The sequence below is a fragment of the Enoplosus armatus genome, chromosome 14 (genome assembly GCF_043641665.1).
Source record: "Enoplosus armatus isolate fEnoArm2 chromosome 14, fEnoArm2.hap1, whole genome shotgun sequence".
NCBI classification, from domain to species: Eukaryota; Metazoa; Chordata; class Actinopteri; order Centrarchiformes; family Enoplosidae; genus Enoplosus; species Enoplosus armatus.
Window position 1 is genome coordinate 15489217 of NC_092193.1, and position 288358 is coordinate 15777574.

Consider the following 288358-nt stretch of genomic DNA (forward strand, 5'->3'; position numbering starts at 1 on the left):
TCCTTTAGCTAAGAAACATTAGCAATACTAAAAAAATAATCAATTACTGGTAAAAGTCATGCATTCAAAGTTTTACTAAAGTAAAAACTGTACATTGAGGCAGAGGTTTTTCTGGAGGTCTTAAATTGAGAACATAAACTGGAGGAGAGCTTGGCTTTTACTTTGTAAGTACTGTATTTCAAACAAGGCTAAGGAAGTACCTTTTCTAAATATGATATAGAAACAATTTCTCATCTACTTTTTGATTGTGAAATATCCCAAACATTTAGGGCTGCTCTAGAGTCTCACTTTTTCACTTCTTTTTATTTTTGAGGAATACTTTTGCGTTCCCTCGCAATATGTTTGGCGTTACTTCGCATTAAGTTTGCATTCCCCCTGATAAGCTATAATACACTACAAGTTTTGGGAAGATAGAGTTCAAATCCTGTTTGGCTTAAAGAAGCTTTCTTGGCTAATGGTAATAACAGTAAAGACTAGTTACAGTACAGCAACTGTTCTATTGTTTATAGGTACAATGTAAACCTTATCTGGAGGCTCGACACAAGAAGCGACAGCAAGCTGCATGCCAGTTATTCCAACTCTTTATGGTGTCCCACCTGCAGCACAGTACACCCTGCAGAAGTTTCCTACCCACGTATTTTACCCAATACTACAGCAACTATAGCCATATCCACATCATCATAGATTTAACCACAAATGCAGCCGTAGTCCGAGCAATAACCAGATCCACAGCTGCAGTGGCTGTTTACTGTCGGAGCTTGGCTTTTTGACAACAACAACAACAAAAAAGTAATAAGCTTTTTATGTCATTTATATCTATCTATCTATATCTTTTGTTAATGAAAAGAATAGAAGTACACGCTTGTTAAGAGAGAAATGTAGGCCACTTGAAGTATCAAAAGTATAGGCGAATTATTCATAATGCAGAATGGCCCATTCCAGAGTGTCAAATTAATAAAATGTATTTATTACTGGATTATTATTACTGATAACATCAGTGGCGACGCAGGCATTTTATTCAATGGAAGGGCACCTTAGAGGGCACTTTATCATGGTTTATCTACCACAGGGGCATCCAAGAAGGCAATTTTTGTGCATTTCTGTTTAACATTTCAAACCACATTAACAGAGTTTAACAACTTTAATTTTGTGGCTGGCTGAGGCGGATCCAATTTAGCTTTTTTATATACTGTTGTACTGCTGTATATACAGTTGCTTAGTCAAGAGTACTTCCTAATATGTTATGAACTGATCATATGTATTTTAAGAAAAATCTTAATCTTCAAAGTAACTACCAACTATAGCTGTCAAATAAATGTGGAAAAAAAGGGATGGCAGCAGGGAATGAGGCATATTTCCTCTTTTTCCAAATCTATGCAAATGCCACAGAATAACACATTCAAATGATATATAAAATCACACATATTCATAATCATTTGTCAATTTTAATTCTTCTTTGTTGTTTTTATTCCATACAAAGGTTTATTGTGCATTTCTTATAAACACCCATATAAACATACAGCAATTTACTCTTTAATGTGGGTTTGCTGACAGTCCTGCTTTGGTTTGGTCTTGTGATCTCGTTTTGTAGTCTTACCCTGCACAGAAGGCTATAGTTTCTTAAGCATGTTGTTTTTACTGTTCAGGAGCTGGGTCGGCATAACGAAAGGGGTCATAAAGGTCACGTTTGAAATCATAAGGGTCAAAGTAAGGTTCGGGGGTTTTCTGGGTGGCTGGTGCTGCTGGGACACTTTCATCGGCTTTTGCTACTTCCTCTGTCACCACTTTCTCTTCAGCTGGTGTGTCTGGTTCGGCTGTTTCCTGGATGGGGCGGGGAGGGTGATCAATGAGGCAGTCAGGGTCCCAGTATGGGTCACAGTCATACTCCATCCCTTTAGCAGTGATAGGAGGGGGAGGTGGGACAGACTTTTTGGGAGCAGGAGGAGGCGGGGGTGGTTGGGGAGGAGCAGCAGCTTTTAACTCCTCCTCTGTTTTGGGCCTGCAGGCGGGGTTGAGTCGTGGGTCACAGAGTACTGGAACAGCCCCTGTTGGCAGGTAGACGATCTGAGGCTTGCACAGTGGATCTTTGGGGTGACACAGATAGACCCTCTGAGCATTCTCCAGAGGGTCTGGTGTAGGAGCAGGGGTGGTGGGAGGTGGAGGAGGCTGAGTGGTAGTAGTTGGCGCGGCAGTAGTAGTCAGTACACCCATGACGTTTTGGTAACTGGAGGCATCTGGGCCATAGGTCACCTCCAAGTGACGCATCTGCTGATACAACATCCTGATCCTGTCAATCTCATAGAGCTGATTGAGAAACACAGAAACAAGTCAGAGAGGGGAAAAAAGTTTTAGTTGAATAATGTAATCCAAGGAGAACCACATGTGCAAGAATCTCCAGTCAACCTCAACTTACTCCTTCAATGTGTCCAATACTGTTGTAGAAGCGGTAGTAGGACTGAAAATCAGGAGTGCCTCGGTACCACTTTGGGTCAATGTTCCTCTTAGGCCGAGAATTAGTCAAGAAATCATGTGCTTGAGCAGAGCCGATGCTGAACGGATTCCCTGTGGAAGAACACAGAAACAGGATTTATAAAGGGGAAAAATAACTCACACTCACTCAAATCACTCAAATATGAATTGAAAAAGTGTTTTTCAGTTTTTTAGTGGCATGTAGAAATATAGTACAATATTTATGACAAATACATTTTAACACATTATAGGATTATTCAACTATTATTTGTATGAATAAAGTTAGTGATAGTAATAAAAGCAGAGTGCCAGTGTCTTTCCAGAAATAGCTGCCTTTTGTCTTACTACTTTTATGTCTTGGAATACATTCACTTATACATTAACTTTAAAGGTAACAATAACCTAAATATACATTTGATTTGTAATACTACTCAAAAACAAAATCCCAATTGCTATAACTTGGTTTACAAATAGCCTTCATATCTTAATAAAAGTACAATCTGCAAGAAGGTGGCAGAAATACCTCCAGGATTCTTTACTTTCACCAGAGATGTTGCTTCTAGCCAACCTGGAGGGAGTCAGGGAATACATTAGACACACAACGTAACACTCCACTCCACAAAACATTACACAGCAAATCAAAGGGACATTCAACTTGAGACTATATGAATGGTGTTATCAATAGCTACACTTTTTCATTCAATCATCAGTCATCTTTTTATTGGTATTTAACTCCTACACAAAGGTCAGATGCAAGAAGAAGAATTTCATGCATTTTATTTAGACAAACCTGGCATTAACAGCAGGCAGCATAGCGCCCTCAACAGGGACACCTGGGAAATCATCCTCGAAATCTGCAAATTGCAACATCATGCAAAAAACAGATAATTTTGCATTCTGTCTGACATCACTGCTGTTATTTACAAAAGCCTATTAAATCGGTATCCAGAATGCACATTGAAAGCACAAAAACAAACAAAAAGGTTCAAAAGAATATGGAGGGACACTCAAAAGTATCACACTCCATGACATTAACCACCAGATGAAGATGCCCTGCTGTCAGAGCAAAAACAACCTAGAAAAGAATCACCTGCCGATAAGATTCCTAAAATAGTGATCATATTTTCGATTACCTGTGAAGTTACTTCTGGACCTTCCATGTTTTTTCTATTATAGTAGCTGACTGATATTTATTAACCAATTCGAATCCTTTGGCTGTGACATTTGCAGATTATCTTTTAAACAGCTGTCAGAAGATTTTGCCCCAAATTCTTCTTCGTGGGTATTTTCTGCTCCAAGTCAAGTGAACTGATACAAATTCAATATTAACATTGCAAAGCAACGGTTGCCGTATTTGAACAGCTCTACTTTTAAACTTGACATGGCTACTAGAGTGAAAAAGAGAGCTGAACCTGCTCACCTGCTGTTGCATCTCCCCGGTCCTGGTCTAATCTGCTGCGCAACATAACTCTTCATAAATACTGCTGTTAATACTGGGACCTCTCCATTGGCCACTGAAGTGCTAGTAGGCCTGACTCCACCCCTCATGCATTTTCTGTTGAGACGTGGAAGAGCTCATTAGCGCACTGAGCAAGAACCAGCAGTAAAAGACCAACTTCAAACAAAATGTGACTCCTTGTAAAGCCACAAGAAACAGGCCTGTAACAGCAGGGCACCTACTGGGTGCACAGGCAGTCCAGTTTCTGAGCTTTTCCTATAGGGGTCACAGTCCTGGATGAAGCCATCACTGGAGGAAGAATTTATGCATTCACAAACACCACCTTTTCCTAAATCTATGGCTGCCCAATATGGATTTTTCTGTTTGTTTTAAGGACCAAATATGCAACATATATTGACATGCAACGTGCTACCATGGCCTAATTCTTGACAAAACATGCCTGGCAGGTAAAAATTACCCTCTGTCCCAAAACAGCTGGATATGTCCTTTTAACTTTGGTCTTGGCCAGTCAAAAAATAGAGGGGGAGTCCCGTCAACTGCTGTTTAAGTCCCCAAGAAATATGCAGGAATTATGGGCTAGCTTGTCTGAACACCAAGTCAATGTAACACAGCCTGGTAAATGTTGTTTAGTCACTTCAAAACACCAGTTTCCACATTGATGCACATATTTCGGAGTGCCTAGATAGCAGAAGTACACTTACATGCACATAATAAGTTATAAAGTTACTCTTTGGATAATATGATGGTTATTTCCCACGAGAACCTCTTTTCCCTTGTCTTATATTTTGTGTCCTTCCTGTCTCAAAAGGAGACAAAATGTTGGGAGGTTAATATTCACCATAAAATACATAATAGTCATAGAGCTAAGACAAAACAAAATTATATTCAAATGTCTTTTTTTCCTATTTGCAATGAGATCAGGACACCAGTGTGGGTTCAAGGCAATGAGTGACTATTACAAGTGATCCAGAATATAATGTGTGAAACCACATGTGATATAAACAACCACACGTCAACAAGTGTGACCAGGCTGCACTGAGGATTAGTGACGGTAGTAAATTATAAAAATGCGTCTGTGGCCATGTAACCCGCTACTCAAGTGTTTTGAGTGTGTGTGTTTGTTTTGGCTGCCCCATTGACTAGAATTTAATTTCATTACATTCTCAGGCCATCTTTTGACTTTCTTGTGTCCTCATTTTCATTTTCCTCGGGGCTGCTCTGTGCCTGCCGGCTCTGTGTTTGTCATTTCAACAGTGAAGCAAATTCTATGCTTCAAACCAGCCGGTAAGGCTGCGATCAAAGAGTGCAAGAAGGAGACAGGGAGTCTATAGGGGTTCTACCAGGTGGCTAATGGTGAACATCATACTGTAATTGCTCTGTGTGTGGAAGGGTAAGGGTACCTGTTACTGTAAAATGATATACATTGTACGCTGAGACAACCAGCCGCCGCACAAAATAAATCAACTTGTTTTACAGAGGGTGTAAGGATCTGACATCATTTTTCATTATTTTTGCAGGCTTTTCAGGGTAACATTTGTATATTACATCCATATATTGGCAATATTTAGTGAATTATACAACAACAAATTGAGTCAGCGTACAGTAGTACTTGTGAAGTGAATCTGGATAAGCCTTGTGGCAGTGTGAAGAAATAAACTCCCTGAATAATGAATAATAAAAATATCATGCTGCAGTGTCTTTAAAAATTACAAAACAGTAGATATTACACCATGTTCAACGAGATTCCTAATTATATCGCCATTGTTTTGTGATGGAAAAATTACCATCACATCAATTACCGGGCTGTTAGTTACGCTATCTTAAAACACTTTTTAAAGAGATGATTACCTGTGACCCAAAATCATTCTCCTTGGTGGCATTAAAGACTTCTTAATAGGAGTGGATCACCTTATCGTTCTCTGTTTTAAGTCAAACCACTAACGAAAGAAACCATGGAATAGCTGCATTACTGCAATGTACAGCAGTTTTTATTGCACAACTTTACCACCACCTTCAGGGTATCAATTATCATAACCTGTGTCCCTCTGATCTTCAAGTGAAATTACACCTTGTCCTGGAGCTCTCTGCAGGACACAAGAGGAGCTCAGCTCGAGAGTCATGTTTTCAGCTCAAGACCCTTCATTCCACAGCTATGGTGCCTCTGTGCTGTCTTTCCTCAGCAGCAGTAAGGTAACTTAGTTCTTAGTTTAGTGTGTAACAGTTACAGATTACTAAAACAGGCTAGAATCGGCATAAAAATGCTGCAAAATAAAGGTCAAAACTATACTACAAAATCTGTTGTGTCACAGTAGGAAAAGTACAGGTGTAAAGAATGAAATGAATGATGGCTGAATTTTATTTAGCTGTCAAAATGCTTTGAAAAAGTTAGTGGTGAAATGTAAATGAGTACATTTACTAAAATACTGAACTTAAGTACAAGTTTGAGGTACTTTTTATGCTGCTTTAAACTCCAATACATGTCAGAGGGAAATATTCTACTTTTTGCTGCTCTACATTTATACCCATATTTACTGGTTACTTTGCAGGTTGAGATTTTAAATACAAAACATGTGATCCATTTAAAAATGGAGTATTTTCATATTGTGATAATGCTACTTTTTTAATCTAAAGTTCTTCATTCTTCTAACTCTGGAAAAACACGTATGCAAAGCATAACAATAAATGTGGAATAATGTGAAAATGTAAATAATTAAATAGCCTACCCATAGTGGTGTGTGACAGCTCTGTTTACACTCAAGAAAATAATCAAATAAAAAAATTAAGGCAAACTACTTCTGAGGTCAAATTACTTTATAGTCGTAGTGGAAATTGTTGCATAGTGTTATCCATAAGCAGGCTGCAAGTCACATTTCATTACATAATTACCTTTGTTGCTTCTGAGCTTGTTACCTTGTTACCCAGGACATCTTACTCAAGCGTCCTTCTGCTGCCACAGACAGGCTTTCCACTAGGCGGCAGTACGATACAACACCGGAAATGTCCGACTCGTTATGTCAGTTCCTTTAAGGATGTCGAAGTTTTGTAGTTCCTGTGTAGTTGACCTGTCAGCATTGTAGTACAAGCTGTCACTGCTGATAATTTGTCTCTTCTTCTGGTAGTTGCAGTTTTCCGCCAGCAACACAGCGAGCACCAGGGCGTCGGACGCACAGGATTGTTTGAATTTACCGTTGTTGCTGGTGTCAGATAACCAGCGAGCTAACGGCTAAAGTTAGCCAACAAGCCAAAAGCTTGACAGCTAGCTTGTTAGCTAGCATTCGACGGTAGCTAGCAGCGTTAGCTGGCTTTTTGCAGTTAGCTAGCTAGCCTGCTGGCAGTACGAGTCTAGGAAGCCGCCCACTCCTGCTAAGCAGCATTCCGGACAAAAGAGTGAACGGTAAGTAAGCAGAAACTTAAAGTAGCTATCTAACGTTAGCTTACATTATCATCCGGAGTAGTTAGCATATTGATTTGAAGGATTTTTGCCAGAGGCGAGTAACGTTAAGCCAGGGTTTGACAGTTGAGCTGCACAACCAGTGTCACCAGTAACAACTCCTCTGTCCGCTGTGTTGATCAGTGGTTTCACCTCTGTCATTACTTTTGACAACTTTTGGCATATATGTGTTTGGTCCTGTGACATATTAAAATAAGCGAGAAAGAGTCATTGGGAACATTGTGTGACATGCAGCTGAAGCCTGTGGTTCTCAAAGTGTGGTCCGGGAACCATCAGGAGGCCAGGAAAGGATTCCAGTGGCCCAATAGCAAAATGGACATTTGATTTCTGTGTTTTTAACTTTACTGCAACACGAACTGTAACAGAATACAACAGTGACTTTTTGAAGGCTCTCCATGTCCACACTGTTACACCCAAAACTACAGTTTACACCATGTACTTTTAGAGCTGAAACAATTAATCGATGAGTCAATTGTATCCTATTTTTTATTAATTGGCAACTATTTTGATCATTGATTAATCATTTGAGTCATCTATCGAGTAAAATGTTAAACACTTTCTGGTTCCAGCTTCTCAAATGTGTCTTCTGTGTTTTATATGATTGTAAATGGAATATCTTTGGGTTTTGAACTGTTTGTTGAACTAAAGAAGCAACTTGAAGTTCATCTTGGGCTCTCGGAAATTGTAATGGGCAATTTTCATAATTTGTTGTTGTGTTTGTTATTGCAGTTTTTTTGTAGTATTAATGATTAACGATTAATGGAGAAAATTACAGATTAATTAGTAATGGAAAAGCGTGTTAGTTGCAGCCCTAAATGCTGGTAGCTACTGTAAATCAATAAAAAAAAATTATTTTGAGAGGCATTCTTACTAAATAAGGTTGTAGGGGCAGTCATTAACCTCTGTTGCAAAGCATCTGGTTAAATAAGACTTGGCACTGTCCTTTTGTTGCTTTCTTATTATAGCAGTTTCAGTTATGATCACATGTGCTGATCATGTAAATCTTCTCTGTCAGTGTGTGAGAGCCATGCTGGGCTTCTTGCTCTCAGTGCTCAGCTGTTGCCAAGAGAAAGAGGCAGGGGGTTGCTTGTGTAAGTGCCCTGTGTTGGATCAGGTATCTGTCACCACCAGGATCGTGTACTGCCACGGCTGTCACTCATTGTACTGAGTCACACTTTCAGAAGTGACACAGCAGCCAAGAGCTGTTTAGACTTCATTGCGAGTTAGATAAGTGACAAGTTTAGACATTTCAAAATGATGAACCCGTGTTTTTTTGGTGGCGTGATGGAATTTGTGGAATGAGGAAGAGCCTTAACCCATAACACAGGAACCCTTGTAATAGGATATCAGCAGGAGTTTCTATTGTCCCACTACATTTGGACAGATGTCACATCACCATTGTGGATGGGATCTTTTAAGGTGTTTCACAGTTTGTTTAGAGAATTTAATGTGATGTTAAAATTCAAAGACTATTTTTAGATCCCAGACCTGTTCTACCAGGATACACAGTTATAGACTCTTCCAGGTTTATGAGGTTTATTAGGTTCTGGTTTTGTTGATAAATTGACAGAAAAGTAATCTGCAACTATTGTTATAATTGATTAATAATTTAAGTAATTTTCACACAAAAAATCAGAACATTTGATGGTTCTAGCTCCAGAGAATTTGCTGCTGTTTATATAATTGTAAATAGAATATCTTTGGTTGGACAAAACAAATTATGTTACTGTTATCTGATGTTTTATAGACCAAACAATTTACAGATCAGCAGATGAATCAATGATCAAAATTATTTTATTTTCAGGCCTACTTTATGATATCAAGTACAGATATCCAGGGTGTTGTGCCTGTTGAAATCCTACCCATGCAATTTTTCACCTTTTTTCAAGATATTTCTCTGAACTTTAAATCATTTGTTTTTGATATACTTGATAATGGAGTTTTGTTTCGGTTTAAAGTAGCACTAAACATGCCAGTGTGTGCGGTCACAAGAAAGTCATCCAGCTGGCTGTTACAAAACAAAGTCAACTGAAGTTTGGTGAAGCAGGACTGGATCTCCTGATGCCAAATGTGACGCAAACTTGATCTCAGTCTGACAGTGAAGGCTGGACATTTTATGTTGAAACAGGTGGTGTTTGCTTGATTTTCAGTTGACCTTAACATGTGTGCCAGTGAAAGCTATTATTTCTTTATCCAATGTGTCCTGGTGGTTCATTGAGCAAAGGCACATACTGTAATCTCCCTCTGTTACTGGGTCGAAGTTGACTCTGCCATAACCCTGCAGTCTAGATTTACAGTTTGTCTGTACTTTTTGCTATATAATGCTTACTATAATTATGTAACATAGAGTTCATGTCCAGAGTGTGGGACGTCTGCACCTGTGTGTCCCTATTTTTATAATCATACTAGAAGATGGCATATGTGAAATATGCTGTGTTTTAATTGTTTTGGCCTTTGACACAGATGGAGGCCGAAAGCTCCAGCGGGCTGCTGCTGTCCAGAAAGAGGAGAAGAGAGGGCTCCAATGGGGAGGCCGAGGAGGGAGAGAGGCATGTGAAAATCCTCAGATGTACTGTGGTGAGTCAGCTGTGTGCTTCGGGCTGTCATTGAGCAGCGTTTGTCCAGCAATTTCTATAGGCTCTGTACATATGGAGGCCACTCTGGCTGTTTATATATGCATGTATGTGATATATTGATAGAAGAATGAACATTTAGATTTTTGTCCCACAGTATACATGACAAACATAAGGTTGGTTTTTTTTTTAATTATGTTTTCTACAGAGGTTTTCTGTTCTGCTCATGTGTCAGACTTAATGTCGGCTGATGAGTAGTGTGCTTAAAAAAATGTTTAACCACAACAGCGACACCGTTGATTTCCACATCAGATTGTTCCAGGAAAGGATATTACAAAATAAGAGCGTTCATTTACTTTATCCAACCAGGGAAGGAAAACTACCTTGATCACTGAAATCTTTCCCCATGTCTTGGTACGGGTCTTTTAGGGATTGAAGCACCCTGCACCTTTCGCAGATGAGCTGGAGCCAGCTGATGGTCCCTATGAAAGAGTCAGCATGGAGGAGGCCAAGAGGGGAACACCACGTGAGCCTGATTCTTTCAGTCTCTCAGTTGATATGTCTTTCTTTGACAGCGTCTCAGTCTGATTGAGACCTTTTATGTTTCCTTTTCTCCTTGTGTTTCTTATAGACATTACCCCCCCCCCCCCCCACAATATCAGTACATTTTCTCTTGGTCTTAAGTACAGTCATACATGCGAACAAACAAGTACAAAGAATGAATCTTTAATCTCTGCATGTCTCGTCTCGTCTCTCTCCGTCCAGCTGACAGACCGGTGCGGGTGTATGCAGATGGCATCTTTGATGTTTTCCACTCAGGTCACGCCAGAGCACTCATGCAGGCTAAATGCCTCTTCCCAAATACACACCTCATAGTCGGAGGTAAGTGCGAGACTGTGAGTGTCTGTCCATATAGGCTTTCACTGCCTCAGACCTGTTATCAGCTGCTTTTTTTGTAAGTGTGACACTAAAAAAAAACAGGAAGACTATCGAGGTGGTTCCAGCACATGTCAGAGTAATATAGACATCTGGCAAAATTTAGATAAGGTAACTGAGGCATATTGTGAGCTATTGCTGGATGTGCTGAGGTCTATGTTATACACCTTATGAATGTTGTTCACCATCACATTGTGCTTCCTCAGACTGTTTGTGATAGATCTTTCTTATAAAAAAGTGTTTCATTACAATACAGTAAAAATAGTAAGCTGAAGTAACAATAACATAGACAAGAGCGTTTTTCAGTGTCCCCTGGTTTCTCTCCCTGCATCAGTTAAATATATTTCCATGTTAACCAGCTTCAAAACCTCATTCTTTTTTTCCTAGTTTGTTAAGAATTAAAATCATGGTTAAGACATTTCAAACAATAATTTCTGCATTTATTTATCAATTTATTCAAAGTGTGCAGTGATGACCTGACCCATAAATACAAGGGCTTCACAGTGATGAATGAGGATGAACGCTACGATGCCATCAGACATTGCCGCTACGTGGATGAAGTGGTGCGAAACGCTCCCTGGACGTTAACGCCAGAGTTTCTCGCAAGACATCGCGTGAGTGGCTCAAACAGAGAAACACCTGAGTTAAAAGACAAAAACCATCATTAGAGATACTCTATAGTTGTATAATAATCTTGAGTTGAGAGACCAACACATTTTTAGTGAAATAATCTAAAAGAATGAGTTGACAAGCCACCATCCCTGATCTTCTGTAACCTTTTCCCTGCTGTTTTTTTTGTGTGTATTTTTTGTTTTTGTACAATTTGTAGATCTGAATCTACTGTGTTGATGTATGTTGTAATGACCTCTTCAGATTGACTTTGTGGCCCATGACGACATCCCATACTCCTCAGCGGGAAGTGATGACGTGTATAAGCACATCAAGGAAGCTGGTGAGTAACCAAAGAGTGGAAGTGTGGGACGCAAGTAATTACAGGATACAGTTCAGTATTTACTACTGCTTCCAGTGCAGTCCATATGGTTCTGTATAGTACTATAATTAAAAATATTTTGTATCTATTTTGTATTGTTGTGTATCTTAAAATAAAATGGAACATGGCTCAGGGAAATATAGAACAGTATATAGTCATCTACTTTAAAGGGTGATGAGTGAGTCTGTCATCCAAGCTGTGTAAAGGAAGGGCTATTTGCTCATGTTCTAACTTTGAGACTACTCCTTTTGCGCATCGCTTCAGCAAGATTTTTTTGTTGTAATACAAACTGAGCTGCACAAAAAGCACCAGGATTTTAAGATTATAGGAATGACTGTTATGTGGCTAATGACAAAGACCACAGCTTTCTTTTTATGCATACCATGAAATAGATTTTGCACACGTTCCTTTTGTGTCCTTAATGCGTTAGATAAGAAAAAAACACTATTATTACTGCGACCTCTTGAATGAAATCTATAAAATGCAATAAGCTGTGCCACTTTTAGCCCCTGGCTAAAGTCATCTGATGGACAGAGTGTAACTATTCACACATATGTATCTGGTGACTACTGACCTTTTTGTCCCTCTGCCCTCCACAGGTATGTTCGCTCCCACCCAGCGGACAGAGGGCATCTCCACCTCTGACATCATCACACGCATAGTCCGTGACTATGATGTGTATGTCAGACGCAACCTACAGAGAGGATACACAGCTAAGGAACTCAACGTCAGCTTCATTAATGTATGAGACCTAGCTTTGGTTTAACTGTGTGAGTGTTGAGTGAAGTTGGTGCGACAGTGATGGAGCTTGTAATGTGGCGGCAGTCGTTGGTGTGTGAGGCAATTCATGTTGAATATGTGGCAGTTACAGACCTCTCGTCTTATAGTCGTAACTTCTGCTGTTCCCACTCTTATCAGGAGAAGAAGTACCACCTGCAGGAGCGCGTTGACAAGGTGAAGAGGAAGGTACGTGACGTGGAGGAGAAGAGCAAAGAGTTCGTCCAGAAGGTGGAGGAGAAGAGCATCGACCTCATCCAGAAATGGGAGGAGAAGTCCAGGGAGTTCATTGGCAACTTCCTGCAGATGTTTGGCCCTGAGGGAGCTCTGGTGAGGATGTTGGTTTTGTTTGGTCTTTAATCAGTTTAATCAGACGGCATGACGAAGAACACGTCATTATTTACACTGTATGGCCTGGTAGACAAGTTGCAGAGGGAAGGAAGGCTTTATAATCTATGATCTAATCTGTCTCAGTCAATTTACGACACTGTTACTCTGTTACACTGTTTAAAATGATAAAATAGCATAACATTTACTGAGGTGCCAGTAACTACTTGTTCAGGGCTTGAAAGAAAGAAGTTAAGGACTTGACTCAGGACTTCATAGCCAAGACTTGAGACTTACCCATGTAAGTCACCACCTTTTGAACTGGTGTGAGCTTAACCACTGACTGAAAACCTATGGTATGTTTATAGAACATGCAAAGTACTGTGCATGCAACTGTAACTACTATCATACCAATGACCCAACAGTTTCAAAGATAGGAAAAATCCTATCTTCGAATTACAGAAGCAATTCCTAAACTCATGGCTGTGTCCTGTCTCAGACCTCGTATCTTATCTGAAGAACTCCTAACTAGAGCTGTAAACTCTATTCTTCAATCGGCACTCGTCCTGTCCTGCCTGTATCTGTGTTCAGGATGTACACGAGACTGTCTGTATCCTTGATTAGATTATAATATCAACGGCCATCTCACTTCACTTGTCACTGGTTAGCAAGCTTGTTATAATAGACAAGAAAAGACGAGTGCTCAACTTTAGCTTTGATGAGTCAGAGGCATTAATCGTGTCTTCCCAATTATTATCAAATTACAAATTAATCCAGTCCTGCAAATTTAAAGCATCATCATACAGTTTGAGAAGCCTGTCATCATAATATTTCTGTGTTCATGTTGTTCCCCATCTTCATTGTCATTGCCATACAGACCTAACAACAGTGGTGCTGCCCTTTTTGGCAGTTATTTTGAATTCCTATCTTCTGATTTAGGAAATGAGTCAGTTAGGAGGTACTGTATTAGCTAAATTCCTATCCTAAGATAAGATTTTTTTCCTAAATGCAGTAAGGAAACATTTAAGGAAATGTTTCTCTAATACCACAAATCCTAAATATCATCCTAAACTAAGATAAGACAGGATTTCAGTACAATTCAGTTAACATTTTCTGTAACGAGGCCCCAGATCACACTAATTCTGTTGAATGAGCTCAGAACAGAGATTATGTAATGACAAAGCCAAAATGATGAAAAGGTCATCACAAACCAAGAAAGAAACCCAGAAACCCAGAACTGTTGCCTTCTGACTCTACTCTTTGAAGCAGGGTTTTTTAACTCATCCCGTGTTAACACTGAACTGATGATGTCTTCATGTTTCCGTCTCACCTCCACAGAAGCACATGCTGAAGGAAGGGAAGGGCCGCATGCTGCAGGCCATCAGCCCCAGGCAGAGCCCCAACAGCAGCCCCACCCGTGAGGAGCGCTCCCCCTCTCCCACCTTCCGTCTCCCTTTCTTCACCAAGACCTCCCCGCCGCCCTCGCCTCCGCCCCACCACAGTGGCGCCCGCGGGTACCTCATCAGCGAGGACGACGACGAAGACGATGAAAACTAGAGCGCGTTGTGAATTCTTCTCTTTTGTTGGGGCCACAGTCAGTGCTACCAGTTAACTGAGCTGTCGAGTAACGTGGTTTTCATCGAGCTCCTGCTTCCATCTTCTTTTTGTTTGTTTATGATTTTACTTTAGCACCTCAGCGTGACGTTAACAGCCAGTTTCTCCACAGCTCTTGTTTTTAACAGCCAATTTTTGTTTTTGTGTAACGGTCAGTAAAAGTTACCACTAGTCACCTGAGTTCTTTGAAGATTAGTCTCATTTATCTCGGTCACTTTTGATGTTGAGTTTATTAGTCACGCACTGTCACTTAGGAATATTTGCAGGTGTTACACTCTTCCATCTATGACGGTATTCATAAGGTAGGCGTTGTAGTGGGGTAGGAGTTTGTGTTTTTTCTTTTTGTCATGGCTTTAGCGGGAGGGCTCGCAGGTTTCTTGGTCACTTGTTGAAACCGCACATCTAGTTTGGTGTGTGAGAGGTGAGCTGAGGCCTCACGGAGATGCTGTTGAATATCTCCAGGGGACGTTATTCAGAGCAGGTCAGAAAACTGGACATTTAAATGGTCTGCTAAAGGGGGGGGCAGATTATATTCTGCTCATACTAACAAGAAACCGACCTGGCCTTTTTTTTTTTTTTTTTTTAATAACAGGGAAACTCCAGATTGCATTCGATCTGAGCAGAATCTGAGAGTCGAGTGTTTAACTAAACAGCAGCTTTTTTTCCCACGTTTGTCTGCCTGCTTTGGGGCTATGCGTGTCTGTGTGTACGTGCATGTGATGTTTGTGCGTGCAAGCTCTTGCGTCAGCATGTTTGAAATGACTTCTGTCAACATTCTCCATCTGCTGACAGATCTGGGTTCAGCTTTGACTTTACGGCATATAGTAATACATTTGCTTTTAAATGTTTTTGTCTGCTGACGAGATTCAGTCTTTGGAAGACTAGTTTCAAACTAGACGCCTTTCTTGTGGCGTCAACTAAAGTCTTGCGAGGACGACCCATTTAAATGTTGACGTAGAAATACTTATTTTTGTAGATTTCCTCTTTCCTTTCTTTATCCTCTGTACAGAGAATGATCTTAATCATCCCTGTTTAGAAGTGCTTTGACAGTCTGAGCAGTGAATCAACCTGAGCAAGGCTGGAGTTATATATATTTTTTTGTAATGCAGATCCTGCATCACCTGGGCCTGTAAGGGGAGTAATAATTTTCACCTGATACACGTGATGGCAATAGAAAGTATTACGTTTTCATAACTGTCTAAATGCCCTACTTCTACTAAGAAACTACATCTTTTAATAAGTTGGAGTCACAAGCACAAAAAAGGATTGTTTTATGAATAAGGCCTCCTCATTGGTAGCACACACACATAGCAAAATATACAAGGCCGTCCCAAAAATGTAGGGCTTTGGGGTTTTCCAAATCTTCCACAGACCTACGGGTGAACGGAGTCTGTGCACATCGTCTTTTTTTCTTGGCAGACTGGACTGCACTGTGTCACATAAAGTGGTGTGACGGGTTCAGATTTATGCATCACTGAAACTCCAGATCAACATTTATGTAGCTACCTCTTCCTCCTGATTCTGTTTCCTAAGATGAGCACAACGTACGAGCATTAGTTTTCCTTTCTGAACAGAGCCATTGTTGCAGCACTGAAGCAATGTGACTGGGTATAAGTATTTGAGATTTTTCCGGCCTCTGTGTGTGTCCTGCATCTCAAGTGATAAAGCATGTCTCGTGTCTCCTATGTAACCGAAAAATGAAACATCACAGGTGATCTGAAGATGTAACGCAATACTGTTAGATGACTCTAATATAAATGTTGACAGACGTCAGATTGGTCTGTTCTAGGCTTGGTTTCCCAAAAGAACTTGGGGTTTAAATCAATCTTTGCTGCAGCGACAAAGACTGCCTCTATTCTTGTGGGTGTAAATCACATTTTAACGTCAGGGGAAATAACTGGAAGGGATTCACAGAAGTTAAAGTCCTACATTTTGGTATTAAAAGTGCAAAACCAGTATAGTTTGCTGAGGAAATCCAGCCTAGATTTTGGTGCTAAGCTACTTTTGGGAAGCCTCGCCTCAGTTCTTGTGGAACCTTTTCCTTTTAAAATCAGTGTGAACTTCTCGGTTAAGAGCGTGTCCACGTTACGAGTTCAAGGTGACAAAGACTCGAGTGGCAAGCCAGTAACAGCCACTACTGCTAGATACAAATGTAAATGTTCTTAACAGCAACTGTTTTAATCATGTATCATTTTACTGTTTGGGGTTATTTTTGTTTAATGTCCTGGATGTAGAGGAAGAGCAAGACAGGAAAAATGTATTAAACATGTTGGCCAAAGCATTTCTTCTCTGTGACCATTTATTTTGTCTCCTGTGGTTTAATACAAATGCTGAGGGGTTTTATGGATTGAGCTTTAGTCACATGATAATGGTTAGTTTGTTCCTTCACAGCCAATTTTAACTTGTGTAGTCTGGAGGTTTGTTTGGTCGGGTTTGGGCACAACTCACTCACAGTTCAGCTTAGTTTCCTTTCAAAATGCGCAAACTGAAAGGTTTTGAGCAAACATTTGTCAAATGAATGCACAGGATGAAAACTGGAATAACCAAAGCCATGCTGCAACCAGTATCGCCCAAAATTCCATTGTACCTACACCACCCCCTCCCTCATTTCAGACAATGCCAAGAGGAAAGAGTGATAAAACAGAATTCAGACAACCTAAAATCATATTAGGCAAATGAAAACACACAGAGAAAGAGAGAGACAGAGGATAGGTGGGGTTGGTTACATAGTCAGATTTTATTGGACAGAACGGTCACCAGGGCTACAAACATGAAGAAGCAGACAGTGACGAGGCAAACACCAGGGGGAGACCTCACCTCACTGCAGACACTCCCAGTGCCAGATTTCCCCAGAGCATCTTTGAATCAAAATAGCGTGACAAAGATGATCTTAGTGCTTAAGAAACAGGATTATTTGGGTCACGTACTAGCTTATTGGGATGATGGTTCAAACCTCAAAACTGTCTGGAATGTTCTCCCATGTTTTAACTTTACTTTGAGACCTTTACTCACTGAATGCTGGGAAAACAAATGGTGGAAAAACAGCAAGGGGAAGAAGAAACAATACACTCTCCAGAAAAAGTACAAAAACAGCTCGGCCACTATCAACTCCTCTTTCCTGACTACCCCTAAGAATTGTTGAAATGAGACCTTTGATCCAAATGACCGTTCCCAAAAACACATATCAAATATCAAATCAGTCCACAATACAGAATCAGACAATGCATCTTAAATTGAAGGGTAGACTCTACTGAGACAGAAGTTCATGAACAGGAACTATACCAGGATTCATTTTAAACCACAACAGCTACAACTCATCTTACCAGTGATTAACTCTAGGACTTGTGGGGGCTTCTAAAGTAACTGGAGAGTAGGCAGTGGAACAATAACACTGAATAAACACGACAGGGCACCCTTCAAAGTCCACTCCTCTCCCCCTGGTCCCCACCTGCATCGCTTGTCTTTTTCTTTCGGACACCGGTTGGTTTACAGGTTTACTCATCACTACGAGATATATACGATACAATGGTTCACATTTTGCATATATCTGTGCATTATATCATATTTACTTTTTTTTACGATGTAAATTCAATCTCCAACACCTACTTGGGAAGGGGTGTGGGTGGTGGTGGTTGTGGGGGGTGGGGGTGTATGAGAGAAGCTATAAGGATTAAGGGAAGGAGAGAGACAAAGTAGGAAGGGGCAGAAGAAAAGAATCTTAAGATAGATGGGAGGAAAGTGGTCAGTTCGCTGCCTGGCGGGGGTTGAACTTTAGCAGCGTGTTTCGTAGATGCCGGAGCGGCCGATGTACCGCACCCATTTGATGACGTCGTGGTCACTGTAGTTGAGCTTGGACTCAAACACCTTCAAGTAGCGCACCTTCAGACCAGAGGGAGCGAAAGGAACCTGCCGAGACGAGAGGAGGAAGGTTAAGACGTGTCAGGGCGTGTGTGTGTGTGTGTGAGTGTGAGTGTGAGTGTGAGTGTGTGTGTGTGAGAGAGGAAGACCGAGACTGTAAACTATCAATGCGTTCTGACCTCAAAGTTCATAGAGATGGGAGGCCTGGCCCATTTCTTCTTATCGTTGGTCGGCAGCAGCTCGATCTCAGCACTGATCTGAGACTCCTTCATCCCAGCCATGCGTTTGATCCTGCACACAAACACACAGGAAGCTTTTTAACTGTCGTACAGGTTTCAGTTAAAATAAACCTAATTTTCAAACAAGAGTAAAAAAGGGTTTACAAAAGAGAAGAGGGCTGTGTGTCTGAGGTTAGACAAACAAAGACACCAAAGAGAAGCTGTTAATCATTAGCTCGACACGGAGAGCATAAAGAAATGAGTTTGGTTGTATCTCCTGAACGTACAGTCAGAGCCACTACTCACTTCCAGACAATGGCGTTCTCACTGGCCTTGTACTTGGCTTTTCCCTTCATACAAATCACCTGCACACCGCTGGTGTTGAGGGGCGTTGGGATACGCACCTGAGGAGTTGATAATGGAGATGAGTAAAACAATCAAACTTCACACACATGATTGCAGATTACATTTGGTCATGTTTAAGCTACAATGTGAGGAAAAGAAAATCACCAATTTTGTAAAGTAGGTCTGTTTGCATTCATCATCATCATCTTGACTTAGCTAAGAGCTCACCTCGATCTTTTGGGCCAGCAGCGAGGGTTTGAAGTTGGACTTGATGACCACCTTAACCTCCAGTTTAGTGCGGCCAACCTCCCTGACCAGAGGAATTACTCGGAACGGCAGGATGATGTCTTTAGTGGTGCGATACCTGCAAGAAGGGGAAGAAGAGCAAAAAATAATTTATGCAACAAAATGAAGTCATTTTATAAAGCATAAACACAGATTTGATTTCAGGTTGATTTGTTTCTCATTCATTTCTCAAAACAAACAATTTCTAGATAGAATGAACACAAAGCAGTGTGTGTTATATGCTTTTAAAATGGTTTGCACGTTAAAACGAATGCCCTGTGACATCCAGCGCTTGGCTGGACAGCTTAATAATAAATAAAACTTTAAAAGACTTAAAAATCCATCTACTGACCTCATGAGCTCATACTCTCCATCAGGGGGGATGAAGCTGATGCTACGCTCCGAGTCAAACTTACTGAGGCGTACACACTGGTGGAAAGTGCAGTCGTCGATGGCTATGGACTGCTTCCCACTACTGGGAGCAAAAACACATCAGAGACAAAAGAATATTAATTCACTTTATTATTAATCAATTACTAAAAATGATATCTAATAACTATGATACCAATTCTCCAAAGATAAAACTACTACTCTCCCTCAACTAATGCCCATAGTTAAAAAAGAAACATTAACGTACGACTACACATAGGGACACGACTGCTAGTATCAACACATAAAATGACACTATTGTGCAATAAAACAAATCACTATCCCCGTTAGGTGTTTGGGTAAAGAGTTAAAAGTCAAGCAGGTAGGTGTGGGGTAATAAAACAAACCAACCATTCCACAAAATAGAGAAACAACCACGGAGCAGTACACTGAAGAGTTAACAAGGTGTGTTTGAATTGCATTGAGTGTGTGGGGAGCAACAGTACATGAGATGTACAGATTCTTAATGTACTTAAAGGCTTACACAAGGCAGAGGTGTGTGTGTGTGTGTGTGTGTGTGTGTGTGTGTGTGTGTGTGTGTGTGTGTGTGTGTGTGTGTGTGCAGAGGGTGAGGACACTTGTCAGTACAGTACCTTCCTCCCCCTAAATCACTGAGGTACAGCACATAGAAAAGAAAGAGAGGGAAAGAAAGGAGAGATGCGTCCAAAAGGAAAGAAAAAAATAAAAAATAAATTGTAAAGCCTGTCTTGTTGTAAACAGCAAGACAACACTCATAACACAGACACGGGGCTAAACAGACATGGTGGTCTTTTAAAGTTTGACTCAACAATGAATTTCCTTGTCACGAAAATAATATGAAAGCACCACTCTCAATGAAGATAAGACTATCTCAAATATTTTTCTTCCTCGCTTATTAAAACATGATTGACTTCAGATATTCAATTTGCCGCCTGCTGCCTCGTTGTGTCACTCACCTCTTCCCTGCTTCATCAGACGCTCCTCCCTTGCCCTGCTTGTCGATGACGATTTTGTCGTTCATGCCAAATTTGCACTCGGGCATTCCACTCAGGTAGCTCTTCATCACTACGCGGCCCGACACGTGGGCGCTCAGGACCTGGCCTGGACAGAGGAGGGGGGAAGAAAAGTGACTTACTGAATCTAAAACTGAGACTACAAATCATATTTGTTGTTTTGAGGAATCTAATTCTGCTGAACTAGATCCAAGTAAAAATAAAAAGGGTAACAATGCTATCAAAAATCAAAACTCAAGATTGGAATTTGTTATCACGATCAAAATGAATACTTGAATGAATAAGTCTTTTCATAAAAGCAGTAAAACTCAACAACGAAGTCTGTTTTCAGCACAAAGGTCTGTATTTGGAATTAATTAACTAAGAGTGTACTTCTGTTAATAATTTGTAGCTGAAACTGTAACTCCCTCAAACTTCATCTGCTGAAAATTAAATTTAATGAAAAATGGTATGATACGATCAAAAGCACAGTGACAGCTACTAAATGGACCTTGTAGTTAAATTGTCTTGTCAACTACTGTTTCCAAGGTCAAGAATAAACTTGCAATCTCACCCTTCAATGCCAACATGGATGGGAAGTCCTCAAATTGCTCAGAAAAAAATGGAAATTTGAATATCTACCAAAAAAACAAACAAACTGAACACTGATTGCGTGATACGATCGAAAGCCCCAGAACAGCTACTAAATGGACCTTGTGGTGAAATTGTTTCGTCAGTCCCTCGCTATTAAAAGGTAAATTGGTGCGAAAGGAGCAGGAGTGATCTAAATATTGACATCTGATTCACTGACTCTCTGCAGGTCTACACCTGACAAATATATTAAGAAATACATTTTAAAAATCAAATATGAACAAGGAGAGACATAAAACACAAAACTCTGTGGTGGTCACTAGTTGTTCTGAATGATACGATTTCAATAAATCATTCATGCCAGCAGCCCCCACCCAGTTAGAGGAGGAAATATAAACGGACCTTGTGGTGACATGAGCAGGTTGACGCTCTCCAGTACGTCCAGGAAAAGCTCATTGCGGCGATATTTGATGCCCTCGCGACGCCAGCCGATCTGCCCCGTCACCTGGCTGGTGATCTGAGACTGCTCCTCTTTTGTCTGGGAGACAGGGAGAGAAACTGTATCACCACTGACAAAAGGAGAAGGCCGACAGACTGACAAAAGAAAGAAGGCGATGAAATGGGATCATTAGCTCTACAGGGAGGGAGGAAAACAAACATGATAAAGAAGATAAAGAAAGACGTGGATAAAACGGGTTTCCTGAGCTAGAGTCTCAGGATGTTGGGTATTACCTGGTGCTGCATTATGAAGCGTTCAAGACCGCAGTTGGGGGGAAAAAAGGAGAGAAAAACAAACATTTTTTATAGTTTCAAAGCAATTTTTAGTTAAACACACAATAAACATAAATTTATTTCAAACATAAACCAAGAAGGTGCCAATTAAGTTCTGGATGTTATTCTGCACACACTTTCTTTATGACTTGAGTCATAACAATGAGTACCTGCAAATCCAGTTTTTATATTTCCACTTAGGCTAAAGGAGGCGTACATTCAAATCTTTGAAACCAGTTCAATTTCGATCATGTTTGGCAAAATTGCCTGCAGCTTTCCTCTAATGGTTTCCTATAATGCTTTGTGTCCACAGTATTTTGTATAATTTGAACATAAACTGAATATTACAACGTTCATGACAGTGTACCTAATGAACTGGCAACTGAGTGTACACCCTTGTTCTCACAACACAACAAAACTGAATCTCTAGATTTAAGACTGATCTTGTCCTACTGACCTGTCCCTTAATGCCCTGCTGGGTGATGAAGGTCTTCAGAGCTCCGGTCTCTGAGTTCTGGGGGTAGCCAAAGTCCAGAATCTCTGTATGAACAAACACAGACAGTATACCGCCGGTAAGAGATAAGAAAGGTAAGAGAAGAAAACTAGGCCATGTAGTGATGGAAAGAACCAGTGTAGACTGACTGGGACGTTGTTTTAATACAAACTTGCAGCGCAATGAAGCCACTTTCAATCTGCATCTGACCAATTCATACCAGCCTCTGTCGCTGGTTAATCCCGGGTCATCACTATTCACACAAGATCCAGGTCTGCTAAAGACAGCTGTCGACTTTCAGATTATTACACATGGACCCTTATATGCCACACATTTTAGATTAATGGAACAACCTACAACCATGACTACATATATGAGATTGAGACCATCCCTATGAATATCTCCTACATACAATAATTGGATTTCACTCTATATGTTCCAGGTCTCAGGTTTATCTCATTATATTTTGGATAATTAAAAGGAATTCCGCACAATTATCGTCTCCTACCATCGAGCAGCTCGTAGATGAGCACGAAGTTGTTCTTGATGTTCTCCTCGCTGATCTTGCCAAAGTAGGCCGTCATGACGTCACACATCTTGTAGAGGAACTCGAACACCATGGCGGCGTTGACATTCTGCTTGGTGACGGCCGCCAACCAGATGTTGGAGCGCTTGACATGGAAGAAGCTGGTGCGGGCAATGTTGGTCACCGGGGATCGAACCTGTTGCCGGGCGTGGATCACGTTCACGCGGAACGCATCCACCGCATTACGCCTGAGGTGGGAGGGAGGCCAAGAAAAGAGAAAAAAGAGAGAGACACTTATGTTGGGGAGTTGAGACAAGTGTTTTATGCTTTCCCACTATCCCACCCTGTGACATCCTGTGAAAATGAGTTTGATATCCAGTTCTGCACTGGACTCAAAGTAAATAACCCCTTCGGACCTCGACAACATATCCAGCCATTTCGAGGCATGAGCAATTGTCAAAACATTTTCCCACTGACTGCAAAAAGGACGCCTCAAGTTTATGCATGTAGACGGAGTAAAGGAGTGTCGTTTTGTGTAAATGATAATTACCAGGAGGGAGTTTAGGTTGACAACCAGGAAACAGCATCATAACTCCATGGAAACAAAAAGAAAATGGTTTAACCATGTAGGGTCCTAATCTGATCATAAGTTGGACTATTTATTTATTAAAAGATAACATCTGAATTAAATTCTGCTGATCTTGAAATACTAGTGAGATAGAATATATCCTAAAGTAAACCTTAGTGCCATGATGCTTTGGGGGAAAGCAGCCCTGGTTATTGTGGATGTATAAATAATAGGGTTTAGTGCAGAGGATGCAACACGTTCTAACAAGAATACCAAATCCTACTGAGAAACGCCTGAGAACATCTAGAGGAACAAACTGTTGACCATACTGATATAAAGAAAACATCACATAAAATAGTAACTTAAACGACGTATGTAGACTACGTGATACAACCTTTACTGTTAAAAAAGACAAACATAACTTGATCATCGGTGTCCTAGGGGTGAAGCTTACCTGTACTTTAGTTCTGGAGGAGCAAACTGGACCCATTAAAACCAGAATTTGAAAACAGTAACGCGTAGTAAGCAGAAGGGGAGGGGAATGGCGACTGAAATAGTTGCCAGACTTATCCCAGCAGCCTACATTCGGTGAGTCAGACAAGAAGAACCAAGCCTGCAGGTAAACAATTTGACCACTCTTATGGATACTGTACCGGTCGCTCACATTTTTGAATGGTACCATGGAGAACAAATGTACTACAGACATACAGGTGGCAGCCTTCTTGGTTGATAACATTTCTACAATGTCTGAAAAGCATAAAAATATATACATCTATGATTGCAAGTTTAGGAATTCAACAATGGCGATTACTTGATGCCCATGAGGACAAAAAAGGTACAATATGTCAGTCTAGGCTGCCATGATGTCTGCCTTGTGCTTAAAACTGCTCCTACAACACAACTGACAAGCTTTAAGCTTTGATCAAAAACAGAACTCCAATAACAAAATTTTACCCACAACCAAAATCATAGTTGATTCCAGTTTACGTTACTTAATTTTACAAATGACACCCCACAAAATCAAAAAGGGCAGAATCAAAGGATGAGAGGACTAAGTTAACCGTCATATCCCATGCTCAGACTCCATGCTTAGGCACTGGTAGTGCCGTTTGTGAGCATCAATACTCTGAAGGGCTCTGGTAGTGGCTGAAGTCGTTGGCTATGATTGACTGGCTGTCGTATCTCAGTATCTGGTGGTTTATTTACCACTTTAATGTCATGACAGGTGACTCATGCTTAGAGGAAGTTGACTGTGGAATCAATGGGCATGCAGTTAGGGGTTTCAGGGGGGTCACTGATTGGTGGCCATGAGAGGGGGAGGGGTCATGCTTGATAGGCTGGAGCATCTCTTACCTATTCCTACAGGGGCCAAGATGGACAGATGGAGGAAAATGGTGATACAGAGGATAGAGAGGAAAAAATGATGAAGTAAAAGGAGAGGAGAGAGACAAAAATGCACAAGAGACATTTTCGTGCATCATGTACACAGACAAGGTGAGTAATATGGTGTTTATCATGACGCCACCATTGAAACCGAATATGTCGGGAACAAGTCAGCAGCATTATATTGCTCTTCATCGTCACAACATTACAAGTGCATATTAATTAATTTGTATCACTCCATAGCAGCTCAAATATGTCGAGTGGATCCATTTCTATATCAGCTGCAACTAAAGGCTCTGCAATATAAAACAGGAGTGACCATAGCTGTCAACACAACGTTACTGCACATTAGAGCACCATAATGTGTCTGGTTTACTCTGGTTTGCACTGTTGCAGCAACAGGAAGCTCAACGAAAGCAACTGATGCCAGGACCACTGTGGTTTTCTACTGAACATAATATGAAAACTGTAGTTGTTGTCGCAATTAAAAGTCTCTTTTTATGTTTTAGCAAAATTAACTGTGGTTAAGAAGACCTGAATTCAATTTTCTTTTCCTTTCAGTACGTATTCTGCGGTACACATTGTGCTGTGTCTGAGGAGGCAGAGGCAAGCAGCTGTACTGTATTTGTGCTACTGTGACACAAGGAAGGAGCAATGGTTAAAAATAAAAGCAACCACAATTACATTACTGATTGCTGCCTGGAAGCAGGACAAAAGATTGAAGGGATCCTGGCACACTGTATGTCATTTAAACAAACCTGCAGACCTTTCATTCATCTAAGTCAAACAGACTATTAGTGTCTCAGTGGCTAAGTCTGCTGATGCAACATGTTACACTGAGCAGCTCTGAATTGCAGCATATACTACTCTGTTTCTGCCCATTGTCTTCTCTGCACCTCTAACCCTACAACAACAAAAACTGCTCAAGAGATCAAATTTTAACCCGGTGACCAGCACTCCTGCTGTGTACCCACATAATTGACACTAGGAAATCAATTTCAACCCCTGTGCCCTCTCTGCACCTTGCCAACCCTCACTGAGTAAATCTAAAAGGCACTGGACTGGTGTGTGTTCTGGAGAGATGCCTAGCCTCTCTTCAATCACTAAATGTGGCTGGGTTTGCACAAAACATAAAGTGGTAAGTGGGTGTAAGCATGGAGACCTGGTATCTCCATTATAAGTGGATCACATGAACAATGTGTCACAAACAATCAGACAAATGAAGAAGAGGAAAGGAAGAAAGAGAGACAGTATAAAAGTCAGATCTTCACAATATGTGTATGTTACATCCACACTGCTGAGTTGCTGTCCATAACATACCCATTGATATATGCCCAATGTGAATCTATGTGGATGTAACCTTTAACCTGACACATGTGGCTAGGTTTTTAGGCTATTACTTCAAGTCTACACTGGCTATGACTCCATGTTTTTAATCGTTCCTCTTAGGCAGCAGGACCAGTTTTCTTTTCACCAACACTCCTGAATCCACAACTATTCTTTTTAAGCCATTTAAACGCATGTTATTTCCAACTAGGCAATTAATTCCCCATCCCTCCATGCCAAACTTTAGGTATTTTCATAATTAAAAAATAAACTAAAATCCTTACCTCAAATAATATGGGAAATAGTGAATGAGGACATTATTTTTTCCTGATTGTACTTGTGTGTTTTTTTTTATTACAATCATTGGTATATTTTGTATCATCTATTTATTGGGAAAATGTGCATGTTTTTATATTCGTAAATAAATGCATTTTTATGGTCATTTTTATTCTGATTACAACAAATTGGGTTCTTGATCAAAGAGTTAGTAACATTGTTCTAAAGGTAATCAGAGATTATCTATTTTTAAAACACCTTTTAGAGGAGATAACAAAACAGACAAATGAAAACTTCTTAGCAGGGAAGAGGGACATAATCCTCTCTCATTGCTTCAGAATCAATTCCAACCTGTCAACCCCCCACTGGATCAGGACCTCCTCACCGTCATGAAGTCCCCCAAAATTTTGGAAATGTTACTGCAGCTTTGCTCCTGTGAAACCTACCCAATGTCATCTCTGTAGACCCGGGAGATGAGGACCTCCCCCTTGTGGTTGTAGATGAACAATCCTCCAATCATTGTGGCTGCTTCTCAGTCCCAACTGGCCATGGTGAAACCAAACCCCGCCTGAGAAGAGATAGAAAAGGAGCAAGAGATTGCAGGAAGGAAACGGAAAAAGGGGTGAGAGAGGAGTGAAAGCAGTGAAAAGTGAGCGAGTGACCAACAGTACAGGGAGGCGCTTGTCCCTCACATCCGCTTTCTCTGTCTCTCCCTCTCACTCACACACACATCACTCTATTGCCAATTGTATATATCCTGCAGCTGCCCCACTGTGGTGACTCATTTTTTATACGTGCATGTGCATACACGCATTAGAAATCACTCCTATTCAGGCTAAAAAGACTCCACTACCACCACCCTCACCACAGTCAAGTCCTTGTTTGCTTCCAAAGTAAGATTAACAGCAGATTAGCAGCAACCAGTTTGAAGCAGGATGCCACCAGGTAGCCAGCTACAAATCTGTTGCTTTTACTAGGTTGCATTTCACTTCAAGATGTCTGGATTTTATAAGACCTAACATTAAATCCAGAGTAAGATCAAAACCTAAAGACAGCAAAATTAGTCTAGAAGCAATGTAGTTATTAGACAATTAGCGTTCAGTGCTTAAGGTTTAGATCGAAAAATCACAGGAGTTTGCCTTCATTCAAGAATGAAGCTTCTGGAAACCAGGGGATGAAGGACATGCTTGAAATTCCTCGAAGACAGAGGCCATACAACTCAAACACACAGTGCTCAGAGGAAGTGTACAACACAATCATATGCCAAAGAATAGTGAAATGATTTCCCATATGGACATTGCGGAGTCGTGACCGAATAAACCGTGCACAAGACCTGAGCGGGTTTAATCGCCCTTTTATTGGCCGAAGTCAAGATGTCTGCTCACTCGGGCCATTTCCTAATGTTCATGCATTTTTCATATTTTCTCATTCTCATTCTCAGGTTTGCTTGAGACGCTTTGCTTTTCTTAAGTGGCTACAGCATTGACAGAAGCTTGACCTTCAGCTAAGATCAAATGATGGAGAATAAACCGAGTGAGAGATAGCTAGCTAATTTAGCTTACGATAGCAGGCTAGCTGGCGGTGATGTTCAGCGAACCAGCGTCGAGCCGTGCAGAATTTTAAATGGACTTCCGGTGAAAAGAAAATCTGACCGTTCGACGACCATTTAACATGAAACACTATTACTTATCGCCAACTTACTAATTAGCAGTTAGAAATTTTAGCACCGACTGTCCATAATAACGTTAAATCGTCAATAAAAGTAAGCCATGGAATGCTGAATGCTTTTATTTGGAAGGGAAAAAACGCCTCTTTCCCGTTATTATACTAGTTATCGCTGCTAGCTTGACGTTAGCTAACGGAGCGGCAGCTAACATTGCTAATGCTAACATCGCCCCCGATTGAAACAGTTTCACCGGCTGTCCGAAACGGTTACAGGGCTACAGTTGACCATTTTGACGAGAAACAGGTAGCCTTCTCGACTTAAGTGAACGTACCCTAGTTCTCTCACGAACGCCACCAGTCTTTCGCTCCCCGTTTGCCTTGGATGTAGCCTCTGTCAAGATCCGGTAGGTTCCCAGTTCACACACCCGCTAATTCCGCTCCTTCCTCCTGGTCCTCTGATAGCTGTCAGCTGACCCGCCGTCTTTACGCACAGCCGTTCCGCTGTGACAGGAAAAGGCGCGGCTGGAGCGGTGTGTAAACCGCACCCAGGCCTTGTTATGATAAGCTATATAGGCTACTGGTCAAGTATTTGTTTCACGGTAGTTTATTATCGGTGATGTTGCTATAGCTATACAGAGCAGCACGGTGGGCTAGTCCCCTTTTGAAAATGGACTTGGGGCCATGTTGGCATTTATCCAACTTGCGTAATTAAATGTTCTTGAGTAACACAGTGGTATTCCTTTCTTGCTCCAGAGGCGAATAGCTGCTCTTAAACTCTCATCTTAAGTGAATGGGAGCAAGAAAACTAATTTCCCTGTGGGGAAAAAGGAAATATGTTTGTCCTTTTAAACTAATAGTTGTGTGGGTGGTCTTATTTTATTGTCCTGCAGTGTCCATCTGATTAAACTCTACTTTTATTTTGTCCAACTCTCTCTACAGGAGTTCCCCCCCTCTGACCACAGGGAACATTTTGCATAGGGTCATTCAGTTCTGAGGCAAATCTAAATGTACACAGGCTGATCTTTTGCACACACCCACAGCCCTCACACACACACACACACACACACACATCTGTGCACCAGATTGCCTAACCTTCGCATTCCTGGTCTTGGACAGTCTGGAATCCACTGCCTTTAAATGAAAATATGACCTCAGGTACCATGAACATTTCTACTTCACAAACATATGCAAATAAAAACGGAACACAAAGCAGCAAAGTTAAGTCATAAAACTATATTTATAAATAAAAAGACATTTTTTTTTCCTTGATAAAAGAGTAGTGTGAAAGACATGGTAAGAAACATTTTTTCCACTATACATTATCACAGCAGAGTCTGAAAATGCTCTGGTTAACAGATGAAAATGCAGTTGTGTAGTGTAAAAATGACTCTTGAAGCTGGATGCTCATGTTTAGTGTTGAAAAATGAAACTAGTTGTGACCAACTACGTATATAATAAAACAAATGCATTCTTACAGTATGGAGGACTGCGATTCTCTTGCACTACATACACATTTTTCCATTCCTTTCTCTCTTAAGTCAAGCAAACATTTAAAAAGTCTGAATAAGAGTTAACAGTTAGTGTTCATTACAGCTTTCTTTCAGGGTTTTTTTTCTTGTTAGAGGTCAGGGAATTGAAAAAACAGAAGGAGACAAGAGGCTTCTTTCTCTCAGTTTTGCCGTGAACAGGGGTGGGGGAGGATAGAGAGAGTTAGATAAGGAAGGCAGAGAGGAGGGAAGAGTGAAGAGAAGAACAAATGAAAAACATCCAAGTAGAAAAGCGCTGAGTCATCTTCCCCAGCTGTCCGTTTCCACTGCCTCCCTCCCTCTCTTGCTCTTTGTCCTTACGCAAACTCTTCCCCGCCGAGAAGCGGAAACTGAGAGAGGCGCTTTGGTTCCATCTTGAGCGAGGGGGTTTCTTCACTGAAGAAAGTATGGCCACTACTACTAGGAAGAAAAGCACAAGAGAGGAGGGGAACATTTTCTCTCAGCACACACAACAAGCTTGGTTCCACATCTGCTTTTAGGAGAGTGGAACCAAAGCCTTGGGTTACAGCTTTTGCAATCTTCTCTCCGTCCTGTCATGTCATGCTGTCCTTCTCAGCATTACAATGACACGAGAAAGCCCAGTCTGCTGCTTTGTTGTCGGCCTAAAACCTGCGTTTACATCACATCAACAAAGAATTCTCCGGCATTGCCCACCGCCATGCGCAGGGACTGCCGTGAGGCAGTGAGCTCAGGGGGCACAGAGGTGAGCTCCCTGCCCGGTGGGGCACCAGGTGCGGCTGTAGACAGATGTTGGGGCTGGGGGGGCAGGCCAGGGGGGCCATAGACCAGGCCAGGACCATAGGCTATTGAGTGGGAGTTGGTACTGCGGTGGCTGACAGAGCTTCGGATGCTTCGCTCACTAGGGGGAGCCACTGAGCGCTCGCTTGGAGCTCGGTGGCTCCTGATCTCAGTTTCACTGCCACTGCCACCGGACTTTCGACCCTCATTCTTACTGCAGTTAGAACCACTGCTTCCTGTAGACAGAGTAGAAGAGACAATGATTAATATCCAAGTGTAATATACAAACGTGTTTTTCTGAGTGACCTACATGAGCCACTCACTCCCATCTGGGTGCCAGTGAACTGACGTAGGCAGCACTGACCCAGTTTGTGGGAGACTCTCAAGAGAGCTGCATGACTAATGCAGACATGGTCATGGAGCATTCACTGCCTTTCACAGGCCAAAGAGCTTAGCCAATGAAAGGCATACTGATACTGAAAGGCAATTACATGTTTTCATTTTATTACCGCAAAACAGCCTTCTTGCTTTTGAGTGATGAATTTAAAACCATCACAGTTTCTATGTTTAAAAGGAACATTCTGACATTTTGAGAAGCACGCTTGTTGCCATCAAACCCACAGACAGATGAAAAGATACCTTTTATCTCTCTGCATCTTTTAGATTGGTAGATCTGAGGCTAGCTTAGCAACAACTGTGGAGACTACAGAAAGCTTCCATAAAAAGCAATATAATGCAACTCATGTTGTAACCTGGTAGACTATTCAGCAAAACATTCAATGGTAGTGTGCAACCACAAAAGGGCAGGATGTCTGAAATGTTTTGTGCAGTCAGTGGGCCCAGCTGCTATTAGTTAGTAAATATCTCCATTGCGTAAGCAAACTGCTCCTCTAAAACCACAATGTCTGGTTTTCTATTTCTACATGTTAAATACATGAAATTAAACATGTAAATAAGGCAGCTTTAGAGCTGTTGAAGGGAATATTTTTCACTCTTCACAGAGCTACGCTGTTTCCTTCAAGTCTTTGAAGTAAGCTAATTTAAACATGCACTGAAACTATAATTGTAGAGAAAGTGTGGAGATAAAATGTACGTTGATATTCTCATGTGGCTCTGGGTAAGATGGCGAACAAGAGGTCAAACAGCAAAATGTTGGAGTATTCCTTTAAATCCCTCTGTGCAAAGTGACTTTGCACAAACTTCAGCCAAAACCAGTCTGTAGGCTTATAAAGGTGGTTGTTAAAGGTTTGTAGTTTGCTCCTTCACAAGAAATTAACTCATGTCAGTTATAATGAGTGTTTGCAATATACTGTGCAACATACAGATGGATAATGCAGCCATTGGAGAATTTTCTGCTGACATTTTTCCCCATGAAAACATCTTATTAATTCTCAATTTTGTTTTCCACTAACACCTAGCCGATACAGTATGTTCTCACTGCACTCACCACTGTGCTGGCTTCCTGCACTGCCAGCGCCTGGGCCACCATGGAAGGGCTGTGGCAGTTCGTATGGGTGTGGAATGGGGAACTGGTAGGGCAGGGTCATGGGCCAGGGGGCTGCCCCGGGATGGGGCAGAGGGGGGAGAGTGTCCTGATCTGAGGCGCCCCCACTGGAACCATCATGGTCATGGAGAGACAGGTGGGTCATGTCTGAGGGAGATTGGAGAAAGAAAACTGATTTAGACTTCCACAGTAACACCCTGACCATAACACTTTGGGGAGACTTGCTTTCACTGCGAACACTCAAAGCAGATCTTAGCTAAGCAAAGAGCCGAGTGTCCACTTACTGCCACAGAGGTCTCCAAAGATGTAGTAACACTGTTCAGAGAAGGTGATCTTGTTGACGGTGTGTCGGATGTAGCCAGCCTTCAGCAGGTTGCTGGCGTATTTACGGGCTTCTCTGCGATCTGAGAACCCTTCCACATGATGGAAGAGCCAGTCCACCACATCAGAACCTGAGGACACAAAGACACACACATTTTAGGTACTGGACATAATTTGTACTGGATTGATTCAAGAGGTTTTAAAGGCACCATTTCAGCCACATCAGTGAAGCACTAATAGTAGTCTGCTTTGACAAACATACCGATAAAAGCGTTAGCGATGGTTATCTTGAGCCACATCCTGTCCCGCACCTCCAGACCTGACTCTGGGCAGGCCATGGCCTTAGCAACTGTTGCCATGTCGGTGTGGATGGAGAGGTGGAAGTCATCGAATCCTGGGAAAGATCAGAGGACACATATACAAGTTACCGCGGGAGCTAAACCACATGTTCCTGTCAAGAGTTGAGATAGTTTGGGTCTGATCTGTCTCAAATTTGTCTGAGATTTTTATGGACAAAGACGTTAATCTCAAACAAATATCATAAATGTTGAGGTTTGTTTTGTTTCCTACAAATTGAATGAAAGCACAGCTGAGTGCTGTTACCGCATCTAGACAACTCCAAAAGTGTTGGTCTGTTTTGGCTTAAATAATATTTGGGTTCCTGTGGTCTGTACTGTAATTTGACCTCTGTTAAGTCTTGATCATGAATCAGACTGGATTAGGCTGCATCTTTGTTTGAGTTGGACTACGACTGAGCTCTTGACAAAACCCCAACAAAAGCCTGTTCATGATGAATTAAACGTCCTCCCTAGAACACTATTATATGTCATATATCATCTCACTAAGGTTCATGGCATTCTAAGATATTTTTATTAAGTGTTGTAATTTACCTTTCGGTGTTCACACTTCCTCTCAATGTCTGTCTAATCTACCTCCACTTAATTTCTGTTATTTCCCAGAAAGCCAATAAAAAGGGTGTAAACATCTTCCCTTGAGAGTATTGTCCATGTGACTGAAGATATACATTTTTCACTTTTCAATAACTTGTTAACAAACAGAAGTAAATGAATGAATATATTTCTAAATCCTCAAAGAGGAGAGACAATTTAAAACATATTTAGTATTTGAGAAGTCAAATTTCATACCTAGCTACCATAGTTTAAACTAGTTATATATTTTTATATTATGCATTTTTTCTCTTGTTGGTTGAAAACATCCACATAAACCTGACTTCAACCTTTGATGCTTCAGAGTAGTGCTAGCTGTTGTCAGTGCACATTAACATTAGTCGCACCCTTTATGCAAAACTCAACATTTAAGTGGTTGCACTGCATTATGTACTGTTGAATCTTCTCCACAACAGATTTCTCCCTGTATGATGTTGAACACAAATAGTGAGTGTAAAAAGAAGCCCATGCTCTGATTTTGAGGCACCAACTGTACTCTAAACACTGATATTTTTGATTGCAGACATTTTTTTCTGCTTTTAAACTTCACTGTAGCTGAACTTGAAATAACTCCTGGCAACAATACACGTGGCCTTGGCTTTTAAAAGCATGTGATCACGTGAAATTTATGTTCTGGTCTGAAAGGGAAAATCTACAGAAATGTGAATCATATCAATTTGGTCAAGAAAGTGCGTTCAGAGCGGAAAGATTTTTCTCCAGAGAGAAAGACATCACTGTCCTTCCAAAGATTACAGGGAAGATGAAAGTTGTGAGTTACGGCTTAGTTTTGACAAGAGTTATTGAGCAGATGGAAGATGTGAGGCTGAACACAGTAAAAGCTGGAATAGAGGAGTCGCAGGAATGCACTGAGAGGGCAGGGCCACACTTAACACAGAGATTTACTAACATGTCTGAAGAAGATACTGGTATTACTGCATTTTTGGAGGTTGGAGGCTCCAAAATGAGAACTGATTGTTCAAAAAGTGAAATCCTGAAACAACAACAATCCTGCAGGATTTTATGCCTCATATTATAACAGTGTAAGCAGTCAACGATTATCTATTAAGTGCTTTAACAAGTAGTTAATCAAAAAGCCAACAGAAAACATAGTACAAACTGTAAAAATTATAAAAGCGGGACATTTAAAGACAGAAGGGGGAAGAATGTGCACAAAAAAATCTATGTAGAGAAAGGAAAGTGAATGGAAAACTGTGACTAAGAGTTGCGGTCAGACGTTAGTTGTTGTTGAATATAAGTGCCGCGATAAAAAAGCTATAACAGGTAGCTGCAGGGGTGATATGACACTCACGTTCAGTCTCGGGGATAGAGCTACTGATGGAGGAGCTGGTGGAGGTGACGGTGCTCATGGAGGGGCTCATGCCATACGCAGGGTACACCCCGGTCATAGCCGCCGTGTGGGACACCCACGCAGCCGGGTCAATGGGCCGGATCGGCTCACCTGTTGAATTACATGTAGGGTACTCAATTACCAAAGCCGGAGTAACACATAACGAAACAGATGGCTCTGCATGTGTTTGCTCTATTCAAATGAAAAGGAAAAAAGGAACAAGAGAGATAAACACTCACTCCTGGGCAGAGCGAAGCAGCTCCGAGGGTTTGGATCCCAGCATTTGGCCACAGTCAGAGTAATGGGGCTGGTGATAAACACAGAGACAAAGCTTTAACTTTACAAGAATTCAGCTATGAAGAGTATTTCTTTTTACTGCTGTTAAACAGTATGCTTGTTGTATCTATTAATGTGGGCCTGTTTGCTGCTTACCCCGGCTTGTGCACTATGTCCCTCAGTACTCGAACTGCATCGTCATTGCTCATGTTCTCAAAGTTTATGTCATTCACCTGCAGGGACAAAAATTAAAGACAAAAATTAAACAATCTCTCAGGTTGTAAACATATATTTGTACATAAATACAATTCATTATGACAATACAGGATGGGCCAAACCAGACACAAAGCCATTAATGAGACTGACAGTGTCCAACATGGTGTGTTATATTAAAATTCAGAAGTGGGTTTTCAACAAATAATGAAAATGGAAAAATTATTATTAACGCAGCTGACAGACACATCATGCCTTACAATGTGACACTTCAACAGTATCTTATAATGTGACAGAGATTAAAAAGAAAAAAGTGAAGGAATGAGAAAAGAGGAAGAGATTGTAAAACATTTTATTAAAAGTCTTCTTGCTGTGTAATGATATACTGCCACTGGCATTAATTCACTGATCGCAGTTCAGAAATATGTTTTTTTATGCTTTACACATGGCCAACTGAATTAAAAAAAACCTTTGATCAGTCTCACATTACTTTCAGTTCACTGCAGGCGCTGGTGCTAAACACAAACAGAAGTCCCCAGAATGCACAAACACTAACACTCAGTCTCTCTCTTTGTCCGACACACACACACACGTAAACAGACACACACCTGCAGCAGCATGTCCCCAGGCTCTATGCGTCCATCTGCAGCCACCGCTCCTCCCTTCATGATAGAGCCGATGTAGATTCCTCCATCTCCCCTCTCATTACTCTGACCCACAATACTGATGCCCAAGAAGTTGTACTTCTCTGTGAAAAGGAGAGGGACAGACGATGTATATTCAAGAGTGAAGTGAAGCAGCAGTGAAGCAAGTAAAGACATAAAAGATGACCACGACCTGCATCAAAATGGAACAAATTAGTTGCGTTTTCATGTTTTCCTGTCTTGTGAAAGGACTTGAGCTCAGACTCTATTTAACATCCAATTGCATTCTGTGTGCAGCTTCCACACGGCCAAGTCACTTACCCATGTTGAGAGTGACAGTGATGATGTTTAGAGACATGGTGGAGTCTGTGATGCTGCTGAATGATGAAGACTGGAGGGAAGAATGGGAGGAAAGAAATAGGAGAAGAAGAATCAAAAGTCTGAGACTGGAACCCAATTTTAATAAAAGAAGTCTGGGGCTGATTTGCAGTCCTGTAAGTGTGGGTGGTCTCACCCTGTCCATATTGGAGGCCTTAGGTTTCCGACGGCGACGGCGGTGTCGTCTCATTAGACGAGAGGAGCTTTGCTCGGTGGAGCTGCTAAATCTGAATACAATATACAATGGAAAAGAAGAAAAGCATGTTTTTAGAAATTATACACATATTGGAAGGCTAATATATATTGCTACATGATTACTCAACTAAAGAAATGATACCATATAAATTCATCAGAAAATAATTTTATACCTGAATTAAGCTTAAAACCATGACAGATACAGAAGCTATTTTTCCGTGTAACTAAACACTAAACATCAGGCCTTAATGTCACCTAAAAGAAGGCTTGCCAGGAGTCAGGACCAGCTTTAACTAAAACAGACTCCAACCCACTTTATTTACAAGTTACAACCTGACTGACAAATCAATGTTTGACACCAATATCCAGAAATTCTGTTGTAGCAAAAATCCATTTCTTTCTGTGGTGGAGAGAAACACACATACTGACTGAGCTTTTATCCAGATCTATCAGAGCTGCATCAACAGGAAAAAACATCCCTGGAGATGCCTGCAGACTGAGACCAGCAGAGTCTCTAAAGTGGGTTGCAGATATTTCTACGACTACTGGAGGAGAAGCCGGGGGGGTAACCACAAAAACCACCAGACAATTAGATTTTACTAATCCCAGCCAAAACCCATCAACTGTAGTTCCAGATGCATTCCTCAAGCAAAATGCCTGTTCTCATGGAGAACTTCGCTCATGAACAACAAGCTGAGCAGCTACGCAGAACATCTGACCTGCTGGTCGCGTCGTCATCCTCTGAATCAAAGCAGGAAGTAGACTCCAGCTCGCTGCTCATGAAGGACGAGCAGCTGTCGTACTCGGCTCCCCCGCGGCCCATTGCCCGCGATGAGTAGCCGTTCTGCCTTCCACCTGCATTATGATCAGGATCACACAGGTATACACGAGGCACACGAAAACAGAGGTGTTTCGTTAAGAAAAGCTTAGAGAAAAAAGCTGAAAGAAGAGCTGTGAAAATTATGGAAATAAAACTGATACACTCAGTACAATGAAGAAAACAAAAACTATGTAGCTTTCTGACCATGGTCATTAGTGTGTTTCCGTCGCGGCCTCTCCCTCTCTCTCCTTTGCGACACCATGGAGCCAGTCTCTGTGTCGTTGTCCAAACTGTCCCGACCGCTTGCTGCTTTCCCACTTCAGACAGAGACAGAAGCCAGAGTTAGTGTTAAAAAGAGATAGAATTACACTGCATCATTATCCAAGCAGATCATTTAAGGGTCACGAAAACAAATGCTTCTATTAAAAGCTTCTTGTTATAATCACATTACAAACTATGTTGAGTATAAAGCCTTCTCTGGTTCAGTGTAGTTGAGGTTGCTCTTGAATATTTGGCAGCGAATGCAATTGTTGTGTTGGTTGACTTATTTCAGCATTTCTTTTTCATTACTATTACCCGTCTTCTGAACCAGATTGCACTTACAAATGTGAAAACTGGTAATGACTATATTATATACCTTTTAACAAATATATTAAAGAATTAAAAGACTGGCAACAGGAAGCATGGGTAAGAAATCAGTGCTCTACATGGCTAACTAAACAATGAAGATAACATCATGATAAATGGGTGAAAGAAGTCACAAGGTGCCATACTTTTTCCATTCAATTTACTGTTTCCCCTTTTACTGCAGCTAACACAGAAGGACTCATTCAAGACACATGCAGAGCCAAACATTAAGTACGCATGGCATCTCTCTCACACACCACACAAAATCTCCCTGTTGCAAACTAAAAGAAATACACCACAAAGTCTTTTCTGAATATACTGACTGATAAGAAGGTGGTCTTGAGTCTCCGATGCCCCCGGTCCTCTCCAGAGGGGGTGCCGCCTCCAAACTATCTGCCACTGAGCCTCCATCTGTGTGGGCCCCGTCTCCAGAGACCAACTGTCAACAGACAACAGACAGAGGATCAGGTCAGTCAGAGGGTTGAGATAAACACTCAAGAGAGAAGAATAAACTGAAAGACACAGAACAAGTGGGCAGCAGACCCACGTCAGAGCACTACTGTGTTTACACTACATCTTATTCAAGGGATAGATGGGACATCCAGTTTTACTATTACTTAAAGGCTTGCCAACATTTAGGGACTTTTAAGGACTATAATGTCTCATTAGATGAAATGTAAAAATTAATTTGTCCTCTACTAATGTCCTGGTGAAAGAGCAAAGCCATACAAAGGCAGCTGTGGATTCAAAGAGCTGTGGAAGAAAGAACGTGCCAAGAACTGCCAAGATTTGTCTACCTGACAGTGTTGCCTAAGTTACCAAAGTGTGGGAAAAAGTGAGCTCCAATGGACCATGACAGTGTCTTCAAGGGAAAGTATAGGACTGGTAAATTTTAACATTAGATGTTCACATTTCCATCTGTTTTTTTTTTTTTATTATTTACTTTCAGCACATTCCAGTGACATTAGTCCTGCTCACTCAAGGTTTTTCTTTCCCCATTCTGCCATGGCTCTTGAGTTCATCTTGGATGTTGTCCATATTAGATATGAAGCATGTACTTGCATAATTTGCACGCAAAAACAGGTTTAAAAGCTATCATGAGATCAGTGTGAAACTGTCACCACTATCAGCAGTCTATGGTTGGTTAAGAAGCAAACATTTGCTCGATGTTTAGGTCATAGCTGGGATATTTATGACTACAACTCAGCACCTTTTCAACAAGTATACTGTATCTGTTGTGTAATGGGATAGAAATGCAGAGCCCAGTGCAAAGAATCTGGTATAATTTCATTGTATACACAGCAGGCGATCATCCAATTTATACCTGTATAATGTGTTTTATGTTCAGGTTACAGGGAGGCTACCTTGGTGTGCAGAAAGGGGAGAAGTGTACTTACAGCAGGACAGTTGAGGTGCACTGAGATATGGTTAAAAAAAATAATGTGATAGACAAAATCTGTTTGTCAGCCGACAATAAAGTACAACAGGCCAGACTGAGGGTGCTGGCCTGTTGTGATGATGTGATGTGATGATAGCGAGCCAGGCCCGTAGACCCCAGAGAACAATCAATCAGATCATTGACACAACAGATGAGCGGTGGAGACAAACAAATGGACGTACTGTAACAGAGATAACGTTTCATTGTACATGGAACATTTTAACAACCCCCGAGAGATAACAAACATTCAAACACACACACACAAAGAGAGAAATCGGCTTTGAACCACAGCCAACCAAACGTCCACATAGTCTAATGAAAATGACTACAACAGAGGGACACACACACACACACACACACACACACACACACACACACACACACACATCTAGTGACAACACTGTGCTGATGAATCTCAAATTAAACCTATAATTATAACCACGCAGTGCTAAATTAACTGAATGCATCAGCCTTCCGCATCAAGACACAGAACACTCTTTCTCTCAACTTTATTCTCCCCATCCTGTGAGATTCAATCTTCTTGTTAGATGATATGCAGTGAGGCTCTTTGTTATGGAGTATTTTCCTCCTATCCTGTGATTTCACTTGCTCTTAACCTAATTTCAATGTGGAGAAGAGAGGAAGGGAGGCTGTTGCACCGGCACCAGATGTCTCTTGTGTTGTGGAGACAGGAGAATTATTTGTCAGAGCCTCTAAATGAGATATTACATGCAAGTACATGTATGCATGTGTTGCATGTGGAGGCACATGTGAGGACCTGACATGAAATTACCATTACAGATTATTTTCTTTAAAAGATCTTCTTAAAAACACAAGAGCATAGAAAAAGAGCAGGTTTGCATGTGTCAGTTGCTACTAGGATCATTATATGTGATAATGATATTTTCACGCAGATGCAGAGGGCTTCTCCCTAGAGACACACTATGGCTGTGGTTACTGGTCAACAGATGGGAATCATTGTTATACGTGCACGCAAGCAGTTAACACACAACCACTTAACCACACAAATACAGTGATCACAGACAAGCACACTACAACAAAAAAATAAACAAAACCAGAAAATTACTCCAGGATGTATTTTGAACTTACCCATGACACCACACGTCCATTAAAACAGGGCAGCTTAGCGTTGTCGTCAGATATTTCCTCCTTTACCACCCTGTAAAGAGAACAAAGCTCTGTTTCAGTAAACCTTTACCAACACAAAAGCACTCTCAGGGCAATAAAACATGAGGCTGCATTTAGAGGCAATGGAAGTGGGCGATACTTCCATCAGGCAAGACAGACACTGACAACTGGGTGAAACCAATGATTTAAAAGTGCACTTACTACACTATTTTTACACACTGCCAGCCAGAGATGCATAATGTTGCCTATAGAAAATGTCCGTGCTGATTATTGTGTAATGACGGCAAGTCAGCAATCCAAATGTATTCCCTAAACGTTTCTGCAAAGATAAAACTACTCCTTGATGCTTTGCAGCTGAAATCAGCTTTAGCTAGATGGTAATACATCACCAAGGTGAAGGAACAACATATTTAAAAAGGAACCCAAGAAATGATAAGAAATACATTTCTACATGCTACCATGTATAACAGTTTAACTGACTGTAGATTAGGAACCAGTGAAATGAAACATTCAAGGTCTGTCAATAAAGATTATACAGTTTAGCAGTGTTTAACAAAATCCCAGAATATCAGGGGTGAAAGCCAACATCAAAAAACCAAAACCAGTCAAAAGAGGGCAAGTTTCAGGCATTATATATATGAAATTCTTAGTGTTTGTCTATACTTCAAGGGCTGCTAAAAAAAATTAATTTAACAAGCATGTAAAGATCTCCTGTGCAAGCATATATGTGTTTAACCAGTTCAAACCTTCCCAGTCAATCCATCTTCAACAGACTGAATGCTTGCAAGAATCAGATGTCAGGTGGTACCTCAACAACACCTTGTCACACAGTCCAGAAGACAAGTCAGGTTTGCATTTATCAAGTGCCTAGCTGTGCCTTTCAGAGAAGAAGGAATAGTGAAGTGCAACAGTGTCGGTGAGACTTTCTTTGAGAGTCTGAGTAAATATGGTCACCAGTCTCTATTCCAGTCTGACAGGTTGCTCTATCTATACCACAGCTTTGGAGTAAAGGTTTCAATAGTTTATTTACAGAACATACCTTCACTCTTCACAACATGAATAGCTGTGGCTCCTTTCAAAACATCTTTCCCACTTGCAAATGTTAAGAACTTGTTGCCCCACCCTAGTTTGCGTTTAGCCAAAAACAACTTTGGAAACCTGGCTGAAATGTCTTTTTTAAGTACATTTCCCCCTTTTTTAACTCTGTAGAGAGCACAGTCTGGAGGACCATAAACGTCTACTTTTCCAGCCATGTTTTAACACAAAAGGACATGCTCATAAAGCTGCCAGAGTGATGAACAGGGCATTCCTGTGTCCAACTCTGCATTCCTCGGGCTAATAGACAACAACAGCAGGGGCCTGCTGCACTCAACGACTGACTGAAACTGGCCGTTTACACTCTGACGTTAGCCTGTTAGCAGAAACGTACCATACATTAGCCAGCAACTGACAGTAGTAACCGTCAGTAACTGGTTATTATCAGTGTTGTCAACGACCCATGTTCCCACTTTATCTAAAATAACTTAAAATGTCATTCAGGACTTTCGCTAGCGTCCGTGAAACTGACAAATACCAAACTTGGTCAGGCAAAGTCAAGGCACAAGACGCATAAGCTAGCCACATAACCAATGTAAACAAACGGGGTCGGGACGCTAAACAGACCTGCTAACGCTCGTCGCTAGCAGCTAACAAAGGAACTGCAATACAAGTAGCTAGCTAATGATCGACAGCCAGGTAACGATAAACGGAATGACAAGCCAGCGGAGTGAGGCAACAACTAAGTTAACGTTAATCTAGCTGCACTAACGTAGAGAAAACCCAGGAGAGTTGTGCCGATCCCACGTTAACACAATAAACCCTTTAACAGTTACCCGAAGTCATCGTCCATGGATTTGAAGAAGAATTTGTAATTTGGTTTCTTGAGGACATTTTTGAAGTCTGCCAGAGTGACTTTGTCCGCCGGCACCGACAGTTTCACCAGATACGGTGTCTCCTGGTCGTCGAGGTGGTAGATAATTTTGGTCTCCCCCATCTCGGACTGCGGCTGAGGCGAGGCAGGCAGGGTGCATCAAGCCGAGGGCCTGGCAGGCTCCCTCTCGGGCCCCGACTCCCCGTGGCGCTGGCGGCGGCTGTGCCGTGGTCCTCCCGGCTCTCCCCGGCTGACCGACACGCTGCGTAGTCCTGGTTCTCTATTTTCTACGCCAGCTCGCTAATGTTACGCCTGTCTTTCTATTTAAAAAAGCACCTTGCTCCTCCACAAAGCGTCCTAACACAGCCCGGAGATCGAACCGCGTTAGTTCCCGTTTATATCAAACTTCCAATATCCCGCTGAAAGCTTAGAAATAACCGAGAATCACTTTGTAAACGCAGGAAAGATAAACAGTCTCTGAAGGGTCGGTTTTCTCTTCTCGCTAGCTGCCAAGCTCTGTACTTTGTTGCACACGAAGCTGCACAAAATCATCCAAGCCTGTCTCGGAGGGGCGCCATCCACAGGAGAGGAGGAGACTGACAGCTTTCCGAGGACACTACTCCTGCTGCAGTGGACGAGTCTACAGAGGCGGTCACACAGACGAGGGCAGCACGGGGCCCCTGCAGCCAGAGGGGCCACCCTCACCAGCACACATCAGGGACAGAACATTATATGATGTGGGATTAACGGCTGTTGCTCATTTGAAAATAGAAACTTTGACTTGGTGATGATATTTGAGGAAAACATGTTACAGGAGGCCTATTTCAGTATGCAGTGGAAAAAACAAAGGGAAAAATAAGCAAGTTTATTCCTTGTATCCTTCAATACTTACATTTACTTTACAATAATCTTATTTTAGCAGTAACTGACAAGCAAAACGTAAATGTCCTTGTACATTTTAAGCAGCTGTGTAATCAAACCAAGAAACGTACAGACAGGTGTTTTACTTATTACGACTTCTTCTCAGGTCTCTGTATGCTGTATGTGCTCTCAATGTACAGACTAACACCTCACTCACGCTTCTCTATCATTTTTATTAGTGTATGGATTTTGATGATTCTTCTTGATTCCTATCATAGCTCAGCCCAACCTGAGCAGAGGTCTAATCAGCCAGAGTAAGTGAGAACACCTGTGTTGGTGTCTGATTGACTTTAAGTCTGAACGAACAATTTTCAAGCAGATTTGTCATAAAGCTTGTTTTTCCCCATTAACAAGTCAAAATTATCATGAGTTATCATAATCAGTAATCAGCTTATTTTGACATTTGCGCAAAACCTATTACACAAGCTGACTAATTAATAGTTCACCCCCAATTACCACTTGGAGGTTTGCAGTAAAATCTTAGACATGAGCATGTCTACACCATACATGCTTCACATTTAGATGGAAGGCACGACACAACTGGTATCATGTTAAGATCTTGTTAACTGGAGGATGCAACATTCATTCCACTTCAATCAAAGGCTTCTCTCACAGGTTAATATATTATAAACTGTAGTATCACTGTGTTTTGGCATCTAATATGGAACACTCTGAAGTCAAATGTGAATATGTACAGCAACCGCAGTTTATTGGACTGAATTAACTTTGATTTGCCATTACAGACAACACAAAGCAAAGAGTAAATATAAGATATCGCTCAATGGACAGTTAGTGAACATTTCTCAAACAATCAATGAATGGTGTACAAAATGGAGAGTCTGAAATAGACATGATCTGTCTACTTTTCTTCAGAGAATAAAACATTACTGGTATCATCATCATCTCCTTAAATCCTGTCGCTCCAGAAGTCGGACCTGACATAATATTTTTACGTACAAATACAAAAAAAGGAGGGGGGGGGGGTTTGGTCTCTTTCTCTTTTTTAAATAAGCTCTGAAGAGTGCTGGGGAGCAGAGTGGTCAGGCAGGTCTTAATCATCTAGAAAGTCATCGTCGAGGTTAACGTCTGTGGTGTCGATGTCATCCAGCTCCATGTTGTCCAGGTCCACTTCTAGCTCGTCCAGAGTCTACAGAAAGACACACACAAAGCAGAAGAACCAATTTGAATTGTATTTTTTATATGAATTGTGTTGTAAAAATAAAACATAAGACATCAAGAGCATGAATGTCAATTGAGAAAATATCCCTCTATTTTAATAAAAATATAATTAATGCTACAAAACAGCAGGTCATTCAAACAACTGAAATAAACAATATTGATTGACTATTAATTCATTCGGACTGAGTAACAGAAACCATTGTATGATCAATAGAACAGACACTATAATCAAACGATAAAGACAGAAGAAAGACAAGTCCAACCTTATCTTTCTGTGACTGTGAGAATTCAGGGATTTCCTCCTCCTCTTCTTCCTCTTCTTCCTCCTCCTCCTCCTCCACTGTTGTAGGAGCAGCAGGTTCAGGCAGTGAAGACGTCACGACTGCTGCTGCAGCAATGGGAGCTGCTGCCACTGACTCCTCACTTTCCTGTGTCTGCCGGAAAAAGTGAGCAAACTAAAGTTTGGCTGAAAGTTTGAATATTACTGAGCGTTGTTTCCTCTACTTTTTATTGAACCTTTTGTAAAATCCTATTACAGAAGGTGAACAGGGTAAACAAAGCATATGTAACTGGCTGCAAATGGTTTGTAATCAGGTTAAAATTAGATAAAAGTTGGCTCAACAGAAAATGTTGGATACTGCAGACAAACCTTGGAAACAGGAGGAATGAAGGTTCCTTTGGGCTCGTAACCCTGAGCCTCCTCAAGAATATTCCTGTCTTCATTGAGCTGAAAGATGTTAGAGTTTGTTAAAATACAGGTGAGAGGATTGAGATACAACTATGGAATATTGTCTGCACACAACACAACTATCTCATCTGTTAATTTAAAACTCAAGCAACTCACCGTGACAAGAGGATAATCTTTGGCAGGCCTAGTGGTGCCCAAGCAGGTCTCTCGCAGGTAATGCTCAGCTGCGAAGGCTTCTTTCAGCCCGGGGAACAGATTCTCATACTCTGTGGGGTCTGCTAGGGACTCGGCCGCCTGCAATGAAGATTCAGTACAATGTGCCATGGCCAACAACAAATACCCAGATATTCAAACTCTTCTATTCTCTTTTTAAAAGGCAAAATCTACAATCAATAAACAGCAAACTTTCGGTCCAAAACCCCCACAGATGGGGTAAGACCCCCAGAGTTTCCGACCTTACTTAATCTTAGATTTACACAACATGTCCTTGCTGTAGCAATATTGTTTCTAATAAACCATAATCCTGATAACAGAACTGACCTTCTGGTTGACCTTAGCCAGGTTCTCCCTCCACAATTTGACCACACGGGACACCTGACTAGGCAGGTAGGTGCGAGCCAGGAAAGCAGCTTCAGGTAATCGGTTTGTCCTGATCAGAAGCTCCAAACACTGATCCAGTCTGTGGAGACGATATGTAGAACATTTACCCAGGTCGCCACATATTGCATGTCATCAATACATATCTATTCCCGAATTTGTCTACCAGTGTCACCACCGTTCAGTCTCATACTGGTACTCACTTCCCCTGCAGGAAGTAGGTCATGAAGGCCACATTGTTCTTGCCGTCCCTCTCTGCCCCCTCAGCCAGCTTGCCCACCATAGTGGCGTTACCGGAGGCAGTGGCAAGGAGGAGCAGGCCACCGTAATCCTGGGCGTGGTGCAGGCACTCCTGGGCCAGGCCGAATTGGCACTTACTGATAGCCAGCTCCGCTAACTGCTTCCACTTCTGCTCTGCCTGCAGGGTTTAGAATGACAAATATTAGAAATGTACTGGACACAGAGAACCTGACCAATGACAATGTGACATTTTTAGAGTGGGAAAACATGTGATATGCTACAGAGTTTGCCTCAGTTAGCCTGCCAGCTAGCATGCTCTTACCTCTGCCTCCACAGCCAGCTGGTAGGCGATCTTCAACTCTCCCAGCTGCAACGCCAGCTCAAACCTGTGTTCTGGGTCTGTGGACACAGCCAGCGCCTGCTGCTTGAAACCCTGAAGAGACACAGAACAAAAACAGATCAGCATGGGCCGACTACTGCATCTGCATCTTTTCTGGTTTTGAAGTTGAATTAAAACTGACTTACTGCAATAAAAAAAGGAAATCAAGTCCTACTGTAGTTCCATACCTGTTTCTCCAGGAAGTGGGCCACCCTGGTCCGCTGCTCTTTAGGGATTGTGGGTAGCACCTTGTCAGCCATTCCAAAGTCCCTCCTCATTACAGCGGTCTGGTACTCCAGGACAGAGACCAGCAGGGAGTAACTGACAATGTTGAGCTCCTTGTCTCCCAGGTACAGACGGTCATCTTTTGGTATGTAACCCAGCAGGTACATGGTTCTGCAGGGAGAGAAGGCAGCAGGCGTTAAAAGATGCAGCATCTGTCACAGCAATCAAATAGACTTTTAGAGCTTGGCACAAAGTCTATAAAAGGTTTACAGGTTTTACATTTTACTCAGCAATCCACATACCCACTTCAATTCAAGCTAAACTATCTGGATTTGTACCTGTCCAGGTGAGCAATAGTGACGATCTCTCCTCCTACATAGTAGTTGAGTCTGTTCACAGAGCTGGTGTAGATGAAGCAGTCTCCTACCCAGAGGCCAGTCTTCACAATCTCCTGGATCTCTCCCTGGACCTGGACATAAACAGCAAGAACACAAAGGTGATAAATGTAACGGTGTAGTTTTAACACAAGACAACACTCTTCCATTCTAAATATAGAGCATTAAGTTGAAGCTATGATATGATGAATACCAGAATTTGGAATAGCGCTCTGTGGCTTTACCCATGATTCATTAATATATACATTAAAAACCCAATGAGCATTTTAAGCACTGAAAGTAAAACAAAACTCCTAACAAATGGACATTGTATGCATCCACATCCACACACCCACCTCGAAGGCATCTTCAATACCATCCTCGGTCACTCCTTCATTGTTCTCTTGAGAGGCAGCTACTTTATCTGCCATATAACGCAGAATGAAGAAGGACTCCTCTGTAGCAATGCAGACCAGTTCACCAGAGTCTGACCAGAAGATCTGGACAAATGGAAAAGCAGGGAAAAAAGGGTGAAGGAGAGAATGAGACAAAAACAGAGAGTTACTAAAATGACTGGACACCAGCCTCTGAAAGGCCTTTAATAAATTACTTACATACAGATCAAGATATAGAAGCACAGAACTGCTACAGCTACTTCGTTACACAAAAATCAACACGTGTAGAACCAAAGAATTTGGTAAACATTGCCAGAGACTACATTTATAATCATATGAAGGCCAGGACCGACAGGTAAGTCAGTCTTACGTGTTTGGGCTGGATCTCGATGCGGCGGACCAGCTCTGTGTTCTCCCAGTCATAAAACGCCAGGCCATTCACCGACCTCACCCCAAGCAAGAACCCTCCATAGATCCCTGCAGGGAAGAATGGAAATACATCCAGTGAAGAAGACAGTGAGGAACTATCTACTTTCAAAACCACAAGTCTACGAAACAGCAATGTTCACATTACCTTCAGCTCCAAAGTCAGGCTTAAAAGACTTCTTTTCTTTGAAATTTTTGAAGATTTTGACGATACTGCTGCTTTCTCTGATGGCATACCTGTTATAAAATTTAAAAAAAGAGGAGTGTAGCAGTTATTTCTCAACCCTCTGGTACAGAGGTATAAAGCAAGTATCTCACCTACTCTTTTCAAGCAGCATACTTACTCAGATGAGTCATGTGCCCAGACAAACTCCTGCGCTGAGCCGAAGCTCTTGTTCCTCAAAGCCATTGCAGTATAGATGATATACTCTCCATCTCCACACACCACAACAAACCTGGTGCACACAAAAATGCACACATGATTGACAGAGATCTTATTGCACATTCACCTGTAATCTGGCTACTGAAGACAAACATTTCTGGTGCTCATGTCTGACTGGTTATGACATTTTTCAGAAACAAGCAGGCTGAGCATATGCATACCTTCCATTAGGGTTATGCTGGATGGTTTGGGGGTAAATCTCACAGCTGCCCATGTCTTTGACAGCCAATGGCAGCCTCTCTCCATCCTTGATCTCAGCATCACCCATGGCCTTCAGGTTGGCTTGCTGTATTTCGCTGTGTTTAGCCCAGATGATTTTTCCATTCGTGTCCATAGACATGGCCGGCTCCTCCCGACCCACCTACACAGCAGAGGGAGACCGAGCAGAAAGATGGGAGGAGAAAGAAAAGACATTTTAGTTTTAGACTCTTCATAGTGAGTTTCTATACAATCAATATTATTTTATAAGAATTACTCTTCCACTCACCTTTATAATTATGCTGCCTTCGTCGTATCCCAGCGCCACATTATTGGAGCCCCTGAGGCCACACACACACCATACTCTCTCCATGCCATAGTTCAGAGTGCTCTCCAGGCGGTAAGTGCTTGAGTGCCAGATGCGCACCGTACCTGCCGAGGGAGGAGGCAACGTTGCATGAGGCGATGATCAATGAGGCCATGAGATGATATGTATTCTGGGGGTGTTTGTGTACAGGGGTGAGGATGAATGCTCACCATCCTCTGATCCGGTGATGATGATGGGGAGCTCTGGGTGGAAGCTGACGCAAGAGACGTTCTGGGCGTGGCCCTCCAGAGTCTGAACACAGGTCTTGTTCTACAACACACAGTTGAAACTGTTATTTTTAAAACTATCAACTCTTTTAGTAACCTGTAATCTTTTACTTTATATTAAACATAATGCAACAAAAGCCTGTGCCATGCTGAAGTGCTTATTAGTTCCATGATCAGTGTTCTGTGGCTTACTCTCACCTTCCCGAGAAGGAAATGAATGAAAGGTTTTCTAACCTGGTAGTCCCAGATCTTGACTTGGCGGTCATCAGCCCCTGAGATGAGGTAGGGCTTGTCTCCTCCACTGTAGTAGTCAATACAATTGACTCCTTTCTCGTGACCCTCCAAAGTGAAGTTGGGAGACGAAGAGCCTAGCTGCCAAACCTGAAACAAGCCAGAGGACATGACAGAGAATCACTGAGTGCACTACAGAGACATTTAATTATATATGTGGGTGTAAGGTAAGACTGAGCTTCATCTATAGTCATTAAAGAAACTGCAGTACTGCAGTAGGATCTGGTGTCCCACAGCACTCATCCAATGACAAGACAAAATTAGCAGCAGTAAAGGTGAAAACAGCAACAGCAAGTGGTCTCTACCTTAATCGTCCTGTCCAGGGAGGCACTGGCAAACTGGTTGTTGTCCTTGGGGTTGATGACGATCTGCATGACATAGTGAGTGTGACCCTCAAAGACCTGGCTGCACGACCACTTCTTCTCCCAGTCCCACAGCTTGATCAACATGTCATCTGCACAGAAACAGAAATACATTCATGCATGTGCGTACACAAAAATACATGCGCGTATGTAGACACTGGTATTTGAGTTGAGTCAGAAGAGTCTAGTATGCGACCAATTAAAATATCACGAGTTTACTAGCGCACCACTGCTGGTGAGGATGTAGGGCTGGGTCGGATGGACAGCGATGCAACGGATGTAGTCAGAGTGGGCCTCAAACATGTGGACCCGCTCCAAGGTGTTGTAGTTGAACACACGGATCTGCATGTCATCCTGAGCACAGAGGGAAAAAAAGGGGGAAAATATTTGAATATTTTCTGACTACACAATTCATTGAGTCAAAAAACAAAAATAGACAAAAGATCATCACCATTACAAAGTAATCTGGTGGTATATGCTATTTGAGACAAACACACAAAAACTGTATAGCGAGATAATTCCTAGAATACTTTCTGAGCCAACATTCAAACTGCAAATACCAACATAACACCAATATCAACTACAAACAAGATCATACTCTCTTTATAGTCATATACTAGTTTGCAAAACTGCTGGTGTTATGGATGACTACTGTCCAAATCCCAACACAAACAACTGGATGTAACTCACCGCTCCAGTGATGACCCAGTTCTTCCTTGCCACGAACTTAGAAGCTCTGACAGGGAGGTCGCATACTTCAAAAGTCTTTACAAGTGTCTAGAAAAAAGAGCATTACCGACTGGTTTTAAGTTTGCAGCATCATCATTGCTTTTATGTGTCATCCTTTCCATATTGTGTAGTGAAACGTTGTATGGGTGGCCCATTTATTTGTGATCATACCTGTGTTTCGTGGTTCCACACACAGACACTGCCGTTGTACAGACTGGCCAGCATCCATGGCTCAGTTGGATGAAGGTCTACACTCTTCACTCGGTCTGACCTGGCTGTCAGCCTCCGCTTGATGTCCAGCCTCAGAGGCTGAAAAGACAGAGGAGATCAGTGTCTTTTCCTAACGCTGTTCAAACTCTCAACATGAGGGGCTTTACTTGGGCATTTAATGATTTGGTAGAAATTCTGTAGTGTCAACGTAAAGACCCGGAATAATAGGACAGGCAGTAAAGCCAAAGTAACCGTTAGCATGCTAACACTGAGCACATACACAACACATTACAATGATTCCAGTAATCATATACGTATACACCCTAACGTTATTATAATTCATTAGACAACTATCTCAAAAAACTGTAAGTACATATAAAGCTTACAAACAGCCAAAGTTCGAAATATTAATAGCCGCTAGCTACAAGCTCTCATGCTAATTTAAGCTAGTTAGCCGCTAAGCTATTTACAAGACTGCATTATTATATGACAGTTTGACTGTTCACTGTCCTTTTAACATTAAATCAGCAGAATCAAGTGACATGTACGGAAACAAACCATGCCGGGGACTGTTTTAAATGTCTCTTACCATGTTTTATCCCCGTGTTGTCACAATAAGATCCGATAAATGTGTTGTGAACAATCCGTGTCCGAATGTTGAGACTTCAGTGAACGGACCACTGGATACTGACGTGGAAGTTCCTGAAACTCAATCTCGCGTGAGTTGCGCTGCGGAAGTGGTGACGTGACGTGAAGGTCGGTGAGCTGTGAGTGCGACAGTCGATGAACTGCCACGGTGACAGGAAAAGACTTGTTATCCATGGCTGTATGACAAGTTGAGGTGACATTATACCAAGACATTTTCATATGTCTAATTTGATCTATTTTGTACTTGTCCGAGATTTACTGAGCAGTGAATACAACTTTGGTTGGAGGCCCATTAGAACACATGATGATTGTTCAGCATTTGTTATTAACTGAAAATATATATTTTTTTATATTCATCACTGAGCTGATTGAATTCAATTCCTAACACTATAGAGGTGATTGAGAACACTGGCATGTCCTTAAATTAGCTATTTTGGCTTGTTCTTATGTGATTTGATCAGAGTTCAAAGGTTTCATTTTTTCTCTCCTCTCACCTACAAGATACTACCATATTTATTCCAGCAGATGGCGATTTAAGCATTGCCTTAACTGTGACTGTAAGATGTGTTTAATGCAATGTGTAACAGATGTGAAAATGTTGTTACACTCAAGAAGAGGAAGCAGTATTGGTTATGTTAATTACAGGTGTTTTAGAAAGAAAAATACTGACTAGTTAAGTACCATCACTGTTTCTGATGTTAGACCCACTGTAAACACCCAAACTTAAAGTTCATAATAGTAACATGTTTGTCTCTGTTCATACACAACACGATATGTTGTCTGAAAAGCACCTTTATTCATTTTTTCATCAGTTTGGTAAAACATGTTATTGTGGAGCAAACAAAGACCTTGTTAACTGAGTAAATGAAAACAAACACAGATATTTAGCATTTTATTCTTTTCTCTTGAACACCTGAAGACAAACCACATCTTCACACGTCAGCTCCTGTGAGAGGAAAATGAATCTGTTAATATCATTAAGCAGGAGGAGACTTGAAATGAGAGCAATAACAGTATCAAAACTGTCATTACCATACTTAACAATCACATTCTGCTGTGAAATACATCCCACTAATCCAACACATTCCCCACATTATGGTTAAAGTCTTTCAACTTTCTACTGTCAACCCACCAGGTAGAGTTTATCTCCTTCGGTCCAGTGTTTCCAGCCACGTTTGGCCTTCTCTCCTTTCTGAGTGCACACCAGTTTGTTCCCCTCCCAGGTCACCAGACTCTACAGGACAGCATATAGTGCATTCATTAAACAATTATCTTAATTCAAAACTCTGTAATGTATTTTTTGACTCAACATTGAGGTAAGGAATAAGCCTGTCACTAAAATGTCCTGCTTTTCTTACCTGAAGGTGACTGCCGCCATGAACAATTGCTTTCATGTTGATGTGTAATTAGCACTGAATGAAACCAGCTTTTAGTGTACACTAATTATATTTTTCTTCTTTTGACATAAACAGGTACTAAATGTATCAGTCAGTGTGCCTATCAACTAAATAACAACCAGTTTAATATATTGTAATGAATTTTACTAGACTGTAAAAATGCAATGCTTTAATTTCATGAATTCTGTTTAAAAATGAATCTTTCTTACTCTCACAACTACATTGATGATAAGGGTATGCCTAACATGCCTGCGAGTATCTGATGCACCATTGGCAAGTCATTTTGTGCAACAAAGCCATCGGATGTCAGTGATGTTATGAAAGGCTGAAGATGTAAACAAGATTTTCCCTGCACTTCTTTTTCAAATGTCTTCCATCCGTTGGCATTCAGTATGCAACAGTGCATCACCGCTAATCTCAGTTCATTTTGTCTCATCGGCACACCACTGTTGGTTGCCTCTGTTTTCAGCGCTGATACCACAGACCAATCTTTGCCCTGGCCACGCTTAGATAACACCGTTCTCATTATCATACAAGCAACAAGGAAAATGAGAAATATCGAGTCATCAGATAAACTATCGCTGACTCATGTCCCTTCAAGGACTGCATGTACAAGAGGTCAACCCACCTTGACATTTCTGTTGTCTAGTCCCTTGGTGTACTCATCGAACTCAACCCCTACAGTGAAGGCGAGCTCATAATTCCTTAAGGTACTCAATGTTTTGAAGTCAAACTTGTCTCCATCTTGGGCTACGACTTTGGTCTGAGACAGGGAGATGGCAATTTTCCTTGTAGCAAAGTCAATATCTGGGGCGAGAATAGAGAAACTCAATTATACAATCTTTTCAGGGCTTCCAGATTATGGTACATTCATTATATTTTTACAGGAATAGATAAGATAATGGTAATATGGATGGTTTCCCTCACTTCTATGTTAATTCTTACAGTATACTTAAATTGTTTTTCTGGGAGATTTCAGTCTTGATTTCTGGCCATGATTGAAAAAATAATGTAGTCGACTGGGCATGATTTTCAAATCATACAAATTTTACTATTTGACATCAGAGTTGTTGTATACTGAAGAATCAGTGGTGAAATAATTGTCAGAAAAAAAAGTTTTTGCATTAGCTCCAGATTAGAACGAACAGCAGCGCAAGGACAGAAACACTCTCTTAACAGAGAGACTGACGGAGCATGAAATTGGATGATTTTGTTACTTGTGCAGCTTGTCCAAACTATCACATCACCCTGTAACACTACTTTAACACGTAACTAAGACATCTCAGGCCAAAATTAAAATCCACCAAAATTAAAGGTTTCTTACTCAGCACTTTCAAATAATCCTCAAATTTCTCACTGGTTTCCAGTACCCATTTCCCGTTGAAGTCTGCAGGCATGGTGGCAGCTGGTGACACTGTGGTGTTTAGACTTTGGACGGTGTATGGAGGGGGAAGGGACAGTGTGGCCTCCTGCTTTTATATGAGTCAGGGGGCATGGGGGCAGAAAACTATTGATAAGTGAGTTTATAGCTTGAATGGGATTGGCAGGGGCAGTCGTTTTGGAGGGGGAGGAGGAAGACTTTCTTTCAGAAATCAGTCATTGAGGGAGGTTATGGAGGGTATATGTGGGGGTGCCCACACACATGCACCTTTACACACACACACACACACACACACACACACACACACACACACACACATGCAGACAGTGATGGTCAGTGTACAATGTACAGACAGGAGAAGCTATTTTGTAACATCTGCCAACAGTGTGTGCTCTTTATTTTATCTTTTTTCTGTGGCAAGCTCAAATACTAAACCAGAATACCTGAACTTTGAGCATGAAGGTTAATGAAGTTCAACTAGTCTTGCAAAAAAAATCTCTTAAAAAATCAATGCTATGAATATAGCAATTTGAAGTTCAATTAACTAGTTTGAAATTATCTACTCCTTCTCCATCATTGAAAAATCCAGAATCTATGAATATGCAAATTTCAGAAGTTTGAAGTTTTAATCCTTGAGATTTTCATCATATCAAACCCAAGTTGGGACACTATTTATGGCTGGCATTTATTCTGCACTAGCCATTAAATGTGTTTACACTCATTAGTTATCTGCCGCCATTCTTGCACTGGATTCACAGCAATCTATGCATGTAACTGCTCAAAGCGATTTCCTGCTTTCTGTGATTGATATACAGATCATTTCTAATGCAAGTCTGGTACTTGCATTATTGAAATGTCAGCATTACCACCAGTAAACACAAGTGTCGCCAAATCAACCAGGACTAAAATCTTCAGGATTACAACTTTAACAACTGGACATAAGATGTCTCCTACTTCACTCAAAAATCCACTCTCAGTGTACAGCATGTGTGCTGGAGGGTTCAAGTTTCCATATCACACTTCTGTAATTGTATATTGAACCATGACTGACTTGCAAGCTAGTTGTGATATCACAAAATCATGCTCTTAAGTATACATCTTAGACTCAGATTTAAGATGAGCAAAGAGAAACTTTCCCCCTTCAGCAGATGGATGTGAAAACAGCCTTCTAGCATCAAACTCTGCACATAGCTCATTCTGCACAGTGAAGGTCAAACATCCAACTGACATAACAATAAGAAAAACACATTTTTTGAGCAGAGGGAGACTTTAAAATCAAGCTAAAATAATCTCCTGTACAGAGCTGTTTGTCTGTTGATTGCTGAACATGAAAGTCGAGTAACTGACTTTCTGTCAGACAACCCATGCACTTACTAGAAAGGCTTTGTTGATAATAAATGCAAATGCAGAATTTACTCAGGCTCTGTTTCGACCCCTCCCTGAGAGCATAATTTTTTTAACCAGCCAAAGCAAGAGTAGGGAGAGATCAATAACAACCCCCCTGGGGAGCCATAAATAAACAGAGCCTGTAGGTAGACGCTGGGGTGGTGTCGGGGTGTGCACAAGAAGCAGCAGGAGGCAGAACAGCAGGACAAGCAGCAGCAGTATCAGCAAAGAATGAGCAAGTGAGTTGGACAGCTTACACAGACTGCTCAATTGGTAATGGCAATGCACAAAGTGAGCTGACAGATTAGCTGATTCAGAGCACAGCGCGGCTTGAGATGTCTGGCTGAAGCTCCGCAGGCTTCACTTCACTCGCTGAAATTCTCAAGCAGAGGCCCTCAGATTCGCACCATGCATGTCTGAAAAGGCATTTTTGGATAGAAGGAGCTTCTAACTCCTGATCTGTGAAACTTCAGTAAATAACAACCAATCATGTCACTGGTTTTTCACTGTTGTATGAACTGCCATTTCATTTTCCAACAAGTCTGATCAACAAAACAAAAAGATGAAATGGCAGGTTGAACCACTCAGAAAGACACATGACATTATTGAGCACTGTTTACTTTATTGATCGATTCATTGTACTATCAATGGTGCAGTCCCAAAGGAACTGGGAGGGATAAATACACACTTGAGACTAAGCATCTGCAGCAAGGGAGTTTACAGCCCTCGAACACACTCAAATCTTTTTTTTACATCCACAGCATTCACTGAGAGAACTTAAATGGGATTAACCCTTTTAATTTGTTGCATTACTGCTCTCTTCGCTTCACTGCGTACATTACTTTCCCACTGGTCATTTCAGCGCACTGCGTTATCATTCTGGCTCACCCATCAGCTACACCTACAGTAGCAGTATGCATGCACCCAACACATCTATAACTTGCTAATCAAAAGAGCACTCGCCCTGCGACAGATATGCAGTATTGCATTTTGTGATGTTACATGATACACACCTGCCCTTTACTGTACTGTATGTGAACCGCCTTTGGCAGAGTAAAGCAACAATCTTGACGGAATATTTTGCCAAATGTGATGGTTGTTGTATTTGTAACAGAAAAATACATAAAAGATTGGTAGGTGGACCTATGTAGAGATGGACCAAAGGGAAGTTGGATGGTTTGTCAGAGGCAGGGAGCCGGGGGCCACCGTCTCGTTCGATCAGAGCCAACTTAGGTCTTCTTGAAGACCTGCTTGGAAACAACTCCTGCAGCTCTCAGCTCCTGCAGAGAACAAAATACAATTGAAAAGTGTTTAGAACGACCTTAACATACTCAGACATCATTGGGACTAATGGGAATGACAAAGAGGAGCATGACATGATCATAAGCCCTACTTTCTTCCCTAAATCATACAATCAAAAACAGAAAACTGACATAGCAACTGTAACTAGGGGTCGGAGGGACTGAGGATGGGTCAATTATTGGTAAAGGATGTAAGGAAACATTGAATGTGAAATACTTTAAATAATTTAAGGTATTCTAAAGGACAGCAACAGTTTTCTACAACACCTTCCAGCATCCACCTTGCAAAGTATTTTCTGCCACCAGAGGCCACTGTTGCTCTACATTTAAACCCTCTTCCAGCTCCTGGGAACTTCCAACTAATAACTAATTTCATGGCTGCTGATTGAAAACATCTGTTGGCACCACTTACACTAAATAATTTGTCTGATTATTTTTCTTTAGCTTCCATGGCAGTAATCATAGGGAGAGAAATCTGATAATGCTGAGCTAATGAAAATGGTAATGCGCTAGTCATTATTTTAAAGTCTTTTCAAATGCTAATGCTTTCATTACAGGCCACACTGGGCCACACAATGAATTTCACAGAGGAGATGTTTAAAAGAAAACTTAATGAAGGCCTTCTAACGGACATTAGATTGGAAACGATAATAACATGGCAGAGGCTGATGGTGACATGTGCTGGATCACTAGAAGACTCATGATGACAAGATGTAGAGTAGCAGAATCTGGATGGCTTCATTCATTTCTAATTTAGCATCTTGCATCATCCTGTATCAATCCTTCTGTTTTCCCCTTAAAACAGCATATTTATGGATAGTTCCTTATACAGAAATAACATGATTTATTTGGCAGTAAATGAGCTACATCCACATGCTTGTAAACCTTCATATTGGTTGTTTATGGCCCGTGTGCATGCACCTCACACAGTATAATGTTACTACTGCTGGAGTGAGTGGGCCAATTCATGAGTCACACTTAAAAAAACTATATGCACCGTGCATACAGTGCTGTGAGGCATTTTGGATTTGGATTAAAATGTCCAAATTGCATGCATTAATATTCATGGCAGGAGCTGATGTTTTCTCACCAGATGAAGCTCATCTCCGTCCACCCAGTGGGTCCAGCCTCTTCCTTCGATCTCCCCCTTCTGCACACACACCAGCTTGTCTCCCTCCCAGGTGATGGTGGTCTGCATGAGGCCAGAGGTCGGGGGAGAAAATGTGATTATAACACACGCAGGATTCATGCAAATGTGGATGCATGTTTCCTCTCATAAACATATAGATTTAAACACATGTATGCTGAGGGAGAGGCTCAGTCTTCCTCCACCCCTATTAAAAGTAATTATTCCGATAAAATCCGCACATACAGACGCACGTCACCCTTTCTCTCAGCCACCCTCCAAACAGCTTATAGCTTATCTATAATCAGCATACAAAAAAAGGTTTTTCAAGGGGCACCACAGATAATCTTTGATCCTATTTAGCATTCAGGGACTCAATCTGATTAGATAAATGCGACTCTTGCCTCTCCCTGTTCTTTTTCTGCAGTATCTGACATTGGTCTTCATTACATCAATTCATTGACAAGGGTGTGAAAAGTTTGAGCAAAGTTTTGCAAGTATGGTGCAAAGTTTTGTATAAAGTGGCCACATGTCACCACACCATATGCTCATTATAGTCTGGAGGGGTGCCACCAAGAAAAGTCAGTTTGAACACCTCCAGTACGGGTGGGAGATTAACGCCATAGGCCACCTCACCTGCAGCAGTGTAATTTAACTGTAGAGGATAAATAAGTGGTTTAACAGGCTGCTCAAAGGTTTAAAAAAGTAACGCATCATGTACACATTCATTAAAATGCATAGAATCCCCCTCTGAATAATATATATACTCACCATGCATTTCCTGTCGTCCACTCCGGACAGATCCTCCTCAAACCCTTTGCCCACATGGAAATCCATGTTGTAGTTTTTGAAGGTGCTGAGGGTTTTGATGATGATGTGGTCGCCATCGTGGGAGATGTCCTTGTCAGGCTTCAACAAGGTGGCGATCTTCCTGATGGCTACATTTACATCTGCAACATGGGAGAAGGGCCATGAGAAACAGACGCATACATGTATGTACAGATTTATATTCATTTAAAATCGTTAGATGCAGCAGTGTCCAGTCTAGTTTTTCAATCCAGCTTGTTCGGATTGAGGTGGAACATTTCTGTTGAGTTGAATTGTGAAACGTGTCTGATATTCCTGACAATAACTATGATTATTGCATTACACTAATTGGAAGATATTAAGTATCGCAAAAGAAAAAATACATTTCTCTGATTACTGTGCTGACACAATGTGAGATATGAAACAAAATACAGGATGGCTGCAATCTCGCTCTACTACAGACGAAATATTAGGATTTCTATGAATAGCAGAGGATTATTTACAGGTTCATAATCTTGACATCAAGAGCTCGATATTAATGATGTAATGATGATATGTACAAACTCACCAAGGGCCTTCAGGTACTCCTCGAAGTTATCGCTGGAAATCATTTTCCAATATCCGTTCAAATCAACTGGCATGTTGGCTGCTTCTCTGCCGGCTTCCTTACTCCCAGTGACTGAGGGGGGGTCCGCTGTGGACGGCTACTGGTGACCGAGTGCAGAAACCTGCTGTCAAAGCCTCAATATGAAGCAAACTCGCTCTAATCCGATTACCTGTTTCATTTCCCCATCCCAATCCGCACCACGCTTTCCCTTCATATTGTATGATGGGAAAATGCGGCATGCATACATAATGTAGAACACACATGTGCGCTTTATGCTGGAGACTGCTTACTCCGCCTATGTGGGATTAGGATGAATACACGTCCTTTACTGACCGACACAAGCGCACTTGTACTGAGGTCCACGTGTGGCAGATTTAGCCTGGTTCTGTTGAATATAATGAGGACGTTTCAATCATGTTTACATCAGGGTTATTATCAGTGGTGGAAAGTAACTAAGTACATTTACTCAAGTACTGTACTTCAGTAGGCCTACAAATTTGAGGTATTTGTAATTTACAGTGTTTCCACTTTATGCAACTTTACTTTTTACTCCACTACATTTGTCTGACAGCTTTAGTTACTGGCTACTTTTCAGATTACAATTTTCATACCCATGCCATAATTTTCATGCATCTCCAAATTGTGTGAATTTCTTTTGATAAACTGACAGTTTTCCTTTATGGGTTTAGGAAACTCTCCTACTTCTTAAACGAAATAAACTATTTAAAACAAACCTTGAATTAGCTGGAAAACAAATCATAACAAAGCTGAAAACAGGTCATGAAATGTGGACTTTTTAGAGATACATGGTTCTTACAGGAAAGTGACGCTACAAACATATGATGATGTTATAGACACTACCCAACAGTGTATAAAGTAGTTAAAATCAGCTCAACCTTAAACAACTACTGCAATAAAATACACATTAATGCAGCAGTAGTATTAATCCAGAACACTGACAGGGAGCATTTTACTGCAGAATGAGTACTTTTACTTTTTATTTTAACGGTGTGGCGTTGCTACCTTAGTAGCCAGTAGTAAAGAACCCAAATACTTCCTCCAACACTGGTTATAATCACGATGCGGGGCCATCGGCAATCAGCCTGATGGAGTATCACACAAAGATCTATTAAAACATTGATCGGCCTGTGAATGTGACCGACCACGCAGAGTGGGTAATAAGTGCAGTACAAAAGCAGAATCACCTGAGCCTAAAATGATCCAACTGGAACAATTAAATGTGGCACTATAGGACTGTCACATCGTTTGTCTCGCTCAAAAGACTCAATTAATTTGATAATCTCTCTTTTGGGCCAGCTGCAGCCATCCCACTGTCTAAATCCTTTCCTGACTAGAGCACAGACAAAGACACACACACACACACACACACACACACACACACAGCATCTTTCAAAGGATGCCAGTTAGTATCACTCACAGTGGCGCTTTCAGACATTGGCCTCAGTGAGAAAACACCTCCTGTAGCTGAGCAACTGTCAGGATTATTTTAAATCCTTTGATGGAAAAAAGACAGGCCTCGCAGACACACTGTGTGGATGATAATGGGGAAGCTGAATAGATCCACGATGAATTGCTGTTGGGAGGCTGCAGTAGAGTAGAGTATTATTATTAGAGTAGAGTTTATATCTCTACAATTAAAACTCACAAGAGGTGTTCTGGTGGCCTATAGTGGTGAAGATGCACACCGTCTAATATAAACAATACATACACACAAACACGTGGTGGTAGTTTAACGGCTGATTCTTGGATTGTTAAGCATCAGGCCAACAAAAATGAATACATAAATAAAGTTTTCTGTAATTCTGTCTCAAGGTGTTGAAACAGCATTTAGACCTTCTTGATGGAAAACTAAATGTGCAGAAAGTGTAATGAATTAATGGATGTTTGCATCTTGAACTGTTTCACAACCATTGTCTATTATGAAGGGATTTCTTTTTGGGATGCTTTTGACCTTGTCTGCTTTCTGGAAAAAAAGATCAATAGTTTGTTCACACGATTCAGTTTTCAAGCTCTTTAGTTCATATTTTCTAATATATCTTAGACACTGAAGGCCCGTCTCCGTTTTGATTAAGGTTGGTAGACTGTGAAATCACCAAGGACAACGGTGGAAATAAGCCCAAGAATTTATAGTTTTATATGTTGTATTTTTAAAAATATGTTACCTGGTAGTGTAGTTTAGTATTTTACAAACTTTCTTTTTGGGATTTGGGTTTTTGGGGGGACTTGGACTCATGACCTCATTATTTAAATAGTCCTGGTTACGGCCCTGCCTGGTTTATGATTGTATACATTTAGCCAGCTACAAGGAAAAAAACACCAAACATACTTCAAATATACAAGGTTTTATTTCAATGTATCCATCTCTGCAATGATGTGCAATGTGTAAAACTACAAAGGATGAAAACATTTAGCAAACAAATGTTTGTTCACACTGTGACACAAAGATGAGGCTCAGTATTTGCAACATTTCGTGTGTATGATTCAAAAGACACCAGAACAGTGTAGACGTTTCCTACAGAAAACAAGTGATGCATGGAAAACACATTCAGGCCAATTGGTGCTTCGATGCAGACGCTTGCAGGTTGTGCAAACCTCTATCACATTGCAGTCCAGTGGAAGTTACCAGAGCTTCCAGTCCCTGAAGACAAGCACTGATCTGTGAGTGAATTCACACTTCAAGGGCTCCCGTGTTCAGCTCAACGCTGCAGCAGTCCACCTATCAGTCATCTAGACTCTTCACTGGCTGTGGAGCCTGTTTGGCGAGCGGCCTCAGCACCGTGCCCTTATTTCTCCTCTCGCTGGCCTCTGTGTAGAGGTTGTGCTGGTGAATATATTCTATCACAGAGTCTGGTATCAGGTACTTGACACTCTGACACCGTCTCAGAGCCCGGCGGACCTCAGTGGCGCTCGTCTCATTCCTCACCCATTCCCTCACCAGGAAAATGTTTTGATTATGGCGCGAGAGCGTTTCCGACTCATGCACGGCTCGTTCGGGCTGAAGACCCCCTCGACTGACGCAGACGAGGCCAAAACGCCCGGCCACCTCCTCCACGTGGTCGTCCCGCCACAGGCCAGGGATCTTGAAAGTGTCGAGAAAATCAGCTCCACACAGGAGCTTCAACTGGGGACAGGGGCCTGAGGGGAGAGGTGGAGTAAGATAGTGAGGAGGAAGACTGCTTACTTCTTTGAATATTTACCATAAAAGAGGTTAAAACAATAAAATAAGGCACAACAAATATGACTCCATAGAAAAAGGTAGTGAAGCTTCCTAAAGCTCTACTTTAAGATAGCTTATGATGCTTGCTGATGTAGAGTGCTTCATAAAAAATAAAGAGCTTGCCTCAACTCAGACCCCTGAATCATTTGTCTCTATCTTCAAAAGGTATTCACTCATCAGTCACCTGTACAATTTTGACAGTCACCTTTCAGGGGTCTGGCATCACTGGTTTCCTTCAAAAGATTTTATCCAAACATAATTATTCTGTGATCGGCCTAATCATTGATATTTCAGTTCTCATTCTGTGCTTTTTTTGAGCAATTGTGATGGCAAAGAGTGACATAATCCTCAAGTGGTGCTAGTTTTGAATACATGGAAACGGGCCAGTTGGTGTTTGCCAACTGGCTAGTCCACAATCAAGCTAAAAAAAATTGCAATCCCAGAGTGTCCATAATGCTGGGGGAAAAAGAAATTAAAAAACTGGAGGCAGTGGTGATGAGAATATTGAGGAAAAAGCAAGTGCACATTTTAAGTCTGGACCAGGCAAATGAAAACTCAGAACATGACTAAAACTGACTTACTACTTCTACAAATTACACAACTTAGATATTCATGGTGCTGGAGGCTAAATAAATATTTATAAAATGAATTACCCTTGGAGTTCAACTTTTCCGTACAACACTCAAACTGAACTATGACTTGTGTTTTGAAGACGCTACATAAACATGAACAAAAAGCATAGCAAACATAGCAAACAAACTAGAGACTTTTTTTGGCAAAAATGTTCATCGGTTATTCCTATCCACAATTCTATTTTTCATGAAAGTTTTCATCTTTATGCGGTGTTGTGTAAAGAAGCCCTGACATCTGGTTATAGGTATTCCTGTAAATGTGATTTTGATAAATCATTGACAATCCAGGAAAATGTTCCTGAGTACTGATTGGCGAGTTCACAGTTGTACAACAACCATCATGTTCTCGCATGCTTTAGCTATGTATTTGTGAGCTTGTCCTTCCTTTGAGCAACACACACACACAGTCTTAAAAGTATTAAAACTATCCTTAATACTCTTTAACTGCTGTTAGTCAGGACCACGGAGCAGCATTAGGCTCCTACTTTGCATGTGTTAAACACAGGCACATTATGTGGGATTGATGAAAATCCTTAACCCCAAGTCTGTTAGAGGGCTTGTTAAAGATGGGATAAAGAAATACGATCAAAAAGGTTTTATCAAGCACTGTGTGTTTTGTACATTGTAAGAATACCATTATTGTGTAGGCTCCCATCTCAAAAAGAGTCTACAGCCACACTAGTGGATCTGTGTGTACCAAAGCACAGCAATGTTAATGTTTGCATGCTAACATGCTCACAATAACAATATTAACATGCTGGGGGTCATGAATATCTGTATATATAAAAAATGTCATGGCAATCAACTGAATAGTTGTTGAGATATTTATACTTTTATATTATATTTGACTAAAGTGGTGGACCTACCAACTGACATTATCATCCCGGAGTGAGAGGAATTTACGTTCAATGCTACAAATTAAAACCAAATATAAAACTGAAAACAGCTGGGGTCAAAGGGTTTCAGAGCTGATCCATGTTCCCAACAGTAAGAAGTTCTTACTTGAGAGAGGAGTGTTGTTTCCACTGGAGTCGTGGTGCGTTCCTGCGCTCTGCTCAAACTCCTTCAGAATACGCCCATGATGATACCTGCCCAACAACCAAAGGTATGAGACAGAGACTGTGTTGTTACCAGCAGCTAGTTGTTCCACACATGTGATGAGCATGATTACTTTTATGTGTATTCATTTATTATTTACCTTACTGTGTTTATGCATTTGAATTGGCAACATGTTTTTCAATCTAAACCTCACGCCAATAAAGCCTTTTCAAACTGAGCTGAATAACAAAAAGAGAAATATCCATGAGTCACAGAGGAACTTGTAAAAAATATGAATGAAAAACTTCACTGTTTTCAAGTAAAGCTTCTTAAAGGTGTTCTAGTACATTTGTGTGTGTGTGTGTGTGTGAGATGGCGTGTGACGTGGTCTCCGGACAACAGGCCACTTCATGCCTTGATCAGCACCCATGTTGCGCAAACACTCATGAGGGGATTTGTGAGAAATGTGGAGGAGGGAAGAATGTGAATAAAATGAAAGAAGTTAGAGTAAGAGACCTTTTTAAAATAAGCCTAAATACTGTCTGTATCACATGCCACATGACATATAAAGTGTGTGCAGTAATACAGTGTGAGGTACAGTCAGATCATTAATTCTATGGGGCTAATCCTTGATAGGGCCCAGCTGCAAATACATTTCATATTTGTGCACAGTAAACTTCTGCGATATGGAGTGAGCCTCAGACTCAGACATCCTTTATTCACATCACCTCTGCTTGCCTCTCTTCACCCACATTCATGTCCCAGACAGCCTTTTACAACTACTGTTGCCCCTGATTTCACCTCATGAAAAACCCAGACCTGACATGTGTCCAGTCTAGTTTGGCAGCCCCCGAAAGGCCAGAACCTGTAATTTAGGCTCAGCAAACCTGGCAACACTGTTACATAAGTGGTTGTAGTTGGCATAAAGCAGTGTGGGCAGAGGAGCAGCCGAGGATGGTCAATCCCTGTGAACTCTGCTGGTGCTGTGGAAAAACTAGGACGTGTCAGAAAAGAAAAATATTTGTCTTATATCCCATCAAGGATGAAGAAAGATGTAACAGGGACAGCAAAAGATAATGGAAGCAAAAAGCAGCTACTGAGCAACATCTCTTGTTGGTGGATATAAACCGGGACCAAGATGTGCTTGTTGCTGTCAACGTGCTTTATACCTCATGGTGACCACAGTCTCAGTCCAGTCTGGCTGCTGGCTCTCCCATTCATCAACCGTGACCCAGTTGGAGCCCTGGAGCGCCAGCTTTGCCATGGCAATTCGGTGCTTAGCCAGTGCCAGGCCTTGCTTGCCATAGCCGTCACTCACTGGAGACACGATGCCACCCACCACCTGGTACTGGCCTGAAGGGGGAGAAGATTAATGCAGTTTTTCTAGGTCACGGCAGGCGATGCAGAAATGGAATATAAATCAGTAGATAAAGTAATCTCTAAGTGATACTGATGTTTATATTATTAGTGCTTCGTCAGATCTCACATTTGAGGACAAATGCTACAACTGATCTTTTTAAAATGGGGTGACGAAGGCGCAAACTATATCATTGCTTATAGCTTATGTTGTGTAATCAATTTGAAGGGTTTAGAAAAGGCTTTAAACAATGAGTCAGACAAAAAGGTTTGAAAAATCCTCAGTTTGATGGGGAAAAACAGAAGCAAATCATGCTAATTCTAGTGTTTAAAAAACAGGCAAAAAACTCATTATTTACAACTGTAGCACAGATATTCAGCAACAGGAGAATAAAAACAGCTTATAGTAATTTTCTGGTTACCCTCAAACATTTGTCAGCTGATGTCTTATAGGTAAGAGGTCAAAGGGAAGCTGTAAGAGCATTATTTATGTTCCTGCCCACTGAAATGCTACTCTGTGCATAGATTCATAAAGCATCTTAGAGAGAGCTGACTCAGGACCAGTATAACTGTTAAAGTCTAATGATCTAATGATGACCATGTGATCAGGCCAGTGCTCTTATTTAGAGCAGCTTTGGAGGTAAATGGACCTGGGTTTATATAAAGGAGACTGTGTTTGCTGACACAGTTATTACATGTGGTAGCACATGTCAAGACACACAGGCTGCGTTTCATTTGTTGTTTTACATGCCCTCGTTGGCTTCCCCTCCGCCACCATCATGAGTGTCGTTCCATTAGTCTGAAAAACTGAAGTGAACTTGGTGAGATCGACCCTCGAAGGGCAGAGGGAGCAAGTCAACAACGATGATCACTCCAGAGGTGTATATCACTCACAATGCATTGCAGTCATGCAAAACACGTCCATGGTTAGGTGGCAGTACGTAATGTACATTGATCAACATTTCAGTTTACACATCAACGTAAATATGCTGGAGTTAGCTAATGAGCTTATTTTCATCTGTGTGAAAATTACGGAAGAAATGGCTTTTCAGTTTAAGTTTTTCTAATATATGTTATAGGTTTATATAGGTGGCTTATGTGTTTAGGTTCACTTGCCAAGATATTTTAGGTGTTGAACTTTCTTCTCCAGCTAGTCTGTAAACTTTGTCTGCTGTCTGCTTGGGGCCGGACAGATCAGAGACAGGAGGTTTATCAGGGCTTGTTTGCTGGAAACAGCTGCCTGCTGCTGCTGCTGCTGGAAACAAGGTTGATGAGAGCGGTGAAACCCCACAGTTGTACTTATTTGTAGACCATAATAGAAAAACAATGAGCTAGGGTCTAAAAGGTCATGTAAAGCTGCAGAGTTGGGTCATAATTCTCAATAGGTTAATCAGTGTGATTAACCCCTCTCTCACTACACACACAAGTCATTTGATTCATCGTTAATAAAAAGAATATACTTTTTTTATTTAATAATTTATAATATAATTTCTTTTTTACAGGAGCTGCTTTGAGCCTGAAAGTTATCCAGAAAGTCAAATAAAACACAAACGATTAGCAGACACAGTGTCTGTGATGTCTGACCTGTGCTGTGCATGTGGTCTCTGGCCAGCTCAAACAGCCTCATGTGCTGGTTGGTGATGGGATTAAAGGAGCCGCAGGCTAGCAAGACTAGTGGAACACGGCGGGTGGCCATCTTGGTTTACCCCCTCACACCACTGTTGAAGAACCTTGGGGGAAAGCAGAAGAGTTATTAACATTGTGCAGAACGATTTGATATTTGATATTTAAATCTTAAAGTCAGTCTGGGCTTATAAGTACCTGCCGTGTTGTAACATTTTGCAGAGGTTCGCCTTAGTTGGATTAACCTTAACAACCTATTTGTCATTTGGTGGGAGTATGAGTACAGCGTTAGTATCAGTGGTCCCAGTGAGAGTCAAACCCATAGCACAGCCATTTTCAGCCCATTTATCATTGGGACACCCAAAGCAGTTAGAAACACTGGCAAGAATAAATGTGTCTGCATTTTGCTGGAGTCAGACACCGAAGGAGGGGAACAACTGCAGTTTGTTTTAATGTGTACATGTGCGTGTAGAGAGTCTAGAGGGAAATTAACACCAGCCCCTGTCCAAACATTAGTTGAATGGTTTATTTCTACCAATGTTTCTGGCAGGTATCCAGCCCTCACTTGAAGAACTTAAATGTCACTTTAAACATGAAATTTGCTAGTTAAATTGCTAACTTTAATCACTGTATAATACTTAAACATGGCTACAAAACAACATTTTATAGTGTCGCCTTCCTGTCTGACCACTAGTTCTGTCATGTTACTACCAGTTTCCTCTAAATATATATTATATTGTATTTGTTTATGTGTGTGATTTGTATGACTATTTTGACCAGCTTTTGTTACCCTATTCTTAGAGATCTCTCAACATTTTATGTCCCGTCTATGTCTTGTGTTATAATGTCCTATTATTGTTTTTGTTGCATTTTAGTTTTCACGTAGAGCTTCTTGCTTGAAAAGTGCTATAAAAAGAAAATGATTCGTTTTATCTATTTATTGACTGACTAATCCAAAGATTTCTAATAGATTTTGTATTAGTTCATCTACTGTATGCAATTGATATCTTGAGATAAGGATGCCAGTAACTTCCTGCAGGAACCTGGATAATTCTTTGATCCAGCGCGGTGTAATTGTGACTTGAACTGGCGACGGGGGCATGCTATGTGCGCCAGAACAGAGACCGTCGCCTTTCCCACTTCAGCTAATAAGTTCATAGGTTTGACTTTATTAGACGTGGAAACTATGAGTTGCTGTAGTTTTTTGACAGTTGTTACAGTGCAATTCAAGTCAGAGGGCAGCATACAAAGTCCAACGACGTTCAGTCAACGCCTTGACATTGAACAAGCGGCTAACATTAATTAGCCTAGCGGACCAAACTACGTGCAGAGCGACAAACACACATGCGAGTGGATGTATACATAACACTGAAAAGTAGTACATTAAAACGGTCATATAACAACATACACAACGCTTACAGGCAGGAATGAGAAATAATTTAATTACCTTCTTTTCACATTGTTGCTGTTTTATGTGTGTGTCACACTCGTCGCCGTCCCCCTTCTGATGAGCTAATGCTCGAAGGTTCCGCAGAGAAAAACTGGCTGAAGTGCGACCCCTGGTGGAGGAAGGTTATTCTGAGAACTGACGGAGCTCTCCATGGTACTGAAATACACAGAACAAACGGGTGGCAAGTGTTTGTGATCGCACACAGTAAAGATGCCCAACATGATTGCTGTGCATTAGCTTCTCTTTGAGACCTGTATTACATCATTACACTGAGGTTTAGTTTGATACGTTCTTGTGTCTCTGTGGCTGAGGACAACATCTTCCCAGAAGAGACCTACTATAATCAAGAGCTGACCTTTACAGCGGTGCAGCATCAAACACCTACGTGCTCCTGGTAACCTTTCATTCCATTGTTGTTAACTGCTTGTCAGATGAGAAGGAGAAGCTTTGTTGAACACTAATTGACTGTCTGTGGTGCAACCAGCAACTGATTACAAAATGGCTGTACAGCAAATGGCTTTTCTAATAACTCTGCTTTTTCGCACGTTTAAAAGAATGTGAAGGTTCAGGTAAGTGCTATGGCATTCCACAGACCTGGTATATACCTGTAGACTCTGCACAGCGAGGACAGTCATGGCTACAGGAATTGCACATGCAGGCATACAAGTAACTAATTTCATTCCTATTTCATAGTATTGTCAGTTTTAAACCCAATACTGCACCCGGGGTTACAGAGGCCTTTTGTGTTTCAATTCTAGGTCTATTGGTACATTCCTTTTGCAAGACTTCAGGGTAAGAAATTGTGGGCATGCATGCCCCTTTGTGAAGAAACAAACAGACAAATATCATCCTATTTCAGAGCTAAAACTTGTTATGCATGCATGCTTAGTCGGCATCAGTTAAAATCCACAACTCAATTTGTACCAGCAGAGAGGAGTTTGCCTTACCCAATAATCTGTGGTGCCACACCAGAATTAGTGCAGAAAGACAGAAAAAGAGCTATCAGATTGATTTTCTATGGGTGGAGGAACATCTTCTGGTTTGGATTGTCTTGGGTGTAATACTACTGTAACATGAAGTTAACTTGGACATTAATGTTGAGTTGTAAGAGTCAGATGGATGGGACAACCAGGTCTAGATAGTGTATCCTGATAGCATCATTGGTTCAGTGGTTCGTTCATATGAAAAAGACATTTTCATGTTCACATATACTGATTAAACTACCCAAGATCTTAGGGTTAATTTTTGTAATTTCTATCTTTCTTTAAGGTAAATTCTTGCCAAAATTAACGTTCTTATAACAGTGAGGATCCAGCGCCTTAATGAATGGATCTTTTTGTTAATAAGATGAATAATTTAGCAGTCATAAACGGTTTAATAATTTATCAGTCATTAACTGTTTGGGCTTGCTCCAGAATATAGATGCTGGTAAAAAGTGAAAAAGGCAGCCAGCCAACTTCGTATGCGCTTGTGTGAAATGTTGAGAGTAAAATGTGTATTTGTCAATTACATACAAAGCAATATGTCAGTGATGCCACAGTGAATAACTCCTTCTGTCCCCTGTCCTGAATGATTGCTGAGCTGATGGCTTGACCACAGGTAGAGGGACAATCTGCTCATTGCACCATCTTTCCCCCATCACTGCTCTGCCGTAACTTAGCTGCCACTACCCATGGAAACAGCCAAATGGGACTGTGTAACGTCTGTGTAAGTGTGTGCATGTAAATGTGGTCCCCCATGTGTTTGTCTGCATTTGTGTGTCTGTTCTATCTTTGTTATCCTCTTAACTCACTTGAGGTTTGCCCTCTCTCTCTCTCTCTAATCCCCAGAACACACACCCACACCCAACAGAAGAAGACGAAGCATGAGGGAATAATTGAAGAACATGCGGCCGTTAGAGAAAACCAGTGATTCTGCCACAGGGTGAAAACTGAAAGACTCAAATCTGTGAGGGGGAGTATAGCTGCACGGTTCAGGCTCTTGTTAGGAGGATACAGCTGGAAAAACATCATACTGAAGCAGCTGCTTCATTCGATTATGAAAGGAGTATTGCTGTAAGAAAATGTTACTCCTTAATTAAAGTGATATATTTTCCAACATTTCCCAAATGTAGTCTAACTAACCTTACATGAAATGAATGTAGCGTGACAGCTAATAAACTGACTCAAGGATGCACATGGGTTGCTGACTATTCTGAATACCTAAATGGCCAGCAAGTGGACGTCAGCAACGTGTGGCACCCGATTTATGATCAAATCTGATCTTGTGTCTTTTATTATTATCACGATAATGAGAAAATGTCAAGTAAATGTTAATCTGAAGATCATTTAGAAAAGTTAGTTAGTTATTCGGGTTAGTTATTCAGACTTCCCTTTAATATTTGGTTGTTTTCTTGTGAATTTTTGTAATTCTTGTAATTTGACCTCCTCAGGCCTCTATGTAAAAACTAGTCCCAATTAGTAGACAGTAGTAGTAGTAGGCATTGCTTTGTTTTCAGGGGCCACAAGCCAGAAAGTTTGAGAAACACTGATTTAGAATCTGTTGAAAAACTTCCCTGTGTGCTTATGGTATTGTGATCCTCCAGCTCTCATATTAAATTAGTCACTGCTTCATTTTCGGGAATGTGGTAAGCTTCTGGTGTCCTACATTGCCATAGCTTGGGGTTTATTGAATTGATTGAATAACTGTAGCTGTATTCCTGTAGAGGAATGCAATCACTGGCACCTAACTCTCGGTTACAGCAGCCCTTTCATGAGGTGTCAAAATCAATATTTTCCCCTCTTAACTCCAAACTACCAACACATTCACACTCATCTCAGACAGATCCCCTCCCTGTACCCCCCCTCCAGCTCTTGTCCCTTCTCTCTTGTTAGCAGCTATGTCAAGCTTGCCAAATAAAGCCAGATTTTGTCCAAAAAGGATGCTTTGATTCTTCAACATAAAAGTGTACAGTTTGTCATATTTGGGGGAAGCCTATTTCGGAGCACCCATAAACATTAGAGTGTGAAAATACGTTTTAAAAAGTTGTTTCATTTTCACCCTGTATAAATGCAGCATTGTTTTAATGCCCTTATTTGACATTATTCAATATTAACACTCGATTGTTTTTTTATTTTGGAAATTAATAACCGGAAATGTTGTTTTATTGACGCTGTTTAAACGTCAGTGTTTCTCTCTCTCTCTGCTTACAGTACCCAGTGACTGTCTCTCTGCCTACCGACCATCCCTCGCGCGCCCGGCCAGTTGAAAACATCCTCGCGCTTGGGAGGTGATCCAGGATTTCGGAAAGAGGAGAGGACGGGGACACATCACCCACACAGCTCGACAACCATGCAGATACTCGGGGTCCCTTTTTGGCTGTTTTGGCTGTTCTGGGGCCAGTCCTGCGCTCTCGGCGGAAAAGGTAAGATCACGAAAAAGAAAAGGATGATAAAAAAAAATCAACTTGGCTTCGAAATGTTTGAGTGCTTTTTCGCGTTTGACTTGTACAAGTTGACAAGGACAGCGCCAACCGTCCGTCCAACAACTTCGCCGCCATTTAGGTTTTATTTTTGGCTATTTCTGGTGAAGTTCTGCTGAATATTCAGTTAGCTTAATGTGTGTTTTTTTTCTTCGTATTTATTGACTAGTTAGTCAAAGTTCACGTAATTTCCGACAGGGCAATTAACGGGACAGGTGCTCGGATTGGTGGGAAATTACAGCTTTGTTGTAACGATGGGAAGTTTTAGCCTACTGTGATATGCTGGTGGGATAAATGGTAAAATGTGGGCAAATAACCAATATAGCCATTAGGGCTGCAATTTAAGATTATTTTCAGTGCTGATTAATCGATTATTGTTTGCTTCAGCTATAGAATGACAGAGAATTGTGAAAAACACCCATTGCAATTTCCTAAAACCCAAGGTAATGTCTTCAAATGTCTTGTTTTGTCCCGCTAACATTTTGAAACTAAAGAAATTCCATTTATATATGACATAAGACAACAAAAAACTGCAAATCATCATAAATGAGCACGTTATCCAGGGAATGTTTGGTATTTTTGCTTGAAAAAAGGCTTAAACGATGAATTGATTATTTATCGACTACTCAGTTCACGCTAATTGACTAATCGTCTCAGCTGTGATGACAGACATAACTCATCATTATTTGACTTATTTAGCATACTATAGCAATTCACATATTAGCATATACATATTTATGTCACCCTTAAATGTTACTGGGACACATTCTCCAGATGATTTTATATCTTGGAGACAACCTTACATGTAACGATTAACACCAGAAACACGACGTTTATTGAGGATATCAGTGGTCTTGTTGCTGGTCATGATTGGCTGGTTGTCCAGTGATTTGAAGATGATTTCTGTCTATGATAATCGATGAGTGCTTGGGGAGGGCACCCATGGTCAGGGCGTTGTATTCAATCACATCCTCACCCTGTGATACTCTCACACCTATCTCTCTCTCTCTCTTTTTCACACACACACACACACACACACACACACACACACACACACAGTCGACTGGTGTTGCCTATGAAGGGCAGCGGCGGTTTACAGTGGTATTAATTGGGTCTCTGGAGTGAGAGCGCTGGGCTGACTGGCTGTCTGCACTCAACCAAACATTATTATCCCCCCCCCCCCCCCCGTTTATAAAAGACCTCCATATGGCTGTGAGCCATAGGGAGGGCTAACTAGGTTTAGACTAGGTTTAGAGAACAGTCTGTTTTCTGTAGAGACTTCAATGACTCATTCAGTTTTCAAAGATGAATGTGATGCGTGAACTCTATATATGCTATATCCTCAGTATCCATTGGCTATGCAGTGCACAGGCACATAATCCAGTCTGGAGGCCAAATATCATGTTACCTAACATTTTATGAAATGGCTGAATTTGCTTTGACTCAATCAATAATAGTAGGTCAACAGTATTTGATAATTGATAAGACTTGGTATTGTTGTGTAAAGCCATTTCCTCCGAACATATTCCAAAAAGGAATAGGTCAAGGCCTCTGTGTATAAGAGAGACACAGAGGGTGAGTTTTTGTGTGTGTAGATTTGGTATTTACAAGCTTTACAGGCTCAGCAGAATACAGTATATACATGAGACAAAGGTTTGCTGCTGAATATCTTTACATAAGAAGTCAGGAAATAGACCAGAGCAGATGAATGCCAAAGAACACAGACTGAGAGGATTAGAGGGGCGCTGAAAGAGAAAGAAAGGGAGGAAAAAAAAAACAGAAAACAAGATCAGATTTATGGGTGTCTTTTCAACAGAACCGTCTAGCTGCATTATCCTAGCCGGAACATAAATCGTGAAAGCGATGTGGAACGCAGAGGCATAACTCAGGTTTCCCTCTTCTGTGCAATGACTGGTGAAACAATGTCTTGTGGGAACTGCTCTGCCCGTCCTGCCGCTCTTTTCGTCTTTACTGTCATTCATGCCTTCTCCATTCTCTTTCTTTCCTCTGCTTTCTCCCTTGTGTTTTTTCCCCCTGGTCTCTCTCTCTTCCTTTGACTCCGCATCACTGTTTGGTTGCTCTGCTCCGCTGAGCTGATGCCGTTCAGAGGGCAAATGCCACAGAGAGAGAAGTGTTTCGTCATTTTCCTTCTCACTTCTTTTTCCAAGCTCGAACAGCCTTCGTTCTGATTTCCAGAGCTGCTGCTGCTGCTGCGCTCTCTCTCTCTCGCTCTCTCTCTCCACAGCCATGGATTCAATTCCAAAGTTTTATGGGCTTAAGTGAGATGTATAAATGGTGAGGCAGTCTTCTTTCTGTCTTACTTTGCCTTTTCTCATCTGGAGAGTGTCACATTCTCACTCTATCCAGGGTACCTCTATTACTGACCCCTCTACTAATGCCTCACAAAGGAGAAAAAAAGACATGTTTGTTATGTGTAAAAAAGTGTGTGCATGAGTTGTGAAAAAGACTGAGTACCCTTGTGCTTACTACTGGCATTTATAAGTGTGTTGAGGAACGTCAGGTGTGTGCTGCTGGAAATATATGCAAATGAGGGTAAATATGCAAATTAATGCCCTAATTTGGATGTTAATTACTCAGCACGGCTAATTATAATATGTCTGATGAGGCATAAGGTGGAGGAGAGGAGTGAAATGGAAGGGCTGCCATAGGATGATGTATGTGTGGTGATGAGAGAATCAGTGTGTGTGTGTGTGTGTGTGTGTGTGTGTGTGTGTCTATGAGAGACAGATAGGTGTTTATGTTTATGTGTGTATGCCAGTATCACACCAGCTGGTCCAGTGGCCCCGGTGGGGCTTTCTGGTCAGCACTGCTCAATATGTGGTGGATAAACATTGCATGCAGTGCTGACTTCTGAGAGACACCCTCACACACTGTTCTCTCACTAATGCATGGGAACACATTCACACACTCGGACGCTGCTGTACTTTGAAATTATCTGAGTAAACACTTTTTTATTTCTTAATAAAGACGCACACATATTTTTGAAGCTTCGCCAGGTGGCTGGTTGTCAGTAAATGACTGAGGTAGGTTTTTCAATCAAGACGTGCAAGTGTCGTTTCATAATGCACACGGACGAGTGGATTTCTCAATCTCAACTACTAGCAGGCGTGGAACAGAAATTATAGAGCGCAAGTTAATCGCAGTGTAGTATCACTGCCTCTGAATGGCAAACACAAATGAGCAGACCAGAGCTGAAGGATCCTCCTGTGACATTTAGATCCGCTGTATGGAACCGTTACAGTTTCGTGGTTAGTTACAGCGAGATGTCTAATAAAGAATGCCTTGTCTTATTTAATGTTAACATTACACATCTTATTTTAACTTTCAAGTGTAGCTGGACTGGCTAGCTAGTAATGTTAGCCTCAACACCGAACTGAACACAACAGCTAACTAACGTTAGGTCTCTCTGAGTTATTCATAAATCTTTGTTTGACTAGTTTATTACTGAACCTGCACATCAAACACTGTGCTGTCACACGTGAATTTCATGATTCACAGATGCGAACGTCTTCTTCAAAAATAGAGCTTTGTGTGAGATGCACATGCATCTGGTGGACATTGGTGCAGAAGACCAGAATGGCCTTTGGTTGGATTGAGTTTGTGTTTGTAGGTCTACGTGGCAATTCTCTTTAATGTGATAGCAGAGTAAGACTGAAAATGCTACTTTCAACATTTCAACTGATTTCGGCAATGATTGTGTTTGTGTTTATATTCAAATGCAAACCGTAGTGGTATTTCATGCGATGACAAAATGCTTAATTGATTTTCTTCATTATTAGATATGAGTGTAGTCGGCTGAGGTATAATTGTATTAGTTTCAAGTAAAATCTAGTAAGAGGCCTAATGATTCTGTTGTTTAAATTCAGGTTGTTTGCGCTCACTGACATTACAGTAAAAACAAAATAGCCTTAGTGTTGACAGCAAGAGCAGATCATCGGGCAAATAAGACGGAGGTTGAGTGCCTCTGAACTTCTATGGAGGTTTTGTGTCAGTGGAAAATCTTCTCTTTAGATGAGATATTTTTTAAGTCTTCAGATAAGCATGCAAAGCTACCAATTTTGAAAATGGCTTGTCCTCAGTCATTATTCTGACTAGAGCAATGTTCAGCTGCGACTTACAGACTGAACTGAGTCGCAGTGCTTCTGCTGTGTCCCATGAGCTGGTATCATTGAAATGTTTTCTATTGTCTCTATGTACACAGGCCTAGCAATCCTTTATTAAACAATAGATCCCGGCCTGTTGTGACTCATGATAAAGCCTGAAGTTATGAAGACATGCACCACTGCGCACTGTTTTAATTATAATTCCAATACAAACTTATTAGTCTGCCGCATGTTTGTACACCTAATAAATTGTGTTAACATTGTAGTGTGTGTTCATTTCCAACCAAACATAAGAAACACGCACAGATGCACACACGCGCACACCCACTCACACATTGATTGAGTCATCTCCCTGTCAAGTTGTCCTGTGTGGGTCTCTTGTATAGTCGGTCCAAAGCCTCACTGTACGCTTTGAAATGGCTTTATATTTGATTTTTTTATTGCTTCTGATTCCCTCCCCATAGTAACCATGAAAGAGCCATGTATTTTCCATCATGAGATATGATTCCAGAGATGTTTTACAACCACAGGTTTTCGTGAATATTGGAGAGGCAGGCTACAAAGTGAAACTACATAGTGTAACATCACAGGTGCTACTGAAAGTCATGCCAAAGGGAATTCTTTTAAGTTTTCTAATACTTTGCCTACAAGACAACTCAGTGTGTGACTGAAAAAGAAATCACAACAAAAGGATATTTTGAGAGTAGACTGAACATACCTGTGTGTGTGTGTGTGTGTGTGTGTGTGTGTGTGTGTGTGTGTGTGTCTGTCTGTATGTGTGAGAAATAGACAAAAAGAAAGTGCTTGTGTGGTTTTGCTCACACCTTCAGTCATGTCTGCATGCATGCACAGACTTGTGCACCTGGTGTACCTGAAGCTACAATTGCTGCTCAGGAAGAAAGGAATCACAGCAGGGAGGGAAAATGAAAGCACGTCCTCAAGAAGAAAGGTTTTAATTTTCATGAGCCATCAGTCAGACGAGTTATCTCTGTTTCTCTCTGTCTACCTTCCTGTGTCTTCCTCTATGATTCGCTCTCTACCACCACACCTGTCTCCGTCTGTGTCACTGACTTTGCCTCTCGTTTCTGCTCCCCTCCCGGCAGCAGCACATTAGATATGAGGGTTTGGATTTGTGTGTGTCGGTGCAAATATCCCTGTTTCTCCTCTCAGATCACTTTCATATTTTCACCTTCTCCTTCACCTTCCTTTGTACAGCTGCCAGTCTCGAGCCTCACCTCACTACAGAGAGTATGTCCCCACCTCTGCCACTGCCCTTCATGTCTCCTCTTTAGTTCTTTTCCTCGTCTGCTCTCTGTCCCCTCGCCATCCTTACTCAGTCTCTTCTAGTGTTGCATGTATAAATCATTTAGATGATGTAGTTATGAAGTGTCTTGAGGTGACATTGCTGCGTCCAAATCTGTGTTTGTGTGTGTGTAACACATTTGCTTAACGTGTCTCTTTGTGGGTATAATGGATTGTTTGTGCAATATCCATCGTAGCAACTTATCGTGCACCAATATGCTTACCTGAGACTCTTACCTGAGATAATATGGTGCTTCACGCCTCTCTGGCTTAGATTACATAGATAATGTCATGCTATGGTGCATGAAAGCAAAAGAATGTGTATTACAGGCAAATTAAAAGTAGATTAGTTTGCTTGCCTGATAACAGAACATATGCTCGTATATCTTCTTGTCAAACAACAAAGACAGAAATTGTATTTAATTCTGTTCTCCTTAATTCCTAATTGAATTTTCTCCTGAAAAATGATGACCTCTTTGATGGAATAGCAAATTAATACATTTTAATTGATTTAAAGTCCTGTCATGCACAAAAACATGTGAACATACTTAATTAATCCACACTTAAGTGGGAAAAGTTTTTTTAAGTTGCAAAATAAATAATAATTTACGGTGATGAGAAATGGGCAGTATTTCTTTTGAAATATTCTTGTGTGAAGATGTTTGTTGTTTAATTAAAAATTATGCTCAGAGACCAGTGGGAATAAGAGAAACTGGTTTATTTTCTGTTATTTCTAAAATTCTGGGTCCTTCAAAAAACATTGTATTTAAGGACAAGACACACTTCCTTCTTCTTCTTTCTTCTTTTTTTTGTGGTGTGTTCTCACTTTTTTCTGCTCACATTGTCCATGCTCTATAGCTTTCATTGTGTACAGCACTGGTGAGAAAATAAATATATTAAACATAAAGGTGCATAAAAAGGTGCTTTCTAGTTTAATAAAAGTTTATTTCTTTTTGCTGATGCAGAAGTCTAAATACAAATGAACATAGTTTGAACATAGTGTGTGTCATGTCCTTAAACAAGTGTCCTCCTCATATACTAACTACGTATATTAGACTGCCGGAATCATGCTTATTTATCTACTTACTAAGCAGATCAAAACCTCCCATGGTTTAGCACCTGCACAAATACTGACTTTTCCGGGTCAATAGTTAAACAGGAAGTGTTCTCCAGGGACTAAACAACGTCATTTGTGTTATCCACTGTGTTTTTTTAAATTTCAAAGTATAATTTCTTGTGTGTCCACATGAAAGATGAACTGTGGGCATAGGGCTGATGAGGCTATTTACACTGTATTCCTGTGAAACAAGTAGTGTGATTGTGAGCCACCTCCTGCACGTTTCCCTGATCCATAAATTTGGATGTGTCAGACCAGAGCCTCAATTTCCGATTTGTAATTTACTCCCCAGCACTGCCTTTGTTTTTTCCATTTGCAGTGTTTTTGATGTATAGTCTGTTGTTTCCCTCTTAGTCATCTGGCCCTCCTCCTCTGTGAACTCCTCCTATATGATCGTCTGACCTTTCAACCAAAACCTGATTGCTGAGTTCATCCACCAAGCTGTTTGACTCACATACTCACACACAGCCTCCCTGCTTTCCTCCTCTCTTCGTCTCTCTCTCTACCTCTCTGTCTCTGTTTGTCCCTGAGAAATGAGCAGCATTTTACCACCCACCACTCTCGTGTCAGCATAGCAACATTTCCCATCAAGTCCATGTCACAACAGATGAGTTTTAATTTTTACTTACTCTGGTGTAATGACATTTTCTGTTTATTTTATTCATGGTCCACAGCTTTTGCTATTACAAGTCTGTTCTCTGTCAGCAAAAAATCCTATTAATCTTTCTGCAATTTCAGCATTGTTTTTGCGCAGTCTGATAATGGTGCTTACCCAGGTTTTTGAGCTCATTATTGTTAATCGATTGACGTTCGTAATCGTGGACACAAAATGAAACATCCCTTTTATCAGCGAGAGCTTGGCTAGGCCTTTGTGTATTCTAATGTACAAAATCTCACACCAGCTTACCCTCACATACAATGTTGACATGCTTGTCTGTGGTGATATTTTCTCCTGTAAGGTGACAAAGAGAGCCTGAGAAGAGGGTGTTATTTGCAATTGATAGCACATAGTATTCAGACTGCTTGGTATTATGAGGGTATGCAGTATATGTCAGTGTGTTTCTGGTAATTGCTTTAATTGAGACTTAGTTCATTATTATTCATCATTGACTGTTGCCTCACATGGCTCCAATGTGATTCTTTCTCTCTTTCTATGAGAAGTGGCTGATGAGGTTTTGGTGTGCTGTGTTGGATGATGGTATGTAGTCACAGATTCTCCTAATGTTATCAATTTTCTTTTCTGAATATTCATTTTTCGTACATTTCTACATGTGGTTTTTGGCTTTTGGTTTCTGTGAAGGGTGGATGTAGTTAGGCTAGATGACCACCATCATATTGCATCAGTTCTGGAACCTTTTTGTCAAACGAATAGGTAAATAAATGAAGTCTGTTCGGTCAGAGGCAGCAGACGAATACATTTGTATGGTGTTTTTGTGCGACAGTGAAATGACTCCCTCTCTGTTAAATAAACTTTTATGCATGGTTTTTTCAAGAGACAAAGGCAGTCAGATCAAAGAAATGACGGTCTTCCAAACAAAAAGCTTGGCAAGAAGAAGCAACAACGTCCTCTTCAGTCTACCTGTCACAATTAACCCACGACTGAACTGTTAAATTTCTATTAAAATGCCAAGGCTTTGTGTGTGGATTGCTCACCCCCATATCTCTGTGGCACTTTTCCTCTGTAATTATAGTCAATTTTCTTCACTAGCAGACAATAACTTTATTGTGTTGAGTTGAAAAGACAGCGCCACCACACTGGCGCATCAGAGTGGAGTGCAAAAATTACTTTTGATAGTTGAAAACAAGGACATAGTTGAAACAGTCCTCCCTGCTTTGGCAACATTCTCTTAATATCCTCCTGAGACTAAATATTTTACTCTTCACCACAACACTATAGTCAGAGAAGTGCTTTTCTCTTCCAGATTATTGGATGAGTAAATTCAACTCTACAGGCAATAAAAACTTAACAGCTTTCATTTTTCCATTTATGCGATCCACTGGCAACATCGACGACGTTACTGAAATATGTTGCACATTTATAAAGCAATGGGTCGAACTGGAGCACATTGAAATTAAAAATGTGTAATTTATAAGTGTTGAATATCTGTTATCATTCACCTTTTTAAAGCTCCGATTGGTGGTGTTTGGGACCTATGATGATTACACTTTATTACATGTCACAGGAGATGGATATTTAGCGAGAGAAAACCAGAGCCCAAGAGGCAGCGGAGAGAGGGGGATGAGAGGGTCACAGATGAAATAACCAGAATGAAAGTGTATGGAAGTGAATAAGAGAGCACTGATCACACTGCTGATGTATTGGCTTGGGATGTATTAGCATTAAAACACATCATCAATCCTCCTCTCTCCCTGTGTGACCGCTCACCCACTGTACTTTATTTAAAGTAATTGGCCAGAAAATGGTTCTGAGTTGTCATCAGAAAAGAAAGTGCTCTTTTTAGCAGCTGTGGCAGCTCCGAGCTTGCAACTTGGGGATGTAATGGCTGTTTGCCTTTATTGGACATGAGTGTGTTGTTTCTCTGCCTACCTCCTTCATACCTTCTCTCCCACGGCTGCCCTTTTACCCCACGGCCCCTTGCACTGACACCCTCCCTCCTTCCCCTCATGCACAATTAAACACACACACACACACACACACTTCCTTACACATTCTCTTAGCAGCTCCTCAGCCTCTGTGATAAGGCTGTTGTCCTCCCCAGTAATAGGGATCAGTGAGTGTGAGTGGAGTGGTCCAAGATGGCAGCTTCACAAAGGATGAGACGGATGCTTGCAGATGAGACAAATCAGGGAGAAGATGGCCAGCTTACTCCTCTTGTTAACCCCCTGACCTTTGTCTCTCTTCCCTCTTTCTGGCCATTTGGACGACCGATACTGTAGGATTGCTCACATTGGTAGCAACGAGGCTCATACAATATTAAAGAGCTACACTGTTTACCTCTCAAGGTGCTGTTTGCCTCTCAAGCATCATTTCTTTATTTAGACAGTAGCCTGGAGATGCAAAGTAAAGGGGAAACACTGGTAATTGCTTTGGAAATCGTGACAGAAATTCGCCATCTTGGATTTTTACCGACTCTTGCAGGTGTTCTGTCGACTGGTATTATATTCAGAGGACTCTCTTCTTTCAGTTCTGCGTCGACTGTTCAACTGTCTTTGAGAAATGAGGACGATTTTGTAGCCATGGCGCGGTTAGAAAAAGGCGGTGATGCTACCCTCTTTGTTATTGCAGAATATGTAATTCATCCCTGTTGTCAGATATTGATTTTAGGAGAAAAGTGATGATAAACAATGTTTTCTTTCCCACCCTGATCCCTGTGGTAGATAAAAACAAACTGCTGAGAGTAATGTGGCTTGGCTCATTATTAAATTCTGAAAATGCCCTCTTCTAACTTATGGCACTGTAGGAGTAAAACTCCAAATATATCACATTCCCACCTGTAGTGACCTCACCACCCAAATGTCTTTATGCTGAGAGGTGGCGTTGAAAACAAATGCCATGAAGAAAATATTGGCAACACTATGAAATTTCACGTGAATGTCTTTCCTGCCTCTGAATTACAGTTCATCCGGCAAACCACTTAAGTCTGAAGTGTTGAGTTGTATCTTATTACCGGATGTACAGTGCAGAATTAATATAGTTTGACATACTTTGTCACGGCTTCCACACTGCAGCTGACTGACATCATTTGCCATCTAATTGTTTGAGAACTATCACATACACTTGCTAATATCGTCAGGTTAACTATTATTATACTGTCTGTCCTACCTGCAGGTGCTAGTCACCTCCAGTGTCCATGTATTGAACCTCCAGCTTTCTTGTTGAAGTTGAAAGAAGAGATGGAGGACAGAGATGCATCAGAAAATACAAATGAGAGAGAAAAGTGAGGAAGAGGAGGACTGGTAGAGAGACAATGTGAAGAGGGTGCAGAAGCCAAGGACAGGAGAGAGGCGAGATGTTGGACAGAGAGAGAGAGAGAGAGAGAGAGAAAGAGAGAAGCAGAGATAAGGAAAAGAATGGAAAAAATGAGAGCATCATGACAGAAAAAGAGCGAAGATTAAGGGAGAGGGGCTGCGCGGTGTGGTGATGTTTGCCATCGCCACTCATTGTTTGGTGGTGTGAGTGGTCTGCGGTCTGCTGCAAGCCCCAGAGCGATTCATCATGATTATGTGGTGGTAGGCAGGTAATGTCACAGCAGGCAGGGCTGGGCACACCACAGGCAGAGGCTGCCGCTATGTCTGGGCATCTGTCTTTGCCAGCCAGGGTCTAGTTGGTCACGTCAGCCTGCGTTGTGTCTCTGCTGTGCCCTCTGGATATCTCTCTGTTTTTTCTCGCATTTTCTTTTTTTCAGTTTGACTCTTTTGTATGGTATGTGGACAGTGCTATTTGTTCTGCAGGTCCACATGATGTGTTGCTTTTACATTTACAAATCGATGGTGTGTTTTAGCTCTCTATGTTGATGTTTTTGGTTATTTTTAGTCCCCACTCCTGTCGTCTGTCGTGTTGCTCCGGTGACTCATTAAAGATGTTTTAAATGTCAAATGTCAATTTCTGTCTCCATCTGTTTCGCTCTCACCTCCTTCTCGCTCATTCTCTCCTCCCTCTCACCCTTTTTTCTGTGATTCTCTATCTTTACCCTTCTTGTGTCTCTGACTTCTTCTGTGGAATTTTCTGTCATTTCAAACCTTGATCATTTACATCTCTTTTATGTTTCCCTCTTTACCGATCCCAGTCAGCCACCTACGCTTCTTCCAAAAACAGCTCACACTGTGCAGCGTTGAACCTTATTGCTTGCTTGTCCAAATGTCAGCAGTTTTGTACATAAACCTGATGTTGTCGTATGTGTGTGAATCTCTGGCGCTTGTAACTTTTTGAATGTGTGTATGCTCGCAGCTTTTCGTGTTCATCGCATTCTAGTGGGTGGGTGTTTTTGGAGCAGACAAACACAAACACAAACACACACACACACACACACACACACACACACACACACACACACAAACTCATTCATACATATACACAGTTTAACTTCATGTGCACTTCCTGTACACTAAGACTCTAATGCACAGTGTGGTGGTAGGGAAGTCTAAATGATTAATGATTGCCTCTGTGGTGTGTCAGCCAAGGCTGCAGCTAAAACCAGTGTCATTCTCTCTTACTGCTGTCACTCCATGAATATTGTATGGACTTGCTTGCCTAATAAAAAAATAAGTCCAGTTCTCTGCATCCACCACCAATTGGTCAAGTTTGAATCTCTCTCTCTCTATCTCATTGTCACACACACTGCAGTTTATTTTGAGTCAATCCCACTGTCATAAATACACACTGCCTCACCAAATGTTTATTAATCCATAACTGAAAATTGTCTGAAAATTGTCTCCAACAGATGCTCTATTTACTTTGAATTTGGGTAACATTTGCTTAAAACTACAGTTGTTTTAGAAAATGTCGCAAAAATGACTTTTTAAAACATGAAACTATATATTTGTATTGACTTAAGTTTATTGCCATTTTTCATTTTTTAACATACATAACACTCTTCACTGTACAGTTCTGAAAAACAAGAACTAACATAATAGAAATAAGTAAATAAATAATAATAATAATAATAGATTTGAAAAAAAATAAATAAATAATGAAACAAACATCATATATTAAAATACACACCAAAGGCACTGAGGATAGCATAAAATATTAAAGGTAAACATAGAGATATTGAATACAGCATTATTTATCTTTAGAGATATAGATCTGATTTTCCCCATTTTTAAGATATAATTTTCAGATCTGTCAGTCTTTCTATAGAAAAGTTGTTGATATGAGGAGAGAGGGAGCTTCGACCTTTTTCCACCCCCTCAATAAAGTCTGTCAACCCACCGTTATGGCAGTTTGGATTAGTTCTGCATTTCCACAGTCTTTCACAGCTAATGGGTCGCCCAGCACATATAACCTGGGAGAGAATTGGTGATCTCCTTTATACAGTTTTGTACTTGATCCCAAAATCTTAGGGTATTGCCAGAGAGCATGGCGCAATGTACCCTCTGAAATCTGACATTTCCAGCAGTCTGCTGTGTTTATAAGGCCTAGTAGATGTAATCTAGATGGTGTCCAACAGAAGCGATTGAGGATTTTAAATTGAATCAGTCTTACTTTTATATCCCTTGACAGCTTTCTTTGATTTTGGCATCTCCTATTCCATTCTAACTCATTAAACGAAAGGTTTAAATCTTTCTCTCAGATAGTCCTTAATACTGGTGGAAGTTTAGTAGCCTGGCAAAATGGAATAGGCCTCATGACCCAGTCCAAATATTTTAATATCAGAGATTGCTGACAAACTCCTGGATTACCTCTTCAAAAGGTTTCAGTAAATTGTTTTTAAACAGATCTCCAAGTGCCCAAAGTCCCTTTATTTATCCAAACTCTCCACAAGAACGTAAATATTTATTTTTTGGCAAAATGCAGTCAGAGGTAGCACTTCTGATTTGTTCCAGTTAACTTTGTAGCTGTGAAAAATAGCTAGAAGAGCTGGAATATATGTTACAGGGTCAAATGCAAAGCAAAGTATATTGCTGGCCAGTCTGTCTTGCAGTTCCTTCCAGTCCACTTTGCTAACAGTTGGGTTTTCTTTTTGCTCAGCTGATGTGTCTTCCAACTTGCTTACCCTCTCCTTCACTTCAGTCACACACGGGTCAAAAGTGAAGATTTTCTTCTGCATAATTTTAAAGTCCTCTATTTCCCCTGAAATCCTCAAAAAGAGTGTTATTTGTAACATCTCCTGTTGTTTTGTCGTCGCAGGTTAATTGTTCCATGTTGGATGAAGTTTCACTTTCGCCCTCCTGGTTAACTATCATAGACGGGTGACATATTGACATGTTGTAGAACTTATCACCTTCTTTCTTTGTTCCGGGGGCATTTTTTTTCCGGTTTTACACGTCTTTGGGTTTCTATGACTAATAAACCATCAAGAGTATAAACATTTTTTTAAGGATTAATTAAGGACACGATTTAGGCAGCCATCTTAGTCTTCGAGTCACATGACCTCCTGTGAGCCGTTTTTAAAGATTTAGGTCTTCAGTTGGAACAAATGGGCTTGGGGCTGAGTGCCACAGAGGGGAGGGAATTCAAACATTGGAGAGCTCCTCCAGTGCCACGGAAGACATCATGAAACTGTTTTCCCAGGCTGAGCTGTACGCCTCCTGACGAGTAAACTGAACTTTGTGTGTAAAATCGATGGAATGCTCCTTTAAGACAGAGTCACGTATTAAGATGTCACAGCACTGGACAGATTGTTGACTGATGAATAATTCATAAAGCTGCAGTGCACAAACTTCACAGCAATGAGCATATAGCACCAAAGATAAAAAAAGAGATGCAAATTACTACTTCATGTTCTATTAGGCTGTGTGCCTAGACTGGGGAGGTATTGTCAAAGTCATCATTTACTATAATCACTGAGTCGACAGTCTATATTACTGAAAAGTATTAGTGTGTTAGCATGCTGCTATGTGCCCTAAGGTGCTCTGGAATATGATTACCCGTCTGCAGCATTGCACTGTCAGCACAATCTTGGAGGCAAACAGAGCAGAACGTCATTTAGATGTTTTTTATCCTGACATAGTGTGCTTGGACAGCTGTTTAGCAGGATGTGTATACTGTTAGCTTCTCTCTGTGATATTATGCATAAGTACAGAAATGTATACGTATTTTTGTGTTGTGTCTGCCTATGCTTCCTGTGTTTTGCAAAGGTTCCTCTTATTACCTTCTCTTTCAAGGAAATGTTACTCACTCTAGATTGTTTTTATTCGTAATTGCTTTACTGATACACATACCAACAGCAATCAACACCTTCTTCCTCGCCCTACACTGTCATGAACACCCACAGTGCACTCACTTGCATACATCTCTGGATAACACTTTAGATAATTAATAACTCTGCATTACATCCATCCTTAACAGACATCAAACGACTGAACTCAAGGTGAGAGTGACATATGACAAATTGCTTTCATGAATACTAACGTCGCAGTTGGGGTTTGGGTTTTTTCCCTCAAATTTCCCTTCTGAAAATTATTAAGTGGCCTAGTTACAGCCTACATTATATGTAACTTGTGAAAACTTTTATTTATTTCTGTAACTAGGTTGTCTGTGATGTTATTTATAGCGTCTAAATTTCCTCAGAGAGAGTTTCCCACAGTGTTTATAGTGTCTCCCAGTTCTGGTAAATAGGACTTCTCCTAGTGTTTGGGTAGTGTCCTACAGTGTTTTGTATAATTTTGTAGAGGGTAGAGCCAGACATGTAGTGGATTGTTGGGGATTTGAGAGTAAAAAAAAAACCTGAAACTGATCTGCCAATATTCGTTTTAACATAAAAACATTACACAAATAAACATTTTTAATTATGATCCCTTACATTTGGTTTTTAAATCAAGATCTTTTTTTAATTGAGTTTGTACAGTGCAAACACACAGAAACAAAAGCTTGATGCTGCAACTCAAGGAAAATAAAGAGTGGATATACAATGACACTATGACACCATACAGCAATGAGAAGTAATGCACATAGCATGTATACATTTAACATATAAATAAGATGAGTTTGCACTGTTAAGAGAATATACACAAAGAAAAAGAAAAAAGAGGGAGAAAAAACAGACACAACACAACAGTAACAGTTACTAAAATAATCCCATTCACTGCCATACATTTGTTTTTTAAAGAACTGTGACCAACATTTTACACTTGAAAAAGAACATTTACAGTGGACAAATTATGTAATGACAAGACTGTTTCTTAATGACCTGAAACCTGTTTTTGGCATATCCGTACTGCAATTTATTCATGGTTATTGGCTGATATGTATGTCGATACTGAAATAACCTTTTTTAGAATATTGATTTTGGTCAGTCAGGATCTAATGTAAATACTCTAGTTTAAAAAATTTTAAAAACTGACTCGATTTGGGCCCCACAATAAGGCCAGTGCTGTCGGATGGTGTTTAAATGTATGACTAAATTATGCCCATCTGGGAGCCCTCCACACTTCCAGTTCACCATTTTAGAGCATTTGGAAGTTCGCCATAGCCTTCTCTTTGAGCAGAGACCATGAAAAGGTCTAAGCTTATCAGAGTTTTTAATAGATGAAGCACATTTGCCTTAAGTGTCTAAACACTGATTAGCTATTCATCTCGCTTCACCCCTGTTTAGGCTTCAAACACCAGGCTGCATTTCACTGATGCAAAACAGTTGGAGAGAAAGCAAGTGCAGCTGTGGCAAAAACTGAAACATCTTTCAAGTCATAATTTGAGCAGATGCTGAATTAAAAACAGTGTCGCACCAATGCTATTATTTCTATAAACACAGTAGGGGGAAAAAAACTGCAGAGCGGCCTTTCTTTCACCGATAATGGCCGCATTTCATTTCAAACAGTTAATGGGCTATTTGGAAATGGGAGTTGTTGTTGCGCATTAAAAGGAAGCTGCTGTGATTACCTTGATCACCGTAATTTCACTGGACAATATCAGTCTGTTTTCCCTAAGAGTATCTGGTCAATAAGAGACATTAATGGAACCTGTTTCCTCTCTTGTTTAGGTGAAGGGGGTGACAGCTTTCAGATAAATAGCTCATAATCACTTAAATATTGTTCTCTTTTATGCCTCTCTCTCTTTAAATGCTGCTGTGTTCTGTTCAAGTTATGACCTGGGAGATGCACAAAGTGTCTGTATTTCAGCCTTAACTGCTCACCAACAAATACAAATGGAGTCAAATGATTTAGCTTGTCCTCTATCATCAACATCGACTACTGGCCTCAAGAGACGGTGCTTTTCTTCTTTCACAGTATCAAATTATTAGAAAATACAAGAAAGAAAAGACATTCAAATTGAGCAGCAGACTGCACACAGTAAATATGAGTATTTGCTACTATTTGGACAGGAGTATACTTTGAATCTGGTAATACTGCCATATTAATCTGAAAGCTACATACTTTACTAATGTGACTTTTCCATGACTTCCCAAGCTTTAAGGTCCTTCAATCAATCAGTTAACATGCTGTTTTGGAAATATGATCTACTACACACAGTGCTGCCTCTGTATAAAGATTGGTAGTCTAAACTTTGAAATGAAAGCCAGCCTCCAATTTCACCTCCAATGTTGTTAAAAATGTAAAAATAAACTAAACAAAGTTGTCACTTTCTGACAAAAACTGTCTAAAGGTTCGTCTTCGTATCTTCATGACATTACAGTCTCTCTGTAAATCAATTGTTTGTACGTAAAGTGTAAAGTCATCACTGAAAACAATAACATTATGAGCTGCTTTAGTGTTTGTGTCCTGCAGTGATTGCTCTTAATGTCAGATTTAATACATGAACAATTTCCAGCACAGTTCGTCGAGCCTGAGCTTTGTTGTAGTCTTTCATTTTTCTGCCTTCCTGTGGGATTTCAGTGCTGTCCTGCAGTATGAAATTAAATGTCAATAGGTAGCAGCAGAGGAAGGGAGGAAATTGACATTGAGCTTTCAGAAATCCTCCCTAGAGTGATTCTGTTAGGTGACAATATTGGATGAGTTTGAAGGTTTCACACTCACGCCAGAGCCATGTCACCTAAACTGTGCAAACTGGTGCACATGGGCATGTACGCTTACAGTACGCACACAACAGGCCAACAATTACCAGAATATAACAACAGACTGACAGACTGAGTGAGAGCCAGCGGGTGATGGGAAGACAGACAGCACAAACTCCGAGGGAGGGAAGGGCAGCCAATGTTTGACTTTCAAACATTTGGAGGAACAGAGAAACAAGCAGATGAAAAGTTGCTCACAAGCTCAAACACACAAACAGATCGGCACACTTACACTTCAAGGTTAAGTATTCCCTTCAGAGTGATTTGGAGGCAGTAATTGCTTTCCTTTCTGATCCAGTACCAAGTAATACCAAGTAAAAAGGTGAAAATCTTTGTCATTTCGTCTGCCAAAAAAATTTTTGCGGCCTGTTTCTGGATTTTATATACCCATCAGAAACATAATAGGTAGTAGGTATTGATAAACAGGTATAGCTTATTATTACATATCACATTACTTTACTGATATATTACATTGCCTTATTAGACCATCATTTATTATATATTTTGGGTCTTCCAGCCAACATGAGGTGTGTTGTACTGGCCTCCCGCCTGGTTTGGGGTTGCCCTTTTCAGCTGAGATATCATTGCCGAAGGCTGGAGCTGCTGGTTTTTCTGGGGCTTGTGTTGTCGTTTCTTTCTGTCTTGCTGAGGGCCCATCGTTTCATCTACTTCTGTTTCAGACACTTCCAGATTCACTTTGTGTGCTGCAAAATGCAGACTGTAGGACAGGCTAACAAGCCTGGACTGTTAGTCTGGCAATCACCAACTTTGCATTATAGACTTGATTAAATGGACAACGCCACCTGGGTGGATTTATAATAGGCTGGGGTCTTTGGCAGGTTTATTTGGCAGAATGCTTAATTTTCATAACAGGTACCCCTCATCATCATGTTGCCTGATTGTTACAGGGGATTATCTGTGGTAGGGGAAACATTGCTTATAAAAAACATGTTTGATTTGTTCATGAACATACTGTGATGGCATATATTTGGAAACAAAAAGTCCGAGTCATTTTGTGTGTATGTCCGTGGAGTGGTTTCTAACCTCTCTCTGTCATTTTGTGTTTTTCTGCCTTTTGTTCTTTCTCTGCTCTGACACAAGATAAGAGTAAAACACATTATTGGACAACCGAATGATTTCTGATTTGATTTCACTTCCTGGAAGAATGAGTTAGGCGGACCAAAAACAGCCTGGGAGAGAAAAAGGAAATAATCCTTCACTCTCTCTCCTTATTTCACTCCCTTCCTCCTAAACTCATTTCTTCTCCCCTTTGTCTCTCTTTGTTCCTTCACCCTGAACAACTTTGTGGCTGGGTAGTGGGGGTGGGTTGTCACATTTAGTATTTCTGTGATGAATGTGTTTCTGTTGTGGAATTCGCAAGATGCTCTGTTTTATTCCACTCATCATTCAAGTTGAATATTCTGAAAAGTAAAACTTTTTTTGCCTCAGCAGGCTATAGCTGCCTGTGTGGTGTGTAAACGTAGCCTTTAAATAGTGCACTATTATCCCATTTTATCATATTTTGTAATGAGCTGTCTTTTTTTATCTTTTGGGGAACTCTAAAGAAAATGTTGAAATGATTGACTAATTTGTGAATTATTTTACGTTGAGCTGTCTCTTTGAATAAGCCCCATGACGTTAGAGGCTAGCTGATTCTCTTCTGACTTGAATCAATGGATAAATAGATACATTCCTCATTGCTGTATATGCTCATTCACATGGCATGCCAGCATGTTTATATTCTTTTTCAAGAGGTGATGGTGTATAGCCCTTGTTGTTATCAACTTGCTGCCATATTTACATGTTTTACTTTATATATTTTTTTTTTGGCATTTGTTTAGCTTTTTTCCGGACATATCAAAGTGAGGAGAGGAAGGAATGTTGGAGTGGAGAGAGTCCAGCCCAAAGTTTTAACCCAGGATTACATCCCTAGACTACTAAACCACCACTATGCTTATTACTAACACTTATTTAGCAGCCTTTTTTTGTGAATTTTGAGTACTAACCTCAGTTACCATGTTTGTCTGTTAAAGGACAACAACTTAACATCAACATGTCTTCTGTCTCCCTCCCTCGATCCTCTCTCCTTCCCTTCTCCCTTAAGAAAGCTGTCAATTTAACTTCTTCTCTTAATCTCACTCCTCTTTCTCAGACTTGAAACTTCAATCTCTGCTACATTTGTTGTGTTGTTGTTATTGTGTCTCCAATGTACATCTTCTTTTCATTAGTTGGGAAATTGTTTTGCAATTATCCTTTCAGTGGGAGATCATCTCATCTCTATCACTACTTGTAAGAATAATATGTAGTTTAGATGTAACGTGTGTGTGTGTGTGTGTGTGTGTGTGTTAATGTGTGAGAACATCTGTGATCGACACTCTGTGTTGAATTGACAATTGGAATAGTTAAAGGCTGAAATTGAAAAACCTGTGTCTGTGTGAAAGTGGACGAGGTTGTGGAAATGAGTGATAGTCGTTCTCAGCTGTTGTATTTTGTTGATGTGTTGCAGCAGTTCACTTCACAAAGACACATTTCAATACGACGAAACGTGAACGAGCTTTGAGAGAATGTCATCACGTCCTCCTGTGGACACATCTGGAGTCTACGATGTTGTATAATTCTGGTTAATTCAGTAAATCCAACCACAAATGTCTACTTTCACATCTTAATATAAACAGTTTTTAGTGTTAGAATCTAACCATAATATTTCAGTTTGAGGATTGCTGTTAAGATTGCATTACATCATTCTTTACTGCCTCTGACATTGTTTTTCTACTCACATGAAACAAACTTTATGTAAAATGCTGCATTATAATGTCACCAAAGTTTCTTTCTGGCAGGCAACCACACAAAGTTAGAACAATGCTGCAGTAGAAATTGTGCTCTGCCTCTTAGTTTACCATGTTCACTTCCTTTCTCTGAATTGATCTTATTGATTGAGAGATAATGACTGTGTCAATATAGCTTTGAGCTGAAGTGAGTGAGTGAAGTAAGTGTTCCTCAAGGCTTTGAACTATTGCTGTAAAACAAAAAGACTAACAAAACTAACAACTTCTCCATGCAGAAGTCTGTACATCTACTTTTTCAGACTGCATGAAAGTAGCTGCTGACACATTTTGCTCCTCACCCTCGAAACCCTCTCATACAGAAATACTATAATCAACAAAATGTGTTTATGTCTTCAGTTTTACATCTGAGGAAAGAGCAGATTCCATCTCTTCTGATGAAAAATGAGAATTGAATTACCTTTTTTTGTAAAGACAGAAATATTCACATTGATTTTTGCCCAATGTGTTACTTTAGGCTTTTACCACACACTGTAGCATGTTATCTTTCTGTCTGTGTGGCTTCATACCATCAACTCAGGCTTTGACTATGTCCAATGTAACACTCAGATATTCTGATTATGTATTCTATGATTGAGGTTTAAATCAAGTCCAGGTAATGGAAATGTGTAGAAATACAGAAATATATTTTGTCATTATTATTCATACATCTGTATGGGCTACTGTAATAACTATTTTCTGTGACATTACTACTTCACTCTCCTCAGTTGTTTGATCAAATTATTGAATGAAATTATTGAATGAAATCCATTTCTTCATTTCGGCTGAAAATGGACAGGGGCTGCACATCGGGCAATTTCACTTGTTCCAAGTTGTCACACAATCTATTCTGGAAAAGTTAATTTGATCCTTTGATTTAATCTATTTAATGTCCTGATGCTACCCAGGTGTTTGAGTCACCCTGATAAAATCCCCTCTCATCCCTCTTTCATCCCTTCAGCCCGGAATTAATGTTTAAAATGCCACCAGTGTCTAATTGAGAGCCTTCCCAAATCAGAGGAGGAGGAAGGTTGAGGAGAGAAAAGGAAAGCAAATAACACAAACTGCAGGAGTGGTAGGCAGGGTCATTGATCATTTCAGACAGTTGACAGAAAAAACCGTTGCCTTATTCATAAATAAAAGATCTTCAATGAAAAATACAACAGTTACAAAGATAATGTAATTACTTGTCTTGAGATACGATTAGAGCTTCTCCTGTTTTGAATGATTCCAGATGATCTCATGTTGACTCACTTTCTTTATTTTCGCTTTATTTTGTTTCCATTCTGTCACCTCTCTCTCTGTCTCACACGCGCACACACGTACACACACACACACACACACACACACACACACACACACACACACACACACACACTGCCTCACACATTTTCCCAATTGAGTAAAAAGGTCTTTCACAATGTTATGATTATATTTTCCTTGCCAAACTTGGGCCTAAAATTCCTCTGTTATATTAGCCATATTTACTGTTATATCCAAATTATATGACCTGCAGAAACATAATCAAATTCCAGATTCACTGATACATTAAAATAAACAGCTTTCTCCTTTACACATCTGACATGTTAATGCTACATTTCTCAATTCCTTCCACTCCAGTACTTGCCTGCTTTACCTCCTTCTGTCTATCTGTCCACATTTCTTCCCTTGTTGATAATTTGGGGCTCGAAAGCAGTGCTGGCATGTAACTAGAGTTTGAAAGTGAGTAGTTTTATGTACTTTTTTGAGTACATTTTGAAACCACTTTTAGAAATAATGATTACAAACTAACCCACAATCCTGCTGTTATGGCACAATGAGGAGGATATTCAGTTTAATTAGCTTTGAACTTGTTTTCTTAAATGGTAAATGGACTGCATTTATAAAGCACTTTCGGACAAAGCACTTTACTTTAATGTTGCCTCTCATTCAACCATTCACACACCGATGGTAAGTGAGCACAGGAGATGCTTCAACTCCTGCAAAGTTATCGCAGCCAGAACAGCGTCTTGTTCTTGAGGTTGCAATCCATAGTCACGCGGCCCTGATAACCATGAATGCCTGAGAACCTTGGCTGGACTTAAGTGGTATTATAGAGTTAAGACAGGAGTGTCCCTGGATGGCCTGGAGGACTATCTGACAACCTGTCAACATTACCTTACAGCACCACCTCTCCTCTGTCTTTACCATCTTTATATATAATGATAATACTGTCAGCATCACATTATACCTTTGCGCCAATCACAGTGACACATGATAAAAATGGTTCATGGAATAGAAAGCAGTGTGCAGACCAGTATTAAAATAATACTGTTGTACTGTTTTCAACCACGTACATGTACATGAAACATCTGCCTTGTTGTGTTTCTGCTCACACCTTCGCATCACGCACACTTAGCATCACAATACCAAAGGGACAGGTAAGGCACATTTCAAGGTCAGGAATACACTTTGTAGCATAGCATGTAGCATGACTGTGATCGCCTGATAATCAGACTGACTTGCCAATTTGTTTTACATCATTAATTTAGCTGTTAAGTGAATGACATACCCCTCCTGCCAACATCCTTTTCTGTCAACATGGAAGCTGCGGTAGTGGTTGCAAGGAGCAGTTTATTATCGATTGAAGAAATATTCTATAAGTAAACCTCCTACAACATGTTCTGTTGGATTAATCTCATCACTGCCTGTCGCTAGTTTTCGTTGATGTAGCCATTCTTAGGCCCTCTTTCAAAGCTCTACATGGTTCATGTTTCTCCAATGAGGGAAAACAGGCAATGACTGTGACACGTGGTGTGTGGTTTCTTTTCTTTGTTCTTCAGGACATTGCATTTGAAATAAAACAATGACTTTGAGGTTAAAGTGCAGAGTTTCATCATTAATTTGAGGGTGTTTACATCTACATCAAACAATGAGTGTAGGAATTGTAGCCCTTATTATGCACAATCCCCCAATTCTAGGGAACCGAACATTAAGAAAAACTTATAGTCATCATGTTGTTTTCCACACATAATTTTTTGAGCCTCATAATTGTCTGCTTTCTTGGTATTGACACTTCTGCACTATAATATCAACAACCTTTTCATTGGCATACCTTCATGCTTGCTCTTGCTGTCTCTTTTGAAAATAATGAGATAATCCGTGTTGCTGCTCCACTGACACCAAATAATAGATGCAGATGAATGTTGATTTGAACTTTCCTACCAAAATCACATCCCTCCAAAAAGAAGCCTGCATGCCCCAAAACTAACAATGTCTATCAGATTTTCATTAAAAAAAAAAAAATCCATTGTAATACCAGTGAGCTAGAGTATATATCTAATGATTTTTATATTTAATTTAATTTTTATGCTGTATTTTTGTAGTACATACAGCAACTACTGATGAGAGGGCAATGGACGCTTGGCTTTTTTCTAAATATAGGCAACTGCTACGAATATTTGCTCAAACTAAACTGGGGCACAAGGAAAAAGCGTGGAATATTTACATTCACACAATTTTCTCCATTTTATCTGGCTTTTGAACATCCCTCTGTAAAACCAGGTTCATTAAAACTCTGGTATTCTTCTCATGTTGGAAACCAGTATCATAAATCTGTGACGGGGCCGAGTTATGAAAAAGGTGGGTTCAACATGCTTTGCAACTGCATGGAGTCATTGCTCATTAGACTGTAAAGTTTCTGTCTTCATTAAAATTTAAATTATTTCCCCCCAGAAACCAGTGCTCCATTTTTACTTTTCACTGAGCTATGCATCTTAGACTGTATACACCTTCACTATCTAGGACAATGCAGCCCCTGGCCATGGAGTTACTGTAAGTGCCATATAACAAGGAAACAAAACCTCAAATACATGCACATGTACCCACACTTTGACAGCATACTTTGACTTATTGTATTTCCTAACCCCTTACGCTTACTTTAACCAAAACCTAATTCTAACCTTAATCCTAAAACCAAGTCTTAAGCCTCGAAGAACCTCTTGAAGAAATTAGGGGTTGCCAAAATGTCCTCATTTCCAGTTCTGTAGCCAGAGGAAACTTCTTGGATGGGTGTCTGATTTCCCCCGGGCAGGCTGCGTCATGATCCTTATGCAAGATTCACAATATTTTTCTGATGTTATTTTAAAGATGCATTTGAACTATATTTTGTTCACGCCTGAGAGGCTGTCTGAGTCCGGTCCAAACCTTTCCTACCACAACAGATCAATAAGCCTACAGACCAGGCAGGACACTATGCAAAATATTATAGGAAACCACCTGGAAAGCTTGCGCCGCTCACAATAATTAAAACAAAAGATATTGTGGGTGACAGGAACCAGGAGTGGTGCAACGTGACAGAAAAAATCCCAAACAATACACATGATATACCTCACCAACCTGGGCGTGGGGGGGTTGCTGCAGCACCCTCTGCACCTCTCCTCACCTCATTCAGCAGTGGCACTCCAATGTTCCCCCTTGGCGAAGGGCCTGCTCATTTTCTAAAATGCCTAAAACTCAAACTGGTCCCCACAATTATATAAATAAAAGAACACACACACACACACACACACCACTAGTGTCAGCTGTGCACATCCCCTCTGTCTGGCTGTGTGTCCAGGAATAGCTGTGTGTGTGTGTGTGTGTGTGTGTGTTTGTAAATGTGTATGTGCATTGTCCCAGTAGAAACAGAATGTGCTCCTATCCAGGAATAGATCACTGCTGGATGCAGGAGCTTTATCATCTGCAGGATGTTTACTCAGTTGCCCATACACTCCATTAGTCTACCAGAACCCCCAATACATCACGCTGGACTATAACAACACGCAGGGTAGTCCAATAAAAATGAATGCAATGCAGCATGTGTGATACACAAATATTTTAATAAGCAGGCTTAGGCTGTGTGATATATTACTGCGTATACAGGACTGTGACTACATACTATTATTTTCTCTTATGATGATATTGTTCCACTAATACTGAACTATTTTGCCAAAATTAACCACATCCATAGGATGACATGCTCATATACTGCCTTATAATTGTTTTTTTAACCAAAATTGTGTGACTTTGAAACCAGGACAAACCATTGGTTAGCTCTTTGCTAGAGTGGTATTCAGGAGGATCGGGAGAAATCCTGGTGGGCCAGTGTCGTCTTCAGACTGATTAACTGTGGGCTAACTAATAACAATTACAAATGAATTTAGCATGGACATGTTTGCTGTCTAGCAGTCAACCAATGTTTTTATTTAGCTCAGAACTGAAGACTCCTCGGGTGAAAATTTTGTGAACCAAGGAGCAGGGCACAAAGCGCAGTCAGAGCAGAGGGAGTAACTTTGCGGCTGCAGGCAAGTGGTGCATGCTGAATGCACGTGGAAACAGGAAATTGAAATCTTAAATGATCAGCAAGTGAGTGTGTAAAACGGTGTCAATCCTGACATCAGGAATATAGCGTGCAACTAGATTATACCTCCAATATACTTCTCAGAGGTGCAGGTTAGTAAAAGAAAATGGTAAAGGTGCAGTTGCAGTACAGCTACACAATGTCTACTCAGGATTTGAAGTTATTTTTTGAGAAAATTAAGTTGAGTGTCGTGTTTTTGTTGTTGTTGATACAAGGTTATGTAGTAGTAGTAGTAGTTATGACTGACTGGTTGTGGACTTGGTTATTCTCACATACTGCCCATTTTCTTTCTTTTTTTTTTTTTTTTTTTTTTTTTTACAAATCACTGCAGTTGGCTTTCCAAAGTTATATTTATGCATTGAGTTTATGTTTTTTTTACACCCACAGCTATGAGATTGTAGTTTCTGAACTGCCACGAAAGTGTCGAATGCCCCACATGCCTGACATCAAATCCTAAACTTTGTTAAAAGAACTCTAGATGGCTCATGATGAATTATTTCTGCCCTCGGGAACACAGGTGTAATCACAAGCAAACACACACACACACACACACACACACACACACACACACACAGTAATGCTATTGCAGATACATAGCACATTATTTCTTCACCCCTTCTCTCCAGTGTGTTTTATCTACAACACTGTCACATTCTGTTAAATGTTGCCCTCGCAGGTATTCTGTTTGACAAGACGGACGGAGTCTGGCGGCGCTGCAGGGACGATAAAGACTATCAGCACGTATACACATAGGATGTTTACTAATGTAGGAAACAGTGCAGTCAATCCTGTATGGTGTCTGTAAGCCTTTGTTTGCTTTTACACTACACGCCTGCACATGCATATAAGAATGGTTGGTACAGGTGGCAGAAAATTGTGCCAGTGTGTGTGTTGCAGCTGTCAATTTTTCTTGATTGAAGTTATGTCCTATATAATATATTTATGTTAAAACATGCCTTTACATCTAAGTATAAAGGAAGGAATCACTGTCTGTATGTCTGTCCGATTATCATACGTCACACATCAGATTATCTCGAAAACCATTCAACCGATCGACTTTACACTTACCGCGCTTCTCGACAACGCTTGCACAGTTTGGCAGCTTTGTTGTATAATGACCAGTTACTGTATTGGTCACTGTGTTGTAATGCATCTCATTATATAAATATGTAAATGCTGTCTGTCTTTCACTGTACACATGTCCGAGCTAGCAGTATGGACCAGGAGCTGTTTGTTTTCACATTATTTTGATGTGATCATTATTAGGTCAGGGTAACATTTATTCAAAGTGCTGTTTAATACCAAAATAGTTTTTCAGAGATTGCCAATTTCATGAAGCAGTGCAGTTGTTATTACCTTACAGTGGACTTCTTCTTTTCCACAATATTTTAGGGAAAACATTTCTTGTTACTTTGAAATGATAAAAGAAGAAAAGATCTCTCAACTCAATTATATTTTACATGAAGTTAACTAACTTCAGTCTTCCAAGTTGAAAATACTGAAAAAAGCCCCACTTAGCTTAATATCTGTTTGTCATATAATATATAAAAGTTCCTCAAAGTTAATATAACCAAGTTCCTAAATGTTAAATATTGTATTAACACAAGAAGCTGTACAGCTTTGCCTAAAAAAAAATTGGCACAACATTAATTTAAATCAGGAAGTATCAAAGCTGAATTATGAATTTGAACAGACAGTTTTCTGCTACTCAGTAGTATGGACACATTGCTGTTGGTACCAAAAAAATGTTGAGAGCCAGAAAGTTTGAAAAAAAAGAATATAACTTTAATTATCACGCACACTTTGCAGTCTCATTTCAGTTCAAACAGCATAATGTAACATTTTAAAGGATTTTATTAGCCAAAGACGTAGGAGCCTTTTATTTATCTTTGAAGGAGTGTTTAATCCTTTAATGTGTCCGAAAACCTAAACATTAAAAATATATGGAGATATATGGTTTCGGTGGACAGCAATGGTGCGTTTTTACGACGACAAGACCTGTATCAACCCCCATACACTCACACACACACACACACACACACACACACAGGGCATTGGCCACAGTTAACCCCTCAGGCAGCCATAGACTAGAATTTGATATGGCAGCTTTTAAGATAATGTCTTGGAACATTAGCCTTTATAAGTAACATCACTGCATGAAAGAAGAGCTACAAAGGCAGGTAGAGGAATACAGCACTAAAATCATCATGCTCCATGAAAACTGTGCCGCTGGAGTTTAATAACATTTTCTTTTCTCCAGTTTTTATCCCAACGGGGAATCTGAGAAACTCACTCCACTGCTCGGCAGCATAAAATGTAGATGTCTGTGAAGTATAATATCCAAACAGTGCCCTAAATCCTTGCTAATACTACTACTGCTACTACTTCTGTACTACTGCCACTGTACTACTACACCTACCACCTAGTAATAATAACAACAAGAAAAGAACATTAAGGCATATTGATTAACGTTGTTATACCACTTGTAAATCCTGGAAAAAGCTTGGTGCTGCAGTTTTATGTTTATCGCACATTTAACAGTATTGCAGCCCAAGCAGATGGTTTGAAATAATATGGAGAAAAATGGCCAAAGCCAACACATTGTTTCATCATAATCACAGCCATACAGATGTAGATACATGTCCAGCTGGTCAGTACAAACTTCAACTCAATGCAGACTCTGTTGAGTAAAACTTGTGTCTGACTGGTGATAATCATTAGTGGAAGCGCTCTTTATTTCAGGCGAGCAGGGATGCCTCCACTATAAAGTGCTGCGGAAATCCCTGATCCATCCAAGCATTTCCTGCCATTAATCTGGGTCCAAACAGCTGTGGCAGCTTGATAAACAAGGCAGATATGTCCTCCAGCACTATTTAGGGGATCCCTCCGCAATCCACCTTTTTGTGGTTGAGGGGTTTGGATGCCCCCATGATCCTGGGAGCTGTTGTCGGGAGCAACAGCTCCTGTAGGGTCTCCCGAGGCAAATTGTTCCCAGGAGAGGGCCAGCAATTGCAGGACCCCTAAATAGCTTCAACCTTTGGAACTGTCAACCTCACCTGGATTAGGGAGAATGAGGCCCTCTGCTGTAGCCCGACTCGGCAGGGGAGCTGGCATGAGTATGTTTGGGACTGTACCGCTACCCATAGAGCAGTGTGGAGCTGCTGCCATATGGGCACACCACCTGCAAGGCAGGGCGTGGGGATGTGTTACATTGCCAATCAGGTGGCAGACGAAGGCAGGGGTCTAGGATGCTGACCCATATTTCTATTTGACCATAAACAGACATATCATGCTGAAAACTGCTGCTTGAGATGCAGACGCTCACTACTGCCAACTTCCAACTCTGACGACTTGGATTAATATAGAATAGAATAGACTGAGGGTCATAATGGCACACGGATATGGAGGATAGATAAAATGCTTGAAATGAGTTATGATCAACAGGGGGAGGTACATCTTATTTCCATGTGTATGTCCAGCTATTATGTTTGAAATGGAGATTTTTGTGTGGTTTGTCCTCTTTTGATTTTGTGTCATTGCTTTCTCCCTGTGGCTGTTGAAGTCAGTGAGTGACACTGGCAGCCTTAGCGCATCAGTGAGCTGCTGCCTGAACTCTGCTGAAGCGTGACTCACCAACGGCTACAAAACTTTAAAGCGACTTTAAACTCTTGATGAGATGCAAGAAAGCATGAGTGCAATAATCTTTTGACAAATACCACATTTGAAATACTTTGATTATATTTAGTATTTAATTTTTTAGGGGGCGGTCCTGCTCAAATCAGGATTACTTTCTTAATTTAGACAAAGTGATGAAGTCCATACAGACTGATTTAAAGGTGAGAATTAAAACATAAACCAAAATGAAAAAGTAATATTCTTTTTTATGTATGCATGGTTGCCTGCTCGTTTGCTAAGACGATATAGTTTTCTAATTAAGCCTAAATCCTACAGAGCTTCAGTGTCTGTCTGCAGCTTAAATGTAGTAGATAAAACAAACACACACATATCTACTTTGTCATGTCTGCTCATTTAAATGTCAGAGATGAAAAGACAGGATTTGACAGTAAAATATTGTGAGAATGTTTTTTTGTCTTGTAGATATGACTCAGACTACAGACGTAGGAGCTGTGCATACCTAGTGTGGACAATCTGAGAGAACCGTGTGAGCTGGTGATAAGACGGTGCATGAATTTTCACTTGAGCCATGTGGCAGAGCTGCTCACAGTCACACACCAAAACACAGCCCTGAAAGAAAAACACAAAATGCACTGTAAATAAATCCAAAGACACAGTGCTAGGGGAAATTAGTGCTTGAAGAAATTGAAGAAATTGACATTTAGTTTGGCGGGGAGAGATAATAGGAATAACACTGCTGCGCAAACCATTGCTGACGGCTGTGGAGAATGCAGCCATCACAGCGGTCGTGTACCAGTGAATGCTGTAAAGAACAGACAGTTGGATTGATTTCAGCTTTTAGTGAATGCACCAAGGCTGCTGTCAAATTCTTTTGTTAATGTGTGTTTTGTAGAAAATTTAAAGAACACAACTTGACATTGCAAACAAAAATGTTTTAAAAACACTGCAAGCTTTTCACCAAGATGCTTTTAAGCTAATTTGAAATGTCTTATTGAATCAAGGAGCCAGTGGCATGCTGCCAGCATGTAAGGGGATTTTAATTTGCTTTTATCGGTGAAAAGTGGAGGAACATTTCTGTTCTACTCAGCAGAGTGAAATACCAGCCACAAAATCTGTCCTTTTGCTCTCCTGTGTATTTTGCTAGTGGTTGTGTGTGTTTTTGTGTGTGATTTCTTCATTGATCTAAATACCACTCAGGCTTTTGAGGAGATGAGCAAAAATCATAGTGCAGGGAGATGATTGAGTTTGAAGTTTATTTTTTATTTGATTGTTTATTTAGCATGGACAGTACAGATAAACACTGTTACATAGGAAGAAGTGATGCCACAGATGTAATATAAACGTCTAGCTCAAGCTGATCTGCAGCCCTCATACCTGGTTAGGCCTTTTAATTCAGGTTAAAACAACTAAACAAACAAATAGAATAAATATAATATAAAACCGATTCTGAATAAAAACTGCAGACTGTTCATGTGTATATATACAAGTCTATGTTTGTATGTACTGAACATGACTTCATGCACAGACATCCTGTGTACTGTAGGTGTGAGAGTGTGTGTGTGTTTGTGACTAAGTATAGGTAGGCACACATGTATACATGTACTATATTTGATTGTTTTTTGAACCATAGTTTCTCTTTTGTATTAAAAACTTCAAATTCTTATTGTGGTTTTAGTTCAGGTGGTAAGGCGTTCCATAGTTGTGTGCCATTTACTAAAAAAAGTGGCAAACCAAAAGTGGTTCTGCATCTTGGAGCACTCCAGTTAACTCTCATCGTGACTCTGGGTCGAGGCCATTTATGTACTTGCATAACTATTTTCTTGTTTCCAAAAATCTAAAACCATCCTGTCCATCCTTTATGTCTTCTTTATTGCATTTTATTAACTACCTTAGGAACTGAAAGAAAAGGCAAATATTTTTAATACTTGTTAATGGGTTGCAATTTAACATCAAGGATATGAAAACTGTTCAGGTTTCTTTCTGGGTTTGTATATGAATCTGTGCTCAACAGCTTAGTGGTCTAAAAGTGGACCCACCTCTGCATGTATTTGCATGTAAATGGATAGAAACAGAATGACTACGTTTTAAGCATTTTCTGTAGTCCAGTCCAGTACATCTTGAGGAGATCCTTTAATTGTACGCACAGTAGACATTGGTCAATAGAGGAAATAGATGTAAAAATGTAGCTAATGAATGTGCATTAACCCTTTCTATACATGTATGTGACTCACATTTCTGTGCAGGGTCAACAAAGAAAACTATTTGTCTTCTCATGTGTTCACCAGGGACCCCTTTTCTTGGCTATTTTAGGAGAGAAATACAAAAGCCTATATGTGACTGTGAGGGTGGGACAATAATTCATCACACAAGGGAACATTTCCTCACGCACACAATGAGATCCTCTTTCTCTCCCACTCCTTATCTGAAAGGTCAGAGGATGAGAGCCATTTTTTCAGAGCAATGAGCTTTGCAGCTCTCTGCTTCTTGCTATTTCCATCCAGACTTATGAATCCATTCTTTATCATCTCTAATAAAATTTCCCCGCTCTCCCTATTGCATTACTTTCCATCCCTGTCCGCTCTGTAAGATGACTCCGGGCTGATAGGGCGTTATCAGCTAAGCCTGGGACAATTATTCAGCCATTAGACCAAGCAGGAAGTCTGATTAGCTCCATAGTCAGACATCTGCCATCCCACCTGCAACCCAAAGTCTAAATAACCTCCACTACATCACTGAAATGTCTGAGCGAGGACTGCCGTGTGGCCTGTATTCTTACAGGTCCCCCCGAGACTCAGAAATTCATTTATTTAGGATTAAAATAACATTGTTGGTATCTTTTAGGTTGTTTGAATAGCTAAATTTATAGTCATTGCAATGTCAGGTATTGACTCAGTTTGACGCCGTTTCAGTTTGGTTTCAGGTGTTTTGCCTGTTGAAACACACAATGCATTACAGGCATTGTATTGTGGCTTTAAAACAGTTTGTATTGTAAGTATTAAACAAAGAAGAAAACTAAGTCAGATTTGTTCTTGGACAAACTGCATGTTCTTATAAATTATGTGTAATTTCAACACGTGTGTCTTCTTTGGGACAACATGCATATATTACTTCAACAAACATAGTAATGTAATGAATAATGCATGTTGGTTTTTTTTTGAATAATCACAAAAGATGTGTTGGGAATAACATATCCCTTTTTGTAAGAGTAATTAGAGTCAGTAAATCATTTTACACATGTCTGATGAGGTGATGAAGCTGGAAATCCTTATTTAGGCTGAAAACTTGCATCTTCTCTATGATGATCTGGGATCGGGAGCTGGTGTTGTCAGCCAGTCGGGCAAAATTGCAACCCTGTGAAGATGAAGTCAGACACAACTTGATTTAACTACTTCAGTTAAACGTTCAATTAAAAGGTTTTTTGTCCACGACACATTTTGGTGAAAAACATTCAACAAAATCACTAAAATTAAAGGTGCTATGAAGCAGGAAACAGAGAATAGAGACCTACCATGCTGCTGAATAAAAAAAAAAGCTAAAGTTATATAATATACAATTATAAAGCAAACTTTGAATTGGCTCTTGTTCAGAGTGGCCTGATGCAGATTTACAGGATATGCAATAAACCTGCACATTCAGAGAGTTTACTTTGCAAAAGGGTGCAGTACAGTACACAATGCATTATTACAGTGCATGTTTTGGGGCCATCTGTGGGACTTTACAGATGAGCTAATTCGCTTCACAACACCAATTTGGAATTCAGCGGCCCAAGCAATTTTACAGAAGCTACTCATCTTCCCCTTGACTGAGTAAAGAATCTGCACTGTAGGTACTTATGGATGTGTATGTCCTTTTAATCTATTCCCTGACTATCTGGCTGACTGACTGACTCATAGGCCAAGTGTTTGATGAGTTCATTAGAGTCAGCTCTTCCCAAAGACAATAAACACAGCCTATGTTATGAAGAGACTTCACTGATCCCCTGTATTTCTATAATTAACCAGCAAATTAGCAAGCGGCAAACAGGGAAGGAGGGTGAAGAGGACAGATGGCGGGGTTGCCACCCATGCTGATGCTATGCGAGCGCGTGAGAGACTGAAAATAGGCCGATCAATAAACAGTCTGAAGGAGGCAGAGGACAAAAACATATTATAGGAGAATGAAAGGAAACTAAGGCTATGGACACAGCACGTACTAGAAGAAACTGTATGGGACACGCTTTTAAAGAATGGGTAACTTGTGAGGTTCACAGAGGGTTAGCCATTTTTGTGACAAATCAGTAACAGACCCAGTTCTCAAAAGAGCAAGAGTCACATGATACATCAAATCAGTACACGTGTATTAATCAACAGCAACAGTAAAGAACTGATTCAGTTCTACCGTATGATGTGATTCAAAAACAGACATCTACAGTGTCCATAGAGTCAGCAGCTGTTTTCTCTCATGTTGATTAACATGAATGCCAAAGTGAAGTGTTCCAGGAGTGTCTGGTCTGTTTCAGGCCTGAAGGGAATGTAGCGCGATAAAGACAGACTGCTAATGGTCCTATCCCTCGGCAACATCCTCCCTCATTGTGAACGGCTTGGATTGTATCAGTTTATCTGGACACCACCAAAGACGCACTGACGACAGAACAGAATGAAGCTTCATTTGAGGAATAAACGATGTAGAGAGAAATGCAGGTGTGTAAATTATCCTTTACATTGGAAGGCTACATCACGCATCCCATTAAAACAGGTTAATTTGTCCACATTTTAATGGGGACACACACACACACACAAAAATGCTCACACACCACACACATTAGCATTGTGGCTGTGACCTTTCCTGATAGCAGTCTGATGGCTATCTGCTGACCTTGCTGTGTTAACAGTTTGTCCGCTAGCTGCTTTTTTCTCTCCCTTTAGTTCTCACCTAATGGATCCCCTAATGTAATCGTTCTTAAGTGGGAGGGAGGGAGGGGGAGAGAGAGAGAGAGGGGGAGAGAGAGGAAAACAAAACAAGAGAGGTAATATAGTGTATGAGAGAGAGAGAGACTGAAGGGAGGAAGTGAGAAACTATGCAAAATGAGATGAGCTCTGACTGAGAGATGACACTTTCAACTGCATCTTGAAAGTTAATGCTATTTTTAAGTATACTCTCAGAAAAAATTATAACCCTAAAAACAAAGCATGCAGCTGTCTCCAATTCTCCGGCTAGTTTAGTCAACAAAAGTGTAATTGACAGAACCAGCTCTGCAGTTGTCACTAATGTGGTGTCATGAGTCCTCTGTGTTTAACTATAGGCTTCCAGACTTTAGGTTTTTACGTCCCATAGCTTATTTTAAGAGCCTAATGTGAATCAAGACCCACACACACACGCTCACACGCACTTGAAAACAAGGCCTGTATGATTAGGTTGCAACCTTGTAGCTGTACTATAAAGCTTATGACCTCAGACTGACCCGTTATCACTGCACAAACAATATGGGCTAAGATCCTCAGTCCTGATTGGATGAGATTTAATTAGTGTCGGGACCTATTGTTGGTGAAGCCAATAATTTATGGACAGAGTTGGAGGGTTACTTTGTTGCTTTCAAGTCAGGTTTTTGCCGTCTATTAGAATCGTAGTCATACATATAAGTACTTACATAAGTTACCAGCCTGAGAAGAAAAATTATGTGTTTTTAATGTATGTCTCAGTTTGGCCAAGCAGCTCCTGAATGTTTCCCAGCCAGATTATTGTGAGGTGTATCACAACACAACACACAGTATGTGTTTGAAATTAACTTGTTCGAATGATTAATACACTCCCAACAACCTGCAATCCTCGCTATGAAACCCACTCCAAAAATACTGTCACTGAATTTGGAGTCTGTCAGGGGGAAACAAGGAGAGGATGATGAAAACATGAGAAAGATAGGAAGTATGTAAAGCAGCTACCACAAGAAGTGGGAGCATTTTTTAGGCAGCGACCTCAAGGGAAATCTGTGAGTTTAGTTTTTCTACCTGGGGAAATTACCTGCAGATGATTAGTGTCTATTGTATTTATAAACGCCGTAGCTGCAGAAGCATTTGAACCCACCCATCTGAAAATGGAAATGTCAGAAGACACACAGGAAAACGTCGCGGAGCTCAGTGTGAGCTGATGGAAGCGACGGACTGCCCCAACTGATGTGTTGTAATATCAACGCAAACACAGAAAACTGAGGGAGGGTTTGTGTACACGTGGATGTAGGAAAAAGGCAACTTGGGAGACAGGGAGTAGGAAATTCAATTTGATTGTAATCTGATGTACACATTCTACTGTTTGTGAGTTAAATTAGATTTTAGATTTGTTTTCTTCGTCCCTCCCATCTTCCCCTTACAGTATTAGAGAAGGGGATTTATCTGGAAAGATCTATGGTTGTGTCTGATTGAAGAATCATGCTGTGGGAATAGTGGGCAGATGGTAATCTATCAAACAGACAACAAAATGTTTTATTTCTTGTTCTGTCGCCAAGGCACTGAAGAACAAACATCTTATTTTACCCTCAATTATAAAACCTTTTCATGGACAGACGGTTCTCCGTGTGAGTGGCTTACGACGCCTAAGCCACTGTTACTTACAAGTTTTTAGTTTAGAAAATGCAAAATAGTTCAATATGTTTTCCTTAGTGCTATTTCTCATTGTTGGTTTCACTCCCTCTGCCTGTCCAACTCTTTCTCTATTCCATTCTTCTCTCATGTCATTTCCCAAAACGTTATTCTAAACCCACATTGTCCCAATGCCATTTTTACTTGCACAATATACTTTACAGTATTTCTCTGGTCGTTTCCCCTAAACCTATTTATTCAATACATTCCAATTAAGTGTACTCCATACTCTGGTACTCTAGGTACAGCAGTGTGGAAGCTGTAGGTGGGCATGAGCTCTCAAACCATGGTCAGGTTTTTACAATGAAATACTGAAAAATCACGTCCACTTCACGCAGCGATTGGCCAGGTGTGTGAAGGTGAGAAAGTAAGCAGAGTTTGGAATTTCTCTCTCAAGTTGTCTTTTTTCATTGTTCACACGATTACTTACGCCACTTTTTGTGCAACACTGTGAACGCCTTTGAGGAGACACTCAAGTGAAAGTGAAAGCCCCGCTATCCCCACAATTGAACGATTTATGTGTCTTGTTCCTCTCTATGACGCCTTTGAGGTTAGGCAACAAAAACACAAAGGTTTCTGGTTACAGTTAAAAGAAAGCAAGACAGTCTCCTGCGTCAAAGTCTGATGTACTACACGCCCACCCACCACATCCTTACTTTACACTTTGCCACATTAAGGCCACACCACTTTCTGCATCAACACTGAATGTTGGCACTGGAGGTAAATTGTGCTGTGCAAAATCATTTTTAGGGAAATTTGGCTGCACACACAGCTTTTTGGCTTTTAATAGGTTAGAGAGAGCTGATAGGAAATGAGGGGATGACATGCAAACAGGGTCCCAAGTTGGACTTGAATCTGTGATGTAGCGATTACATGGTCAGTGTCTTAAATCTCTAGGTCATCTGGACACACAAATCCAAGCTCTACATTGCTTTCTGTTCCTGGTCTGCCTGCTGCTCGGCCTGGCTGGAAAAAAAAAACTGAATTCTGTCCCTTCGACTTACTCCAAGGGTAGCGAGGACAAATCACCCGCTGTAAACCTCAGCCGTGCACTCTGCTCACTGTTCCCTGTCTAAATTCAAATCAAGAGCCAAAAGCCAGGAAAAATGTGCAGGTGGGTTAGGGAGGGCGGCGGGGGGCAGTCAGAGTAGGAATTTTATGTGGAAAAATGAAAATTACCTGTTTCATCTTTTCACGTGCTGGCTTTCTCCCTCTCCCTATTCCTTTTTGTTTTCCTCTTTTTAGTTCTGCTTCTGCCTCTCTCTCTCTCTTTCTTTGACTCACAAACACACACACATACACATTTTACCACCTAAATGGTTTGTCTATTAAGCAGTTTCCTCCTGCTCTCCGACCTTGGCTGGATGAATGCTCCCTTCCCTCTCCACCTCGTGTTTTCTCTGCCCCCTTCTCATATGTATCAGATGGTTTCGTCACACTGTTGGATTCATTTTCATCCACCGTGGTTGAAGGCTTCATTTCTTGTGCGTTATTTGCCCTGAAGTCGCACTGCCACTCGTTCAGCTTTTATGGCTAAGCAATCTTTTTTTAAATCTTTGAAACAGCTTTTCTTTCACCAAAAGCGACGTCGCCAGTCTGTTAATAGCCATGAATTAGATGTTTTCCGGCAACTGCATCTTGATAGCAAAAGCATTTATTTTTATTACTCTTTAACAAAAACATGTATCTGTTTACCTGCAAAAGTGGAGTAGGAATGGTGTAATGTAACACAATGAGTAGTGTTACCTCAGCTACCACTTTAACATAAATTCACATTGACTTATCTGACTTTAGCCCTTACACTTCATCTCAGTTAGCAGAAATTAAAGACAGTCAGAGATGGATTTAAAGACATCTGCGCTGTGAGACTAAAACAAACACAGATGTCAGACTTTAAAGCTTGATGCACAGGCACAGCACTGGAATAAGTGACCAGGTGTTGAATGACTACACTTCTGCGCTTTTTAGAGATGCAGCTCCCCAATGAGGGAATCATCTTATTTAAAAGACCTGAATTGACCTCGTATCTCTGCAGCAGACACCGTACACAGTCATGGTCTGCGACTTTCAAACCACAGTTGTAGCTATAAAAGAGGCTGGCCTCCCCTCATTAGACCTTGTGAGTCATCTGTTCAGTTGTTCAGCTTCGGCGGACTACGAGTACATACAGAATCAGTGTCGTTGAAGAAAACTCCCGCCATATTTCGTTGCTATTTTGCATTCTGGCCCCGATGCCTTTATCAAGTGGCTGTGAAGCAGTTGCCATGCAGTGATGCTGTGCAGTCTTTACCACTACAAAGGCCTAATGACTACCAGTCAGTGTCAGGAGCGCAGAATGAAGCAGCATGACAAGCATAATACTACAAAGTTTCAAAGGTAACAGCAGCATATTAGTGACTTTTAAGTAACTGAATCACGTTATTGTTCCCTTTCCAGTTCCCATGCAGTTGTAGCCAATTATAGTACCGAGAATGTGTGTTCAGAGGAACAGCAATCTGCGTCAGTTATATTTTTCTTTATCTCTGTCATTTTCAAAAATATCTACGTTGCCTTACATGTCTGACTGGCTACAGCTACTGAAACTGACGTCTCTGTAGCGAAAGACAGTCATGAACAGCAAAAATACTGTCCACTCCTTAGACTGGTGTCGTCGTCCACAAAACCAACTCAGCCCAAGTGTAAATGTACAGAAAATGTCATGCAGACAGCAGATAACAGCCAAGATTAATTTTTTGTTGTTTTTGCCAACCAATGAACGTTAATTCGGTGCAGCCCAGTAAATTCACTAGCCACAGTTGTCATTATAAGTGGTGAAATCAAAAGTCGCTGGCTTAAACTACCACTGTTATTTATGAACTATAATTAATATTGCATCTCCTGCAATTTCAAATTTGCACTCTTTCAGGTTGTGGTTTCGACGTAAAAGGTCTTCTCATTTTCCCCCCAGATGCACCGGTCACATATTCAGGTGTGCAGAGACAATTTGGGAAATATTATAAATATGACTCAAACTAGACCCCTTTAAGTGTAATGCCAGCATTGTGAATCATTTGTGAGTGAACAGTACTGAGAGTAGCGAGAGGTGGATCCGGGTTCAGTGACCACTTACAGACGACTCACTCCTCACCAACGTCTTTCCACTCACATCTCTACTCTTAAGCCCAATTCTCTTCCGGGGCGTCTGTCAGGGCAAAAGGGGAAGTGAATAGAGTTTGATAGGAAATATCAGAGAGAGAGTCAGTGATTAGCAGCTGCAAGCTGAGAACTGGCTGATGTCACAGTTTGAGCTTAGAATCTGCTGTGCAAAAGAGAAACACAATGACTTCAAAACAGTTGTGTCCCCCTCAGTGCTGTAACTCCTCTGGATAAAGCACTCCCTGGTGATGACCGCCGCCTCTGTGTGACCGGCTCACTTGTCACAGACTTTGTCCCGTCTGTCCTTCTGCTTATCGGATTATTGACTGGTCTTCACACTGTGCTGTGGCCCCTTTTTGCTCTCATATATTGTACCAAAGCTGAAAGAGGACACCAAGGTCATGTCCATGGATTTTTATTGCATGTCCATTTCCATTTTTTCAATCAATAATGAAATTCTTTTTGAAGAGAAATTTAAGTCCGATCTTGTATAAGAAATATAGTTTCCCAGCTTAACCTCACCGTATATTTGATGGGTAAACCCCATGTACTGTGCAACTGCCACCGCACACCTGCAGGACTTTTTTTTTAAGTCAAAGCCTATTATACACCTTTTGCTAGAGGGCACACAGCCAGACGGAAACTTTGAAAGCTTTTTTGTTTGTTTAATGAGACAGATGAAAGTGAGACCACAGAGGGGAGACATGTGAGAGGAGGTGTTGCAACTGGACCATTTCCTACTGGAGGTTGTTAAACCAAACACAACCTTTATCAAAAATCTATCAGCATATTAATTAGCAATTCTGGGTCCATTTTGTGGTTTGGTGGTAATCTTTGTTTTGTTTTTTAACTCCATTTGCAGTTTCAACAAGTTTTAGTAATTAAAACAACAGAAATACAAATTTGATATCAGTTTCTGACAAGAAATTAATTTATCAAAGAAGGATAAATGAACATTATCCCTGCACGATCTCATCTGTCGCGTTTCATTAACTCCTTCATTCAGCGTTTGGAGAATATTTCTCCTACCTCTTTGTCTTTCCGCCATTTTCTCCTCTGCTTAAGAAACTGTTAGGCCTCTTAAAAGTCATCTTCCCGACTCCTAACAGTTTTTCACCTTAGGAGCTCTCGTAAGGGTTTAGATGCCTTGTGAATAACTTTTATCTTTACCAGGATCTAGTATTAAATGTAAGGGGAAATTCTTAGAAAATGTCAAATTAGTTTGTACTAGAAAGCTTTATGAATACAGGCCCAGGTCTCATTGACCCATTCACACATACCGATAGTGACCGAGCTGCCGTGCAAGGTGTCCTGCTCAAGGACTCTTGAGTCTGCACCACCATGTATGTATGTGTAGGTGCATGTATATACATACATACATATATATACATATATAGATATATACACACACACACACACACACACACACACACACACACATATGTATATATTTATATATAAAAGTCTTGGGCGGCATGGCGGTGCAGCAGTTAGCAGGATCCTGCTGCACTGAACCACATGCATTGCTGCACTGTTTGTAATGCAATTTAATTTCTAAAAACCATTAGTTGTATTTACATCAGAAAATGTCCTCAGAAACGACTGTTGTCAGCTATCTACTGTCTGTATACATTTCTCGAATGGGTCAAGGATCATATTTAACTGTATTAGTGAGCCATGCTTTTTTTGGTCAGCGCAGCCATTCTTATTTTGCTGTGTGTGTGTGTTGTGTAGACCAGACCGCAGCTCTAGTAATAATATGAAAAGTGAAGCAGCAGCTCTTGTTGACAATGAATAAAAATAGATGAACAAACTTTAATTGGTGTCATTTCATGCGATTCTTAAATTGAGAAGTTGTGCAAGTACTTACTCTTAAAATAAGAAAAACAATCTTGTTCCTCTGCTGGGATATTATGCAAACCATTGTTGTAGCTTGTTACTGGTTAAATCTAGCTCAATATTAGCTGGAATATCTTATTAAGACAAAGTTAGATATATTTCCTTAAAATGAGATTACTTTTCTAATGCAAAACACGCTTAACAAGATTATTTTTCTTTTTAGACAAAAAATAAGACTATTTTCCCCGAAGCAAGGCAGTGCAGTACTATACTGAAAAAAACCTTCTTAAAATTCCATAACATCAATCATTACAGACTTAACAGTACACTGTGACTGTATGTGGATGGATTAATCCTTTAAACAGCACAGTACACTGTCTCTAGGCATGTTTGGGCAGAGAGCGGAAGTGGGGAAGGATGGGGGAGTATGGGTATTGAAGTATCGAAGGGTGTGAAGTTGGGAGAAAAGTAATTTAGAGGGGGAGAAGACCCCCGGTGTTGTTGGAGAGGAGAGAGATAAAAAATGAATGGGCCCTCCAGCTTTCGTGTAGCGTAATCAAATAACCATGACTTTCTGAAAGTACAGTCTAACAAACAGAAATGGGTGAAGAGTAGAGGGTGTGTGTGTCCGGTGATGGTAGGCTGGGACTTTTTTTGTTTTTAGATGAAACCTTTGACTGTCAGAGTGAACAAATACCAGCACTTCATACATTTGAGTGTTGGAAGTGGCAACATTTCGGTCAAATACGTATCAGTGGGCAATCTCAGTATCATCATGAGATTTTGCAGTGTCCAGTGCAAATGTGATTTGTGATGAAATTTTGTTATTTTATGCATGTGACAGTTGGCTGGGTATGGGGCCTAAAGCATATAGAAGTAGGGGAATTTACAATATATGCAGTATTTAGCAAGTAAAGTGCTTAAAAAGATAATCAGTGAGATTTTGAGGATATCTATGGTGTTAAACATTCTTTGCTGTGGTGTTTTGCACTGTGCTGTCAATGCGATCTATTGGCAAGCACTATATACTCGATGTGTTTTTCCTGTTGATGAACTTTGAATAATAAGTTAAAAATAAACAACACTACCCACTTATTTTTATATTTACTCAATTTCTTCTGCTGTAAGAAACCTCAAATGCCTATCAGAAGGATTATTGCTGACACTGACGCACAAAGCTGCAGTAATCAATCATGTTTATGTTAAAATGGGAATAACTGACTATGTGTAAAGTGAAGGGCAGCCCACAGACAGTTTTAGGCTCTTTTAGTCCCATAGACTTACTGGTTTAGTTTGAGGTGCTTTCAATAACCCTCGTAGGCAGCCATGCCCAACGAAAAAGCTGCTGCTGAACCCACTGTGAACCTCTCATGAACATAACATTTTCATCATTGTTTAAAGTGACTTGAAGCAAGGTCATAGAAGACTCAGATCGATGAAGTAAAATACATAATTTGACGTTTAAGTGCCTGTCTCTTATCTTATCATGAAAAACATCTTGAGCTTTTTCTTTGTGGTCCAAGGTCTGATGAATCAGCAGTAGAGGAAGTATTTATCTGGCTGTAATGTAATTGGCTGGCTGGAACACAGCTACAGGTGCGTCCACATCAGTCAGGTTTGTGTCAGGCCATTTTTTTTTCCTTCCAGGGAAACATAATGTGAGAAGGCATTGTGTTTCTGGTTGAGGGGTGGAGTTGTTGTTGAGCTGCTCTTCTGTGTGTGTGTTGCCATGAGAATGAGAGAGAGAAAGATATTCATATACAACCCCATATTATAAAATATGAATATATATAGTAGCTCAGCATTGTGTGGGGTTGTGTGTTTTTGTGTGCCCCACTGTTTCTCTCTTGGAGTGAGAGCTGTTTCCATTTTTGTAGTAACTCATCTAATTGTCAGGATTTTGTATCTGCTTGATGTAGTGTTGCCCAGAATGGGGAATAATAAAAGCTTTGTCTGTGTGGCAGGAAACTAGATAAAAGCATTTCATTTGATTTTAGTATTCATCAAAATCATATATTGTTGTCACAGCTATCCCCATCACAAGGTTGTAGTTCCTGCTGCCTTTTGTCTTGGTTAGTCAGACTCACATGTCCTCCTCTTAGCTTCTAAAGAAAAATATGCAAATTTGTCACCTCAGTCTTGTGACTCTGCTCCTGTCCTGACAACTACACAGCATGTCTGAGTCACTAAGTCCTTATAAAGTAATTATAAATACACACATGCCTTCAATGTCATAATTTTGACTATAATGTAGTGTTTTTTCATTCCAATGGGCCAAATTTGTAAATATACTTTTTGTGTGACATAATGACCAAGTGGTTAGTGAAGACAAAAAGATAGCGTGCATTTTCCTCGTTCCAGAAAAAGTAAATCACATCAAAATATTGATTGTTCTTCAGCCAAATTCATGTTTTAAGCTATTCTGTAGAATCACAGTACAGTTAGGCCTGTTCCCCTGCTAGCATATAGCATTTTCATATTGTATAAAAATGTTCAAAACATAACGCTTTGAAGACACCAAAATAATTTCATGGCCAGAGTATAATTTGCAACTGAGGCGTTGCTGTGGCACGATGGAAACCTTTGTGTTCGAGCCCAGAGGGAGACATGATGTAACGTTGCATAAATATTTCTCACTGTTACTGCAGGCTGTTTTCAGTAGCTATATGACATTAGTTCAGTTGAGTGTTTTTCAGCCTCTCAATACTTATTATGTGAACCTCATGGTTCCTCCAAGTTGAGGCAACCTAATTATCTCTCCTTATTTCTCCCTATTTCTGTTCCATCCTTTCTTCATCTGTATTTTCTTTTTACTGTTTTGCCTCTCTCTCCTTCTTTTGTTTCTCAAAGTTTCTTGCTGTTGGCAATCGTAGCCTCTCTCCCTAGCTCCCACAGCTCTCAGAGCAGCTAAACAACCTCTGAAAAATGCCAGGAGAGGGGAATCACACTGGGAGGTGTGTGAATGTGTCATATGCCCATGTCAGGAGCTGCGGTTTATAACCAATGTTGTACAAGCCATGACAAATAAATGACACAGCATAAATGTGTTTATGTGTGTGTGTTTTACTGTATGTGTGCTCAAATGACTGTAATTGTTGGAGAATGTGCCTAACAGACCGAAGTGAGGACATTTGGTCCAGTTTTGAGCCCTAGTTCTGGTTAGCAGATCTATGTCTATGCCTTTAAGGAATAGTACCCTCAAAAGAAAAAAGAGAAAGTAAATCATGTAGATTTTTCAAATCATGCCAACCACTGGTGATGTTTTTGTGTCAGTAAAACAAACAGGATCGTCCTGTGCAAGCTGATTGGAGCAGCTTCCTTGTTTTAGACTCACTCTGTTGTTTTGAAGGAGGCTGAAATAAAGCTGCACATAGCTCACAGTGTATTTTAACTACGGTGTTGTTGTAGCAGTGCATTTGAACAGACATATTTTGACAGAGCTGTCAGAATATGCTGTTTTTCACTCTCTGATATCACATTCCTGCAATACGTAACTTCTGCCGGGGAGAAGAAGCCTTGAGGCAGTAAAGTGTGTTGTTGTTCCCCCTACTCTCCTCCCACAGTTGGTCAACGTCCCCCCAGCACATGTCTTTTGTCCTGATGTGCTGCCTAGACTTAGATACTGTAGCATGTAGCCTGAGGCAGAGATAGCTGGCATCTGGAAAGCCACCACGGTTGTTGAAGAAGGAGGCAGTGTCTTGCCTGCTGTAGGTTCAGCTTCACCTTTTTGTTTTTGTTTTACAGGAAAGGGTTTTGTTCTCTTTCTGTTGCTTTGCCTTTCCTGTATTGGGGCTGCGAGCCTCATCTTGACAAACCACAACCCTGTGAACACCTACAGCAAATGGCACAGCGTCAAAACATCCATAATATCGCAGAGGTAAATGTTGGGATGTAGGCATGCTCACAACGGAGTCAGAGTCAGTGTCAGTGAAAACAATCTGACCTTGGTTTATAACGCCATAGGCTGCTGTTGTTGTCTTACAGTGCTTTGTTCCACACTGCTCTTAAGACGTGTGTTTTCATATGAGCTCCTGATGTGTAACAATTATTTGAAACAATGGCAAGATGGTAAGCAACGGGAACGTTTTCCTCTTCCTTTACGCCTAACCGGATCCACTATTAGAGGGCTGCCATTGGATTGCAGTCATTTATCTTTCCTATGTGTATATGGCATTATGAGTAATGGTACTTTCACGCTTTTCAGCTCCCTTGATTACTTTGGCCCCCCTCTCCTTCGCCCACATGCCTTTTTATTCCAATGACATATTCTTCCAAATGTAATGCGGACAACTTTGACAAAGTCAGATGCAGTCTGCAGAGGATTGAAAGTGAACACAAGGGTGGCGGAGAGAGGCAGAGGTTTTGGAAATGGCATAACAGCAGAGCAACAAGAATGAAAAGGGTTCAGATGCTATTAGCTTGGCAATGCTGAGGGTCTGTTGACTCTGCTTTCATGATTTTTTATCCTTGAAGTCATTCAGTGCACATATTTCACATAGTGTAGCTTGCATGGTGTTCCGTCACATTCTCATAACACTGTCTCATTCTCCATTCATCTTGTTGTAGTTGAAGATGTATGGTTCGCCCTCACCCAATCTTAGTCTTCCCTGTATGCTCATATTTCTTTTTTGTCTCTTTAACAATTATTTCAGGCAGCTTGGCGACAACTAAAAGGCGAAAGAACTTTTCAAACAGACACATAGTTTTCAAAATGAGGAAAGCATCGCTAAGATGAAGGCAAAAGTTTGAAGACTTCTCTCCTCAATATGACATGTCGTTCTTTTTAAAGAATCTGGCTTCTACATTGTTATTACTGGGCAGTTGAAGCAATGCTGTAGCCATGGCAGCCCGTGGTTCACTGGCTGGCCGGCTGCTGGTCGGTGCCCAGTTCTTGGTGCTGCTCCAGAGATGAATGCTGCTGGGGAAAGCCTGATTAGTGTTACTGACAGCCCATAGATCTTAGCTGGCTCGTCCCCGGCCCAGCCTCCCCGTCTCTCCTTTGTCTCTTTAACTATCTCTTTCTCACACACATGCTCACACCAGGCCAGTGTATCTGCAGGATCTCAAAGGATTTTAATATGAAATGATAAGTATTAGGTATTAAAAGTTATTCAATTATGTTACATTTGAATCCATGAGGTGTTTTGAAGTTTTAAGAAGAGGATGACAGTTAAAATCTGTAAAAAGAAAAAAACAACAACAAAAAACTAGTAAGTGGATTCATTTAAATTTTGTCTGTTGTGTCCAAGGTCGAAATGGATTTCCACTCTCCATCATGAGGTGAACATTTGGCCGAGGCCAACAGATCATGGTGTGGTGGTCGTGGTTTTATAATGTGGTTTTATAATGCTTTTTTTTATAGACTTATTTTTCACTTAAATATTGTAAATGTGTATATTTCTATTTTCTATTTCTTATTTTTATATTTTGTACATACTCTTATTTCAAAATGTATGCTGCTTTCTAATCTTGAATGGGAGCACCAGTACTGTACAATTTCCCCCCGGGGATCAATAAAGTATTTCTGATTCTGATTCTGAGAACAGGACTTTGTCTTCTCTTCACCCACCACACCATTTACCCACTAACAGCTGCAACTCGGCGAGAGGTTTCACTCTGTCTAAATTCTGGTCACTCCAACTCTGCAGAGTAATTGTGGAAACCAAGAAAAGTCTCGACGGATCAGCGAACTTTTGTACAAACTGATAAGACTGAACGACTCTGGGGTTGTGTTGAATGGGGCACTGTATGTTGGACTTTTGTCACTACCTGTCTAATAAATGCTGTGGGAAACATAGATATTTAAATCGAAAATAGAATCATGACCTTAACATTGGAAGTTAAATCAGATCGTGGATTTGGAAAAACGTGACACCCGTAGTTCTGCACCAGGGAGGCTTTAACTAACCTGGCTTACTTTAACTAATAATATATATATAACAATTGCAGTGGTTACCCTTTATTTTATAATGCATCTATCTGCACAATATGCCATTCTCAATATAGAAAAGATTGATATTACAGACAATTATTACAGCAATACCAGTCTTAACTATTGAATTTGTTGTAGATTTTCTTCAATCACTGCGGGGATTAATTGAGTCTTCAGTACACAAGATTATCCAGACACCAAGGGCCAAACCTGCTGAGAGGGGGAATGAAAAACGACACATGTACATCTCACACTGCACACACACTGTACACACATACTCTTTACTACTGACATAGCAGGGAGCATTCATCAATCTATAAGGACTCTCTTCTGTGTGTGTGTGTGTGTGTGTGTGTGTGTTTTTTCCTCTGTTGCGAGAGAGGCCCTCATGGTGTCTGCTCTTATCTGTTTAGGTACTTGAGGGTAAAGGAGGAAGTGGCAGAGGAGCAGCATGTGGTAGTATGGATTAAATGTATCAGTGTGGGTACTTAAGATGGTGTAAAAGATGAAAGTCTCTTTCCACCATGACACTTTGCATCTTAAGGCTAGTTTTTTATGATCCTACTCTTTCCTCTTCTTCCATGCAGCCACTTGACAATGAATGATAACTGGATCAGTTGCAGTTTCTGGTTGCAATGGCAGCGGTGTAATCTAGATGATTGTTTTGTCACTCTAATGTTTCCCATGTCCATTTTCATATCGGATATTTAATTGAACCATTTCTTCTGGCTCAAATCTAAAAAACATGCATGGGAACACTCCTCCCCTCCTGCTGCCCTGAGGTGGTGGTGATTTATCTACTGCTCTACCTCTTGGTCCGTAACTAATCCCCGGTATATTCCCCCATCTTTCTGTCTCATTGCAGTTACATTCACTTTCATTTTTCTGCCTCTTTCTTTCTTTGTCTCCCATGCGCTGAGCTCCCATCTAGTCACATTTACACAGAAACACACTCACGCACACACACTTTTACAACCTATACACAGCCCTTGTGCTGTGCCAGCCCCATCACATACATGAATGCAGCACCCTATCCCCCCAAATCCCAGACATACTCAACTTTTTATGCAGAGTAAACAATGTGTTCTGTCTGGCATGTTGTTCTTATAAAGCCCACTGCCTCCACGCTGTTGGCTGTTGGCTGTTGGTCCAGTTTATCTTCACCTGTCAGACATCCTCCCAGTCACTCTCACGGGCTTCTGGGAATTCCATCAGTCTGCAGCAAAACACAAACACACAAATCCTGATATACACACACACACAGACACAAACACACACATAGTGAGTAGCAGCAGGTCGCCCAAGGCTGTTGCTGAAATGACTGGCTAACCACCAAGAGTTACATGGACTGCTTGAACTCTATAAGCCCATAGACCATCACCCCAGATCCTCTCTACCATGGTGGTTTGGATATAGCCTCAGGCTGTGTGTGAGTGTGAGTATGTGTCTGTGTGTTTGTGATCCTGGAGGCATCAAATGAACAGGTATAAGAGAGAGAGAGAGAGAGAGACAGGGAGACTGGGAGTGATGGAAACCCTGAAATATTTATTAGCAGATTAAGAAAATAGTTTTCCAATAGTAAGAACCTCATTCCAGCTCTAATGGCTCCACACAGGCCTCGTATCAACAATGTTTATCTTCAGACCATAGAAATGGGCCATTTGAAAAACAAGGGGAATTGGAGTGGAGATGAAACATTTACAGTGTTGATACATAACACGTGTTCTCTCTTGGTTACTGATTATTGAACTAAAAATAACATCATGGAATATGATTAATGTCTTCAGCTCTACAGAGACCTTTACTCGCAAAATACACATCCACGCCAGCACCAAGGCATGACCCACCATCTGTATATACATACACCAAATGCTGGCTGTTTGATCAAGCTTTCATACACGGACTCTCGCTATTCAGTGATGCCAGGAGAGCCAGGCAAATGTGTGTGTTGGGATGTGTTGGATTACAAACACTTTCAAAACGTCTATGTAAACATTTATCAATAAGGGTATCTGTGCTTCATGTGTGTTTCTCTGTGAGTGTATCCTCTTGCATGTGTATATTTCCAATTATGAGGAAGTACATGTAATGAGTTACATGGCAGATGGCTACACCGGTTGGGTTTCCATGTATTGCAATTGTGTGATGTGTTTATTCACTGTAGTTATTGTGGTGAAACAAAAGGAAACAGTAATGGCCAATCGATTAGGACTGAGACTAGTTTGATAGGGTAATATTGGACATGAATTACAGACATAAGGATTACTGTGAGACGTACTGATCGTCCACATCACACTGATTGTGTTAAAGGAAATGGTGTGTTTCCTTCATTCCTCTTATTGTTGTGTCAGCTTCAGTTTGTAGGCTAATTAAGACATTTCCATTTCCATGATTAGTGTATGCACACAAAAATGTTGCTAAAGTGAAGTGAATTCCACATTATACTGTAGAAACACACACATACACACAAACCTGCTTAATGCCAGATGCACACTAGAGGTTTTTCAAATCTTAACTGATTTTAAAAGTGTGGGAGAACACAGACATAGCGACAGAGTTAACTTTCCTTTTATACTTGAGTTTTCTTAGTAACAGAAACTCATGTGATCAAACGTGACTTCAGAAGAAAACAAACATGGAGGCGGACTGTCTTCGTCAGCTGGTTGCACTTGTGTGTGTGCTATGTTTTGCACCGAAAAACAAAAAAAGTGTGGATGAAGTCACGGCTGAGAGGACGGAATCAGCATGGCTTCTACATTTTGCAGCACGAGCTGTTTAGTTGTTGTTGCGAGTCGCGATTGGTGGCGCTCCACGGTCAGCTCACTCTCATTGGCTATTGTGGGTTTCTGCACTACACTACAGGTTCAAGTACATTTCAAGTTGTAAATATCAAACATGTTTGATGTTTAGGATTTTAAATTGGGGAGGCTCCAATCCAGTCGGTAACCTTAAGATTATGTCTGTAAACCCCTCACACTACAGGATTATTTGGGCAGATAATCTGTTCAGACCAGCCTCGAACAGCCCCGCAATTGTCGGCATAACTTCAGCTCATTTGAAATCACCGTCCAGTTACTTGTGACTGTATCTCTTTTAGCACCAACGTCATCACTCATGAATCAGACAGTGGGATTTGACACTTTTACAATAATTTCTTTTACCTTTTTCAGTTCTCGTGCAGAAGACACACACCACAGTGTGCACCACTGAGACCGGAAGACTGTTGAGAAAGACTGCTAAAACTGTACTTAAAAGCTCTAAACCCTCATTCCCAGTGGTGCAGCACTTACTAATTCTGTCAGTGTTGTTGGGGTACTGTGTTTTGGTGTGTTTGCATACACCTTTGTGTGCAGTAAATGAGTCCACTGTGGAAAGTAACTGTTTCTCATGCTCATACTTTTCTAGAGGGGCTTATAGGCCCCTTCAGTTATGACTAAAGCTTTTCTCCCACTTTAAAAATGCCTCTGCCAGCAACTTTAACCTCCCTGGAGTGATTTCTCACTCTTTATCCACGGTGCCATACATGGATTTGCAACTATTTTCCAGCCATATGGTATACCTTTTTATATTTGAAGTCCTTTAAGACTGTGTTCGCCTTCTGAATTAATTCCATGGCACATTTTCACACATCAAATGAAACAGAATAAATACTTCTCAGGGTGGATAAACCATAGGTGCCGCAAAATAGCTGATAATTGGAACTGTGAAGGAACAGCAACTTCTCAGCGACTGCATCTCAAGTTCAGCTGAAGAACTTGTGAACTGTGAAAATAATTTGTTTTCTTGTTAAGTGCAGTTTGTGGATTCAAGTGATTCTAATATAGCAACAACAGCACCCACATGACCTGTGACAGCATATTTAATTGTGATTACGATGGTGAGTTTGTTAGAGGCATAGTACCGTCAGCAGCTCTGAAGAAATGTACATGTTTACACATGGGGTTTAATGTATCAAGAGGGCAGCAGTGTTTTAATTAATTGAGAGTTAATTATCTTTCAGTCCATGTGCATTATATTGCTTATCTTGTAAATTATATCTGTATCCTCTTTTCACAAAAAGGGAAAGTGGCAGCTTCAAGATGTATTTTTTGACATATTCTCCACAAAGGAAACAGACTAGGCATTTTTAGACCTCACTGTGTCACCGTGCTCGCCCACAAGCTCTGTTGAGGACACCACAGTGGAAGTAATTTCCTGCTTCCTTCTTGTTAGAACACCATTGGAACAGATTTTGTGCTGTAATTGAATCAGACATCTCCCAGCTTGGAGAGATATAACAGACTTCATGCTCTTCTCAATCCATTATTCCTCTGGTTCATTCGTTGATGTTGTCCATAGGAAACTGAACTGAGGGGCCAGGAGGAAGCAGGTTGAGGGCGGCTAGTTAATGTGTTGGTGTATACTTTGTTCCAAAAAGAAAAAAAGAAAAGAAAAACTCCATACGAAAATCCACTTTCTCTTCTTTCAGATGTTTGTATGTACAGTATTTTAGTACCAGTTCAGTAGAGGATTACAGTATTTATTTTATTTACTGTGCTAGAAAAGTGAACAGCAACCCACATTTTGACATCTGCTAATCCTCATCTGCTAACCCACACTGCCACTTCCATCTTTGTTGTTATTATCATCAGTATCCATCCAATATGTGTTGGATATTTCTCCCCCTTTTTGACTGTAAATTCATTCCAGCTTGCTCATTTAAGGGACATTTAATATAAGTCTTCACTGGGAACGCAGGAAAACGTCCCAGCAAATCAGTCAGACTGACAGTTAACACCTGTTACCTGATACCACTGACAGGTAGAGAGAGAGAGAGAGCAAAAGGAAGACACAGTTAAGTGGGTTTAGATGACAGATTTGACATGGCAGACAGTGACAGACAGAAGATCTGAGACTGATGGTAAGAAAGGTTAGAGACAGTCAGACTCACAGCTGAGATGTGAGTCGGCAACCGAAACGATAAGAAGTTCAGCAACCAAACATGTTTGTGTAGAGTACAACTGGAGTCGATCGAGTGATGTGTCTCTCATGCAGCGTGGCGTCTTGAATTTCAAACTAACCAACCTGGCAGAGCAGGGAGACTTGTGAGCTAACATGACAAAGTAGAAACATGGATGACAAATAGTGAGGTACCTAGTTAGCAAATTAGCCAGGACAAGGATTGGGGTTTGATAGCATTTTAGCGAATTCAAGTCATGTATCAAATCCGCTTATTAAATCCGAATCCTTTCAAATCGAATCTAAGTAGGTTTAGCTTTCAACACTTGCAAGTAACTAAAGTTATGAATGGTTTAAACTCAAAGATCTGTTTTCACCTTTTTGTTTAACAGCTTTGAGCGGAAGCTAATTAATGTTAACAACCTGAAAATGAGATGAGAATATATGAAATGTTGACTGAATGTTGACACTGAAATAACAGTGTGAGTGAGAGTGGCCTACTTACTTTCTTTTACATGTTTCAAATACTGGAGGTCCCGATGAAAAAACTATTAAGCCTCAGATATTGATGTGATTCTCCCGAAATTCATGTGACACAATCAGATGAATGATTTCTCTAAAGCCTGTTGGTTGTTAAGCGATGCTACAGATGTTACTGATCCCTCACAATCGATCTTTGGCTGAGCAGAGACTCTGGTTTTCAGAGAGCACATTCATTAATTAATTAATCATTTCATTAATGTTTTGTACGTTGCTCTCTGGTAATAAAAAAAGAAAAAAGAAAGATAAGAGATCTGGGTATTTTGCCAACTGGGGACCAGGATCCAAAGTGGAACCGGTTATTGGAACCCGTCCCCCAGCTGACAAAATGGCACACAGCACACATGGACCAAAGGAGACAAATTCATTCATACATTTTAGGTGAGAATCAATCAATCAATCACTTTAATGGCAACTGAGCAATTGATAGAAATGAGTGTACACATAGAGCACATAAGTTAAAGCAATTTAAAACTAAATTAAAAGTATACAATGGAAATGTGTCAGAGTTACTGATGCATGATTAACTCTTGTCTTGTAATCTTGTCCCATTCACACACGATATTCACTTAACATTAGTTTCAGCAAACACGCACAGATTTGCACTTTATTTTCTCAACTTTGGATGAAACCATAAATATTGACAGTTACAAAAAATGAGAGTCCAGATTGCTCCCTGTTGGTGTCGACACACATTCAGTGTAGTTGAACATATCAGGGGCTTCTTTTAGCCCCCTCAGAAGAAACAATCTGCTGCCATTTCATAATTTTCTGGTCATAAAACAACATTATTACTTCACAAAATATACAAAAAAAAACCCAGAAACCAGAACAGAACCTGCCTGATTGAAACCGTAACAAAACAAAACAAATATTATCAAGAGATGAGAGAAGTGCATGCATGCATTATAAAATGATTTTGGTAACGTAAATAAGATGTAGACAGCAGTACATAGATTTAAATGATACTGTTCATCATGTGTACTGTATCATGTGTTGAACTGACAATTTGTCAGACAATCTGTCCAATTTGTACTATTGTGACATACGTCTTTCTCACTGGGGGATGTAACTTCTCCACAACATATAAATCTGTTTAAACTGTCAAAGTGTGTTCTCAGTTACCACACTTTAAAGTCTGCTTCGCGTTGAAGGTGTAAAAAAAGTGTCACTGAATATATGATGCAAAACTAGACACAAACAGATGGAGGAATCGCTCCAGCCAGTCGCGGCGTGGAATTTCCATTTAAAGTTTTTCTGACATGTAGCAGATTGTTGTATTTGAAGTGAGTTGAAATAAGTGCAAATGGTCGACTGTCTATGTCGGTTGATCGTCACATGAGGCCGATTCTGCAGAGTGGAACTGTTTCTTATTCAATCCAGTCAGTCACACTGCCATTCCTCCCCACCGTGGCTCCTCTCGCCGCCTGCTGCTTTCTGTTAATGGAGATATCACCTCCTCCCTCCCCATCCCCTTCTCTGTTCTCTCTTTGTTGTCTTTTTCCCTCCACTCCGCTCCACTTTCACTCCACTCCTTTCAAATCCTTCTGTTGTGCCTCTTCATTGGCCCACTCAGTGAAACTAATCGACAGTAAGCCATCACTCAGTGCACTCTACATCTCCTTTTCTGCAGAAACTAATCAGAGCCATTGTTGCTTATCCAAGACACGCTCCCTCCCTCTCTCATTGTACTGTAAATCAACAAATGATTCATAACAAGCAGAAGAGGCAGGCAAAGAAGAAAAACAATAAGGTTTATTATTGAGTGCAATTCTGTAAGGCAGGCCGACTGAGTCTCTTTCAGCAAGGCTCAATATTTCTTTATAGTGAATGCCAAGCGCTCTAATGGCAAACAATTGACATTTTGAGACTCCCCGGGTATCGCTTTAGCTCTGGCGTCAGGAAATGTCACAGCTGAGAAAAAAAATTTAATCAGGGAGTTAAACAAATTGGAATGTTTGCTTAAAAGTGTAACGACACCGATTATTCTTTTGAGAATTGCTGCTGATGTAAATTGTGTTTCTGATTAATTAAACAAAGGAGCAGACTTGTCATGTGCCTTAAAGGATGTCAAAGCTCCCATAACTCTCTCAGATGAATGCCATGCTTTCATGAGCTGGAGATTACCCACTCTGATGACGGTAATATGTAATCTGTTATGTGTTATGCCTTTTTACAGTTGTGTCTTGGTTAGCCTGCAATCTCCATCTCACCCTCCATAGTTTCCTTAGGTTTCTGCTGACTTTGCGAGATCCACCAGAATTAGAAACCTGCTGAGTTTCATCTCATGCTCACAAGGAGATACACCACCGTCGCAGACCATAAACTTCCTACTCAACATCCTTCCTCCTTTCCTCTCTGTGATTATATGTATTTCTCTCTCTTCTGTCAGCTGTAGGTAAATTTGTTTTTTTAATACCTCTCACTCACTTCGCCATGTGATTTCTTGTATTTGTTCTCAAAAGGTTTTGTCCATCTATTCATGAACACACTCACACTTGCATGGCCTGTCCTCAAAATTCAAGACAATTAACTCTGCAGTCGTTTTAATTATATGCCTATAGACGTTGCACTGCTACGTGCAAAATATTTAATGCCAATTGAACACAGTGGCTTTGTTTCCCTGCTCAGTTTGTTTAGATGCAGTCAGCACCAGGCTGGTGAAAAGGAAAAGGAGGGAGTTGTATGTCGCAGAGCAATTATGGCACATCTGTATCTCAATATATACTGTTGTGCAGATAGGAGAGCAACCTCCGAATTGTCTTGATGGGATTGTGGGCAAAGCCAAATTAAATCATAATCTCCGTAAACTAATTGCCTTCACAACTGGAGCGGGGGGGGGGGGGGGGGGTATGGCTCATGGTTGGTGGATATCGGAGTTTATGGCTCTTTTAATGAGTTGTTAAGAACAAAAACAACACTAAAAAACAACAGCACTGCCTGCAAATCTAGCTGTACGAGGAGGGGTCCTGGGAGAGAGTGAGTGGGAAGAACTAATGTTCTGAAAATGACCCACTGGCCAGCTCCAACCTGGTTCTACTTAAAGTGCAGGGCTTGTATACAGCAGTCGATATGCCTAATTACTCTGTTCTTGCTAACGGCATCTCACACTTCAACACTGGGACTGTAAAAGTCAGAGCTGATGCTTATAGTACTTTGGACATAATGTAATGATTTTGTCCCCCTCCTCTCTTGGGCGGTGGAGTTTCTAACGCCTAATCTACTGCTGGTGCAGTTGGTTCCCTTCTCAGCCATTGCTGTAAATGAAAAATTTAATTAAACGAAAAGTTAAATTAAATTCTTTTAACAGTTGTGGTACTGTATATGTTGGACCTGAAACCCATTGGTGAATGGTGGAATTGTGCTTCATTTACATATGGACTAAACTGTGTATTTTGTAAGCAAGTCGTCCCTCCAGTTAGGAACGCTTTCTGGTCCCTTAAACAAAAGAAAAATCAATGGCAGAGTCCTGAGAAAGGAAGCAGGAAAGTAAAGTTACAGTACTTGTATATAATAAGATGTATTTGGTTAAATCTGCATTAATTGATTGAACACTGACATGGGATGACCTTATAAAGTTGTTATGCAAAATGTGTTAGCAAACGCATCCAGCAGCCACAGAACAACATTGGCATTCATTTAGAGTCATGACTCTGGCCACCTGACGGACTCTCGAAAAATATCTGGCTCTTTTGCTGCTAAATGCTCCTATGTTCACTAGCTAGTTGCTAACTTTTTCTGTGTGCTGTTTGTTTAGTGCTGGGCTTACAGAATGTTTATCACATCTGCCTGCTGTGGCTGGAAACAGGGTTGATGAGAGCATTTAAAGTGAACCAAAACAAAGAGCTGAAAGATGCTAAAACGCTCCTTTGAGCTGAGGGGATACATTTTTTGTGGGTTTGTCACTACAAGTGATCCCTCTCACATAACACGTATAATATTTTGGTCCATTGTTAATTAATATAATATAACATACTGATATCCCTTACTCCCCTCAAGGATTCACAGAGTTGTCAAACGTCATCTTTGATCGGCAGCAACCAAAAATATAACGTTATTTCAGTGTATTTCAGTTTTTCATAAATACGGTTAAATCAAAAACATACGTTATGTTGCAAATTGTCTTCTGTAAGACTGTTATAACCACTATACATAATTAGGGCCTTCATGGCGCAGATATTAAGTTGTCGTCAATTAACGGTAGAAGTGTGATACAATGAGATTCACTATGAAGCAATTATCACCTAAATGAGCCGAATGGCTCTGAATCTGCAGTTTTAATTCTCTGACCGCTTTTTCTGTTAAACTAACAGCATCATAAATACTTTCCCACAAGGACACATCACTATAAGAGTCAAGTCTAGAATGAGGTGATTTGTTTTAACTGCCTCATTAGAGAAACCAAGAGTAGAAGATATTGTTTAATATTGTGATACCCGTCATGGTGTCGGGAGAATTTTCCTCGTTTCTCGAATGTAGAAAATTTATGTATATTCTGCTTTGTGAGATAATTAAGAATATTTTAAATTGTGTAAAATGAACATGCTGTCAGTTAACAATAATTGAATGCAAGTCAGCAGTACTTCATTTTTGTTCTGTTAATGAAGCCAGACACAAAGAGAAAGAAGAGGGGGGCTTTAGCTCTGGGTGGAATGTTTAGACACAATTACTCTCTGGTTGAAAATTACGTGACACCAAAAGTGATTCATTTGAAGTTAAAATAGTATTTTGCAATTCATAGCACAAATGTTGAAAATCTTTTTTTAAATATCTAATCTAATCAGAAAACAGCGTTACTGATTTTTTACTATTTGTTTTACTTTAAAACGGATCACTGATCACTTATCGCCTCATAAGATATCTATTGGGACCTGTTGTACCGGTTTAAGATTCAAGAGTGGTTGGAAAAAAGGGAAGAAAAAGGCTGATGAGAGTCAACAAATGGGCTGCTACCTTGCCATTTTTCTTGATATTTGCATGGCTTTTTGCACATATTAGATGCTTTTGACAAAGAAGAGACAGGACACACAGAGTGAATGAGAAAAATGGCACATGACAAACACCCCCTACCGGACTCGATTCAGGGACTTTGCATTTACATGGTATACATCACTAGTAAACCTGAGTTCTTACCCCATTTTTGGAGGCCTCTGCAAGATCTTTCCTTACATGAGAGAAATGGAGCCCCCTTTGATCAGGGCAAATTTTTGATCATGTATGATCTCAGGCATGTAATGTATCCAATAGGAAGTCAATTTAATATTTTAATAGGAAAATAAATTGAAGGGTTTGTGAGGTCCTATTGGCAGCAGCCTATTTTTCTTACAGGAAGTGCTAGTTGTGCCTGTCCTCTCCTCTACCTTCAATTGCCCCACTTTCTCGCTGACTCCCTCCCCCTATTACCCACACCCACCCCACCCCACCCACCCTACTCGCCCCATAGCCTCCAGTTCTTATCTTCCCTTTCTCTCTGTTAGTCTCTTCTCATGGTTAACCCTTTCGTTCTCCCTCCTTTAATTCACTTCTGCCACATTCTGCTAACACAGTATATCCGTCTTTATGATCCACTGTTGGCCCTGGTGTTGAGTAATGGAGCCTTACAGGTCCACAGACACACAAACTGTGTCAACAAGTCACCCATTAATGCAGAGCTGGATCTTTCCAGGGATAATATATAATGCTGAATCCCTCTCATTTGTGTGTTGGTGCATGTGCACGTACTGTAGGTGAGAGTGTGTGTGTGTGTGCGTGTGTGCGTGTGTGTGTGTGTGTGTGTGTGTGTGTGTTTGTGTGTGTGTGTGTGTGTGTTTGTGTGTGTGCTCACCCAAGTTTAATTACTGTTCATTCTACCAGGGCACTGGGAGGTCACTGTAGATTTGCACACGCTCAGTCTGCTCCCTCACCTTTCAGTAGCACTGAGGTTTTGTCATTATTCAGTAATATTACTGAAATGTTGATGCATCCCGTGGGATCGTTTTTTCCCTTATTTTTCTATTTTTGGCTCCCTGTTACTGATCCACTTCACTTCTTTCGTCCTCCTCTCTCCTATTTATATCATGTACGTAGTGTACATTATCTCACTTTCCCCCCTACCGGGGCCTGGTGGTGCTGTACTCCTGGTAAAGGGATATTTATGATTTACAATGCATTAGAGAACCTCTAAACTCTGTATAGATTTGTCAAGTGCCTCATGTAATTTGCATGAAAAGCAGAGAGGTGTTCTACCACATTGTACAGGTCTCTCTGTGCAGATTACAAAGTATTTTAGGCCAGCCTGGTTTATGGAAGTATTACCTCCTTATGAGCCAATTTTATAGACAGTCCTGATTGTTCAAGTGTAGCCTTAAGTCTAAAAGAGACCCCTCAGCATGCCATGTCTGAGAAAATAAGACTGACTTTCAGAATCAGTAACATCTTTTAAATCTCCTCTCCAAAATATCCCTTTTACTATCCCTTTCCTTTTTATCCTTTTTTTTTTTTTTACCTCTTCTTATCTTTTGTCTTTTTCTCTTCCTTTTCTTCTTCTTCTTCTTCTTCTTCTTCTTCTTCTTCTTCTTCTTCTTCTTCTTCTTCTTCTCATTATTATCTCTTGTTGGTGGTGTTATCCTTGCCTTGGTATTTTGCCTTACAGTCTATGGAAGGATTGCTCTATCCCACTGTAATGAAATAAATGCTAAAAAGAAATGGATTTGACATGACTTAAATTGATCAATACATAGCACAGCAATGCAGTGTCTCTTAGAATATGAGCTGGGACCCAAATTAAATATAGATTATCAATTGCCTGTGTCCCTACAGTAATATGTTTTCATGAGCCTCAGTCACAGGGGATGACACTAACAGATATTTTGATTTCAATACGAGGATGGACAAGTTGACAATCTCCTGCAAATAATGTTATTTACAGGAAAGCACTATCTTCTTCCTAGATTTCTATGTTCATATTACTGTCATATCAGATTTTATCCAGTGCTGTACTAGATCCACTTTTAGACTGTTTCTCCTACTAAGTGAATTAGTCCTCCATAATGTGCAGTCTGATGCTGTAATGCTGTAATGGCTGCAGATGTTCCTGAGGAAATTGCCAAAGACGCCATGCACATTGCAGTCAATGTCACTTGTAACATTATTAAGGGAGGAACTGCATGCTACAACAGTGTGTTTTATTAGCCATGCTAGCGACATGGCTCTATAGATTGCAACGTCTGCCTGTCCGTCGTGCAGTCCACCACTTTGGTCCAGACCGAAATATCTCAATAACTGTCACATGAAGTTTTATACAGACAGTCATTTTCCCCAGAGGATGAATCCTAATGACTTTGGTGATCTCCTGACTTTTCCTCTAGTGTCACCAGCAGGTTCACATTTTGCTTTTTGTGAAATATGTCACCATCTACTGGATGGATTGGTACAAAATTTGGTACAGATATCCGTGGCTCACAGACGATGTTACCTATGTTACCACATTTGTGCTTTTGAGTGAAATGTCTCAACAACTATTGGATGGATTGACATTGACATGATGAACTGTGATAACTTTGCTTACTTTTCCATCATTGTCCTTCCATCATCAGGAAAATCTTTTTTGGTTTAAGACCATATACCTGCAAAGTGAATGACCGTCAGCCTCAGCTGTACTTTTAGTGCTAATTAGCAAATATTAGGGTGCTAAACTAAGATGGTGAACATGTTAAACATTACACCTGCAAAACATCAGCTTTGTCATTTTGAGAATGTTAGCATGCTGATGTCAGCATTTAGTATAGCCTCACAGAGCAGCTAGCATGGCTATAGACTCTTAGTCTTGTTTCAGTTTCAGGGATTATCTTATGGAAAACTGCTGCATTGTATATTTCGTAGCAGAACTGACTTTACTAAGGCAGCTGCTAAAGTTTTTTTCTCTTCGAATGCAAGCTTATCTCAATTTTTGTTTCATTTCTGCAGCTCAGTACAAGGATGTCAGGGATAAATACCTTAAATGCATCACTAATGGCTTTACAGTACTACATGTCATGAAAGCCATTTTGGAAATAGCCCATTTCCATGGTCTGATGTGTGCTCTTTCTACAAAACAGCTCTTATATTAGACTCCCTTTAAAGAGTCAGAGCTCTGCTGCCTCAACCACCACCCAATTTGTTTGGGATAAATGTGAGACCTTGAGCCAGAAATTGGACCTGCCATCCATGAGTAAACTGCACTAGCTATGGGCTGCTATTAGAGTTAGTGAAGACATCTTTAAATGTAAATGAAATGCTATGTGAGCATGATGAATTAATATGTATTTTACACTGGCAAGTGCAAGCACGTAGAAATGATGACTCACTTGAATAATGCCCATTTTTATAGTCTGTTTTATAGTCACCTCAGCGCCTCAGTCTAATATGGTCCTAGTTTTGAAGAGTCTCTTTGTAAGATTGTTTCAGTTCATTTCATGTTTTGGGTGGAAAAACACAGAGGAGTAAATCCAAAGAAGGCAGTAAGTACTGTGGGTGAAGCTGTACCTACAATACACCATAAATGTGTGTGTGCTAGTGTGCTTTAATGCACTGATTTTCCACCATTACAAGTGAAATATTCCAGGTGTAAAGTTGTCTAAACACCACTCGAAGACAGACCTCCGCTCTCGTCTCTCCACTTTCCAGCAGAGCAGAGTCATGCTGTTTGCTGCAGTGCTTTCCATCTCCTGCATGAGCATTAGATGAGGCTCCTAGTATGAATAATGTCTTCCCTTGTGGTTCTCTTTCACTTTTTATAATCCACTCTCTACTCTGTCTCAGCAGGGCAAGAGTCCCATCTAGAATGATCAGTAGTCATCAGTCTCTTTCAGTGAATTGAGGGAGTAGAAGGCAAGTGTGAATGCCTTTAAAACAAGTATAAACCCATGGAAATGCATGGCTTGTTAAAAGTGTATGTGTATGACATAGGTAACCCGTTTTTCCCAGTTATTAATAGGTTGCCAAGTTTGATTTTTTTTTTTTGTTGCATTAAACAAACTTGTTTCCTTTTGTACAGGCGTAACACGTATTTCCTTTTTTTTTTTTTACTTTGACCCTGTTCTCTCAACTCTATATGGTGACAAGTGGGGAAGAAAATGGAATAGCAGGACAAAACTACTGAAATATGTCCAAACAGATGAAAAGCTGTGAGAGGGTTTTACGAACAGTTTGATGCATTTTAAATCGCTGCCAGCTGGACATGTCATCTGCTCATTGGCATGAGACAAAGCGTTCCTCTTCAGTGGATTGAAAGGTCAAGTTGACATCCCAGATCCCTGCAAAGAGTGATACTTGTACGTCAGAGATATGCGCCTATATGTGTGTTTGTTTGTGTGTGTGTGTGTGTGTGTGTGTGTACACAAAAGTGCACATGCACATATGGTTATTCTTGTGGCCTCTATCTACTTGTGAAATCCTGCCGCGAGAAAGTGGGAGGGAGTTTAATTTACAGTGTCAGTAACTAAGTTTGATGGTCATCTGTGCTAATCTCCAACACATCCTCCTGACTTTTCAATTACATTTGTGGCACGGTGGTTGAATTCTCCATTTTGTAGAACACTAGCAGAGAGGCAGAGAGAGAGAGAGAGAGAGAAAAAAGCAATGAGGATGCACTATAGAAAAGGGGGGTGGTGCTGGAGGAAAATGCAGAGGAACACCAGTCCTTGACTGTGATACTTGGTGTACGGTGCCCCATCAAGCACAACTGGCAGTGTAGCCATTGGGGAGGAGACACATGGCTGTCTACAAGCTTCCCAGACCAACACAGAGGTATGAGAGACAAGGAGTGTATACAGTGTCTACAAACTGGGAGTTAAAGGGAAAAAAAGCAAGTAGTAGTACTAAAGTTAAATGTTTCTCTTATATATGTCTCTTCTCTTGTAAAACTGCTGAATTGTGTTGTTTGTGGCTCTCGGTTTTGCTTTGTGAGAGAACACAGCGCCTTTTCAAAGCAAGACAATCACAGATGTAAAGCTATACAACAAACATCAATAATTTTTTTTTTCAATGTTCTTTCTCGGACTTCCATTAGTCCTCCTGTCGTCTGTAAAAACCTAAGAGATCAATCACAACCCACGGGCACGATCACAAAATAATGTTTAAAAGAACAACGTGGAGGTTTCCTTGCCTTCTGTTTTGTCATTCTCAGTCCTCTTGAAGTGACTCAGCACATTTAGGTACAGTTAGAAACGACAAAGCACGTGAATTGAAGTAACGATCCTTACAAAAATGCTGTAAACTGAAATGTGCATTAAAGTACAAAAAGTACAAAATTTGCAAAGGAAGAGAGTAGCATTTCTGGTATTAATCCTCTTGTTCCTTTTCCTCCACAGTCAACAAGCACAAGCCGTGGATAGAGACATCTTACCATGGTGTGATCACAGAGAACATGGACACAGTGCTGCTGGACCCTCCACTGGTAGCTCTAGACAAGGATGCCCCGGTCCCCTATGCTGGTAGGAAAAACAAATACACACATATACACACACACACTAACAAATTCTCAAAGAAAAACATCTGCTGTAAGGTCTATCCACACACATTCGGAAAGTATAACACACATACTGTATACACATCCTCCCACACATACATTGTCTCACACAAACACACATAGGGGCTGAGACAAGGATGCTTCAGTACTATGTGAAGGCAACTGTGGCAACTTCACACCACAAGACAAAAACAGATGATCCAACAGTTCTCTGTACTCACTGTCATGGAGACTGAATTCCATTCATCACCCTTAGCAGTGTTAAACAAATGGTTTTCTTTTTTTTTTCTTTCTTCTCATTATTGTATAGAAATGCTCAAAAGCTCGAATGAAATCTGTCTTGCTTAAGTGCTGCTCTTTTATATAACATTTTTGGCCAGGGGTTTTAAACGTACAATAGCAGGGATTTTGAGTTGCATGGAGGGAAGACAGCTGACTGATTCAAGCTTACTGAGGTTTATGAAAATGCATGTATTTTCATAATCTTGTCAGGCTTCAGGTTTCGAGTTTAGATATATCTTCTTCACTCCCCCTGACAGGGATCTATTCACGGCCTGTGCTAATTGAAGCCATATATCATCCTTTTTCTTGCTGCTGAATTGCCCCATTTAACCTGACTAAAAGATCGTTCTCAAAAGTGGAGGAATATAAGATCTTTTTCCTGGGCCATGTCAGCTTTTCATGATGACAATGTGAATTGTCTAGCCTAAATTTTAATCTGACACTGTGGAGCTGGCTTACAAACTTGTCTGTAATATCAAACAGTCACAAAGCAGTTTTATTTTACAACATTTAAACCGCACAAGAAGCAAGACGATATGTTGTGTTGTTTATATTTTCACCAGAACACCTAAGTGTATGTATGTCCTTTAATTAGGATTTCCATTATAACATTACAGTGTAGTATATTGTGCATCTCATCTTCAAATTTCTGTTTATTTATTTTTATTAAGAATTTGTGTAACCCAGCCTGGGTATCATACATTTCTATGATGTAGCATTTGGTTTTTGTTTTGGTCCTAGCCACAGTGCATTCGTCTGTTCATGTTCCGATGTTATAAATGAATGTCTAAATCTTTATTACTAAATGCATGATGCATTGTCATACAGTACATAGCAAAAACAAGGGTGTGGGGGGGACCTGGGGATGTCCCCTTTAGCAGTATTTAATGAAAGTATTAGATTTATAGATGCTCTGCATTCACTGAACCTTTGGTTTATGAGAACTCGCTGTAGCTTTTGGAGAAAAGGTTTCCACAGCCTTGTAGGCCAGTAAAAATTCCTGGAGTAGTCCATGAAAAACAATTCCAGGACAACACTTGTTCTTTTTAACTTTTTATTGTTGCAAATGTTCGAGACACAGCCGGTAATGGTTCCCATTAAACTGGGTGCTGGCGGCTCAGTGCTGACGGAAAGTTGTCTGGTTGAGTCACATAACAGGTACACGTATAATAATGACGATATCATTATAAAGCTCATCTCCAGATGATTGTTTCGGGTGCTGATTATGTTGTCTAACGAGAGCTGAAATCAGACCGCCGTCACGCAGGTACAGCAGCGCTGACAGAGAGAGCGGCTGTAATTGGACAAAGTATTCTGAGACTCAAAGGCAAACGAAGAGGCTTTTTGGCAGCTAACGCTTAACAGCTCATTATGGCGAAATGGCTCCTATTAATCCCAGCTCTGACAACCATGGAAAACTGATACTCAGCTATTTTTCCCCCTTCTGTTTTCCTTTGTGTGTGTGTGTGTGTGTGTTTTTATTCCAATGGCACAGTCATAATTGTGTGTGTTTCAATGTTACAAGTGAGCTGTTCTGTAAATAATGGGGAAATGCAGCTGACCTTGAGGAGTGTGACACAGCCTGGATCCATGTTGAGGGCTCTTTTGTTCTGCATTGTACATATACTGTACAGTGTAACCCAAACACTGTAGCATATGTAGGTGAACTGCATATGAAAATTAAATTATCTTTTTGGAGGGGGTTTGGGAAGATTTAGTTGTTGAAAACATGAAAATAGATACAGCATATATTATGCAAAAAGAGCGACTTTGTTTATCTTTTATTCATATCACAAAAGTGGAGATGCGGAAGATATTCCTCACAGACATTGTTCCTCTCCAATCAATCTGACTTAGAGTAATTTACAGTGCATAGCTTTCCCCTAGTAACCAAATCCGTGATGCAGTGAAGGTTTAATGACATCGCAACGAGCATCCAGACAAAAGAGGAAATTAATTTGGATTGTTTTTCTCCATAATTAACACTTGGTTTGTTGACTTGAGAAGGTCAAGCCGGGTGAAATATCGTCTGAGAGGAAAACGCGGAGCTGTGCACTGGCTGCTGACTGGTGATATTTCTCTCCTTGTTTTTCATTGCATGCGGTCTAATGAATGAAACCCATACAATCGCTACCAAGGAGACTGGAAAAAATGGCCATCAAAAGAGCAGCTCTGTCCCAATTTATCTCCCTTAGCAATTGTCTACTGCTACAGCGCTCCCTGTGTTTTGCACAAACTCACACATACCCTTCTCCTCTTCTCAGAGTCTTAACTATTCTCCCAAATCTTTATCTCAATCTGTGCCTCCGCTTGTGTGTTTCTCTCCGCCTAGTGCCTCATTCCTTCTTTCTCAATCCAACTGTCCCTCCTCCTCTTCTCTATCTCGACACTTTGCTCTGAGCGAGCCCGTATACAGGCAGTCACTTATGCACTACAGACACTCTCATCAATCCTGGTTTTGTTTTACTGCAGAAAGGAGTAGGCTGTCCTTCTGGCTCCACATTAATTGCAGTGTGGGAACACAGACCAGGATTGTTAAGTACTAGCCTATTTTCTCCTCTCTTGTACTTCTTCTCTCGTCATCCTCTTTTCCCTCTCCCGTCCATCGGCCTTCTATCACGAGTGCTTCTCCTCTAAATGCCTCATACAGCCCCTCATCTTCACATCTTCCCCCACCTCACCTTTTTATCTAGATATTCTTTTCCTCTTTTCCTTCCTGTCTCTGGTTCTGTCCTGCCCTCTCCTGCGGTACCACATTTCACTTTGATGTAAACTACCCACAGTGGGCCTAACTTGAACATTATATGCTGAGACAGGCATCCTGGAGATAAATTGTTATTGCTGCATGCCATGATGGCATCCTCTATCCCCCCCGCCAGCCCCCCCCCCCACGCCACCCCACCGCCCACCCCCCTGCCCACCCCCCTGCCCACCCCCCTCGACACCTCCCTTGGAGCAAAGGTGTGTGGGTCGAGGAGTATGTGCTGATCGAGCATTCTCAATCAAGTTAGCATGAGGAATGGTGGCAGTGGACTCTGGGGTGCTGCAAGGCAGGCAGGCTGTTTCATTTGCTTATTCTTTATCTGAAGGCCACAGTCAACAGGCACAGATTCTCCCCATTCATCATGGTACCAGAATAATGTGCTGTGGTACATTGTTTCCTCTGCAGAACTCACACAGGGTAAAGGAACAAAAGTAGTCTGACAATTGGAGGGAAAGGGAGAATGGAGAGCTGAGAGGAAAAATAGGGGAGACAGATGGGTAATGAAAATGAGAGAGGGTCATCACCAGCAGCTGCCATGAAAAAAACATGGTTGATTATTCCCATTGGTTGGTTTAGGTTGTGTGTGTGCGCGTGTATGTGAATGTGTTTGTGTAAATTATACTCATCAGTCTCAGTATTTATTTATTTATTTATTTATTAAGTCCAGAGTTACATTTTCTTTAATGTATTTGAACTTGAGCCTGAATGTTTTGTTGATACTTTGTTGTGTACTTTCCAGCTCATCATCATTATCGTAATCATCATTCATTCTATCCCCTGATAATTAATGATTTCTTTATGTACAGTAGTTGTATTGTGTATTAAGTCCACCATCAGTCCAGTAACACCTTGTTTACATAGGCTGCAAAGCGAAAGCATCACTTCACAGCGCAGCTTCAGTCCTCCAGTGTCTACGTCTGTTTTGATAGCTCTCGCAGCCCAATACACAATTACTTGTGTTACACATGTAGGATAAGACGCAAGAAAATAGATGAAGCCTAAAAAGACACTTTAGGTTGCAGTTACGCACCTCAAGTGAGAGTCATTGTTTAGCCAGTGTAGACAACTGTATTGATTAAAATGCCAACACTGACACAGCCTGTAAGTTCAACCTACATCTTAGGCTGTAACTATTCAACTTCTTTGTACTGTATATCAATAAACGTCCTTAGGTCAATAGCGTAATTTTCAACGCCTTCTTGCGTTTGGTCAAAAACACATTTTAATAACCAATCTTATACTCATATACACTCTGTGCACAATTATTAGGCAAGTTGTATTCCTGAGGATTCATTTTATTTTTGAACAAATACAGTGTTCTCAGTCAATCCAAAATGTTAATAAACCTCAAACCGGAGGAAAAGTGAGTTTTGGCTTTCTCAGGAGAATATTTATGTGTGCACAATTATTAGGCAACTATTAGTGTGCAGAATTATTATGCAACTAAATGAAAAACTAAAAATTTCCCATCTCACTTGTTTATTTTCATTTATTAGAGTAAGAATGACAAATAAACAACTTGAAATTTACAAATTAACACTTCTGACATTTCGACAAATATTCAGTGACCAATATAGCCACCCCTCTTTTCAATAACTGTCATGAGCCTTCCATCCATGGAGTCTGTTCGTTTCTTGATCTGTTGAAGATCAACTTTTTGTGCAGCAGCAACCACAGCCTCCCAAATGCTGTTCAAAGAGGTGTATTGTCTTCCCTCACTGTAAATCTCACGTTTAAGAAGGGCCCACAAGTTCTCAATAGGGTTTAGGTCAGGTGAGGAAGGGGGCCATGTCATTATTCTGTCATCTTTAAGGCCTTTGCTGGCTAGCCACACAGTGGAGTACTTGGATACATGTGATGGAGCATTGTCCTGCATAAAAATCATGGCCTTCTTGAATGATGTAGACTTTTTCCTGTACCACTGCTTGAAGAAAGTATCTTCTAAAAACTGGCAGTAGGTTTGGGAGGTGATTTTAAGTCCATCTTCAACCCGAAAAGGTCCAACTAGCTCATCCTTAATAATAGCAGCCCATACCAGTACCCCACCTCCACCTTGCTGGCGTCTGCTTTTGCCCATTAGTGATCCAGCCACGGGCCCATCCATCTGGTCCGTCAAGAGTCACTCTCATTTCATCCATCCATAAAACCTTTGAAAAATCTGTCTTGTCTGTCTATCTCTTGGCCCAGTCTTGACGTTTCAACTTATGAGTCTTGTTCAGTGGTGGTCGTGTTTCAGTCTTCCTGGGCCATGTCTCTGAGCACAGAACACCTTGTACTTCTGGACACTCCAGGTAGGTTGCATTTGTGGAATATGGCAGCACTGGAGGTTAATGGGTTCCTGGTAGCTTCACGTTTAATTCTTCTCAAGTCTTTAGCAGTTAATTTGCGTCTTTTTTTCTACACACGTTTCTCACGACCCTGTTGACTATTTGCAACAAAATGTTTGATTGTTTGGTGATCACGCCTCAATAGCTTAGCTACTTCAAGAGTGCTGCATCCCTCTGAAATGCATTTTACAATTTTTGACTTTTCAGAGTCTGTTAAATCTCTTTTTTGGCCCATTTTGTCTGAGGTAAAGAAGCTGCCTAATAATTATGCACACCTTGATATAGGGTGTTGATCACTTTAGGCCACACCCTCCCTCATTACACAAATACACATCACCTGATAATGCTTAAATCCAATTAGCATTCAAGTTTATATAGCTTGGAGTTGGAAAATATGCATGAAAATGACGATAAGGTCAAGATACTCACTTGCCTAATAATTGTGCACGCAGTGTAAAAGGAAGCATGTTTGGGATGCATTCATTATGATTTAAACCTCATTCAGAACTACTTTACCCCTGCGTGAAACAACCCAACCCTCTCGTTTATTTGAATGGGGCCAAACACAACATCATCCAGCAAGGAGCTGCGTTGGCCAATCAAATACATGCAAGCATACATTCCTGGTGGATTACTTTGTGATGTGGAAGGTGTATTTCTATTGTTACTATAGTCGCAGCAAATGATAAAATGGTTGCTGCTGAGTTGTAAAATGATGTCTGTGAGAATTATAAATTACTATGTGATGTTTTGGTGTCTGATAAGCCTCCAAATTCACAGATCTGTTACTCAAATTGGACTTCCTGGATTATATTTAATGTCTTGCTGGTACCTGAAGCAACATGCCCCCACCAACGCAGCCCGCTGTGATGTTTTAATGCAGGGCTGTTCTCAGTCTGAATGCCCGCTTATTAACAGAATTTTAATACAACGCTCTAGCTGGACTTTTCTGGTGGTGAAAGCACAATAGTAGTAACAGATCTATTTCTCTGCATTGCTTGCTCTGATTACGATGAACATTTCTCAGTAGATGTATATACCTGTATCAAAATTCAGTCCATCAGGCCATTTATTGCCAGCTTCAGGCCAAAGTTGAGATTTTGAAGACTCTCACATTTCTGAGAAGTCTAACAAATATAGTCTGGTCAAGTAAAATCAACCACTGTATTTAATTTGACAAGAACACTTTTTAATCCATTTCATTCATACTCCAAACCTCTTGGTTAGGGCTTGATGAATCTGGCTTCAGTTAAATAGCACTGACGTTAGATATTATTGCTTCAATCAAACTTTGGCAACTGTGTCAAAGATGCTAACATATATTCCAAATGTTGTAGTTTTCCACTGTGTAAAGTTTGTTCCATTTTCATAGCTACTTTGGTGAGAATAACAAAGGAAAAATATTCATCATTTACATTTTTGTCAGTGCCAGTCGTCCTATTTTCCCAGTCACACTCAGTCAAGATCCATGTATTGCTTGTCGTATGATATGGAAAACATAGGACTTATTATCACAAGTTCAAAGTGGTGAGCAGGATTTTTGTAATGGAAAGCATGCCATTCGAATGTGTGAGCATGCATTATTTACAATACCTGACTCGTTAATGAGTCCCAATGATGGATGGTTGAATAATTGTGAGTGAAAAGTTTTCATATGTCTGCAGATCTGTCAGGAACAATCACATCATTTTTTTTTGACTGTTATTGCAATGAAGACACAAGCAAGAAGTGGTCCATAGCTCTCCTCCAATGCTTTCTCATGTCACAATTAAAACTGCTAGGTGGATCGACAAGTTCTCATCACTGCCTAATGCTCCTTTTTCCATCCATATTTTCCATCTTCTCAGAAACAGCAGGATGGCATATTATCACAATCTAAGAAGAGAGAGAGAGGGCATTAAGAAGAGAATGGAAAAGGGGAGTAAATAAAGAAGAGAACCTAATTGCATGATTGCATTAAAGTGCAGTTTTACCACAAATCATTGCTGTAGTTTCGGCTGTGTTAAGCATCTTCACATAAAAACAATAGCCAGTTTCACTTTGCCAAATCCCAATCTACAGTACCTACAGTGACTACCTGAAAGTGAAACTGCAGCAAGGTGACAAAAGCAGAGGTGCTAATTAAACTGTAGGGCCCAACGAAGCAGGAGCTATGACCCACTTCAAAGGTGGTGAGGCAAAAGAGGAAGCAGAACAAGGGGGGAGACAAAACAATGTTAGAGCTGCGGAGATGAAAGAGAGAAACAAAGGTACACCCAGGAAACAGGGATATGCCGCATGAGTGTGTGTGTGTGTGTGTGTGTGTGTGTGTGTGTGTGTGTGTGTGTGTGTGTGTGTGTGTGTGTGTGTGTGTGTGTGTGTGAGAAAGAGCGAGACAGAGAGGGGGAAATAGAAAGAGATGATGTGATGGATCATCAAAGGATAAGCGAGAGTATTGAAGGGACAGTCTGATCAAACCACGCAGGTCTGCCTGTCTGCCCCGAGGAGAGGAGGAACATATCACTTTGCCTGCCTCTCTGTTTCTTTCTTTCTCTCTCTCTCTCCCTCACTTGCTCTCTGTCCTCTTTGCCTTTGTGTAGCTGTTAAATTTCTGCAGCGGGGGCTTAGTTGTGAGGTAATAGTGAGGCAGGTCTGCAACATGAAACAGATGCAGATCATCAAAGGTTCTTTGTGCTCTTCAGAGGGCTGACACCTACCTGCAAACCAGATTTCGCTCTGCTGTAACCAGCATTAGCAGACGTGCATGAACATCTTACTTTATTTCCTATAATGTTAACCCCTAAATAAAGCAGTAACACATATTTATCAAACTCTGCAGTTCCCCTCAGCTCTACAGAGCTTTTGAGCGTCTTTCAGCTCCCTGTTTTGTTTTTCTGGCTCGCAAGTTTACTGTTTTGGTTCAGTGTCACAGCTTTCATCATCCATGTTTCCAGCTGCAGCAGAGATGTTTTCAATGAAAAGCTCTGATAAACCAATTTTACTCTACCTGCCCACCACTAAATGGCATAGCTGGTGAACATAGTGGAGCGTTTAGCAGCTTAAGAGCCAGATATGTCTCTCCTACTGAGAGTGGAGACCAAAACAGAGCTGAAAGAAGAGTCAATATTGGACTTACAGACATTGGGTAGCTCCAACCACGACTCGCAATGAAAGGTAATGTTGTTCTATGTCTGCTGGATGTGTAAATAGGCATTTTTAACTTAAACGATATGTAAGATATTAAGTTGTGGTAACTTGGGCTATTACATAAATCCAATATCACTATTATGTCATCAGTTAAGTCAATTACGCTTTACCACTTATAAAGTGGTACCAGTTTATAATTGGTTAGTCAGTATTAGCAGTACACCTCTTATACAGATTGGAATAATACTACATTATGCTCTGATATGCTTCATTATAATACATGCTTTTGCTGTGTTTGTGTATGTAAAACCTCTTACAATGATATGGACACAAAAAGATACTCAGAAAAAGGGATACAACACTTTTAAAACTTATGCCAGGCCCAGACACAAGTCCACTGTGGTTTTGGAGTTGTAGTACTCCAAGCCTGCAAGCCTTTCTCCTCATTCTGTATCTCCCTCCATTTTTTCTGTTCAGAGTAGGAGACTGGCTCTCAGTGAACTGTCAGAATATGTGTATTGATATTTCCTCCTTGCCTTAGGTTCAGTGCTACACCTCCACACCCATCTCGCTGTGTTTGTTCCCAGTAGGACAGATACATTCCCCTTTTTTCTCCCCTCTCTGTCCTCTCAATCCTCTTTCTGGTTTCCCGTCTCCATCACTGTCTCTCTCTCGCTGTTCTTCTCACTCCTCCTCCATCACAGTAGATCCTCACTTCAACTTGTCCACACAGTCACGTTTCTCATGCCTGAGACAATGACATCCTCTTATTACAAACCAGAGAGATATCACGTTTGTCACATTTTATCGATTCTGCACTCACTTGACCTTGTGTCTGACCTGCACGTTTGCCCCCATGATGCTTAGTTTGCCAATCACTCTCCCTGCAGGGCCTGTTGTTTATATATGAAGAGAAAAAAGCTGTCAAACATTTATTTTGATCAAATCATTGTAGACGGTAACATTTTACTTTCAAAATGTTAATTATATTTAATCATTAAATTGCCTAAAATCAAATGTCAAGGTGCAGCAACTGAATATAATTACAGGAGGAAACTGTTCTCTATCAATGATTTTTGCTCCCTTAGTTTCTCCAGCTGATTAGCATCTGTTCCTGATATTCAATCAGCCTTTTGAGGTTGATGTTGACAAAATGTGTCATTATCATTATAAAGGAGGGAGTTTAAGCATCATGGGACAGTGCAGCAAATATGAAGAAGCACAGGGTAATAATTTGATGAATAGTACCTACATAATGATTCCCTTTGTTTTAGCGCTGCAGTTAATGCAGTTGTTAGTTAATTGATGACTTCAGGTAAATGGAATTATCTCAGGTCTTATTAGCATGTGGTTGACAATGTTTAAATGCTGCCTAGGCTAAAGACAATGTGTCAGAGAGAGGAAAGCCACTACACTTCCACATTCCTGTTGCAGGCAGTTGAAATATTTACTGAATCTAAGTGTATTGCTGATTTTGCTATGCACAGCTAGAATTTGAATTGAAACAAAAGGTATTATAACTCTGTAACTAAAAGCAGGAGTTGTGTAAAGATGAACTAACACATGTTGGAAAAAATAGATCATCATCTGTCCATCCGATCTTTTGAACCATGAACAAGTAAAAATGTCAAATCCCATCAAGTCTGAGCTGAAATAACGTAAAATCACATCTGAATTAAATGATGTCAGACCATCTTTGAATCACAGTGCATCTTATCTTTGCAAATATATCCTGGATCAATTTTGTATTGGATAGTGGAACATTGTAGCAAGATACAAACCCCTAGAAAGATATGCAGCAACCAAGTTCATTAAATGTTTGTGTTCACTCAATATTATAGAGAGTGGTTACATCGTGTTATGAAAAGTCCTAATTAAGAGGCCAATTTAGCGAAAGACAAAAGAAACGGAAAGACACTTTTTGCAACTGGCTAAGCAATTTGGGGTCTTGTGGCCCAGTCTCCACAACACACTTGCCACTTGGCCTGCAGGTGACTTGTGTGTGTGTTTGTTTCTGTGTGTGTATGTAGACTGCTTCTATAAATGTTTATAGCCTTCTGTTGTCAACAGGATTTAATGGATTACACTAACTCCATCTCTCTAGAACCCGTCTGAGTTCGACTGCACTATTAAAGGCTGAAGGCTGAAAGGCTAACAAACAGGAAATCTCTTAAATTATCACAACTGTCTCTGTAAAGCGTCACACAGGTCAGAAACCTTGGCGTCATCCTGGACGCTGACCTTTCCTGAGCCACATTAATAATATTGTTAAAACACCCTTTTTTAAAGAAATAAAATCCGGTTTTAACGAGGTTAAGGAGCTTTTTATCCCAGGAGGGCATTGAAAACTAGTCCATGCTTTTATTTCCAATCGGCTAGACTACTGTAACACGATTCTCACTGGAATTACTAAAAAGCATCTCGATCAACTGCAGCTACTCCAGAATGCAGCTGCTAGAGTTTTAAGTACAAAAAGGAAATACGACTATATAACGCATGTGCTTCCATTAAATTTTAGAATTGATTTTAACATTTTAATGTTCGTTTTCAAGGCCCATCATGGCACCCTAATATCTCTCTGACATGCTTGTGAGCCATGAACCAACTCCACCACTCAGGTCATCTGGAACATGCTGTCTTGTTATTTCCCGGGTTTGGCGAAACTGCCTTTAGCTTTTATGCTCCAAGGCCGCTGGAACATCCTATCCAGTCATGTTAGTGGTGCTCCAACGCTATCATCTTTTAAAACTAAACTGAAAACATTCCTTTTTAGCTGCATCTTTCAGTAGTCTGCTTTACTGGTTTACTGGTCAGTTGCTGGTCTTAATTTTTAATTTTTTTATTTCTAAAGTTTTAGATTATTTTTGATTCTACTTTTTTAATGGTTTTAACTCGCATGTATTATTTATGTGTCTGTATAAATTGTGTTTGCTTATGTCTAATGTTTTATCTTTACACTATCCACAACTTCCGTGGTAGCTCACACTCAGTGCAGCACATTGTGCTTCCACCTGGACTGAAATGTGCTATATAAATAAAGTTTTGTTTGCTTGCTTGCTTCGACTGCACTGTTAATGTCACACTGGGTTATTTAAGGTTTCCTTCCTTCATACACAATTAATTGCTTAAGACAGATCCTCCATCCTTGTCTTGTTTCAGTGAAACTACAGTATACGTAACAAGGCAATTTACATGGCGAGAGGAAGGATTTTCTCAATATCCGGAATAAATTGCACATATCCACTTTTTTTTAACCTTAATAGATACCTGTGATCATCCAACAGATTGTTTCAGGATCTGAGGATCCTATCCAAGATAACATGTGTCTCATGAAAACTGAGAATGAGAAAATTAAGATACACTAACAATTTGGTATTGCATGTTTCTGGAACACACTGACAAACGAGGAAACCCATTTATATGATGGGAATCACCATGCCTCCTTACTGTTGAGGCGAGCTAATTGGATCCATATAAGATGTTCAGAGTAATTACATGTCCAGTAATGCTCCACTGGAGCTCTGTCATCAATGCATTGTCAAGTTGCTCACAGCATCAAACAACCCTTTAGCCTCGGATTGATTTTCTGGAGGACCCAGTCCCTTCCCTTATTACCCTATTACCCCCTTTTCCATTCTGCACTGGATCTGTCTCGCATTTCTCGATACCATGTGATGATTTTCAATTTCTCAAATGCTCTCTACTTTTTTTTTTGTGTGTGTGTGTGTCCACTCGTAATGAGCTTCTAGGCTGTGTGTGTGTGTGTTTACATGCACTTGTGTTTGTGTCTATGAGGTTATGATGAATCCCCAGAAAAATGTGGTCTACTGCCTGTGGCAGCTTGTTTATTAGATGAAAAGGTATCAATTCACACACATTGTGCACATTTTCCAACTTGTCCTGCTTTAATATTCATGCACTGGGGCAGTGTGAATATGACCCCCATGTATCTTAGCACCTACAATAACAACAGCAAGAAATGAGAAGCTGTTTTTGTGTACCTCTGTCTGTAATCAAGGACCAATTGTTTCAAAAATTGACCAAGAATCTTGAGCTGTAAATCTGCCACTGTTGATGTGTATTGTTTGATACTAATCATAAAAGTAGTCTTTTCATAAAATGATATGCAGCACAAAGTTGCCACGTATGCAATGTTCCAGGTAAACAATTGGCAGATGTTGGGGCCCCATACTGATAAGATTCATTATTGTTTGGATGTGGTCTCCCTCGGTATGTGGGAGTTATGCGATAGAGGTCAAGGTATGTGAAAGGTCATTCTGAGAGGTCTCTTTTCCTGACCCCTAGATTGGAAACAGAGGTTTACAGTCTCGGGTGTCATTGTAGGACCCCATGTATGCCTAAATGTATTAAAGACGAGTTTGAACAGTGTTCGAGGCAGCAGTACTGATTCGGCTACAGGTGCTGTACAGGTCTAGATGCGCATGCCTGTTGATCCTGATCTTTGATGCAAATAAACAATATTATGTGAAAAGTCAGTATCAACGGAGTTTCCTTCCATCATCGAATCATCGCCTACATCTGGGGAATGAAGAAGAAATTAACCACACTGTCATCATTGTAAACTTAATATGTGCCGTGCGACAACGGAAAGCTTGATGGGCGTAGCAAAACAGTAGTCTAGCTGAGGGGGACGAGGTTTAGCAAACTGTCTGCAAAACATGCAGCAAACTCACTACTATATGAAACCACTACATAATGTACTATATAAAAGTCTGAAAATTGCTCTCCTAGCTCTATCTAGCAGTGTTAATAAGTGTTGATAATAAAAAAGTAGATGAATATTTTAACACTAGTTAAAATGTCAAGAGAAGATGACAGAGATTAGTGTTTGACTATCTGGTAGACTGATGGACCTGATTTTAAATCTTGATTTAAAAATAACACTTTTGAACATGGAGATTTATTCTAGTTTCAATATTTTGTTTCACAGTAGTTTCTTGTCACCTCCTCTGCATTCAAATCTGTCTTGTCTTGTGCCATCTGCAGAGGAGGGGAGCCAGTGGAAAATGTATTACTGACAATGTCTGTGTTTTTGGTTGTGGGAGACAGAAAGGAGGTGGAAGGTAGAGCGGTGATGAGAAGGGCTGCCTCTCTTTTCTCGAAATGACGGCCGAAAGAACCGGCTCTTCAAGGATAGAGCACTGACCCATGGTCGTGATGTGAGCTGAAATTACTTAATGAAATGTGCAGTGAATGGCAGCTGAAACTAATCCAGTAATTCTCTGTGTTCGCTTGCGCTTGCTCTCTCCCTCTCTGACAGTGGTTTGACAGGGCTTCAGTATCCTGACAGGCCAATTAGACAGCAATTTGCATATCCTCCTCGCTCCATTTGCCTTGTTCATGTGAGCATAAAATAGGATAATCTGGCTTTTGGACCTGTGTACGACATCAGAGTCACACAGACTAACTTTATCCTCCATCATCCACGACCCCTGTACCCTCCTAACTTCACCCAGCTCCATGCAGCCCTTTCATTGTAACTGACTCGAACCTCTGTTGTTCTCTCACCTTTGTCTCGTCCTTTCCCAGCCCTATTTATCATCGCCTCCCCTCTGCCCTTTCAACTCTCTCTCCTCTCTCATCATTGTCATCATCCAAACTACAAAATGTTAGCAGGAGGACAGTGCTCCCTGACTGACGTTAATTAAAGATGGGTTTTTTTTAATATTGTATGTCCACTGTACAATATATGGCAAAGATCATGTAGACAAGCATTCTCTAGGAATGCTGTACACTTGAGAAATATGAAATTAGAGTAAGAAAACTTACTCTAACTGTATCTCAGTCACTTATGGGTTAGCTTAACAATTCCCAGTGTCCATTTCCTCTTTCAAGACAATGATATTCTGTGCCAAACATTTTGTCAGGACTGAAGTCAGTGTAATGCACTTTTGACTCACTTCATCTTTTAATTCTGCTAGAAATATTTTAGTTAGAGCTGGAGTCTATATGTTGTGTTAATTTACCATATGGCTAGAATTTCTTTTAAGCCAACTCTATTGACATTACTGTGCTAGCTGGCACATTATTAAAGGTCTTACTGGAGGTTAAGATAAATGATTAGTGATCTGTGCAAAAAAAAACCGTGTATAGTTGAGTCTCGAAGTTTTTATTTTTAATCAGTAATATTAACCCATATTCAAGCGAAAGTTGAATAAAACAAATGCAAGTGGACTCTGAAAAAAAGGAAGACTGGATTTGAAAAATGTGGTTTTAATCTGATGGATGTCTTGCTGCTTTCTGTCAAGGTGAAAGTGACAAACAGCCTTTTTATTCAATGATGTTTCAGCCTGAGAGACATTGAGATTAACATCTGTGTTAGAGAGAGAGAGAGAGAGAGGGAGAGAGAGGGAGAGAGGGAGAGGGAGAGAGAGAGGGAGAGGGAGAGAGAGAGAGAGAGAGAGAGAGGGAGAGGGAGAGGGAGAGAGAGAGAGAGAGAGGTGAAATAAGGATTAATAAGTACAAGAGAGACAAAGTGATTTGGTCTGCTTCATTATTTTCTTTCTCACTATTTATTAGTATATATTTTCATAAAATGCATTAAACAGAACTTAGCTGAAGCTTAATCAGAGGGCAAATTTTCCTGCAGTCAACTCAATCCGTCAGTGATGATTTGATGTAACTTCAACCAAAGCATTGTAACATTCATATCAGCATACAAATTAATCTAGCAAAGCTTCTCCACAAGGTGCTGTAACTAAAGACGCAACTAACGATTATTTTCATTATTGATTAATCTGCAGATTATTTTCTTGAGTCATCTTTTAATCATTTGGTCTATATGTCAGAAAATAGGGAAAATGTCCATCATAATTTACCAGAGCCCAAAGTGACGTCTTCAGATTGTTTATTTTGTCCAACCAACAGTCCAAAAACACAAAGATATTCATTTTGTTATCACAGAACGCCAAGAAAACCTGCGAATATTGACATTTGAGAGGCTTTAAGGAGTAACTTTCTGTCATTTCTGTCAATTGATTATTTGAGTAATTGTTTCAGCTCTACTTTACTTACCAATGACCAATAAAAACCTCTGGGTCCTATAGACTTGACTGAGAGAATAAAAATGTTTTTTTGGGGGGGAAAATTATTGATTTGAGATACACTGTCCACATGTTGGGCATCATCCTCATAGTGTTCATAGAATAGGCCTGTGCCTTTGAGAAGTTGCTTCACCTCATTGTTGTTGGTCTGCAGTATCCAGTCAATGTAAATGTCAATTTTTACTGAAGTGAAAATGGTAGATTTCATTAGAATTTGCTGCCAGATGACCCAACAAACATGATCAACATTTGTCGGTGCATTATGATAAATTGGGATTTTGAAAGTAACACTCTCTATCACATCGTGTTGCTCATCACAGCCACACGTCTACCTGTATTTTAATTAAAATACCGTGTGTTGTAGACACTGGAGGAGGACTGGCAGGAACAGACGCTCCTGAGGGAGTTATTAAGAAGTTTTAATTGATATGCTATTTTTCATTGAACTGTGTCAACTGTTTTCAACGTGTCCGCCTTTAACACGCCTGTTGATGCAGTAGAAACGGTAGAATAATTAATTATAACATGTTTGATGTGCACATAAGCACAAAGGTTTCTGTGCTTATTAACAGTCTGGTGTTGGTTGCACAGAATTTAACCCGTGGTTCTGCCGTGCGTAATTGTGGCTTGGCTGTGCAACATCACTCCAATTACAGACTGCAGTTGGAACAGATACCTGCAGCCTTCAGATGTCTTTAAAGAGAGTGACCAGAGTGAAGGAAAGGCCATCAACATTCTGTGTGATCGTCAGCTGGTTGAAAAAGTAGAATGAAAGTTGAAAACGAGCAATACATAAATAAAAGGGCTGATTTTAGGGAGGTTTATATGGGTGTGCCTTCACCAAATAAAGTGACAGAAATATTATGGAAGTGCGCTGAGCTGTCGACCTGCTCTGAGCAGGCGGACCACGTGAGACGCACTCGTTCTTGGCATTAAGATTGCAGTGCGTTATTGGATTGGCATCAACACACCCTCCACTGTGCTTCTCCTTCACCAAGATACTGTAGCAAACCAGAGCCCCAGGAAAATACCAGTTCGCCGGTGCATCTGCATTCTGCTCCGACGCGAAAAGCACCCGACGTCTCATTTGTTTAATCTGGACAAAAATGTTGTTAAAAAAAGTAAAGTGTCATTTTATTTAATTTTTTGCAGAGATCAAATTATCTACTTAGACTCTCACCGCTTGTGATCCAGTATTATTCATCTAATATTTACTGAGAGAATTTTTAACATCTATTGGCCATGCTCTTCTTTGAGAAATAATGACCCATTTTTATGTTGTTTTTTTTCTTTTCTTTCCTTTCCTTCTGTTTTAGTCTTTCTTTTTTCCCCTGTGGATAAAATACATATCTTCCCTCCCACATCATTATTGTTTCCCTGCTATTCATTTTTCCCTTTTTTTTTTTGTCTTTTTTTCTACTCTCTTTTAAAAGCTTCTCAGCCATTCACCTTTCCAAAAATGCTCCCTGTTTACTGCCAGTCAACTGTTAGATTGCTGCTGTTCAATAAATTAGATTTCATCCTCATGGTCCAATCTACTCCTAATTAAGTGCCTCAAACACACAAACACACACATAACCTTAAGGCAGAGTGTGTACTGCTGGACATGGGTCTCCAGGGTCAATTATGGCGGTGTAATGATTGTAATTGGCTCATTTTCAGCCCATTACCCTATTTTATGTCTCATGCAGCGGGTTGTAATTTAGTGAAGGAGTGATGGCCGGTCTGGCTCTGGGTGATAGATGATAGTCAGCACTAGAAAAGGGGAGCTCCATCATTAATAGTGTCTAGGAATGAGCTGTCATGTCACCAGGCCCACACACAGGGACAGGGTGGAGGACGAGAGGCAGGAAAGACTGCCCTTCAAGATTACAGACATTTACGCTAAAAAACATATTTAGGTGTACTATTGGAGGCTAAATGTCCACATGGATGGATTCAAAACTCTACACACAGTCCATAATTTCATAAATATACATTTCTAGACCCATCCATTTCTCAGTGTCTGTTTACACATAATGTCAGTATCATTTCTGACATCCAGTCAACATAGCGAGTATAATGAGACCTTGCCTTATGTCCATATTTCTCCCTGAGAATGCCAGTTAAGTGTCTTCTCTAGTTATATTTTTTTCAGCATGTGTCTGCATTTCTTTTTCCCACTGTCTGTCCTAATTAACAGTGTGTTTTGCTCACATTTTGGCGTACCAATCACAGCGCAGCGCTGGATCACCTCTGAAGTGGTCCCACAGGATTGGACAGCTGTGCAAGTGAAATAAGATTTTTGTGCGTCTTCACCTATCACTGTGCCTTCATTCAGCTCTCCGGACAAAAGGAAGAGGAGTGCTCACTTTTCCAGAAGTGCCAGAATGTGTGAAAGGCAATTCAAACGAGTGACAGAGTAATGGATGAGGGCAGCGAGGGCCATCAGTCAAGTGCTGAACAGAACTAAGTCAGAGTTCCAGCTAACATATACTTACAGCCACTCTCCTGCCTCTGCGCTAGCTTCAAATTACTTAGTTTTCCACCGAGACAGAACATCGCAGAAAATTACTTTGAAAAGTTCACAATACAGATCTATTGTGTGAAGAAGATGTCCGTAGTGTCACTGCAACACTGAACTAGTTTGAGAAAAGTTTCTCAAAGCTGTGATGGTGAAGCGAATATCCCATCATGGACATCTAAGTAATCTAAGTAAAAATCCTTAGGTGCCATTTTTCAGGAAACGATAGTAATAATATTAGCTCAAATAGATATAGATAAAATGCTCTCTGAGGGCCTCGCTTCCAGCAAGACAAAAGACCAACAGGTATCAAAAGATAAATACATAAAAGACACATTTGTTCTTGTCTTGTCTTTGAGCAGAGAGGGGCTTTTATTTATAATTTGAGAGAGTGGTTTGATAAGGATTTAGTTCACTGCAGTCTTGTAAATGTTCATCAGTAACCTCAAGATCTATGGTATGTACATGTGCCATACAGGCATGGTGTGTAAAGCATGATGCCTTGAGCTCTACAGCACTGCAGCTGCTCAACTCATTTTTAAGTTCCTGTAGTGTTATTAGTATTCTTTCAAAGGTCTATATCTAGCGCTACACCCCTGAGGATTTCTTTATCTCTGCTAATTGTGAGACCTTAACTGAGAATAAAGGCACAGTGAAAAAAAGAGGGAGGAGGGGGACCAAGGAAAACTCCCTTATCTATGTGCCCTATCTCCCATGGCACAAACAGATGAAGACAGTCTAATACCAACCCCTTCCTGCCCTTCTAAGACCTTTTGTTGACCTTTTTGTGTCATTTAACTCTATCACAAGCGGGGACTGTCGCTATGAGGTGAGGATTTTGTCGGCTCACAGTCCATATGGGTGGGGGGTATTATGTGGTGACAGATTTTGGCGTGGAGGAGCAAAATTCATAAACAGAAAAAACAGATCTGTTAGGATTAGTCTGTCTTGCACTATTCTTTGATGGATGAAATTGCTTCTGACCTTTTGACTGTTTCAGTCTGGCACATTATCCACGTTTTAATTGTCTTCTTCATGTGACTGTGTACATGTGGCAGTTTGAAGTTAAATACTTACAAGATAGAAAGTAAATATTGTTCATCAACTAGGATTGTCAATCAGTGATGCTCAGTATCTGCACTTGTCCCTGATATATTCTTATTTCAATATTTCCATTCAGGTGCTTTGTTTCTGCTCTACGTTTTTAGCATTCCTGCCCTGCCTGGTAAATGTTGTTGTTACAGTATACATAAGAGACAAAGTAGATATGACAGCTTAATGTGTACCAGGACTGAAATACATTTGTATGCCCACAAACTGGCTGTTCTTTTCCAGTTTCACACTGTAATTCCTGGTAGCAAAGCAAATTAAGCCATTTTCTCTAAAAACAAAAAGATACCTTCACATTTACCTCAGCTGAAGAACTGACAAATGATCAAACATGACAGCGACGCATGCATGAGCTATTGCCTGCCGTATGTTATGACAAACATAACTAGCATGCAGAGATCAATGAAAGATGACAGATTAGGTTATCTTAACCTCCACAGCATATCAAAACTACACTGCTCATTACCTCCTCTCAAGATGTTTTCTCTGAATCTACCTTCCTGATGAATGCTGCATGCGGTCTCACCCCACAGCCCACACCCCTGCTGGCCTGCCTGACTGACAGTTTAGTTGTGTCATTTTAATAAGCATGCATTAGCATGCAAAAGGTCTCCTGGGGTTCTCAAATGCCACCTGTCATATTTCATTGATGTTGTGTTTGCTTTAAATCATGCTATAGTTAAACATCTAAAAGAGATAATGTGAAAATGATTCTGTGCCCAAGTGTTCATAACAGATGGAGGGTAAAACAGCGCCGGGTGAGAGAGAGGAGGGAAAGAGAGTGATACAAAAGAGACGCATACATTTATTTCTGCTGAGTTTCGCTTGGTGCTGCTCACTGATTTCAGGAGGAGATAAGCAATGCCTTCTTCTGTTTGTATAAAAGTGACAGAACAGCTCTACTGACATCTGAAGTGGCAAACACTGAATCAATTTAACAATATTCTTAATTTCAACAGAGAATAAAACTTCTCCTTTTTAAAGTGAAATGTTGCTGGGAGTGATGACCCCACTGAGAATTGACACACCAGCCTGCACCTCTGTGCATCTTCAAGTTGATTTAAGCTCATCGTTTTGGGTTGCCTGTCCCAGGCAAACCATATAAAGTCGCTGGCAGACGTTAACTGTAAACAAGCGCACAGAAGATAAGTGTACGCCATCTGCTTAATGCAAAATGATGCTGTACCTAAATATCTATGAAGCTAAATAGGGGCGGTGGGCCAAACTGGAGCTAAAAGGCCAGTTAATATTGGACTTGCATATGGTGGGTGGTGAAAAAACTTTGACTTTGATGGAATGCCCATGTACCTCTGTTTATATTACACACAGCTGATGCCGGTCAGCCAATACAAGCACGACTTCAGTGCTCTGACGCTATGCTTAATTTTTGTGACTTGCATCGAAGCAAAACAATTTTACAAAGCATTTTAATTTAATATTTGCATGCTTTGTACAGCACATAACATGCACACTCATAGTATGTGAATCCGAAAAAAAACTTTATTTGATCCTCTTATACCGTCACTGCTTTGACCTGTTCGTGTACAAATGTTTGTGTTAGCGAGTGTGCATGTGTGTGAGTGTAAGCGTGTTTGTGTGCAGTGAAGCATATGCATGAGGTGTGTGAGAAATAGTGCACGTGCATGTGATTGTGTGTCTTCTATAAACCAGTGAGCCGTGTCCCTCTCTTCTCAGTGAGCTGCTGAGCTGACAGAGGTCGTAGTCAGAGACACTGTGACATTTACAGCTCAGAGGCTTATGGAGACTCCCTGCTGTACCTGGCAGTCTGTGATTATCTCAGAACCATGCCGGCCTGCAGTCCAACAGAGGGGTGTTGAAAACGTAGAAATAAGAGAATCATAAAGATATGAATGTCTTAGGAGAGGTGTGATTCGGTTGAAAAGATAATGAACAGATGATGTTAGGTGTGAAAAGGTTGACGAGGAGAGCAGATTGACTTCAGAGAATGGTCAGTGTGAACTTATGTTAATGAGATGCAGAGCTTTTGTCTGTCTCCTGTGGAGTTTCAAAAATGATTGTTCAAAATTACAAAGGTTGCTGCAGGCAACAAGACCTCAAACAAGAGAGTGGCATGGCTCTAGGGATGGCGATGTTGTTCAGTTGGTCGGTCAGTCCACCATTTCGGTCAAGACTGAAACTATTGGATGGATTAAGATGACATTTGTACAGATATTCATGGTCCCCAGAGGATGACCCCTACTGATCACACTGTAATTCCAGGTAGCATATCTGTATAAATGAATGGAGCCGTTTACCTCAGCTGAAGAACTGACAAATTATCAAACATGACAGCATGCGTGAGCTATTGCCTGCCGTATGTTATGACAAACATAACTAGCATGTAGAGATGTTTTCGCAAAGTTTTCAGGGAAATATCTCAACATCCAAGAGATGGATTGTCTCAAAACTTGACATAGTTTTTCCCCAGAGGATGAAACGTGGTGGATTTTGTGATCCTCTTGTGATCCTAATGGTGGTGCTAGAGTCTAGCACCACCATTAGATTGACATTTGTGGTCTTAAGTGAAATGTCTCCACAACTATTGGATGGATTGCCATGGAATTTGGTACATTTGTACATTAGTAATCTGAGATGTACGAATTAATAATAATAATAATAATAATAGATTTATAGTGTTCACTGACTAACGATACATTATTTGCATATTCCAATAATGTGGGATCTCTCATACTGACTTATTAAGTTTTCTGTTGTATGGGAAGAGATGCACTTCAAAAATATGTCGTATATCCTCTTACATTTAACGTACAACTACTTCCTTTCTCAGATGTATGACTACAAATCTTAGTGTGCATTTTGCTCCTTTAGAGCAGTGTGACCCTGGCCAGCAGCTCTCAACATGCCATCCTTTGTCTTCTGTGTGTGCACATATATATATACATTGTGAGGGAGCACCTGCACACACATGCATCCCAGAACTGTAAAATTCCCCTCGTTCAAGAAGCCATTTAACTGTCAACTGGTGACCCTCGGAGAGCAGTGAACTGTCAGCTATGGCAAACAGCAGGTGATGGAGGAACATCGGAGGAGGGGGAGAAAGAGGGTAGAAACAAGAGTGGGTGAGGCGTGTCTTGGGTGGAGGAGGGCAAGGTTGAGCAGTGCATCTGAGTGCTGATGTTAAGAGCTGAATAATTGCTTACCGCTGTGAAATCTGTTGCAGAGGAAGGGAGAAGGAACATGGGGAGGAGAAGGTGTGCTTCCCGCACACTGAGATACTCAAGAGGTTAATAGTGCTATTTATACCTGCATTAGTTATATCCCACACTGTAGTTATCTCTCTGTATCCTTCCTCCTTTGCTTCCTCCTTTCTGTCTCCCCTGCAGCTTCTCCTCTCCTCTCAATCACTTTTTAATCCACCCTCTTTGACCTCCTCTGTACTACATGTCACTGGCATCCTCCTCTGTGCTCAAGTCTCTGGTGTTTTCTTTCCCTTCTCTCCCTCATGCCCCAGCTCTGAATTTATTAGTGTTATTATTATAACACTGTGAACCGCTGATGTGGAAAACTAGGCTTGCTTTGTGGTCCAACTTTTGACACAATTTCTTGCTTAACTTGATAAACAACCTCATGCCTCATTTACCTTTATATGTTTACATATTTTGGTTTACATATTTTGAACTTTTTGGGGTTAAGCACCCAGCTGAAGGCGAGTTATTTCCCAGTCTGTCACTCAAACACATGATCTTTCATTTACAAGTAGCCTAAGCCTCTAAGAGTCGGTATTCATAGCTGTGTCTGACTTCAGTGGTTAACACTCCACTTCATATCGGCTTTAAACACTTGAGCCAAAATGCTTTTCAGAGCTCTCCTCTTCAGCATTTAAGTCACACAACTGCATCTTCACGCAGTTCAATTAACAGGCAACACTGACATTCACAGTTCATCTGATGAATTCTAATCCCATAACTTCTGAGGCTGCAATTAACACTAATTGCATTGCAGACCACCAAAGCCCCCAGCAAAATGAATGTGTATTGTCTACGATATTGAATTCTCCCCTTTCCTATATTATGTTGTCCAAAGCATCAGCGGTCCTGGGTGAATAGATAACCTGAATGTGTGTGTGTGTTTGCATGTGCTTCCCGTCTGTGTGAGCTGTTGATTTGTCACCCTGAGGTCAAGTGGATGGTGCGACAATCTCCCAAATGCAATTAGCAAGTGGCTGGCTATCTGAAGGAGCCCAGCGAGACTCTGATGAATTGCTCCTGCATGTCTCTCTTTAACTGACTGGGAGCCCAATGTGGCTGCATCAACAAATGCATGCACCCTTGCACACAGATTGTGCATTGTGTGAATACTAGCCTGTGAATTGCATCTCAGAGTGCCGGACAGACTCTGAAGTAATTGATGGAGATTGTTATTTCTTTACAGTTTCTTTCCATTGCTGAATTTTCTGGAGGGGAAAATAGATGCTGGCGTTTTTACATTAGAAGACATTTCAGGAGTTGTTGTAGCTCAATTTTGAGGAACTCTAAATTGAACGAATGCTGCTTATAGGCCGTTCTTGATTTATTTATGTGCGTGGGTGTCTATGTGTAAAGGTGCTTTCAATCAATACTGTATGTTTTCATGGGTGCATATGCAGAACTTTAAACAGATCATGGTATGTAGTTCAAGTCTTATGTCATGCCTTTCTGATCAATGAACTTTGCTTTTTGCAATGTGCCCCCTTTTCTTAAGTTTCTATGGTGTAAAGAAGGGGTGTAAAGCTTTAAAAAGCCACATGCCAGGCAGTGACAAATCTACAGAGCCACCACTGACATTTGACAACTTATCCTCCAGTTAACTGCCTGCCGCTCAGTGTCCTCGTCGTGTCCTCACCAAAAACCTTGAGACAGTACAGAGAAAATCCCATTAACGGCAACAGGAAAATGGCTTAGTGCAAGGCCGTGAACCCTCATTTGTTTTCGTCCTCATCCTCGTCTTCCACCCGCTCTTGTACAAAAGTATAACTGCAAAAGTCGAGTGAGAGGAGTTCTTTTTCTAATGTTCGGCCAGTGTAATTAATCACTTTCAGATTTAATTCACTGTCGGGATAAGAGCAAATTCACTATAAAGTGGATGTACTGTCCATTTTACATACATCTCCAAAACAATTTATGCAGATACATTCAATAAGACTGAAACTTAAAATATCTAACCTTGATACAAAAAAATCAACTGTGTGCTTCTCATATACATAATATTAGAGTTTTGATGTTTTTTATGAAACCTGAGATGCAACCGCAACATATAAACGAATAATTCATCATTATTTAGGTAAGCCCACCAATAAAATTCAGAGAGATGCCAGAGACAATACTTGTCCTGACTGTTTTTAGATTTAAAACATTTTTTATTCAAATACAAAACCAAAATCACATATCATAACATTACATAAAATTCCGCCTACATACAATCTGACAAACAAGCAAACAATACAAACAAAGCACAGCCCATTGCTGAAAGAATTTGTTTTTGTTTTCTCTCAAAAATTTATAATTAGCATAATGCAATTAAGGAAATGTTTTCTATAATGTACCTGATTACAGTTTATTAACACACATTACAATTCATTAGTCCACATCTATCATTTTATGCATACAAACCAAAGTCAAACTCAAAAATAATTGAGTGGGCTATATCGATTCATTAGAATAAATCTGTTCCCTTCTGATATAACAGAACTTTGTTCCATATTCCTCTATAAATCTCATCTTTCTATGGGTCTTTTTCATAATGATATCTCGCATGACATTGTATTGATTAATACATCTCGTTGATATGATGGCATATTTGCACTCCATTTTCAAGGACCAGCCTAATAGAAATAAATAATAAAATATATAAAATGTTGCTGTTAATCAAACACTCGTCCTTTTAATAATAATGATAATAATTGATAACCATTAACAATACATTTAAAACACATTGGCATTATTTTTAATAGCACAAAGGGATGACTACATGTGATTTAAGTTACACTTAGGTTCACCTGTACAATCTTGATGTGTATTATTTGATACTAATCATAAAAGTAGTCTTTATCTGAAAATGATATGTAGTACAAAGTTGCCACGTATGCAGTGTACCAGGTAAACAACTAACAGACGTTGGGGCCCCATAAAAGATAAGATGTATTGTTGTTTAGACGAGATCTTCCTTGGTATGTGAAAGGTTATCTCTGAGAGGTTAAGGTACGTGAAACATCATTCTGAGAGGTCTCTTTTCCTGACCCCTAGATAGGGAACGGAAGTTTACAGACTTGTGTGTTATAGTAGGACCCCATGTATGTCTAAAGGTATAAAAGACGAGCTTGAACAGTGTTCGGGGCAGCAGTACTGATTTGGCTACGGGTGCTGTCCAGGTTAAGATGCGCATGCCTGTTGATCCTGATCTTTGATGCAAATAAAGAATATTATGTGAAAAGTCAGTATCAGCGGAGTTTCCTTCCCCCATCGAATCATTGCCTACATCTGGGGAATGAAGAAGAAATTAACAACAATCTAATCTAATCCAATTCAGTAGCCCTGTTATAGATCCTACCTTTGTGTCAAGTATCAAGGGGTGTTGCCTCAACTCAAAGGCAGCTTGAGGCTTGTGTTGTGGTATTGGACTACAGAGGTGTTTTTAGTATTCTATCTCCTGTATGTATGTATCGATTGCATTAGAGTGTACAGGCGTACCTAATGCAACTGGTAACGCAGTAAACATGGAACAGCAGGAGCCTAAACACGACGTCCATAAAAGTGCAGTCTGTGGCTGCCATGACAATGAAAACATATGCAGTCCGGCTGAAACAAGGATTTGAGTAGTTAGCTCTCCACTCTAAATTTCTTTTCTACCAAGAAGTTAGAGGGAACAGTTGGAGTGATCGAAGCTCAAGAGCAGGAGAAGACTTATAACACATAACACCCTTGTTTGCTCAGTCATACACTGCCATGTGCTCCATATGCCACTAGGGTAGTTAGAGCGAGGGCTTCTTCATGGTGCAAATCTCTTATGTCTACAATGAAATGCACAAAATACTAAACCTGAAAAACACAAACCTCGCCGAGGAGCTGGTGACATTTTAGACAGCCAATTTCTGAATATATTAAAAACACTAATTTAATATAATGTTATTATTTTCAATATACTGCTGGCTCGCTGAAAGAGGAGGATCTTGTATAAATAGAGCTGTAGTCTTTTTCTTTTACTTTTTTTTTTACCATGAAAAAACACAGAGAAAATCAGAAGCTGAGTAGCACAGTATGTGATTTGTGTGAAACTCATGTATAAGCACGTGTACACGTACTGTATATTGTGTGTCTGCGTGACTGTAGTTAGGGTGTATCTGTGGGTCAGTAGTGGGATGAAGTGTAATCCAGTCGTTAATTAAACGAGAGGAACAAGGGTGACCGTGAGCTCAGTGCTGAAGGCAGGAGAGTGAAGGAATCAGGGCTTAAAACCACCCGACACTCCGCCTGCTTAGAAACTCACTTTAATCATGGTTTTGCAGCCCCCCCTCCACCACACACACACACACACACACACACACAGTCAAATCTTGATACTGAAGCTTTTATGTCTAATGCTCTACGCAGGGAGAGACAAACAGGCACAGACACACCAGATGGAGTCACAACAGTATTTGATTAAGAAGAGGAATTAAGATGATTCAATTCTGTTTCTCTGTTGAGGCTTGACTGAGAAACAGGGTTCACTTGAGGCTTTCAGTACTTTGGAGGTCCTTTTTTTTATTTTTTATTTTTTTTATTTTGCTGTTACACTACAGTGCGGGTCACAGAATCACAATCACAATGTGAGGTGATACAAAGCATTGCTAACCGCTAAAATCTAAAGGAGAGTGATGTTTCCATTCGTAAGGCACTAATTGGTGAAGCATTAGCTTGTCACTCCAGATATAAATTCAAGGCTTCATTCATGGCCCTAATTTGTTTCCACTCATGTCACCCGTGGGTCACATTATTGTACAGCATGACATATTCTTTCATTTTCATGCTGATGAAACACAATTGTACTTCTCCTCTAACCCAGAGGACTTAAGCAGCCTGTCTATTTTACATAATTGTCTTCCTGACATCAGGGGGTGAATCGCCCAAAACCTCCAGTCGAAGACAAAGACAGAAATTGAAATCACAGGTCCTGACCCCAGTTTGTCTTTTTATACTGTACACTGATTCTTGCTTGCATTTTAATGAGCATGTTGGTGTAGTTATAGCGTGAGCTTTTTTTGCCACAGTGTTGCTAAGGTCACCCCTGTCATTTCAAGACAGTTCTTTGTGCCTTTGTCACATCCTGTTCAGATTACTATAATAGTTTACTTGCAGGTTGGTCGTCTTCACAGTTTGTCATCCGCATCTTGACCAATATGCTGCTGCCAGCTGCTAGCTTCAATGACATGATTTGCCATTTGTACACTGGTCCACATTACATTTAAGTGTCTCGCATGACAGAGCTCCAGCATTTTGACTCGTCATAGCCACAGGTCTAAAGAAAAACCTCAACCGTACTGGTTTGTGTATGCATATATGAGAATGGCTGAATCCATCAGCGTTTTTAAGTCAAAACGTTTAAGTGACTTTTTCATCTTTTTAACCTGTATTTTATTGTTATGTTTAATTTAAATGATCTATTCATAGTTCATTTTAGTCTTTCTTTTCATTAAGTGCTTTGTAAACCTATTTTTAAATAAACAGAGACAAAAGATGAGTTCAGTGATAAAAAGGCTGTTGATATTTAACTAATTTTGTACATGTAGAAAGTTGGTCGCTTGTGGATAACTACCCAGGTAGTTTGATGTAATTAAGTGCTATGAACAATACAGTACACGAGACACAATATACGAGCCACCACAGCCAACAATATCTGAATACACGTTACTTAAGAAAATGCAACTGATGCATCTGTTTTCCCAAACAGAAAAAAATACTCATCGATGAAGAGAACATGTGAAATAATTCAATAATAAAGTGTAGAAGTCGTCTTTTCATGCTGACTGTTATGTCATAGATTAATATTTGATTAAGTTGTTTCTTTTGATTGAAAATGTGTACAAATTCTTATAGTGCCCTGCTGTAAAGTTGACAAGTGTTTATTATTTATGAGTATTATTATTATAAATAAGCTTGGTTTCACAATAAATCAGTTTAGTTTCATTTTGCACTTCTTGGCAGTATTCATGAATGCATTAAATTGAACCAAATTGTTCAAAAAAAAGCTAAATGTTATGTGACATAGATTACTTGCTGAAAAGTCTTTTTAAAACTTGCATCAATACAAACCCAGAAAGGGGAGAGGAGGGAGTAATCACAACAACCCAGAAATACAAATTAAAGTATACAAAGAGGCAAGTAAAAATATCTATAAAAATGGGCTTTAGGAAAATACATAAAGCTGATTCAGCCCGTTGGAGATTAAATCCTTATTTTAAACACTATATTTGACATAGCAATTTTTCTACCCTTTAAAAAACAGCCATGTATATTAAAAACTAAGTGTAAGCAATTGTTAAATCCAACTAACAGAAAGAAAAACTTGTCAGAAATTAAATGCTCTGTCAACTGCTGTTACTTACAGTTGGAGTGCACATGTATTGTTGCGGCCTCTTGTGACAACGTGTTAGTTTGTGGAGCATCATTTTCTCATTAATTGTATCCATCTTGTCCGTTTCCATTATATTGGCAATTTAACATCCCATGAAATACATGTTCCCTGACAGCTCGACATTTTCTGTCGATGCAGTTTATGCCGCTCAAGCTTTCTGTCGAGTGCCGTCTATTTTAGATTAATGTTATTATCAAACAAATTTTTGCTGACTCTTCCCCTTTACTCTCAATCTACCATGGCAACGGGCCAACTCGAAGCAAAAAAACTATGATATTTAGTTTGAAAAGCGACCCCTTTCCCTCATGATGTATAGGCCAAAAGATTAGACTCCATCTCATCCGTACACCACAGCGGGGTGAAATTATAGTGTTCCCTCTGGCGGGGCTGGTGAGACGCAAACTGAGCAGCAGGAAAGAAAGTGCGTAAAGTACACATCTGCTGACACAGTGGGAAACCCTCTGAAATCTCCGTCATTACCATTTACATATACATTGGCACATCACATTCCTCCTCCTCATTTCTCTCTCTCTCTCTCCCTCCTCTTCTGTTGCTCTCTCTATCTTCCCTCCATTCCATGACTGTGTTACGTTTTTCCTGTAAAATGTAATCCAGAAAAATGAATTTGCCACAACAGATGGAGCGGAAAATGGATTTGCATCCAACCCCAAAATGTTAAGTGGAAGTACCTTTCCCTGCTCCCCACCTCTAAGTCAAGGTTTATGCAAGAGGGCTGTAGCAGTATATTATAATCACTGGTATTTTCGAACCAGATTCCTCTCTCTTTGGTCCCATCCGAGACCATATTTGCTCAGTTTGTGTGTATGAACGTGTGCAGGCAGGATCAAGGCCGTGCTTATCGCCCTTCTTCCATACCACCCACTGTGTTTATTATTATTTTTCTATACATACAAATCACATCCCACTGCCGTATTGGGGACCTTTTCACTTCGATAACACCTCAAAGGGGCCAATACGAGGGCCGGGCATCTTGGAAATTGGCTGGGGATCAAACCTTGAAGCCTGCTGTGTTTGGCAGCATCATTATTTCACCAAAAGGGGGATTTGAAAAGTTGAATCAGCTTAAAAGGAAGTCAGAGAGAGAAAATAAGTGGAGAGTCTGTGCGCATGACACTGGGTTATGAAGACGAGGGCAACAGAAGTGGAAATAAGCCAGTGGCGAGAGGGAACTTTGTCTTTGTATTTGTCAGTGGGGTTTGAGCATGCCAGCAGAATCCCCATAGCTAGGTAGCTTTTTGTTTCTGCTGTGTCCCACTATGTTCTGAGAGATATCAGCCAACACAGGGTCAGAGCGCTGCAGCTTTTTGTTCCCTGTGCAAGGAGATTTCCCAAATCCCTGAAATGAACACTTTTCAGGGGATGAACTCCACAGATGATACAAGACTCACAACCAGATCTACACACAGAAACACACACTCAGTGCGTATGGTAGAGCACTCTGTGGACAAGACAAATTTCATCTTTTGTTGAGCTAGTACAGTCTGACACATATCAGAAATTATTTTTCTCTTAACGACACCCAGGAGCTGTGTACAGTGTTTTTCTGTGAGCAACTCATGCTGACAAAGATCACTGTGTCCAGAAATGGGACTAAAATTTGAAGTGATAGCTTTGCTGGAAAGAAAATGTCAGCAGTGTGTATTGTTAGTTTTTACTTCATCACCCACAGTTTTCATTCATCTTCAACTATCTCAGCCATTTGGTAGGTGCTGCTGGGTTCGAGAAAATGACAGGGGAGGGAAAAAGCAAGAAACAACCAAAGCAAAAATAATAACATTTCCCCATCAGTGTCATGAAAGAGAAGTGAATGAATGAAAAAAGTTCAGTTAGTGGAAATGTTTTCCCATGCCCATGTTTTGTCAATGTTTGTTCATTCACACTGTGTTGACCTGAAATGAAGTGCAGTCTCAGACTTTGTCTCGCAAAGTCTGATAGTTGTTGTGCTGACTGCCTCCATATTAAGCACCCAGATATTTCACCCTCTGCTGGGGGACAGACATGTTTTAAGCCCATTATTTCTCTGTGGTTTCTCTTTTTCTGTCTGTTCTTCTGTAGAACTCAAGTGGTTAATTTCTATTTTTCCTCTCTGGGATAAAGATTAGCCACAATCAAGGTGTCTGATACACAATCTACTGTCCTCCTCAAAATTGTCCTAAAAATCAGTTCAAAAGTGCTGGCTCTATTCATTTTGACTTGTTTATCGCCGTCCCTCTCCCTGACTGTTGTCACACTGTTGTTGTTTATCTGTCTTGGTTTTAATTTGCCCCTGACTCACTAAATGACACTGGTGTCCACAGCTGATTGAAAGTGCTGCCTTCATTTTTGACACAAAAGGAGAATAAATGTTGATGACGCATTCTCACAAATTGTGTCCAGTGAAGAAATCCTCTAGCATGGCTCTCTACTAAAGATAGGAAATACTGTGTACAACACTACAATAGCTGTGTTTAATTGTTTACATTATCAATATAACCGGAAAAGTAAAACATCACATAATTTAATCCTCTCTTTCCTTGTCTTTTTAGGGGAGATTTGTGCCTTTAAGATCTACGGTCAGGATGCTCCATTCGAGGCAGTGGTGTTGAATCGCACATCGGGAGAAGGAGTCCTGAGGGCCAGTAGCGCTGTGGACTGTGAGAGCCAGAAGGAGTACACCTTTATAATCCAGGCCTACGACTGCGGGGCCGAACCCAGTGGGGCCAACTGGAAGAAATCCCACAAGTGAGTCAACCTATGTGTGTTCATGTGCTGCTGGTATATGTAGTTTAGCCGTCAATAAGACAGATCTAGTCTGTTTTTCTGCCCAAACTGTGGTTTTTGGTTTCCACCCCTTGTTGGGTTGATAATAACAGTTAACCCTAATGTCACTCATCATTCTGTCCTGGTTTTCTGGCAGTGCATGGCACATCAGTAAAGATCTAATATGCTTTTCTATTGCTATTTTTTAAGAAGTATCTCAAGTATTTGTCATACTGCGCGTTATTTCATCCATTTAATGTATCTATTTGTGTCCCAACATGAGAGCAGCACTGTCTTGTCCTTTGTTGTTGATTTATGTGTGTCCACATTCTTATTGTTGAATGCTATATGAGCTCGACACATATTTTTTTGCAACAAACCACTTGGGATCTTGCCTGGAGGAAGTTAGACTGACAAGAAAGTCACAACTTCTAACTCTGAAGGTAGTAGTAGTAGAAGAACTTTTAACTCTGTTATAAATTCTTAGTTTGCTGTAAGCAAATAACCCTTTTTGGCATCATGGTTTCTCCTTCATGATTTGGCATGTGTTCACACACCAACTCTTCAGCCACTGTCTCTCTTTATGCCGCCTAAAAGCTCAGTTATGAAAATGGTGATTGTCAGAGCCTGTATTAAAGCTGTCACATACTGCTAATTATTATTTATCTTAGCTGACTCACTTGTTTAGCTGTCAAAGTAATTCTGATTCAAAGTGGGCGGACAAAATAATAGAAACATGACATACAAACAAATATTAACTAAACAAAGTTACAAAGACAGCTGTGCAAATGATTTGAGTTCTCAAAAAAGTCTCAAAAATCCTGACAACATATGAAAAAAAGAGAAAAACTTCACTAACAAAAGCAGAGAGACAGCAGGATATTTGCTTAACATTACTACAAAATACGGCCTTACAAATTAGTTGAATTAACACCTATTTGACAGTGTTAACTGAAACGCAACAATATAATTACAAAACAGCACACTGCTGTGCAAGACTGCAACCTACTTAATACAAATGATATATGTTGAATATTTGAATGACTGAAATTTAATTTACCAAAATGAATGTGATGCTTTTTGTATAATTTTCAAGCACGACTCAAATGGATCTGAACTCTCACTGCTGACACAACTGCTAAGAGGTCAAAAGAGATTTGTCCCCCTGTGGTTTCAAGACCCTGACTGATGGAAGATTAGGATGAAGTGTGCATTGGAAATTGTGTTTTCTGAATGTTTTTTGTTTGTTTGTTTGTAATTTAGGATCCCCATTACCTAGACCTGTGTAGAACTTGAGTCAGTTTTCTTGGTGTTGATGAATAGAGATGTCCAATACATGACAGGCAGACATACTGTAGGATATTTAGGACTAGCTTAGAACTATGTATCTTATTAGAAATACTAAACAATAAGCCCTCCATTTAAATGAGTGTATAAGTAAAAATACCTAACATGCTAACTTTTGTTTCTACAAAATTAAAAAACTTTAGATATTACACAGCTCAAAGATATAAGAAAAATAACTTAACTATAATTAGATCTCGTCTTTGCTGTTTATACTTTCTTTTGTCTTTTCCCCAAGATCTCTCAGTACGTCAGCTTAGACTCGCAGTTCTGTTCTCAGGATATGTCCCCATAATGGCCCATCAATATTATGTGTGTCCGTATGTGTGTGTGCAGCAGCATGATGTGAATGAGATTGACAGACAGGCCGACTGGCACGGACAGCAGCAAATCAAACCCTCTGGTCCTTCGCTCAGAGACAAGGAGATCCTAAAATAAGCTGCAGCAGGCTTGGTACTTAAAGGAAGTAGAGAGAGAAATTTATCAGCTCAGGGATTTGTGATGAATTTCACCAGTGGATGATGAATGACGCACAGTGTATGAATGTGTGTGTGTGTGTGTGTGTGTGTGTGTGTGTGACATTATCGCTGCATGACATTCTAAATAGGCCTCATTAAGCTAATGTCATTAATTAGCCAGATGTGCTTCTTCAGTTACACCGCGAGTTGTTGTCAGAGAAGGTCACCAGTGACGAAAACTTCATGATACACCTACATTATTGCTTCATTTATATACTTAAGTGCACAAATGTTATCAGAGTGCCTAGTTAATATCTTCAGCAGCTGAAATCGTGTCTTTATGTGTAAACGACTAAGCGCGAACCTGGCTTTGCGAGATCTGCTGTGGACGAGGCTGTTAAATATAAGTTTGGTTGGCATTAGATAATAATGGGAACCCATTTCACAAAGAAATTATCTGGATTTTATAGCAGTCTTATGTGTGAAAATAAAATAATTTAAAAAAACATCAACTCTTCTCAATCTTGTTTTTCAGGATTAAATCTGTTTTCCCCTCACTCTCCTCTGCCTTCAACGAACCACTGTTCTTAAGATAAACAGTGAAATACTTTAGGTCTTAATTCATTTAAATCATCTCTAATGACTTAAAGATAATTTTCCTTCTCTCCTCTCTCTCTCCCTCCATCCATCTCTTCTTTCCCTGTGTCCTTTCTTTTCCTTCTCTCATCAATCATTTCCACTCCACTTTCTTTGCGTCTTTCTCTCCCTTTTTGCCTCCCCTCCCTCTCTCCCTGCTCCCTCTCTGCTCCCGCTGTCTTTCACTCCTTTCCTCCATTCAGGGCGGTGGTTCACATACAGGTGGATGACGTCAATGAGTTCTGCCCCGTGTTTCGGGAGCCACTGTACAAGGCGTCGGTAACAGAAGGCAAGATCTATGACAGCATTTTGCAGGTATTTAGATATTATATTTTAAAGTTAGCATTATTTAGTTAGCTCTGACACATTTTGTATGATTGTTTTATTGTTAGAATCAACGTGACAGATACTTGTGCAGGTTAACATGGTTTGACAATGCCACAAAAGAATCATTCAGTTAAAAGTGTGGGATATTGTAATTGACTATAGTCTTTTTAGTGTTGTTGTTGTTGTTGTTGTTGAAGAACTGGGAGGAAACTGGATGTTGTAATGTTGCAGGTGGAAGCTTGGGACCAAGACTGTTCACCACAGTACAGCCAGATCTGCAACTATGAAATTGTCACAGCAGGGACGCCATTTGCCATAGACCGCAATGGTAAGTGTGTGAGCGTTTATGTGTGTGTGTGTGTGTGTTTGAATCTGTCCGTAGTTACAATTTCTGATGTGATTATGAATGACGTCTGAGAGAGAGAGGGAGAAAGTATTCTAATTTTAATTGAATTGAATTTAATGACATTGTGACATGTACAAAAAGTTGCCCAGTAGTTCATGAGCACTTGACCATGCCAGATATTTTTTGAATTGTACTTTTTTATTAGTATTTGTCTGACAGCAATAAAAGTGCTGAAGTACTCCATTATTAGCCCTGATTCTCTTTGCTTTTACCATTTTTCAGTTAACAAAACAAAACCAGAACAGATACTAAATGGATATTGTGGTGAGACCAAGGTGAAGAATGAACTTTGAACCTCTGCTTTTAAGCCAACATGGGTGAGAAGTCTTTAAAGTGCTCAGAAAAAAAAATTGAATATCAACAGCTGCTAAATGGACCTTGTGATGAGATTGCTTTCTCAACTGACAACTAAACAGGAGAAGGTTGTTATTTGAAGGATCATTTATTCAACCATTTGGGTTAAAAGTGAGACAGGTGGTACATTTTGAATGCATTATCAGCAGTGCTGCTCTTGCCTCTCTTGAACACAAACAGCATGATAAATGTCTTGATGAAAGCAAAAAGCCATTCTTCGGTTACATTTGCATATGTTTTTTCTATGATCTCAGCCAGCTGAGCCTCGTAAACAAGTCTCCACTAAAGATAGACATGAGAGAGGCAGCTCAGACTGCACCTCGACTGAACCTAGAGATGAATCGTGGAGCGGCGAACAGAAACCAACGCTGTGTAAAGTTGTGTAATATTATTGAGGATGATTTTAAAGCAGTAAAGTCACATCTGCTTTTTTGATTTTGTTAACCCACAAACTGCTTTAAAACTTTATTTATGTCTCTATGTACAGTTGGAACTGTCATCTTTTTATGGATGTACACCCAACAACAGATTAATGTGAATACAGTATGAAAAAGAAAAAGCAAGCAGACAACTGTGGCTGATTCCTCTTTTTATTGCAATAATGTTGTGATCCATGCAGTAGCTTTTTCATCAATGCATAGCTCAAAAGTTACTTGACAAAGATCCACCTTACTTTGACAGCCTCCTCTATTTTTTTCTCTGTTCTTTTGTTCGTTCGTGGCTTTACGCCCGTCCTAGTTGACTGGAGGAGTGTATTTTATTTCTGATTGAGAGCTATTCTGAGCGTATCTGCCTATATAAAATTTCAGCTTTGGGATTTGCGCTGCCTTCTCCCTGAGCTTCCACATCCACACTGTGCTGATCTGAGTGCAGCGTAATCCAAACTGAAGGGAGACTGGAGGGCTTTGTGTGTGTGTGTGTGTGTGTGTGTGTGTGTGTGTGTGTGTGTGTGTGTGTGTGTGTGTGTGTGTGTGTTGAATTCTACCAATAGATCAGACAGAAGCACACGCTGCTTTCTTTACAGTATCTCTCGCTCCCTCTCGGGGTCATATTTATTATTTTGTCTCATTGCTTTTTGCGTTTAACCTTCTGGCCTTTTGCTTACTGTATTTTAAAGCAATCTGGCTCATTTGATTTTCCTCCCAGGCACATTAATATTGTTTGGGAGAAACTCGAAGACACAGCGCATTGTTTAGACCTACTTTATAGAACGAGGTAATTTTGTGCACTGAGAGAAGTGGCAGATAAAATAAAGTAAATGGGCTGTACTGCAGTATGTATTTCTGATTCCGGATATCAAGTAAATTGAGCATTTTAAAACAGACAATCAATTAAGAGTAAATAAATTCAGAAATGCTACCTTTGTTAAGAGTGAGAAGAATAAATTGGCACTGAATCTTCTCTGTATTAAATTGGACCATTTAATTTTCAATTGAACAGGAAAAGAAAACTATAGTAAAGCAGGGTTCAGCAGTCACATTGAGCTCTGGTATGACATCTCCTTGCTATGAGTTGATAACATATAGTATTAACTTGTTGAAAGGCCCACATCCAACATCATTTAAAATCAGCCGTATACAAAATGTCTTTCATTTCTGTAGGCACGCTTCATCGTATTGGTAAAAATACAATAACTTAGCTTATTATTCGCTTGAATTGCTGACACTGGTGTAATTTCAGAGTCAGGCTGCCTGTGTAGACACACCTGCAATTCAGGATTCATCCTCACATATACTCTGCATGTTTACCACAAGGAGGGTAATGTGAGCAGCCTATTCTTGGAACATCATTTAATTTAATTTACCTTGTTGAGAAAGAATTAACTAAACTAAACTGAACTTCATGTGTAAAATGTCTTTGAACTGGAATTGAAATATCGTCTTACCTGTCATGGCAATTGGTTGATATCCAGAATCTTAAAGGGTAATTCTGGTATTTTTAAACCTGAGCCCCATTTTTTATACATAATTTAGGATCTAAATGACTAATAGGTACAAAACTAATTTGAATTGGTCCAGTAGATCTCCTCAGCCGGCAGCCATGAAACGGGCTGCAATGGCTGCAACGTAATTCTTGCGGGCAACTGCGCCTGTTAAAGTACGTCCACTGAAAGTGCTTGTTTTTTCCAGTGACAGGCTCAGATTGTTATTTTAAGTGTCTGACAACATGAGTTAACAGAGTGGTGAGTTGTTGCAGGAAGATGACGGTGAAAACGTGAGTCAAAGTTAGAAAGAGGAGGTTGTAGTGTTGGAGTACAGAAAGCATAGTTTAGTGTTTTATCCAAAAGATAAAAAAAGAAGAATGGTTCGTGTTTGTGCATTTCCGAATTGTGCCATCAGAATGTTGCGGCATACTTCATGCAGTTTTCATAGACTACCTTTGTCGTATAGGGAAACGTTGAAGATGTGGCTAGTTGTGCTACAAATTGATGCTAACACTGCTGTCCAAACACTGCACCTTACAGACCATCGGGTCTACAGCGACCATTTTGACCGGGATGGCTAAGAGGAGAAGAAATGCTATACCAAAGCACTTTTCCTAAAAAGAAATGCTGTTCCAAGAGTGGAGAGACCGGGTATCACTACACACAAAAGCATGGCAGGATAACAAACTCAGTAAGCCAGTAATATGAACAAAAATATCAACTGAGTCAAGACTGATAATAAAATATCTATATAGATTAATTTCCCATTTATTGACTTCTCCTTGAGGCAGACTTCTGTTTCTCAAACAAAAAGGATTCTACTCCTTAGCAAAACGGTCTATCTCTGTAGAGATCCTTTCCATAATGTTGTCAGACACTTAGAATAACAAACTGAACCTGTCAGTGGAAAAAACAAGCACTTTTAGTGGACGCGCAGTTGCCCCCGAGGATTATGTGGCAGCCATTGCAGCTTGTTTTGTGACTGAGACAATCAACTGGACCAATTCCAAAACTTTTTGTAGTTATTAGTAATTTAGACCCCAAAATGTGTTAAAAAAAAATTGGGCCCAGGGTTAAAAATACCAGAATTACCCTTTGACTGTTACTGTTGTTCATACCAGCTGCAGATCAAATGGTCACTGTACAGAAGAAGATGTTTGTAGGAACTATCTGACTCTGACCTCCTCCCCTTTCTTCCTCTGACATTTCAAGCTCAGCTCTTTTCTTCTCTGTACTGCTGCGCTCTGAACTGATTTCTCTTTGCTCACCGCACCTCCTCTCCTCTGGTCTCCCCTCTTTTTGCCTCTTTTCTTCTCCTCTCCTTTCTTCTCCCTTCTTCTCTTCTTCTCTCCGACAGCAATCAGTGTGACAGCCTTTCAAACAGCCAAGCCTCCAGATCCAAATAACAAAAATAGCTTTAGTTGTCCTCATAGGTCCGGAGACAGACTGTGATGGCAATGACTGATGCAAAAACATCTTTGCCAAAATAAGAATATGACATTGTTTTGAAGCCTGTTGTGTATCTTGAGGAACATCTGTATTAAAGTCTCACATAAATATAATGTTTTTAATCATCTTCTTTGATGTTCCTCGAGATGTACAGCAACCTCACTGCTGTATTGTTAACGTTCAGCTCAGTCTGTAAAGCTTACTGTAGGACTGTTGCATCAGGATTCCTGGGGTGTAATCCCTAGTGAGTTAATTTAGCCTTGGAAGCTTGCTGGCTTCTTCAAAACATGTGGATCTACACACTTTTACAGTTTTCACAACTGCTTATAGATATTTACTATAATCATACTGAAATTTTTCCAGAACTGTAAACACTTAAAACCCACACATCTCTGGCCAGACCTCAGTCTTTTAAAACAACATAAAACACAGCCTGCAATTATCCTTTATATGAACTCATCTTCCATCAACTTTTACCCCCATAAAATACACAGTAGACAAGTACGGCAAAGTACACACTGATGAGAAAAATACAAAATATTGCACTACTATACTAATACTATAAAAGTTGTTAATGAATCAGTTTCTGCAAACTTTTGTCTTTAAAAACTGCAAACAGTTGCAGCTTAATACTAAAATATGCTTGAATAGGGTTGAGTCTAAGGCGTCCAATTTATAAAATGTCCAGTCATCAATGAAATACACTACAGTCTCTCTCTCTCTCTCTCTCTGTCTGTTTGTGTGTGTCGTCTACTTTTGACAAATATCCAACCATAAGCCGGTTGGCCACAGCTGAGTAGACCTCACTCCACCTGGGGCTGTTCCCATGTAGCAGGATTAGTGGGTCACTGTACCGTATCTTTAAACTTTGGGTTCAACTGGTCTCAGCTAACGTGCTCTAGCAAGTTCATATTTTAAATATAAATATGTAAACAGCCTACAAACTAACTAATCAGCTCTCTGGAGAAAAACAACACCATTCCTTTCGGATCTCACTGACAAAAGTTTTGGCTTTCACATTATCTGTGATCAGGAAACCAGATTCTACCTGTCTGTAAACACAACAAAAATATACAACAGGAAGTATGTAACTGTTGTACAACTAGTCCACTAAAACCAGGACTCTACTAGGTAGCAAATAAAGCTTTGCACAGTGTTAACACAGTGTTTTGGTCACATACAAACATCAAGCATTCTTCTCTTCAAGCCGTTTACTTTCTGCATTTATGAGTTTTTCCTCATTAATGAGGAATGTAACCGTTATTATGCTCGATATTGCTCATATTGACTCAATTCATTGTAACAGTGTCTTCATAAGAAAATAACAATTAGTTTCATAAAATGAAGAATATAGAAAGTTGGGCAATAGTAACCTCAGTATATAACCGTGTCTAGAGGCTGTACCCAAGACACGTTTGTGAAATCCACAGACCTGGTGCCTCTCCTCTATCTCACACTGTTCTAACGCTGTTACCCTGGTGACAGGTGAAGATAATCCATCATTGCAATTTTACATCGACTGTTTACAGAGTGGCTTAGATATTCAAATGCAATATAAGTTTACTGGACCTTGAATTTTCAGTAAAAGGCTTCACTGAGTACATAGAGTTATTTTTGTTTTCAAGGAGCTGCTTCTTTAATGCAAAGTCAGTTTCAATTATTACTCAGCGGAAAGTGTTTCTTGCTTCATTATTGTCAAATAGCGTTATGTTTCTCCATCAATGAATAATCATAATGATTTTTCCTCTTGTTTTTGTTTCCTTTAGGTAACATCAGAAACACAGAGCGGCTGAGCTATGACAAGCAGCAGAGCTACAAGATTATGGTGACGGCCTTTGACTGTGGTCAGAAGAGGGCAAAGGAGGATGTCGCTGTGCATATTGATGTCAAGCCTGTCTGCAAACCTGGATGGCAAGGTCAGAGATAAAGAAACAGCCACTCTAAATACTTTCAAAACGCTTTAATTTACCTTGCCATAATCGACAGAAATGTACTCTGGTACTATGCTGGTCTAAAGTGCACTGACATATTGTTTAAACGTACTTAAATGTAAAGCAATACCATCAAAATTGAAGCAGACGATTCAGTGCAGTTTCTGAGCATACCCTTTCCCTTGAGAGAATTCTGTCTCATTTTAGAACGTCTCTCGAGGAAATCAGAAGACCTGACAAAAACCTCCAGAGAGAAAGTTGACTGGAGTGTGTGTTTTTTTTCTCCTTTAACATGCTAGCAGCTTGGCATTCGAGCCAGCCCGTCTCCCCTGCTGCTTCACCTGTCAGCACTGACAGCATCTCCGGAGTCAAGCTCACACAGGAATGAAAGAGGAAGACAGAGAGAGATCAGAAGAGAAAGGGGAAAGGGAGGAAGAAAGACATAAAGAAAGAGACCGAATGAAAAGGCAACTCAAGGGAGGAAAGAGGAAGTTACAGTAAAGGAGAGAGATGATGGTTTTTCCTTTAAAAAAAATCACAGATCTGGATGGAGATAAATCAGCTGACCAGGATACATGTACATACACGTTTCTTAAACATCAGAGTGAGTCGTGCTGTCTTTAAATCCGTCACCAGATCCCCTTAACAGTTTCATTCATTCCCATCATATTCTTATAAAGTTCCCAGACAAACTGAGCCAAAGATGATACAAAACAACTCTTGTCTATTCATGAACCAGTTTGCCAGTTTCTAGGGTCTATCATTTTCTAAAGTCATTTTTGGGCATTTTAAGCCTTTGTTAATGACAGTGGAGAGATGTCAAGAAAGAAAGGTGAGAGAGATGCAACAAAGGTTTCCGGCCAGACGTTGTGGTTAATGGGTGGCGTTCACATGGGGAGCTACAGGGGCTCCCCATGTGGAGGGTATATAAAAGCCTCCTATAGAGTTGGTATATGTGATTAACTCTGACCTGTGAATACTGCCCTAAGTATTGCTTCAAAATGTAAAAAGGAGATACGGTGTGGCTTGGAATTAGAAAGCAGCATTACATAATACATTTGGTTGTGATAATGTATTAAGATAATTGATTTCACCTCCTCCTCATTCATTATTTTCATATGTCTAAACACTTAGACACTCTCACCAGGACATTCACCTAAGTTGTTGCATCCGTTGCATCCATTTTTAGATAAACCAGTGAGTATCTTTGGTTTAGAGTACATCAGACTGTTGATTGGAACAACATTTATTTTCCATGGCCATGGTATACATGTATATGATAGTTTAATGGATGTTTTTCAGCTGCTCTAAAGATACTCACATTCTGGATATCCCGCTGCATGTCTCATGGCATTTTAGCATCATTTTGTGCAACGTTAAGAGAGGATAATTAAGTAGGAAAAACCACGTCACCAAGCCTAATATTACAAACAAGATCTATTAGTGCAAAGAGAGCACATACTGAAAATGACGTGAATGGCAGTTGTTCAGGATATAAAGACACTCACTGAGGGAAATGTCAGTGCACATCATGGGGGTGGAGGTGCAGGGAGAGAAAGAGCCAGTTCAGTGTTGAGAAAGTGGTCTGAAATGGCATTAGAATTTATGTAAATGTCATCTTCATGTACAGCAGAGCTCAGAGGGGCCATTGATTTTATCACGGTAGGCATAAAGAAAGGAAGAATTTAAGAATAGAAGGGGCATGTGTTCTTTTTCATCCAAAATATACTGATTTATAGAACATAAAACCACTGACAACAAAATACCAGTTGTTCATAGGGGAAAAAATATACAAAATACAGTCAGATCCAGATTGGCACACAGTGTTATCGACTCGCTGTATTTGAATCGCAAAGAACACCTTTGCTAACATCCTCATCAATGTTGCATGATTCTTTGCAACTTGGCTCATAAAAGACGACATACTTCATACTCCTATTGGAAAACAATTAACCCGTAGTAGCTTAAATCCATTAATAAAATATAATGCAATGATGCATTCAAACATCACGTCTTTTGTACACGTAACTTTATGTGTCGTCTGTGTCTAAAGGTCAGCAGTGTTCCTGAAGAAGAGGGGCCCTCTGGCATAAATAGAGGCTAAATACGTCTTGCTCCACCTCACCTCTCACTCCTCCTCGCCTACCTACCTCACAGTCTGTTTCTCTCTTTGTGAATGTTTGCCTCTGGAGACTTGATATCATATTCTGGAGGCTTGGCAGGAGCTGCCAGGTGTCCACCTACACACACACATAGGCACACACACATTCCTGTCCACAATCATGCTTGTGAATCCCTTTCACCATAGCAATTCAGGGATTCTCGTACCCTGAGGATAGATATAACACCTGGGTAATGAAAATATAACACCTGGCCACAGGACTGACCGTTATAAGGAGGGCAGCACCCTTCTCTACCACACCTGTCATGTTACTGGGCCCTTTCAGTCTCCTTTTTACTTGACACAGGGCAGGATTTCACTGAGAAAACTCCAAGCTCCAAAGTTGCCATCCTGTGTGGTTGCCTGTCATTCTTTGAAGACCCACATGCTCATTTTGAAACCACCTACAGTAAAACATAAAACATTATTTGGACTGGTCTAATAATGCTTTAAATTTAGAGGAAAAGACAACAAGATTAGCAGAGACAAGAGTGTCAGGTGTCATTTCACACACAGTTACAATGACATAATGTATAGTTTATTGCTTATGTGATGTGAAAAATGATTTAATTAAAAAAACTACAAAAAGCAATTGACTTTTTTGACAATTTCTTTCTATTTGACACCATGTAATTGCAACAGGTGGCACCACTGACGTGTCTAATTTAACTTCTTATTCTACTCTATACAAACTACTAAACAAATTTTGACCCCAAAGGTTGGAACAAGCGGGTGGACTATGAGCCAGGGACCGGAAGCAAGCAGCTGTTTCCCAAGATGCACTTGGAAACGTGTGGAGGTCCCCTGTCTGGCGTGAAGGCGATGGTAGAGCTGCAGACCAATCACATCGGGAAGGGCTGCGACCGCGAAACATACTCTGAGAAGTCTCTGCAAAAACTCTGTGGTGAGTAGAGAGAAAGACAAAGAGAGGAAAAAGTAGTTCAAGAAGAAGCGAGGAGTGGGGGGAAAAACGATGGAATGAAATGCCTTGTTGAAATAGTGAGGTGCTATTTAAGAGTAGAGGACTTTGAAAGAGCAAAGGGTAGTAATAATAATGAGAGACAAGGAAAATTTTAATTCAGAGAAGAAATTACCTCTTGACATCTTAGCCTCTGCAGACTATTAATATGCCAATTTCCGTGCCATTATAATCCTGGGGACGACTTTGAAATTATTTTTATAAATTGAATCTCCAAACGCTATTCCAAACTGTGACGTGTTCATTATTGCTTCCCATTAATACCCCTGAACATGGCTTTGCACTGCAATATACAGTATACAGTACATGTAAATCAGACAAAGAGAATATTCCTGTTGAGAAATTGGAGCTAATTCATTTTTGAGAAAAAAAATAAAAGGATTTTGTGATGTGCATAATGATCATTTCAACATTTGCTTGCTTTTTAACACTTTCATCATTATTTAAACTTCTCTAAAAAAGACTTATACTGTGTCTTGTGAATGATTTGCTTTCAAAACATGTCTTCGAACTGACATTATTTTGTGTTTAGAGCCCACACAAATCTATTTTGAATTGAGTACATTGTACATGTTGGCAATCGAAATATAATACAAGTTTCATGTAAGCAGATTCAGCAACCACGGCAAGTAACATCAGATTACAACAAATATATTAACCATTTCTAAACATTCAATGAGTTATATTTTTTTGATGCACAAACAACATTTGGTCATGAATCAATGTATGCTGACGCCTGGTACTCAGAGAAATCACAGAGAAAAAAAAGAAAGTTCTGGAGACGCAGTGTCTCTCCAGGTTGATGGTCTGTGCAGTCGTCCTGACAGCGTCGCATCTTCTGATTGGCATATCCAGGTGCAGCATCGGGCAGCACCGACCTCCTTCCTGCCCCCAGCCCCTCCACAAACTGGACGGCGTCTCTGCTGACTGACAGTGGCCGAGACAGCGACCTCATCTACAGGTTCGACGGGCGTCAGGCTGCTAATGTTCCAGACCACGTGGTGCCCCAAAACCTGACAGACCAGTTCACCATAGCAACATGGATGAAACACGGGCCCAGTCCAGGACTCAGAGCTGAGAAGGAGACTTTACTGTGTAACTCTGACAAAACCGGTGAGGAAACAATTTCACACATGCTCACTGTTAAGAAGTACATTTACACCATCTAACATGTCAGAGAGGGAATATTTAACAAACTTGAACAAAGAGTTGTCATTGAGTTTACATTTGACCTTTAATTTTCCTACATTGTAGCAGCATACATCTTACAGCCCTTTTACACTTTGATTCCCTAGTGTCCTCCGCATTAGGAATATACTATGAACATAACTTGATCAAAAATCCTTTTAAAATAACATGATAATTAAGCCAAGACTGAAGCCCACAATGGCAAATGAACTTTGAAACTCTACACTTTTCCCCCACTGCATGTCTGAACTGAGCTGCCTGAACTGTGTAATTAAGCAAGCCATCTGCACATTGCACGCTCTCACAATGGTCTCACAGATGGCTTATTAGCTTAGGAAATGTGTAGTCTGATCCCGTAATGCAAAAACTGCAGAGTAGTTGGTGTTAGAGCGTCAGAATCTTATAAACCCCCTTTTCCCATTTGCAACTTTTTGCTTAAGGATGTGAATGGTACCAGAAGGCTCTGCATGAGGTCCAGATCAGCAAAACTGTGTGGAAAAACGCCAATGTAGTGTATCCCATCATTCCTCTGGCTAAACTAGGTGACATTTAGGGTGGGTGATACTATAAGGTCAAGAAAAAAACTATCATGATAGTTATCACAGTATTATCTCAACAGCAACATGTCAGTATAATTACCAAATTGTTCCTGATCACATGTTCTCACATTTATCCCACTAAGTCAAATGATGTTTTAGTATTTTACCTGAAAAACATTCTATATTAACTCAGCATGTTATCATTAATTTAGACATGAAAATTGCGAACCCTGATATCCTGATATGAGAATTTGGACACAATACAATGATATGAAAAGACAACAAGTGGTAGTTTTGATAGTAAAAGAGTAAAACATTCAATGGGATTGCCTTTTTTTTGCTTAGAAATTGCTGAATGAACTCCCTGTGAGCCTTGTCATCATAAGTAATCAAATACTCTTACATAAAATATGGCTTCATCATGTTTTGATTTGCACTATTAAATATGGAGTGAAAAACATCTGTTTCCCTTTCAGCCATTTTAACACCAAAAAAATATTCTTTGAGAGGCAAGCACTATCTCATCACTGTGGAGTTGTGTGGTATTTACAAGAGAATGTGTTGCACACCTCATCCCACATCAAGCTTATTTTAGTGTATTATAAAGGCTGAGCATGTGGGACTCGCCTTTCATTGCCATCGCATACGGACACCAATCGATAATCAAAAAGTTGACATACCGGCAGCATGCACTCTGTGACCACTCTCACTGGACCCTCTCTGTCACACTGACAGCTGTGTTTTGATGTGGAGAACCGCTAGCTGAGAAGAGTTTCAAGTAGCCTCCATAAGAAAACTTAAGGAGCAGGTGCAATAGCCTATTGTCCTCAAAGCAGGGGGCATAATCTTGTTGATTGATACACTGTATTATGTAGAATTATGTTTAACTGTGTGCATGTGGTTGTGTCTTTGTGTGACCATGCATGTCTTCCTGTTGCAGAAATGAACCGCCATCATTACTCTCTGTATGTTCACAACTGCCGCCTGGTGTTCCTCCTCAGAAGAGATTTCACTCAGGTCGACACTTTCAGACCCGCCGAGTTCCACTGGAAACTGGAGCAGGTGAGGAGTGTGTGTGTGTGTGTGTGTGTGTGTGTGTGTGTGTGTGTTTGTGTGTGTGTGTGTGTGTGTGTGTGTACATGTGTGTGAGCTTGTCTGTGTCCTATTTGAGTGCGAGCATAGATTCAGGGTGATTTTCTACAGCAGGTGAAGGGCTATCACCATTTGTGTAGTGAAGGGAGAGGCTCCCCATTCTAATTACTGGAGGCTCTCCATCACTTTTCTCTGCACACTACAGGAGATACGTTGTACTGCGAACACACACACACACACACACACACACACACACAGGAGCATAGACCCAAAGTGGAAAGTCTGTTTAGTTATGGGTAATGGCTGAAATGGCAGCAGATCTCTATTATCTGTCATGCTTCTCTGGAGTTGTTAAACTAATTTGCACAAAGCTTACTGTTTCAGTCCTGCAGAAAGCCTTTGAAAGGAAAACGTTGCACAATATGAAGTTGCTTCAGCTAGAAAGATGCATATAACCAGATATATCTTCTCACTGAATGTTGCACAGTGCTTTTTCGACTGGAATTATCTTGCAGATATACATCATAGTACTGTAAATAACCCTTGAATTACATTATGCACATAACGCAGGTATTTTAGCTAAATATAGTGATAAAAATGTAAAGTGTTAGTCCACAAAGTGACATCTGTTTTAACCCCTTCCCTTAAAGACATTACAATGCAGGGTCAGACCGGCAGGATTAAAGGTCTTTCTCAAGGGCACCTCAGTGAGGCGGACGCTTGAATGAGAATCATCCGGCTGAGGGGCGTCTAGTCACTCTAGCTCAGCAGGCACTCACTGAGCAGAGAAAATCCTGCTGTAAAAAGAAAATAAAATCCCTGGAGCCAAAATGATTTTCATGATAAGCCAATGAACTCTCTTGTACGGGAATCTCCCCCTTTCCACAGACTCTCCCCAGCTCACTAATAATGGACGGTTGATGTAAATCTTAATCTAATTGTTCACCCTTGGGACACAGCATATAGCCACCTCATGCTGAAATGATTAGAAAATGCTTCATAATTACAGCAGGATCTCATGAGTTTTTGCTCACTAAGCAGATTATAAGAGATTTGTGTTTGGGTCTTTCCATGTGAGTGCGCTCACGGCGGTGTGGCCATGCATCAGCATGTGCGTCTACTCGGATGACAACTTTTTATTTTGGATTTTTACCTGCAGGTGTGCATGGAATATTACACAGGCTTTCATTTCTTGTGTGCATGCAAACATTCCAGCGTGTTTTCTTGGCACTATCTCTGCTGGTGCTGGTGTGTACCTTCCAGCCAGGTGGCTGTTTGTTCTGGGTCAAAGGTAGATTGAAATGTTTTTCTCAGTCCAATGTTCTTTTCTCCCGAGGCCCACAGAGGTAGATGTGACAAAGAGAAGGGCAGCCAAGTAGCAGACTGCTGAGTTTTCTTAGCAAACAACCTCAAGACTCACTTCTATCTCAGTCTCACTTCTTCTCCTTCTCTCTCCGTCTTTTTTTATCTTTCCCCTTATTCTCTCTCTTTCTCATTCTCTCCCACACACATGTACAGTACATAGATGGCGGAGATCCCATTTGCTCCTTTAGTTTGAACATGGAGTTGGCATGCAGTGCAGTCAAAGAGAATATGTGATGAGTTACTCACCAGTACAAATCACTTGTGGAGAGACTCTCATTAAATATAAATGGAAACTGGTCTGAAATGGCGGGGGTTAACGAGATAAATGACGTCATAGTAGTCCAAAAAAACTCATAATGTTCTCATAAACTGCTATTTCATTGATCTAGGATGTACAGTGCAGTCTAGTGTTATTGCCTTGGCTTTACCTGCTGTTTGTCTGCTTATGGTAGTAATTTCCTGGATTTTTTTAAATTATTCATGACCATGCACTTAACCAGTTTTTACATGCAGGCAGGAGTGTTGGCACTACTCTCTTTGAGGGGGTGCTGTAAATATCGCACATAGACCACTTCACCCCTCACACAGTTATCACTTTTTTTGTGGTGCCCCACCCTGGACAGCGCTGTCCAACACAGCAGTGCTGATTAGACTGAGCTATTAATGAGCCCTTTTGAGTAGCCTCAGGAGGCAGGGGGAGGAAGAGTAGTAGTACTACCGAGTGGGGCTGCCCCTGTTGCTGTCGGCCTACTGGCACTAATCTGGGAGGTGCATATGTCAACTTGTCAGCTGTCGTTTCTGTCTGTCTGTCTGTCTGTCTCTCTCTCTCTCTCTCTCTCTCTCTCACTCTCAGGCGCTTAGCTGGTTCAGAGGGAGGAAACCAAACACCCTCTTTTGTGACATTGCCTTGAACAGCTAGCCAAATTTGACCCCACTTGTTAGCTGACCAGGTCAATGTGTGCATGCATTAAAAGATCTAACCTGCAAAAATTGCTCTGTGTATTACGTCTACGAGACTACGTCAGATTGCATAAATGTACACATAAGAAGACGGGCTTATCATTTCTGACAATCGCCTCACCAGGCTGTGAAAGCACATATTCTTAATGTTGTAAGGAAATATGAAAAACAGAAATTAAAGTCAGACAAATTTAAGCACCAATTCTTTATTTAAAAGAAAAGGGAAGCTGTCGATAACACCTCTACTTCCAACATCTCTGCATGCAGGTAGAAAGAGCAGTACATTAGTGAAAAAACGGGTTCAAACAATCTTTGTGTGAATTTCTATAGTTAAGAAAACATGTCTTGCGGCTGGATTGCATTATTGACTAATGGCTTCTGCCAAAGAAGAATCTGGTGTCTCTAACTCTTTTTATTTATAATCGATTTAGGTCTGTGTTATTGTTGAATCTCGGTGCAAAATGGTGAATCTAGAAAGAAACCACTGCTCTTTGAATCTGAAGAGCTGACATCAAAACCTAATGTGTGCCCTAAAGCAGCACAGTATTTTTATGCCAAAGAGTAGTGAGCACAGTGACTTTGAAAACAGCTGCAGCCTTCTACAAATACAATATTCTATTTGGATTTCTTTTGCAGATGCCAGAAGGTTTAGTGGATTTTATAGCTTGAGTGAAAATGCAGGCACATGCATTTTTTTAATGATTGTTTTATCTTAAATCTGTGACTGACAATGAACCAACTATGGTTTCTCAATTGTAATTCATAAAATCCATTGTCAACAAAATGACTATTAAATGGGCAATTAAGTATAATAATAAAAAACCTGTTGCTGCAAACATGTTATAAGCAGTGGACATAAAATATTATATTACAAATATTTGTCGTAAAGAGCCATTTTCTCTGCAGACATTTTGACATGAAAAACACAGGTGTAATTAATAACATTAATTAGGGCTGTATTCCATATAGATCACCCAGTTCCACTTCCTGGTATTGTGCATGTTGCCTCAATAGTTCACTCTATAGTTAGCATCACTGAGAGGTGACATTGCAGTGAGGGATTGGTAGTGCCATGGACTGCTACTACTGTTTGTTCCATTGTGGGAATTTGTGATGGCACTGTATAGTGGATACATTTCACACTAAATATTTCGACACTCAAATGAAATGGCGGACAGTAAATATGGTGTACTATACTGTATAGTAGTCAGGGAGTACTTTCGGACACAGCCAAAATGTCAGCTGCGAAAAAGGTCTGTTGAGTTTTGATTACATGTATGCATCTTGGCCTATGTTTTTACCTTGTTTTTAATTATGTTGGAGTTTTATTTCCCCATAACAATAAAGAGAATGAATTTGAATTTAATTACCTCATTTTAATGAATTTATATAATTTAGATTTAAAAACTTATTGTAGCTCAACAGACTCAAGCAGCATTTCAGATACACAGTGCCAGATCATACTGCAATCTAATATTTTTTATATGTAATAAAAACCTAAGTAATAAAATAATAAAACAGTTGGGTAATAATTATTATTCAACTACATAACGAAGCCTAGAAAATAAAAGTGAGAGTGTCGTATCTAACCTCCGTGATATACTGTACCTTATTTCCACACATTGCTTACTTTTTTACTTTGTTATTCATTGTATTACTTACTATTTGAATTACATATTAATGATATCTTGCTCAGTATTTCTAATGATAACTAATCTAATCTAAGAAGCTGCTGCAGTGCCTTATGGTGAATAACGAGGACAAGCTCAGAGAGTAGTAGAGGCTGTTGAAAAAGGAGTGTGGTGGATTGAGGAAAGAAGGAGAAGAGGTGACTAGGGGGTGTCACAGCTGCTTCTTACGTCCTTGTTCCTCCAGCACTTAGAAAGGACACTCAATGGCTTCCGCGGCAACTCCATTTAGCTCTATTGATTTTGCAATTCTCACTCCAAGAGAGGAGGGGCAGAGTGGGATGAAAGGAAACTGGCAAAGCGAGAGAGAGAGAGAGAGAAGCTTCCATTTTCCATGTCGATCGAACACACTGAAGGAATGTCACATCTGACAGAAGCCTTTACACATCTACAAGCACTGACTTATTTGTGAGTGTATATGTGAACACAACCATGCGCACACACACACACACACACACACACACACACACACACACACACACACACACACACACACACACACACACACACAGGGTGCCTATTTTCCTTCCTCTTTTTCAGCCAAGGTAATGGACTAGAGGATGGATCACCCCTCTCAATGCACATTATTCACTCTCACTGAGTCCAGAGAGCCTATCAGTTCAATCCAGCTGTTCTAAAGATATTCACTCACAGTCAATAAGTCCTATACAAATCATGTGTAAACCAAAGAAGGTAGAAATGCGTCAAACATACGCAACCAAGTCACACAAAGCAGAGGGCAGAAGGAGAAAAAGAAAAATGACAATGTCACAAAACAAAAGGAAGTGGATGAAGAAGAGGAGATTTCTCCCTGTGTGGGCCTTTTTATACTTACTATACCTACAGTTCATGTTTGAACCGCTTTCTGAGTTTGTCCAGCTTAGCGAGATAAAGAACAAGTGTGTGTGATGTGGAATTGATCTAAATCCTTACAAATGAGGTGTTATTTACTCACAGCAGGGTCCTTACAGATAGAGTAGGAAAAAAAATCTATGTTAGCAGGAGGGTGAGCATTGAGACTCTCAGCTAAGCAAAAAGATAAGTCAAGGGCCAAAGATTTATTTGTGTGGGCAGCTGTTTTACATCAATCCAAGATAACTGTACAATTGACGTGGCGGCAGTTCACGTGTGTTGAATCACAGATAGACTCTCCAATTTCACCAATTACACTGCTGGAATTAGCTGCAGACCCCCTGCTATTTATCATTTATGTCTGAGTTGGATTATCGTGGGTGAGCGTTGAGGTAGTACAAAATTTCCCTCATTGCTTGTCTACACAACATCTACAATTATCTGCCTTATCTGCCTGCTATTACCATGCTTGCTGTGCCATGGCTTGTTCTCTGTCCTGTGTTGATTAGAAGCGTCCCCTTGGTTTCTGAGGAGATTCATTGGATGGTGGTGTGTGTGTGTGTGTGTGTGTGAGTGTGAGTGTGAGTGTATCACCTCTCTGCCTGTTTGTTGTAGATACCGGGAGAGATTAAAGTGCCTATTCAGAGGGTTTTAGCTCCATCTCAAACATGAGAGACATGATAAATGCTTCACTTCAGTTTAAAGTTATTTGCACATTCGCACAACAATGCTTATGGTGTTCAGAATGCAGTTAGCAGTATGGCCCTGCACATTAGAGTGTAAAGATTACAGCAAAAAGTATGAGAGTCGGACATGTTTGGTCATCACACAGGTGAAATAAGTGTAAAGTAATCTTGTAATAGCCAGGTGGGTTTTTTAAAAAACTATCCTTGAAGTGCTTGTGTTGTAGGAAAGACTCGCACATATCCATCATTTCTTCAGCATTACATGTTCTCTGGCCTTGTTCGCTTTTCCGAATTAATATTATTTGCTGTGAATCACTGTAATTTTGCAAGTGATCCCACACAAGGACTCAGTACGCGGCTCACTTTAGTATAACAGAGGACAAGCTGGCAATGATGAAATACATTTCTTCGCTTCTCTTTACGAGCAAAACAGAAAAAGACTGAGAGCAGAGAGGATATGGAGCTTTGCCTCTAGCGTGTACATTTTCAGTGTGTGTGTGTGTGTTTACTTTATTTATGGCTTCTATATTTCAAATGAACTCATTTGAGAACTCAGCTGTACTTTGTCTCCTTTAGGCACTTCCTGTATTACTCCTACAGTGTGTAGAGCGGCTGCATCTCACTACATGTACATGTCTTTGCAGTGTATGTGTGTGTTTGCTGAGACTAGAGTGTGAGGGATAGCAGTAGTGACTGTGTGTGTGTGTGTGTGTGTGTGTGTGTGTGTGTGTGTGTGTGTGTGAGTGAGTGTGTATGTGTAAGAGGCGGGGTACTTAAAGCCACTATCTGCTACTTGTAGACCACTCAGCAGGCATGCTGAGTGCACTAGAAGCACTACATAAGCATTCAGTCAGCATACTAATGTATTGACAGCTTGTTTCTTCTATCTCTCTATTTTCTCTCACTCCATCTTGAACTATGTCTCATTGCTTTTCTATTCTCCTTCTCTAACTCCTCCCTTTAGGCAAAAAAGGCTTTTCACGCTGACCCTAAAGGTACAACTTCAATAATTCACTGATATTATATCGCTGCATTAACCACGTGAGAGCCGGTGAGATTACAGACGAGACAAAGATTTTTTCAAAAATCCTGCAGCATCATTTCAAAGCAGACCTTTGACTTGAAGTGGCAGACATGTTTTGCATTCTTGTTTAATCTTATGCCTCACATCTTTTTTTGTTTAGCTTTTTCAGTTGTGTCACTGACATGAATCGGATCTCGCAGATAGCTTCCCTTTATCATCACAACTCTGGTAAAACTTCTGAAAGTAAACCTTGATGCAATCTTTAAATAACTATGTTTTTCTTTTCAACTAGTTTGAAACTTGGTAATCTTTTATTTTTTTCATTGGGACATTATTTCTTACAGCTGAGAGTGTTGCATGGTCCGCATTTGTTCTTTTCTGTCTTTCTTTCTTTCTTTCTGTCTTTCTTTCTTTCTTTCTTTCTTTCACTATCCTTGTCATTCCCTACTACCGCACTGACACATAATAGACTGGCATCAATAATGCAGTGCCACAACAGGCAAAAGAGAGGAGAGCAGAGGAATGTGAATAACAACAAAGGAGATGAAAAGGGAAAGAGAGGAGAGGCGCAAGTTAGAAAGGAGTGATGAGGTGGAGGTGGGGAAAGCAGGAGAGGTAAACAGAAGAAAGTAGTTCAGACAAAGGGGCATGGAACAGGACGGATTAGAAGAGGAGGAGAGGAGGGTAGTGGTGCCTGAAGGCAAAGCTTCAGATGTCCTGAAATTCTCTAACGAATGCTAAATACACAGAAAGTAAGAAAGTAAGCAATCAATATGTTTGTTTGTATGTATGTAGAGAACAACAGCAAAATAATGTTGTCAGCATACAATGCAAATGCATGCACGAATCATTACCAATCATTATGCCAGTCATTATAGCCTTCACGTCAGCAAAAAGCTGAATAGTCTTGGCTCGTGGTTCTAAAGCCAAAGCCAATCTCGGTGGTCTTAACGAGGAATCCTGTCGGGTGCCGTTCGTCACATAAAGCAGATCTGAACACCATTATATATAGTTTGTATCCATATAAAGAAGTCTCCTCCAATCCCAAAACCTCTCCAATACATCAAAATAAACTTGACCCAATTAAAGCAGCCAGCAGCATGTCCTCATTATTCTGTTTATGTCAGCAGATTTAAAATGCCCCATTGCTGTCTGTGAGTAAGGGGTTATGTTTGGTGTCCCCCCTAGCAAGATGCACAATAAGCCAATCGGGTTTATTACCTCAATCCTATAACCTATGTTTGGGACTCTGCTCTCTTTATTAGTAGTTGGTCTAACGCAGAGCAGGCGACGTCTAATTGTTTAGCCAGAGATCCTTTGGGTGACAACCTAAATTCACTCTCCAGACTTTATAGTATTTTCTATTTCCAGTTGGCTCCTAATATCTTCCTTCTTTCGTACCGATGTATAAGATGTAACAGCCTCTCGTAAATATGCAGTGGCAGATTTCCACAAGATAGACGGGCTTATCTCTGGTGGTTTTATTCTTAGCAATAAAACACTGCTATTGCATGGTTATATACTCAACAAAGGGATTCTGGCTCAGTGAGGTAGGGTTTAGTTGCCAGCATCTGCAAGCTGAATCTTTATAAGGACAGGAGCTGGTTACAGTAGAGGAATGATCAGAAAGTTTGGATACCAGTTGTACAATCCTTGATCCTGTCCAACACAGTTGTGAAAACAAGGAAGTAATCCGTCTTAGAGAATACCTGAAGAAGGAGATTGTATATTCTTCTATTTTCGTCTTGAGTGGAGGTGACGTGCCAATATCAGGTTTAGAAACACAAAGCCACCTCAGAGACGTATGTAGGAAGAGAGCAATGTAACAAGGTCTGGGGGTAAATTTGGAGAATCTGGAGAATGGCCTACAGTTATTGTTTTATCCAAGGTAAAGACGGAAGAAATTGTGTAAATACTTACATGGTTTCACCAAACAATGTGTACTAAAAAGAATAAACCTTTTTCACGGCAGACATCAATCTGCTGAGGTCTGAGGTCAATGATGCACCTTCTGTACCTGCCCACTGTCCTGAGAGGAGGTCTAACCAGGCTAAATAATTGAAAGCACCTGTGTGGGCGTGTCATGGGTGTTAATATGCTTTGAGTCAGAAAGGCGGATTTCTTGAAGAAAGGTCATCTGACATTGTCTTTCTTAAGTCGTGACAGAAATGTCTGATGTTTGATGACATGGTTAATGTACTCGTCACATTAGATCACACAGTCACACATCCTCACATTCTCTGTGCAAGTAATAGTGTATATGAATTCAAAAGGGTGCAACACATAAAAAAGTGTGTTCTGTGAACCAATCTTAAAATGACCTTGCTTGGTCTCAAGAAACCAGGATTTGAAAAACCTGCTCACCTTTCCTCTGTACTTTCTTTATGTCCAGTTTCTCGTACAGTGTGTTTCTCAGCATCTTCTGTTTTTGCTGTCCTCAGCTTGTTCAATTGAAGTTTTGACTACGTTCAGTGATCCTGCTCCCCCCAGGGAGACCGTATGTTACTCACCTACTGAAATAAGGCATTTCATTTCAGTAATCCTTTTGGCATTGTCGGAAAAGTTCCTGTTCATTCTGTCAAGAGTAGTTTGTAGCTAGCTGAACTTCTGCTCCATTAGGGTGCAAATCTTCACCGTACTGTAGCATTCTGAATGATAAAAAGAAGTAAGATAAAAACATTTTCATTAGAGGAAATTTTGTTGCCATTTTCCAAATTCTCTCCAAATGGGCCATGTTTAACTTAGAGTTTGTCATGATGATTACTGTCTCCCTCAGTTATTCAGAAATAGTCAACTTTGGAAGAGGGAGTGTACTCTGTCCTCTCCCCCCCCCCCCCCCCCCCCCCCCCCCACCCCGGAAAGTACTTTTCAAAATATTCTGTTTTTGGCAGCAAAACAGCAATTTCATTTTAATGGGAGTCCAAAATGGAGCAAGGGTATGTATTTTAAAATGCATCTACATAGGCAGGAACATGGCCTCAGCATCTCTCTGCCTCTGCTGCTGGTTCTCATTGTGGGCCTCCTCTGGCGATTCTGCTCATCCTGAGCAGACCTGCAACCTGCTTGGGGACCAGCTCATTACAGCCTTTCAGCATTCATTGTCTTGTTATACTGCTGCAGAGGAGAAGTACTTTCAAGCTTCCACTGACTAATGTGCCTTCAGACAAGCTATGTGTATACAAACATGCCTCAGTAACTGAGAGAGCGCAGCTGAAGGTATCTACTAATGATGTGTGTGTTTCTCAAGTTTAGAGAGTCCGCAACATAAACAGTGTGCTGGATTGGATTCAGGGCTTTAACCTGTCGTAATTACAGTAGTCACATACAGTGTGTGTGCACATAAATGATTGCACTACAAGCCACTCAGTGAAGTTGATCTACCAACAAAGTTATCTTATTTACACATTACTGTGTCTTCAATAAAAATATGCATAGTATTTCTATTCATTGTCTGGCCGTCAGTGCCTGTCAGCTTGACATTGAGCGATCCCTCTATGCTTTAATTTTGATACAATAAAGTCTGATTACGAGAGTACTGAAATTTCATGGTAAGGATTTTCATACATGCAGACATAGAGGACATTATTTGTTTGTGCCCTCTATTTCTGCCATTCAGTCCAGCATCAGTCATCAGTTATTACACTCAAAGACACAGACGGAGAGGAAGAATGGGAGAGCACAAGATAAGAGATGAGGGGAGAAACAATCAGTCTCCCTGTGTGAGAGAAATAATGTAACTCAGTTTGTTGCTGTCATATTTCCATGCTGTCTGAAAATGTTTCTTGTAGTTTTTCTGGAGGTGGAGCTATATGGTTATTTTTGCCAATTCCCCCCAAAAAAACTTTTGGGCATTTTAAATTTATTGGATAGAGACTGCTGCAGAGAGAGAGAGAGACAGGAAAGTCAGGAGAGAGGGGGGATGACATGCAGCAAAGGGCCTGTCTGGAATCAACCCTGAACGCTGCAGTAAGGACTCAATGGTACGTAGTCTACCTACCACGGCGTCCCCTAAAGGCTTTTGTATCCATGCTAGCTGCGTGGCTCTTTGGATAGCAATGACAGTCTGTCAGTCCATCTACCACGTTACCAGACTGAAATATCTCAACTATTGGATGAATTGCTATTTGTTCAGACATTCATGTTCCCAGAGGATGAATCCTAATGATTTTGATGATCCCCTGATTTTTGGAGTTTGAAATTGAAAAGAAGTTCTGTTTGCTCTCAATATTCAAACTATTCCTCTTTAAGTTGACCCAAATCTGTAGCAAAAGATTGTGACTTTATTATTCAAAAGGTAGTTTTGCTGAGCACCAAAGCGCCAATTGTGAGGTTTAGATCTGCTGGTGGTCATATAATCCATAGAAAAGCATAGTAACCAGGCATAGTCAGCCCGATATCTGCTGAAAGATGTGAAACAGTGTGGGAGGGGTGTCTGGGAAATCCCGTGGGATTTTCTGTCTCTTCACACTCGTGAAGGGTTAGACTCTAAATCGAACGTCCCTGGAGATTACTCGTTGCTCCAACACAGGTCTCAACCCCATTACTTTATATCACAGCTTGTACAACTACCAATGTTTGTGTGTGTGTGTGTGTGGCCACTGAGCCTTAGAAAGAAATCTAACAAAATGAAAATCTATCTGAATGTTGTATCCTTTCCTGCTGTTCCTCTCTGTGCATCTCAAATTAGCAGATATTCTCCTCTTAAGTGCAAATATATTGTTTACTGTTAATTCAACCGAATCCTTCACACCAGACTGATTACAGGAAAACAGACGCCATAAGAGGAGGAACAGTAACGTGAGGACTTATAAATCAGTTCACTGACTTGAGTGGCTAAAGACTTTCAAAACTGAAAGAACACTTGCAGTTTGAGTGGTTTAAATTGATAACATTTGCACATCTCCCCATGGTTCAGATAACAGCCACTGTGGCACAGATGTGTTGTGGCTTTCAGGACCCCATGCAGTGTTGTATGTGTCATCCATCTGTTGAGCCTGTAAAATAGGTGAAAGCAGCACTTCTGTCTTAACAGTCTACCTTGGGTGCTTGGAGTGTAATAGTTTCCGTCTTACGTTCATCCGTTTTCTTTATCTGTTAATCCTGTTCAGGGTGTCAGTGGACTGGAGACGAGCAAGGTTCATCTTGGGCAGGTCACGTGTCATCACAGGGCAAATGCTACATTCTTGTCATATCAAAGTTACCATAATTACCAGTTCATTTGGCTATTTAACAACTTTTTTCATTCATTTCATTTAACAACAATTAATGACAACATCCAGGTCTTAATTACAACTAATCTTTTTAATAATAAAAATAATATGGACGTTCTTGAGAGGGCAAACAGATAATACAAGATAAGACTTACTTATAGAGTGCTATGTTCTTAAAGCACAGTATTTTAAAACCTTGCACAACCAACTGTGTTGTTGACCATCTCGAGGCGTGGGAATCATTCACATCTTCACCTTTTATCCCATATGAAGTGAACGCAGAGTGACACATTATGCAAAGTAAACTCCACACAGGAAGCCCCCAGGCAGCCAGGTCAGGTTCACTGTGAGCTGAGAGAGCAGATCACTGAACCACAGTTTCTGTATTCTTGTTTTATTAACACCCACTGGACTGATGGACTTGAATTCAAATATCAAGCTCTTGCTCAATTCTGCTTCACTCACTGCAGTCAATGATTTGAGAGTTAAAGCCATGTAGAGCTGAAACAATTAGTCAATGAATCGATTAGTCAGAATATTAACTTCTCAAATGTGGGGATTTCCTGCTTTTTGTCATACTTGATATTAAACTGAATATCTTTGGGTTTTGGACTTTTGTTGGGACAAAACATCCATCATTATCTTGGGCTCGAGGAAGTTGTAATGGGCATTCTTCTAAAATGTAAAGATACATTTATAGATAAAACAATTAATTGATCAATCAAGCAAATAATCAGCAGATTAATGTATAATGAAAATAATTGTTAGTTCTAAGCAAAGTAGCAAATACATTTTAAGATATTGCTGTGGCCCAGGAAGAGGGAAAGTCTGTGTGTGCTGTGGTGGGTAGAGAGGAAGTGAGAAAGAGAGAGAACAGGATGTATCCTCTCAAGTTCTCCAAATAATCAAAGAAACTCGGGGGTCCTTCACAGCCGTGTTTGTCACTCATCGTGTGCCTTTAATGAACTGCTCATTAGACAGAAACCTCATTAACTATCTGACGACGGGGAACAAATGATCCAGAGACGAGGAATTTGTTGCATCTCTGTCATTGAAGGTAGAAAGACAGGGGACCTTCAAGGATGCGCCTTCGGTTTCGGCTGCGTGATTGGAGTAAACACTATCATCTTCATAACGGCATCCATGTAAACATAATCCTCCACGGAAAAATGCTCCTAACCTAAATAAGACCCCCAAAAAAGAAATGTAGTTGTTGGAATAATGTATTTTTAAAGCTGCCCTATTTTCGTGTATGTGCAAACCAGGAATATTTTCTTATTTGAATGCATAATAAGTGGACACAAAGCAGAAGCTTAATAACATGATAATCTCTCTTTCCCCTTTACAGATATGTGACAAGGAATGGCACTATTATGTGATCAATGTGGAATTTCCTGCAGTGACACTATTTGTTGATGGTGTGACCTATGAACCCTACCTGGTGACGGATGACTGGCCGATTCACACCTCAAAGATTGATACGCAGCTGACTGTGGGCGCCTGCTGGCAAGGTCAGTGCATGTGTGTGGGTGTGTGTGTGTGTGTGTGTGTGTGTGTGTGTGTCTTAAAATTTACAGTAGCTGGAGAGTAATGCAGAAATGTGTCCATGGCATTAAAGAAGCTGAAATCGGACCAGAATGGGACGCAACTGCTATTACATTGTGTTTCTGGGATTGTTTACAGCTGTACTATAATCTGACAGTTGTTTTATATGCAGCAGCCTTCATCTTGAGGTTATGGTGTTTATTTGCTCCACATGAAATGAGGAAATCAGTTATTTATTGGCCTATTTTTTTAAAAAAGGAGCCACATCAGTACAGGCGAAACATCATCTTTATCACTTCATTTGAGAGCACTATAGTTTACTCTGTTACATAATTGGTTTATGACTTCAGACTTCATATTGATAGTTAAACTGATTTAGTATTGTAAATGCTTATTGTGAAACCAAATAAACAAAGGGATAAAAATGAGGGAATATCTCTATATTCCAGAAACTTGGAGAATCAATGCCAAAGAGCATTGATGCTGTCCTGGTGGCTTAAGACACTTTGTGTTGTTTTTTTTCTTTAATTTGTCACCCATATGTGCTGTATATATATACACGCACACATCAAGGTAATAAATCAACTTTTTTTCCAGAGGGCCTAATTTGCTCCCTTTATCTGTGTATTTAGACCTGTGTGAGTATTTCGATCAGAAAAACTGCAATACTCCACATGGAAAATAATTACTTGGCACAGAAACAGAACTGAGAACAGATACATTAATGCATAAAGTGTCACGAAATATAATGTAATTTTTTCCCAATATGCAAAGGTCAACAACCTGGAAAAGAATTGCAACATATGGAAAACATAGAGAAACTCTGTTACCAATGAGGTACGGCAGCCAAAAGATGTTGACAATTACATTTGAAGCAAAAACAGAGAGAGAAAGCAGGAGTCTTACTGTTAAGATAAATAAAGAGATTAAGATTTATGCCCCGAGGCTGCAAGTATTTTTTCTTTGAAATGGAGAGGCACTAACCAAATGGGCATCAAACAGGAAATTCTGCGCGTCAGTTCCAGCGGCAGGGAATGAGAGCGGGTAGCGATCAAACTGGAATGAATAAGAGCTACCCTGCTGCCATGTTTATGACTTGAATAATTATACCAAAGTGCTTTACAGGAGGACAAAATGAGGCAGTTGTGATCCCTTCTGCGGCTTCCCTAAATCACGCACATCACACTCGCCAGCATCATCCAAAGCTTCAATCCTGATGGCATTTTGGTTGCCGTTTAAATTTCTTTTCATCCTGCGGCTGATTGCAATTTTCTTTTTGTCGTCATCATTTTCTTCCTTGCTTCGTACAGCCCTCTCTTTCTGCCTCTTTCCATGAATCTCTGATTGTGAGAGAAAGCCCTGAAGGAAGGATTAGCTAGAGTGAATGGAGGACAACTTTGCCAGCTATTACATCCCAATGAAGCCGCTTTAAGCTTCACTAAGCCGCAACTGATAACTTTGCAGGCCATTAGCGAGCAAGATTGCCTTTCAGCCTCTCATTTCTCCATCCCCTTTTTCCCCACAATCAACAACATAATGATGAGACATGTGGAATCAAAGGCATTCAGACTGTACTTTCAGTGCCCTGCAAGCAAAAAAAGAAGGCATGTGTTGTCGCCATACAAGGTTAACAAGAAAATGGTTTGGCTGTTGTTTGTTTTTGTTTTTAAGCAGTTCAATTCTGTAGCAACAAGCAGTTCTTGATTGTTTGGAGGGGAGATGTGTGTTTGTCACCTCATTTCATGTGCAACTGGAAAGTGGGTGTGAATTTTCAAAGCAACCCTCACAGCAACTAACGAAGCACCGAGAAGGCATCAAGAGCCTTGGGGATTACATGTTGATAATGAAAGGCATCAGTCAACATATATCATCAGTAAGTTTTAAATAATTTGCAGCTAAAGTAGAAGCACAGTGTGCTGCTTTTTTTAGCATTATTTTAGCTGTACAGCCTTTAGCCAAAGAATTAGACAGAAACAAAACAGTTTTCATTTCCACTTATTTTTACAGCATCAGCCCAAAGAGTGGAAATGTGCAATATTTTGCAGCATTGATGTCTGAAATCAAACTGGCATACCAGTTTTAGATAGTATACTAATACAGATTTGCTTACTTTGAACTACAGTGGGATTTTTTTCATGTTGCATCAAATCAAAATAACATTTTAATTTAATAAGGAGCTATTCAATGCGAATTACCACGGATTGCTTACTTGCAACAGATCATCGTTGTTAACGCTCCAATATGTTAATGTGTTTGTGACGTGTCCTCTACCTCTTCTTCCGTCCTTTTATTCATTTCTCTCTTTTGTGAATCTATAAAAACCCATACGCACGTCTAGACACAGGCAATCCAAAAATATCAGTTCGCACTTAGTCGTTGAATCACAAAGACATGATGAAAACCTGTCAACAACGCATTTGTCAGAGATGAAGAAGGAGACTAAAGAGCAGAATAATTACGCATATTTCTACATTTGGAGAGAAAGGGAGGTAATGGACGCTTTCAGAAAATGTCCCACTACTTACACCTACTGTCATCACAAAAACACGGTGTTTACTATACCTGTTCCTAATGCAAGGGCAAGTATAACGTTTTAAAACCTTTAATAAAGATGATTTCCTTAGTTCATGCAGTTTGTGGTTGTGACAAACACAAGTTTTGTTATTTACATAATAAAGCTCAACAATACACTATATTTCTGAAATGTGTTAAGATGCTCTGGTTGTGATTTAGATCTGAAATATTCTGAAATGGAAAGAATGCTTCAAGGTGTGACCTTTTCAACTCTTGCAGCAGAGAACAGTCACAATTAGTGAAATGGGGACGACAAAGCCCGAATGACATCTCGTCATACTGTTACACCTCTTTGTTTTTGGACTTGTGGCTCAGCTGACCCTGCACAGAACAAATATCAATCAATCAATAAGTGTCTCATGGGCTGATTGGACACCCAAGTTGGGAACAAACATAGAAGATTACTGTTGAGAAAACATACCAGATGCTGTAATGTTGTTTACATGCTTATTGCAAATCATATGCAGTTGGTCCTAATGGTTCTTGGAGAACATGGACTGCATCCTAAAGTTGTGTCCACCCTCAGAGCTCCAGCAGATAAACATATGACAAAGTGGACTGGTGCTCTGATTAAATGGAGAAGTAACAAAATATTAATAATATGTATGAAAAGCAATACTAAAGTTACTTAATAATTAACATGTTAATATTGTGGTGTAGACAGCTTAACTTTCTTCTTCCCTTCTGCAGATTTGAAAACCAATTATGTAGTTATAAATACACTATATTGCCAAAAGTATTGGCTCACCTGCCTTGACTCGCATATGAACTTAAGTGACATCCCATTCTTAATCCATAGGGTTTAATATGACGTCGGTCCACCCTTTGCAGCCATAACAGCTTCAACTCTTCTGGGAAGGCTTTCCACAAGGTTTAGGAGTGAGTTTATGGGAATTTTTGACCATTCTTCCAGAAGCGCATTTGTGAGGTCACACACTGATGTTGGACGAGAAGGCCTGGCTCTCAGTCTCCGCTCTAATTCATCCCGAAGGTGTTCTATCGGGTTGAGGTCAGGACTCTGTGCAGGCCAGTCAAGTTCATCCACACCAAACTCTCTCGTCCATGTCTTTATGGACCTTGCTTTGTGCACTGGTGCACAGTCATGTTGGAACAGGAAGGGGCCATCCCCAAACTGTTCCCACAAAGTTGGGAGCATGGAATTGTCCAAAATCTCTTGGTATGCTGAAGCATTCAGAGTTCCTTTCACTGGAACTAAGGGGCCAAGCCCAGCTCCTGAAAAACAATCCCCTCCACCAAACGTTACACTTGGCACAATGCAGTCAGACAAGTACCGTTCTCCTGGCAACCGCCAAACCCAGACTCGTCCATCAGATCGCCAGATGGTGAAGCGCGATTCGTCACTCCAGAGAACGCGTCTCCACTGCTCTAGAGTCCAGTGGCGGCGTGCTTTATACCACTGCATCCGATGCTTTGCATTGTACTTGGTGATGTATGGCTTGGATGCAGCTGCTCGGCCATAGAAACCCATTCCATGAAGCTCTCTACGCTCTGTTCTTGAGCTAATCTGAAGGCCACATGAAGTTTGGAGGTCTGTAGCGATTGACTCTGCAGAAAGTTGGCGACCTCTGCACACTATGCGCCTCAGCATCCGCTGACCCCGCTCCGTCATTTTACGTGGCCTACCACTTCGTGGCTGAGTTGCTGTCGTTCCCAATCGCTTCCACTTTGTTATAATACCACTGACAGTTGACTGTGGAATATTTAGGAGCGAGGAAATTTCACGACTGGACTTGCACAGGTGGCATCCTATCACAGTACCACGCTGGAATTCACTGGAATTCACTGAGCTCCTGAGAGCGACCCATTCTTTCACAAATGTTTGTAGAAACAGTCTGCATGCCTTGGTGCATGATTTTATATACCTGTGGCCATGGAAGTAATTGGAACACCTGATTTCAATTATTTGGATGGGTGAGTGAATACTTTTGGCAATATAGTGTATCAACTTGTACTCTCAATATGTTTTTATAAAACTAGGAGAACTATTGCAACCTCACTGTTTGTAAAATGTACAGTGTACATACATGTAAGTCTCCTGTTGCTGAAGGCAGTTGTTTGGTGTCTCTGTGACAGGATCTTCTCTCTCAGCTCCCCTGTTTGATTCACATTGACAGAGCTGGTAGCTGCTGTTCAGAATAATATGCTGTTACTGTCTACCATTCCCCTGAGCCTCACCGTACCAAATAGTTCAATACAAGGAGAGCACCAAATCCCTGTTACAGTAAGTGGGTTCGTAAACTCAAACAACAAAATTATTTTGTCCACATCCAGGTGCTTTGAAGAACACATATTCAGTATGACAGCAGGGGATTTTGCTGCAGCAGGTTGAAATATGATTAGCTCAGGAGTATAAACAATGATGCTAATTGAAATATGTTTGACAAAGGACCTGAAATAATCATGTAATCAAATAAGCCATGCCCTCTTCTGTGACATATTTGTATTTGCCATTGACTGATAGTAGAGAGTATAAATATAGCCCGAGATACATTCAATTCTGGTGTTATTAGCATTAAGGAGACTTGGCCTTAATGTCACCCTCAGCTAGACTGTGTCAAAATGTATAAACCATAGCTGGCCTGGAAGTCATTTTGTGTTAAATTGATTAGACCTGTATGATTTGGTGGAAATGACACTCTTCATCAGAAGTGGTGAAATTGCACCACAGGCCAGAGCTGGCCGGTTCTACGGGAAGATATGGTGCTTCGTAAGAAAAAAGTACTCTCTTAAGAAGATTTGTGATGGAGCTGACCCCACAGACGGCATCGCTCGCACACACAGACAGAATGTGTCGTCCTTCACTAGCTTCCATTTGTTTTGCATGAAAGGATGTCTCTCTCTCTCTCTCTCTTCTCTCTCTCTCTCTCTCTCTCTCTCTCTCTCTCTCTCTCTCTCTCTCTCTCTCTCTCTGTGGCAGTTGCAGAACATTTCAGGTCAAGCATCTCTCAAACTCGTCTATCAAATCTGGTGCATAAACCTGACAGGAAGCATCAAAATATCTGCAGCTGCGCCAGATGTTGCAAGTGCATCATGTAATACTTGTTTGAGTATTGCCACATATTCTTAGGAAGCTTTTTGTCTTTATTCAACAATATTACACACTTGTTGCCACCTGCCCCAAAGCGTAGTCATACAGAAAGCAAAGTGATTGGTGAAAGGTGTGATTATGAGCATTTCCTGCCATTTGTAGTTCAGGTTATTTAGTTACAGGTATTTAGTTGTTCATTGTCATCTTTTGTCATCTGTAGTAAGCAGTTTAACATTCCCACCCTGAAATAACAATGTCAGCATCGATACGATTCAGTTACATTTATTTCTTGTCTGAACTAGTGTCAGAGTTGTTTCTTATTCTTCTTTTGTTACCTCCATTGTAGACTTGGGTACAAATAACCTTTAAATTCTTCATAGCTTGCTATCCATTGGGTCTTGTAAGCTTTTTCTGAAGCAGATTCACAGATGCTTTTTTCAGCCAACTGTGTGTGCTTTTCCCGTGGAAACATACATAATACATGTTGTTGTCTCTTTTACCCTGTAAAGGCTCAGTAAAAACAGGTTTGAACCCAAAAGCACGATTCTGAGACCAGGCCGGTAAAATAAAAAGTTCAAGCTTTCTCAAGGTCGAAAACAGGCAAAAGTCAAAACCAGGCAGGCAGGGGACATGAGGTAAACTTGTCCAATAGGGGATCAAGCAGAGCAGGAGTCCAAAAGGCAGACAGGGGGTCATAACAGACAAAGAAAATGTCTGGAACGCGAAGGCAGAAGCACAATAGACGATCTGGTGGGGAATGAAAGGAAGTGGGCCTGTATATATGCTACTGGGCTGATGGGGAAATGGTAACAGGGGAGTGTCAGGCTCTGAAATGACAGGAGAGTTACTACATGGCAGGGGAAAATAGCAGACAAGGAAAATGTGTGACTAGGAATTGGCTTACATTGTGACGTAACCAATCTGTTTCTATCCAATTGTCCATTTTTGCTCCACTCCTCTTTTCCACTTCTGTCCTTGACCCTCTCATATCTCACTTCTCCACTTTTCCTGCTTGTGGTCCTCCTCTCCTCTCCCATTAGGTGGTGAGGTCGCGACCCCGAGGTTCACCCAGTATTTCCATGGCAGCCTGTCAGGTCTGACAATCCGACCAGGCCGCATTGAAACCCAGAAGGTTATCTCTTGTTTGCAGGCCTGCAAAGAAGGCCTTGATATTAACTCCCTTGAAAGCCTCGCTAAGGACATAAAGGTGTGTGGGAAAAATGGAGGCAGTGTTTCCAATACACAACACACACACACGTACAGACTCCACACTTTCAGCCTTTGGTTGGTCATATACAATAGCAAATGCTAACCACCTTAGTGATTCTATAGAAGAAGTAAGACGTTCATAATTAATGTGTCACTTAAGCAGTACAGGCTGATGTTTTGTTGTCTAAAAGTATCATTTGTTGAGCTGCTATCCTATAACACACGTCCTTTGATATTAAAGAGAGTCCAGTAAAACTCAGTTGATTTACATGTATTTCCTCATCAAGCCAAGACACAATGATGTTATTGAGTTCAACATAAACACAATTGTTTGAATGTGCTTTTCTGGAAGTTTCTTTGCGGACAAATACAATTTTTTTTGTGTGTCCAGTTCCATTTTAACCCTGCCCAGTCTGTGCTGGTGGTGGAAGGAGAGGATATAGACAGCATCAACACAGCCATGACCAAAGTCTCCTACATTAACTCTCGCCAGTTCCCTACTCCAGGCCTCCGCCGGCTACACATCACCACCACAGTACAGTAAGTGCACATGTGGATGCACTCTCTCGCCGTTGAGATTATTAGCGTTGTATTTACAACTCTGCCACTGGAAACAGCAGAAGATCCATTTAGCCTTCTAAATATCATTGTTAAGTACAGATCTGCTGCTTTATATTGCGTGTGTGTTAGGTCATTAGCTTGTGGCTTTATTTGTATATTTAGGTTAACCTGACTAAAGTAGGTTTCATCTGTTATTACAGACTGTATAGTGGGAAGGCACAGTAGATGTGACTCTTATGTGTGTCAACCTGCCTTATCTAACATTAGACTATTCAATATCTCCTTTCTTCCTCTTTTGCATTTGTTAAAGATGCTGAGCACTACTGTGAAAGGGAATGTATAGTCGCTAGACACTTTGCAGATTAGGATTTTAACTCTTTATGACACGCATCTTGGAAGTGATCACTAAGGAAGCACATTTTGCAGGTATTACTGTTTGAGGAAGCTTACGTTGTTGTAAAAAGTGCGAGCTCTGTAATTATCCCTAGAACACAAATGAACAAGTGAAATGATGCATACATAATGCATAAAACAAGTTGATCAACTTAAGTCCAGTAGATAGTCACATAAGCGACACAAACAGCCAGAGGAGAGATGGTTAAAGCATTAAAGGAAGGCTGTTGTGTCGTGTCTGTCTTTAAGCCACAGAACTCCCGGTGAGACGGCAGAGGATGGATCATTCGAGTAAAAACTATTAAACCACTGAACAGACCAGCTGGCTATTAAGGACATTAAGCCTGGTGAACAGAAAGACCATCTTGCTAGTGTCGACTTTTCTTTGTGTTTTGTTTCTTTGTTTCTTTCATTTTCTGTCTGTTTTTCTCTGAGTGTCCTTCTGTATATCCGTCTCTGGATGTAATTTGATTTGAATTGGCTTTGTCCACTTTGCTCAATAGCCGCAGACCCCAAGAACGATGACAGTCGGTCTGTTTGTTCAACATTTGTCAAAAGTAAAATATCTTGACAACTGCAGCCCAAATTGTTATGAAATCAAATTACTCACATTTTGGTCCACAACAACATAGCTTGAAAATGGCTGAATTTCCTTGATATTTGCTGTGGATATTCAAAGAGGAATACCAATCTCCTGACATTTTCTTTAATGTCACCATCAAGCCAAAATCTCCATTTCATATTTTCACACAGGAAATATGAAAATGTAATGGACAGGTAATGATTCACTGACCCATTAATGTGCTTGTGTTGGCATAACTGGATTTAATTTCCCCCCATTGTGTAATCAGAAACACATGATATAACCATATATGTGTACTGTATATATACTGTAAACTGTAAATTATAAAACAACACAACCTACACACACCTAGTGTACTGTAACAACATAACGACAGAAAAATACTTCACTTTGTCTCTTTATATTTGCCTTTCTAGCCTTTTATATTTGAAAACTGTCTTGTATCTTGTCACTGCTACTTGTCATGCTGAAATGACTGACACAGCTACAAACCTGCATACTAGCTAAAACTGTATCCTAGTCCTGATTTGGATTTCGCCTACAGGTCTCATGCTGTAGCTGACCTGGTCCCTCTCAAAGCACTAAACTGTATCACATTGAATGTAACATGCTTGATTGTGTGTGATGGAGTGTGTGTCTGCCTCTGCTTGCTTGTCTTCACTCTTAAAGTATTTGTTCATCCTCACACAACTTGTGTTCCCATGTGTGCGAGTTTGTGTGTGTGTGTGTGTGTGTGTGTGTGTGTGTAGTTGTATGCTGCATGTGTGCTCGGGAGTGCTTGTTCGTGTGCTTCGCAGCGAAGCCTTTATGTGCCTGCTCCTGTCTCCACACCCATCCAGCGCCTGTTCATTTGTTGAGCAGCAAACGCAGGCAGGTCAAATCAGCTTAGACGTGCGCTGGTCGATAAAGTGAAGCGAGCTCGAGGAGCAGCAATAGAGGCTGTCTAAGTCTGAACAACACTTCACCGCTCCCCTCGAGATAAAGACAGATAGATCCGCCTTTAAACTCAGCAGATATGTTGAATCTGCCGACCGTGACTGAGGCAAAAACTATAATATGTAGTCCCTTTACACATTGTTGATATTTTTTTAATTCTTCTTTAAGGTGTTTCTTGTCTCTGTGTCACAAGTGCTGACTAGTAGCAGGAGTAGTTCAGTGATAATTTCCACTTCAGTATTCACAGGGTCATTGGGTTCATCATTTCAAACACGCCTGAGTTAAGCTAACATGCTTCTTTGTCTATTGTGCTTATTTTCAAATGGATTATTTTTCAGAGGTCAGGGCTAATTGCAATCACCTCAAACTTTTAAGTGATGCATCACTTTATGGCAACATTTCATTTGTTTAAACTCAACAGTGTAACTTTTTTTGCAGTTTGTTATTGTTATTACTAGTCCCCTGTGGTAGGAATTCAACTTTTCTGACTCTTAAATAGTAATTACCTGAAAAAGTTCATTAGTGCACTAAAGTGCAGAAAACATGGATATTGTGTTACACAATTTTGACAGCAGAAAGTCAAATAGTGAAACAGCTCAGGACAATAAAACTGAATGCCAGGACATGAGAGAAACTTTAAGCAATTACTCTTTTTGAAATTTCACCAAATATACATACTGTACATGTAATACCTTCTTTGGATACTAAAGCGAATACCAAATAATTTCAGGGTCCATGAAGGTAACATTCTCATCATCGGGTACAGTGAACATTTTCTGTCCATAACTGAAAACAAACTTTGAAAATGATAATGTCGTGTTAGAGGATGATTTTCTAGTGGTGGGGGCAGTATTTCTTGTTTGCAACTCATTTCCTGATATGTGATATTCACATTATCCACAGTCATCAAAAACATGTAACATAATCCTTTGAATGCGTGTTTATATTTTCAAAGCGACTGGCAGATCTTGATGAGGTGGTAAAAGGGGAACAAAAAATAGTTTATCACCAGCTTGTTCTGGCATTCAACAAACCTTAGAAGTGCTAATCAGTTATCATCCCTTACTGGAAAACGATTAGACCGTAGAAGGTGTTAAGGTCTTAAAGACCCTGAAAACATATTTTCTCTATCAGGCTCTCACTAGGATTGACCGGGTCCTACATGAACACACTATTTTCTGCCAAAGTTAAAACCCCTTTTATTATTTCACACAAGAGATGTGTGTTTCTGTTCTTACTGCTTTGAAGTGGGCAGGGCTCAGTTGGAAAAAGGTAATGTCATGTATTTCCATGCACCAATCATAACTGAGCAACATTTGGATCAAAGTCTGATGATAGTTGGTGGCTGTTTGCTAATGTTGCCACTGTAAATCAAATCTCATAAAACCACACCCACACAGTCCGGATAAAGCAGTTTTGTAGTGTTGAACTTCTAAAAAAAATTACTTGTTTGTTTTTTTCCAAACTCTAACTTGGAGTGTTGCTTATTTTATCATGAATATTTAATCTCATAGAGACGTTTTCAGGGGATTTAACACATACATTCTGTCTGTCCATGTTTTGTGACAAATAAAATGCCACATATACATTGAAAAGCCGACACGACAAATCAGCAGTGAAGCAGTAGCGCTGGTGCTGTCTCGTCCTGTAACCTCTCCTTTTCTTCTGTGTGTGTGTCAGGTGTTTCGGGGAGGACACGTGTCTCTCCATCCCAGACATCAAGGCAGTAGTTATGGTCCTGCCGCCCAGTGAACCGAGAATCACCATCACAGGATCTAATCGACTCGTCAGGCCTGCCAGTGACCTACGGGGCCCGCTGGGTGTGGCACCCTTCAAAGAGCTTCACATCACCAGCACAGTAATGAAGGGGGACAGCTTCGGTGGATGTGAGTGGAGAGGAGGCCTGTGTTGTCAGGATCATGTCATACCAGCCTTGTAGTAATGTTTCAGTTAATGCTACAGAAAATTAGTTTTTTTCCCGTTAAGGTAGGAATTTTATTGAGTGTAAAGAGTTTTACAAACTTTTGTGCACTAGATATTTTGTATTACATAATTTTAAAGCTATTTGCACACATAACTAATTTTTCTGTCATTTCATGTCCATTTATACAGCCCGCAGACCCGGTGTGATGGAGGTGATGCATAATCTGGACTACTGTGATGTGCTGGTAATTGGGGAAGAACTGAATCCTGAGAGAGAGAGTCTGGAGATTCATCACAGTGCTTTGTTGGGAAAACACCTGGATGCCACCAACTCCACCTCTGGAATATCAATATATGGTAGGCAGGGCTATCACTCTGATAAGAGGGGTGATGTGTGGCACTAATGCTCCGTGATGGGAAGACATCATGAAATGCATCACCTTTCGTCTTAAAATCTGAAAGGATATCTCTAAAAATGGCATGCCCTTTATACAGCAATAAGAAGAACATTCGCTCTCTGTACAGTGAGACAGCTGTAAAGGTCCCTGAAATAGACTCCTGTCATAACATATTACAGTAACAAACTGACACACAGTGCTACAGGACACATTTTCAACTGTAGTATGACATGTCTTCCTGTGTGTTACAAGGTGTGGACTCCATGGCCCACTATGAGCAGGCACTGAGACAGGTGCGCTACAGGAACTGGCGAGCTGCTACCCTGAGTGAGAGAAAGTTCAGACTCACCTGCTCCGAGCTCAACGGACGTTACACCAGCAATGAGTTCAGTTTGGAGGTCAGTTTGATGTCTTTCAATCGCCATATTTCAACTCGTTTTTGCTCTGTTCTTCTCTTCATGTCTGGCACTGTTTATCTAGTCCCTGCCATGTCACATCACGTCAAGTCAAGTCAATTTTATTTGTATAACCCAATATCACAAATCACAAATTTGGCTCAAGGGGCTTTACAATCTGTACAGCATACGACACGCTCCTTCCTTTGATCCTCCATTAGGATAAGGAAACCCCCCCCCCCCCTAAAAAACCTTTTAATGGGAAAAAAAGGAAGAAACCTCAGGAAGAGCGATCTGTCATCTGTCATCTATCTTTTTATTGGTCATTTTCTCCATCTGCGTTTAGCTTTTTATTAATATTGATCAATATTTCCCATGCTCAGTTAGTTCCTTTTTCTTTCTTCATTGTTCATACAACATTGTCCTGCACTGTATTTTTATTTTCCTCTTGTTCATTTTTGTGGTTGCACAAATTATCGTCCCCCTTCCTTTTTACTGAGGTTAATGGTCTTTGTCCCGCCTCTGTAGGTCAGTGTTCTTCACCACTCAGCACCTGTGGAACATGTCAATCATATGGCTGCCCAACCTCAGTACATGAGACCCATCCATCACCCACTCATGATACACACTCTCAACTCCCACATGTCAGGTAAGCCACAAACATAATTTAACTGTATTCTGTGGTGAAGGTTTGGTTGATTATGCACTTATACTAGACCAGCTGCTTTTCTGTCACATGCTGCCTAAGACAAATACAACAAGGTGAACAGTCTATATATGTAAACCTCTGTTAGATTTCCTTCCTACAGGTTCAGGTTCATTTTCAGGTTCATTTTTCTAAAGACTATTTGTCTACTTGTAATTGGATTACTTTTGGATTACTTTTTTAATAATATAATTAAACTTTTTAAATTTAATTATTTTTTTATTTCATTCAAATCAAATTTTTTAATTGTGTAATGTTATCTCATTTACTGTAATCTCATGGCTTTAACAAAATGTAATCTCTTAAATGTATTCTAATTGAATGTAATATCTATCTAATCTAATGGCTTTAACGTAAAGTAATCTCATAAGTGTATCAAAGCAACACTGACAAATAAAATGTCAATCAAGTTCATCAAATCAACTGACAATTTATCACTATATGTTTCAATTCACAAACATTTCATCACTTCCATTTTTTTTCAACAAAAATTATTTTTTGTTACTCCCACTCTTGAGGCCACATTCCTTAAATCATAAATGTGTTTTGAATGATCACTTGAAATTTTGTTTCTCCATTTTTTATTTCACATCCATATTTACCACTACATTTTTCAACTCCCAAGCATTTTCATCACCTCCATTTTCATTAATTCATTTTTGTTACTTCCACCTCTCATAAAACATGTAAATCATGCAGGACCACTATTATTGATATTTATGATATTTAAGCCAAAAGTTGGATGCCAACAGTCTGGGTCTACACATACATGACTGTAGAACTCTATTGTATATCCATGAATATGTATGCATAATTATTTTAACCATTGTTTAAACAAACAGGTGAATTTAGAGCAAATACTTACTGAAGTAGAAGCAAAAAGCCAAATGGAAACAGAAAATATGATATAATATAATATAATATATGGAGATCTTTTGCCTCTCTGCTTCTCCTCCAGGAGCAGCGCCTCCTGCAGCCACAGTAGTTATTGTGGTTTGTATCGCCGCCCTGGTGGTGATTGTGGTGATTGGCGTATACAGGATCCACGCCACACATCAGGAGGGGTCCAGAGAAGACGAGGACGGGGTCAAAGACCCTGAGGAAGACTGGGACAACTCTGCACTCACCATCACTGTCAACCCCATGGAGGTTAGATGACATTTTCATTTCAATATTTGGGTGTTTTATTCCTTCAACACGCCTAAAGGTTGTCTATCTAAAGACTAGGCAGGCTGGATGGAGGATAGAAGATGGTTTATCTTACAAATAGCTCAAATGCATTTCTTGCTTCTGTAAACTGAAAATGTGGGATCTGTGATGACCTTCACACTTTGTTCTCTAGAACATAAGAGGAGCTCAGGCACTTGATGAAGAGGTAAAAGAAGAAGAAGAAGAAGAACGTGAGGAGGAGGAACGAGAAGAGGATGAGGAGCAGGTGGGAGGAATGACAAGTGCTGAGTCAGACAACAGTGATGAAGATGAAGAGGAGGAAGAAGAAGATGAGAGAGAAGAGGTGAAAGAGAGGAAGCAGAAGGGAAAACTAGAGTGGGACAGTTCTTCCATAACATACTGACCACACATGCACACATATTAACATACCTGCACATACAAACATGTTCTTTACATGTTCCTCTCTCTCTCTCTCTCTCTCACACACACTCACACACTCACACACACACACACACACACTCACACACACACACACACACACACACACACACACACACACATCATCCTTCATGTACACTACACGTACACATATGCACACAGAAAAAAATCTCTGATAAAAATTATTTACAATCTGTTGCTGGAAAAAAACACTGAATCTTCCCACATTGTCGTTTTTAATGAAACACCTCCCTCTGCTGGACAAAGTCACTACAGAATCAGCTGCAGTCTCAGTGCACAGTGCTGGAAAACATTGTCTGTATGTACATTATTATTCGCATCACAGTCAATGTAGCAAGATATATGATGAATATGAAACAAGCGCAGTCCTCCCATTATATGTGCAGAATTAATATGTGCAGAATTTGATGGCGTTTTGCTGATAAAATTGAATCCAAACTCTGCAACAAACATGAGTCAGATCTTAAATATAGTGACACAAATTCTCTCCATTCCTTACATTAACACAAAGGTTAATGCAAGCTTTTATCCCAACATGTAATATTTGGAATCACATGTGTCCTCAGATTACTTATTTGTTTGTTTATTTTTTATTTAACAGATTGTCTGCAAAATTATGGGTTATTAACAGATTTAGCAGCGAGATGTATCCATATACATATCAATGTATCCATGAAAAGTACTTTGGCCTATATAGTAGGTATAACATAGATGTACTGTCACTCAGTGTGTGTCCGCTGTTGTCATCTTTAACTCAAACCAGACACTTTCCTGTCCTTGCAGTCAGTGTGATCAGTGCTGAGTTTCTCTGTATACGCCACAGTGCTGTGGTTCTGTTGCCTGGACACTAAAGACAAAACAAGATCCTGATCCCTGTTATCTCTTACCATAAACATTCCACATTTGTCCTTATTTATATACAAAGCAGAATTATGAACTGTTTAATATCTTACATCTTTGGGTTTTCAAAATTATTTTAAAGCTAAAATGATCGCTGCTCCATCAGCTAATTAGCTAATAGTTGATTGTAATTAAAATACAATTTGAATCAAAAGAGCTGATGGCTTTTTAAAGCCTGTTTGTTTGCATCTGTCTGTCTGTATTGCATCTGTCCAAATCTATCCATACTGTGGCCTATTGTAGCCTTTGCTGTTTAGGGTTAGTTATCTTTCTTTTTTCAGCAGATGAAATGATACAGAGATGTTACTATATGCTACTGATATCCCGTCTTTTCTGTGTTTTTAATTCCACACTAAAGGGAGCCCTCTATGCAATTATGGGCCCAGTATAAAAGACCAGTACACAGAAACAGGGGTGCTCCAGTGATTTATTATTGCACTTCCATAATGTTGGGGGGCAGATTTGAAAAACAGTCAAAATTGCAACAGAGGCCGAGATATACTGACTTTAGTGTCTAGTATGGGTCACAAAAAAACATGGCTGACTGTAACAATACAAAAAAATTCCAGTAGCATAAAATCTCCACACAGTACAGTAGCACAGCTGAGATGATGACGTGTCAGGATTCAGTATTGCTAAACCCAAAACTCTTTCCCTTCTCATTTCTCACTCCACAACATTGTTATCAAAACACAAATTATGAGCCATGTTTGCTTTTTTCGCCCCTGTTCTCACTGACTGAGTAGTGCTCCTTTTGACGGGCAAACTGAACTGGATGTGTAAAATTGGTGGAGTGCCCCTTTAAAGTCAGGTGAAGACCCAGAGAGCTAAATACTGGAGAAAAGAAACAGGGTGTTTGTTTTACTGGAGTTGTCAAGCGGCCACTCCTGCACAACTTCACCAGAACTACAAGCAGAAGTGGAGACTTCATTGATATTAATTCCATGTTGTACCATCGTTATTGCAGATTATGTAAATTTACTCCGAAAAAAAATAATTCCATGAGTTTGTCTACACTCAAATAATCTAAAAGTAACTCCAAATCCCTTTGACATTCCCATTTATACTCAGAGAAATCACCTCTTACCTGTTCATGTCCAGACCGTGTCAGTGACTAACTGCTCTTTAACTGATGCGTCTCCTGTTCACCTTGCCCCTCCCTCTGTTGGCCTTTAAACACCTGTGATCGTGATGTCATCATTGTGAAACAACTGCCTTGTTTCCATCGTCCTCCTCTGTCATATTGTGCTTCTGAAAGATTAAAGAGAAAAAGATTCTTTTACATATAAAAACAAACCCTGTAAAAATGTTCAAGACAGTTATTTTATATATCCGTTTCTTTTTCTTTTTGTAAACCAAACGGTTGGGATTTCTCTATCTTTAGTGGTCATCCCACTGCTTTCTGTATATTGACCAATAAAGACTTGTTTTAGACTCTACACAGCTCTCCCTTCATGTTTGTGCACCAGACATCTGATGTATGTACACGTGTGTGTATGTGTGTGTGTCGGCAAACTGAGAGACTTACATAATCAATAAGCGCTCTTTGCAGATGTTAGAAGGCTGCCTGAATTCATCACATGTTGGAGCAAGCTGACTGGGTGCAGCTGCAAGACAAAGAATCAAGGAGTCCAATAATACACTAAATTCCAGCTAACGTTTAGAGATTATCTGTAATGACTTTAGTCTTAAATATGTAAAAAAAAAAAAAGAAAAGAAAATAAAAATAACTAACGCAATATTGACTTAGAAAGCATTGAATGTGGCGGTTATGGGTCTCTAGATCATTGATTAGGGTGATGTGGCTGCTGTAGGGGAAACAAAGGTGGTGAGGTTTGACACAAACAAAGACAATAATATGAATATAATATAATGGATGTTTGAAGAAGGGGGGGTATAATGGCTGGAAGTAACAAAAATTAATTGATAAAATTGATTGACATTTTATTTGAAACAGTGTTGCTTTGATACACTCAAATTAATTGACTAAACTCAAAAAAAATTAATTGAATCCAGATATTTATTTCTCCTTTTAAACTGTATTTGTTTATCTATTAAACAAATACAGTTTATGTATTTATGTATAAATTCCACTATTCATTTATGAATTCATTAATGTATTTTAAAATGACTTATTGACTGTTTTATGTTGTTTTTGTAAATCCCTTTTTAATTTGAACTATTTATTGATGGATTCATATTCCAAGTGTAGATTCTTTTTATCATTCCTCTTTTCATTGCCCATTAAAATATCAAATAATTAATTACTTTGTAATTTAGTCTGTTTATTTATAGATTAAACAATAAAATGAATATGCAATACTTTATTACTATTTCTGTGACACTTGTGGTCCTCCGTATTCTTTGGCTCTTTTGCTGACTATTCATTTCTTCACTCAGCAGATCCCTGAGGATGAAAAAACACAATCGGCTAATTAGTAGCTTAATGTGCCTTTTTAACTGATGAGCACCAGATGTTCAATAACACTGTAATGGACCTGTGCTAGAGAAAACTAGAGTGCCTCAGATCGGCGAGAATGTCATTCATTTTCTTAGTTTGTAGGTATTTAACTTTCTTTTCTTTTGTTCTTATTTTCTTCTTCCTTTTTCAAATGTTTCACTTAAATTCTGCCTGTTGTGAGGATATTTAAACCTGTTCACCTGAAAACAACACCAGAAACACCTGCCATTGTTCATGTAGCATTTCCATCAGCCAGCTAACCCCCTGACAATTTGATCAAGTCGCTTCAAGAAGGATTTGTGGATGAAATAAACATGTTTGTGCCACAAACTCGCACTTTAAGGACATAGATGAGTTTTCCTGTGTCTCTTCTGTGGTAAAATGTTTTATTTTATAAATTTAATTATTCATTTATTATTAAAATGGTTGGCAATTCATTTTCTTTCGATCAACTACTCGATTAATCAACTTATCAAATCAAAAGACACTGTAGTTGTCGTGCATGTGAGTGTATGTAGGCTACAAACGACTAATTCTTGTAATACGCATTGTGTGCTATCATTCATTTCAAGGGTTTTATTCAGGGTTTGTATCAGTAGCCCATGCAGTCCCAGATGGTCGCAGCCATAACAGTTTTATCTCCATTGGCTCACTCAACTGCCTTTGCGTCTCATAATGTTCGTTTCTCTCAGCACATTAGTTCAGTGAGTCCCTTTTTATGTCAGAACTGATGACAGAAAGGCAAAATATTGAAGAACATCACTGCTGTTTATACTGCCATTTCTTCAAATCATTTGTAAATTAGAAATACTTGCAAAGTGTCCTTGTTTTTATGGTCTTAATCCTCACTCTGAAGGCAAACTGCCCACCCCAGGAGAGAAATGTGTTGTGGACCCTTTTCACACCTCAGCTTCCTGTCAAAGTCCCAGAATAGAACCTAAAAGTGCAGCTTTGTTGCCTTTTTCCTCCTTTAGCGCGCATCTGGGTTAAATGTTTGAAATGAAATGAATGCAGCAGCAGTGTCTGTGTGCAGCATGAAGGAAGGCAGAGATACAGTAGTTCTCCAAGGTTATGTTCAAGTATTTTATAGATTTTGTCAGTTTATAGGTGTTGTAATATGCTTGCGTGTCTGATGACGCAAGTACATTTACTGAACAATTGTACAATGGTACACTTAAATATTAAATATTGAAATATTGTATTGTTTACTCCACTATATTCATCTGACAGCTAAATTTACATTATTTTACAAAATGTACGATATGTTTAGAAAATGTGATTTATTGTTTTTGGTTCAGATTATATAAAGAAGTTAGGATGAGCTTCACCTCAACCAGCTACGACATTAAAATGCTGCATGTTAATAAAACTAATACATAAAACAGTCTAAAATGGGCCTTTATCCATAATGAGTAATTGATAAGTATACAATAAATATGCAACCACGATACTACTTTTAAGTATAAAGTATTAGTAGTATTTTTCTGATAATATAATATATTATGTACTTTTATTTAGGTAAAATGATAAATGTGAGACTTTTTAAAGTTTTTTTTTTTTTTTTAAATAAATCTGCTGCTTTTGGAATCTGAATACTTTGTCACTTATCCTTTCACCTGGTAATCAATAAATGAAAGAATGTTTACCCTCTGGGCTTAACCACCCATGGAAAGGCCTTCACGCAACATATGGTGTTGAAACATGTCTGTCCATTCATTTAGTTGACGTATTGTTTAGAGTTTCAGGAAGATTTGGCTTTTTTAGGAAACTGTTGGTAAGAGTGGAGAAGTGGACATTTTCTCGATAGACAAACGTGATATATATAAAAACATGGATTACATTGGATTTTAGTGATATGCTTTAATGTTGATCTTGATATAAAAGTGAACTGTGTTATATTATCGTTTGGATAAACGTCAGCCTGCTTGGAGAAAGGATCAGTTAGGGAGCTAAAGCCTGTCAACCATCATAATGACATGTGTCCAAATGTACCTTTTTATGGTGCGTTCACTTTCCATTCATTTCTATGAAGAAAGGGATGAGAGGCTCCAATGTTCAGCCAGTTTTAGAGGGGATGGGATTGAACTCTCATTCAGGAAATATTGATTGTTTATATTCTTGTTTTATAACTGCATGATGAAATGATACAAGCAGCAGAGAAGGAAGGATGCTGCTTGAATGCTGTGAGTGCAACGACACGTGACGGGGAGCGATGACAGTAAAGCTGTATAACATGGGTCAGTAATTAGGTTCAACCGTGGGCCAGTTTCTTTCAGCATTGTTCAATGGAGGCCAATATAGTTTTACAGGCACTGAGCGTTTTATTTATTTTTAACAATAAAACAGATTTATAAAACTGGTCGTTTTATTTGTTGTTTTGTTTTATCCATTTGTTAGTGAAAGCTAACAGAGTTACAGCAGCTTATGTAATTACTCATAAACACAAATGAATGCTCTGTGCTGCACTATGAGACTTGAAATGTAATTAATAGATTATCAACACTCAATAAACTGTGACCTGTTTCATTTTTGGTTGAATTAAAGTATTGTTGTTGTTGTTGTTGTTGTTGCCATCAAAATGTATTTTTATCAACACCTATTTGTATTTGAGATGCAAATCATTGATTATTATTAGATGTTACAAAGTCATGTTTATTGGGATTTACACAAGCCTTGTATTTACAAATTGGAAAAAGGAAAACTTGAGTTTTTCGTTGAGGGGCCAATGAACAAGATTTGTCCACGAGTACATTTCATCTGGCAAAATCTGGCCTGACTGCACCTTGTACTGTGTTGGTTTCCTGCCATCTGTCGTCAGACCCAAAACTCTTTTAAATCACACTGTGCTCTGCTGTGTAGCCTTATCAAAGTTTAGCTCCTGGGGCCTGCACCACATACAGTATTCATGTCCGGGTTTGACTGGGAAAATAGATAAAGTTGTTGATGATCTGACTGCTTTTAGACAAAGTGTGTGTGTGTGTCCTGTTATTGTGAGTGCTGGATCCGTCCCAGACAGGAGCATCATTACACCGTCTGTCTGCTATTGATTTCTCAAACATCAGTCCCGTGTGTGTTTAGATATGGTGAGCTGGACCTGATGAGTCCCACATTGTGCAGTGGAAATATGACACCTGTAAGCACATCAAGCCTCACTAATGTCTGCTTTTTTACTCTGTGGTGCCCTGCAGTTTTTACTTTTAGACTCTGAGTGCATCGATACCTCCTTGGCTGAGTGTGAGCTGTATTTACAGCTGCAGGAGCTGATGAGCAGTGCATTAGCTGTTTACTCTCTGAAGTGGAAACTGCACACTTGACAATTGGGAAAACTTGCTGCCAAAATACTTTACAGCCCAGTTTTCCTCGCCAGGGCCTCCCTCCGCAGATTAAACGCTCCCTCAGACACAATTAAAGATGCTGAAAATGTGTCAACCCCAGTTCAATCATCAGGCTGTTTTGCATCTTACTGCAGCTCTGACTGTTTTTTTATGATGTATTTTGGATGACTCTAACATGTATATTTCAGTAAGCATTCCTAAAAGTCATCAGCTGTGAGGTTTTTGGACACAAAATGAGCCTTGGGCCAATTTTTCAAGCAAGAAAGGGTGAAGGGAAAGAAACACAAGGAACATTTTACAGACATTTTTCAAATTCACTTGGCTTTTATTCACATTTCATCTGTTGACATCTCAACTGCACCGTCTGTCCATACATTCTACTACTTTTCTGAATGGTCCTTTTCTCCCCATCCTAACTGATGAAAACAGGAGGTAAGAACACCACCATCACAAATAATATTAATATTAATAATAATAATAATAATAATAATAAAAGCAGCATTGAAGAAACAACTTTTGATTTCTCTCTCCCTTCATCACCAGCATCTTTGTAGTAGATTTACCTGAATGTAACCATCAGTTAAAAAGACGAACATAGAACTAGCTTGTGATAAATAATCATCATCGTCATCGTCTTCATCATCATCATCATCATCATCATCATCCTACCATCATCAGAATCAGACTCCACACTCACAATAATATTAATAATAATAATGTAGGATACAAACTCAGAAGTAAAAAAAAAGTGACTCAAGCCTTTTATAGGAAAGAAAACATGATTGGTCTACAGTGTGTGTATATGTGTGTATATGTGTGTGTGTGTGTGTGTGTGTGTGTGTGTGTGTGTGTGGTGTGTGTGGGTGGGTGTGTGTGTAGTTGTGCAATGGTCATCTGCATCCTATTATGTGTCAAACTGCCCTGGCGATGCAGTAGCAGTAATGTTCCTATGTCCTGCTCCAGCCTATATTATAGATCCAGTGAGAATAGATCTGCTCTGGTCCTGTTTGTTTGCTTGTTTGTTTATTTGTTTGTTTGTTTGTTTGTTTGTGGTCATTAAGACAGTTGTGCAGAAAGCAGACAGATACTGTCTGGTACCAGTGAGCTACAGCAGGGTGCTACAACAGCAGGTGAGGCTCCTCTTACTGCCAACAGCAAGTTAGCACTAGTGACACTGCGACGGGCCGCGACCTACAGCTCCTACAGACGCATTCACACACTCCATGGCTTCGTCTGAAATACTTTGGTCGTGATTGACATCATAATGCATGTTTCAGTGTCCTGTGAGGAATAGTTCTCCGTGCAAAGTAACACTACTTTTAAACAGTTTGTTTCTTTAATAAAGCCCCTTTCAGACATGCAGCGATGGCAATCCTAATAAGTCGGACCTGGTAACATTTCACTTCCCTCACAGCGCAAGTCTGTAGAGGAAAACATCACATTAACGTAAAGGCCGCAGCAGCAGCACAAAGTATGCACATTAAAGGATTAAAAACACGTCTTGTTCCCTTATTAAAGGCCATGAAAAGTATTTTCTCATTCAGCTTCTTATTACGATTGATGGGGTCCAATAAGAACAACACTTTCTGCCAAAGTTAGATGAGTCTTTGTTATGTCATACAGGTAATCAGGAGCTTTAAGAGCACTGTAACAACTTTACCACTTAATTATCATTTCTTACGCACAAATAAAATAAAATAAGTTTAAAAGACATTGAAACACTGTAAATGAGCCAATGTTAAGTTGTTGAAGAGATTGTTCTCATGTCAGATCAGACTATAAAAAAGGAGTTTTATTTCCCCTTGCAGCGTGGGGCAACAAACCCTCAAACATTAACCACAATCATCAGACCCTCCTTATCTTTTCAAGTTTCATTCAGGCTAACCGCATGGGTGACATGATGAATATCCTGTATATAAAAACGCTTTAAATACAGTAAAGTGATACGTAACGTCTTGTCATTCTGTACTTGTGCACTGTTGGACATTATAGTATAAAATATGCAGCAGAATAAAATAAATCTTATAAAACAAACTAATAAATGATGAAAGTGATGAGTGAGAAGTGGTCATAAGCTTCTCCTATGCTGACAATGGTCATTAATTAAGACTTAAACGGCACAATACATTTTACAATCACTGATACACTTTTCTTCCTTCATATCATTCGTTTTCAGCTCCGCCACTCCTTCTCGAGCACCAGCGGCTAAATACTGTCCAAGCATTGTAAATACAGCCATGACAAACGTTTACGTAAGCAACTCTGAATAACAGAAAGCCATCACTTTGATAAACGTTACGTATTCCATGTTTGAAAGGGGCTTAACTCTCATCAAATGTCTACATGAAGCCAGGAGATAAGTTCGCCATGCTTATTTCTTTTACTAAACTTTGCGTACACCTTGCAGCCATGTTTTGATCTACTCTGTATGTGATGTGAGCTTTTGGTCGGGCCCCGAGTCAGTCAGATAAAAACACAATTAGTGCTAAAATACTCTCGGACATCTGAGCTCTGTAGCCTGTCACCTGTGCAAGTGGAGACCATGAATACACACTATGGTATCCAACAGCAATGATATGGTCACTGACTGTGTGTCAGAAAGGCCTCCAGGGATAGGGTTAGTGTGCTTTCTCTGCGCAGTTTTTAGTCTCATCACTAGGTGGCGGTGGTCGTCTTAACACTGTCTCTGTCGCCTCTAAACCACACTGTGCCATCTGGGGATGGGTTTTCTTTCGGGATGAGTGAGACACTGATGGGATACCATCATCAATAATTTATTTCAAGTCAAAAAACGAATGAAAAAGCAGCTGGAAATCCAAAAGAAGCTGGTGCTGTCCTGTTCTTTGTTTGAAAGCCTGGACCTCCTCCGTCAGTTCATCCACCATGTTTCTCTCCATCCTTTTATAAATCCATCTTTTGTAGAGCCATGGCACTCTCGGTGTGGACAATTCTTTTACCCATCCATCTTTAGACTTTCTTTCCTTGTACTCCCAGTTTGCTCTGCTGGTGTCTGTCACTGGTACTGGAGGTAATTTTTCAGGGACTGGGGCAGAGGGAGGGTCTCAATCTCCTGAAGCCGCTCCCGACCCAATGCCAGGCGGGCCGCACGCCGACACAGGTCCATGAGAGGAAGAGGCTCGGCTGAGGAGAGAGAAAGTTAAAGTTAGGAGAGGATGACTTAAGTCTGAAAGAAAATGACTTGTATGTTGTTTACAAGTGCAACGTTTTGGCGCGTGGTACGTTATGTGGGGGTTGTCTCGGTTTATACCTGCACCTCGGCCTTTAATACATGCATAATACATCTTAATATTTGTTATGCATGAATGAATGGGAGACAGAAGTAGAGGGGTAGAGAGAGTGATGATGCACACCCTTTAAATATTTAAACCTCCTCACACACACACACACACACACACACACACACACACACACACACACACACACACACACACACACCTGTTTGTAATAGCTTATATAGTCACATTACTTTGAGACCATGTAAACACAAACACCATCTGTCAGCCTGACTTTCTATGATGCTGAAAAACAGTTTGATTGTTAGAAAAAATAGAGTGATTTGGAAAAATACAAATATCTCTTTGTTTGTGTTACATGTTCACTTTGCCGTCTATACTGTGAGCTCCCGGTCAGCCTTTACTCTGACCTTCATCTTCACATCAGGGTGAAGGAGGTAACAGATACAGGAGGCTGCGGTCTGAGCTGCAGGACACACAGACCACAGAGGAGAGGGTGGCACTTCAGAAGAAACCTGTCTGGACCATATTGTTGTTGTTGTCGTCTCACAGTCCACAGTGAGATGAATTCCCCATGTGAAGTTAATGAGCACATTCACCTGTACTCATTAACTACACAAACGTAAAAAAAAACAAAACCCCAAAATGAATTTGCCTCCAGAGCCCGACTGATAGATACTGCAAAGTGCTAATTTTAGCTTAGCACAGATATGGGGTTGGGTTTTAATTGCCTGTTCCATTTTGGATCTGGTTCCAGGTTAACAAAACACCCAGATTCACACTTAATTAAGGTTAATTCCAAAACTGCTCAAATGAAACTTTTGGTTGCTGTCCATCTCGTTAAGCCAGTGTTTGTGCTCGGGAAAAGAAACACCACTCTACTAGTGCAAGTGAACTGAGTGTTTTGTAGTCCAACAGTAAGTATGATACAGCTGTTATTTCAACGAATCTTTTAATTAATGTGTCATATTTTCTGCTCCTCATCTCATGTTCAGGTGAGATGAGTTATGAACATTAATTTGGCTGCCACTCAAAGTTGTAGTTTCTGCCTTCTTGCAAGAAAACAAAATCACAGATCAGTTACAAATGTTGAAAGCTAAACCCGATTAAACTCAACAAGGGATTTAAAAGGAATCAGTTTGGATTAAATGCTTTCGAACTCCATTGCAACACAGATATATTGGTATCGGCATACTTACAAGAAATAGTAGTTCAGAAAGGTTTTCAGTAACTTTGAAACAGTGTCACCGTTATAGTTTATCCACTAGAGAACAATGACAAGTTCATTTTTACTCTCCAAAATGTCTCACTCAGGATATATATCTTAGTCACAATGCTTAAGTAAGCAAATGTCAGGGATCAATTTACCGTTATCAGAACTTTTCAACTCTCAATTATCAATATCTGTCTCAAAACTCCAGTATCAGTCGGGCTCTTTTCCCCAAGAACAGGAAATGCCAATGCACTAAAAAGTGTTTGTTTTATCTGTCAAACAGGATGTGTAATGGTGTGAATCACTGATAAATGTGACCAATGTTGACCATTACTGATTTCTTTGGCTCAGTTCTTGTGAAATTCTCCTCAGATATTTCCCAAACAAAGTTAGATAATAAGCTTTGCTCGTCTGCGTCTCAAAAACGATCAGAAGTAGAGAAGATAGGAGGCTGAAACCTAGTGAAGAAATGCCCCAAGGATTGTTAGATTACTTTTTGGTGATGGTGTGGATGTTGAGTATCTGGTATGATTTGTTCGTGTGCTGGAAGAAGTTTGTTGTCTACAATCAAACAATAAATAAACACAAACTGCCAACATAAACTTGCTAATTTAACGCCAATTATCTACTCTTTGTCCTTCTCCCTTCATTGAGTGTTGACTTGGCCTCCACGTGGAGTTTATAGGATCATCAGTTTCAATTAATAGTAATGACTATGTCTGATTGGCCTAATTACACAGCACAGCAGAGTGGGAGGGAGGAGAGGGACACGTTACCAAAATGAACTCCATGATCTGACAACCCACCCAACCCTCCTCGAACCCTTCCACCGTTAGGAAGCACTAACGCCGTCAGGCACATACTGTATGCACACACGGCTTAATGAACTTCACTGTACATGCAAAGGCCTCAGAACCTGGTGACCCCCGCCAACACAATGGCACCCAATCATCAGCACACCAATTGGTAGAAAATGCAGGGAAGTGGGGCAGAACAACAACAATGGAGGTCATTCAGGTGGAAAGGGGGAGAGAGAGAGAGAGAGAGAGAGAGAGAGAGAGAGAGAGAGAGAGAGAGAGAGAGAGAGAGAGAGAGAGAGAGAGAAGAGAGAGAGAGCGAGAGAGAGAGAGAGAGAGAAACAGCAAAAATAGAGCAGAGATTCAACGGGCAAAAGAACAGAGGAAGATTTCCAATCTCTTGATGTGTAAATGTGTAAAGTTGCAGAAAAGGGACTCCTGTAAGTGGAGACACCCGTCAAGCTAATGTCTTCATCTTGCAACAGGCTGTAATTAGTGGTGCGTATTTTATTTTGGAGGTGTTAAGTGCTTTGCGAGGATCCTGGGTGACATTAGAGCACAGCGAGTCTATCAGTCTGTCTCTCCCTGCTGCTCTTGTTTAGGAAAAACTACACACTGCCATCACCCGTTATAATTCTGGACGTCCTCTACCACCTGCTTCTGTAGCTGCACCGATGTGTGTATGTGTGTGTGTGTGTGTGTTCAAGGTTAAACCAACAGGATGGAGGAGGACAACCTAGCCTCTACACACACACAGACACAACTCATGCATACACTTCAGCTCAACATGTGTGTGTCCTTGCAATGTGACTGTCACATTAATGCTCATCCATGCTCGCAGAAAACACAGCTCTCCGCTCATGCACAGTCGCGATGACACGTCTGCAGTGTTGATTTTTAGTTTGACCTCTGTTTGACTCTCAATTAGACTGCCATTGTGAGAGCCGCTCTCATCACATCAATACAGTAGATGAATGCTGTTGGCGGCTGAGTGGCATCATCGTCAGATACATTGAGTTGCAGACAAGTGATTCACACAAGTCATTCTGTGTGCTCAAAGGACCGTGCACGCGCAGTAGGACTGCAACTAACGATTATTTTCATTACAAATTCATCTGTTAATCATCTTTTGACAAATGTGTTATTCATTTAGTCCAATAAGTTACAGAAAATACTGAAAATGCCCAATATAATTTCTCAGAGTTAAAACAACAGTCCAAACCCCAAAGATATTCAATTTCCAATGACATTAAACTGAGAAAAAAAATCCTAACATCTGAGAATTACACAGGCACAAACCAGATATCATTACAATTCATTTGTTTTGTGAGGTGGGACCCCACTGGAGGGTTGGTTTACATCCTTACTATTAAATTCAAACTTCCACTTGGTATATCAGTTAAGATTGGTTTTGTGGTATCATAAAATAAATCGTCAAAGTAGCAGAGAAAATCTGGGAAAACCTTGCATATTTTCCTGTAGCACTGCACTACATTGACTGATCAATTAATCAACTAATCATTTCAGCTGTAATATATATAAACATACACAAACATGACTAAAAAAGAGCATCTAACAATGGTTTACTATTATTATTGGACTTAAATGTCAACAGCGCAGGCTCTCAGTAACATTTCTAAATATAGAGCCAACAGAAATAAACAGTGACGCTAAGCTGGCTTTACTGCCACCCTGGCTGATGACCAGAGAGACTGAAAGTGTTTACTGACACCTGCTTTTGATTGGCTAATGTCCTCTTTTTATTACGAGAATAGAAGACTAAGCTGAATCTGCTCTGGCCAAAAGTATTTATTTACTTGAAATCTTAAATTGCATGTACAATCAAAACTAAACTTGCATAAAAGTCACGAAGAAGACCGCCAAAATAAAACATGGTGTTGAAAGACCAAAAACGACAGGCACAGTGACGTGTGCATGTACATATCAAGGGGAGCAATTTTGAACCAAATTAATTTGAGGACGCTCGGAGGCTCTTTAGTGCTCAGTTATGAGGAGACAATTTCAGCAGACAACGCTGTGGTTGCTAAGAGGAAGAAGCGACTGTCAGCTCTCAGTGCTTCTCCCTTTCTTTCTTCCCCTCTGGAGGAAACACTTGGAGAACTTAAGTAAAAAATTCACTAATTGTAACGCAAAGTCTCTACAGCCAAAATAGAGACTTCATTAGCCTCTGTCATTTCTAGCTCAATGTGAAAGGATCCAAAACAGCACGGCTTCGTCTGCCAGATAATATCTTTCTATGGAGCCCACATCTATACTGCATTATTAATGCTTTCACAATGAATTCTAATGATTACTTAATGTATTATAATAGCTTCTAATAAGCCTTTATCATAATGCGTTAAGATGTCTTTAGTTCATAAGACTGTTTTTGAAAAGCCGTATCAACTGATTTTGTGGACACTTTGGGAGCAGCGGAAACAAACTGTAAACACTGACACACATTTACGTTGCACTCATTTGGCCTTGTGTTTCTGGCCACCTGACGAATGGAAGTCCAATATTTACTCCCGTCTTTAGCCCTGTTTTTGGTCTCCACCAGCTCCTGAGGGAAATATCTGGCTCTTCAGCTGCTAAATGCTCCACTATGTTCACCAGCTGATCGCTAACCGTGTCAGTCTGCTGTTTGTTGCCGGGCAGGTTGTGTACAATGGGTCGGTGCTGTGGCTGGAAACAACGTGAATGAGAGCAGAGAGACTGGGCCGTAAAATCAAAACAATGAGCTGAAAAACACTGAAACTCTTAGTGAGCTTTCACATACAAGTAGTCATTTTGATCCACTGTTAATGCAAACATACTGATTATAGCAGCAGTAACCTTTTAAAAACTTGACCCTCTGCGAACAGATGGATTGAATGAACCGATGATGAACATTTGTTTATTTTAACCTAGTAAATTATTGTGATCATACTTTTAATACATTTTATTGATGTGGTTATAAGACATTATGATGCATTAGAAAAACTTATGCCATCTTTCCTATGTATTACACGTGTTACAGTGTGTTATATACAGGCATTGCAGTAGCATTGTGGAAGAAGTATTACCCAGGTCTGTCTGTTCATAATATTGTTGTAGCTCTAGGTGATCCAGTAGCTGCCATTTACTATAAGTTGGAATCATCTCAACATGAATCATCCGCTGCCCTCCAGATGTTTATTATGGGCTTGTACAGCATTATACAAGCAATTAGCTGCGCTTAATAACTTCTATTGCAATACTCGGTACGCAGTACTATTAACGATAAGATTTATTCTTAATGGTACTTTTTCTATCATGTTTTATCCTATCAGCATCTCCTCAAGTGGTGAGAGAAGCTAATGAGGAGAGAAACTGAGGATGATGAGCAGCAGGTCATTTACCACTGCATCATTACACATCCAGTGCATCAAGAAGAATTACGCTTCAAAATGCTGCAGGACTGAATATCATCACTGTGGGTAAATCTCTTTACCTGTAGTTCACCACTCAGCTAGGATCAGACGGAAACTGTGATTAATTTGTTAGTAAAACAACAGTTTTCTCAGGTCAGATAATAGTTTTGCCCTTCATTGATCTTTCTGGAGCTGAATTAAAACTTGTTAGCTAAACTGCGAGATGAATCCTGAACGATCCCTGTGGAAAAACTGGGCCATTACTGCGGAAACAAAATGTAAGAAGAAGATTATGAACACACATCATGTTCAGTGCTTCCTTTCCTCTTTGCTTCTGAGCCCGTGTTGGCAGCAGAATCAAACCAACAACTAGTTGTTTTCTCCACAATCTATGAATTTTGTGAAGGTTTTACTGATGAGGAATTGATACCACGTGTGAGGTGATCCCAGCTAGTGAGGAACTTCTTCCCTGATGAGACATTTTATATGGATATGAATTGTGACCCCGGGTCTGCTGCGACGGGAACAAGAAGTAATAGGGGCACGCAATGTGACACAACGCCTGTAATGACATGCAGCGCACAGCAGTGCAGAGAGGGATTTATTGTCTGTAGACAATGATAATGGGGGAGAGGGTGAAAATGGCAACTGCAGCATCACTTTTATGATGGATGTAAAAATTGACCTGAAGGGAAGACCAGCAGCTAAATAAAGCCTGACAGGTGATGAGTGTAAAAGAAAAAGTAGAGAACGAGTTAGTGGAAGAGAGGAAATGCTAAAAGTCAGACTGAAATCTGAATTCTCCTTTCTTGAACTGTGGTGACACTGCAGCTATTTTTCAAGAGAGGATAAAGTCGTTTTTTGACACGTGGAAACAGTGTCTAAGCTTCGGTTGACTGACATTTGAGAGCCAGCGTTGGTAGCAGACGCTGATTTAAGCCGTCCGACGCTTAACAACATTCATTTGGGAAGTTTATATTTCACTCAGAAAGTGGGAGCTAGTAAGCTAGGCTAACTAGCTTCCATGCAGAAAGGTGGAAGCACTTACCAGCTTTTTTTCTGACTTTCCAGCAACTGTTAGCCTAGCTTGCTAATGTTAGCACTAATTCCCGCTAGACACTACTTTTCGGTCATGTTATTGATTCTCTCTTTCATGGTCCAGCTGTGGTGAAGGCAAATGACCAGACTGTAACTCCATACATTACTCTGTGTGATTCAGAACCTGACACAAAAAAACGTACAGAGCACAGATAAACGTTAAAAAGGGAATGGGAATAACGGCGAACAAAGTCGCCTCCCAAGTTTGTTACCTGCCTATTTTATTGCACCAATCAAATGACAGCACCGAATGTCAGTTACAACCAAAATATCCTATATATACACACATATATACATATATACATACTGATTTAAAAAACAATGATTTTACTTCACTTTGGAAAAAAAACTGAGCTGTGTAATGAACACACTTTACATATAGAATAGATGGCTCTGGAAAACATGATCCTCTCCTCTTTCTCTCTCTCAAGTCTTCCTTTTGCTACAGCTCCATCTCATCAGTAACAATACACCTCTCTCCTCTTTCCTCCTGCAACGCTGCTTCACCACCAAGGAAGAAACCTCTCTGCCTGCTTTCTTCTCTCTACTCTTCGTCACTTTTCCTTCTTTTCATCTTTTTCCCTCTTTAAACTCTCCAAGGTCAGAGTTTTTGATCCTCTCTGGCACATCACAAATCATCGCTGTTGGGTGAAAGCTGTATTATCTTCGAAATGTCAACAAGAGACAGAAAACAGGTGTGTGTTTAGCTTGATGACAAGGCAGTTTTTATCATTATCTGGTTGGTTTTGAAAGAGCTTCTAAGCCCGAGAGGTTGAAGAATTTAGAGGAGCATGTAATCCTTTAATCCTTTAATTAATGTCAATATAATATGAAAATGAACAAAACTGTAATTACAAGGCTTTCACACGACAACAGTGGTAAAATTTGGACTAATGTACAACCCCGGTGCTCGCTCATAAGCATGTGTACATATACACAGAGTAAAGTTAAAGGTTAAAATCAGCTCAATAATGTGAACTCTGGTGTATTTCACAGCAATGCTGAGCCTTTTTACTCCCGATCTCAAGCCATACTATCGACCCACTGTGTTGTTTTCTCCTGTTAACTTGAAACACATAAAAGGACAAACATTTACACAAAGGAAATCCACAAACCATGCAAACATGTTGACAGGTAGAAGAACAAAGAGCGCACACACATGCAAGGTCACGAATACAGGAAATCAAACTGACAAACATACACGTCTCCAAATCACGAAAGATCAGAAACAACTCAAATGGTGTGAAGTAAACAACATACACAGAGGCTTTGAGCTCTGTCAAGGGCAAATAAGCCCATTAGAGTCACATGTAGGGTATTGAACAATAATGTGTCCGTGGCCCCAAATATTTAAAACTGTCATGTACCGAAAGGTGGCTTCAGATGCTTGCTCAAATTTATACTTATAAATAAATAAAAGGAAGGCTCCAGTAGAAAAACATGTTTACTGTATATTCTTCAAAGGTTGGATATTGGTACCGAAACTCAAAGAGGATCAAAAGATGTGAAATGATATCCAGCTGTAGTCACGTAGATTTGGTATGATCTGTCTGTCTTGCTCCCACAGCTCACATCAACAATGTTTACAGGTGCATGGCAGATGTTAAAATAAGGGATCTGGAGAATCCTATGTGGAACCATCAGAGCAGCTCTGAGCTGTGGAGACACTACAGGATACCAGTGTTTTAGCTACTGTAGCATGTGATCTACTAATAATATCTATCCATAGCTTTCAAGAGCAAAGACACAAGAGTAGAACAAATGTAACAGTTTCAATACTAGCCTTTCTAACAGTGAGACACGTTTATATCTGCTTCAAGGCAGTAAAACCAGCAGATGAACTGAAGCAGACATTTAGACATCTGTTGACTTTCATCATCCTCAGTTAGAGGCATGTCCCTGGCAGTTCATGGTGGCCTGAGCTTGACATTAATAAAAAAAAAAACAGATAGAAAGACCGATAACGTTAGTTAATTAGGAAACCACTTCAACCATTCTCTGATAGGAACACAGCTTTAATTGTCATACTGACTTAATAATGAGGACTTTTAGCTAAATGTTGGCTACTTGCTCACTCATAACACCAAGTGGAAATGTGAGGGACGCAGGGGTTGAAGTTTCATTGGATGGGGAGCAACACAGGGACAAAGAGAGAGTTTTGAGAGCCTCAAATCTTTATACCAATTAAAATTCACAAAAAGTACATGTTTAAAAGTACAAACTTTGTGCTATGGGACCAGTTAAACCTTATTTATTTTACTTCAGCACTACATGCTGACCAGTGACTAACCTCAACCCCTTACTGTATGCTCACCCTAGATTATGACTCTGTAGAACAAACAAAGCAGTGTAACAAATATGAAGCCTGTATTGCAGATCTACTGAGAGAACAGCAGTGCAGTAAAAACAGCTTCAAAATGTCTCAAATGAAAGTCAGTTCTGAACATAAACAGTCATATTGAGAAAGTCACTTATTCCTCATGTCACAGCAAAGGGAGAAATTGGACAAAATAACCACATTCAGACCTCACTTAAAACAAAAACAACACAACAAAGGAGAGGATTAGCAGGAGGTGCAGCTTTACTCTTTGCGCACAGTGTCCTCCTTTTCAAAACACGAGACGCCGTACTCTGCCAAACGCCGACGTCCTTCAAAGCCACCGAGGGAAGTTGGCGTTATCTGCAGCTAATGCACCTCCGGTGGTGTCCTGTATCCTCTTCCCCAGCACATTGTGTAACAGTACCAGTCTTATTTAATCACAATCGCACTCTAAGACACATTGAAGCAGCGTGTTGTGCAGAACTAATGCAGTAATGTTGCTACAATTCATGGAGGATTTGTTAAAAAATCATTTTGTACTAAAAAAAAGGATGCAGCCACAGGGTGGGAGGACTAATGGCTACAAACATAGTTGTACTAAGTCCGTCCCACACAGATTTAGGAGAGGAGGGTGTGAAAATCCTTTTTTCTGAAGTTCCCCTGTGCAAACTCCATCTTCAGATATTTGGCTAAAGCTAACTTTGTGCTTAAATAGTTTGTGCAGATCGTGTGGTATGAGTCACATCTTACCAGCCACATTGGTGTCACACAGAAACATGGCCACTGTGGGCAGAGCTGGCTAGTAGAGAGGAGTTGGTGGTAATATAAGCCATGCCAGTGTTTCTTTTTAAAGCCCTGTTCTCTCTTTACCATCCTGCGTTACTGTAAATCCACTGCTCACCGTCTCCTCTGGGATGAGAGGCAGAGTGATAAGAGAAACAGGAGGAGGAAAGATGTGAGGGAGAGGTAGGAAAATAAAGGGAGCGGGAAAGGAGGAGGAGGACTGGGGTGAGGAAGAGGAGAAAAGAGTAAAGGAGATGAAGCGGAGAAAGATGGTAAGAGGTCAGGTCATGAGATGAGACAGGAGGGTGGACACAAAGAGGAAAGAGGGAGATACATTGGAAAGGAGGGAGCACAGCCGGCCTGTCTGACCCTCACATATCCTTGACAGTTATAAACTACAGGCAGGCGGACCTTGTTCATAAAAACATCAATATTAGAGGAAATCTGTTGGTATAATTTACTAAGCACATATTTAATTAACATTCCTGCTTGCATGGAATTTATCAAACTTGATAAACCATCCTTCAACCCTGTGTAATCTGTAGACAAACTGCTGATGTTGATCCACTGTGTGCATTTAAAATAGATAAATAAATACAGACATGAGTAAAGATAACTTGTTCACAATCTGACAGAGAGTGAGTGTAAACAGTCAAATGACAAACCTTCATAAGATATGGTGAAAAGGACAAGGAAATGTAATTGCTTAAAGCTGCACTAATCAATATCTTTATGTCAACAATAGAAAAAATGTGAAATATGAAAGGTGTTACTTGTAGTGACAATGAGAATTAACCCAACTCTGCAGGTCCCCTCAGCCATATGTTGCATTTTAGCATTTTTTAGCTCATTATTTTGGTTTTACCGCTGGCAACTTTACTTCTCTGGTTCACTCTCATCAGCCTCATTTTTATTTGTGGCAACAAAGTTAGCAGCTAGCTGGTAAACAAAATGGAGCATTCAGCAGCTTAAGAGCCAAATACTTCCTCGTCTGCTGGACGTGTTAATAGGCATTTGTCCATTTATTCATTCAAGACAGAATGGAAATCTAAATACTGTACATGCTAAATTTCTCTTTTTATGTTAGAAAATTGCAACAAAAAATTCTAATGTTCTTTTTTGTCCTTGATGGTGTAGAAGAAAAGAAAAACTATGTCAGATAAAAGAACTAAGACGGAGGTGAAGACAAGGCAGGTGAAGTTGAGACAGAGACGAGGTAGAAAAGATCAGAGAGTAAAGATCAAAACAGAGCAGAGAAAAGTTAAAGGGGAAAAAGAGGAGAGACGTGAGGACACTTTGCTGCTGCTGTAGCTTCAGTGGATTATGTGTAAATGAAGGTGGGAAAACCACACACACACACACACACACACACACACGTGCATTAACACGTATGAGCTCGCATGAGCTTTCCCACGTGCGCACACGCACTCTCACACGTGCGCTCGCTCACCCCAAACCTGACCGAGCCAGAGTGAGATAAAAACCTGGCTGATCCTTCACTGGCTTTACCTGTCAGGTCAGAGTGTGTGTGTTGATCTGTGTGCATGTTTGAGATCAGAGAAAAGAAAACACAGAGAGAGGTAAGAGAGGCAGAAGGGAAGAGACAGAAAGGTGTAACGTTTCACTGGAGTGTAATACTCCACCCCTGCTTTTAAATTAGAAGTCAGCTGATGTACAGTAATAGGTGAAAGACCTTCAGTTTAGAGTAGAATACAACTGTACATTATGTGCCATTATCACGAAGGATCACCTCCACTTCCAGCTAAAGTACAATTTGCAGCTGAATGCAACGCGTTTATACCTGCTGTCTGGAAATTGCCCAAATATCACTGTGAGTAACGTTGGAAATCACTGACAAAGAGGTGGATACAAAGAGGTAAATTACAGCATTTCATCACAAATTAATGCACTAGACTCTTGAATATGAGCGTCTCAGCATGGACTTTTCTTAGTGGTGTTGCAGCAATTTAGTATTATGCTTACATAAAGTCCAGGGACTCACAAGAGACTGGTTTTTAAAAAAAGAACAGTCAAAATTGGGGTTGCAGAAGCTGAGATATCCTAACTTTTGGCCCACTAGTAAAGGTCGAGCTTCAAAAACACTGAAGACTGCACAAATAAAAAAAGATGGTACATAGCACGTGCACAAACACACAGTCAATCAGAGTAAACTCTAATCTGTGAGGCACACGAGCTCAGATTAAGGCTGCAGACGGACCAACCATGAGAGTGCTGATAATGAGAGAGAGAGGGACACCAGCAAATTCACACAGGAATCATGTGGACGAGCCTTGAGACGTGTAAAATGTGAGAGGCCTGTCGTTTAAAAACAAAACGCTAAACTGTTATGACGGCTGTTAAACAGTGATGGTGGAAGTAAACAAGTACACGAGGGTACTGTGGACAACCAGGAATACAACGCGTCGAGGAAATAAAACCTCACTGACTTTTATTACCAGTGTACATACAGGTTACACTTTATGACATCTCATATGCATGTCCAATTTTGTTACATGCATATTTACTACACACACGTATGCATGTATCATCATTATGCTCTTCCCTGCTGTACTGTGCCCAACCTGCCATATATAGTATGGCTATGGATGCATACAGTAGTAGCACACACACACACACACACACACACACACACACACACACACACACAAAGCATCTTTCTTTCAACATGTTTTAGTAATTAACACATGAATTACTCCATCATGTAGTTATTACTTATGTTGATCACTTTTTTATTATTATTACATTTAGCAATTAACTTACTGCCCCTGTACTGCCTATAATAGCACTAAGCTGTATTATGAGACTTCTCTCAGTTCCCGAGCATATTGAATGTCATATCTATTGTAGTATCAGGATGTGCCGGAAACCTCTCCTTCTCTTTGACGCAACTCCAGATAGATGACTCTGTTCTGCTGTAATGCAACAACCCATCTATACAGCCACCCTAAACTAAGACTTTAGTCCCCCTGTTGTAAATATGCTCCATGCTGCTCATCTAAAGCACACTCAACAGTAAGAAACACTAGTTAAACGACAACAGACGTTGACAAAAATCTATAAAACAGTAAAACGTCAAATTCAGTTGAAGTTCTGGTTTAAGTTTTATGTTCCTCAAGAATGCAGAGTCAGCAATAAAAACTGGGAGGCGCTTCAGTTAATGTGTTGATGACAGGAAAGTGTAGCAGCTCAGCCATCAGATAGTAAGTAAGCGCAGCCAGAGAGACAATACTCAAACAGGACTTCACGTTATGGGTTGTTAATCCTGTGAACCCGGTTTCAGGGATCACTGATTAATGTGGAGGGATATTACACCTGCAGCCTCGAGGAATCATCCACAAGAAAGACCACAAGTCACCATGGGAAGCTGGAACCCAGCAGGAAATGTTGGTATGTTCAATTTTAAACCTGATACATATATTTGTTGAAAGTTTTCTCTAATGGTGGAGCTATTTACAATTTTATGCAATTCTAAACCGAAGTAGGATTACGTTTGGACCACATCTTGCACATGCACCAGAATTCATACTTTGCATTTTGATCCCTGCGTTTAGTGCCCCCAGCGATCAGCTCCAGATCAAAGACCAGTTCTGCAGTCAAACACACCAGCAAATAATAATCCTAAAACTTACAGTAAATCTCTACAACATAATGAGATGGATAGATTCATTTCTTCCACTCAGACCAGTCTTAGCATTTATTTCTCTACCTTTCATGACTTTAGTAACTGATCAAGCTTAGACAAAACTAAATGTTCACAAATCTTTGGCATTCAAGAAGGTACAAGCTGTCAGCTGCAGATTAAAAGCTTCCTCTCTCTTGTCCTTCTCTTTCCACCAGCCTCACGTGAACTTAATATTTTGCTGGTTGGTGTCAGACGGACAGGCAAGAGCTCTACTGGTAACACCCTGCTGGGCCGGGGGCAGGTTTTTGAAACCAGAGGAGGCGGGGCCAGCACAGCTGCCAGCGGCATCACCGCTGGACGTCATGTGACTGTGGTGGACGCACAAGGTTGGGGTTCATCTGAGAAGTCTGTTCCCCGAGAGGAGAAAATTGAGCTGCTGAGAGCGTTGTCTCTCTTTGGACTTGGAGGACCTCATGTTGTTCTGTTAGTGATCCCTCTGCTGGACTTCACTGAGCCTGAGAGGAGATCTGTAGAGAGGAGGATGGAGATCTTGACCTCTACAGTCTGGAGACACACGATGGTGTTGTTCACATGTGGAGACCGGCTGAGAGGAAGAGGGCGCAGTGTGGAGGAGCACATCCAGTCAGGAGGCCTCGCCTTGCATTGGCTGATGGAGAAGTGTCGCTATCGATACCACGCATTTGATAATAAGGCAGCTGTCATTGGCAAGCAAGATAGAAGAAAGCAGGAAGTGAATGGAGGTGGGAAGAAGCAGGAAGGGACTTGGCAGAGGAAAAATGACAAAAGGGAGGGAAGGAAGAGCAGAGGAGGTGAGGCAGATGGGACGAAGGAAGGAGAGCAGGAGCAGGTGAGAGAGCTGCTGAGCAAAGTGGAGGACATGTTGCAGGAGAACGGAGGATGGCACTTCTCCCTTCACATGTATCAAAGGCTGGAGGAGGAATGGAGCCGCAGGGAGCAGAAGCTGAGAGCTCGACTGGAGGCAGAAACAGATGTGGGAAGTGTGAGGAGAAAACTAAAGACAGCTGAGACAAAGATAAACATGGAGCCAGGGCAGGAGCAGAGGTTAGAGACAGAAGAAGAGCAGGGAGATAGCCTGAGGAAAGAGCAGGAGAACAAGGAATGTGAGGAAAGGAAGATAAATGGAGGGGAAGATAAAGAGGAGACAGCGAGGGTAGAGCTCCAGAGACTGAGCAGTGAGGAGGACGGGTGGGATACAAGCTCTGACAGCGGAGGAGAGAGAGAGGAGAGCACTGAAGTGAAAACTGGAATGATGGCTCCATGTCGTCCTAATGGGGGTCACAGGTTAGCCTTTAGTCCAATCAGAAGGCTTGCCTAAAGTAACGATGGCTCAGCTGAAACTGCCACAGTGACTCCAGCTGTGACATCTGTGACACCTGCAGTCGCAAGTGACACATTTATTCTTTCATGCTGTGACACTGAATCCTTGAAAACTCTTGCCATGTGATGACTCACCAGCTAAAAAACAACTGCGAGCAACTGTGGATCCTCACACAGTGCTTCAGAGGCCAGACCTGATATTGTGATGATATTCTTGTGGATGTTACAGTCGTTTCCTCCACAGAGACAACGGCACTTACTCTGAAAATGTGGAATGTTAAAGGAATAGTTTAGGAACATCATGTCTTTACTGTAAATATGAAGCTACATCCAGCAGCTGCTTAGCTTAGCTTAGCACAAGGACTGAAAACACAGGGAAACAGTTAGCCTGGCTCTATCAAAAGGTAAAAAAAAACTTAACTCTCTAACTCGCCGAAGTACTTTTCTAGATTTTTACACAAACAAGATATAATATTAGTGATCTTTAAAGGTGCTGGAAGAGGATTTCTACGTTAGGGAGAGGTAGCCTAACTCTGTCCGGTTTACAGTCTTTATGCTAAGCTAAGCTAACCAGATGCTGGTTATATTTACATTACAGACATGAGAGTGGTATCGATTTTCTCATCTAATGCTCGGCAAGAAAGCAAATAAGTGTATTTCCCAAAATGTCAAACTATTCCTTTAACGTACAAAAAGGACTGATATGTCAACATATGTACAGCTATTTTGTTTTGTATACTTTCCTGTCATGTGAAGGTGTAAAGGTTGGTAGCCTTTAAAACAGTTTCAAACTCCTATTAAGCATCATCTAATAATACATGAAACCCTTTTCTGCTCATTGCCTTGTGGTTTGAATTGTTACCACTCTGCTGAGTGGTGAATCTATTGTTGGTCGCATGCTCAGTGCCCATGCAGGTTTGTAAATATAAAGCCTTTCAAAGCAGGATTGCTTAAAATCATCAGGAATGTGAGAGATTGTGTGATCCCAGACCTCAGCTCTCTCCATAATTATGTACAGTACATTCCCAAACACCGCAAACGCTTCTGAAACGTGATAATATGCAACATTACTGGAGTAATTAAAATCATATTTTCTTGTTTGTGAAAAACAGATGTATAAACAAGAAGCTGTTGACCATGAAGTTTAAGAATAAACTGTGATAAAGGAGAAGTGTTGCTGAAAATTGAGGTTGTCATTATTATTATTTTATATCTTTTGCTTTTTCAATTTGCAAAAATGAGGCAATCACTGTCACTGCATGCAGGTTTTTATGGCAGAAGTGAGGGACGTGTGGTCTGCCACCCATTTCATTACATCTGAACAAATTGTCAATTGGCTTCAGGGAATTGCTGTCTCTCTCTTCGGCTGACACAGACAGTTAATCCTCATCTCTGGCTCGCAGTCATGATGCCATGCAAGGTCAGTCGTGTTGTAACCAACGAGGTCAGTCTCGGCCCGGGACATCGGGTAGAGCCAGAAAAGCCCAAAATGCACAAAATCAGATTAAAAAAGTATCTCTATCCCTCACGCTGGAATTGGTTCAGTCTGTTCAAACTGCAAAGTAATTATAAAAAGCTACCAAAATGTCCAAATGCCCCGAGCTTGTGGGTCCAGTGGTTTCTCATTTTTTGGAGCAATAAAAAGATTTTCAACACGGTATGAATGTGTGAGGTACGGTAGAGCATCAGAGGGAAGAAAGCGTGCAGACAATAATTTTCTTTTCTTAACAGCTTCCTTTAATTAGACCCGGAAAGCCGCTGTGGCACTAATTTGGTTGGAGAGGTCTTCTGTGTGTCTCCACACATGAGCCACAGAGAGATAAAGTATGTTTACAGGGTTTCATTGCAACCAAACACTACACCAGATGCTTTCAGCAGTCACTTCCTGCTGGTTAGGCTGCGTAAGCTATCAGTGAATTCATCTGCGAGTATGTTTGGCTGGGATCAAAGCCTACGTGCTCATCTCTGGATAGCACATGTATGAGTTTGATGCCAAAATGTAATTAGAACATTTATTTTTTAGAGGTTGTTATGGAGATGGATTCTGCTACCTCCTCAAATATCTTGTGCTAAAGAGCCCTAAAAACAAATTATCTCAGTCAACTTCTTTCTATGTGCAATAGGGTCTTTGTGAACACACAATTATCTACCAAAGACAGAACAGTTTGTTATTTCACATGAAAGATCTCTGTATTAGTGCTTTGTGTGCACCTTTCTCACCACTTTGAAGTAAAGAAGCAGATTAGGTGAGTTCTGAGTACTGTAAAAAAAATAAATAAAATAAAAATAAAGCCCTTTGTGGCTCCAGGGGGAGCTGCACGAAATCTGAAAAATTTGTCTGTTGGGTCTGTAGATGACAAGTTTGAAAATGAAAAAAAAATCTGAAGGTGTGGAGTTAGAAAGAAGTGAGCTTACCAGACTTCTCAAGGCTCGAGCTTATAGTCGCAACTAGCATAACACACCTCAATCTCCAACACAACTGTCAGTTGTCGAGTTGCATTGTGGGTAATGTAGGCGCCAGATTTTGTCAAAAAGAATAATTAGTGGAATAAAAAAGACTATCTCTGGTTCTGCTGTATCGATTTTTATCCTTTTTAAACTGTCTATCGTGAGTGTAAACCTAAATCAGTGGAGTAAAGTTTTAATAAATATGTGATACTGTTTCCTGTAACTGTAACTTTGATTGCTGCTATTTAGTCATGAATAATGAATGTTATAAAGACATTTTTAAAATCAAGTTTTCAGGGGCTTTAACATTTCTGAGATCTCTGAGATAAATAGCTTTTCTAACCGGACCAAGTGAGTGTGAGTTGACCTTGTCTTTAGATTTGACTCTACAGACCAAGTTTCTAGTAAAAATGTATTAACATTTAACTGTTGCCTTTAAATGTATATCTATTCGGCCCAACGGAACAGTAAATTTTCTCACTCAAGGTCTTTGTATTGACACCTCTGACATGACTATGAATCAACTGGAACTTGATATCATGATCATTTTTATTGGGCTTCACTGCGCAAGGTGAAATCTTGGAACATGGTCTGCTAACACTGTAGCTCTTCATTATCAACTTTATATCTGCCATGAAACAGCTGCGTGAGCTCGTGAGACACACTGGGCACAAAGTGTTTTATGTATTACACAATATTTACAGCAGCCATCCAGGATGTTCATCAGCAATCTGTCTTATGTAACATCAAAGATAACTGTTGGTCAGGAGCCCACTTTTCTGTACAATAAGGGATACTATTGTAATGTGAGAGAGTAAAAGTAAAATCTAAGTAAATAGGTGGAATACTGTTCTTACATTGTAATGGCTTTCCCTTCCAAACAGCGAGCTAACAGCAACAGAGTGCTCTACAACAAAATCATGACATGGAGCTAAAAACAACTTTGGCTCTTGGATCCAGAGGCACCTTTTATCTCTCTGGCAATGCAACAGCTGTATGGGGGGTGCACTTGTCATGGCTACTGCTGTTGCTATGAGACAACTGACAGCCCATTTGATGTGCAGCCTTCTTCAGCTAAAAGCTGAAAGATTTTAACTTTGAGCGCTGAGCGTTTTCTGAGTGCAAGAAATGCTCTGTGCTCGGAGCAGCAACAGGATGCGTGTCAGCATGTCTTTGCCTTTTGAAAGCATAAGATGAAGGAGCCAGTGGTCTGAACACAATCCAATAAAGCTTTACCCATTCTGGTGTCACTTTTCTCACTTTAGGTAACCTAGCAACAAACATTCATCTGCCAGTTCCTGCCTATCTGTACAATATTAACAATCAGTGGTCAAAGAGCAGCTCAAGGTGAATTTAGCTGCTGCTGAGCAGCTTGCAATGATTAAGATTAAATGTTATTTCGCTGTAGAATCATATTTCTATATTATATTACTATTTACCCTCTGTGTAATTCCCTTACTTCATGATACCATCCCGTATGTTGGCAGAGGAATGGACCCCTGATCCTCGTTAGTTTCTGAACAGTTCGTGCCTGATGGCAGCAACTGCAAGATTTAACTTTTTCAAACTATAAATCCTTACAAGCGACAAGCATAGTAAACAAACTAAATGTGAAATATAATAGCCAAGTGTGTGACTGTTGGTGTAATTATTGCACACTGACTGAGCACTTTTTTCCGTCCCTCTGTAAAGTGAGGTGTCATAGAAATTGTATTACGTTTTATTACCTGTAATGTCATTGTCTTTCTTGCTGTAGTTATGGTTAAACTGTTGTATTTGTGTGATAATTGCTGCAGGCACAGAATTAATTTCTGTAAGAACAATAAAGTCAACTAACTAAATTACACCGAATTCTAATTAACACTCTTTTTCCAGCGCAGAGTTTCTCAGTGTCGTCCTTTTATCAAACACTTTGGTTAATCCAACACCAAACAACTGAAAACTTAATTTGTGATCAAATGTATTTTATGTGGTCGTCCTGTTTCCGAGCATGTAGCTGACTTACAGAACACTCACCGCTGTTATTGAGAAACACAGTTTTGCATGCCACCATGACCCAGTGACTGAGTAACCCACATCTGTGGCCCACCAACATAAACTTTAACCACATAAAATTAGATACAAAGGTTGAGCTGTTCTCTCTCGTTCACATGAAACAGCTACAGCTAAAACAATCATTGATCACGCAGCATCAACAGAGGAAAGGAGGAAAATTGTTTGTGTTGGAAAATGAGATTGATTTCAATTTCTTCAGTGTGCGTGCAGAACAGCGGTAGCTCCAGGACGTGATTAGCCTAGCTTAACACAAAGGCAGGGGAAACACAATACACTCCTAAAAAAACACCCAGTCCACCCAAGTCCAAATCTGTCTTAATTACACAGTAGTATTTTTAATCTTGCTTATTTAACATGTTTTATTTCTTTTTATTGATTGGTCTGAGTGGATTATTTAACATTCAAATTAAACAATTAAAATGTTTTTGAGGGAAACTCACACATATGGTAACACTTGCATGTGTAAAGTACAGATTCTCTCTTCCCATCACCTCATCTGTGTGAATCAACTGTGTGAGCTGTTCTATGAGCCTCGAGGTGAGCTAATAATAGGAGAGAAAAGTACCACCGCCAAGTGTGCTTTTTGGCTTTGCAGATATTGTTGCCGTTTCTTTATGTGAGGCTAGGAAGACTTTCTGCGACATGCCTCAGACGTTTGTTCACTCACCTTCTCTACTTTAAGGCTCATAAAAACACTTTTCAACTGAAGGCCGTCGAGGTGAAACAACCTGCAATGCAGCTACACACTGTCTATAATGATTCACTGCAAGGTGACTCTTTTTAATCTGGCACACTCCACAATGGATGTCCTTACTACATAACAATCATCCATCACACACACACACACACACACACACACACACACACACAAACACACACACACACACACACACAGGATTAAAGCACATTGATAAGGTTTTGACAAAATCAAGTCTTCTTGAAAGGTGAGTTGCCCTGAAAAGTGAATATAAAATAAATATAAAAAGTTCACAGGGGTAGGGAATGACATCAGACTGAGTTTTATTCTGAGCAGAAACTGATCATATCAATTCCAAAGTTTTTACAAGAAGTAGGACAGACTAGTAAGACCTTAACATCTAAAATACCCAGTAACCATGTCTAAACTACACTGCAATGAAAATTAAACCAGGATGTTCTTTGTAACTTCAGCAGTCAGTGTTTGGCAGAGGACATGCCAGCCATGAAAGGTTGGACTGGACTGGACTGTATACGGCCAACAGAGCGAGCTACAGTAGCTATCCGGGCACAGAGCCCAGCAGAGGGTGAAGGGATGAAGGGGCAATGTGAAGTAGTTAGAGAGGTGGAGATAGAGTGATGGATAACTAGGGGCAGAGTAACATTAAAAACAGAGGACGTACAGTAGCAGGGAGGGACACACTGTAGAGGGCAGCAGAGGGAGTGAAGGGACACAGTGGACGAGAGACTGAGAGATCCATAACTAACTCAAAAGATGATATGTTTTGAGAAGGAAACAGCATTGGAAACACAGGCAAAGATGGATTCTACAGGAGACCACTAAAGGGACTGGCACCAGACAGTAAAACAATATCTTCAAAGAAATTATTTATAATACTTATTTCACCTACAGCTCTGCTCACTTTGCTGTGTGGGGGTTGAGCACCTCTTGTATTAACTACATTTTTATATTTGTGCCAAAGAGTCACAACTTTGAGATCATGAAAACACACATGCAGCAGAAATTGAGATTAATAAATTGGACAGATCCAATGTTGACTTGCATTAAAATATAAGGAGGACATTTGGGTTCTGTATCTCTATTGCATTTGCTGTTATTTATTTCTGGTATAAGGCTCTAATCATAGTTGTCCATGACTATATTTAAGAATATAGCATGCAGTCCTTGCTCAAAAGGTGTCCAGCAGTCAAAATTGAGAGATGAGATGAGATTTAGGCAGGGTAGATTAACATTTTCCAAATGCACCCTCACCCTTAAAATGGTATTTTTCTGTCAGAGTCACTTTTCTGTGAAAGATGCTCCACCAATTTGCCTTCTTAGCACCCAGTAGGATCTCCACAACATTGCCAGGTAAAGCACACAAAACAGTATGATTATTACTGTAGGTATGCCAGGTATTAGACAGTGCTCTCTTTGGTGTTTCACTGGAGATACAGAAGCAAAGAGTCACCTGGCAGATAAAAAGAGTATCTTCGAAATGCAGAGCACACACAAATTTAACAGTGTGCAGACTGCACCACTTTGATATCTGTAACGTTTAAAATGATGGCAAACCCAGCCATGATTTAAACAGTCATTCCACTTCAAAATAAGGTTTAAAATCCATCATTTGGGCAGCCATGGTATGGATTTTACAAATGCCAAAATGATCCTACAGTCACAAAACTCAAAGGAACAGACACGACAACAAGTTTTCAGCATAAGCGACTTGTGTGGTGCCAAAAAACCCTTACTTGCGTAATTGAGACCAGCAGTGTTACAGGTGTGAGGGGAAAGAGATGACCAGTGTCAGCCAATAAGAAAAAACATGCCCTCTGCTGTTCAACACTCAACACTCACAGGTCACAGCGTCTTTGATAAGTAAGTATGGATCACTGAATGCTTCTCATATGAATCTTAAAGAAGCTTAAGTCAGTGTGTAGGTTCAGCCTCACTGTGACCTTTGTATTTTTGAAGTGTTTCAGAACTAAAGACTAAGTTGGATCATTTTACTTAATGTGCATTTATATCTGACAAGATTAGAAATTAGTTAGTAAAACGGGAGCTCGGCAAATGTGTTCGATCTGAATTTAGACCGTGACCTTTAGCCAATGTCTGACTTCCCAATATATGTGGATTGAGGACATGTCAAAAATGTTGGAATGTTTTGACCTTAAGACACAATTACTCAATATTTCACACATTGCAAAAGAACTGAAAAACAAACAAACAAAAAGTTTCTCAAAAGAAAGTCTTTATCTGCTGTTTTGCCTCATTTTATTTTGAAGGAGAGCAAAAGGCCAGAACAGGCTGTTTGTGCTCCTAAAGAGAAATGTGACAGAGGTCAGATTCGGCCCTGCACAGCCACTCTGGGTTACTGGTCTCCAAGGTTACGGCGTGCAAAACAGTTGTTAGAATATTTAGAGCAATACAGACACTAATTGTAGACATTAGTAAAGAGTTATCGTGTGTGCGCACAATGCATGTTCACTGAGCTTTCAAACACAGAAAAACAGCTTCAGTGGAAAATGTTGTTCCTGCTGCACACTGAGTCACAGATGGTTTGCTTTTATTTACCTTTCTTGATTTACTTAAATATCACAGGCAAAATATTGAAGTGAACAATGCACCTCACATCCCGGCTTCATTAGGTTTACAGTGTCAACATGGCTACGACAGCAGATATCTGTGAGTCATCACAGTAAAAAAAATGCACTCCAATATTTTACATACTTCATGAGAATAAAAAACATCAGCCTGAGAATTATTAGCATACTGTTTAGCAGGCAGTGGCTTTCAGTTTGGAGAAGTGTCACTGCGTTCACATGCAATTAAGTAACCATGTTTACGTAATCTGGGTAGGGGATTGAGAAAAATCATTTCCCCAGCCCCAGTTTCTTACCCATGTACACATGTAACCGGGTTTCTAATCAACAACTGTGGGATGAAAGGAGAGTGTCTTGCTGCATGTATATGTGGATTCACAGTCACCAGGTTACAGAACATGTAAACGTTTCCTCTGTTAACCTGCAAAACCTGCTTTCTCTGAGAAACCTGGTTTCTTGTGTGCATGTAAAAGCATTGAGAACGACTGAGAGGAAAAAAAGGGGAAAGTGAGCAAGTAATGCCACTTACTAACTAAGAAGAGAGTCACTCCACCCCAAACAGCTCCAGTAGAGCTGCTCAGTGGCAAACAGTAGAGGACTGCCCATGTGTGAAGGCGGGAAACTGAGTGTGAATTAGCAAACAGCTGGAAAAGAGCAAGCGTGCTCAGTCAACTTTCCACCATTAAAGAAGTTAAAAGAAGGAGTCTTAAGGACATAAACCAAATCCATAACGTCACGTCGCCAGGATTCCTGAGCGCTAAGGCAAACCCTTTCACCTGACTGAAGTCATGACATCACCCTCACAAGATGTGCAAACAGGAAACGTTGTCGTAAGTGTTGTCATAGAAACGGTGCAACTTGTCTTCAACAGCAACAGATGGATACAATTCAGAGTGAGTTCATAGACAGACTTTATTTCCCCTTTATGTGTCGCAAGAGAAACAACAGTCGGAAAACTCAAATCAAACACAGAGACAGCGTTGTTAACGGACTACGAGCTCTCAGTGCCAACAGGTAGCTCTAACTGAACTCTCTGCTTGTGGTGCAACAACGCAAAAGCTAATAAACAGTTGAATAAATCAGGAAAGTTTCATTCACCAGGCAGAAGAATGCCACAGTGGGAAAGAGAGGGCCGAGAGACCTTTAAATAGAACTGAATCCATGAGGGTACAAAGGAAACCAGCCTGTCAGTAAATTGGTAATGTCAGGAGGCCAAATTGAAGTGTTGATTAGAGGACGATCCTACAGCTTCCTGAACAAAGTGCGAAGGAGACGAAGATTGGGGAGGATTATCTTGCTCTCATTCATTACTGCTCTCATTCATTACAGAGACGGAGAGTGATTGGATCGCCCCATTAATAATGCTGGACCTGTGTGTGTGTGTGTGTGTGTGTGTATGTGTGTGTGTGTGTGTGTGTGTGTGTGTGTGTGTGTGTGTGTGTGTGTATGTATGTGTGTGTGTGTGTGTGTGTGTTGGTGGTGGATTTGATAAATGAAAACAATGACATTCTGAATCAGTGGCCACCAAATGCTTTGTTAACAATCATTTTCACTTTGGTTTTAGTTTTTTTATTCCACAATGGAAACCATTACATGCCGCCATGTCTCTTTCAATGCATGTCAAACAGGTAAAGGTGATAGTCTTCTCCCCCTTCTATATTTATAAAAGCCCTCATCCAAAGGCGGCACTAGTGTCTGGGAAAAAGCGTGGCTCCCAATCATAGTCTAGTCTGTGGCAGCGTTAAACTTAGGATTTATGGGTTTGTAAAAAGCGACTGCTGAGTTTTCAAAACAGATTTCAGCTCCTTGGCTTTCCTTGCTCACATATATTTCTTTGAATCTCTGGAGGCTGGTGTTTGTGATGCATAACTGACTGCAAAGCAAACCTGATCCATCTAAAAGGTTTTATTGCTGTTTAGAGAGAATTTTTGCGAGTTAATTGCATTCAAATGAGTCTCCCACGAACGGACCTGATCTTAAAAACGACACCGTGAGGATCCTAATACAGGAAATGCAATATCTTTCTACCAATACCTATGTCTGGATAGATCTTCTGTCTGTATGACACACACACACACACACACACACACACACACACACACACACACACACACACACACACACACACACACACACACACACACACTGAGTGGAACAGATGAGAGGAAATGGATCGGTCCTAATAGAGAACAGGGATAAATGAGGAGATAATCAGGTGTGAAATCACTTTGGTTTTCTTTCTGCAGTAATTCAGTCATTCTCTCATCTTCTCTGTGTCTCTCAACGCACAGGGCCATTTCTGTTTTAAACAACACTAAAAGTACTAATCGCAGGGCTTTTAACACACATACTGGCGGTACAGTGGGGAAATGTTAATCTGTCAGCTCCCACATGTATGTGACTACTCCCAGGGAATCACCAGCATTCAGGATTTCATTCTTCTTCTAAGCCACCTTCTCCCACAGTGGTCTTTTAGTCTATTTTTACACCTTCATCTTTTCCCCCTGAGCTTCGTATTATTCCCTCCTCTTGTTGATCACACAATGGTCATTGCCTCTCTGTCCGTTTACCCCTCTCTACCCTCCATCTCCATCCCTCCTTGACGGTCTCTCTGTGGCTCAGGTTTTATTCAAGTATGTTAACGTGAATTATAATGTGTTAAGATAAAGAGGCTAAACAGAAATGATGAAATAAATGGTAATGTCAACATCATCAAAAATGATGCAATGCAGAAATACTTCCACATTTTTCCCCGTGGCTGTGTTTCTGAAGTTTCTGAAACTATCCAAAATTTGGGGGTAAAAATATTCTCGACAGTTGGTAACTAAGCTAGCATGCCTGGATGTTCGCTGGCAGCAGAGTGGCAGAAAGCAAACAGTAGAGTTTGGAGTTGCACATGGAATCCTTGGAGAGTTAAAGCAGGTTTGCATGGAGAAACAAACACACATGCTACACACAAAAACACACAAAGACCATCTAATGTGCTCTGCTGTTGCAAAGGAATATATTAATGTTGTGTAAGTTACACGTTTAATATACCATATCTCACCATGTATATTTGTCTGAAAGAGACACGCCTAAAAGCAGCTGCTGTAACAGGTCACACTGTTCTGCAGGCAATACCAACCACACCACACACAACAAACCTACGCTATTGTACTTATTTAATGCGCAAGGATCAATACAACCTTGGTTACCTGCTCATCAAACATAGGCTGCTGTTATTCTATAATTGATTTGTGACCACCTCCTTTACACTGGAATATAGGCTGCCTTGTTCATTAGTGAAGCAGTGGGAACCAAACACAAATGTCTAAATATGTCTTCCAGCATCCAGCTTTTAATATCTGCGAGGCACTCAGGTGAAGGTGTTGGCAGTCAGGTTGCTATAGAGACAGCTATATCTGTGAATCAACATCGTAACAATGCCACTGGTTTCCTGATCAGGGTATTAAACCAGGGGAATAGTTCATACTGGTTTCAAAAGTGGCTTTTTCAAAAAATGTTATTCCTTACTTATGTTAAACGAGATTAATGTGTTAGTGCTCATTACTGAGAGCAGGTGCACATGGCTCTGGCCTCAAGGTGCTCATAAAAGCTGGAATGGATCAATAAAAGCCCATTAATGTGGTGGAGACAGAGAAAACAATAGAAGCAGAAAAACAGTAGTGTCTAGCCACCAAATAATTGAGGATAAACATTGCAAACAAGTGCAACTCTAATCTTCCTTTAGGAAACAGTTGATCTGGTTTAAAAAGGCCCTTTAAGTCTAGAACACTTAAATGCAGTCTGGGAATCGGTCTACAGTTGGGGAACTAAACCAGGTCAGTGTTGTACCTGTAAACCGATCCAGAGCTTTAGACGGTCAATTAAAGTTGCATGATCGACTGTAGCAAAGGCCCCACTTATGAGCTGGCCTAGAAGATCAAGAGCTGGTTGCCTTAGCAGAGACATCAGCTGTTTTAAGACTTTTATGACTTTTTTCAAGCTCAGAAAAATGTCCAATTAGTCTCTGAAGCTTTTGAATGAAATAGCATCAAAATAATCCTGTAGTTACTGTTTTTCTACTGGATTATTGCATTTTTAGCCTTACTAGCGTGGCTCCAGAGAGGGTAATGGTAATGACGGTCGGTCCATCACTTCCAGACTGACATGTCTCAACGACTATTGGATGGATTGCTGTGAATACACACATCCATGTCCCCATCAAGACGAACTGTAATAACTCTGGTGATCTCCTGACTGTTCATTTAGCGCCATCATCAGGTCAAAATATGTCCAATACTTTGGTTTATGACCAAGCAACCCAAACATGCTAAACTAAAATGGAGAAGATGGTAAACATTATACCTGTTAAACATTGTTATTGTGAGCATGCTAGCATGCTGATGTTAGCATTTAGCCATTTAGAATGGCTGTGCCAAAGTACAGACTATGTAGACTCAGTTTGTTAAGATATTGAAAAAACAGATTGTCATACACTGTATCTGCTTATGGTGATTTCATATACGTCTGATTAATTTGATGATTTCTTCATATTAAAATAAAATAAAATTTCTTTGGAATGAGTTCTACCATAGTACACATGGTTGTAGGCGTTAGACTCTATGTGAATACATGTCTAAAACACTACTTCATAACCTCGCACTCTTACCTTCACTAATCATTCAAAGTTTTGCCCTTCGGCCCTTCATTAGCACCTGGTTTCTCCCCTGCCCCCTCCTCTCTGAGCAGCCCTCCCCATCCTTTATCAGTTCATGTGAACTGACACCAGTCACTTGACATGACTTTCAAGTCGCCCCTCGTCTTCTTCATCTCTAATATCTCTCCATTCTTTCTTTGTCTTTTATCGTCCTGTCTCTGTCACTCTTCCTAGTAGCTGCCACGCTTTGATTTGTGATCATTCGCACATCTCACTGCTGCCTCTGCGTCATTTATTTATTTATTTTATATTTTGATTTGTTTATCTTTTCACATTCTCTCCATTTTGGCCTCTTTTTCTCTTCGCTCACTCTTGCTCCTTTTATTCATACCCTCTTTTTGTCAGCAGACATCTTTCCTGAAAGCATATAAAAATCACTATCTTCACTTTTTAGGCTTTCTGTTTCATGCATGTTTCTCTATTTGTCTTTCTTCTCCAGTTTCCCACACTCCTATTCTTTTCTTTCTCTGTCTTGTTGTATTTTTTATGTTTTTCTTTGCCTCTTTTTTCCCGCTCCTCTATTCATCTCTGTTGTTAAATATTTGATTATGAGCGCACTGACATGACACCACTGTTCCCTGCTGGAGCTGAGGGTGTTTAGATCTCAAAGCAGAGGATGAAGAGGGAAACATGCAGCACTTTCAAACGTACAGCCTTTTCTGTGTCACATAATCTTGTATTGCAGTTTCAGAGCAGCCAATCATAGAAATTTTTGTTAGATTGTGTCAAGAAGAGTGAGGTCAGAGAACATAGACATGCAAAGACAGAAGCCTCCATCCAAAAAGGACAGTAAATGTGGGGAGATTGGTTTCCACTCAGATGTTTTGCAGAAGCTATTAAGAAACTGCGTAGGCACTGTAAATTAGCCACTATAAAAATTTGCACAATTACCATAGTTTATAATGCAGGTGCAAACAAACTGCTCTCTCAATTTTAGGGAAGAATTAGCCAGAGTTTGCATTTTCAACTGCATTAAAAGTGTGTGTTGAAGGCACTTGAAGTCAGGGTTGGGTAGTATAGAAAAACACACAGCGTTTACTTTTCTTTGTGTGTCTGTACAATGCGTGGGCTCTAGCGAGAAGCTGCTGATGGCTTGTCTAAATGTGCAGGAGCCAACACTTCAGGGGAAACAAACAAGAAAGCAGCCAAAGAGAGACAGGCATGCACATGTGACAGTAGAAAGCAGAGGGAGACAAATCAGGGAAGCATAAAAGGAAGAGTGCAAGCCATTATGCCTGCAGCTAGCAGCTAAGTTAAGCTAAAGCACTAACCCACTGACCCACATATCCCACAGCCAGCAGTACGTGTGAAACTCTGAGCGCTAGCTTGCTAACAACCCGGGCTGCCGCTGGAAAGCCGAGTCACTGTGTCCACCAGGAAGATTTATAATTCAAACAGTGACGAACACACCTGTAATGGAACAGAGTGAAACCAAACCAAGCAGAGCTGAGGTAAACCCAACCTTCAGGAAACAAACTGGTATTAAAGGATCAGCTCACCCAAATCAAAACATTTTCTGACTTACTGTAAGTGGCGTCTAAACATTTACATAGTTTGGATTTGTGCTGCCAACTGAACACTGACTGGAATTTCACAAAATCACTTTGAAAAGCTCAACGGCAAAGCATTTCTTCCAGGAGCAATTTCCCCACAGTTACACAGGATTATCTACAGATGATAGACTGTTGACAGTTCTATTTGGGACTATTTCTTCAGCACAAAGTACTTACAGAGTTGTTTCTGGAAGGAAGTTGCAGTGGAGTTTCCCAAATGTAATTTTTCAGTGGTTTGAGCAACAAGTAAATTTTTTCACCGTCATTGTATTGAAGTCTGAGAGATGAATATCTCAAAACCTCAGCAAATAAAAATAAAAACTATCTGCATGACTTAATATCACAAGGGGCGACTGAGAAAATGGTTTCTTGTGATTTGGGTGAAGCAACACTTTAACCCCAAATTCATATATAGAACAAAAACTACCATTGTCATTATAGAAATGATTGAAAAGATGAATATTTGTAGCGCACTGGGAAGCTGATATATTGTGGCTGCGAGACAACCAAAGTCAGATAGAACTAATTTCAGATGATTTAATTTCAGATAACTCAAAGAGATCTTTGTTTTTCCAACAATGAAGACATCAACTAAACCAAACTTATACTGACAAGCCTGTAAGAGGAAGAACGCATGCTACGGCAATCAAGGTTATTCCTGTCTGATCGAACAGACAATTGGTCGATACATTCTCAGACAGAGATACCTTTAATGTTACACACATTTTAAGATGTAACATGACTTATTGTGACAGCATCTTGCCAGAACTTACCTGTTCTGGTACAATTGTATGTGCTCTACAGGGGGAAGACGAAATGACCTGTTTAACTGTGCAGGCCAGCCCTCCATACTGAATGTAACCAGAGCATGGTATCTCAGGGTGCTATGGCCTTCATGTGAACTAGCTGGTCCTGAATGGATCTCAGTTTTCTGTAGTTCTGGGTGCATGCAGTGGCAGCAACAGCTGGTTTAGGGCTGACCTGGAGTGTGTAAGCTCATGTGATGAAGACTAAACAGTAGGGAAGAGGGAGGGAGGTCAGAGTGTCAGCCCGGGCTTACAGGGGGGGAATAAAAAGTGGGTCACTTCTCGTTGACAGATCTGCAGGAATGTGACGCCTGAATAAGCCTGTGATTGTGACTCTAACTATAAAGTATGAATTAATCCCTCCCGACAAAAAAACTCCAGAGTTAGTGTTTGTGTCTGCAGGCTGCGAAAACCACATTTCTTTCAGCAGAGTTGGAAGTCCAGCGGCTTTTTGTGTGTTTGTCATTTTTCACACAGAGCAGTTAAAACAGACAAAGTGATGGGGCAGAGATGTGGGTGTGTGTGTTGCAATGCAGTTTTGAAACTTCTTTGAAAATATGGCAATTTTCCGTCTTAAGACAGCTCAGGAAGCTGATCAGCTGAGTGTCAGTGTCACGCTGTCTCATTCACATTAACCCACACAACTGTACGGCTCCGCCAACTCTCTGCTTTTCTGTCCTTATTGTTCGCACCCTCCCTCTCGCTGCCTTTGTATCCTGGCTCCGTCTTCCTCCTGATAAAACTTCAGTATGGCCCTTACTACTTATAGATCTAATCCTGGTTTTACTTTACACTGCTGTAACTCTCTCTGCCTGTTTTTCTTCCATTCTGTCACAGCCTCCCTCGTCTTTTTACTTGTCTTTAACTCTTCTCAACTTCCCTTTTCCACACTGTTTTCTCCTCTCTTTCCTTTCCTCACAGTCTCTGACACAGTAATGATTGGTCCTGTCATCCGGTCTGCTAAACTGTCTGAGGCTTACACTGGTTTGTGCTGGTGAATCATATCACAGCTGTTGCATAAATAACCTTTAATGTCAACTTTTCAGCAACTGTTAGCTTCACCACCAGGAGAGAAAGAGACTTTGTAATCCTTCAACTGAAGTCAAAGAACAGTCATATGTGAGCCCAACAGTAGCCTATAATAGTCCAGAAAAGATCTGACATTATATTCTGGGTGGTTTGTATATTAGCTGATAAGCAAGGCAACATTAAACTGCCAGATTGTTCAATGGAGTTTAGTGTGATGTGTGCTCGAGTACAAAGAGAAGAGAGGAATAAAAAGAGGAAGAGAGGAAGTGGCACATATCAGGGCTGAAGCTAAGACAGCTCCCATTATAGTGAATCAAAGCACCACTAATTGGTACAATTATAAAGACTGGACGAGAGAGAATACAGAGCTGTGAGAGAGAGAGAAAGCGACGTGCACACACACAGACAGAAGCAGATGAGAGTGTGTTTCAAGGTAGCAAAATACATTGGTCACACTTGTTTATGTAATGTAGAGACAATTGAAACATACACTATCTGTTCACTTCTCGATGGAAGAAGAGGAATTATTTGAAGTCAGAGCGCTGGAAGGATGAATAATAATAATCACATTTACAGGATAATGCAGTTTGAACCTTTTTTTTCACATTAGTGCTTATTACACATACTCATCTGACCCTGATCGTTTTGTGTGATCTTCCCAGAACAGCCATGAGCCTGGAGTGCTGTCGGTTATACGTCTCACCGGTTATGTGTTGTGTTACTGCAGGAATGGGAGCAATGATCCAAGGTGGAGCAAAGTGATGATCAACTGCTGGTGATGCGGCGGGGCCTGAGCCGGTGTGATGAGGAAAACAAACTGTGGCGAGGAGACGCCACGTCTATAAATCTCTTTTTAATACCCTGCAGTCATGTTTCCCCTCGCAACAATAATTCACAAACAATCCAATAGTGTCTTTTTGTCGGAAGGCCTGTTAGATTAAGTCATTACCAAACTACCCGGAGGATTTTTCATGACCAGACACACGCACACACTCCTGAACACACAGAACAGATTTATAAATTACGCTTATTGAGGTTTAACCTCACATGCGCATCTCACAAATGATACACTAAGCAATTACCAGGAGAGGAAAGCAGTAAAAGACAGCTATGAAATGCAATGTCTGTTGCCTAGCTGACCATATACTGCTGGATTTCCATTTATTCTCACTATCCGAGTCATCTGCGAGGCAGACAAGCCAATTCAAAACCGATATTGAACGAAGCCGCCACACAGACTGCAATCCTAACCAGTTTGCCACCTCTGCAACAAAGAGAGCTCCCCGAGGCTGTTTACTTCACCTCTGAATGAAATCTTAGAGATATTACCCTCATCGCAGTCTTTGATTCAGTGCACTAATAACCCGAAGAGACTGCAGTTATCTGTGAATGGAATGAGAAACCAAAAGCACTGTTTTAGATTTGGTGGTCGAAGTGGATTTCCCCTACCTTGTCTGTCAGCGCGCACACACACACACACACACACACACACACACACACACACACACACACACACACACACACACACACACACACACACCATTTCATTTATTTTGTTCATGAGTTTTGGAATGCATAGTTGCATAATAAAGTACCTTTTTGGAATCAAAAAGGAAACATCGGTTTTAAGGCTTTAAAATCCATCAATTCTGAAATCAGTGGATTCACTCGGAGTGGCGAAATAATTCGAGCAGAATTTCCATATTTGGTGAACTTTGACGTGCCAATTTGCTCTGTTAACCAGCAGCAAGCCATCTCGACAGCACTGACCTTTTAGGGGAACACAGAGCTGGAGAGGAAAACAGAGGAAGCTATTGTAGCTCATTAGCTGTGTTTGACCATCAACTTTTATTTAACCGACCCAACAGTTAGCAAGCTTGTTAGCTCAGAGAATATTTTTCCCTCTTCAATATAACTCTTGAATTAAATTATGTACAATCCCAAGAACAGAATGCCAGGGGAGAGTTAGAGGGCCAGTACAGAGAAAGTAGAAAGAAGCTCGGGGAGCTATTGTCACTGTCTAGCACTAGCATGTTCCCAGCCTGCTAGCGTATAGTGGCTAGCTCACCAGCAACAGTAGTTCACTACATCACCAACCAGAGAATTTTTTTTTGCGAGGACGTGCTGATTAATTTCACTGTACCACTTTCCAGTGTGACTGGTTTTGTACTCTGATCACAAATGAGTATTTTTAACTGCTGCCTCTGTGTCTGTCTGCTTCTCACACACACATCCCTGCTTGCGTTCTTTTTCTCCACCTATTCCCTCTTTCCCTATTCCTTAAGATACACCTCTCAGGATGAGCCTTTCAACCGTCACTTTCCTCCCTGCATTAAGCCGTGCACATTTTCAACAGTCGAACCTCATTTCACAGCATTAAGTCTATACGCTCGTAGAAGCGAGGGCTTTGAACAGACTCAATATTCTCCATCTTCTCTTAGATGGGCCATCACACAGACTCGCCGTGAAATCTGGCAGATGGCTCCATAAATGGAAAATGGCTGAGGTGAGGTGCTTTCAACAGAACTAAGCCATGAGTGTAGGAGATTACCAAGTCTCACATAGGCCAGACCTATCTCTACACTTCATTTTAGCGCTATACCAGCGCTGGAGAAAAGTCGGGCTGAACCCATTATCATTCTGGTAAAAAACGCTCTGGCTTGTTTGCATTTCTTTAAACCAATCACAATCGTGTATCTTGGGCAGCGCTAAGCCCAGGATGCAGTGACGGTGCCCTTTCAAAACGATAATATGCAGATAGTGGAAGGGGAGGAGAATTCTGACTGAAATAGTCGGCCAATGGCAGATTTATACCCACAGCCTACTTCCTGTGAGCCAGATTACAGATTACCAGACGGCCAGGCAGGACTTAAACCAGATGTTAGGAAACTCAAGTGTTTGGTGTTTCATTTTGATTCATATTCTAGTTGGCCAGCTGCAGTTCTAAGACCAAAACATCCAATTTAAAGCCAGGATGAGGCTCATTACTTCTTTTTAAGGGTAGAAAACAGGCTCTTGATGTCGCGGTGACCCTTGAGAGCAGAGAACGTCTAAGAAACATTTAAGGAATGTAAGGTAATTTGAGGTGATTAGGAAAAGAAAAATCAGACGTAACAAACTACAGAGAGAGTTGGGTTTCCTTTCAGCTTTCTGCCGGATAACGGACAAAAACACACCCTGTTGTGATATCAAATAAGACCCATGGGGTTCTACAAACACAGGGGGAGGGAGACGGCCAGAGTCAGATCATAAGCATGTTTTCATAATACACTTTCCCTTCCTGGAAGTTGCGTGTCCATGTGTGTAGGTGTCCATGATGTGTGTCTAAGAGCTCTTCTAACAAGCTGTTCAAAGAGTCACTGTTTAGACTGCGATGGGAGGTAAAGCCCATCTCTTCTCTCATAACACACACACATGTAGACAGACGGTGGGAGTCAAGCAGAATGCAGCGTCTCCTGAGAACAAAACATACCGTATTCAAATACCTAAACCCAAAGCAGACAGAATAACTTCCAAACTGCTCTTTCTGAACTCACCTCCCTCTGTTACCACTGAAATCCTCAGCAGTTTCACACAGACACAACAACCTCCTGATACATTTTTACAGTAAGATGTAGTGTTGCAAAACAACTATTTAGTGCAGAATAAACCCTTCTAGCCATGATAGTGACCCAAAAAACTATCACTGAAACAGCCAAAATAGGGGTAATATGGTGTTGATACCTGCAGGTACCATTTGTAAGACCATATAAGAGGGAATTATCTTTTAGTGCTTCCTCGGGTAACTAGCCCAATGACTCAGTAATATGTGGAGAAATGAGTCTGAGAGTAACTCCAAGAGGGACAAGAGAAAATGAACTTCTCATCCAGGAGGTCAGTCCCTGTAGTTCTATTATAATGTATTTAATGTAAAATCCACAAAGACAAATAACTTCACGTCTTTGCTGTTCAGCTTGAAAGAAAGCAATGACACAGAGAAGATATCTATAGAAAAATGACCACACACTATAAGATGATGACACATGATGAGCAATTCAACTACCGCCTGAACTGGTGCTGCCCTTGAATGTTGCAGAATATGTGGATTTTTCTTACCACCAGTCTTACATCCACCTAGGGCGTGTGGTGACATGTCACAATCTGATTGGTCTAACACCAATGTTTTCCTATTCTTGTATTAGCAGCCGTCTATGGCTCTGACTTGTTGGAAAACCATTCAGCAGATACGTTAATGTTTTTGGTAAAAAGAAGAAATTATTTTCCTCCCTGTGAATTTGAAGACTCTTGAAAACACAAACATCATGGAACATCAACATTGAGTGCTCTCCTTCATTACACAACCATGCTCATAATGTGTTGTTGGTGTACTATATATACTTACGATCCAAGCCATTGATGTACTTCATGGATATCTCACAATGTCCCCACACGGCGCTGACGATGGGATACAGCTTCTTTCCTTTCAGTCCTCTAAATGCGACTCCTAGATACTGTCCATCCACCATGAAGCTCAGCGTCCCTTCGTCCATGTCCAGAATCACTAGCAGAGAGTCCGGCAGGGTGAATGACTCCTCCGGCTCCAGGAAACAAGGGTAAGAGGGCAGCGAGCTGTGGGCCCTGTTCTTACTATCATGGTAGAGCCTGTTTCGTCCCAGATCCCAGCCCCAGGATTCACAGTCCGACCCCACCAACGCCGTGTACCCGACAGAATGCAAAGGAGCTTCGGAGGTTGCTACCCCAACCACGGCGTGGGTGCCACGCTGCCGGGAGGGCCAGTGGATCTTCCACACATGGAGACCCCGGGTGTATCCAACCCGCCCCCGGATGCAGTCCGTGCTCTGAGCGACTGGGTGGCGGTGAAATGTCAGTTTATCGTCGTCTTTGATGAAGATGTTGAGCGAGCGGTCGTCAGCGTTCCACGAGTGGCGGTGCTGGGTCTCCAGTCCAGCACATGGCATGTCCAGTAGGAGATCCAGCCTGGGTGGTTTGGAGAAATCTGGATCCCTCAGCTCTGGGTGCTGCCGGCGGTGAGCCAAGGGCCGGTAGGACGGGGAGCCACCGCTTTCCCCGCGACCATCTACCGATTTAATGCCGCCAGAGATCTTCTGTCCCATGGTTGCGATGGAAGGGTTGACAGAAGGAGGGGGAGGAAGGGGGGGGAGGATGGTGTTTGTGCAGGTGGGTGCTGCGCTGCGTAGAGCTTGACGTTACCTCATCAATGCGGTGGAGCTGAGGTGAGAGTTCCTAACTGGAGAGTGGTGGAGGGAGATGAAGGAGGAGGTGATGGATGAAAGATGTAGGTGATCTGGTTTCATGCCACAGATGTCTTCAGAAAGACAGAGCTGCTGCCAATCCTGTTAAGAGAAAACAATAGAAGATTAGATATTAACCCCTCTAACTGTTAATCACTACTAGCAAACTATGGTCTAAGGACTGAACTAAGAACAAGACATACAAAGAGAGACGATGACACGAAGAGAAAGAGAATTACGCTGATGGCAAGTGCTGGCAAAACTCCTAGTTTCACAGAATCTGTGTGGCTTTGTTTAGATAGGAACAAACAATGAACAGGATGAACATGCACATACACACAGTGGCACAAATACGCACACGCTTCCTCTTACTCATCCTGCATCCTCCCAGCAAAAGTCATACGCCAATACCAATACATGCAAGAAACCCTGCAAACACTCCCCAGTTGTGCAACACTGCTGACAGGCAAAAAATATCAACACAACAGGAGGAAAGCAAAAACACCAGGCAATAATTTATCTCCATTCCTTAGTGAAACAAAGTTGAAAAAGTCAGCTTGACTCACGCTTACCCTCACACACGATAGATAGATGATACAGCATGTGATACACAAGGTAATCTGTAAGAGCATCAAACCCAAATCCTAGTGAGCGATAACCACGGTCGATATTGTGGTTTCATTTTTGGAATGTAATTTCCATTTTTGTCATTTTCTGTGTAATGTGTTAGTTTCCAGTGTAGGCGGGACAGTTTTACTTTCGTTTTTATTCAGTTTCAGTTGAATTCACTTTGGGTTTTGGATTATTTGTGACACTGTGTTAAAAACAACAGATCATAAACTGTTACTAAACTATAAAATGTATGTTCATGTTCAATTTAAGTAGATTTTTCTTTTCTTTTTGTAAATTGTTTATTTTGATATTTCTTTTCATCTCTAGTTTACACAAATACATAAAGAAAGTGACATGAATACAAATTTGACCTAGATTTCTTTCACTCCAGTGGGGTTTTATTTAATTTGTTCACATAGTCCGATATTTATTTAACAATCATTCGTCTTGAACACCATATTTTAGCACATAAAGCCACTACAAAGATGATCTCTCTCACACACACACACACACACACACACACACACAGTTTTGTGTGGTGAGACTGACGTAAGGATCGCTTCCAGGAATGAGAGCTGGTGCTTCCTGTCCACAGGAAAAGAGTCAGTCACACCGAGGTGAAGTGGATGACACAACTCTCTATGTGTCTCATCTATCTGCTGCCTGTCTTTACCTCACCCGCCACAAGCCGCAAAGCACCAATTTATTTTTATGTGTACGCTGATCTGACGCTTCTTCTGGTAAGAATGTCTCACACCTCAATAGGAGTGATGCACAGCGTACATATGTGTCAACACTGCACTATGTGCAGATACTGTAGAAAAAAGCTGAAGTCTAAAAGACAGCTTAAACTTCTACTGTTGACAATACAGCCTCAATCTATACATGAACCAACATGAACTGGAAAGCAAATAATATTGAGCAGAAAACACACTTCAGTAAGTATAATCTCACAAAGGCCACTGTTTGTATTTCCCTCAAATGTAAAGTACAGTAAAGTTGATAAAAAAATACGTACAATGTTTTTATTTTTAACCAAAGACTGATGACACAAGCACAAACCAGTCAGCCACCACGCCACAGAGTGAGGTCATGGTGTAATTCTGTGTGAAATGTCTATATCCCACACACACACACACACACACACATACACACACACACACACACACACCTCAGTCTCATTTTGGTCGCTTGCATTTTCCCATTCTCTGTCTCTCTCTTTTGGTTTTTCTTGCTGTGAATGAGGTCATGGCAGCTGGCAGCCAATGTGTGCCACCACTCAGTTCACTCCTCAGCATGAGAGGGTTCAATGCTCGGACACACACACACACACACACACACACACACACACACACACACACACACACACACACAGACAGCTGTCTCAGTGTGTATCATCACACGGCTGGCAGGTGTGTTAAGCGTGGACGCTGCATGGAAGATTCCAGAGTCATCACAGCCAAACTTCAGCCAAAGAAAACACAATTTAACACTGTACACACTCTGCGTGTGTGTGTGTGTGTCTCAGCTGGCCCAGTCTGGCACAGCATGTGGATGACAATCCGGCATTATGGCCAGTCATCAAGGAGGCACTTGACCTCTGACCCTGTGTCGTCACGGTCACCGTTGCGTAGTAACCTCTTGAGAGGTTGGTGGTGGGCTGGCGCAGCGTCTGCTGCTGCGAATAGCGGCAACATGCTTCAGCCATCTGTTGTTTACTTTCCCTCCATCTCCCTCTTCTTCTGAAGCCAAGTCATTTAGGACCGGCCACACTCGTTCCCCCTCCCTTCATCTGTACTTTCAGCTGGGTTAGACAGGTATGGAGGGGACAGACGATCACATGGTGCCACACGTATGCAAAGACACACTTGCACACAGATGTGAAATGCAGGTGAAGCTATGAAATAGGGTTGCAACAAAAGACTATTTTCATTATTTATAAATCTGCTGATTCTTAAACCTTTCATTAATTAATGAATCATTTGGACTACAACATGTCAGACAATAGTGAAAAAATCACAATGTCCCAAAGCCAAAGGTGACGTCTTCAAATTTCTTCATTTGTCCACTGACAGTCAAAAATCAAAAGATATTAAGCTTACTATCACATGAGATAAAGAACTTTAAGAAGCTGAAACTAGAAGGTATGAAGCATTTTGCTTGAAAAATGACAAATGATTATTTAATGGTCAAATAATCAATGAATCGACTAATTGTTTCAGCTCTACTATGATTTAGAGCAGGGGTGCCCAATACGTCGATCGCGGTCTACCGGTCGATCGCAAAGGTAGTGTGGGTAGATCGCATGGCATTAAAAAAAGACGTCAGCCTATCATCCATCCTCACTATGAAATTTGTCACTTGATTGACATACAGGACAGCCAGTCTGACATCTGATCTTTTCTGACACATGGGTCACCGCGCATGCGCGTACAAGAGCGCCAAGTGCGGCAAAACGCATTCCTGGCTGATTCCATTCAGTGCAAGTCATCAGAGTAAGGTAATGACAAAAAATGTACAGAGTTATATTGTGTAATATGGGTTCATGCAGTTATGCAAGGTACACCAACATATATTGTACATATAAAGAATACTCAATATATTTTTGCATTTTTATAGTAGATAGATCATTTTGACTTGGTCATTTTATAAGTAGCTTGCATGCTGAAAAAGTGTGTGCACCCCTGATTTAGAGTTTGGTTATAGTTTTGTAAATATTACATAACACACATGGGTTCTACAGGGGTGGATGTTAGGGCAGAGAGACGGGGAGAAAAGAGAAAATGGGTAAATTGGGCAAAATAAAAAGAAATCATGTGAAGTGCAGCAAAAAGGTTTGTGAATTTGAGACAAAAAGGAACCGACAAGTCCCATTAAAGCTGAAAGTATTCTAAAAGACTTGTCAAAAAAGTGGAAAAGGATGAGATAAGAAGGGAGAGGACAGACAGACAGCAGTGTGCACCTGGTGTGTGGGCTGGCTTCATCCGGCTTCTCCTGCTGTACTACTAACAAGCTGCAGTCACTAAAAAGCATGTGAGGGCGGTGTGTGTGTGTGTGTGTGTGTCTGTAAGTGTGTAACATTGTATAAGAGGAGTGAGAGTGAGTGAGTGTGTGTGTGTGTGTGTGTGGGTCTGCCTCAGACTGTTTTCATTTAAAACTGTCCAACAAGCTCTGACTGGGCAGACCAGCTTTGAAGTTACACACACACACACACACACACACACACACATACACATACACATACACATACACATACACACACACACACACACACACACACACACGCGGATAGGAAACTGCTGAGGAACCTCTCACTCATACTGCACCACCCTCGGAGAACAGACCAGAAATGTCTGTGGGCTTTTCCACAGAAATCATGACAAGTTCTCCAGAGGATCCAAAGCACCATGTTTAAATATGAACCTATGACTAACAGAAAACCAAGTTTTCCAAGTAATGTTACATACAGCAGTATTTACTGTACGTATGTCTGTGTTCCTGCATCAGTGTCTGGCCTGAGAGTCTACACGTGTGTGTGTGTCCTTCGTCGTAGATCAGCTGGTCCACAAGTTATCTTCCCAGCCACCTGCAGACCCCGACAGGAGCAGGAAAAGCTGCACCACTAATATCACGCATGAAAACAATGGGCTTTGTTTAGCACGTCACATGCACTCAAATGTTAATGAACATTTTTAAGAAATCTTAAAGGAATAGGTTGACATTTTGGGAAATATGCTTATGCACTCTCTTGCTGAGAGTTAGATGAGAAGATCGATACCACTCTCATATCTGTCTGTTCAATACAAGGCTGCAGTCAGTTAGCTTAGCTTAGCGTAAAGACTGGAAACAGGAACAGCTAGCCTGGCACCATCTGAAGATGGTATTGATCTTTTCATCTAACGCTCTGTAAGAAAGTGAATAAGTATATTTCCCAAAATGTCAAACTATTCCTTTGAGAGATTTTAATTCTCCTTAGAACAAAAAGGTTATAACCTGTAACAAAGCTGAACTCCATTTCAGCCAGAATTAATACACGAGACATTCGGTTTGTAAAGACAGTCCATGCAATGAAACATTTAATGAACTGCAACTAAAACATTTCACATGTCTGTTTTGGTTATCACATGAGAAATTCAGCAGCTTTCTCCTGAAATATTGAGTCTGTCTGTGTATGTCTGTCTCTTTTTGTCAGAGGTAACGGCGATGAGTCTGCATTAGAATATTTCGGCAGTGTGCAAAATGGACCTTTTGACTTATCTTTCAAGGGTCGGTGAACTCGAATTATTCTAGTCGTGGTGAATTCTGATTTAAGTGCAGAATTAGGTGGAGTGTTAATTTGAAAAATTGCTCACTCGCTGATATGTTGGTCAAGCTTGAAATTCATCATAGAGAGCAGCAGAGCACTAATACCAAGGAGACCTTTTGAAGTTTGAGAAAAGGCCAAACTGATTTGTGTGTCTCTTGTTATAACAGGCATATTTGTAGCTCTGCTTATCCTTGTTTTGCCTTCTTGCTCAAAGACTTCTATTCACGGCCTAAACTTAGACCATATCACTTTTTACCACTGTTACATAACTGATTTCAAACCACTCCGACCTTATTTGAACCTTAACTGTCATGCTAAATTACACCGGCTTTGCCTCATTCCTATGACGTCTGAAAAATGAATCACAAAGTGGTCACTTCTTCCACTTTCCACTCCTGGGGGGGGACATTTGGGCACCACGGTGTATAAACACAGAGCTCACATGAAAACACAAACAAACACACACCGAAAAAAAACACACTTTTGTATTATATCTTTTCATAGCAACAGCTGTACCCACTAGATTAAACAGACTACCATCCTCGCTACATTTCTGACATTCATTCCTACTGAGGGAATCCCTGTGTAGCCGAAGATGCCAGAGCTAGACATAAACTGCACGTCTGGCTCCTAACAGGTTGTCAAAATACAGAGAGACTCCAGACTGGGACTTTAAACTTATCTTGCAGCTGATGAGAAGAAGTGGTGCGCTCATATAGACATCTCAGGACTTATTAGGCAGTTGTAGAAGGAGATATCACTGTCTCTTTGTAGGTTTTTATCTTCTCTAGTCTTTGTCTTCTCTATTTTCACCAACTTTCTATCCTTTCTCCCTTCTTCTCTACAATTTTCCTTTTTCCCGTCTCCACTTGTCTCTCTGCCTGTCCCTCTTTCTCTCTGCCTTACTGTACCGATAAATCCATGGAGACTACAGCAGAGCTGACACCCTATCCATTGGTACAAATTATCTCAGGCCTGCCACCAAATGCCCCAGCGTCTACCATGCGGCAATCAATGCGAGCTCAGCGTGCAGGAAAAGCACGGTCTGCAAAACACCGAACACAAGCAAATTCACACGGAGCTGCATACGAGCACACATACTCAGAGACCGATACAACCCCCGTCACACAAATTTTCCTGATGCATCACTTTTCTGTATTCCCACTCCAGTCAGAAAAGCAGAGGCTCTCCTTTTCTTTCATCCGTCATAGTCTGAACTCTTTACGAAGTAACTCCATCATCGTCTCCCTAATGAATCATGTTCCCTCTCCCACATCTTCCTCCTGTGCCCACATTAATCTGCTCGTCTCGTGAAATGAAAAATTCCCTCCTAAAACTCCCTCGCTCTTTGTCTTAAATACAGAAATTGCGCCGTTAGTGATCTAGAAATTGAAACTCAATAGTTGCCTTAAAAATAAAGTAGTATTTAGACAGATTGAAATAGGGAAGATGAATGAACACACGCGCGCACACACACACACTGCCTGCTCCTGAGTTCTTATATTTCCCTCATGCTTGCTGTGACACCTTAAAATCCATGGTGCCCTAAGGGAAGACCATTAGTGCTACAGTGATAGAGCACTCCTTTACGGACACCTACGCAAAACCTATTCATCTCTCTCATACACACATATGGATACACAAACACACACACACAGAAGGCCTTGGCAGTGCCATCCATAAAGCTCTCGGGCGTAGCAGAAGATTCAGGTGGCAGATTCACAACCCCAGCAGTAATGAAACTGAATCAAAGTCTGGCTGGATATGACGCACTGCTGCTGCCTCTCTCATTTAACATCCAAACGGCTTACACAAGAGTGTGATGAAACGTGTCACACCCACACGACTCAAAGGCAAACCATTAATTTCTGATGATGGAATGACGTCTAAAACAGAATTTGGGCCACTAATTTTTGTTGGTTTCACTTGATGATTTTAAACACTTAAGAGAGAGACTGATGAGTTAAGAGTTCTTTGTAGAGCTGAAACAATAAGTCACTTTATTAATTAGTCAACCAGCAGAAAATTAATCAACAACAATTCTAATAATTGATTAATTGTTTAAGTTATTCATTAAGCAACAAGACTAAGAGTCTACAGCCATGCCAGCGGCTCTGTGAGGCTGTACTTAGGCACAGCGGTGCTTTGAACTAAATGCTAACGTCAGCATGCTAACATACTCACATTGCCAATGCTAACATGCTGATGTTAAGCAGGTATAATGTTTACCATGTTGAATATCTTAGCTTAGTGTGTTGGCATGCTAACGTTTGCTAATTAGCACTAAACACAAAGTACAAAAATGTCATTTTCGTTTTCCAGGTTTTAAATCAAAGTATGAGAAAGATCGAGATTCAATCTCTTGAGTCACGCTGCAACCAAACATGTGCTGTTTCCAGTTCTCAAACGTGAACGGCATTTCTCTGTTTTATATGTTTTATATTGTAAATTGAATATATTTGGGTTTTGGACTGGTGGTCGAACAAAACAAGCAATTTGAAGATGTCACTTTGGGCTCGGGTAACTTGAGAAGAGCATTTTTCACTATTTTCTGACATTTTATAGACTAAGCAATTCATCAATTAGCCAAGCGATAATCGACAGATAATGGAAATAATTGCAGTCTTAGCTCTGTGACACACAGACAGACGCACATGTTTAATGATTGGGGCACTTGTCTCTCTCACCACCGTGTCCTCTAAAATTGCTCTGCACAAAGTGGAACACAGGGTGCTGTGCCAGGACATTTGACAGGGAAAAGTACATCCACACAAGCACAGCACAGCGCACACACACACACACAAACAGTGTGATACTGAGAAACCTCCCCACTGATCTCAGATTGCAACCAGAGGACGACAGAAAATGCGATATTTAATTCGAGGGACGTAACTATAAAAAGCAGGCAGAGACTGCGGTGGAGGAAGGCTGTATAGATTTGACAGAAATAAAGGGAACACAAACAATGGAAGAGATGGAGAGAGAGAGAGAAACAGAGGTCAGCAGCTGACAAAACAAAAGGATAAAGTCAGAAAGGAGAGCTGCTATCTCCCTATCCCAGGATGGACCACACAAACACACCCTCCCACCCCAATCCATAGACTAAACACAACGCTGTGAGAAAAGCTACTGCAGGCAGTGCGGAGCAAGCCGTTAGATTAGGGGTGTTTGTAACATATCGACAAACTGTGTGTTTAAAAATAGAAAGCAGGATCTATCCTATTATTGTATGTGAGCAGGGGAAATCCTAGGGTTGCTTATACTAGAACTCTCAACTCTCTATCTCTCCCCAACAAAAGCAGACACACACACACACACACACACACACACACACACACACACACACACACACACACACACACACACACACACACACACACTGGGGTATCCCAGCTGGCCAGCTGGGGTCTCGAGACCATTAAGAGAATTAAAGGCGACAGAAGATAAGCAAGAAGGGGGAGAGGGAGGAGAGTGCACGATAGCATCCACAGGAGAAGAAAATGTTGTCAAAAGGTTAAAAGCAGCAGCAGTGTGTGGGCTGATCTTGTCTAATGTAAACAGAATGAAAAACTGATCATACTTACAGCTACTTTTAACCCTCAGGCATGTATTGTATATCACTGTATAAATTGTCACACCGCATCACATACAGCTGTAGCAGCTACTCTATTTCTACAACAAATACACACACACACACACACACACACACACACACACACACACACACTCCTGTAAAAGCAACAATATCTTATCAGTGAGACATATTTCAGCAATGACACACTACACCTTGTAGACAGCAGAACAGCCGCTTACAGTGAGTCTCCAGTGGCTCTTCTCGTGTCTCGCTGTGTTCAGCCCGAGTCCATGTTCAAATCCAGACAGCAGCCAAAACACCGCTAAACTCCTCCAGTCAGCCGCCGGCAGAGAGAGAACCTGAGAAGACGGGAGGAAGAAGAGACCAGCAGCCGGCAAGCCTGACTGAGAGAGAAAGAGCGAGACTCCGTCTTTCCTCAGAGAGCTGCCCACCTCTCCCTCCTCCTCCCTCCCTTGTTCCCTCCCTCTTTTCCTTCCCTGGAGCTTATCTGTCCCGAGGCTATCACTTCTTCCTCCTTCCCCCCACCACCCCTTCCCCCAACACACTTGCGCTCCAACTCTAAAGAGTGTTTCCAAGGCAGCGCCGTCACGACGTTCTCCACTGACAACCACAGCTCCGGACAGACTTTGAGCCGCACTCCAGTTTCAGTTCCACTTCAGTCTTTCCGAGAGAGTGAGGGAGGGGGGAGAGAGAGAGAGAGAGAGAGACACGAAGGGCTGAAAGCCGATCCCCTCTGATCTCATCAAGCAAAGTTACCAACAGCAACCAGACCAGCAGGCAGCTGAGAGAAACACCCGGCTCACCTCCCTCTCTCCCCTCCCCGGCTCCCCCCTTCTTACAAAGAGCTCACACTGAGCCAGCCAACCAAACCAACCCCCGCCTCCCCCTCTGTTGGAGGCACACACCAACACATGGTGTTCACATACACACACACCTGCACGTGCCACATGCACTGCAGGAGTGGAGAATGTGCGCGTTTTAGGCGTCAAGGTGAAAAATGCCAGTCATGTCATGTTTACCATAAGTTTATGTTTGGTTGAGAAAGAAAAACACAAACATCACTGAAGAATAACATTAAACGTCACGATTTATAGTAGGTATTTGCAGTAAAACGTAGAGACTATCAAAAGAAAAAGTACTCAATGGCTCTTTCCACAATTTTAGATTATTGATGCAGAGTTTTTCCTTTTTCCTACTTTACATTTCTGCAGTTGACACATTACAACTTGTAAATTTGTAAATTATAGTTGTTTTTTAGCTTCAGTAGTTTTTTTATAACGGTCTTTATTGTTTTTATTCATTATATCTTGATTTTCTACTCATGTGTCTATTGCACTGTCCTGTATGCTGCTGTAACAATGCAGATTTCCCCGCTGAGGGATTAATAAAGGATTATCTTATCTTATCTTACATCGTACTGTCTGGGTGATGACCTGCTCTGTTTTGTTCTGCTCTATTGCTCACTCCTCTTTCCTGTCGTCACGTTGTGTATCTGCCCACATCTGCACCTTACTGCATAACTTGGCTCTGAGGTGATGTGATGACTACGTTCATTTATCTGCCTTCAGTTGATGGGGCTTTTTCCCGAAGCTACATCAGTCATTCACAAAGTCAGGGAAGTGAAGACAGAGTTCGGGCTGGCACGTTCCAAAAACTTCACATATATACTTTTCACCTCCATGTGGCATTTAAAAACAAATCACACCAACATGCAGATGCATTTATACACGCATAAACATTCAACTCTTGCAGGATTACTCATCATGTACAAGCATGTGTACACTTACTTTGTACAGTGGTGAGGCAGACTATAGTGTTCGCAGTCATGCAGGACTGAGGGCCAGCCAGCCCACTTCCTGTATAGACTTCCTTTTCCCAGGGCTGCAGCGACCACCAGGGAACCAAACTCCCCACAACACCAATGCTCCCACTAGATCATTACCATATTACTACATCACGTCTGCAGAGGCATTCATATGTAACATGCAGTAAGAGAGAGTGGCGGGACGGTAAATCATGGTTTTGTCTGACTTTTGTTCTCAGACATCTACAATTAACAAAGAGGACGCACTTAAGTAGACACAGTTGCCCATCCAACACACACACACACACACATACACATGTACATCACACACTTAGGAATAGTTCAACATTTTAGTTACATGAGCGTTAGAGATTGAACCCCCCTCTCGTATCGGTCCGTTAAATTTGAAGCTAGCCATGTTAGCTTAGTTTAGCTAACCAGCTGCTAGTCAGGTTTAATCTGTACAAAAACCAAATTGAAAAACAAAAATACATTTCATGGGGGGTCATGTGCTGGACTATTTCTTCACCAGAACCAGTAAATTCTTGGAGTAGGTGTAGGTTGTTTAGTTGTCGTTTTACACTTCGGTTCTCGTACGGGTTAAACTAACAAGATATATTGTGTTAATTAGTGAGCTTTAGAGGTGCTGGTAGGTGGATTTTGTCATTTGACAGAGCCAGGCTAGCTGTTTACAGTCTTTGTGCTAAGCTAAGCTGACCAGCTGCTGGCCATAGCCTTAGCAAGCGTTCAGACCAAAATCAGTCCTGCGTTAGGACAACACAAGGGGCTGGTGGGGAGTCGGTGTGGGCGTTTTGGTTCAGGTACCGGTGAGACATGAAATACGATCTAGAAAGACCTGGATGGATGACGGCATTTTTCTGGCCGACCATTCTGTGTTGACACTGCCACTGCACCGATGAACGGCCTCATTCAAATGAATGAGAGGGCTGCGTTATTTCACACAAAACACCAAAAGATGGTTGCAAACTTTAATGTAACAGACAAACATATGAGTGCTTTAGATCTTCTCATCTAACTCTGCCAGAAAGCAAATAAGTGTTTTTCCCCAACTTTTGAATGTCTTTGTACAGTCTGTGGTACTTGCCTACAGGGACTCTTTAAGATGTCCACATAAAGTACAGGCACGTGACATAGTCTGAAACATATATGGACTTACAAAGTTGATAACTATTCAACACAAATGTTCACAAACACACCCATAGGAACACACACACACACACACGTCAAAGCCAGTCAACTGGCCTCATTCAGACTGAGAGATGGAAAAGAGGAAATGTGCAGATCTGTACAAACACACACTGGCGGCTATGGGTCACCTGAAGCAGACGTATGGGTTAGACACATGACCTTTGCCCCATACACACACACACACACACACACACACACACACACACACACACACACACACACACACACACACACACACACACACACACACACACACACAAGGAGTTCATACATGTGCACACACACAAACCTCAACCTCCTAACTGACTCGCCGTTATTCTAGACACCAGCCGATGTAGGTCAATGGTTTTGAATGTAAGCAGCCACTGTAGGCTTAACATAATACACACAGGTAGGGAGGTGGGGGCTTTGAAGTGAGGTTAGAAATCTGGCAAAGAATCCGAGGCTCTGTTTCCACAAAAGTCATGCTGCTGTGAGGCCAAGTTCAGGTTTTATGGTTTGGGTAAATATTTCATTGATGATTTTCCCTGTAAAATAAGGATTTACTTAAAAAGCGATGACTTATTTGTATTTTTAGACAGTTGTGTACACTTGAAATACGTTTTAAACGCTTGGTTGTTTATGTATACTCTAGTTTAATTGCTCTAATCCCATCACTTCCATTTTGTAATCCTGTTTTATGCAGAAATCCATCAATTCTTCCACAAAGGGCAATTAAGTGTTGTTCCTTCCCAGTCCTGGAAGAGGAAGTGCAGATTTGTAATATCACCAAGAGACACGACCTGGCGATGCTGCACTGATAGTAAAAGGATCAGCTTTAAAAAGACAGTGTGCCCATGGACTGGTTGAATTTGTGAGTGTATGAGGGCTCAGCTCATTATTTTACTGCTGCTAATTTACAGTTTATTTTGCATGTAAAAAAACAAACCCACAAACTCAGCCCCCTAATTCTGTAGGATTAGAGGCTTTTCCGGGTTTTAGCTTTGGGAGGCTTTGCTTCAAACCAGTGATCACCAAAATAATTTGTGTTGTCCAGCATCACAGCAATAAAATACTGTATGTAAAATTCCTTTGACGGTCCCCTGACAAACTAAATATGCAGACAATTTATCTACTTTGCAGTGTGTTATGTGTTCTGCATCTGAGCTTCAGTGCCGATGTATATAACTATATACGATGTCAGTACACTCCTGCATAAATCCACTAAAACAAATTCCTGTACATTTTTAAGTTATTGTACTGTCTAATAAAGACATTCAGACTCACTTCTTTCATCCTGAATAAGAAAACAAAGATACAGTTACATTAACATTAAAGCTTCAAACAGAGGATTGAGCCTGCGATACATCCCCCATCTTCTCTGCTGGATCCTGCCATAAATTGCCCCCTGATTTTCTGCCTCAAGGCACATTCACACTTAAGGGACCCCATGGGGTCTGGGGAGAGTGTATGTGTGTGTGTGTGTGTGTGTGTGTGTGTGTGTGTGTGTGTGTGTGTGTGTGTGTGTGTGTGTGTTTGACAGAGAGAGTTAATCTGCAGGACAATGGGGGCCCTGTCCTCACCCCACACACGCAGAATTAGGGCTAGGGGCCTCACAGCTGAGCAGCTTACTGACAATAGAACCTGGAAGTGTGTGTGTATGTGCATTTGTGGGTGTGAACGAGTGCATGTATGTGTGTGCGCTGCCTCCTGCCAACACACGTGTCAAACACAAAGCCATCCAACTGCCCACACGGCCCAGGGGAGAAGGATCGACTGAGAGTTGGGGGGGGGGGGGGGGGGGGGGGTAGATGAACGTACGGATGGATGGAAGGGGAGAACAGGAGCACAGAAGAAAGGAAATGGGAGGACTGGGGATCTGAAACGTGCAGCCTCGGGGTGAAGGGTGAGGACAGTTAAAGGGAGAGAAAGAGGAGGAGAGTAAAAAAAGAAAAAAGAAACAGTCGGTGGTAGAATTACTGCGTACAGATGGCAGAGAGCAAGAGCGACAGGAGCACGGCCAGTTTGGACGAGGTAATAGCGATGATGAAGGACGCACAGACGGATTTTGTGCTCAAATGATCGGCTGTTGTTTTCACAAGTGACCACAAACCCAAATACACTCAAACATTTATATTCATGTATTTGTGGGTACCCTAATTATCTACTCTGACTTAAAACTGCTTTTACTTCAAATTTAAAAGGAATAGGTTGATACTTTGGGAAATATGCTTATTCACTTTCTTGCCGAGAGTTAGATGAGAAAATCGATACCACTTGTGTTTTCAGGGGGACTATTCATTGGCAGGGTGCAGTGATATTTGGGGGTCACCGTGAGGCTACCAGGCACATCGGAGACTCCAGGAAGTCACTGCACCCGACCAAGAAATAGTCCCTCGCATGACCCCTCATGAAATCACAGTGTGTCCTTTTTCTGTGTTCTTCTCTGTGGTTTTTGCATTGATTAAACAAAAGATATATAACATGTTAATTAGTGAGCTTTAAAGGTCTAACTCTCAGGGAAAAAAAGCAAATAAGCATTTTTCCCAAAATGCTGAACTACTCCTTTACGCCTAAATCCTACCTGTAATCTAACATCATCAACCATGAAGTAATAATCTGCTAATTCTTCCAAATTCTTCACCTTAAATGGTCATTACTTTGGTGTTTTTTTGCATCCAGGGAAGTTTCCAGTGTAACAAAAAAAAAAAACCTAATGTAGATTGTATGTCATCTGCATCACTCTTCATCACACCTTTTCATCTTTGAGCTGAAGCTTTTTACCCCAAGACAACTCTGGTGTTCCCTCTAGTTTCGGCTTTACCACTTTCCTTTTTTAGCACATTTGCTCTCCCCTGAGTGATTGACCTGTTTGTCTCTCTTGAATCTGATGTAGCACTAACTACCTGTTTTCTTTATCCTTGGTGACTGTACCCATTCACACTTACTACCGAGGTCTTTTACTATTTCTACAAACAAATAAACAAATCGCTAATGCAGGAAACACAAAAAGCAATCATAAGCCTAAACCCATCTTAACCTCGAACTAACCTTAATTTAACCCTTATAAAACCCAAATCTAATCTTAATTCTAATCTTTACACACACCCCAGTCCACTCCCTATAAGAGCCCCCTAAAGGAGCAATCGCTGGTAAAAATGTACTCATATCAGAGGGTCGTCCTCGTCTTTCTCTGCCTGTGAGGACATTCATAAGAAGACAAGAACACCAACATACAGCGGTCATACTGTGTGAGCACAAAAGAAAGGCTGAAACATACAGGCACTCCCCTATTTTCCACACACACACACACACACACACACACACACACACACACACACACACACACACACACACACACACACACACACACACACACACACACACACACACACACACACACACACACACACAGAGATACAGATGCTGGCCATCTGAGTACAGCAGGTAGGCATTAATTCAGCCTGGCTGCACAATCAATGATGGTAAATGGAGGCAGCAGGAGGGACAGACAGCGATCTGCTGCTTTCATTTCCGTCTCTCCCTCTCTCTCTCTCTCTCCATTAAAACACAACCTTTCCATGTCTTGTTTCATTATAGGAAAGCTCTCTGAGTGAGTCACAGTCTCACTTTGTACACCACACATGCAGTTTTCTCTCTCTTTCAGGCTCTTCAATCAGCGGGTATCATGTCTGTCCTTCGCTCTCTGTACAATACACAGCTCTCTCTTTATAAAGGCCATGTCTTCACTACTGCAGACACATCTGAAAACCTTTAGATGTGCAAAGTTTTCCGTCTGCACTAGCATTGCCAGACTGTTTTATTAAAGTTTGCAGTTCACACTCTTATTCAGCTTTTGTAACCCAGAGCCGTTTCACCAAACTGTATTTCACAATTTTTGAAGGGTTGTTGGTTTGTTTCAAAGTCTGAAGAATGGAGCGTCAGCAAGTCAAAGTTCTCAAAAATACTTCACATGACAATAAGAGGCCTGCGATCACGTGACAATCATGTGTCAGTGTTTCCTGTTTACACCGAAGGAGCATTGTCAAAAATATCTCTTTTCAACCCTGGCTTAGTCTTTGTACATTTCAAATCTATTTCAGTTGAATTTATGTCTCTCCTTTGCTCTTTTACAGCTGCCTGATGGCCTCTTCCTCACCTTCCTCCCCTCTCCCTCTGTCTATGCTCCACATCTCCTCTATGTCTGCCCACCCATCCATCAATCCAGCACCTCCCTGACCACTCCTCTCCAACAATTTTTTCCACTGCCAATCCTCTTCCTCGTGTCTCCCCTCTCTTCTCCTCCCATTCTCTGCCCTCACTTCTCCACCCTTCCTCCTCCCTTTTTTACTCCAACATCTGCTGGTCTGCGTCTGTCACTGCTGACCCTTCGTTGCCACGTGCCAAGTCCTCCTCTCAGTGTCCCACAGAGACCCTAAATCATTAACACACACAGATCGGCTTGTGATAGGTGGCTGTCTCCCACCCACAGAGAGCGAGAAAAGCACACAAATTCAACCTCTGATTCCAGACTCTCATTACATCGCTATATCCTTTGTCAATTAAATGTCTCATAAAAAAGCCAAATCCTTGAATTAAAGGGGGGCCTGGACAATCTCAACAGATTAAAGTCACTCTAAAACGCTGATTACATTACAACTCCAGACACATCAGCGCTGACACTGGCTTTTGGGTTTGGGGTTAACATTGTGCTAAAAACAAACAAGCTTAAAGACTCCCCAGCTAATGAGAAAGTGTGTGCTGTTCAGCAAAATACATGGATCACATACTGTAAGTCAATAACAGCTGAAACGTTGAGGACTCAGTGTCTGTGTCAGTAGTAGTAAAGTAGTATTGGTGAATCTCTTTTACTGGCCAACCTGCAAGGCCAGAAGTCGTGAGTGTCACCGAAAAGCTGCATTGTAAATTTAGCTTGTGCTCAGGCTGCAACAATAAGAACATTACTGCCATATTGCAATATACAGCATCTTACCACAGGGATGGAAAATACACAATGTGTCCACAACATAAAATTGCTTCTAGCACACTGCCGTTTCTCTCTAGAGATGCTGCTTTACGGCATCTTGAGTAGAATATTTGCACCAGTCATTTTTCTACTGAATCAACCATTGTTTTCGAAATAAACAGAGGCATGACTTCAAAACAAGAAACCAGGTCAGAGTCAGGCAGACAGACGATCAGATATAAAAATAGAGACAGAGATAATCGGTGGAGACAAAGATACATTATATCTGCCCACACACTCACACACAGGAACAAGCTGCTGGACAGACAGGCAAAAGGAAAGGCAAACTGGCTTCAAAAAGATAGATTTACTTTTATTTCTTGTCAAACATTGTTATATATTGTCATTGAAAGATATGAACAAAATGTGACCAGACAGTTAAAACATTTCTGTACAGCCTGAGTTAATGTGTGTAAGCAACACAAGGATCATAATTCATTTATTCGAGGATCATAATTCATTTATTCATTCATTCATCAATCTGTGTGCTATTGCCACAACTGCTGATGGGTTCAGAAAGCTCCCAGCTTTTGAACTTTGAACTTCTTGAAAATGATGTTTAGGACTGAAAGGGACCCTGTTCACTGTGAACCTTACCCAGTGTTCAGTCTACATGGACATGTCTATATCCTGTATGCGTCTGTCCAGGCCAGGACCAAAGGTGAAAGGTCAGCCAAATACGTACACTACAGTTGCCTGTCATCAATAAACCAGACACACAGATACAGAGTGATCAGGAATGCGCGCAGCAAATTTACAAAAAATGTAGACATATACAGACTTCTGTATTTACACAACACACGTTTCCTTTCTTTACTGCCCTTTCCTTCATCTTTGTGGTGTTGTGCATTCAGAAACTGTGTCACAGTCATAAAATCTGTCTGCTACAGCAGCATTTAAAGTTCCCATCAACCCAGAGTTTTGTATTTTCCATTTACCGCATGTCATACTGTGCAAAGAGACCCATTTACAAAATGTGATATTAGCCTTGTCACACGGGGTGACATGCACTCTGTTGTGTTGTCGTACTGCGTGACGACGGCGCAGCCAACGTCCACAGAGAGCTCTTTTTTTGGCAGTTTGATGTGTGTGTTGTTTTCATCTGTCTCACTCGCCGAGTCATTTCTGCGCATTCATGTGTAACTCGGCAAAACAGAGGTGTAACCACGTCATAAACGAAACATCATTTGGACCTATAATGAACACCTGCAGCACCTTTCATCCTGTGAAATCGGTCATGGCCATGAAATACTAAAATAAACAACATTTTTTCATGGCGTGTTGCCTCGTTTTTTGGTGCACCAACTGTCCATCAGTGGCATGTGCATCTGTTTAAACATTGCTCCATAGCGCTACTAGCAGTCAAAAAAACTCCACCGGCTGTATCCTATATGAAGCAACTAAGTGTGACCACACATTTAATCTGAGGTTTTCAATTTAGTCTTGATGTTTACTATATTCTTTTTTTTGTGCAGGTTTCACAGAAATTGAGCTTAACAAGAGTTGTTTGAAGCATTTTAAATTTTTGATTAAAAGAAAATTTAAGCCCATTCTTCTTATTATTGTTAATGTTTATTACCTTACATAAGCCCAACTTGTTCAATAACTCAAAGGTTCGACTACGCTTGTGTGTAAGTACACACACACACACAGTATAGACCAGAGCGACAGCAGCCACACAGGTAGACCTTGTACGACAGCAGAGCAGGTTAAGTGACACGTAGGAGATGACAGATGGGTTGAAGACGAGTTGAGGAGTTCAGAGTAGAGCCGAGTGATGTCGAGCAGCATTCTGCTCAACACAGCAGTGCAGCCAGCAGTTTCTCAGCCCACAGCAACTTAGCAGCTTATGGCAGCTCCATTTCTTCCAGACAGACTGGGAGGAAGCACCAGGCTGCTACAGTAATCTACTTTACTTTGGGATTAGCAGCCCTCTGCAGGTGTCACTCTCTGTGCGTCTGCCTGTCCAGCTCTGTCTTGACCTCTCAGACACTCTCTCTTGCTCCACCTCTCATTCAGAGAGTCCTGCTTGTATGTGTTCAACATTTGAACCAACATTCTGATATTACACTGGTAACAACAATATAGTTGCAAAGTGGGCGAGTTCACATTTAAAAGTTTTATTTTGATCCTCAATATTCCTCACCATAGACACACAGGAGTCTCCTGGATAATTTAACAGTAGTATAGAGTTATATTTTAGATACTTATGAGCCTCAGCTGCTATCACTATGGAGAAGAAGCCCATTAGAGGTGAGAATCTGTGCAGTAGCAAACACAAAACATTTCATTGTTGACTTTTGGAATTAAACACAACGCTAAATCCATCCAACATTGACCCAGACTCTTAAAGTGAACCAATTTTAACTAATGAATTCTGTTGCAGTGCAGCAGGCGTGTACAGCAGATAGTCTGGGTAATATTTTTGAACTTTATTTACATTTCCAAATAAGTGGTTTAGATGAGCAGGTTAAAGTGGGGACACACCGTGTTTAAAACCTGTCTGACTGCTCATGTTTGTGAGGCCTCCACCTCTTTGCCGTAAAAATGTCCAGCAGTGTTTGCTCCATGAAAAAAGGTCAATATTTAAATGTTGCTGTAAGAGCTGTTTCCATATGTAAACACCTTAATCTCACTGTTACTGCAAACGTTTTTTTTTGTTTTTTTTAAACGTTCCACAGTTCAAACCGGCATAACAAGCAAACAGTAATTTTGGCAAAGACAGAAGGACTTTTGGAAAAACTGTGGGAGCCTCAGCTGTGAAGAGGAGCGTTTAAAAGAACAGTTCAACATTTTGGGAAATTTCCTTATTTGCTTTCAGGGGAGAGTTAGATGAGAAGATTGATACCCCTATCATATTTGTTGGTTACACTACACGTTACATGTTATGTTAACCAGCAGATGCTTAGCTTAGCTTAGCTTGGCACAAAGAGTGGAAACAATGGGGAACAGCTAGCCTTGCTCTGTCTAACTGTAGCTGAGCTAACTGGCTGCTGGCTGTAGCATCATATTTAATGGACAGATATGAGGGCTTAGAAAGTGAATATTATATATATTTATATTTATTCAGTCCATTGGACGGCTAAAACAATTAATTGTCAACAATTTAGTAATTGAGTAATATCTTAAGTAATTTATTAAGGCATATATAAATATATGCTAATTCAAACGTAAGGATTTGCTGCTTTTCTTTGCTTTATATAATTATTAATCCCATATCTTTGGGTTATGGACTGTTGTAAGGACAAAAACAAGTTGTTTGCCGACATCATCTTCAGCTCAGAGCTTGTTATGGACGCTCTTCACCATTTTCTTACATTTTGTAGACTTAATGATTGATTGAAAAAACATTCAACAAATAAATCAACAATGAAAATAATCATTAGTTGAAGCCCTACTCCATTGTGTGTAAATATATATGTAATAATAGGCCTATATATGAATGTAATAGTTCTTCACACATCTTACTGGAATGTGAATAAGGACCCTTAATCGGATTATTGTGTGCATGACTCTGACTCTCTCTTCTCTCTCCCACAGGCAAAGGAAAAGTCAACACTTGCAGAGCGTCAGTAAACATTCAAACACTACAAGTGCCAAGTGATGCGTTTCAGTTTTGTGCTGGCAAGTCAAATGAAGCCACACCTCGCTGTTATGAGATGAGAGCCGCTACAAACAAGAGAACTGGGTAAAAACTAATCAGCAAAAGAAAGAGCTTCACACATTCAAAGTGCTAACCTGCTACGGCGAGGTGAAAGGTCAAACTGACGAACATCTCCCTCTGAAAACAAAAGACCACAGCTCATTATACATCAACCCCACTGAAAACACCCCCATATGTCAGACGATCTAATGTTGCCATGACAACTACAGAAGTACAGAGGAGGCACACACACACATGCAGAGACAGACAGGCGTACAGGCGACAGATTTCAGTAGGATGGAGGCCTACACAGAGGACGTCTCCACTGTAAGCGTTAGAGTAAGAGAGGGGGATATGGAGCCAAATATAGCAACAGAATAATGAGCTTCTTATCATTTGCTCCATCGTTTCCATTTCTCCTCTGCTTTCCAAATCCCTCCATCTCCCTGTCATTTTTCCTCTCTTCCTTCCCCCTTGAATGGACCAAATATTTCCCAAGGGCCGCTCTCCTGTATAAAACAGATATATTACACCAGGAATTTTCGATTATGTGACGGCGACAAGCGTTTCCTCGACAAAAAAAATAAATCCCTACTACACTTGCAGTGACAATTCTCCTCAAGCACAAACAACGTATGTCTGTCAGATCATGGCAGTTCATGGATCGAGCTAACACTTAAATCAGTAGAGTTGTCAAACATAGAACATACTAACTTAGAGGTTTGATTTTAAATTATCTAATTTTGAATTGGCTACTAATCAAGATCTTGGGGGCCAACAACACAAGAGACTCAAAGCCTGTAGGAGCTCACGTGGACTCTCTCCTTCAAGTTTTAAGGTGAACAGGAGGAGCCTAAGTGTGTCAAGCACATCCTCAACCCCGACACACACACAAACCTGCCCACAGAACAATCCACACTAGACTGCAGGCAACGATCATTTTCATTAAGGAAGAATTGTTGTTTATAAAATGTCAGAGAATTTCCCAGAACCCAGGGTGTTGTCTTCAAATGTCTTTCTTTGTCTGGCCAACAACCCAAAAAGCAGATAGAGCAGCAAATCTTCAAATTTGAGAAGCTGGAACCAACATATATTTGACATTTCTGCTGGAAAATTGGCACGAACGATGAATCTATTATCACAATAATATCGACAGCAAATGAATCTCCTGTTTGTTGTCGTCTCTCTCTCTGCCTCTCTTTCACACACACACACACACATTGCAAGTTGGACGCACAGACTCTCCAGTTTCACAGCCACCTCCTGTTTCTTTGACTAATTCAAGGCGATCGGTCAGATCTGTTACAGACACAGATAAAACAGCCCAGGGGCTGAAGCTCTGAAGCAAACTGGTGCTTTTCTTATCACGCGGCAACACAACATGTTGCCGCAAATTGTCGGCATCTGTCATTTAAATACAAACACCTGTTGGTTTTCGACCAAGGGGCTGTGGGAAGGGAGATGACAAACAGCTGGCTCACATATGTCCGTCTCTCTTAATCAAAGTCTGTCTTCATGTCTGTACCTGTCTGATATCTCTGCATCTGCCCACTGATCTGCCAACAGCCTCATCTGTCTGTCTGAACTGGCAGACTTCAGTCTTTATTGTACAGAAACATATGTCCTGATCTTTATTTCCTCTTACACACACACACACACACACACACACACACACACACACACACACACACACACACTCACACACTCACACACTCACACGCTGCTGTGTCTGACCCAGATCCTCGCTTAATGAAAAACAAAAATGAATGAATAAATAAATCATAAGTGGGGGATGCTGTCTGTTGCGTGAACCTGATTCCATTTCTGTCTTTTGCCATGGCTTTTTACCCATCTCTCTCTCTCTTTCTCTCACATACATACAAATATTCCCTCCCTCATTCTTGTACTCATTCACACAGATCTGCTTCACTGAGTGCTCATCATTTCTTGTAATCCTCCACAAGAGGTAGTGTATTTTTTTTCTCTTTCACTCTCTCTCTTGCACACACACACTAAATGTGTTTCACAAAGAATCATTTCAGTAGTAAAACACAAAGTGCTGACTGGATGACACAGTGCTCCTGTTCTGAGTGTTCTCTAAGAGCTCCAATATACTCATTTTCAAATTGCGTTTGGTGTGTGTGCTCAAAGGCTGTCCAACTCGTGGCTGGGTGCAAAGCGCCACACACTAATTCTGGTGGTGATATCCAAAAACAAAGACAACGCAGGCTGCTGCTGTGCTGACAGCCACATTTAATAATACAGGAGGAAGATGATCATTTAGAATCAATTCTAGTACCATTTTTACTGCAACAAAAACAGCAGACAAGGAAATTGTATGTTCATTCCCTAAACCAAACAATGAGATGGCACATTCCTCTTCTTTAGCAACAGATGAGGAGGTAAACGTGTGCTGTTAGATCAAGCGAAGCGACCGCTGTATCTATGCTGTTTAAAAAACAAGCAATTACATTAGAAAGTTTGCTTATCACAGACATATATGAATTTGTGTATAAGTCAGCCAATAAGTGACAAGAAAATGTAGTGCAGAAATATCAAAGATCATTGAGGTTTGTGGTCATTTCGAAACAAAACACATAAAGATAGTTTGTCCCGCTCAGTACATATTCTTTAACTGTAATAATAGTTATATTATTAAGGGACCCTATTCACTGTGATGTTTCTGTCATGTGTTTATGTTACAAATGAATATCACAATTTATCATTATCTGATATTTTGAAAATAATAACGATAAAAATAATAAAAACGTTCTTTGGGCAGTGTGAACAACAATAGAGCTCTGTGATGTATAAAACAACAAGTCATTCAGGGAGCTTAGTTAAGTCACATGAAGTTGATTAATCTGGGTCTCACAATTAGTTCATCTAGCTAATGTGCAGGTAGCCGACTAATCACACACTGTCCATGTGAATCACATGAAGTTCTGACTGGAGTCCTGCACACACTGTGGCAATCAAAGCCCAGTGCAGGGCTTGTTTTCCCACTATATTTACTGCCTGTAAGAGCACGCCAATTTCCATTTCCTTTCAACTGTACTGCCAGCTTAAATCGCTCTGTGTGTGCGAGAGAGGCGGGGGGTGGATATTTGACAAGTACCAGTTGACATTTTCATTATAAATACTACTTTTCCCCTTCTAGGTTCACAAATATCCACCAACTCAGGTTTAAAAAAGGAAAATAGTGGGGAAAAAAGCCCTCCGTCACGTTTGAAAAACAGAAAACAAAATCAGAAACCTCAGTGAGATACAGTGCTGAGGTCACTGAAAACACTCTAAAAGGCATTCTGACAGACTGCAGGCTACACTTGAATTCATTTAAATTCTCAGCTAATACACAACATACATAAATTAACATAAAGTATAAGGTATAAATAAATACATTACTTCCACCACCTCTTCCTGCCCTCCACTGGCAGGTCAACACACATGTACAAAAATATTCATAAACACACATTATGAGCCCGTCCAGTGCAGTGCAGTGACTGTCTGGAGTTGGATGATGAACAGTGATTGCTATTATGTGATTAAATGATTACTAACTGCTAACTAATTCTCCTTCTCACACAAACACACACACACACATGCAGGGTGGGCTTCACTCCTCTCAGACTGGCGACACACCTCATCAAACTGTGGTCTGTTACAAGTGGTGCAGACACGTGTGTTTATGTGTCTTTGAGTGTTCACGATCATACCCGTGTGTGTGTGTGTCACTGTCTGTGCGGCAGCAGCGGGCCTTCACAGCATGTGGCGGTGGTCTGGTTTCCGCTCAGAGGGCTGTGAAGTGGCCTGATGAAAGCTCACACATGGTGGCGGTGAGACGAGCCTGATCTCCTGTCGAGACCACAGCGTTCAAGTGGCCGGACGACAGAACTTCCCAGCCTGTCGCAGATATTTAACTGTGACAAGATAGTTAACAAAGACTTTAGTGATGTTGTCATGGAAATGAACTCGTCTATAATGTCTGGATGGTGCAATGAACAAAAGGATGTTCCACATAAACACAAGACCTCGTTCCCACTTTATTCTCATCCACATTAGCCCCCAGCACATTATAGCAATGAGCTACATGAGTTTACATGGGATGAATTCACTTTCTGGAACAAGTCAATCTATCTTCTCTATTCTACACATTTGGGCACATATCCAATTATTATCCAGGAAATGCTTTGTTTTTCCGGGTACTTTTGTATTATGAAGTGCCAAGTCGGGTATATTGGAGCTTTCAGAAAAGTCAAAGTTTCTCTGTCATAAATTACGACTTAGATGTTGCCGTGAGCGATATTTACAAGTTAATAAAGAATATTATGATTACGATAACTCCAGTATGACATGAACGTGGCATTCCACCCTTTCCGGCCGGTAAACACAGACGTCTTTCACTTCTGTTTTGTAATGCAGGCTCTCTGCAATCAACCTGAAGTCTCCAAGCACAACCCAAAATAACTCTGATGACATCATCACGGAGGAGACTTGCGTGAGTGTATTTTTTCGATACCATCACTAGAGACGCCAAAGTTGACATTTTCACACCCGACACACAGTGGCTTTAATATTTTATCTGATACCCCATTCAAACCGGCACACTTACGCAGGTCTATCTGTATGGGTCAATGCGCATCAGCCGACCTCCTTCATAACCCTCCGCCCGAGCAGCATTGGATGCCGGGAAAATTGGCGTTCCTCCAGGAAACGAAATTAATTATATGAAACATTTAAATGTCATTGAATCGACTCACCAAAAAAAATAGAAGAGAGGGTGAGAGATCTGTTGTTTGAAAGGTGTATAAAATTGCCATAACTCTGTAAAATGTAAACCCAAGAATGTCACCTGACATGCAGTCCTGACTTTCAAGGTCAGGTCTTGGTTGGGGGGTGCAACTTGTGCCAGACACACTACTTTAAATATAAAGATAGGTGATGAGTTAAAAGGAAGAACCTGAATAAATGAGTGGTTTAACATAACACAGATGTTTCCATACAGTGCACAAGGGGTCACTGAACGGCTTGATGAGTATGACGTGAATCGTGCGACACCTTACTGTGACATCTGAGGCTAACTTACAATAATAAATGCTAATGTGAAGGGTAGCCTAAGGGATCATTTCTAACTCTCGATCTCAGTTCAGGGACAGTATGTGAGAATGAATTTATACACTTAACTGTAGCAATGAATCATTTATATTATCATGCTATTTTCTATTCTGCGCCTGTTGTGTTTAAATTCACCACCCTCGCTTCTCACCTTTACAAAGACATCACCATTTGCAGTGACACACTGCACTGTACTCCCTCTCCTCTTATCCTCCTCATACGCCATTTAGGTCTCTCATCTTTCTCCCACATTTCCTTACACCTCTCTCGTCTCTTCTCACCACTCACCTCCATCCTTCACCAGCCTGAAAGTCTGAAATGACTCATTACAATACAAGCCTCCTTCAAAATGCAAACCTCTTTTCCTCTCACCTCCCTGTCTCTCGTTTGCTTCTTTCTCACCTCCTTTTCACCCATCTTCTCTCTCTCTCTCTCTCTCTCTCACTCTCTCTCTCTCTCTCACACACACACACCCCTCTTTACTTCCCCTTTCCTCTCTCAGTCCGCCCACCCTCTTGTACACTCGCTCATCCACCTTGTATTGCTCCCCACTAATTTCCTGTCTTCCTCCTTTCTCACTCCTCTCTGCTTTCGCCCTTCTTTTAGCTCAATAATTACATTTTTGCGTTTCTGCATAGTTCTGTTCATGCACCTCTTCCTTCCTCTCCAGCCAAAAAGCATGGCCCCCCACCCCCCATCTGCCCTGGACTTATTGTTAATGAGTCACACTTCTGTTCATCCCTGCGATGACTTCAGGACATCAAAAAAAATTAAAACATCCCAGCCCCCAGACTACTAGACACACCACACACAGTCCCCTTGACTAATCTGGCAGTCTCGTGTCCATCATTAACTCACTATTAAACAATAGTGAGCAGAAAGAAGCAGCTGCAAGCTACAACCAGCTGTGCTATTATTATCTCCCTGCTGTGTGTGTGTGTGTGTGTGTGTGTGTGTGTGTGTGTGTGTGTGTGTGTGTGTGTGTGTGTGCCAATGTGCCAATTTTTCAGAATGCCTGCACCTTCACTTAAGCCTATATTAACTTTTCCCAAATTGGAAGCTTTTGATCATTTTCTGGCCTCCCTCCCTCGTTTTAAGTGTGTGTGTGTGTGTGTGTGTGTGTGCGCGCGTGTGTGAGAGAGAGAGAGAGATAGAGAGTGTGGAGGCCTATCTCCATAATTAGGGCAGACCAGCCACACATGGGTCTCCCCTGACACTTCCCCTCCAAGATCTAAATATTCATGAGACTCTAAACGCTTTCATGAGCTCTGTAATTATGGCCAGAAAATAGACGGAGAGAGACAAAGAGAGAAAGACGGAGAAAGTGGGAGGCAGAGAAGGAAATGCCCTCACACTTTTTAAAGCACAGGCTGTCCCATAGATAATACCAGTAGATAATACCAACAGCGTCGTGCGTTCTGCCATCCAAGCCAGAGAAGTCATACGATTTCACTGTTTTTAGGTAGACAGATTTTCATTATTTTTGTAGAAATTCCAATAAAAACTAAAACTTTCCCTTAGTTTTTGCATTTGTAAGTTGCTTAATTTGATATGGAGAGCTCACTTCCAAATTACAAATTACTGTCCACTATGGACTTATATGACGCTATATGATGTTGCACTAATAGGTGGATGGATATGTGGAGCAGTAGTGCCACAGTGGCAATTGTCCTCGACAGCTGTGGGTAGAAATTGCTTAGACTCGACAGTCCAAAGGACTCAAAATCAATAATCAGTTATGGCAGCACTTGTTTTTGTGATGACTTCAAAAAACAGATTCCCCTCAGTTTATTCCCATTTGGCTTGGAGTATCTGCCAAGTAGAGCTGGGCGGAAAACCAAAAATGTACTACGGCTGACATCAAGAGTCGACCTACGAGTGACTGATCTAATTATTCGTGTGCTGGTTTGCTTAAAAGCTTTTCCCCAGATGACTTAGCGAGTGGCCCGCTAAAAAACACCTCGTCATCATCCAGTCATACTCTACTAACTCGTCTTGCTTTCATTCTACGTCTATATTTAAAAAAACAACAACATGCACACGATGAGCACTAACACTAAATGTCTCAGTATGCTTCAACTAGGCACGTCATACGAGCTTGTCTAAAGTGTTTATGGCTGTTCCGAATAGACACACTGAAAGGCAGGGTGGAAAAACCCCCGTCAATGAGTGGGGTAAGATGCAATTAACCACACAAATGAGGGTAAGGGTGCACATATTCAGACAGCCTCTCCTCAAAGGCATTCATGGTGCTGTTTTCCATTGTACACATAAAAAGCAATGGAAGTAGCTGTAAAGAATAAAGAAGAGAACTTGAGAGAGATTCAAACACTGCCTACAGTCACAACTGTGCACACCTGGCCAACGCTGCAAAGTGGGACAGATAGTTGTTAATTTAGTATGAGGACTGGAAAAAGGGGGAACCAGCTACCATGGGTCTGTCCAAAGGTAACAGAATCTACTTACCAACACCTATAAAGCTTAATCATTTTTATAGATTCTGTTTCCGTTTGTCAGAGCCAGGCAAGCAATCTGCTCCCAGTCATCATGCTAAGCTAAGCTAAGCTAAATAGGCTGCGGCCTGCAGCTTCATATTTATCGTACAGACATGAGAGCAGTATCGATTTTCTCATCTAACTCTCGGAAAGAATGCAAGCGTATTTGACAAAATGTACAAGTGTTTCTTTAAAGCTTTACAAGTGTAGCATATTTAAAACATGAACATGTAATGCATAATTGTTATTATCAGGAGGCCCTTATGATATCTATGTTAACATTTAATATTATTGTGCTATCGATATTTTGGTTATATTTCCCAGCCCTAAGGCAATGTCACAGTAAAATAAGTGTCCCTGGGTTTCCCACAAGCTTCACAGCACTGGGTTCATCCCATTCCCTTTAAGGCCTGAGCACTAATCTAATATCACATCTAATATTAGTGCGAATATGATGTGTGGTAACCAGGCCTCAGAGTGCTGTCTGGTCTATTTTGGGGTTTATAAGTAAATAGTTGGAGAAGCCAGCCAGGATTCCTGTTACAAAAACACTCTGAGAGAAGATATGTGAGAAGACTTCAAGGCTGTTTGAAGAGAGTCTCTGGCAGGAAAGTCTGTTGTTTTTCCTTTTCATAAAACAAAAAAAGCATGCAACATCCAAACAGACAAACAGTGTGTTGTTCACCCAGAGCATATCAGAGCAGTTAACACACCCTATTAGTTTTCATTCCATTGCATCTTCCACACATTTATCTGAAGTTTTTCGCTCTAGCCAAAACGACCACATGCCTGCTTTACATTCCAGGATGACTCAATTGATTTTATCCAACTGGAAAAGCAATAGGAGAGTCTCATGGAAGTCATGAAATCACAGGCAGCCTGCAGCACGAGGCAGCTGATTCAGAGCGGATTGTCCCCGACACATAATGATGCTGCACTGACACGCACAAAAGAGAAAACATTTCAAAACAGAGGAAAAACACACACACACACACACACACACACACAGGCAAATACACACATAAACAAACACGCAGACACTGAATCACCGCAAAATGACAAATGAGCAAGAGCACGGCACCTCAGACACGGCTGTCATTTATATGTAAATGAACGCTACTCCCACCATGCAGCCCTCTTTACTCTCCATAAACCAAAAGATAGAGCAAACTTCCGATCAGATCAGACAAGATGTCAAGACGGGATGGTTGGGAACGACAGGAAGCCAAACAATACGTGACGGGACGCAGCGGGGTGAAATGGGCCAAGATGACGGGGTTTTAACAAGGAGCGGACATTAGCTATAAATGAGGTCTGTTTGTCACAGCACTAATGATTCCATGTTCTCTGTTGTCTCCCCAAGGGACCCTACTGTCTTCCCCGTGAGGAGGACTTTGGCTAACCACTCACTGCTGCAATCCTTCCTAAACAAACTGACGCATATCACACAGGATGACAAGAAGCTGACAAGCAGCATCAACCTCGCCCCCATAAACTGATGAGCAAGCTAAAACACAAGGAGACACACCAGTAAAGTTGCACACAACAACTGATCTTCGAGAATATACAACATCCTGAATTCATCTCTGCCACTCAATGTATTGACATCTGCCCATATTACTGTAAAGTGCACTATCACCTGATTTATCTGTCATTGTAATGACCTCTGTGAGTCACCAGCAGGCACAAAACACTGCATACACACACACACAGGTTGTACACTGCATTTAGACACTGAGCACCAGTCAAGGACAAGAGAAACACATCGTCTTCCTGTTGGTTTCTCTCTGTAGCAGTTGATGTCATTGACTTTAGAGTGCAGCAGTGCATTAGAGTGCTGTTTTCCTTGAGTGACGTCTGTGTATTTGTGTGTCTGTGTGCATTTTTTTGTAAGCTCAGCAGTCTATCACTGACTTAACAAAAGGCTGCTGAATATAAATCCGTTCCCACTCCAGCTGCCAATGTAAGATGCATACATTTACATGGTTGCCCGAGGACAGAAATATATAAATGACTATACCAATAGTGATCAGACAGAAGATAGAAAGACTGACAGACAGGCATACATCTAGCTATCTATCTATTATATATACAGCTGAAATAATTAGTCAATTGACAGAAAATTAGTCGACAGTCATGCTAGCGGCTCTGTGAGGCTGTACTTAGGCACAGTGTTGCTTTGAGCTAACATCAGCAAGCTAACATGCTCACAATAACAATGCTAACATGCTGATGTTTAGCAGGTACAATGTTTAACATGTTCACCACCTTAGTTTAACATGTTAGCATGCTAACATTTCCTAATTAGCATTAAACACAAAGTTCAGCAGGCTGATGTAATATGGTACTTGTAATTAAAATAGAGACAATGTTCAATTGGTACAATTTCCAATCAATTAATTACAAAACTTGCTAGCATAACTTGGAGTATTGCAGTCACTTGAGCATAAAGTTTCTAATGATAATTACACATTTACAGCAGATGATTGAAACTGCCCAGAACATCATTGGCACCTATGATCTACTGAGCATCAGTGACAGAGGTGATACCAAAGGAAGACAATACCCACCACAGCCACAGCTTGTTCACCCTGCTGAAATATCTTCTTTTCCTGGGTTTTGGACTGTTGGTCAGACAAAACAAGCTATTTTACTTTCATCTCTGGGAAATTATGATTTCCCCACATTTTTTTTTTTACACAACCTTCTAACCTTTTAAAGACAAAATTATTTATGATGAATCAAATAATCGCAGTTGCAACCCTAGATAGATACACAGATCCAAATAATTACAAAGCACCAATTTACACTTTGCTCATGCTTGCCAAAATGTGACTCTCACCATTAGAAACACAACACTCTGTGATCTATTTTGCGACTTGACTTAGTCTAATTTGAGGCTTCACAGGTTCAGATCTTTGAGCCTGCTTCCTGTGGTACTCTGCTGTGGCGCACAACAAACACAGTGGGGGAGGCGGGGATTATAAAGTAATTAAAAATAATGATGGCTGATGAAAACCAGCTCATATCGACAACAAAATGTCTGTCTTGTCACCAAATCGCCTCGTGTGTCACTGAATGATGTGCACGGTGACACACTGGGCGCTGAGCAGAATGCAGATGAGCAATATGTCTGGAAACTGGAAATAGATAGACCTAAAATCTAATTAAAGATTCTACTCTGTAACCAAGATGTTGATTAATTGATGCACAATAACACTGAGTGAACTCCTGGACAGGTTGTTGCCTTTGTGAACTACCCGAAAAAGTCGCCCATCTCTGCATTTAAATTAGCACTCTGACATCACTGGCACCCTTCCATACAGGGATTACTCCAACATGCAGAACTCCTCTATCTCCGTTTAAGGATTTTTACCACTCTATACATAATGCCAGGCAGTGTCTGGTCAGTTTAAATAGCAGTGACAGGGTGTGATAAGACACAGCCGAGTTAAAAACCCTTATCTGGCCTACGAGCTGAATCCCATCTGCCTCTCTCCTCGTGCTGACTCATAATGCCGCTTATTAGTCCCTCTGGAGGGATAAAGGGGACAAGGGGAGATTTTTTTAAAAGGGAGGGGAAAAAGCAGGAAATAAAGACAGAGAGAAAACAGATTTGGAAGGAGGGGAAAAATGCAAAGAATGTACAACAACACAACATTTAAGTGTGCTCACTTATGCTGAAAACTGCAGGTGTAAACAGATAAAAACGTTTTTAAAAGCTTGAAGATTAACAGTCGAAAGCAGCTGAAATCAGTGGAACTATATTCTCTGAAAGCATTTGAAATTTTAGTTTCAAGTTTAAGCCCTGTGGGCAGTTGATTTGTCAGTTTGTATGTCAGCACTGAAAGTAGTGGAACAAAAGTTTGAAGAGTCAGTACTGAAATCAGTTGAAGTGTTGGTTGAAGGGTGAAAAATGAAAGCATCTGAACTGTCATTTAAAGTTGAAATGTTGGCGTATTTGAGTTGTTGATGCGTAGAGGCTGAAAGAAGTTGAAATGTCCATTGAAGTTGAAGCTTCACAGATGGTTGAAGTGTGTCCGCTGTAAATAGTTGAAGTTCAAAAGCTTAAGAGGTAGGAAAGAAGAAGATGCAGAGCGAGGGTGAGGGCAGGAGGCAAAAAATTGTGGCAAAAGACAGGCGGGAAAGATGTTTGCAACATAATGTGTGAGAAATGTGGGGGGAGTGTAACAAGAAAGGTTGCCAGTGAATTCCAGGGAGAGTGCCGTGGAAGCAGAGGAAGAAGAAGAAAAGTTGGGAAGTAGGGAAGTATGGAAAGAAGATGAAATGGAACAAAAAAAGAGACACAGCCGGTGAGTCGGATCTCCCATAGTGACCGGCTGGTCAGATCCAGCAGACAGATAAATGACCCCCTGTCACCATTACAATGCTCCATCCCCTCCTCCTCCTCCTCCTCCATCTCTCCATCTCTCTCCCCACCAACCACCCACCTCTCTCACCTTGACAGGTCATCCATCAACTGGCAGACTCAACCCACCCACGCTCAACAGACACATACACACACACTGTTTTGCCTATTAGTTGTTAGTATACCAAATGAAGCGATGCTGCACCTGGCAAATGTGAGGAGGGAGTGAGTACCCCACCTTTCCTCCTCTTACACTCATGGTTCTCCTCTCTCCACATCCTCTTTCCTGCTCCCTCCCTTCTCCTGGGCTCTTCTTTTAAACTCCATCCCTCTCTACTCCACTTTCCTCTCCTCCCCTCCCTGCTCTTACCACCTGCTCTCCATTTTTCACGTCCTTGTCACCTTACCCATCTTAGCCGAGTAAATCTCAAGGTGTAGCCACAAAGAGAATTGATCTCTCATAGAGTACTGCGAGAAAAGGCATTGTTACTTTACAAAAATGCAATCCAGCTCAGCATTTATACACACCGACACCTATAACTCTCTAAAAACAACTGCTTGTATTAGAGTAACACTTCCTGTGGCACTTCTGTTAGGATATTAAGCATCTTTAGGCTTCTACAAACAGCCAATGTTGGTCATTAGAAGTTAATTGTCTTTGACAGTGTAGTTCATACAACTCAGTGGTTTCCATGTTTGGACTATTTCGAAACTTTGCTCTTTCATTAAATGAAATACTAGCGAGTTTTACCTCTTTAAAAAAACTCTTTAAATCAAACTATCCATCACAAGCCATCAAGGTTGGAAACCACTGGTATACTTCTTCTCTAAAAAAACATTTTATAAATAAACAATCAACGACGCACCCATTTTGCTTATTCCTGAGATGCTGAATGCATGGTTTCTTCTGATCCCTAATAAGCGCGCATTAATACATCCCCACACATTCCGGCAATAGAGAGATGCAGTCCCATCCCATTACTGTGCGATGTAAGATGACAGATGAGGTGACATCAGTATGACCAGAGAAGTAACCATGTAAATGCAGACATGCACGTACATACAAGCACGTGAAAACATGCACTTCAGGTACGCTGGGTGAACACGTCTTACTAAGTATTTCTGGGTTGTGAGAAGTTCAGCACGCTACTATAACATACCAAGAGGCGACAAAACTAAAAGTAACCCTCGCTACAGGCGGATAAGTCGTTTTTCTCGGCGTGGAATTTAAATTCATACAATCAATCAACGGTCCAACATGAACTGAAGGTGCTTTTTAAAGGAAAACACTGCGCTCTGCTCGACTGCCTACAAATACACATAACACAGCGCTCCAATCCTGTGTTCAGTTCATCCGGTGTAAACAGAGAAACACTCACCGAACAGAAACTCAACTCGTCTCCAAACGACACTTTTCTCCGAGGATTTCTCTTCGAGGCGAGAAGAGCCGAGGCGTCTCCTCTTCTCCACTGATGACAACAACGTTATTCCGGCGCTGTTACATGTGTTTCGGCGATGTAGCGATGGTTTCTTTGTTGCAGTAAACAGCGGCTCGATACATCCAGGCGGACAGGGACCCGATGCTGAGTGTCCATTTACTCCGCAGAACTAGCGCTGATTGGCCGCTTCCACCACAACACAACATTCTGCTCTGACGCTATTGGCTCAGGCTCCAATGGTGCGTTCATAAGCTACTCGTAAACTCAACCGCTCGGTGTACCTAACGGTAGAGTTGTACAAAAATAAAACCTGGCTGATTGGGAGGCGAGGGACATAGCTGCCAGTGTTTCTAAACCACTTTGTTCGGTTGGAATTTTTAGGATATGTTATGATCATCTGTTTAGATTTTTAGCATTCATGTGTTTGCTTTTAAAAGAAATGTAATCTATTACGTATTTGTTTTAAAAATC

General features: G+C 40.6%; 10 protein-coding genes across 12 annotated transcripts; 3 read left to right on the top strand and 7 right to left on the bottom strand.

Moving 5' to 3' along the window:
- Positions 1 to 1568: 1568 nt before the first annotated feature.
- On the bottom strand, positions 1569 to 3314 carry and3 (actinodin3). The gene is made up of 4 exons (XM_070918818.1): positions 3260 to 3314; positions 2993 to 3037; positions 2414 to 2562; positions 1569 to 2304 (listed from the first exon to the last, which is right to left on the bottom strand). The coding sequence occupies exons 1-4, from the start codon at positions 3312 to 3314 to the stop codon at positions 1636 to 1638; spliced, it is 918 nt and encodes a 305-aa protein (XP_070774919.1). The 3' UTR covers positions 1569 to 1635.
- A 3828-nt stretch (positions 3315 to 7142) lies between these two features.
- Positions 7143 to 16878, top strand: pcyt1aa (phosphate cytidylyltransferase 1A, choline a). Its single transcript, XM_070919292.1, has 9 exons — positions 7143 to 7322; positions 9843 to 9956; positions 10382 to 10478; positions 10718 to 10834; positions 11351 to 11502; positions 11762 to 11840; positions 12479 to 12621; positions 12798 to 12986; positions 14322 to 16878. The coding sequence occupies exons 2-9, from the start codon at positions 9843 to 9845 to the stop codon at positions 14538 to 14540; spliced, it is 1110 nt and encodes a 369-aa protein (XP_070775393.1). The 5' UTR covers positions 7143 to 7322; the 3' UTR covers positions 14541 to 16878.
- Positions 16879 to 17315: 437 nt separating this feature from the next.
- Positions 17316 to 28751, bottom strand: LOC139296487 (AP-2 complex subunit mu-A-like). Its single transcript, XM_070918897.1, has 13 exons — positions 28635 to 28751; positions 27084 to 27205; positions 23067 to 23332; positions 22523 to 22605; positions 22027 to 22032; positions 21697 to 21832; positions 20668 to 20812; positions 20326 to 20343; positions 19656 to 19775; positions 19247 to 19382; positions 18980 to 19077; positions 18635 to 18746; positions 17316 to 18503 (listed from the first exon to the last, which is right to left on the bottom strand). Exons 2-13 carry the CDS (start codon positions 27155 to 27157, stop codon positions 18369 to 18371), a joined length of 1329 nt encoding a protein of 442 aa, XP_070774998.1. The 5' UTR covers positions 27158 to 27205; positions 28635 to 28751; the 3' UTR covers positions 17316 to 18368.
- Positions 28752 to 29520: 769 nt separating this feature from the next.
- Positions 29521 to 42801, bottom strand: LOC139296002 (segment polarity protein dishevelled homolog DVL-3-like). Of its 3 annotated transcripts, XM_070918252.1 has the most exons (16): positions 42319 to 42801; positions 40409 to 40478; positions 38184 to 38299; positions 37438 to 37550; positions 37133 to 37268; positions 36355 to 36445; positions 36162 to 36231; positions 35805 to 35944; positions 35140 to 35216; positions 34947 to 35014; positions 34669 to 34818; positions 32675 to 32806; positions 32376 to 32543; positions 32035 to 32238; positions 30647 to 30823; positions 29521 to 30586 (listed from the first exon to the last, which is right to left on the bottom strand). In XM_070918252.1, exons 1-16 carry the CDS (start codon positions 42477 to 42479, stop codon positions 30465 to 30467), a joined length of 1995 nt encoding a protein of 664 aa, XP_070774353.1. In that variant the 5' UTR covers positions 42480 to 42801; the 3' UTR covers positions 29521 to 30464. The 3 variants fall into 3 exon arrangements, with proteins under 3 accessions (XP_070774353.1, XP_070774351.1, XP_070774352.1); XM_070918250.1 differs by having other exon boundaries at positions 29521 to 30823; XM_070918251.1 differs by having other exon boundaries at positions 29521 to 30823; positions 32026 to 32238.
- Positions 42802 to 43961: 1160 nt separating this feature from the next.
- copb2 (COPI coat complex subunit beta 2) lies at positions 43962 to 51255 on the bottom strand. The gene is made up of 22 exons (XM_070918412.1): positions 51196 to 51255; positions 50568 to 50705; positions 50358 to 50444; positions 49895 to 50021; positions 49611 to 49759; positions 49249 to 49395; positions 48958 to 49057; positions 48710 to 48852; positions 48384 to 48583; positions 48125 to 48235; positions 47929 to 48017; positions 47725 to 47831; positions 47316 to 47459; positions 46924 to 47054; positions 46549 to 46756; positions 46304 to 46414; positions 45945 to 46159; positions 45685 to 45823; positions 45301 to 45438; positions 45106 to 45183; positions 44720 to 44890; positions 43962 to 44424 (listed from the first exon to the last, which is right to left on the bottom strand). Exons 1-22 carry the CDS (start codon positions 51196 to 51198, stop codon positions 44329 to 44331), a joined length of 2832 nt encoding a protein of 943 aa, XP_070774513.1. The 5' UTR covers positions 51199 to 51255; the 3' UTR covers positions 43962 to 44328.
- An 891-nt stretch (positions 51256 to 52146) lies between these two features.
- Positions 52147 to 68642, bottom strand: nmnat3 (nicotinamide nucleotide adenylyltransferase 3). Its single transcript, XM_070918819.1, has 9 exons — positions 68594 to 68642; positions 67108 to 67253; positions 65337 to 65520; positions 64132 to 64217; positions 62003 to 62415; positions 53976 to 54120; positions 53280 to 53458; positions 52387 to 52488; positions 52147 to 52200 (listed from the first exon to the last, which is right to left on the bottom strand). Exons 2-9 carry the CDS (start codon positions 67217 to 67219, stop codon positions 52147 to 52149), a joined length of 1275 nt encoding a protein of 424 aa, XP_070774920.1. The 5' UTR covers positions 67220 to 67253; positions 68594 to 68642.
- rbp1.1 (retinol binding protein 1, cellular, tandem duplicate 1) lies at positions 56648 to 59293 on the bottom strand. Its single transcript, XM_070918155.1, has 4 exons — positions 59221 to 59293; positions 58617 to 58795; positions 57810 to 57911; positions 56648 to 56698 (listed from the first exon to the last, which is right to left on the bottom strand). Exons 1-4 carry the CDS (start codon positions 59291 to 59293, stop codon positions 56648 to 56650), a joined length of 405 nt encoding a protein of 134 aa, XP_070774256.1.
- A 3284-nt stretch (positions 68643 to 71926) lies between the features above and the next one.
- clstn2a (calsyntenin 2a) lies at positions 71927 to 208536 on the top strand. The gene is made up of 18 exons (XM_070919089.1): positions 71927 to 71999; positions 134395 to 134517; positions 165905 to 166100; positions 168760 to 168871; positions 169115 to 169211; positions 174783 to 174932; positions 177827 to 178012; positions 178943 to 179200; positions 180755 to 180876; positions 194040 to 194202; positions 200900 to 201066; positions 201460 to 201608; positions 205222 to 205427; positions 205654 to 205821; positions 206115 to 206260; positions 206786 to 206906; positions 207922 to 208112; positions 208306 to 208536. Exons 1-18 carry the CDS (start codon positions 71927 to 71929, stop codon positions 208534 to 208536), a joined length of 2859 nt encoding a protein of 952 aa, XP_070775190.1.
- A 9765-nt stretch (positions 208537 to 218301) lies between these two features.
- On the bottom strand, positions 218302 to 254157 carry LOC139296962 (SPRY domain-containing SOCS box protein 4-like). Its single transcript, XM_070919536.1, has 2 exons — positions 253425 to 254157; positions 218302 to 218429 (listed from the first exon to the last, which is right to left on the bottom strand). The coding sequence occupies exons 1-2, from the start codon at positions 254155 to 254157 to the stop codon at positions 218302 to 218304; spliced, it is 861 nt and encodes a 286-aa protein (XP_070775637.1).
- Positions 231523 to 233219, top strand: LOC139296278 (GTPase IMAP family member 4-like). The gene is made up of 4 exons (XM_070918643.1): positions 231523 to 231553; positions 232004 to 232503; positions 232639 to 233111; positions 233210 to 233219. The coding sequence occupies exons 1-4, from the start codon at positions 231523 to 231525 to the stop codon at positions 233217 to 233219; spliced, it is 1014 nt and encodes a 337-aa protein (XP_070774744.1).
- Positions 254158 to 288358: the final 34201 nt, after the last annotated feature.

Excerpts from the sequence above, each read along its gene's own strand:
- and3 (XM_070918818.1), bottom strand. The coding sequence starts at position 3,314 with ATGATTTCCCAGGTGTCCCTGTTGAGGGCGCTATGCTGCCTGCTGTTA. Across the intron at positions 2,563-2,992 it reads GAAAGTAAAGAATCCTGGAG|GGAATCCGTTCAGCATCGGC; the intron begins GTATTTCTGCCA and ends GTTCTTCCACAG. Across the intron at positions 2,305-2,413 it reads GTATTGGACACATTGAAGGA|CTCTATGAGATTGACAGGAT; the intron begins GTAAGTTGAGGT and ends TTTCTCAATCAG.
- pcyt1aa (XM_070919292.1), top strand. The coding sequence starts at position 9,843 with ATGGAGGCCGAAAGCTCCAGCGGGCTGCTGCTGTCCAGAAAGAGGAGA. Across the intron at positions 10,479-10,717 it reads GGCCAAGAGGGGAACACCAC|CTGACAGACCGGTGCGGGTG; the intron begins GTGAGCCTGATT and ends CTCTCCGTCCAG. Across the intron at positions 12,987-14,321 it reads TTGGCCCTGAGGGAGCTCTG|AAGCACATGCTGAAGGAAGG; the intron begins GTGAGGATGTTG and ends TCACCTCCACAG.
- LOC139296487 (XM_070918897.1), bottom strand. The coding sequence starts at position 27,157 with ATGATTGGAGGATTGTTCATCTACAACCACAAGGGGGAGGTCCTCATC. Across the intron at positions 20,813-21,696 it reads CCTGCTCATGTCACCACAAG|GCCAGGTCCTGAGCGCCCAC; the intron begins GTCCGTTTATAT and ends TCCTCTGTCCAG. Across the intron at positions 19,078-19,246 it reads TGCTGGCCCAAAAGATCGAG|GTGCGTATCCCAACGCCCCT; the intron begins GTGAGCTCTTAG and ends TCAACTCCTCAG.
- LOC139296002 (XM_070918251.1), bottom strand. The coding sequence starts at position 42,479 with ATGGGGGAGACCAAAATTATCTACCACCTCGACGACCAGGAGACACCG. Across the intron at positions 37,551-38,183 it reads TCAAGACCACCTTCTTATCA|TGGGAAAGCAGCAAGCGGTC; the intron begins GTCAGTATATTC and ends CTCTGTCTGAAG. Across the intron at positions 37,269-37,437 it reads GAAACACACTAATGACCATG|GTGGAAGGCAGAACGGCTAC; the intron begins GTCAGAAAGCTA and ends ATCATAATGCAG.
- copb2 (XM_070918412.1), bottom strand. Across the intron at positions 45,439-45,684 it reads TGGCTAAGGTCAACCAGAAG|GCGGCCGAGTCCCTAGCAGA; the intron begins GTCAGTTCTGTT and ends TCTTCATTGCAG. Across the intron at positions 44,425-44,719 it reads CACAGTCACAGAAAGATAAG|ACTCTGGACGAGCTAGAAGT; the intron begins GTTGGACTTGTC and ends GTCTTTCTGTAG.
- rbp1.1 (XM_070918155.1), bottom strand. The coding sequence starts at position 59,293 with ATGCCAGTTGATTTGAACGGATATTGGAAAATGATTTCCAGCGATAAC. Across the intron at positions 58,796-59,220 it reads GGAGTACCTGAAGGCCCTTG|ATGTAAATGTAGCCATCAGG; the intron begins GTGAGTTTGTAC and ends CCCATGTTGCAG. Across the intron at positions 57,912-58,616 it reads TGGACGACAGGAAATGCATG|ACCACCATCACCTGGGAGGG; the intron begins GTGAGTATATAT and ends GGCCTCATGCAG.
- nmnat3 (XM_070918819.1), bottom strand. The coding sequence starts at position 67,219 with ATGGCCACCCGCCGTGTTCCACTAGTCTTGCTAGCCTGCGGCTCCTTT. Across the intron at positions 65,521-67,107 it reads AGACCACATGCACAGCACAG|GCCAGTACCAGGTGGTGGGT; the intron begins GTCAGACATCAC and ends CTCCCCCTTCAG. Across the intron at positions 52,201-52,386 it reads AAGGAGATAAACTCTACCTG|GAGCTGACGTGTGAAGATGT; the intron begins GTGGGTTGACAG and ends TTCCTCTCACAG.
- clstn2a (XM_070919089.1), top strand. The coding sequence starts at position 71,927 with ATGCAGATACTCGGGGTCCCTTTTTGGCTGTTTTGGCTGTTCTGGGGC. Across the intron at positions 134,518-165,904 it reads TGCCCCGGTCCCCTATGCTG|GGGAGATTTGTGCCTTTAAG; the intron begins GTAGGAAAAACA and ends TTGTCTTTTTAG. Across the intron at positions 206,907-207,921 it reads TCTCAACTCCCACATGTCAG|GAGCAGCGCCTCCTGCAGCC; the intron begins GTAAGCCACAAA and ends CTTCTCCTCCAG.
- LOC139296278 (XM_070918643.1), top strand. The coding sequence starts at position 231,523 with ATGGGAAGCTGGAACCCAGCAGGAAATGTTG. Across the intron at positions 231,554-232,003 it reads GAACCCAGCAGGAAATGTTG|CCTCACGTGAACTTAATATT; the intron begins GTATGTTCAATT and ends TCTTTCCACCAG. Across the intron at positions 232,504-232,638 it reads ACGCATTTGATAATAAGGCA|GAAGGAGAGCAGGAGCAGGT; the intron begins GCTGTCATTGGC and ends GATGGGACGAAG.
- LOC139296962 (XM_070919536.1), bottom strand. The coding sequence starts at position 254,157 with ATGGGACAGAAGATCTCTGGCGGCATTAAATCGGTAGATGGTCGCGGG. Across the intron at positions 218,430-253,424 it reads GTACATCAATGGCTTGGATC|CCGAGCCTCTTCCTCTCATG; the intron begins GTAAGTATATAT and ends CTCTCTCCTCAG.